Raw genomic sequence first — 288,358 nt, 5'->3', positions numbered from 1 at the left:
CCTCGGCTCTGCTACATCAGATTGCTACATCTGATGTAGCAGAGCCGAGTGTGCATCAGATGTGTAGTTGAGCAGAACTGGCTCAGCACTGCTAAGTCTCTGCATTCACATAGGAATGTATTGGCCAGCCTTCGGCCAATCAGCGCTGGCTCTGCCGGAGGAGGCGGAGTCTAAGGTCAGACCTGAATGGAGACTGGTGTGGAGCGATCTTAGACTCCGCCTCCTCCAGCAGAGCAGCGCTGATTGGTCGAATTCCATACTCTGTCCAATCAGCACTGGCCAATGCATTTCTATGGGGAAAAGTTAGCTTGCGAAAATCGCAAACTGACAGGGATTTTCATGAAATAAAGTGACTTTTATGCCCCCAGACATGCTTCCCCTGCTGTCCCAGTGTCATTCCAGAGGTGTTGGTATCATTTCCTGGGGTGTCATAGTGGACTTGGTGACCCTCCAGACACGGATTTGGGTTTCCCCCTTAACGAGTATATGTTCCCCATAGACTATAATGGGGTTCGAAACCCATTCGAACACTCGAACAGTGAGCGGCTGTTCAAATCGAATTTCGAACCTCGAACATTTTAGTGTTCGCTCATCTCTATATGGAACTAAGTATAGGTGCAGATTTAAAAAAAAAAAAAGATTGTGGGGAGGTCTGAAATTTACTATCAATGGGAAAACCTATTTATATCTCTCATTTAAAGAGACTCTGTCACCTTAACCTAATATATCAACCTAGCCCCACAATATTTTCCACTTGTGATTCCGTTCCTCCATGGCTAAGTAAGGGTGCATTCACACGGAGTAAAATGGAGTGTAATTTGGAGTGTAATTTTTACACGTGTAAAAAATTTACGCGCGTATTTTGGAGCTTTTTTTTACATGTGGCGTTTACGGAGCGTTTACGGAGCGTGTTTTTATACACGCGTAAACGCTCCAAAAAACGTTCTGTAAACGCCACATGTAAAAAAAAAAACGCTCCAAAATACACGTGTACATTTTTTACACGTGTAAAAATTACACTCCAAATTACACTCCATTTTACTCCGTGTGAATGCACCCTAAGGGTAAGTTCACACGGAGGAAAGTGGAGCGCAATCTGGCACGTATACACGTGCTGGCAGATGACGCGCTCAAAATGCTCCCATTCATTTCAATGGGAGTTAGGAGTGTATACGCTGCGTTATTTTGCGGCCGCAAAATCACGGCCGCAAAATAACGCATCATATACGATCCAGGCTCCCAATGAAATCAATGGGAGCTTTTACGGCGCGCAAAGTCACACACGCCGTATACGTGCCAGATCACGCGGCATGTTACTCCATGTGAATGGACCCTAAATGTTGCCTTGCTTCTGGTTTCACTGTCTACATTTTGAAAATAATCCAGAATTCCTTATTTAAATTAACACTTCCTGTTTTGTTGAAAGAACTTTTCAGTTTGTGCTGTATACAATTGGGGATGAGCAGGTCACTATCACATTATCAATGTATGTTGGTGTGAAATGTACCTCAAAGTCCACCTGTAATAATATGAGCTGCTCGCTTTTTGTTTCCGCTAGCTAGTAGCGGAAAAAAGAAGTGATATGACCTATCTTTCCGCGGATTCTGTGGCTGAGTCAGCCATGGTGTCCGCAGCCCATTCATTCGGGCCTAAACAGGAGCAGAATGCCGCAACGTGATACCAATGCTGCATCAGCAACCTGTCGCGGCTAGCTGCGTGTAAAGTTCACAAGGCGGAAAAGGTTTACGCCACCTTTTCCGTCATGCGAACATACCCTTACAATGTAAGACAGTACAGGATCTATTATATATAGTAGGTGATCAAAGCTACCCCTGCACAAGTCACTGAGCATGCCCACAACTCTCCCATATAAGTCAATACGTTGATTTTCTGACTTCCCATTAAAAAGAATACTTGCTTATTTATTTTTACTATCAATTTATTATTATTACGATTCAATAATATGTATGTATATCATAAACAATGTTTCCGAAAAATCTGCAAAAATATCATTTTATTCCCCCAAGCAGAGCCGAGGTTTCTGCTTTTATCTTTATTTTTTGCTCAGACCTAACATGTTAATGTAATTTTTTTCTAATTCAACGCACAGTCGCTGTAGCTAAGGTTTATACTATGCCGCTGTGTGTCATAGCTGGGTATCCTCTGATGCATTCGAATTGAGCAGCGCCGCAGAGACGTTCCATTAAATCATTATACATTTTAATAATATAGGCAATTCAATTACAGATTTGTGTTTGTTGTGGAACTAGAACGTATGTATTTCATACAAATGTATCTATGCGTTCAATGAGATAAAAACTGAACTGCAGAGGAAATCTCCTTGTAAGATATACAGCACTATATTTTATATACAGCAAGGAACCTCATTAGCTCAAAAGCAAAATGGGAAGATATATTGTACGTCTTGTTATCTACAGTGAAATAGACACCGGCTTGGAGATCTGCCCACTCTTGCTACATAAAGCAGTACCCGGCTCCTACTACAGTACATAATACATAATTTTACTAGCAAAGTCAATATTGTTTTGAAGCTAGAATTGCTATATTTAGAAGGGACGGCAAAAGCAGGCTTGTTCTCTGACGGCGCTTAATGTAGATAGGAATAGAGTAATGGGATTGATAGGGTTCTCTGCATTTCCTGACCATTTCTCAAAACCTCCGAAATATTTGACAGATATGGTAAAAAAAAAAAAAAAATTGCCAGTTACTGAAAAGGCTTGCCTCTTTGAAAGTGGCTTTCAGGAAGAAATGTAGCAGATTTGCCTAGACACATAAAATAGGAATAGAAGTGTTAAAGGGAACCTACAATGAAAGTGCAGCATCGTGTAATATGGTAGGAGGAGCTGAGAAAATAGATATATAGCATCATATAAAAAGGGTATGGTGTCATATTTATTATATATATTAAAATCTTCCTATTCTGGATTTAGGAGTCCAGTGGGTGGGAGTACTCTGTGATTGACTGATATCTCTGTAGGTCTCCTCCTATAGGGAAGAAAGTCATTCACTGAATAGTACTTCCTTCTGAACTCCTAAAAGTCAGAATTTTTATAGTTTCCCCTCTACATAGCGAGACAAATTGTAGTTCCTATTGAAAGGGGTTTTCTGTGCAAAAAAATATTTTTTTTTTAAAAAAAAGGTATGCACCCATATATCTTTAGCAGTGTTTTGAGGGATTTCTTGGTTTCTCTGGGAGCTCCTCGCATCTTCTGCATTTGTTTACAGGATATAGCTTCCTGCTGTCTTAGCTAGTGCAATGCAATATCGTACTTGTAGGCTCTCACACTATCTCCTTCACACTACTCCCTCACTTTCTAACACTCCCTCTCTGTCTCCCTAGCTATCCCGCTCACTACAAGCCCTTCCCAACTAACTCAGCCAACACCCTACCCCATTACACTTACCTGTCTTCTTCCTGTCCATACATCCTTCTTCTCTGATGCAGGTCACATGACCGCCACAGGGACATGAGTAACTATACAGTTTTGCTGAATTATGTAATTTAGTAAGTAGGCGGGCGGAGGACATTTGGATTAGTGTAGGAATTTCTATTTGTCCAGGACAATCCCTTTTATTTTCCATACAACGTTCCATGAAATAGAATAAGAATTAAATAGGGTGGAATTGGAAAAAAAACTTAGGTGCACCATATTCTTACTAGTTTTGTTTAACAGCATTAACTGTGTGATAGAAATAACAAGTCAGCGATACTAAATTGATATGTTTTTTAGGTTTAAATGCCTTTAAAAAAAAAAAAAATCTAAAAAAAATATACCATTATGGGGTACATATGACTTTAATCAGTTTTTATGTTAAAAAATTGTGGTTAAGTGTTATGGTTTTTCTATATTTTCTATATACTGCAGCTCTATTATACATCCTGCTTATGTAATAGAAGATCTGTAATAGGCTCCTAACTGACATGACAACCAATTGGTACCATCAGGGGACATCCAATATGAAGGTATCCATGCTACACACTGGCTTAGGTGCAATCGACTGTGTAATCTAAGTGATAAGAACCCCAATTAGTACTGGCACCACTTGTGGCTGTTACAGGTGGGTGTCTGATATATATATATATATATATATATATATATATATATATATATATCAGACACCCACCTGTAACAGCCACAAGTGGTGCCAGCCATATTTATGGCTTAGCTCATGAGCTTTCTCCTTATTCCCCAATCTAACATCATGACATACATGTATATGTCAGGATTGGATAAGGAAAATTGTATTTGGCAGTTGCTAGTTTAAGGGTAAGTTCAAACGGAAATTCTTGGTCCGGAACCTGAAGTGGAGGCTGTCTCAGGTTCCAGACCAAAAGCCGGGTAGCTGTGACTGAAAGTTGATGCACTGCACCGGTATCGAGCCTTGCGCTCTGCTCCAGATTAGGCCCAATGAATGGACCTAGTCTGGAGGAGGGAGTGTCTTCAGGCCAAATCATGAGGCAAAATGGCCTGAAGAATGAGTATCTCGCTTCTTTTTCCGGGAGCCGGAAGAAACGACTCCCGGAAGAAAGAACTGACCGGCTCGCATTGATTTCAATGGGAGCCATCTTTAAAAATTACGTCTGAACTGCGGTCACATATGCACGGCATTACTATCCATTTCCTTCCAGCATGGTGCACAAAAGCCATAGGGGAACTGATGCCAGATTGGATCCAATAGTTTTTTTATGAGATCAGTTCTGCCACAAGAAGAATCAGTTCTGGCGCCGGATCTGTAGCACAGTCAGATGGAAAAACTATATTTGCAATGTTTTTTCATCCTGCTCTCTTATTATTCCTTTAGCACCAGGTGCTGCCTGAAGATGGAAGACTGTCCCACTTGTCCGCTGTTACTGTTGTGTGTATACACAGTCCAGTGACATTAATGTGACCACCTGTCAAAATCCAGAATAACCACCTTTGGCAGAGCGGACCGCTGCGAGACGTGCAGGAAGAGAGGGATGTTGTGATGATGATCACTGGGATGTTGAGCCATGCTGACTCCAGTGCCGTGACCAGCTGCGCTAGGTTATGCGGTTGAGCATCCATGGCGCAAACAATCCGATCGAGGTGGTCTCACAGATTCTCGATTGGTTTCTAGTCCAGGGAATTTGCTGGCCAAAGGAGTACGGTAAACTCATCCTGGTGCTCCTCGTACCACGCACGTACACTGCGAGCTTTATGACACGTCGCATTGTCCTGCTGGTAGATGCCATCATCCTGAGGAAAAACAATTCGCATGTAGGGGTGAACATGGTCCGCAAGGATAGCTGCATACTTGTGTTGATCCAGCGTGCCTTCCACAATGATGAGTGCACCCAGATGGCTGATGACACGTGTCTTCTGCAATTGGTTATTTAACGTTGACGTCAAAAGTAGGCGGTGGTCACATTAATATGACTGGACTGTGTATGTAGGGACTCTAATAGAAAATTATACAGGGGGGAGGGACCTAGGAGGATACTGTGAGGAGGCACAATAATGGGGAATTATACTGTGTGTATAAAGTACCCCCCACAGTATAATACTCCTTAGTGCCTCCACTCTAGTATAATGCTACTTAGTGCTCCCACTCACTGTATAATGCTCCTATTTGCCCCACCCACAATATAATGCTTCTTACTGCCCTCTCCCTCTGTATAATGATCCTTACTACCACCACCCTCCTTAGTGCCCCCACCCACAGTATAATGCTCCTTAGTGCCCCCACCCACAGTATCATACCACATTAGTGCCCCCTGGACATAGTGTAATGCTATGTTAGAAAACATTTTTTCCTAATTTTTCTTGTCTTTTATATTCATACGCATCTTTTTGTCAAACATATACCATAAATACTGGATGTGTTCAGCCCAAACTCTATCAACGGACCTTTACTAAAAGTAAATGATGTGACTGTGTGGCAAAGTGGCAGTCTATGTATTGGGCTTACTGGCCAAAGTGAAATTTACAGGATTTAGTATTATTCTACACTCTAGATAGTGACATGGACGATTCTTCAAAACATTATCAAAAAGTCTTATAAATGATGTTTAACATGAAAACTTGGTTTCATATATTAGATCCTTTTCTGGTGACACATTCCCTTTCAGTGGCTTATGATAATATATATGGCGGCAGAGGCATCATGTTCTGTGTAGTGTTCTGTTGTATTTCTCAATTCACTGAGACAGGTTGTTTACAAGTCGATACGATAGTAAAGTATGGTATCATTTAGCTATAGTATGTAAAAGTCAAGGACTGATAGCATTTAATGCGCGGCTGTAAAATTCCCAGACAGTAGATGTAAAGTTCTAGGATACGGGATTATTGAGCTGATTTTTTTTTCTAAGCTCTAACTGGACTTGGCAGCACAATTTGCTCTTCTTCCTGGTCATAGGGCAAATAGGTTTTCACCTCGGGTTAGAGATCCAACAAATATACTATTTTTTATTGAATTTAATGTCCACCATAATTTCATACTAATGTATATCTTTATAGGGGTCAGAGCTGCTTTTACTCACCCAGTCATATAGTTTAAATGCTAAAAGTCTGGCATAGATTTCTGCAGTAACTCATGACTTGTAACATTTGTAAGTTTTCATGCCTTGGACATCAGAAAACTGGCATGAGTTATGCTAAATCGGCGCCATTGTTTGTCGAAATCTTGGCATATTGTAGAAAACTAAGCCTACAAGTAGGTGGTATAAACACCGACTACGCAGCCTAAACATACACCATCCAGTATAAGCCACTGCGATAAATTTGGTTCATCAGTCTGTCTTTCTTGGAATGTAGCAGGCACTCCATGCAAACACGAGGGAGAACACAAAAAAGCCTTACAGATGTTGCCATAGGCAGGTTTTGAACCCAAGACTCCAGCACTGTAAGGTTGCATTGCTAACCACTGAACCACTGGGCTGCCTGGAGGGGGATGTTGCACTGGCTATCCCTGGTTTGGATGAGTGCTGTTCACTGAAGAACACATGGAATCAGCCTAAATACACAGGACAATGTAAAGTAAATAGGGGATTAACACAATTATTCCTTCCCATTTGGCAATATCTCTATTTGTTATCCTGCATAAAGGATCCAAAAAGCCAACCAATGTACGGTTGCTTCGTCTACTGAATGGCAGTTCAGCAACCCATTGGAGTGATCCAAAGGATAGGATTAGTAGTTGATGTCAGCAGTGTCCACTAGACTCAACCTACTCCTCTGAGTTGGTGCAGAGCTATAGTATCCTGCAGGATACCTATGATAGGAGTCATTATCCCCTAGGTGGTCTTAAGCTCTCTGAGCCCAGAGGGCCCTTGTTAGTGGATGTAGGATTGTGACTTTGAGACTCTGGTTGCGGGTGAAAACAGTTTGCTATATATTGTAGTTAATAATAACCTACACACAACTTCCAATAGCGTTCCTGACCAGCTTGTCTGCTTGATGAAGACCATCAGTCTCCTAGAGTTACCCAGCCAAACATAGGTTTGGTTGCACAATGGCTCAGGTAAGATTGCTCACTAGAGATGAGCGAACACTAAAATGTTCGAGGTTCGAAATCCGATTCGAACAGCCGCACCCCATTATAGTCTATGGGGGGAAATGCTCGTTTCAGGGGTAGGCAATATTCAATCAAATTCTATTTACCAAGTCCATGAGTGAGGGTTGAGCTGGATTCTTCTCCCTGCGCAGCGTCCCCGCATATTTTTCTGGACTTAAATTCACTCTGCTAGGCATCTGGCCTAGGCAGAGCCGACTGCGCATGCGCGGGCATGCGCAGTCGGCTCTGCCCAGGCCCGATGCCTAGGCAGAGTGAATGCAGAGCCGGAAGAGGACACAGGGACGCTGCACAGGGAGAAGACTTCTAAATGTAAGAGAAGAACCAGCGTTGATTGGCAATGTATAGCATTCTGCCAATCAATGCTGGTTCTGCATCAAATCCTAACTTCGAACAGCTAGTAGTGTTCGATCAAGTACGAGTATTTCGAATACCGTAGTATTCGATCGAACACCTACTCGATCATCTCTATTGCTCACCCTTGGTGGAACAGCCCAATAAAAAGAAGTTGCATAATAACAGCATGAACTATGTAGATGTGGTACTTACACCTTAATACAGGTAATGGAATGCAATATGTGTTCAAACAGTGAGCCAGTAGAGCCACATTTATTCCATTTATAGCCTCCTTGTGAATGAAGTGTCAATGTGTTTGCACATAGCCAGGACTACATTTTATTATGTGACTGCTGGATCACTGTGAATTGGGCTAACTGATAGACAAGAGTTAGCTTTGGGATAACAATTAAGCTGGGTTCACACGGGGTTTTGGTCCAGATTTTGACGCCGGATCTGCTGTGTGAACCTAGCTTTAGCCAAGAGTAGTATATCCACCATACAATATCAGTTTCGCTCAGAGAGTTCCTTTAAATATATACCTTATGAACTGGTGCATCAACTCCAACCAATCTGGTTCATTGCAAATTTGGCCAATCCATTCTAACATCCATTAGCCATCGGGTCAACACAAATGAAACATAAAAGTAACATTTCCAACAGTAACAACAAAAATCCCAAATTCAATGAAGTTGAACAGTGTGAGGTGTGAAGAAGTCAAGGAGCAGGGGTAGGAAGATCCGGCTAGCTGTCTCATCTCCATATTCTCGCTTACGTGTTTCCGTCTTTTGGGGAGACAGTTATTGAGCCTGTGTTGTCAGTTCTGCTGAGTGCATTAATGGCTAAGAATAGAAGGGAATGATTTTCTTATGGATATTGCTTTGTACTATAAGAACTATTACTGGCACTGTGTGCACTAAATTAATTAGAGGTATATAAATAGTTTGCACCATGCGTCTAACATGAGACCCAATGCCATTATGTTAACCGAGCTATCGGAATATCTGCTAAAAGCTGTTGTCTGACAAACAAGATTATTAGTTCTCCGAATATCAAAGGCTATATTAAGAACACTGATGTCGCGCTGTTTACGGCTGAACGCCATTTTCGTAATTAGATCAAAAGACTATTTTGTTTAACCTGCAACACAAAAAAAAAGCACAAAAACATCAATTAGCAAAAATAATGGCTCGGCCGCGCAAGTCTCAATTATATGCCCCACCGGGCATGGGCTGGGGGAATTTTTAACAGTGTGTATCTTTTGTTGGCTGTCTGTTTCATGATAAGACCCTGTCAATCACCGGATGTATTCTTAGGAAAGCCATTATACAAAAACACAGGAAAAAGTCAGATCTTAAGTACTCGGAAAAGGCCAACCAAACTTGAATGCTGTCAGACGTAGGACAGTCATGCTTTATTCAATCGCGGCAGCGGCTATAAAATGTCACTCATTCACAATCGCAGCTTCCTTAGAACATAACACGCTTCATCAATTTTTGATAATCTGAGTTATTAAAGTATGTTTACTGAGTGAGAGAAAAGCGCCATGGCTTGTGAAAATAATAACCGAGGACAGATAATATAGAGCGGGGAACTTTTTTTTTTTTTTTAGATATATTTATGCATATGTATGTGACAGATGAAAGTATTTCCAGCTCCAGAGACTCGGAATCTTAAGAAACATTCACAATATTGAAGATTGGAGGGAGCACAAACATACTATAAATGTTGTATGCTGTTATGTATCTCATACATTCAAACATGATTCTGTCAGAACAAGCCGGAATTGACCATGAAATAATCAGGTTTCTACTTATTTGTGTCTATTATGGTGAATGTTCTTCTCACTGTAGTTGCAATTACGGGAAGAAATTCTTACCTCTGTAGATGTGCCGTGATGCCGCTTATAGGATTACCGCTTCCATTCATTTTTAATTATGTTTAATAAAAATTCATGGTGTTTTGCTATACTCACAGGAAGAATTTTACAAGTACTGGTTCAGAAGCTCAAGTCATGGAACTGGGTGGGGAAGTAGTGACCTTTTATGTTTCCGTTGCATTAAATATATAAAATATCTATTATAAAAGGACATTTCTACCTTACACTCCACCGAAATGAGCAACCATGTACATAGTTGGAACCATTGAACAATCAGAATGGGCCTTTCATGATATTCGCTCATACTATTAGACACCAAAATCCAGTGGCGTAATTAGGAATGGTGGGGCCCCATGGCGAACTTTGGACATGGAGCCCCCCGATCGACCGACATCCTTGCCCCCGCACTTACTATTATGCACCATAGTGGGCCCTGCACACAGTATTATGCCCCAAAGTGGCCGCTGCACACAGTATTATGCCCTATAATGGCCCCTGTACTCACAGTATTATACCCCATAGTGGCCCCTGTACTCACAGTATTATGCCCCATAGTGGCCCCTGCACACACAGTATTATGCCCTATAATGGCCCCTGTACTCACAGTATTATGCCCCATAGTGGCCCCTGCACACACAGTATTATGCCCTATAGTGGCCCCTGTACTCACAGTATTATTTCCCTTAGTTGCCCCTGCACACAGTATGATGTCCCATTGTGGACACCCATGAGCAATTATTATACTGTTTTCACACCCCAGAGTATATTAGTCGGAGACCCAAGGGGGGGATACAAACATTGTTACTACTTACCTCTCCCTGGCTCCGCTGCACTCCTCACTGATGTTGGCCATATTCAATGATGTACGGGAGGTCACATGACCCGAGCGTCGCAACTCAGAAAAAGGAACCCATTGAAGTCAATGGGAGGCTTTTTTTCCAAGTTGAGCACCATTTTCCTCCGTGTGGATGCACCCTTACATAGGTAAGAACTCATGTTAAATGAATGTTTATGATCCCTTAGGAGAACAGAGATAAGGGTTAGAGAACAAGCCATGCAGACAAATTCCGAATGGGACACAGCAGTCTGCACTATATGAGAAAAACTGCTAAAAATGTTAGATAACTATTGGGAAGAATCTATATGAAGAATGTTTTGACCATTTCAGACAACAAATATATTAAAAAAGGGGGGGGGAATTTATTAAGACTGGCGTTCTGTACACCAGTCTTAATGAAGTGCCCTACTGCTGCAAGAGATGCCAGTGCTAGTAAACGGCTCAGGCCTTTTAATAATTTGGGGATATTCCCATGTGCCATAGTTGAAATATACTCCAGTCTGGAACTAGCTTAGATTTCAAGGTATAACTCAAGCTAGCTTTATGTAAAGTTAGTAAATTCGGAAAGCTGATACATCTCCCCCCCCCCGACAGCCCTGATCTGCGCCCCACTCTGACCACTTTCCTAAAGTGGGGGATAAATATTGTGGATCATCCTTTGAGCAATAAAGGGCGATGGTCCCATGACCCACACCTACACCCATCTAGGTCAGAGTCTTAGTAAATTCCTCCATTGATTGGGCAAAATTGTCAACATTGCCAATTTTGGTAAATTTTCATCTCACGTGTATGAGCGGCTTCTGTCCAGCTTTGTTATCCTTTTCCCTTTATTGTCACCTGTGCCCGGTTTTCTAAAAACAGGCCTGGATGACAGTAGCGAGAAAACACCAGTACATCGTGTTAGTGACAACACAACACAAACATATCCGATTTTAATTACTATTGCCCTGTATTTAGCACTAATCAAATGTTAATTAGTGTATTTTTATTGCAGTGTACAGCTTGGCTTCTCCGGGTGGAGGGTAATACTCCAGCCATGGTGAGTTTAGACAGGTCAAAATGACTGTTTTCCTTGGGAAGCAAACAAAATTAGCAGTAAACAAAGCCATTTAACTTCCGCCTGCCCCGCGGGAACGTCAGTCATTAGCACATGGAAATATTAATGATTGTTCCTAGATGCATTCATATGTCAGACTCTTTTTGTCCTCTAGAATCTGTGAAGATTTTTTTGGTGTAAAGTGTATTTCTCGTAATTTCAATAAAAGCATTTTTTGTTCTGGCGACCAAACTCTAACAAGCGTCTCCCTGAGAGTTTTCGGCAAGGTGCTGATTAATTAACTGAAGTAGTGAAGCTGAATAGTACAACAGCTGGGTAGAGATTTGTCATTAACTCGGCTCCCTCTCTTGTCTATAAGGATTCTCGCAGTGACACAACCAAAATGCAAATTTTACAAGCTGTGAATCAAAGTGGGGATGGAAAATGATAAAAACAGCATATGTATTACTCAACAAATATATGGGATGTTTATGGTTCTCCATAAAATTTAACCTACTTTACCTTTTTTATGGAATATTTTTAGGATAATTGATGCTATCCAATTTTTTTTTTTTTTGTACAATGAAAAGGGAACCCCCCATAACTGGGAGAGAATTTAATGGGATGTCATATCTTTTCATTGTCAACCGTGGAGTTATGTGGAATGAAGTCAATATGGGAAGTGATAGGTTGTGCGATGTGTGAAACATTATTGTAATGTAATCATACTAGAACGCAATAATAAAATGGAATAGTAATTTAAGTATGATACAGATTAAAATTCTACAGCTGGATTTACATTGTGTCGGAGTCTACATTCAGAGATTCCATTGCACTTAGGATCATTGGACAAATTAGTCCACCATGTGTCCTAAGCGTTCAATTAAAAACAATGGACACCTGGCAGACCCCATTATTCTCAATGGGGTCCATTGGACACCATACAGTTAGGGCCAGAAATATTTGGACAGTGACACAATTTTCGCGAGTTGGGCTCTGCATGCCACCACATTGGTTTTGAAATGAAACCTCTACAACAGAATTCAAGTGCAGATTGTAACAGTGCAGATTGTTTAATTTGAAGGGTTGAACAAAAATATCTGATAGAAAATGTAGGAATTGTACACATTTCTTTACAAACACTCCACATTTCAGGAGCTCAAAAGTAATTGGACAAATAAACATAACCCAAACAAAATATTTTTTTTCTCAATATTTTGTTGCAAATCCTTTGGAGGCAATCACTGCCTTAAGTCTGGAACCCATGGACATCACCAAACACTGGGTTTCCTCATTCTTAATGCTTTGCCAGGCCTTTACAGCCGCAGCCTTCAGGTCTTGCTTGTTTGTGGGTGTTTCCACCTTAAGTTTGGATTTGAGCAAGTGAAATGCATGCTCAATTGGGTTAAGATCTGGTGATTGACTTGGCCATTGCAGAATGTTCCACTTTTTTGCACTCATGAACTCCTGGGTAGCTTTGGCTGTATGCTTGGGGTCATTGTCCATCTGTACTATGAAGCGCCGTCCGATCAACTTGGCAGCATTTGGCTGAATCTGGGCTGAAAGTATATCCCGGTACACTTCAGAATTCATCCGGCTACTCTTGTCTGCTGTTATGTCATCAATAAACACAAGTGACCCAGTGCCATTAAAAGCCATGCATGCCCATGCCATCACGTTGCCTCCACCATGTTTTACAGAGGATGTGGTGTGCCTTGGATCATGTGCCGTTCCCTTTCTTCTCCAAACTTTTTTCTTCCCATCATTCTGGTACAGGTTGATCTTTGTCTCATCTGTCCATAGAATACTTTTCCAGAACTGAGCTGGCTTCTTGAGGTGTTTTTCAGCAAATTTAACTCTGGCCTGTCTATTTTTGGAATTGATGAATGGTTTGCATCTAGATGTGAACCCTTTGTATTTACTTTCATGGAGTCTTCTCTTTACTGTTGACTTAGAGACAGATACACCTACTTCACTGAGAGTGTTCTGGACTTCAGTTGATGTTGTGAACGGGTTCTTCTTGACCAAAGAAAGTATGCGGCGATCATCCACCACTGTTGTCATCCGTGGACGCCCAGGCCTTTTTGAGTTTCCAAGCTCACCAGTCAATTCCTTTTTTCTTAGAATGTACCCGTCTGTTGATTTTGCTACTCCAAGCATGTCTGCTATCTCTCTGATGGATTTTTTCTTTTTTTTAGCCTCAGGATGTTCTGCTTCACCTCAATTGAGAGTTCCTTTGACCGCATGTTGTCTGGTCACAGCAACAGCTTCCAAATGCAAAACCACACACCTGGATTCAACCCCAGACCTTTTAACTACTTCATTGATTACAGGTTTATGAGGGAGACGCCTTCAGAGTTAATTGCAGCCCTTAGAGTCCATTGTCCAATTACTTTTGGTCCCTTGAAAAAGAGGAGGCTATGCATTACAGAGCTATGATTCCTAAACCCTTTCTCCGATTTGGATATGGAAACTCTCATATTGCAGCTGGGAGTGTGCACTTTCAGCCCATATTATATATATATATATATATATATATATATATATATATATATATATATGTACAGTCCTATGAAAAAGTTTGGGCACCCCTATTAATCTTAATCATTTTTAGTTCTAAATATTTTGGTGTTTGCAACAGCCATTTCAGTTTGATATATCTAATAACTGATGGACACAGTAATATTTCAGGATTGAAATGAGGTTTATTGTACTAACAGAAAATGCGCAATATGCATTAAACCAAAATTTGACCGGTGCAAAAGTATGGGCACCCTTATCATTTTATTGATTTGAATACTCCTAACTACTTTTTACTGACTTACTGAAGCACAAAATTGGTTTTGTAACCTCAGTGAGCTTTGAACTTCATAGCCAGGTGTATCCAATCATGAGAAAAGGTATTTAAGGTGGCCAATTGCAAGTTGTTCTAGTATTTGAATCTCCTCTGAAGAGTGGCATCATGGGCTACTCAAAACAACTCTCAAATGATCTGAAAACAAAGATTGTTCAACATAGTTGTTCAGCGGAAGGATACAAAAAGCTGTCTCAGAGATTTAACCTGTCAGTTTCCACTGTGAGGAACATAGTAAGGAAATGGAAGACCACAGGGACAGTTCTTGTTAAGCCCAGAAGTGGCAGGCCAAGAAAAATATCAGAAAGGCAGAGAAGAAGAATGGTGAGAACAGTCAAGGACAATCCACAGACCACCTCCAAAGAGCTGCAGCATCATCTTGCTGCAGATGGTGTCACTGTGCATCGGTCAACTATACAGCGCACTTTGCACAAATAGAAGCTGTATGGGAGAGTGATGAGAAAGAAGCCGTTTCTGCACGTACGCCACAAATAGAGTTGCCTGAGGTATGAAAAAGCACATTTGGACAAGGCAGCTTCATTTTGGAAACAAAAATTGAGTTGTTTGGTTATAAAAAAAGGCGTTATGCATGGCGTCCAAAAAGAAACAGCATTCCAAGAAAAACACATGCTACCCACTGTAAAATTTGGTGGAGGTTCCATCATGCTTTGGGGCTGTGTGGCCAATGCCGGCATCGGGAATCTTGTTAAAGTTGAGGGTCGCATGGATTCCACTCAGTATCAGCAGATTCTTGAGAATAATGTTCAAGAATCAGTGACGAAGTTGAAGTTACGCCGGGGATGGATATTTCAGCAAGACAATGATCCAAAACACCGCTCCAAATCCTCAGGCATTCATGCAGAGGAACAATTACAATGTTCTGGAATGGCCATCCCAGTCCCCAGACCTGAATATTATTGAACATCTGTGGGATGATTTGAAGTGGGCTGTCCATGCTCGGCGACCATCTAACTTAACTGAACTTGAATTGTTTGTCCAAAATACCTTTATCCAGGATCCAGGAACTGATTAAAAGCTACAGGAAGCGACTAGAGGCTGTTATCTTTGCAAAAGGAGGATATACTAAATATTAATGTCACTTTTCTGTTGAGGTGCTGATACTTTTGCACCGGTCAAATTTTGGTTTAATGCATATTGCGCATTTTCTGTTAGTACAATAAACCTCATTTCAATCCTGAAATATTACTGTGTCCATCAGTTATTAGATATATCAAACTGAAATGGCTGTTGCAAATACCAAAATATTTAGAACTAAAAATGATTAAGATTAATAGGGGTGCCCAAACTTTTTCATAGGACTGTATTTCTGAACATGTTTTAGTAAACAGCTAAAATAACAAAACTTGTGTCACTGTCCAAATATTTCTGGCCCTAACTGGACACCATATGTGTCACTATTTTAGGAACTATAAAATCACTAATAAACTAAGAAATTCTACCAAAATGTTGTCTTACATTGGTGGCCATTTATTGTATTGCCATAGGTGGCATCCCCCATGATAACCCTTGATTGGCCAGGCATCTTCCATTTAAAACAAGGTATTCTACCTTGTTTTAAATGGAAGATGCCTGGCCAATCAAGGGTTATCATGGGGGATGCCACCTATGGCAATACAATAAATGGCCACCAATGTAATGCAGGAATGGGCTAGGCCTGCCAATTCATAGAGGAACCCAATATAAAACCCCGAAAGCACTAATAAGGAATATGGAAAGGGGTTGTCATTGTGTGGTAATCCCTTTATTATTGGGTTACTTACAGATTATAGGGTTAAATTATGGGGTTACATAACTTACCTGAAAGGTATAAATTAAGGCCCTTGCTCAACCAATTTTGAGTGATACAAAAGCATAATATGGCCATCATGTTAAATCATGCAGGTTCCTGTTTTCCTGTGCATCAACGTATAATTGTATGGAACTCAATGTAAAGTGCTACAGAAAAAAAAAGATACATTTTTTCCACAATGGTTTTTAGCTACTATTCACTCCATGAGGCCTTAGCCTTACAGAGGTTTCTTACCATGTCTTTTATGTAAAATACATCAGAATAGTGTATACAAATACAAAAAACATACCAGACAGTTTCCCAACTACACCAGTCCAGGACGAGGAAATGGCATGGACCCCCACTTTTCTGCACAACCTGCTGCAGAAGTGAAATGCAACCTAAGGGGTTTGTCTCCTCTGCCACGCACCTCTGGATAACCGTGGTCGACAGCTCTATTCATTTACATATAGATCCTGTGTCATTTCTGTGAAAGGACATCTGAGGTCTGTGATTGACTACAATGGTCCCTTCGTATAAAGGGCCACAGGACCGGTATACAAATGAACAGAGCCAGGAGCGCACCTATAATGAGGTGAAGTGAGGCAGACACCACAGGCAGCATTGTCTGTGACAACATGGGGAAGGGGGGAATTTTGATAATTTATTTAAACTAAACCAGCCCAAGATAGGTGGCTTTAAAAATCTTACTGAGAGGGACTTGTCCTAGGCTATCTTAGAAGGCAGGGCAAGGGAGTGGAAAATTTGGCCAGAAGGGAGCTCAGAGCTGCCATATCAGGAAGGTGTCCATACTCACCTGTCCACAGTCCTGTCCAGGCCACCCTCTGCTGCCACTGCTATACTTACATCATGACACTGAAGAAAGCCGGGCACAACATACAGCATTGTTGTACAGTATTGTAACTTAAGTGTAGCAATGGCAGCATGGAGGGCGACCAGGACAGGAGTGTGGACAGGTGAGTAAATATTATCGGCCCCTATGGGGATGGGTCACATAATTTGTTTGTGGGCTATACAAAGGGGTCAGATATTGTGTGGAGGAAAAAAAATGGCTCATATGTTGTGGGGGGGCCATAATAAAAGGGGTCATATATTGTGGGGGCTGAAAAAGGGGGTCATATTACATGTGGGGGACTAAAAAAAAAGGATCATATACAGTGTGAAGGACCAGTAAAAAGGGGTCATATACCATTTTGGGGGTTAGAAAAAGGGAGTCATATACCATGTGGAGGGCCAAAAAACGGGGGTCAAACACTTTGTGGGGGGCCAAAAAAGGGGGTCCTGTATTGTGTGGTGGGCCAAAAAAGGGGATATAATATTTTTACTACGGAGGACTGATTCACAAGGGGCACAATACTGCATTCAGGTAACCCTAACCAATTTATCTGTGTGGCTCTGTTGATATGTTGGGTTTGGATGACAGACTCCATAGAGTGCCAGGTTAATATTTGCTACATCTTTACAGTCTCTCATACATGTTTGAATAGTGACAATGGATGTATGCTCAAAATATACACAACTGTAAATGTCTACCATTGAAAAATGTATAATGTAGTGAGGCTGGGTAATACAAAATTCCAGCTGCATAAATACATACATATAAAATTTCAAGTTCTGCTATGTCCTACATTTGTGTCTGTACAGTATGTAAAATATATACACTGAACGATACCGAGTCTGAATGCAAACCAAGTCATCCGGCCACCCGCCAGGCATAGACGTAAGTGAATGAAGCAGGTAAATTATATTATATAAGTAAAGGAATTCAGAAATGCTCAGGATGGATGCAGACAGAACATCTGCCTTGTGATAAAATTAAGTCTTGTGGCAGATACAAATCACTGGAGCCATTATCCAATAGGGGATTTTTTCCCTTGTGGCACCTGACATGACTTACTGGATTGCCTGTTGCCAGACAGTTTAGCAATCCCATTATAATAACACATTGATTCAAATTGTATCCATGATATTCATTCTATACAACGTCCAACTTCACGAGTGTCTCCGTTAAATTGGGAATCTCCATTTTGGAAGCGGCGATACCGTGTTACAGCATCAGATCATCAAACAATGCCAACAGCCAGCTGTGGATAAATAGATTTTGGATGGGGATGAATACAAACCTCGCTTATCTCTTTTTATCTTCCCAGAACATTCCATATTTATCTACGCTTCCGTTCTATTTTTGGCTTCAAAAAACCGTTCCTAGACGATTATTATTATTTCGCATTCTCTTTGTTAATGAATACAGTTCAGTGTGGGATTTTCTGTATTAGAATTTACCTTAAAAAATTTAATTCTTTCTACGCTGACATGAAAAAAGGGAGGAAAAGAAAAGAAAACATATTAAACGCGGGAACTTCTGGATGGACTTGATAAAGAAAGCATAATAAATGTGATTTTCAAATTGTAATGGCTTTCAATTGTTAGAACTATGCTGCTTGAAAAATAGATTCATCCATCCAAGGTACACCAGAAATCTTGGATTCGACTGTAGTTATCAACAATAAACAGCCATTATTCCAAAAGTGCAGAAAATGACGGCATTACATGGGAAAGTTATAGAGAGAAAGAAATCGAATGATGCATTATATTTCGCTAGTAATTTTTCAAGTTGGAGCATGGTATTTGCAGATATACAGGGAGCCAATCCATTGTACAAAATATAGTAGCAATCTGTATCCTGGCCATCCAGCAGTGCTACATAGCAAAGTAGTTTTATACACCGTACTTGAGTGCTGAATAGATCAAGATTTTATTTTTCTATTGGGTGTATGTTTGAGATTGCATAAAGGGTTTAATGAGTTTTACCTATTTATATGCATTAATACACTTGTGAATTAGGAAATGGACATTTGGGTTTATATTATACAATATTTCTATCTCTTTTCTGAGAAGGTAAGAGAGGACACACACATTGAAAGTGATTTAAGTTTACTGATAGATTATGGAAAAAAATGTCAATTTGCTGCTGTGAAAGCCAATATAATATTATCGTGCTGTAAAATACAAGTAGTACAGTAGTCGTGGATTATGAGTTGGACATTTGGGTTTATAATATGCAATATATCACTTCTCTGAGAATGTAACAGAGGACACACACAGAAAATTATGTAAGTTTCTAATAGACTATGAGAAAAATGTCAATTTGCTGCTGCAAAAGCCAATATAATATTATCATGTTGCAAAATACAAATAGTACAGTAGTCGTGGATTATGAGTTGGACATTTGGGTTTATGCTATACAATATATCACTTCTCTGAGAATATAAGAGAGGACACACACATTGAAAATTATGTAAGTTTACTGATAGACTATGAGAAAAATGTCAATTTGCTGCTGCAAAAGCAAATATAATTAGAAATGAGCGAATAGTTAAATACTCGATATTCGATAGTCGTTTTGAGTAGCCCCTCAATATTCGACTACTCGAATCGAATATCGAACCCTATTATACTCTATGGGGGAAAAATGCTCGTTTCAGGGGTAGGCAACATTCGATCAAATTGAACTTACCAAGTCCACGAGTGAGGGTCGGGCTGGATTCTTACAGTCAAAGCGGCCATTTTCTTGTAGCGCGGGCATGCGCAGTCGGCTCTGCACAGGCCCGATGCCTGGCAGAGTGAATTCAGAGCCGGAAGACGCCGCGGGGAAGCTGCACGGAGAAGACTTCTAAAGGTAGGAGAAGAACCAGCATTGATTGGCCGACTGTATAGCATTTGGCCAATCAACGCTGGTTCTGCATCGAATTTTTCCATTCGAATAGCGAGTGGTACTCGATCGAGTACGAGTATTTCGAATACCGTAGTATTCAATCGAATACCTAATTGATCGAATACTACTCGCTCATCTCTAGTTGTGGATTATGAATTGCACATTTTGGTTTATATTGTATATAGATATTATTTCTATATCTCTTCTTAAACTTTCAGAAAGGACATACACTTAAAATTATTTAAAGGGATTAAATCATTAAAATGGAATTTTTCTCTCCCTAACACGTAGAAGTAGCCTTAAGAAAGGCTAATCTTCTCCTACCTTCTCCTACCGCACCACCACTCCGTAGATATCTCGGTGTTCTTCAGTATGCTAATGAGTTTTAATGATTGAATCCCTTTAAGTTTACTGATAGATCCTGAGTTAGAAAAATGTCAAGCAGCTGCTGCTAAAGCAAATACAATAGTTTTGTGCCGTAAAAGACACAGAAATATACACTATCACTAGTTGAGCTTATGAAATATATTAGTATTCTAAATGGCAAAGGGTAAGCCATTAGAGATTTTGTATTGGGGTTCTGGAGGTTGAAGTTACACTTCTGCATACACATAAGTCAAAAGTTATCTAAATCTACTATTTTCAGAAAGACTGGCCCTATGGTCCCCTAACTATTATGTCAGAGGGATCAACCATTAGACATTTTAAAATTCAACATGCCTGTCCTTTTGTTTTTATATTAGACTAGCAGGAGGATAATCCTCTGATGTGTGATTTTTTTTGTTCTGAGTTGTGTATCTAATACTCCAATGTGTGATGGTGTGTGCTGAGCTGTGTATCTGATCCTCTATGTGTAATACTGAGTGCAGAGTTGTGTATCTAATCCTCTGATGTGTGATACAGTGTGCTGAGCTGTGTACCTAATCCTCTGATACGTGATCATGTGTGCTGAGCTGTGTATGTAATTCCCTGATGTGTGTTGGTATTGTTATGTCAGTCCAGGTAGCTGCAACGGGGCTAAGGACCAGCAGAAGGGAATCTCGCCCTGCACTACTCCCTCTAGCTATCCCGGTCCCTGCCTCACGGGTGTAGGTCGGCTGTTCTCAGGCTAAGCCTGACCCCGACGGCTCCTCTCTCACTGATACCGTAGGCCTAGAGGGAAGTGGGAGAAGGAATGCCCTATAAGATCTCTAGGGACTGGAGACTAAAGGGGGTCACCCCTAACGAACAAGTGAAGCTGCTACTGACAGGAACTGACAAGGGTGTGCGCAGACTCACAACACAAGCAGCACACAGGAAACATGTAGGAAAGGATTCCCCCAAACCAATATGGGAAGGTACCTTACACTAGGAAACAAACACAGGGAAACTGAGTAGAAATCAAAGGATAAGGCAATTCACTCACACAGTCAATTACACACAGAGGTAGGATTGGTGAACACAGAAGGGAAAACTCACACACCAACTAGTTCACCCAAACCTCCCAAAAACCAACCACGGAACTTCCTCTATCCCAGATAACCACCTACTCCTCCTGCTAAGGCCTAGCACTGTAAAAGAGACACTCAGCACAGAACCATGGGAGGCATGGGTTTAAATACAGAGTAGAGACCACTCCTCCCAGGTGCAAATGGGAGGACAGACTAATCAACCAGGAAATAAAGCTGCCTACCAGCAGTGCGCGCGTGCAAGTCAGAAGGTGTGCACCAATACCCACAACAGGACAACCCCGCAGCGCCAGGATGCCACCCCAGACACCGCACAGCCAAAAACTCCCCAGGTAAGAAAAATAGAAAGCAATGAACCTAAATACTCCTAACAGGTATATGCTGAGCTGTGTATCTAATCCTCTGATGTGTGATGGTGTGTGCTGAGCTGTGTATCTAATCCTCTGATTTTGATAGCTATAGAGGGTGTAACGCTGACAGTCGCTACTGGGCCCTGGATCATGAGGGAGTGCTAAAGGTCCCTCTGCCACATAAAATATACCACTATCTAAATGGCACAAAATGCCCCATTACAAATTTTGCTTTGGGTCCAGAAGCTTCAAATTCTGACAAACATATGTAGTATCCTTATCCATAAGTGCACATCCTCCATTGTTCCTTATTCTAGTTTCTTGTGGCAAACAATAAAACTATTAAAACAATCAATGTGTGTGAAAAGAAGGCAGGCTTCCGCTCAGTTTAGCCAAATGCTCATTTTCCTTTTTGGAACAGTAAACTCTCAATTTATCCCTAAAATGTATAAATTCTTCACAAGTCTGTTTTCCAAAATCGAGTGGTTAAAAAGAGCAAAATCCAGAGCAAAGGCCAATTGCTCAAGTCATCACGGCCATACCCTTTAATAAAGGCATTACATCCTGATATAGGTCAGTGACATCAAGATGGTGCACCATAAATCTGCTCCCTTAATAAGATAAGATGCCATCAAGATACTAGTAGTCCACTTCAAAGGAATTAAGATTGCAATCACAGAGACAAGCTAGTATTATTTCCTATCAACCAGAAAAAGGGTCAGAGCACACTGTTATCACGCTTCACATCACACTGTTTACTTTGCATTTTATTGCACACAAATTGGCTAAGATAACCAAGGTAGCTGACAATCTGATTAAGTGTAGTTGAATGTAGTTTCATGTAATACAGTACAATGAGATTTTCTGTCTTACCCATGAGATCCATTTAATCTTCCAGCGAGTATCTGCCTACACTATATAAATTGTGTCACTTTTGGATACTGAGCAATACTAGGGATACGGTAGATGTAATATAGCCAAGTTATAGGATTTTCATAACAGTTGCAGCCCAAAAAATAAAAAGAGGATTTCTAACGATAGAATCCTGAAAATTTTTATCATTACTTTTTTTTAAATTAGACTCCATAAAGATGTCCTAGCAGCAAGAAAAGCCCAATGACATGCCCCATCTAATGCACATTAGGCTAGGTTCACAGGTAGATTCCGCTGTACATATTTGGCTGCAGTGCACGGCTGCTCCGGATTAGGCCCAAATTAATCCTAGTCTGGAGGGAGGTTTCGCGAGGTGGACGCTGCGGAAGAATCAACCGCGGAATCTGCCTGGAGAAAGGGCATGTCGCTCACAGAAAAAAAAAGGCTAGTGGTCTACATAGACCTCCATTGTGAGGGGGCGGATTATGACATGGATTCAGCGCCATAATCCGCCCCCTCTTGTCCCATGTGAACAAGCCCTTAGGGCAGTGATGGCGAATAGAGATGAGCGAACAGTACAATATTCGATATTCGTTTTGAATAGATGCTCAATATTCGACTATTCGAATGAATATCGAACCCCATTATAGTCTATGGGAAAAATGCTTCGTTTCAGGGGATTCCACCGTTCGACTCAGGACAGTCACCAAGTCCACTATGACACCGCAGGAAATGAAACACCCTGAAATTTGGCCATAATACTCTGTATTACATTCGGCCAATCAACGCTTCTCAATGCATTCCTATGCTGCGATGTAGCAGAGCTGGTTGTGCGCTCAGCTCGGATACTCCGAAGATGCAGTCGAGCTCAGCACACGGCCAGCACTGCTACATCGGAGATGATGCAGAGCTGGCCATGTGCTGAGCTTGGCTACTCTGGAGATGCAGCCGAGCTGAGTGCACGGCCAGCACTGCTACATCAGCGATGCAGCAGAGCTGAGTGTGCAGCGGGGTTCAACGCACACTCAGCACTGCTACATCTCAGATGCAGCAGAGCTGAGTGTGCGTTGAACCCTGTTGCAGATAGCTACGTGGGACCTTAGCCTTAAAGATGAAATTGTTTATCCTAAGAAAAGGAAAATTTCCTTTTGCCTCATGGACATTTTTGTATCTTTTTCAGCCTTACAAACGCTGTACGCAATACTATATGTTTAGGATCTTGCCTGTTCAGTCCACATTTGCGTAGATTCCCCCTGGCACTTCTTTACAATCTGAACACTCCAAACATACAATACATTCCCATTAAAGGGATAATATCATTAAAACTCAAATTTTTCTGCCTACCACATAGAAATAGCCTTAAGAAAGGCTATTCTTCTCCTACCTTTAGATGTCTTCTGTGCGCCGCCGTTCGGTATATAATCTGGTTTTCATCGGTATGCAAATGAGTTTGCTCGCAGCACTGGGGGCGGGCCCCAGCACTCAAACAGCACTGGGGGCATCCCCATGCTGCGAGAGAAATCTCCAGCGCTGCCTCCATCTTCTTCAGGAACGAGTCTTCTTCACGTCTTCTTCCGGTGGTGGCTTCAAACTTCTAGGCCTCGGGCAGCCGACTGCTCATGTCTGCCGGCCACAAGAAAATGGCTGCTTACAATACTGTGTAAGCCATTTAATTGTGGCCGGTGGACAAGCGCAGTCAGCTTTGCCCTAAGCCCAAGAACTAGGGCACCGAAGGAAGAAGCCCTGGAAGAAGGCCGGCGGACATGCACAGTCGGCTTTGCCCTAGGCCCGAGGCCTAGGGCACCGATGGAAGAAGACGTGAAGAAGATCCGCTCCTGAAGAAGATGGAGGCTGCGCTGGAGAGTTCTCTCACAGCATTGGGGATGCCCCCAGTGCTGTTTGAGTGCTGGGGCCCGCCCCCAGTGCTGCAAGAGAACTCATTTGCACACCGCCGAAAACCGGATTATATACCGAACGGTGGCGCAGAGAAGACATCTAAAGGTAGGAGAAGAATAGCCTTTCTTAAGGCTATTCCTACATGGTAGGCAGAAAAAATTGAGTTTTAATGTTAGGATCCCTTTAAACTTGTCTGAGATTTGGGGCAACATATTTCCTATTTGGGACAAGAATTGACGTACAATATGTGTGTTGGTAAGTCTATAGTGCTGTGGAATACATAAGCATTACGGGAAATGGAGTTTTACAAATTAGAAAAAATTGTACAAATTAATTGAAAAAATACATATGATATTAGTGAATATGGTAGAATTCAAATCTTTTGTCCCATTAAAAAAGGAAAAAAGTAAAGCAAGAATCGCAGTAATACGTTAAGGTATATATTTCCTCTGGATGTTAATGTCATAAAGCGTTCTCCACAAGTGAGCGAGTGCATGAATATTACATGTGCTGTAAGGTGCCTCATCCTTAAACAAATCATATATTTATAAATTCACCGTCTTATTGCTAACCGCACACAAACTGTGATTTCTCTTATTGCTTTGAAGTCAATGACTAAAGCAGTCTTTCATTTCAGGCCATGTTATGGCATGGCTTATTTCCCTGCTGACTTAGTCCAGGTTGTGCTTTCTACATAGACCGGTGATTATCTTCACATCTTTCCTCTTTTATTCTCTCGCAGCTCTTGAATTGCTCTTCTTATTCTGAGGATTGTAAATTGTAATGAAAATGACAGGAGCTTAAAGAAGTCGCTTAGTATCCTGTGAAACAGGCGGAGATCTTTCCTCTACATTATTAATGCCACTTTATTGACATATTGAGAGTCATGATAGCAAACATATCATTTTATCTCTTTAGTAGACATCAATTTTTAATATGAGTGAGGTGTGAGCTATATATCCCTGTGATGGATGGTCGCTTCATCTCATAAGCGGCTGTGTTTTGTCTTATGTTACAAAGGACACATTCAGATGACCATAATATGTCCATATTGTACAGTATTTATTGTGGTCGCAAATACTGTCCCGACCACAGGTCCCATGACCCAAACAAACAGCATCATGGGGATCTAGGGTCTAGAGACTTAGGTGTATGACTTTGGGTCATAACACAGACTGTATATTATGCATTTATTACACCTGGGTGATTGGAGTCTAAGGCCAGGTTCACATCTGTGTTGGAGTCTTTGCAGACTCCATCTCAAATTAGTGGAGAGAAAAGTCCTGCACGGAGGACTTTTCTCTCCCCCAATCGGAGGAAACCCATTGGAAGCCCTGCAAACCCCATTAGAGTTTATGGGGTCTGCAGATGTCACAGGCAACCACTTTATTAGCGGACAGGCTGTAACATCTCTGCCTGTTCAGGTCACTGCGCCACCCTCTGCTCGCATGCGGCAGTGCAGGAGGTGTGTACAGTTTAATTCCTTGCTTAGAGTTCTTGGTTGCACTGTGTGAACACGGCTCTAGTTCTTTAATTGAATTTGCACCACACTCGTCTTCTGCCCTTCTCTGCCTCTGTCCATGAAGTAGTTAAATTTGGTCTTGCCCTGTGATTGACAGCCTGTCTTCCTGTCAGGTCCAGGGTGGGTTCATCCTCCCCTATTTAGTCTTGGCTCACATTCACACTGGTGCCTATTATTGCCTCGTGCTTGCTGGCTTCCTCTTGCTTTTATTTTACTTGTATTCTTAATCCTGACCATGGCTTTTCCTATTCACTATTCTTTTGGACTTTGATTTGGCACTGCATTGCTCGACTGTTATCGAACCCTGACTAGCTGACCTCCCTTTATTGTTGTTTGTCTTTTCAGCGTTTTGTGTGTCACATATATAGGAAGGGATCGTCTCCTAGTTGCCGCCTATTACATAGGATACGGTCTGGCAAGAGGAAGGGACAGTGGGGGGCTTCAGCTTAGGGCTGACTGTCTCTTGTGCCCCTTCCTCCAGGGTTCTCCAGCAGCTACTGGGGAATTGTCATCTAAGCAATTCCCTAACACAGGCTCTCCATCTTTGGGGTCCCCATGTGGACCCCAGCAACGGAAATCCAAATGCTAGTGCGAACCTAACATAAGAGAGGTAAAAATTGTAGGAATAATCTGATCAGGACCATAACCAAAAATTATCTTGCCTGTGGTGAGGTCAAACCAAACACCATATCAATGTGTTGGAAAAAGTGATTAGGGCTTCAGAGTCACAACAAGCATGAACCAGTTATAGACATTTTTTTTTCCATTCTGATGTTTTTTGCATGTTTGCCAACTTTTCAAAGTTAACGCCCAGGAGACCAGGGGCCATGCTCCTTTTTAGTGACGTAGACAGGAAATGTGATTTTTAAAAAATATCAATACATTATAACTGATGCAATATGATAGGCCAAAAATGAAAAAAAAAAATTCCCTGGCCCTTAAGGCCAAAAATGGTCCTGTCCTTAAGAGGTAAAAAAGCCAGGTAAATAACATATTGTGTTTCATCCATGTTAGTAATATTGTAGCTGTTTCCTTTCCCTCTCCCACATAATCTTCGCAGATCCATCTCAAGATGAAGACAAGATTACACGGAATTAGCATCAAAGTTGGAGCTTTTCTTTTGATTTCCAGATCATGTGACGGGGACGATATTATTGCTACTATTCTCTGTAATCTTTTATTTATAGCACTCCAGTGTATGGAGCCATAGAAACAATAACAAGGCCGTAATACACCATTGTATCCTATAGTTCTAGACAACATGTTTTTCCCCACAGAGCTCACAATCAAAGTGCTAATAGTTCTGTCTGGCCATTTCTTCATACCCTTTATTTTATGGTAGATGGAAAATAATTAATGCTGTTGGGGGCCATTGCCTTTAATGCCGAGTATAAATGCATGCTATGCATCTTTTAACAGTATACAGGTTTTATTGCTGAATACTGAAAATAAGCTGAGAGAATAGCTGCTCCTGTGCTACCCTGGCAAAAAACATACAGACCGAAATATACTTACAAATTCCTTCGGAAATGATTTCAGCTCCTTAAAGTGAACACACAGGTAGGGACATACACTCACCGGCCACTTTATTAGGTACACCTGTCCAACTGCTCGTTAACACTTAATTTCTAATCAGCCAATCACATGGCGGCAACTCAGTGCATTTAGGCATGTAGACATGATCAAGACAATCTCCTGCAGTTCAAACCGAGCATCAGTATGGGGAAGAAAGGTGATTTGAGTGCCTTTGAACGTGGCATGGTTGTTGGTGCCAGAAGGGCTGGTCTGAGTATTTCAGAAACTGCTGATCTACTGGGATTTTCACGCACAACCATCTCTAGGCTTTACAGAGAATGGTCCGAAAAAGAAAAAACATCCAGTGAGCGGCAGTTCTGTGGGCGGAAATGCGTTGTTGATGCCAGAGGTCAGAGGAGAATGGCCAGACTGGTTCGAGCTGATAGAAAGGCAACAGTGACTCAAATAGCCACCCGTTACAACCAAGGTAGCCAGAAGAGCATCTCTGAACGTACAGTACGTCAAACTTTGAGGCAGATGGGCTACAGCAGCAGAAGACCACACCGGGTGCCACTCCTTTCAGCTAAGAACAGGAAACTGAGGCTACAATTTGCACAAGCTCATCGAAATTGGACAATTGAAGATTGGAAAAACGTTGCCTGGTCTGATGAGTCTCGATTTCTGCTGCGACATTCGGATGGTAGGGTCAGAATTTGGCGTCAACAACATGAAAGCATGGATCCATCCTGCCTTGTATCAACGGTTCAGGCTGGTGGTGGTGGTGTCATGGTGTGGGGAATATTTTCTTGGCACTCTTTGGGCCCCTTGGTACCAATTGAGCATCGTTGCAACGCCAAAGCCTACCTGAGTATTGTTGCTGACCATGTCCATCCCTTTATGACCACAATGTACCCAACATCTGATGGCTACTTTCAGCAGGATAATGCAATGCCATGTCATAAAGCTGGAATCATCTCAGATATGTTTCTTGAACATGACAATGAGTTCACTGTACTCCAATGGCCTCCACAGTCACCAGATCTCAATCCAATAGAGCATCCTTGGGATGTGGTGGAACGGGAGATTCGCATCATGGATGTGCAGCCGACAAATCTGCAGCAACTGTGTGATGCCATCATGTCAATATGGACCAAAATCTCTGAGGAATGCTTCCAGCACCTTGTTGAATCTATGCCACGAAGAATTGAGGCAGTTCTGAAGGCAAAAGGAGGTCCAACCCGTTACTAGCATGGTGTACCTAATAAAGTGGCCGGTGAGTGTATTTTAGCAAATTCATGGCCGCTTTGCATGCCCAGTGCTATCTCAGTTTATTTACATCCTCAGTACTTCACCACCCATAAACCAAATGGTAGATCATGGAATGAGTATAATTTTTTTTTTTTTTTTTTTAATTTATCACATTTAGTTTATGAGCGAACACTGTTCGGATCAGCCGATCCGAACAGCACGCTTCCATAGAGATGAATGGAAGCACCTGTGACGCTGACTTTGCCGGCGGCCGGCTGGCGTCACAGGTGCTTCCATTCATTTCTATTGGAGCGTGCTGTTCGGATCGGCTGATCCGAACAGTGTTCGCTCATCTCTATTTATAATACATTTTGATGCATTATGTCCAATTAAAGGTAATTGAGTCCTAACAAGCAGTATGAGGGGAAAATATTTTTTTGGGGAGAATCTGGTAATTTGTTGTATATTTATTTATATTTTTGTGTATATTTTTTGGTCCATTTTTCTAACTGTATCTGGTTCTTTACAGCCCAAGTTAAAGGGAAATCTGGCCCGTTGCCCTGACCATGGTCACGGTTAGCACTGTGCTTATTGAGCCATGTGTACTGTATATAAGAACAAAGAAGGCAGAAGGGGTAAAAATGGCTTCCATCTTCTCCCTGGGGTCGCCAACAGTCTTTGACAATGGGGGACCTGATATTTGAGTGCCAGATTGCTTAGGCTGCAACTAAACTTGTGCTCACTGTAAATATACAATATATAAGGATTGTGTAGGTTTAGAAATCATGGCTGATGACATGGCTATGGTGGAGTTCAGTATCATTCATTGTAATGGGCCTGAGCTGTAGCACTGCCATGTGACTAATGGGCATAAAGTCACTTCCTGAAATGAAGGTAGCAGCTATGTTTTCTAGTCTTGCACAACCAGTTAATATGAAATATGGAACATAGGACAGGAAACACTTGCAGCAGGTTTGCCAATTAAATATCACTGATTTTCATTCATAGTGTGGTGCTATTGCTTTAAGATGATGGAATATATTTGAGGTTAGTTTGATGAACTGAGATAAAACATTCCAGAAAACAGATGCAGCTCAGGAGAAATTTAAGAGATTAGAGTAGAAGTTTTTACTAGAGGAAGACAACAGTAGACCATGAACAGAAAGAAAGGTGCTGATGGGTAGCCAGGCAAAGACGAGTGAACATGTAAAAAAAAAAAGAAAAAAAGAAACAACTGGTTACAGTTTTCTTATTGTGAGGTTCTGGTTAGACCTCACCATGCTCAAATAATGGTTACATGTTGATATCTAAAAATACTTGGAAGTTGAGGTTAGGTAGCATTCAATGGTAAATTTTGATAGTTAACATATGATGTATATCCTGAACAGATGCTTAATAATCTAGCGGTTTGCATTATACCATATTATATTATATTACAATGTACTATAAGTTAACTTAAATGGGTTGTCTGGGATTGTGATATTAACCCCCACTTCCTCTTCTCAGATTAGTGATATCACAACCATTGGTCACATGGCCAAGCTGCAACTCAATCCCATTCAAACAAATAAGGCTGAGCTACAAGATCAAGTACAGCCATTATGAAATGTATGGCTCTGTGGTTGGTAAGAGTAGACTCACGCTACCGTTAACGTCTGTTGCTGTCATTCGTCACAGGATGACAGCAATGGATGTTAAATGGCAGATGCATTTACCCCAATGCAGAACTCTTTCTTTTGTTACAAAAGTAAACAAACCTAATAGAAGAAAGTGTCTGTTGTGTTTCTTGCATTATTATGGGAATAGACACAGACGAAGGTGACTCAATGTTTGTCCTTTACTCTGCTATAGTTAAAGTCTGTTGCTGTTATCCTATGACGCGTGACAGTAACAGACATTACCATTGGTAGCGTGAACCCACCTACAGCAGAGAAAAAAAGCAAAGCAATGAATATAATAGTCCCAGACAACCCCTGTAATGAGATAACTATGGTTCACAATACAAATGTAACTATAAATGCATCGTTCACGTAAATGGTATCCTTCTTTTTAATATATGTGGCATGGTTCCTTTAAATCCCACTTTTTTGTGTAATGGTCGCTTACTTGCCTGACTACTCTGTCTGCGGCACTACCCTCTGCTCTGGGCTGGTCCAATCGAGGGCCGAGGGCATTGTCTTAGACTATCAAAGCATAGTGGGGATGGACAAATCACATGCAGGGGGAAGTATCTCAAAATATCAAAGCCCAGTGAGAATAGTCTGAAAAAACTGGTGGTAATTGTATAAAGAGAAGGGGATTAGGATTTGGAGAACATCTTGTTCCCACCTACTTATTTTCGGTGATTGGTCATGTACCACCTCCTGAAACAGCCCATTCATTGTCACTTATTGCCTTCTGTAGCGAGAACATAAACCAAAAAAATAGAAATTCCAAAGTTGTGGTTAGACCTCACCATGCTCAAATAACGGTTACATGTTAATATCTAAAAATACTTGGAAGTTGAGGTTAGGTAGCATTCAATGGTAAATTTTGATAGTTAACATAATATATTACATAATATATACACTTATTGACTTTATTTACTGCTTAATCCATAGTATACAATGGATTGGGCATTAGGGACCCTCCATGCGTATGCCTATGAGAATGTAAAAATAATGATTCTTCTATTCACAGACTTCTTCAAAAGCTGAAGTTAAAAAAATGTAGACGGGATATTGATCCTGAGAGAAACCATTCATTAGACACAATTTTTATCCACCATCCAGGTCACGCCCTTCATTGATAGTTTCCCTACATTATAACGCCGCGTCTAGTTTCCCATCATACATATTATTTCCCTAAATCAATAGATATTCAAGTTTAGACTTAGGCAAAACCCGAAGGACTTCCTTCTTTAAAAATTTACTATAATACAGAGACTTTGAGTTTGTGGAGGCCTCGAATAAGCACTTAGATGGAGACGTGAACCGGTGAAGTCAATACTACAATTAGAGTACTGTACCTTCTACAACTAAAGCAGAGAGGAATGTGGGTTGAATAACTTCCTTAAAAGTTAAACAATCACCATCCTGAGTTGTCTTAAAAATTCTGGTGCTATAGTGATGGGAGAACTTTACGATATCCTTTTTGCGAATATTCTCAAGGTTGGCCACAAATTTACTTTCGGTCTAAACAAGAAGTCCTATTCTGATATTCTTGGGTCTCTTCAAAACCCAGAGTATAATAATTGGGGGCTTGGGGAAGGTGCATAAAACAAACACTTATACCTTTCTTAGGCTCAACTGTTGTGTCTAGTCTTTTTTCCCAGACATCTCTGGCATCTTCTGGCCTTCTGACATCAGCAACCCTGACTAACCACTGTGATTAGGCCTCAGCAGCCAAGGTCATGGCACTCCCCCCGGGTCTCTGATTATTATACTCCTGAGTTCAAAGAGACAGGTGGGAAGCAAACCCCCACATTTTTTGCTTTGGCCAATACAACATTTTTGGAAAATTTTAAACAACCCAGTAGTCATCTGTAGTCAACTATTGTCTGTCTTACTTGGATTTGTTTCTAGAAATGTTTAATGGCAGCTGATCCTATTACAACTCCCCAAGAAGTTGTCATATAACTTTTCAGATTTATAAACTGATAATTTTCCAAGAATTGTAGTACGAGACAACAGGATGTTTCGCTAATTTATTGGAAAAGGTAAGGGTGTATGGTAAATTAATGGGAACCATATGGGCCACACGGTGGCTAAGTGGTTAGCACTGCAGCCTTGCAGTGCTGGAGTCCTGGGTTTGAATCCCACCAAGAACAACATCTGCAAGGAGTTTGTATGTTATCCCCTTGTTTGTGTGGATTTCCTCCCATTCTACAAAGACATACTGATAGGAAAAAAAATATACATTGTGATCCCTATGTGGGGCTCACAATCTACATGTAAAAAACAAAAGTATATTAATGGGAACCTGTCAGTAGGATTGTCCACCATAATCCAGCCCTATCATTTGCAGAATGAAGTAATTTCCCTTCCATTGGTTCCACTCTGTAATCTTTATGTTTTAGGTAAGTGAAGTTATAAACTTCACATAAAAAGTCCTATGTAAATAACCTAAGTAGTCACGTTGGGTGGGGAGCATCTTCAGCTTAGTCATGATGTCCGCTTGCTAATCAAGTCTCCTGGATATGATTGACATCTCCCTTGTGACATCAGGGGGCTGTAAGGGAGATGTCAATCAAACCCAGGAGGACAGATTAGCAAGGGAATAATACTGGTGTCAAGGTACTTATGGTGGCCAGATTTATCTCAATCAGACCTGCCACACTCCTTAAGGCTATGCAATGAGGAGGGACCTCCAGTGCTGATGATGTGTGATATCTTGAGGCTGATGGTGGTTTGAGTGTCCTTATTGCTGTAGTGTAGGAATGATTAGGCCGGAACTTCCACCAAACGTTACTGTTCTTTTCTGAAACAGTACGGTGCAAAAGTCTTCAACAAACAAAGGGCTCCAGCTGGGGATAAAAGGAATTTTAATTTCAATAAATGATATGAAATCCAGATAAGACGTGACAAAAGTAGTCTTCAACACGTTGCAAAACATTTAAGAGGAGGTACATTTTCTTTAGGCTATCTGTTCTGGAGTCAGAAACGTTCCTCTTCAGTATCAGAAAGACATGTACCTTGTTCTATTAGTTTATTTTTCTGTTCCACAAAGTGTGCTTTCTCTTCATCCAACCAATATTGCCCATGGGTATTTCCATCCGAACTAGAATCACAGAGGCCTAGTCAAAGACCACGGGATCCTATGATAATTTTACTCACAATCTAAACTTGCACACACAAACTGCTGATATAGACTGTGTACCAATAAGCATTTGGACACCCAGTAAAGTTCTGCGGAGGTGGAGTTATGGTCTGCAGGTGTTTCTCCTGGTATGGACTTGGACCCTTGGTCCCAGTGCATGGTAAACTCAACGCCGACGCCTATTGCACTATTTTAGATAACAGTCTGCTTCCTACATTATGGCGGTTCTATGGGTCGGACCAATGTTACTTCCAGGATGACAACGCCAGCTGTCATGTAGTGAGGTCTACCATGGCTTGGTACAGTGACAGTCAGGATAACCGACTGGACTGGCCTTCCCTGAGCCCAGACTTGTACCCTATCGAGCACCTCTACGATGAGTTGGATCGCCGAACTAAGGGGTGCAGCAGCCGACCAAAATCGGTAAAAGAACTTACCTGTCCTGTCTAAGCCAATTGGAATAAAATACCACTAGCCGTCATACAAGGACTTGTGGAAAGCATGCCCCCGGAGGGTGGAAGCTGCAATTGCCGTTCGGACCACAGGCGTCCAAATACTCATTGGTAGACAGTGTATATAGACTACTTTTCATTCTGCTAGAAATTTTTTGCATACCAAGGTCATATACATGGATAAATTGTGAAAAATCCAATATAATAGGCACTTACCCTCAGATATATCTTTTTTAATGTACATTTCGAGACCCATATAGGGTTTACAATGTACATTTTTCCCTATCAGTATGTCTTTGGAGTATGGGAGGAAATCCATGGATACACGGGGAGAACATACAAACTCCTTGCAGATGTTGTCTTTGGCAGGATTTTAACCCCGGATTCCAGTGCTGTAGTGCTAACCACTGAGCCACCGTGTTGCCTCGATTACTCTCAGATATATCTGATACATGTGAATAGGGTTTCTAAAATCCACTCCACATGTTTTGCAATACATTTGTAATGAGCACCATATCGCTTCTATGACCATGACCATTTGGTTTAGGAGCGGAGGAGAACGTGGTCGCTTGTAAATGATTATTGGATGCATCGACATTATAACAGAATACGAGGGATTTAGGAGCTACAGTATCAATGATCGTTGATGAAAAATATGTGTCCTAAAAATATATATAAAACCACATTCTACATCTTCATGAATAAACCAAAAAGAGACATAACAAGTGACAGGTGCGCTTTATATAGCATTTTACCTAAGAAGGTAGAATCATCTATAATGATCCCTTCCTAATTTCTGCTTGTTTGTCAAGTGGAGTAAAATCTATTCAGTTTTCTAATGTTATACTTGTCAATTACATTGGTAACAGATTTTTATGAGTGAGAACCAGTTATTAAAGTGTCCGGTATAACTTGCCATGTCCGTAGGTGTTTCACTTATATCACACCTCTAGAGAGCGCCATTGGAATTCTTGAATTGTTTTACCTTCTCAAAGCAGGCACTACCTCTAGGTATTAGGAAGTTACATTGCATATACTTATCGCATGGAGTTACTCAGCAAGATCACATTACAACACTGAGTTATCCTCAAGGAGCCTTAAAGGGTTTTTTTTCACTATTGACATTTAGCCTGGTCCAAAGGATAAGAGAAAATTGTCTGGTCTCTGGGGGTCCAAGCACTGGGACCTGTAACCATCACTAGAATGGGTGCCCCATGTGAATGTAGTAGTGATGTTGGGTCATGCTAAAAGCAGTGTCCACAGAAGTGTATGGAAAGGTGGTGACGCATGTACCCCTAATGCATTGACATGGGGCGCTCAGGGATCCCACTTCTTGTGATTAGATACAGAGGCTTATCCTGAAGCTCCTCGGCCTTAAGGCAAAATCTGTAATGGTGCCCTTACCTCCCTTGTGTCATAGAATATTGGTATATTTTATGCTGTAGAGGGACCTTGGGGGCCTCCTCTGTGTCTAGGTCCAGGCCTAAACACAAATACTTATCCCCTAATTTATGTACATAGGGGATACGTAGATTACTGCAACACCCTTCTCCATGGACTCCCAGCTAACACCCTTGCCCCCCACCAGTCCACCTTAAATTGCTCTGCTCGCTTAATTCACTAAACCCACTGAGATGTTAGCTAGAGATGTTAGCTAGTCTTCCATTAGAATGAATGGACGCAACCGACGCGCAGGGGGTTAAGCGGCTGGACGCCGGCACAGGATGTGTGCCGGCTGCATCCAGTCATTCCTATAGGACCTAGGTAACACATTAGCTTTTTCCACAATGCTTGGCCAGTAGCAAAGCATTGTGGGAAATAACCTCTGACCTCGATCCCGCCTAAAAAGATCTGGATTGGAATTCCGCTCGTGATCGTGAAATTTGCTTGATCGCCGATCGGAATCCGATCTTTCCGATCCCGATCGCTCAACCCTACACTCAAATGTAAAGCACCAGGGAATTAATGGGGCTATATAAATAAACAACAATAATAATAATAATAATAATAATAATAATAATAATAATAATAAGTAGAGAGGAGGAATCTCTCAAAAGAATTTGTGTCACCAGAAGATCTTTTATGTTAATCATTTATTTTAAGGATTTATTAAGATTTTTTTCGCTTTTCAATATTCTATGAGGCTACCTATACTTTAAAAATATACTGTGTCCTCCAATTTTCACTCTGGCTGGTAATAGACTGACACTTGCCAATTCTGTAAGGGTTTACTTTGCCGTAGTCACATCATTTACACCGCAGACAGGATTACAATAGAAGATAACACCTCTATAGATAACACCCCGCTCCATCATTGCACCCACTACTGACAATAGATGACGTCACAGCTTATCCACTCCCCCTTCCTGCACAGAACTTGCCCAGACTCTCCCACTGGACTATTGCTACCTAGGGCCATGACTAAGCTGTAAATATCACTAAATGCTGTTAACAGGGCAGAGGAGAAGCTCAGACAAGATAGAAAATAATAATAATAATAATCATATATAGAAAATAGAATAAAAAGATTGCAATAAAAATTTTTCATATTTTTCACATGAGGAGAGGTGTTTTTGGCACCCCAGTGGTCATTTCTGCAGAAAAATTAACCGTCGCACAATTCCCACAGACATCAGTGAACTGTATGTGTAAGAGTAGCATATTGGCAGAAGATTTCTGTGACTATCCTATTCACCTGAGTAGGGCTGGCAGAAATTCATGTGCTTGCTGACTAAACAGCCCCATTCAGATAAACAAAATTTATATTCAGCTGCAGATTTTTTTCTTTTGCAACATATTGGCTATGTGTGAATTCAACCAGGAGTGACATTCTTTGAGACATCTCTTTGCTCTGCTTGCCCTTAGTGGCCAAGGTGCTCTCATAGAGCAGAAGAGTCTAATGTTATCTGATTTCCCATCATATGCATAGTAAAATAGATCTCATATTCCATGGATAATTTGTAAGTCTTTGTCTAATTGTAGATATATCTGTAGTACAGTAACAAATCCTCGTTGGCCAAATCATTAGCACATCAGAACTAATATATACTGTATGTGTGACATGAAAAATTAAATTGCGAGCCCTATTAAGAGACTTTTTATATATTATATATTCTCCCGGTAATCATTTGGGTTTTCTTCTAATCTCAAAAATGACTCTGAAAGATTACAGTAATATTAATTTCTGCGAAAATAAAGTATCTAGAAATATTCAGTTTTTTCACACTGGCCACTAGAGAGCTCACAAAAGGCTGATATGTAATGTTTTGTGTAATACATGTTTCAGCTTTGGTGTGTAGACTGAAGCAGAACCTGCAGAGTCATCTCATTGTCATTTATAGGTGTGTTAATGACATACTTGCCACTGAGATAAGGCTGGATAGCAGCATACACACAAATAAGACTCTATAGGCAACTCCACTGGCCACTAGAGTTCACAAAGGGCTGATATGTAATTTTTGTGTAATGCATGTTTTAGCTTTGGTGTACAGACTGAAGCAGTACCTGCAGAGTCATCTCATTGTCATTAAAGTCTGTGTTAATGACATTCTTGCCACTGAGATAAAGCAGGATAGCAGCACATAAACAGATAAAGCTTTATATGCATCTCCATTGCCTTCCCCTCATCCCTTAAGGGTAGGAGACAATACTATCACTGTTTTTGTAGAATCCCACACCCAACTGTTACTGTCTAAACTGACAATACCAAAATGAAGACTATATCTCCAATACATAAGATTATTTCCCTTTTACAAATTTACATATAACTAATTCCGTTTAAACAAATTGGAAGCCTCGTTGTCGTGACGTGACTGTTTTTTGTCAATATGCAAATAAATTCTTTAGGCAATAAGGGTGTTGCAATATATATGTTATTCTAAATGAGGCCTAGGAAGCAGGGACCTTTTATGGTTTGGCACTTGTCAGAGACACAGCCATGATTTCTTTATTGTGGACAGGTTATCAGGAAGCGACATTATATATATGAGAAGATAATCCGGACACAAGAAGGAGATCATGGCTGAGTTTCTGACAAGTCCCAGACCATAGAACGTTCCTGCTTTTTATTGACAACTGATCAAGACAATATACTGTCACCACTACAGAAAATGTTTTTTTAAAAAAATTTACATTTATATTTGCAAAAATGTTACATTTTTATTGTCTGAAATTGAAATATGGTTATGATCATAGGAAACCCTTTTAATACAATAAATGGATAATTTTCTGTGGTTGTCCTCACTATCTTATACTAGTTAGTACATAGGTGACATAATCCATATGAGCCCTTGTTTACCGTTTACTCGTCATGTTTAGCGGCTTTTTCAAAGAGTGGGATTCTTAGACTCCTAGACCTATAGATAGATTTTATGGCATGTTGTAATAAATCATGTGACATGTTGCTATCGGCTAGTCTAGACCCTGGCCATAAATACATGCATGGACATGTGTTTAATCACATGAGACACCTGCAGAGGCGTAACCTTCTGGGCCCCAACTCAAAATTCGTAAATGGAACTCCATCTACCATATGGCATTTCTAATACTGGTGTCATCTTATGTTGTAGAGAGGCCTTAAGTTTCAGGATCTGGTATCGATGGCTACCTCTGCACCAGGGGTGTGACTTGAGGGGGTGCAGAGGGTGCATCGGGGCCCAGGAGCCTTAGGGGGCTCATATCATAAGCACTGGTATCAGTATTGAGATTGCAGCTTTCATCTCGCCCATAAACCAAGGAGAACCACAGATTACCCGAACCACACTAAAGTGGATTAAACTCCTTAGCTCCTGTAGCCATCACTATCAAGAATTCTCTGTAGAGATGAGGTAGGGGGCCCAGGACAAAAGATTGCACCGGGGCCTACAATACTTTAGTTACGCCACTGCTCAGTACCCCTGGCCTCCTGTTCATTCGATAAGAACCCTTTGCCCCATGTAACACTACATAGAGGTTCAATCATAAACCATCCTGAACATATTCCATAGCACCTGCTACATAGATGTTCTCACTGCCCTGCATATCTGCCCCGTGTTTTTCATCTTGTAATTATGTATTCTATTATTACATCTTCTATTACTTTCCTATTTCCTTAGTTCTTGGCGCAATTCAAAAGAAATCATCTAGGGGCTTCTTAATCAGAGCAGAAGTAAAGTCTGTAACTAATATAAGAAGCAATAAATAACTGATCATTTATATCTGAGAATTCCCCGGCTTCTTTTTACTTAATTGGACATTCTAACAAATTTATAATGAAAGCCGGGGCTACCGCTGTGCGTTTCGTAATATCTGTTCCCGTGCAATTAAGTATTAGTCTAGACATATATTTGAAAAGTTATTAACGCCACCTAAATACATAAATAATAAAAATGCAATTAATAAGGTTAGCGGAGATGTCGGAGGGAGTCTTAAACTTATTAGAAATGGATAGTTGCTCTTCTTGATTTAACTGTATGGAGGATTCTTGAGTTGTCATAAGTCTCAAGTTCTTGAGTTGTCATCTTGTAGGGTGGTGGCAGCAACTCCATCCCAGAATAGTGGACTTAAAAATGTATTGCCGTGTCTTTATTTATTAAAACCATTTATTCCATTTCTTACACATGATTATGGGGGGCTGCCATCTTGTCTGAGCTTTTCCACTGCTCTGTTAAAAGCATTTCGTGATATTTTTTACAGCTTAGTCATGGTCATAGACAGCGATTGTCCAGAGCTGACTCATTAAGGTATATAGATGACAAGCTTTAAAAATACAGTAGATAAGCTGTGACATCACCTGTTATCAGTAGTCCATGCAATGAAGGATTGGTGGTGTTTAGAGATGAGCGAACACTAAAATGTTCGAGGTTCGAAATTCGATTCGAACAGCCGCTCACTGTTCGAGTGTTCGAATGGGTTTCGAACCCCATTATAGTCTATGGGGAACATAAACTCGTTAAGGGGGAAACCCAAATCCGTGTCTGGAGGGTCACCAAGTCCACTATGACACCCCAGGAAATGATACCAACACCCTGGAATGACACTGGGACAGCAGGGGAAGCATGTCTGGGGGCATAAAAGTCACTTTATTTCATGGAAATCCCTGTCAGTTTGCGATTTTCACAAGCTAACTTTTCCCCATAGAAATGCATTGGCCAGTGCTGATTGGCCAGAGTACGGAACTCGACCAATCAGCGCTGGCTCTGCTGGAGGAGGCGGAGTCTAAGATAGCTCCACACCAGTCTCCATTCAGGTCCGACCTTAGACTCCGCCTCCTCCGGCAGAGCCAGCGCTGATTGGCCGAAGGCTGGCCAACGCATTCCTATGCGAATGCAGAGACTTAGCAGTGCTGAGTCAGTTTTGCTCAACTACACATCTGATGCACACTCGGCACTGCTACATCAGATGTAGCAATCTGATGTAGCAGAGCCGAGGGTGCACTAGAACCCCTGTGCAAACTCAGTTCACGCTAATAGAATGCATTGGCCAGCGCTGATTGGCCAATGCATTCTATTAGCCCGATGAAGTAGAGCTGAATGTGTGTGCTAAGCACACACATTCAGCACTTCTTCATCACGCCAATACAATGCATTAGCCAGTGCTGATTGGCCAGAGTACGGAATTCGGCCAATCAGCGCTGGCCAATGCATTCTATTAGCCCGATGAAGTAGAGCTGAATGTGTGTGCTAAGCACACACATTCAGCACTGCTTCATCACGCCAATACAATGCATTAGCCAGTGCTGATTGGCCAGAGTACGGAATTCGGCCAATCAGCGCTGGCTCTGCTGGAGGAGGCGGAGTCTAAGGTCGGACCTGAATGGAGACTGGTGTGGAGCGATCTTAGACTCCGCCTCCTCCAGCAGAGCCAGCGCTGATTGGCCGAATTCCGTACTCTGGCCAATCAGCACTGGCTAATGCATTGTATTGGCGTGATGAAGCAGTGCTGAATGTGTGTGCTTAGCACACACATTCAGCTCTACTTCATCGGGCTAATAGAATGCATTGGCCAGCGCTGATTGGCCAAATTCCGTACTCTGGCCAATCAGTGCTGGCCAATGCATTCTATTAGCTTGATGAAGCAGAGTGTGCACAAGGGTTCAAGCGCACCCTCGGCTCTGATGTAGCAGAGCTGAGGCTGCACAAGGGTTCAAGCGCACCCTCGGCTCTGATGTAGGAGAGCCGAGGGTGCACTTGAACCCTTGTGCACCCTCAGCTCTGCTACATCAGAGCCGAGGGTGCGCTTGAACCCTTGTGCACACTCTGCTTCATCAAGCTAATAGAATACATTGGCAAGCGCTGATTGGCCAATGTATTCTATTAGCCTGATGAAGTAGAGCTGAATGTGTGTGCTAAGCACACACATTCAGCTCTACTTCATCAGGCTAATAGAATGCATTGGCCAGCGCTGATTGGCCAGAGTACGGAACTCGACCAATCAGCGCTGGCTCTGCTGGAGGAGGCGGAGTCTAAGATCGCTCCACACCAGTCTCCATTCAGGTCCGACCTTAGACTCCGCCTCCTCCAGCAGAGCCAGCGCTGATTGGCCGAATTCCGTACTCTGGCCAATCAGCACTGGCTAATGCATTGTATTGGCGTGATGAAGCAGTGCTGAATGTGTGTGCTTAGCACACACATTCAGCTCTACTTCATCGGGCTAATAGAATGCATTGGCCAATCAGCGCTGGCCAATGCATTCTATTAGCGTGAACTGAGTTTGCACAGGGGTTCTAGTGCACCCTCGGCTCTGCTACATCAGATTGCTACATCTGATGTAGCAGTGCCGAGTGTGCATCAGATGTGTAGTTGAGCAAAACTGACTCAGCACTGCTAAGTCTCTGCATTCGCATAGGAATGCATTGGCCAGCCTTCGGCCAATCAGCGCTGGCTCTGCCGGAGGAGGCGGAGTCTAAGGTCGGACCTGAATGGAGACTGGTGTGGAGCGATCTTAGACTCCGCCTCCTCCAGCAGAGCCAGCGCTGATTGGTCGAGTTCCGTACTCTGGCCAATCAGCGCTGGCCAATGCATTCTATTAGCCCGATGAAGTAGAGCTGAATGTGTGTGCTTAGCACACACATTCAGCTCTACTTCATCAGGCTAATAGAATACATTGGCCAATCAGCGCTGGCCAATGCATTCTATTAGCTTGATGAAGCAGAGTGTGCACAAGGGTTCAAGCGCACCCTCGGCTCTGATGTAGCAGAGCTGAGGGTGCACAAGGGTTCAAGTGCACCCTCGGCTCTCCTACATCAGAGCCGAGGGTGCACTTGAACCCTTGTGCAGCCTCGGCTCTGCTACATCAGAGCCGAGGGTGCGCTTGAACCCTTGTGCACACTCTGCTTCATCAAGCTAATAGAATGCATTGGCCAGCACTGATTGGCCAGAGTACGGAATTCGGCCAATCAGCGCTGGCCAATGCATCCCTATGGGAAAAAGTTTATCTCACAAAAATCACAATTACACACCCGATAGAGCCCCAAAAAGTTATTTTTAATAACATTCCCCCCTAAATAAAGGTTATCCCTAGCTATCCCTGCCTGTACAGCTATCCCTGTCTCATAGTCACAAAGTTCACATTCTCATATGACCCGGATTTGAAATCCACTATTCGTCTAAAATGGAGGTCACCTGATTTCGGCAGCCAATGACTTTTTCCAATTTTTTTCAATGCCCCCGGTGTCGTAGTTCCTGTCCCACCTCCCCTGCGCTGTTATTGGTGCAAAAAAGGCGCCAGGGAAGGTGGGAGGGGAATCGAATTTTGGCGCACTTTACCACGTGGTGTTCGATTCGATTCGAACATGGCGAACACCCTGATATCCGATCGAACATGTGTTCGATAGAACACTGTTCGCTCATCTCTAGTGGTGTTATCTATAGAGGTGTTATCTTCTATTGTAATCCTGTCTATGATGTAAATAAAGTTACTACTTCAAAGTAAATCCCTATAAAATTGGCAAGTGTCAGTCTATTATTAGGCTTAGTGACAAGAGTGAAAATTGGAAGATATAGTACTTTTTCAAAATATACAGTAGGTAGCAACATGGTTCGAAATCCGATTCGAACAGCCACACACTGTTCGACTGTTCGAACGGATTTCGAACCCCATTATAGTCTATGGGGGGAAATGCTCGTTTCAGGGGTACGGAAAATTTGATAAAATCATAGTTACCAAGTCCACGAGTGACGGTCGGGCTGGAGTCTGCTTGAAGTCTTCTCCCGGCGCAGGGTCCCTGCGTCTTCTTCCGGCTGGAATTCACTCTGCCTAGGCATCCGGCCTAGGCAGAGCCGACTGCGCATGCGCGGGCATGCACACGCATACACGCGCATACGCAGTCGGCTCTGCCCAGGCCGGATGCCTAGGCAGAGTGAATTCCACCTGGAAGAAGACGCGGGGACGCAGCGCGGAGAAGACTTCGGAAGGGTCAGAGAAGAACCAGCGTTGATTGGCAATGTATAGCATTCTGCCAATCAATGCTGGTTCTGCATCGAACCTTAAACTTCGAACAGCTAGTAGTGTTCGATCGAGTACAAGTATTTCGAACACTGTAGTATTCGATCGAACACCTACTCGATCGAACACTACTCGCTCATCTCTTCTTATCATCTATTGTAATACTGTCTGTGTTGTAAATGAGGTGATTACTGCCAAGTAAACCCTACAGAATTGTCAAGTATCAGTCTATTATTAGGTTTAGTGGCCAAAGTAAAAACTGGAGGATGTAGTTCATATTTTTTTTATAAATAAATAGATAGATAGATAGATAGATAGATAGATAGATAGATAGATTGATTTTTTTAAAAAAAGTAAAACATAGGCAGCACTCCCTAGATAATTGTGAAAATTGTGGGTTTATTGTCCATGCAAAAATTTTTGCATGGGGCAATAAACCAAGAATTTTCACAATTGAGTTGTTACTCATCACTGTGGATTGACCATTGTGTAATCTGTACATTTCACGAAAAGTCAACAGAACGAGCAACAACATAGCCTGGAGTATCATGGTCTATGTGAGCTGAACACATCCCCTCTACATACATGAATGCTGCTGTACTTCTGCAGGTCTATGACTCCAATTCTCTCTGAAAAGGTCTGCCGTCTGTAAAACTGCTACCGAGCTGCTGTGTAACCTCTCTAACACAGTTGTGACATCCTTGCGTTACTACTTCAAGTAAAGTGAATTCATGATCTGCGAGTCCTTTGTATACTCTCAAAGAAGTTATTATGGTTTGTGCCAAACGACAAACTCAGCTCTGCTACAAAGTATTTCTTTACAATGAACCTTTAAGAGATGTTTACAATGAAGAAACTTCAGATTCAAGACAAAAAGAGCACCGAGTTTACAGTCAGCACCATTTATTAAAGAAGTTATCCGATTTCTGAGATTTGTGGATTATTGAGCTGCAATATCATGCCCAGCCACTATACAATGTATGGCGCGGTGCTTGGTGAGCAGTGAAAAAGCTGCAGCAATCAATATCATATTCCCAAAAAATCCTTTAGGCCAGGGCCCCATGTTGCAAAAACACAGTATTTTACCGTACCTGCAGAGTGGAAGGTATTCTATCTAATCCCATCTACAGATTGCAGAAAAAAATCTGCAGTGGGAAAGCTGCATTTAAAAAAAAAAAAAAAAAATGCTTTTATGAATGCTTTTAAAAACATGTTTATGAAAATCACCACCTGTCCGTATAATAGGGGCAGAACGTCTGCAGAAGAAAACTGTGCAGACTTTTTGTGAATAAGGAAGCCTTCACACGGAGTAACGTGCCACGTGATCTGGGACGTATACGGCGTGCAAGAGTTTGCACGCCGTAAACGCTCCCATTGATTTCAATGGGAGTTAGGATCGTATACGCCGCGTTATATTGCGGCCATGATTTTGTATACGATCCTAACTCCCATTAAAATCAATGGGAGCGTTTACGGCGCGCAAACTCTCACACGCCGTGTACGTGACAGATCACGCGGCATGTTACTCCGTGTGAAGGCTCCCTAACACTGCGGAAAAAACTACAATGCGTTTCCACCACAGTCCTTTACGTAGCATGTTTTTTGCAGTGATTTGCTACGTGGGGGTTAACCTTAGTGACACTAATAAGGGGGTTAAAGTTAAAGGGGTTATATGTAGAGATGAGCAAACACTATTTGAAACAGCCGTTTCGAATAGCATGCTCCCATAGAAATGAATGGAAGCAGCCGACTCACTGACTTTGCCGGTGGCCGGCCGCTTAACCCCCCACGTGCCGGCTACGTCCATTCATTTGCATTGGAGCGTGCTATTTGGAATGGCTGTTTCGAATAGTGTTCGCTCATTCTAGTTATATGGTCTATCTATCCAATATTAGATCTAATTTGGGGTCTGACATCGGGACCCTTGCAGATCACTGGCACCAACGCAACATGGTAGATCACTCACCGTACACACTATAGTGGCGAGTCTAGGTATTGCAATGTTGCCCCAAAGATTTCAATGCACTGCCTTGGTCCCTGATATACTGAGAATTGACCAATGTTAGAAACCATATAACCCCTTTAAGCGTATGTTCACACAAAGTTTTTTGTAGGCCTCAAAATCCGCCTGCAAAAACATCTCCCATTCATTTCGATGGGAGTCCATCACTTTTTTCCTGCAAGCAATTTTTTTCAGCTAGCGGGAAAAAGAAGTGACATGCCTAATCTTCTTGCAGAGTCAGCCATTGTGTCTGCAGCTCGAGATACCCTCCTTCTTAGACCCATTCATTCGGGCCTAATCAGGAGCGGGATGCACTGCACCGGCATCCCGTTGCGGCTAGTCGCACTGAAAAGTCACACGACGAAAAAGGTTTCGGCCTTGTGAACATACCCTTACGCTGCTCTGTCTCCTGTACGGCGGTCTTCTTCTTCCGTTACCAGCATGTTTCTTCCATAGGGTTCGCTACTCACCTTCAGATGAAGTTATTTTTAAGGCTAGCCTATGAATAGCTTTTTGAACTTCAGTTCTGTAGCTTGTTTAAAATAGAACTAAGGGGAACGTAACCTTCTTTATCCTGTAATACAGAAATACTGTGCAGATGAAGAAAACAGATGAGTCCATAAAGCATCCACTTCGTGTGCATTTTCACTGGAGAAAATAATTCAGCCGACTTGTCATTGTGTTGTTTTGTAATGTGCCGCTCGTAAAATAAACTTCCATCTCGAGCCCTTAATTTCACTACCTCCAGCCAGGCTTATGACGTTACCCCAGTCAAGACTGGTCGGAAGCGACTCTAAAGAGGCATTTAAGCCTTTAATGAGCCATTTACAGTATACCTTTTTATAAAGAGGCGCGCAGGATATCCAGCCCTTCAGTACAAAGCGAACACTGCTGTGTGAACTGGCCTGGACGGGGCAATCAAATTGCAGTGATACTTGGTTTTATCGCTTTCCATAAGTAGAAGATATAGAAATAACAAGACTGGTCTATTACTATAATTTTCTGTGTGATTTATGGGGCGCGCTAGTAATCTAGTTCCTTATTATTTTTTTAGCATTTCTTTTATACGTTGTCTTAACCACTTCATGGCTGGGCCTTTTTCGCTGGTTCGTGACTAGACACATATTTTTTTCATTATTCAAAAATATTTAAATGCTGCATAGGGTTTTATTTTTACATTATTGTTATTTACTTATTTATTTTTTTTTTTTTAATATTCAGATAAAAGAAAAAAAAGGGGAGGAAAATGTACCCATTTATATAAAAAAAATAACCCAAAAAGCTAAAATTCTGAAAAAATAGTTTCCCTGTGATGCGGGCATTTTACTGAGCGGATTGAGCTATAGCCAATGGTAGCATCTGGTTTCTGGGCAGCAAGAAGCTTACTCCTCTGCTGCTCCTGTGATGTGCCTTGCTGGTCTGTCTGCATGGTAGCCCTAAGGGCCAAGGTGGCAACTGGTGGTATTTATTTGAGAGACTGCCATGGATTCTTCACCTACTTCCTTGAGCTACTGATCCCCTATAGTACAGTGCATGCGCCACTATCTCCATGACCGGTTCATGCGCAGTAATGTATTGGGAATGACACAACCATAGAGCACTTCACCATACACAAAATTTTATTGAGGGAGTTGAGATACAGGGTTGCCATCAGGAATTTTGCGGACCCCTTCCTCTTTGGTGTATTTTACAGTTTCCTCTCCTATGGACCTCACACATTATATATAATGTTTCCCTGTACGCCCCACAGTATAATGCTCAGTGGCCCCATATGGTATAAAATGCTCCTCAGAGCCTCCACACAGTATAATGCTCCACAGTGGCTACACACAGTACGATGCTCCACAGTGGCCACATATAGTATAATATGCTCCCCAGTGTCCCAGTGTCTAATGCTGTACAATGGCCCTACACAGCTTCGGTCCACTTCAGACAAACCCCACGAAATTTGTTTTGAAGAATTTTTATGAAATTTGACTCTCTAGCTTGTTTCAGTGCTATTATTGTACTCTGGGGTCTCCTCAGACCCCAAATTATAATGAGTGAAGACCTACTGTAGGTTAGGGAAAAATAAATGCTTGTACTCACCATACCTCACCTCTCCTGGGCATCCTTGCAGCTTCTCCAGTGTCCTCTTCAGGTCTCTGGTTGACATCACATGCTTCAGGGTCACTGTTGAGGTCTGCAATTGGTTCCCAGTGGTCACATGGAGCACGCTGATGTGTCTGACACTGGCCATGTTTCTGGACATCAGTAACTCACCAACCCTTGTCAAGATATTGAGTGGGAGATTAACATGTGAATGCTACACAACCTTCCTTTTTGCAACATGGCCAGGCAATGAGCATGTCATTCCTCTTCATTGTGGCCTGCCCATGTCACATATGAAATCATACAGAACCTGGCAGTTTCAGGAGATGTGCTAGCTTTTCTGGGACTCTGGGAGGTCAACCCTTTTTTCAGTAGCTTCTTGGAAGTTCTGGAGCTATTGGCAAGTATATTTATACTTCTTATTGTCCTGCTGGCTTTGACCCTAACTCCAGTATTGCCCTCTTGCTTGTTAAATCTTGACCACTTAACTGAAAATGACCCTTTGCCCCATTTCTTACCATGTCATTGCAGCTGGTAGAGTTCTACAGTCTCCAAAATGGTGACCATTCTAGGGACTGGGACCTTAGACTATGGCTGGGACATCAAGCAGGGTTTAAAGGTGAAGATTAGGGAGATTTGTAGGGTTGAGCCGATCTTGACTTTTCAGGATCGATTTTAAAATCCGATTTCCGATCATTTTTCATTCGAACCCGATCTCGATCCCAATTTCCGATCTCAATGCAAGTCAATGGGATTTTTTTATTAATTGGAGATCGGATTTTAAAAGCAATCCTATTCACTATACAGCATGGAATCTAACAATTGTTAGAATCCACGCTGTGTAGTGAATCACTAAAGTAGCCAGAGGATTTTTTTTTTAATCCTCTGGCTACTTTGTCCCCCCTGGTGTCCACTTACCTCCAGAGATGGTTGCTCCGGTGCCCGGTGCCTTCCTTCTTCTTTGCCTCGCTGTCACTCCACGCTGCAGTCTTCTCCCTTCGCTGCCCCCTCCCTGCCAGGTTAGGAGAGTGTGGGTGGGTTAGGAGAGTGTGGGCGGGTACTGGGAGGGGAGACGTCACGTCTCCCCGCCCTGTACCCGCCCACACTCTCCTAAGCCACAAGCCCCGCCTACCTAGCGCTTTAAACACTAACCTGGGAGGCGGGGCAGCGAGGCAAGAAGACTGCAGCATGGAGTGGCAGCGAGGACAAGAAGGAGGGCACCAGAGCAGCCATCTCTAGAGGTAAGTAACTGCTAAAGATGTTTAGTTTAGCCTCCCATTCGAATGAATGGAGGCAGCCAGCGCGCAGGGGGTTAAGGCTGTGTGCCGGCTGCTTCCATTCATTCCTATGGAACTGCAGTGGAGCCTTCACACTGAGTATACAGTGTATACTCAGTGTGAAGGCTAAGCAAAGCATTTTGGGAAAAGATCACCGATCTCGATCCCACATAAAAAGATCGTGTTTGGAATTCCTTTCGCGATCGTGAAATTTTCTCGATCACCGATCGGAATCCGATCTTTTCCGAACACGATCGCTCAACCCTAGAGATTTGCTTTACTCTTTACATCATGTTTGCCGGCTTAGAATTTGTATCTCTGGGAAGGAATATTACATGACCATTGAAGAAGTGATGCCAAACTCTTTATAGAGTGGAATACATGTGGAATATATCAGTATCTAGTGCAAAGTAGGTAATATAGCAGATCTGAGAATTTTTCAATAAAAGAGGTTTGTCCAATTGTGGGTAAAAAAAAAAAATACTTTTGTTGAACAATAAAAGAACTGTTAATTTTGGGAAGTCTTTAAATATACATTTCAGGTCAGGATAATGGAGCAGATATCGCATGGGAGATATCAAGATATTTACAGTTCTAATAGAAGATACATGAAGTCTGTGTCAAGCAAAGGTTGCCTTATGATAAGTCCTAGCCTAAATTTTTATTTCTAAAAATAAAAATATAATGAGCTAAGTAAATTATCCATTGTATCTAACTACTTAACGTCTCAGATGGTCCTCGAAATTATAAAATAGGAACAGATGGCTTGGCAAATGTGCATTCAGGCCTTAAGCAAATACTGTGAATGATTAGTTGAAAACATATCCCAGATGATTAGTTGAAAGCAGATTTTATTATTTGATCCTGTAATTTAGATTTCCTTTTCATATATATCTAGACGACTGGACATTACTGTCCTTAACAATATTCTACATTTCTTAAGTCACTATTTCCTATGATCAGATTATATAAATTTGACATATTTACAAAAATCCAAATAGCTTCATAACTCTAAATTCACAGTCCAATAATTTTTTATCTGTCTAGATCTTACCTGAATAAAAGCCATATAACTGGCCAAAATTTAGAATCATTTTTTGAAATTTGGCCAAATATGATGCATATTATTGATACTACCGCCTAAGGCTAAAGAAACCAAATATGCATAAAACTGTTTCTATATATGAAATTATTCACATAAAATATCATTTACGTTTTATAGGAAAAATGAGAAACTATTTTTACTCACAAGGTCTGAGGTTTTTTAGTACAATTTTAACAGTTATTTTACTAAATCTTTCAATCAAATACTCATTTAAATACATAAGATATATTAAATGGATATTATATTGGGAGAATTATTATTATTATCATTAATATTATGGGATATTATTATATATGATTATTTAGAGTATTATACTGATAGTGTACAGTGATGGCATAAAGGATTATTTTAATAATTTGTATACATAATATATAATAGTATCCGCATTATATACCGTATTTTTCGGACTATAAGACGCACCTAGGTTTTAGAGTAGGAAAATAGGGAAAAAAAATTTTGAAGCAAAAACTGGTAAAATATTTAATATATGGGAGTTGTAGTTTTGCAACAGCTGCAAGGCCACATTGACAGGTGACCCTGCAGCTGTACGGGGATGCATAGAGCGTTTTTTTTGCGGGGCCAGCTGTACTTTTTAGTTATACCATTTTGGGGGATATCTATTGCTTAGATCACCTTGTATTGAAAAAAAAAGAGGAGGTGATTTAGAACTTTTATTTATTTCATATTTTTAAAGTTTTTTTTTTTTTTACTATTTTATTCCCCCCCGGGGGCTTGAACCTGCGGTCACTTGATCGCAAGTCCCATAGACGGCAATACAACAGGAGCCCCTGCCGCTGCTGGCTTCATGCGGGGCAGAGGAGCGCAGCGATGTCGCAGGCCCCGGCACCTGTAATGGCGTCTATCACTTACCGGCTTCCGCCTCTCTATTACAGTGGATGCCAGGTGCCACCTTCAGACTATAAGACGCACCCTTCTTTTCCCCAAAAATTTTGGGGAAAAAAAGTGCGTCTTATAGTCCGAAAAATACGGTATGTAATAAGTGACAACTTTATTGCTACATGTTTTTAATTCAAGTTTTTCTCCTGAAAACTTACTTTAAGTGACTGCAAATTAAAGCTTTTTACTATAGATCTAATACGCTTGGCATTAGGCACTATTCACACTGGAATCATGGCTTCCGCTTATAATAGAAACCATTTACAGATCTTTTGTACCGAATGATGAATTCAAAGGTATCCAAAAAACCCATTTGACGTATAATGACCTTCCATCTATAGTTCTGCAAGTACCTCCTCCATGTCCATCTCAGCACCTCCAACATGGCATGCCGGGCAAAGCTAGGCAGGCTACCCTTAGGACTCAAGATGCAGAAGAGGGCACTATCATTATGGACACACATACAAGGCAGCAGCCCGGGCTCTTACCACCACCAAGCCTGGCTAAGCCACAGAGCCCAGAGAAAACCTGATGCCCCCCAACCAAGCATCAGCTGCCTGCCAAGCCAAAACCCTCAACATGCCCTGAACAAGGCTCAAATAAAAGGGCCATTGAAAGTGACAAAGAGTGGTACATTAAGGAATGGAGAGGCGCAATAAATAACTCCAAGAAACTCACCGTGTACCAATCACTGCAAAGGGTCTACACCATGGCCACCTACCTGGAGAAAATACACCACCCCAAACACAGACAGACCCTGAGCCTGTACAGACTGAGAGCCCGCATCCTGGAGATGGAGACGGGGCGACACAGGCAGATGTACAAGCCACAGGAGCACAGACTATGCCAGCACTGTGACCAGGGGGCCCTAGAAGACGAGGCCCATTTCCTGCTACACTGCACCAAATACTCTGCTGTGAGGGCTGTCTACTTTCAAAGACTCTCTGTCCACATCCCAGACTTCATATCTGCAGATGAGAAGAGGAAACTCTACATCCTACTGGAAGAAGAGGAGTCCTCTGTGGAGATCACCACCTAATACATGCCCACCTGCCACCAACTGAGGGGAAGATGAAACCCCATGGACTGTTATAGCCCATTACTGCCCCCTCTAATCACTCATCCACCCCATGCATCCCAACCCCTCTCCTAATCACCCATCCACCCCCGTGCACTCCAACCCAACCTCCTCCATAACAACCACTCTCTTTGCTTTGGCAATGCCAAATGTACATTCGGACTTGCCAACAAAGCTTTTTTGATTTGATTTAATGGGTTCTATTTGGGGTTCCTTAAGAAAGTTATTCTTGCAGCCATAATTGTTGAAACCTTGACATAGTCTCCAAGTTCCGAAGGTACAACTTAAAACTGGGTTCACACTCAGTAAGTTTGAGGCTCAGAATTGTCTTTTGACTTTTAAGGGACTCTTTATGGATCTGTTAAAATTTGTCATGGTCTTTTTTAGGGGATCCCTAGGGAACAGGTGGTATCCATTGTCAATGGATTCAGTTATGGAAGATTATAAAACTTAATCTACATGACAAGTGTGAACAGAGCCTTATAATTGGTCCATTAGATATCCATTCTTTTTCTAGAAGGGTATATAGAGAAGGATTACTTTGATATGTTAAAGGGGTTTTCTGGACTATCCAAGTGATCTGTGGGGTCCGACACCCTGACACCCCACAGATCACCTATACTGGCAGCCTCCAGATGCAGTAGACATGGAGTACGCGCTGGATTCTTCTATTCTGGTGATAGAAGTGGATCTGCACTTCCCTGAAGCCACATTATACAGTCCACTGTAGCAGATTCCAGCTGATCTATGTGGAGTCCGGATATCAGACCCCCACTGATCAGAAACTGGTCGGGATCTGATGATAAATCCATCCAGAAAACTCTTTTAATATGACAAACTCAGCACTGCTACATCTTTGTCTATGCATTAATATATGAGAAGACTGGAAAAGTACACAATGAACTTCTCCACATCTCTTACTTCCTGAAATTCTGACCTGCAAATATAAATTATGGTCACATTAAATATTTATTCTACCTCTTATGTTGTCATTGTTTTGTCTGGAACGATTTGGCATTTGCTTCACTCGTGCTTCGTGAGTCTACATACTGTAGTGTTACGTACAATCCAATCTTGTATCAGAAATACATGGAAAGGACAATACATCACATTGTTAACCAAAGTTTCGTAAGGGGGGGCATTTTAACAATGGACAGTATGTGTGAAGTCATTTTACACGAGTCTTATGAAATATTTGCATCCCAATTAGTTGGACACTTTATAGGTTTGTTATTCCTCTTTCCTGACATCTCTTACACTGTAGTTTTCCACTGTATAATTACAGATAGAGATCGCCCAAGCAAGTTCTACACAGAATTTGAGGACTGCTGGAAATACTGAGGCTAGATTTCCAGATTCAGTGCTGAACTGTAATCCAGGTTGTTACTTGAGATCAGTGGCGTAACTAGGAATGTCGGGGCCCCGTGGTGAGCTTTTGACATAAGCCCCCAACCAACCGACACCAAATACCCTGATCAACTGACCCCCCCCATATTCCTACATGCACTGTTATGCCCCATAGTGGCCCCTTTACACACTATGACGCCCCATACTGACCCATGCACACACTATGATGCCCCATACTGGCCCCTACACACATTATGATGCCCCATAGTGGCCCCTGTACACAGTATTATGTCCTATTGTGGACACCCTTGAACAATTATTATACTCTGGGGTCTTTTCAGACCCAGAGTATAATAATCAGAGACCCGAGGGGGATACAAACGTAAAATAAACTGTTACTTACCTCTCCCTGGGCTCCAACGCACTCCCCAGTGATGACGGCCATATTCAATGACATACTGGACTTTACGTGTCGCAACACATAAGGACACAGGCTCCAGTCATGAGACATCAGGGACGTCACACAAGTAGGCCCAAAGCCTGGAGAGCTAAGTAAATAGGGCTTGTTACCGGCTGGAGTCACTCTAGCCGGTAACGGCCTATGAAAAAAAATGCAGCGGGTCCTGTGGCCCAGGCCCTGTGGCAGCCGCTACTGCTGCTACCCCGGTAGTTACGTTGATGATTGAGATGAATATAAGATAGGTAGAACTGTATTTACAAAGTTATTTAAAGGGGTTATGGCGCGAAAATTATTTATAAATCGTTCGCTGATGGGGTTTCAACTACTGAGAACTCACTGAACCCAAAAAGATAAGTGTTCTACTCAGTGGTGTAACTAAATTTTTGTGGGTCCGGTACAATCTTTTGTCCGGGCCTCCTATCTCATCCCTACAGCGAATTCTTGACAGCAGTGGTTACGGGTGCTAAGGAGTTATATCCACCTTAGTGTGGTTCGGGTAATCTGTGGGTCTCCTTGGTTTATGGGCTAGATGGAAGCTGCAATCTCATTACTGATGCCAATGCTTATGGGACCCCTAAGGCTCCTGGGCCCCAGTGCGACTGCATTTCTGATAATTAGTGCAAGTAGTTTCATGACCCAATATACTATCTAGCCTCCCTACTGACATGGATGGCCACCCTACTGAGTCTGTTATTATTCTTGCCTGATATCTCCTACAGTGTAGTTTTCCACTGTACAAATACAGTCATAGATCGCCCAAGTTTTGTTCTTCACTGTACTTGAAGACTACTGGAAAATTTTAGCTCTAAGGGTAAATTTCCAGATGCCATTGTGATCTATAATCCAAGTTGTTACTTGAGATAAATAAAAGATGTGTCAGACTGTTGGCAAAGTTATTTAAAGGGATTATGTAAATTGCTGATGGATGGTGGTCCAACTCCTGAGACCCCACTGATCCCAAAAACCGGAGGGTTTTGCTCCCTTTGAAAATGTAGTGGGGAACACAGACACGCTAGCTCCATTCATTTCAATGGGAGAGCTTGAAAAAGCCAAATACTATACTTCAGCTATTTCCGATGCACCTGTTAAAATGAATGGAGTTGGGGTACGTTTGCATCTCCTGTTTTCAATGGGCATAAAACACCCATCTTCATAAGATCTGTGGGGTTTTATCGGTTGGACCCACAAACCTTAGCAGTGACCCCAATCGCATAACAGCAGAGAAGCGTGTCAGATGCCACAAGGAGGAAGAGGCCCAGAAGAGGTAATGGAAGGTGAGCATAAATTTCTTTTTGATTTTTTTACACCTCCCCTAGACGTCAAGCTATTATATTCTGCGGTCTGAATATTTTGCTTCATTAAAACACAGGACAAAACCAATCTTCTGGAATTTGACCATATTTAAGCTCCAAGTTTCTGCATCCTTCAATGGATGTCCCCCACTCTCTATGACAAAGTTAGAATCTTTTTCCTCTAGCTCCAACTGTAACCGAGCAATCACCCAATAGACTAACTAGCCTCTCAACTTTCAGGTCGGCGGTGCTTGGCTGAAGGAGACAGACATAGACTTCCACCCTATTGAAAATAATGGCTGATTGCCCAGGAATGGGAGGTACTAGAGAAAAAGTTCCAATGGCTCTAGAATCAGTGGTTCACCCACTGAAATATTTAAAGAGTTGAAGTTGGTTGAAGTGGTGAAAGGTTGCTTCATTAGAACACAGAACTAAACCAATCTTCAATTTGACCATCCAGCCGCTATGCAAAGAATTGCAATCCTGCCTCATTGTAGTACAAATGGTAATACGATGGCTCAGTGATTAGTACTCAGGTCCTCAGCTTGAATCTGACCATGCATGACGATATAAGTTCTTGCCATGTTTTCATTAGTGTCCTCCCATACTCGAAAATATGCTGATACAGTTCAGTTGAGCATGCATGTATTTTCAATAGGGAGAGGGGAAATAAGTTGGTACCGGGCACATACGGCAGTAGTAGCTAACCTCTTCTGAGAACAAAGATCAGGTGGGTAGACGTTGAACATACATAACCTTCTCCCGGCATCTGCCAATTGGAGAAACATTGGCAACCCCCCATTCATATGCTATGAGATTCATGAGCATAAGTGGCCCTCTTTAGGCTATCTATATCACAGTGAAAAGTGGAAAGAAGTGAGAGTGAAATGGCTTGTGGGTCATGTTGTACCCCTCCACTAAAATCTATGAGCAGCTCCAAAACTTCCTGTCTTGGGTTAGTGAAGTGTGATGGCAGGAACCAACTATAGTAATTGTTCATTTGATTTTACCTATTGGGTCTATCTACTAAATAAACACTGCAATTTGGTTGTCTTGTTCAGACAATTTATTTCCCATTGTATTAGGGTAAAGACACAGGCTGCGGCACTGGCCCGCTGCAGAAGGGTTGGGTCACCGATGTTTTCAACTAACATAGTAAAAGATTTATTGCTGACTACTACTTGTTACCAGAATAGCAGGAACCTGCAGAGCCATGCTGGTGGTGACAAGTCACAGTCAGTAATCAATAATAATATGTTAACTGAAAACGCGTGGCCTAGCCTGGGGTGTAGCCAACATAACTTTTCAGTTCTGAGATAATAAAGGAGTATCTCTTAGTGGGAACTCTGATCTATTAGCCATAGCAGAAAGTGGTAGCATAGAGGATCTCTCTCCATGGAAGATTTAGCACATCCATACATCATTTGGAGAGCCCATTAATTTTAATCCTTCTATGCAATACTTAATTTCCCCTGTGGAGGTGCTGCAGATAAATTGAACACTTGCCACCAAGTTTCTTTATGGTTCCAATAGCAGAATACCAGTTTAGGATTAGCTTATTTTTGGGTGAACCTTTAAACAAAAGCAAAGTTACACTGAATATGTCAAAGTCCAATCTCGTAAAGTTGAGATATTGTACGATATAATAAGTGCTGTTGCAGATACTTTATTATCAGCGAAGTTATCTACTGTTTCTCAATTTGTTTTCAGACAAATAGAAAGTGCGTGTACCATCCTTTACATTTCACTTCATTCACAGGCGGCTCGCCCTGTAGGTGTCTGTTTACACTGTCAGTTGAATAACAAACACGGTGAAAGACCAGAAAGGGCCTGCGTTTCACATGTTATGTTTTGGTTGCACTCAGCTGAACTTTGTTGTCTAGTAAGCCGCTATCCGTAGATAAAAAATCTTGATAACGCATGTCTAATAATAGCATCCGGAGAGGCTCAGGAACCACTCCACTACCTAGGGAGATGCAATGTTTTTTCAGATATCCAGTGGGAAAAAGAGAGTCAGTTAAGTGGCACCAAGCAGTTATTGATGCTGTCAGCGATTCATGAGCAGCTCAGCTGCCGCTCACATACTAAGTAAAGCAGAGCCATGAATTTGTTATAAAGGAAGGAGACACTTCTATAGCAGGGGATAGGGGAGAGGGATTCGTAAAAATCACAGAAACTTTCTGACATTGTCAAGTAAAATAGAAAAGATAAAAATAATAATAAGTATATAAAGTAAGTTATTTTAGATGTGATACATTCTGGTTTCCAAGGAAAGTTTTACACCAATATTGTATTAGTATTATATATGATGAGGGCCCTATATAAAATATAAAGAATAAGTGAAAGTTCTAATAATAATAATAATAATAATAATAATCAGCATTATATTCTTCCAAATACTGTCTGTTTTAGGCTAAAGCTCCACATATCGGACCGCAGCAAAAAAAAAAAAAAAAAGCGGGAAAAACAGCGGTGAAAACGCATCACGGTTTCTCCCACTGCGGTTTACACAGAGAGTCTGCAAAGGTTTCCTCTGAAAACAGTGAGAGGCAGATTTGGGGTGGAATCTGCTACAGAATCAGAAACTGTTCCCAAATCTGTGGCAGATTCCTCTGGGTGAATGCACCCTTAAAGAGGACTTTTCATGTCCTTATGCACATGCGGTTTTTTGTGATGTGCCCCAGAGCTGAAAATATCAGTGCCATTAACGATCTCTGCCCACTGTCAGAAGGGCATCCTGACAGTTTTTGCCTTTACAGTAAGGGGGCGTTCACACTACCGTCAGTGTCCGACAGGTAGTGTCCGCTGCTAGTGTCCATTCAAAATCTGGCACGGACATTAGGAGCGAACACTAGCTGTGTCCGTGACACTTGTCATTCCTTTAAATGGCGATCGGGTATGTTCTTTTGCACTCCATGCCTGTCCTTCACTGTCTGCTTGTAAAGATGTCCGACTTTTCAAGCGGACAGAAAAACCCGACATGTAGGTTTTTTCTGTCCGCTTGAAAAGTCGGACATCTTTACATGCAGACAGTGAAGGAAGGGCATGGAGTGCAAAAGAACGCACCTGATGCCCATTTAAATGAATGACAGGTGTCACGGACACAGCTAGTGTCCGCTCCTAATGTCCGTGCCAGATTTTGAACGGACACTAGGAGCAGACACTACTTGTCGGACACTGACGGTAGTGTGAACGCCCCCTTAGTTATAATGGTTGTGTTATATAATAATAATAATAATAATAATAATAATAATAATAATAATAATAATAAATAATCACAAATTAACCAGACTTGTGCCTGTGGTGGTCAGAGCACTCGGCACCATTAAAAAAGTTTTTTTAAAAAAATTAATCTAGCACTTCTAGGCCATCCAAAATGCCTCAGGGGTGCAGAAAATCTCACTTCTGGACAATGCACATGTCCTTAGAAATGACCTGCCCACAATTGCCGGGTGATTGAGCCTCATGATCGAGTCTCATTTCCAATCATTGCCCTATGTATTCTTCAAAGACAAAATAGAGAAAAGTTGGGGTGGGCACTCACCAATCCAAAGTCGGTAGATGACACTTCTCTTTGGTAAAAAACAAAGTCCTTTATTAAGTGCAGATAATGGCATTTTTTGCCAATAATGTTTTTCTCCCTCCCTGTATAATTATTTTTATCTGCACTTAATAAAGGACTTTGTTTTTTACCAAAGAGAAGTGTCATCTACCGACTTTGGATTGGTGAGTGCCCACCCCAACTTTTCTCTATTTTGTCTTTGAAGAATCGTATGCTTGATAATAGGGGTTGTAGAGCACCACTTCTAGCGGCATGCAACTGGCAGACTTTACCAGTGAAGGGGAATAACGGAGGGAAAGAGGAATGACCCGAATTATAAGGACGATATACTTTATATAGCTGTGCCGTCCAAATTCTTTTCTCTGCAAAAAATTTATTGCCCTATGTATACATGGCAGCAGTTAGCCAGGACACAAGCAAGCACTTATTTAACTGCTGATCGTTTCTTTTGTGGGAACCAAAAAATATTGTTGTTGGCCGCAGATATCTTGTGCTGCTAACAATATGTGATCATATTAAAGTAACCCTTCACCCTCATTACCTATGTGAAATATGGCCACTGGCATCTTCAATTTGTAAGTCACAAACATGAAGGATGGGGCAAAAGAATAAGGGAATTTTGAAATCCAATCTGCCATTAGGGGAAAGTCAAGAGGCACCCGTACACATTAGTTGGCACCGCTAAAATTGGCAAATTTGACCAACCTGCATTATATAGCACGTTAGCCATGTGATGGGCATCAAATGACTGCATTACAGGGATTGCCCAGTTTCAGACCAATATTGAAAGACAATCAGTGGGGCAGGGACATAACTTAAGGGGGTGCAGAAGCTGCAGGAGCTTTAGGGGCCCATAAGCACTGGCATCAGTATTGAGATTGCAGCTTCCATCTGGCCCATAAGCCAAGGAGACCCACAAATTACCCTAACCACAGGTGGATTAAACTCCTTAGCACCCGTAACTGTCACTATCATCAATTTGTTGTAGGGATAAGGTAGGGGGCCCCCAACAAAAATCTGCACTGGGGCCCGCATGACTTTAGTTATGTCAATGCAGTTGGGTTCCAACTGACGAAAGCACAGAGCTTGATATCTCTTGAAGTGAATGGAGTGGAGCTATGTATTCTGTGTCCACTGCTATATTCACAATCAAAGTAAAACCCCTCTGTATCGGTGGAAGGCTCAGCATTCAGACCCCCATTGATCAGAAATGTAACCCCTATCCTATGGACAGGGGATCAATAGTTTTTGTGCTACAAACCCTTTAAATAGGTTAGAAATTCAATGCAATTTTATAGCTTTAATGTGTTGCCCACCTGACGAGGTTATTGGTTCTTTAATATAGATGCCCAATGCTTATGATGGTGGTTTCAGGATCACTGCCGAACAACTGTAAGCATGGAGTATGTTGCAGGTCTACCACGGTATCTCCATCAGTGTGTACCCCACAAAGCTCTGTATGTTTTTTCAGTAGTGGCTGTGCCTAGTACTAAGCAGAGTCTCTTTCACCTGAATAGGAGAAAACTGTACTAGACTATAATACAAGGCACCGATACTACAAAAAGTACAGAGATATGCTGACAAAGTAATGGGCCCCACAAAAGTTGTGGGGTGCAAAGAGTCTCAGGTCTAAGGACTAGTCATCACATTTATAGAATTGCATGTCCCCCTAGTGGTGGGCTCAAGCAGCCATCATATGATTTTTCTTGACCCTACGCAGGGGAATCGGAGTTCTGTATCTAAAAACAAGGTTTCAACTCTCTGTAACCTAAAAACAACATAGAGATATAAAACAAAGGTTCACTTAAGGCTGACATAGGCATCAGATAGCAGTTGTTTAGTATCAGTACAGCCAGACACCACTTATCTCCATATCAAAGGATATAAAAGGAAAAATCCAACTTTTCACTTACAATTTACCCCCAATAAACATACGGAGAGGACTCTCCAGGCCCTATAGAAGCTAGATCAGGATAACCGGCTGTATACAGAACGACAGCTCCTATCTAATATCTATGCATGGCTTTAGAACCGCAGGCGGACAGCCTTTCATATATTATATGTTCTCCATACAAAGTGTACAATTTGTACCATCAGCAAGTGATAAAGAAAACCAAAACATTCACTTACTATAACAAATGACCCTGGGCAAACATCAACACAAATCCTCTGCGCAATATTTACTGACAACAGCATTGACTTTAAAGGGTTCATCTTTATTCTGCAAACTAGTAGGAAAACACCCACCTGATCCCAGATGAACCCGCAGCAGCAGGAAGATAACAGAGGCTTATTTGTGTGCGGAGAGCTGCCTACAATAAGCTCAGTGATTCCGGCACCTACTGTATGTTTGTTGTGTGTAATAGGAGAACCGCCCGCTCTCGACTCACAATTACACCCTAGTGATATCAGTATATTGTGGAGTACTCACTTATTAATGGTAAGATGAAGGGTAACTCTAATAATAAATATGGGGACACGATTTCTCATCCGCGATAGGGAGTCACCAGTTTGAGGATTTTATGTCTTAAATATTGTACGAAGAGGTGGATACTATTTGGAGGTATTCTGTAATAAATATATTAATAGTATGTGCTCTTGGTCTGTTGTACAGTATTTTTGGATTTATGATAGATAACTTCTAATATTCTTGAGGACCTGGACAATTAATAGGAAAATGAAAAGGTGGCAAAAATGAAGGTCTCGACTGAATGCTCTTTTGGCCAACAAGTATTCCTCCACGGACATGCATGCTGTGCTCAGCTGTACTTGTTCTGAGATGGGAGAAAGTCTTTGGCAGACACATCTGGTGCTTACTAATCTTCCAAAGGATTGAGCTCTAGAATACTGTACTTTCCTTCTATATCTACCAGAGGATAGTCAAGAGCCCTCTGTCCCCTAACTGTAACATATAAACAAGGCCACTGCATATTCCACCTAAAATCAATGGAGAGAAAAGTCTTGCAAGTATAAAACTGATGGAAACCAGATGGCAATATGGTGGACTCCATCATAGCCTATTGGACCTGAACGACAGAGACCGGAATGTACTGTGAACCTAGTGTAATATGTATGGCCGACTTAAAGAAGCACTCCTATAAATATTTTTATCCTCTGGCTTTTAAGAATGATACATGATGTATATTGTAGTGAGCTATCCAATCCCTACTGGTCCTCATCTGTGTCACATGACCAGTAATCAGACTCTCAGACTGATACAGCTGCTTATGTCAGGACAGTCAATTAGTTTCTGTATTCATTCTTATAAGGCCTGGTTCATATCTGCGTTCAGTAATCCATTCGGGGAGTCTGCATGAAGACTCCCCCAAATGGAATACCGAACACATTGGCAAGCGGGGAGCTTATGAAAGCACACGGACTCCATAGACTATAATGGGGTCTGTGCTTTCCGCGCGGTCTCCGTATGAAACATGTGGACAGAAAAGTACTTCATGATCTACTGTCCTGTCCGCATGACTCATGCAGAGCCCGCTCGGAAAGCACACGGACCCCATTATAGTCTATGGGGTCCGTGTGCTTTCACTGCTCACCGCTTGTCAATGCCTTCGGTAGTCTGTTCGTGGGGTCCTCATGCGGACTCCCCAAACGGATTACCGAATGCAAATGTGAACCAGGCCTAAGACTCACATTGAGGCGCTGATAGGAATAAACAAACTTATGTCCACACATACGATGTGGGGTTAGTTGGAAAGTAAGAATGTCAGTCACATGGTATAGCCAAAGACCAGAAGGGAGTGGAAAACTGCCTCTTTATAGTGCAGTTATCTCTCAGCTTTGAGGCACTCTGCCCTTCCATAGACATCTATTGTACACATTTGATCAGTGGTAGAGAAGGCAATAAATTAAGAATCAGGCATGTTTCTTTAATAACCTATATTACAAAGTTTGTTCCCTTCCCTTGTACTATGGATTTATGAAAACATAAATGAAAATTCACCAACACTTTAAGATTTCAACAGAAGACGTTCATCAAATATTAGTAAGAAAATGGTTATCTGGAAGACATTCAGGCTATGTGCAGGAAGACACCTTCATGAGTTTAGTCACAGGAGAAAGATTTGTAGTAATGTCATACCTTCATATCTCCTTCATGGCTCCATCGGCTGACCATTGCATGTGCTACGTTATTAGATAGGGACTAATACTTCCCGCATGTTCTGTTCCTCACAGCCTATTAGTAAAGTGCTTTAGTCAATAGGACACTGTTATAATCTCTTCAGGCTTAAAGCGGTGAAAGAGGCCATGTCTTGGTCATACTCCTTCTTCTATGAGTCAGCCGTTCTTCTCCGTCTGCGCCTGATTCACTTATGGGAATATAAACTCATTTCTGTTCTTGATACAAACCTGGAGATTAAAATGACTGATTTCTATAAAACATTGTCTGTGACTTTGTAGCGTGTCACATGAATAATCGGTAAGGTCACTTTTTCTATATCAAATATCATAGATTGGGACAAATAAAAATCCTAAATGTATTAACGAAAAGAATAAATTCACTATAATGAAAAATAATTTTTTATGAGTCATCGGCTAGAGTCTGCCAGAGTACCTCAAAGAGGGGGAATGCATCTTTATGACATCCCTATGTCCCTAATAGGAACCAAGGACAGTGGTTGGCTTTGTGAGACAAGTCCTTCAAGAGGTTGAATACAGTCATCAGTGTCCCCAATTTGCTGTAGACAAATTTACTCATAGCAGCCAAACCAGAGACATATCGAGCCATGTAGTATCTCTACTTTGTCCTGAAGAAGGCCAAAAACCCAAAATCATACTTGCACATGTACTTATTCCCAAGGAACATTGCCTAAAAAATAAGCACCCTGGCCCTCATTTTGGTGGACCACTCTTGTCCTAGGCCGTTCCTTGTCCAGATATGCCTGATGAAGGTGTAACAGCCAAAACGTTGCCTATAATAATTTGAAGTAGCAAACACTTATCAGTCTTTCTCTTGAATGTATACTATTAAATATGTCCACTGGAATAAAAATAACGAGTGACACGATCATGGAGTGCTGTACCATTCTTCTGCTTACTGGCATTTCAATGGAGTGTGGTTAGTTCCTCCAGCAACATGCACCCATTACAAGTGGGTTCTTGAGTGCGTTACCTGATACCCATCCTATATGCCTAAAAAAGTCTCTACACTCTGTTGTGCACCTTCAATGGGAAACAGCCCCCCTCCAGCCATGTCCACTCTGTTGCAATGACAGACCAAATTTCAGGCAGAGCTATAGTGTCAGACCTTTATAACTTAGCTTGTGGGGACTGCCTGCTTGGAAAGTACAGAAGTATGGGAAGAAAGAAGTATGGTAGTTTTTACTATGGATAAAAGTGGCCTGGTAGGCAGAATTGCTATTGCAACACATAATTCCTGACCTCCTAAACTATTAGACTTACAATACTCTTTATACAGTAGTCTCTCAATGATATGGAAATTTATCATGTAATACCAATTAATATTGTATACAATAATTCCCTTTATAGAAATATGCATGGTTATGATCACATTTTCTCTTAACAGTTCCTGCTAGGTATTAATAGTAGCATGTACGTCCCTGACATATAGTTGGTGGAGGAATATGGGCAGGCATTGCGTTCGTATGCAACAGCTGCTACATTTTAACAGTGAGATGACCTTGTCAATACATGTCTGTCCACACAATTTCACTTACATTATGCCATCAATGCCAATCTCATGTATACATCCCGGGATAGTGCTGACAGCAGGTCGCAGCTACTCTGAGACTTCCAGCAGGTTTAGGGCAATGCAAACGGCTCTGGACCTGAACATGTGTAGCATTTCTTTACATATGCGCTGAAAGACTGTTGAAATGTATGTTCATTATTAGTAGTGTCTCTCTTTGAAGTACTTGGGCACAATGTAAAAAGAGATGTCCGCCATCTGAAAGTGACAAGTGCTAAGAAACAAACAATACAAGTAATGTGACTCCATCCCTCCGAAACCCACTTTACTTATTTTATTATTTATGCTAAAAGCTTTTATTAAAACCCTGAATAGCGATATATATATATATATATATATATATATATATATATATATATACTTTTTTTTTTTTTTTTTAAATTTAATGTACATGGGTACATGGGTACAAGCTCCCTGTAGGCTGTGAATTGTAAAAAGCTCCAATAACAGTGTATGGGCCAATAGTGATTGATATAGCGTATGATGCAGTGCGCCATATACAGAGGCACAATAGGGTGGTGTGATTTGGGTCTATGTTCCTATACTCGATAGGTCACCAGAATATCCAATACAAATTTCATACATTATAACTAGATCCCATAGTCGTGATGAATTTACCTACATGTCAGAATGGCTATATACCGTATATACTCGAGTATAAGCCGACCCGAATATAAGCCGACCCCCCTAATTTTACCACAAAAAACTGGGAAAACTTATTGACTTGAGTATAAGCCTAGGGGGGAAATGCAGCAGCTGCTGGAAAATTTAAAAAATTAAAATGGCCGAGTTCTTGGGTGCAGTAGATACTGGGGAAGGGGAGGGGGTGTTTTGGTTGTCTGTCTGCCCCTTCCCTGAGCTTGAGGACTGGGTTTTTTTACCCCCAGTTGGAATTCAGCCTGGCTGAATATAGGGGATCTGCAGTGCTCCTATTAACCCCTTCCTGATGGATGAGGAGCACTGCAGATCCCCTATATTCAGTAGACCGGGCACTGTCAGACACAGGGATACCTAATGTGTATGTGTGTCACAGTCATTTTCTACTTTGAGGGCAGGTTCACACTAGCGCCCAATCTCCGTTATGCATAACGGTTTCGCCATGGGCAGCAGAAGACACTCACCAACAGACACTGAATGTCGGTTTCTGTCCTCTCCCGACAGAAAACGGAAACCTGCATAACTGAGATCAGGTGCTGGTGTGAACCCGCCTTTATATGAATTATAGGGAAAGGAGTGATTTAGAACTTTTATTTATTTAATTTTTTATTATATATATTTTTTTAAAACTTTTTTTTTTTTTACAATTTTTTTAGCCCCCCCTGGGGGATTTGAACCTGCAGTCATTTGATTGCAAGTCCCATAGACGGCAATACAAGTGTAATAGTAATATAGCGATGACAGGCCTGGGAGCCTTCATTAGACTCCCAGCTGTCATCGGAACAGGACGGCTACTGCGAGCTCGCTGCGCAGGAGCCGGCCTGCATCTTTAAAGGTATGGGGCAGGCCTAAGGGGGGAGGACATCTCCAGAGGGGGGAGGACATCTCGGAGGGCACCTCCGCTGTAACGCTTACAATCGCAGGCATAAGCTTCAGCATCTCTGTTGTAAGCATTACAGCGGAGGTGCCGGTTTCTATGGCGACCGCTCTGCAGAGCGGCGCCATTACACTTACATACCCGGCATCCGGACCCGGCATCCAGACGGGGCGGGTGCTGGGGCCCAAAGCATCGCCGCGCTCCTGCTAGGAGCGCGGCGATGCTGTACATTAAGAGCTGCAGAAGTACTTACGGTACTTCTGCTAGCAGGCCAGGAAGCAGCCACACGCCGGGTGCGGGCCTGAGCTTACGTGGCCACGTCACCCGGCGTGTGATGGAGTGGTGGTGGTGGTGGGGGGTCTGCTATCCTGGCCTGCTAGCAGAAAATTACCGTAATGACCCGAATATAAGCCAAGGAGCACTTTTTCAGCACAAAAACTGTGCTGAAAAACTCGGCTTATACTCGAGTATATACGGTAATCCTTTTCAAAATATTTTTTGTCTGATATTGAAAGGAATATATCGGCAATTTAAAAAAAATATTATTATTATTATTATAGTTATTATTACTATTATTATTATTTTATGTATTTATTTAAATCAGATACATGGGAAGAATATGCAAATCTGACTTCCATGATGTAATTAGGAAGTCAGTGCCTCAGGCATGCACACCAATAGAGGGCGCTCACTGAGAATGTGCAAGTCTATCTTCCATGATGTAATTAGGAAGACAGAGTCTCAGTCAAGCAAACCAATAGAGGGCGCTCCCTTTAACATCATGCTGACCTTCTCAGAGGCCTTTGTTTGCAATGATGTTGGGATTTTACCAGGTAGTCTCTCAGCCAAAGACAGCTGTTTCGATGTTATTGCATCTTGTCAGCTTGGCGCAGAGAGGACTGATCTGACAGAGGATAGTGATATATATCACTTTTCTTTAAGCTCTTTTTATTTTCTGGTTGTAAATTATTTATTTTTTTAAATTATTTTTTATACACAAGAGAATAGGAGCCGCCATCTTGCCTGAGCTTCTCCTCTGCTCGGTTAACAACATTTAGTGGTATGCTTAACAGCCTAGTCATGGCCATAGGCAGCAATAGCCTGTGGATCATTCATTTAGGTCTATGAGAGAGTTTTCTGTACATTCTTTGTGCAGGGAGACGAGGGTAGATAAGCTGTGACATCATCTATTGTTAGTAGTGGACGCAATGATGGGTCAGCAGTGTTATCTATAAAGGTATTATCTTCTAGAGTAGTTATGTCTATGTTGTTAATTAGACTTCTGTGAAGCAAGCCCCTACACAATCAGTGTCAATCTAATGTTAGATTAAGTCGTCACAATGAGAATTGCAGAAAATGAAGACAGTGACATGGAAAATTTAACAAACAAAGGAAAAATTTCTTTAAAAAATATTTTTAACACAAAAAGAAAAACGGATTAAGAAATAGGTTATTCTCATGGCAATTTCCCTTTAAAAAGAAAATTGGATAACTCCAACTCTCTCCTTTTGTAGCTGGACTCATCAAATGTTTCAGTTAATATTAGGGAAGGGACTTTCAAAATGGATTATACATCTATCCTGCCATGGATTGTCAAAGTAAGTACATGGGCCTCATCAGATCTAAGAGATCTATTTAATAATGTATACAGATAAATCTGGAGACAGGTGCCCTGTAAAAGTGTTGGCCACAGGTAGAAGAACTAGTTGTATTCTGATAAGATATTAGAAGATATCTCGCAGCAGAAGATTAACCAATTAAAGATGTTCAGGTTAACTCTGCTACATCTGTAGATGACTGAAATGAGAATGACAATTACATATATTAAGCACACATCATACTGTATTATTTTTAAAGGTTACTTATGTGTTATTGTGTCATGGGTAGGGTTGAGCCGATTTTGACTTTTCAGGATCGATTTTAAAATCCGATTTCCGATCATTTTTCATTCGAACCCGATCTCAATCCCAATTCCGATCCCAATGCAAGTCAATGGGATTTTTTAATTAATCGGAGATCGGATTTTAAAAGCAATCCTATTCACTATACAGCATGGAATCTAACAATTGTTAGAATCCACGCTGTGTAGTGAATCACTAAAGTAGCCAGAGGATTTTTTTTTTAATCCTCTGGCTACTTAGCACCCCCTGGTGTCCACTTACCTCCAGAGATGGCTGGTCCGGTGCCTTCCTTCTTCTTTGCTTCGCTGCCGCTCCATGCTGCTCTCTGCCCCCTCCCTGCCAGGTTAGAAGAGTGTGGGCGGGTTAGGAGAGTGTGGGCGGGTACTGGGAGGGGAGACGTCACGTCTCCCTGCCCTGTACCTGCCCACACTCTCCTAAGCCACAAACCCTGCCTACCTAGCGCTTTAAACACTAACCTGGGAGGCGGGGCAGCGAGGCAAGAAGAAGGAGGGCACCGGACCAGCCATCTCTAGAGGTAAGTAGCTTCTAGAGATGTTTAGTTTAGCCTCCCATTCCAATGAATGGAGGCAGCCGGCGCGCAGGGGGTTAAGGCTGTGTGCCGGCTGCTTCCATTCATTCCTATGGAACTGCAGCGGAGCCTTCACACTGAGTATACAGCGTATACTCAGTGTGAAGGCTAAGCAATGCATTGTGGGAAAAGAGCACCAATCTCGATTCCACATAAAAAGATTGTGTTCGGAATTCCGATGGCGATCATGAAATTTTCTCGATTGCCGATCGAAATCCAATCTTTTCCAAGCACGATCACTGAACTCTAGTCATGGGCTAGCAAATAACAAAAGTGATAACCTTGTAAAATGCTAATATGGGAAGCCATGTTGTAAATAGGTTTCCATGTGGAGAAGCTGCATATGGACACCAGCGGTTTGCTTTAAAAACCCATTCAAATCAATGGGTTTTAAAACTGACCACTGGGAAGCCGTCCCCTGTCCAATTTCCCCGGGAAATAGGACAGAGACCCAGCAGACATGGGCGCAAACGTGAACACCTCTCAGTAGAGGTTGTGTCTGGTACTTTATCTTGGCCCTTTTCCAGAGAATGGAGCTGAGCTGCAATACCAGGTAAAGCTCATGGACAACCATAATACTGTTTAGGGGAATATTACACCTTTTTCTAATGATTTACAACCTTTGAAAAAAGTTATAAATTGTTAATAAATAAGAGTCCCCCCATGTGGTCGCCAGAGGGATTTGTACCTTAATTCCATAATAGCAAAACCCTGTTCAGGATTTCATGGATCTCTGAGCATCTTAAGTGTTCTTGCGTTAGAACTGGGCTATAAAATGGAGAACATGCAATGCTTAATCCTCAGGATTGTAAGGAAGTATATAGAAGCAGAACAATAAAATTACAATTCTAGCGTAATTGCTATAGTCTTGGTTGCTGTAAACTTGGAGAGGTAATGTGCTATTTACAAGCTTAGAAACTGCAGGAGATCCCAGAACTGCAAGATTTGAAAATTCGACAATTTGGGAATATTTTTTGTTAGTAAATGTTGGCAGTAAAGTTTGTTTTTCTTTAATTACTCTTCTAATGATATCTGGAGTTTACCACTTCTTCATTTCAGAACTTCGACAAAATTGTTTCGCCAGTACAGGCTACTTGTTACTACAGGAATCTTCTGCTATTACAATTTTTGGATATCACTGCTGAAGGACGAATCTTATAGACATCAGCTGCTGCTCTTCTGGTACATGCAAATACAAATCTGATAGAAGAAGTGAAACCCACAGAACTAAAGCTGGCCATGAACTTTAGACAGCTGTTGGCCAAATGCCTATTGAGTATTCTTCTGATCCCCCTCCATACTAGGAGCATCACTAAAGACTCACAGGCCCTGTCGGGAAATTCAGCATAGTCCTCCCTTCTCCTCACAGCCATCAGCCACATCCCATCAAGGGGCATAACTTCCGGGGGTGTATGGGTGCAATCTCAACCCGGGTCCAGGAGCCTTAGGGGGCCCATTAATGTGAAGTTTAAAGTTTAAAGCTGAATGCTAGATATAGTTGTTTATGCTTGAAACTGGTATAATGTTTTATGATAAGATGGCGCCTGTATCCAAGATGGGTACAAGAAAAACAAATGTTTGGCTTGCTGCCACAAGACATCTCCCCAAGGTTACCACGCAGGACCAGGAGCAGCTGGCTATATATGGCACTGCTTAAACTTTTTCTGTTTGATTGAGATGTACTACACCAATCAGGAATGAATATGAAAACTTACATTGTGGTTGTATCACTTCCTTTCTCTGATACTATTTAACCCCGTGGTCTCAATAATTGGATGAGAAAAGAACGAATACCAATACAAAGTGGTGTAACTTCTTTATCGCCTGGCACTCAGTCTAATTAATTAGGACGACGACAGTTACCCGAGAATTTTGGTCAATTAGTTATAAACGTGACTATGACCTTATCATAAACACTAGCATAATCTAAAGGGTTAGCAGTGTTCTCGCCTGCAACTGAGTCCATATGCCAGTGGGTCTATAGATCACCCTCACCACACAAAGGCTGATTTAGGCCGAGGCCCCACGTTGCAGAAACACAGCTTCTTTTGTTGCAGATTTTGCTGCGGTTTTTTGAGCCAAAACCAAGAATGATTACAAAAGGACTGAGGGATATATAGGAAGCTTCTTATACGTCTACCTTTTGCTCAATCCACTCCTGGCTTTGGCTCCAAAAAACGCAGCAAAATCTGCAACAAAAAAAGCTGTGTTTCTGCAACGTGGGACCTTAGCCTTAACATATTTGTTCACCTTTCTAAATCACATTGATGAATGGCTCTTTGTGCATTGTAAATTTATTACACCTGCCCTCTGGTCAAATGAAGTGAGAAGATTGACAACAGTTAGCCTTAGGAAAAAATTAACTTTTTCATGCCAAAAGGAGTAACTGATTAGAATATAGTCAAGGATGGATTACATGGGAGAGTTTATAGCACAAAAGGGGAGAAAATTGCTGTGAGGGGGCCCAAGCTGAACTTTTGCACCAGGGCCCTTAATTATATGGTGCTGACCATATGATATTTTACCTTGAAAGGTAATCTTCTTTCTGGCAGTGACCGCCTGAGTATCATAAATCTTTTCACTCCAGCTCACCAGATGGCAGGGGCAGCACATTTATGATGCACAGACTGCCAGAGCTCTAAAGAAATCAGAAAGGAGATCATAGGAGTTTATCCAGTCCTATTCTGTTAAGGGTTACCTAAGGGTCCCCTTGGCTTCTTAGATTGGATGAGATGCATATGTTTTCAATGAAAGGGAAATATTCACTGCCCTACATCTCTGGCAGCAGCTTATCTGTTGTGAAAACTAAAGGATCAGATATGTTGGAAACCAACAGTCTGGTCTTTTTTAAAACATAGTGTAGAACACTGTCAGGGCTCCTAGGAACCTATCTATAAAACATAGTGTAGAACACTGTCAGGGCTCCTAGGAACCTATCTATAAATCATAATGTAGAACACTGTCAGGGCTCCTAGGATCCTATCTATAAAACATAGTGTAGAACACTGTCAGGACTCCTAGGAACCTATCTATAAAACATAGTGTAGAACACTGTCAGGGCTCCTAGGAACCTATCTATAAAACATAGTGTAGAACACTGTCAGGGCTCCTAGGAACCTATCTATAAATCATAGTGTAGAACACTCTTGGGGCTCCTAGGAACCTATCAATAAAACATAGTGTAGAACACTGCCAGGGTTCTCAGGAACCCCTATCTATAAAATTTCTAGCTCTATGTGGCAAACACAGCCAAAATGAAAAGTGGAATTATTATAGTTTGGGGCCTCTTCAGTCCTCAGATTATAATAGGTGGAGGACCAGGGAAGGAGTAAAATATAAAAATAAAATCATAGTCCCCTTCTAAATCAGAAGGGGAATAGATTAAGAGTGGCATAGGCAGCTCCAGTATAAATAAAATTCCCCTACTATCCTTGTAGGATGTGTCCCTTTTAAAAATGTCACCTATGATACACATGTGGATCTGAACTGTCTGTTCTCCATCTACATGACAGAAGTCTAACCGTGCTACCTCTGAGAAGCAATGCGCAGCATAAATGCTTTCTAATGTAGGTTAAATTCCATCCCATGTAGCTCTTATATAAAACATTATGTGCATTTTCCACTTTTTATTATATTCCATGCTCATGAAATCCGCACAACTGCTCGACATTAAAAAAAAACAAATGAACAATGTTCTGAGCCGCATCAACCTGACACATCTAATGATGAATGACTTCCTCGAAAATTTTCTCCCATATGAAATCAAAGTGTATTGATATGTGGAATATTGCTACCCAGGAAACACGGAGGCTGAGGCTCAGAAATCTTCATGAATGCAGTTCTTTTATCGAGAAAATATTGTACTGATTCTGTTAGCGTTTTGTTAGGTTTGTAAATGATAGCAATGAATATAAACAAGTCCTTGTCATCCGGTGTTCTGGACACATGGTTACAAGTCTTCATGACAAGCAGAATGGTAATACATAAAATAGCTTTCAATAAATGGGAGAATTTTTTTTCTTTTTGTGCGTAGCATAGGTTCATCTTCATACACAAATATATATTCAGGAGCCGCTGATTTTGAATACTGGTATTAAGGAAGACATTTAAGAATAAGAATTCATGGCATATTACAGATCTATATACTGTATACTTGTAATGCAATGTCCATAATGTACTGGAGACCCATGTGGCACCCCTGTGTCCCTTTAATTTCAGGGAAGGGGGTCCTAAAATGTAAAAATATTATCACACACAGTCAATCACTGGCCACAAACGTGACCTTCTTGAGGTTGTGATGGCTGAGTGGACATGGCCAAATACTTCCTGTCCATATCAAGGAAATAAAGGCCAGAGGGCAGAAACAGACCAGAGTGGGCAAGGGTGAGTATCATGTTATTATCCATTTTATTATCATTAAAAATCCCATTCTCAGCCCCGTTCAATTTATTTTCCCTTAAATAGAAAACCCAGTACGGCAAGGTTCACATCTACATCGGGTTCTCCATTGTTAAGGTTCACCAAGAAACCTGAATGATTGAGAGCCTGACAACTAAAACAGTGGTTACTAGAGATGAGCAAGTACTATTTGAAACGGCCGTTTCGAATAGCACTCACCCATAGGAATGAATGGAAGCGGCCGGCACACAGACTGCGTCCATTCATTCCTATGGGTGCGTGCTATTCGAAACGGGAGTTTCAAATAGTACTCGCTCATCTCTAGTGGTTACCCATTGACTATAATGCAGGACTTTTCTCTCTGCCAAATTCTGGTGGTTTCTGTGGCGGAGTCTCCAACAGATGCAAATTTAGCCGTAATTCGAGGGAAGAATATGATATCTCATCAAAGCACAGCATGGTAGCCTGTGCTTATGGATTCATACTGCAGATCAGTTCATACCCCACGTATATGGCATGAACACATAGCTTTTTGGATCTTTGGCCAAGTAGTTTTAAAAAAAAATGCACTGGTTCAGTGGCGTAACTAGGAATGGCGGGGCCCCGTGGCGAACTTTTGACATGGGGCAGCCCCACCGACCGACGCCGAAGACCTCGACCGACCCCCTCTTACGCATTCCTGTGCGCTATATTATGCACCATAGTGGCCCCTGCACACAGTATTATACCCCATAGTGGCCCCTGCACACAGTATTATGTCCCTTAGTGTCCCCTGCATACACTATTATGCCCCTCAGTGGCCCCTCCAAATAGTATTATCCCCCGTAGTGGCCCCTGCACACAGTATTATACCCCATAGTGGCCCCTGCACACAGTATTATGTCCCTTAGTGTCCCCTGCACACAGTATTATGCCCCATAGTGGCCCCTGTACACAGTATTATACCCCATAGTGGCCCCTGCACACAGTATTATGTCCCTTAGTGTCCCCTGCATACACTATTATGCCCCTCAGTGGCCCCTCCAAATAGTATTATCCCCCGTAGTGGCCCCTCCACACAGTATTATCCCCCATAGTGGCCCCTGCACACAGTATTATCCCCCATAGTGGCCCCTCCACACGGTATTATCCCCCATAGTGGCCCCTCCACACAGTATTATCCCCCATAGTGGCCCCTGCACACAGTATTGTACCCCATAGTGGCCCCTGCACACAGTATTATGTCCCATAGTTGCCCCTCCACACAGTATTATCCCCTATAGTGGCCCCTGCACACACTATTATGTCCCACTGTGGACACCCATAAATAATTAATCGACCCCAGAGTATAAAAATCTGAGACCCAGGGGGAGAAAAACATAAAAAAAACCTCTGTCACTCACCTATCTCCCGGCTGCTACGCTGTCGGCCTCCAAAGTGGTCCATCTTCAATTACGTCAGACGTCACATGACCCGGGACGCAGGCCGGGGTCATGAGACGTCAGACGACTAGGCCGAAGCCTGCCCGGATCGTGGAGAGGTAAGTAACAGTGTTTTTTGTATTTCTTACCTCTCCCGGGCCGCCGATCATTATACTCGGGGGTCCAAAAAAAACCCCGAGTATAATGATAGCAGCGGTAGCGGCTGTCACCGGGCCCCTAATGTCCCGGGCCCTATGGCAGCTGCCTCTGCTGCTATGGCGGTAGTTACGCCACTGTACTGGTTACTAGTGGTGTGTACTAGCCTTACTAGCCTAAATAACACTAGTGTAGATGAGACAAAAATGTCTTATCTTCCAGTTATGATATTTTTCTTGGTATGTTCTGATCCCAAAATTTCACATATTTATTGCTCTTGCACTCAACTCTTGTTCCTTCTTAGGACTTGACCACTAAACAGTTTGGAATTCCAACTGGTAAGGGTCTGACATTTGGGATATAGTAAGTGTAGGCTTGTGTTAAAGTGTCATAACTTTGGAGTGTCCCATGTGCAGGAAGAGAGGGGATGTTGTGATGATGTTCACTGGGATGTTGAGCCATGACGACTCCATTGCCATGGCCAGCTACGCTAGGTTACGCAGTTGAGCATCCATGGCGTGAACAACCAGATCGAGGTGGTCCCACAGATTCTGAATTGGGTTCAAATCCAGGGAATTTGCTGGCCAAGGGAGTACCGTAAACTCATCCCGGTGCTCCTCGAACCACGCACATACACTGCGAGCTTTATGACACGTCGCATTATCCTGCTGGTAGATGCCATCATCCTGAGGAAAAACAATTCGCATCTAGGGGTGAACATGGTCCGCAAGGATAGATGCATACTTGTGTTGATCCATCATGCCTTCCACAATGATGAGTGCACCCAGATGGCTGATGACACGTGCCTTCTGCGATTGGTTATTTAACGTTGACTTCAAAAGTAGGCGGTGGTCACATTAATATGAGCGGAGTGTATATTATAACAGCAGCATAGTAATGGTCTAAATCACTCAATTGCCCTGTTTGTAACCAGATTTACTACTATATACTATATAAAATATCCAAATAACCTGCCAGTCTCACAAACAATAGACATTTAACAAAAGCTGCTTCTTCAGTGTGCAGTACTATGAACTAAAAAGGTGAAAGTGTGTATTGTGTCCCAGCTGCAGATTGTTTTCTTTAAGATTTGCGGTAGTGTTATTGTAATGTCATTAGATAAAGTCACTAATGCCACTTCCTTCCTTGGCATATCCAATATTCAGTAAAGTGGGGCAACCTACAATTGGGCCATTCACAGAGGTGACAAAAACAATAGGCTACTATTCAAAAACAATCCCTGGGAATTTATACCGAGCAGGAAGCTACTGTAGCAAACATTGCTCCGTGAGACGGTATTATGGGACATTACAGTATATTTATTTGTTTGGAGGAGCAGTGTTACAATACAGCAATACAATTAAAGGGGGCTAAAATATTGATAAACCAATCTAAGTATAAGTTATCAATATCACATTGTATGACACCCGATACTCGCATTGATCAGATAATATAGAGAGAATGGAGCAGAAGGCAGACAGCTCCGTTCTCTGCATAGTGGCCAAACTAGGTACTGCAAATAAGCTTCTATTGATTTGAATGTTACCTATGCTGCAGTGACACAGTTCCGTCACTAGAGAACAGAGCTGTCTGCTTCCTGCTCTATTCTTTGTCAGAATCAGCTTCTGAAAATAGCTAATCGATGTCAGGTTTCAGACTCTGAAAGATCTAATATTAGTGACCTATCCCTGGGAGAGGACATCAATAATTCAGCCTGGAAAATTCCTTTAAGGCTAAGGCTCCACACAGCGAAAACGCTTCCGAAAAGATTGCCTTGTTTTTTTCCACAGTGTTTTGCATACAAAATCCACAGAGTTTTCCTCTGCAGATTTTCTGCTTCTATTTATACAGGAATTGCAAGTGTTTCTGTAGATATCATTGGCGTGCTGCAATTTACAAAAACCCAAGCATTTTTATAATCACAGCATTCCCACTGTGGATTTTGTTCTGCAATGTGGGGATGGGATGAGCCAGAGTCCCATCCACTTTGCAGGTACTGTAAAATGTGGAGTTTATTGCCTCAGTGTTTCCATCGCAGTGAAAATGCCGCGTTTTTGCAACGTGGAGCCCTGGCCTAAAGGGGTTTTCAGGTTATAGAACAACACTAATTAGGGTGGATTTAAAGGAATAAAAAAGGCATTTTCCCCTGTCCCCTTTTTACCACATGCCTGCACTCGCAGCACTGTAAGATGTGAGGCTTTCCTGGTCCTAACCCAACATGGTAAAACTCAACCTTTGCTGGCCCTCATATAGTATAATGCCGCATTTACCTACATTATAATTTCCCATAGTGGCTCCATCACACAGTATAATGTTCCATAGTGACCCCTCCTCACAGTATAATGTCCCAAAGTGGCCCCTCCACACAGTATAATGTCCCATAGTGGCCCCTCCACACAGTATAATGTCACATAGTGACCCCTCACACAGTATAATGTCCCATAGTGGCCCCTCCACACAGTATAATGTTCCATGGCGGCCTCTCCACACAATATAATGTTCCATAGTGACCCCTCCATGCAGTATAATGTCCCAAAGTGGCCCCTCCACACAGTATAATGTCCCATAGTGGCCCCTCCACACAGTATAATGTCACATAGTGACCCCTCACACAGTATAATGTCCCATAGTGGCCTCCATACAGTATAATGTTCCATGGCGGCCTCTCCACACAATATAATGTTTCATAGTGACCCCTCTATGCAGTATAATGTTCCATAGTGGCCCCTTCACACAGTATAATGTCCCATAATGACCTCTGTACACAATATAATGTCCCATAGAAGCAGCCACTGTCTGGTGGTATAGGTTAGTAAAAGGGGATAACGGCAGTGTCACTAGTGGTCTTGGGCAGTCAATGACTTCATATCAGCATTCCTGGTAATATTCAATACTTCAGTATTTATACCTAGTGTGATATGCTTTACACATCTTCCAAGTGTTGTCCCTTCACAATAAGCAGAACAAGTTTATGGAAGATATCTGTATTTGTTATTAGGAGGGGCCATAGCCTAAGACCCCCACCAACTATTGTCTTTGATCTTGCATATCCATTTTTAAAACCTAGTGACTATTGCATGTAAAGAAAGCAGCACAGAACAGGTTAATATATCACAATCTACTCTTAGATATAAGAGAACAGCGTGTCATGTGTAGGGTGAAACTGGTGATGAGTCAAAGTCGAATTCTAAGGAGTCCTATATTTAATCCTCTGCTCTGGGGACATATAGTCAAAAACTGACTCATCACAATTATTTGCCTGTCCTTATGGCATCCCATATATTATACCATATTACATACACCTTTGTCATTTAGAAGACAATATCAGGGTCAAATTTAGTTGAGGCTAAAGTTTTTCTAAACTTCTTAAGACTGAGACCTCATGTAGAAAACACAGTGTAATGTAAATACTTCAGAAAAAACGCAGAAATGCTGGATTTTTCTCTGCACTTTTCCTTTTCCTATTAAATCTATAGGGAAACACTTGCAATTTCACTGCTAAAATTAACACTGCTAAAATTAACATGACGCGTTACAACATCTTTATGTAAGCTATGACATCATCTATTGATGCTTTAAGGGTTGAGTGGTATTATCCATAGAGGTGTTATCCCTTATAGTCCTGTCTGTTTTGTTTGCGACGTAAATGAGGCTATTGCTTCAAAGAAAACACCTACGGAATAGTCAAATGTCAATCTATTTTTAGGTCTACTGGCAAGAGTGAAAATTGCAGGGTATAATTCCTTTTTTAAAATACAGATAGCAATATAGAAAATGTAAAAAGTAAAGTATATTTGATACAAAACTTTGCTTAAAAAATAGGTCATTTTCTGGTGAGATATTCCATTTAAGCATTATTTACAATACATAAAACTGGAAAAACTTGTTACCTCTGTGTGCAGAGAATTTGGAGCTCTACATCACAAATTACCTTCCAGCTCCTATAAAGACATATTAAAAAAAATTGTCACAAAATGGTGTCCTTAAATTACTTTTAAGGGTGGATATTATTTCAATGACGTCCCCAGCCTTAATAATTGAGCCACGTATCCCATCAGCCAGTACACCATGACATTCTTTGCATTTGCCCTTTAAATCCACAACAAAGTACACTTATACTTAGTTTTTGTGCTGAAAAAGACCCCATCCGCTTATACTCAAGTCAGCAAAGAAAAAAAAATATTTTTTTTTTTCCGGGGGGCGGGGGGGTGTTTGTTCTATGACCAGCCACAATATCAATGTATAGAATCTCCCATAAAATAGTGTGTGGGGGGGGGGAGGAGCTTTAAAAAAAATTATAAAAAAATAAAAGTTCTCCTTTCCCTAGAATACATACAAAAGTAGAAAATGACTGTCCCTGTGTCTGAAAGTGCCCGGTCTACTGAATATAGGGTATCTGCAAAGCTCCTGTTCCATCGGGAAGGGGTTAATAGGAGCACTGCAGATACCCTATATACAGCCAGGCTGAATTCCACGTGGGGGGAAAACCCCAGTCCTCAAGCTCAGGGAAGGGGCAGACAGACAACCAAAACGCCCCCTCCCCTTCCCCATCACCCAGCAACTACTGCACTCAAAAACTCCGACTATTTTAATTTTTGAAATTTTCCAGGAGCTGCTGCATTTCCCTCCCCTCGGCTTATACTCGAGTCAATAAGTTTTCCCAGTTTTTTGTGGTAAAATTAGGGGCCTCGGCTTATATTCGGGTCGGCTTATACTCGAGTATATACGGTACCTAAAACCTTAGCTAAAAGCAAAGAGGAGCAACAGGAAGTTCAAGTGCAACCATACCCACATGCCAGCCAAACAATCGTATTGAAGAAAAAATCCCAGCAGTGCAAAGCCAGGACTAGAAGAATGCTGGTTGTTACACATGAGTGATAGAACATTACAAAATATTACATCTCATCGTCAGAATCTACATTCTCTAGAAACTGTTATGTCTATTTGTATCCTGGTTACTGTCACACTTTAAGGGGAATATGTCATCAGAAAATGAATTATTATATTATAGGTATTGTTTAAACATGCTTAAAAATGTCACTACCTATAGTTAAAAAAAAAAAATCTAAAAATCTTGCAGTTTCCACTCTGGTCAATGCATCCTGTTCTGTAGAGATCACTGCCAAGCAGTCATCTCATTATCAGCACAGACAGAATTATGATGACAGGTAACACCTATGTATAGATAACATAGGATCCACCATTCACAATAGACAGTGGTTCTAGTTCACCTCCTCCTTTCTGCACCATGACCTCTGTACTGGCCATGAATCATGCCAATAATAGAGTCCCATACAGTGGTGGCCCAAAAAACCTGCACCATTTCACAAAATGGAATGATTGTAGGGAAAATGATTTCTTGTCTTTTTCCATTTCTACCCTCCCCTCCGCTGGATGACAAGCATTTGGCAATTTTGTACATATCACGTCACATTTTTCAGTCGATTTCGTAGTAGGAGGTATAAGTATCATCTGCAGGGACTCAATTTATACGTATCACATACATTTGAAAAAATCCACTGGTGGTGCATTTTTTTTGTCCGCCATTGTAGAAATCAATGAAGTCCAGGTTCCTCTAAAATAGTGTTTGGGGGAGATTTGTCTCCTGAAAATGTGCAAGGTTCGCCCAGCAGTTTCATCTTGGAATGATTTTGCTTCAGTTCAAACCAGACCTGCTATTATTATACCCTGATGGAGCCTTGTTTGATCTGCCTCCAGCAAGGAAAAGAAATTGGTAAACTTCAATCTCCTCTGAAGGAATCAAATCTGGAGACCTGGAGTCAACCACCGTTGTTGCACTTGAAAAAGGGCATAAGCCCGAAACGGGTTGTGCTCCATGTTTTTGAATTAAAGCATTGTCCAAACAATTGGTCGAGCACGGTGATTCTTATTTGAACTTCGGTCCTTATCTAATTATTATACCCTGGGGTCTCTTCAGACCCCCACAGTATAATAAGTAAAGGCCCAGGGAAGGAGCATAAACATAACAGTCTTACTCACCTCTCCTGGGCTCCATCAAGGTGTCTAGTGCTGATTCTCATCCTCTTAAGTCTGTTAGGGCCTCCTGGATTATGTTAGTGACCCTGGGGGACCAGTTTTGGTCTGTAATTGGGCCTCACTAGTCACACTAGTTGTGCTGACATCATTAAGCTTTCATCTAAGAGTCATGACATCGATGGAACCAAAGACAGGTGAGTAACACAAATGTTAACACACATCTCCTGGGCCTTTGCTTTTCATACGCTAAGGTCTGAAGACACCCAAAAATAGTGTGGGGGGTGAACAAAAATATTTGTGGGGGGTGAACTGAAAAAATTTCAGGTTCAGCAAACCTAAAATTTTCGGAGAATCCATAACGAACCCAACCAAAACCAAACCAAAATGTATAAATGCTGTTAACAGCAGCTCAGACAAGATGGCTGCCACCCAGTGGCATAACTACCACGGAGGCAGCTGCCACAGGGCCCGGGCCATTAGGGGGCCGCTACCACTGTGGTTTTTTTTTTAATAGGCCGTTACAGGCCCTATTTACTTGCTGATCCTGACTGGGCCGGGATCGGTAAGTGACACCACGGACCCCGAAAATACTATCATTATACTCGGGGGTCTTTGCAGACCCTGAGAATAATGATCGGCGGACCGGGAGAGGTAAGGGAACATAAAAAACTGTGTTACTTACCTCTCCACGATCCTGCCAGGCCTCCTTCCTGATGTCCTTTCTGACGTCTCTGAAGTCACATGAACCCGGCCTGCTTCCCGGGTCATGTGACGTCCGACGTCATAGAAGAAGGACGGCAGCGGAGAAGACAGTGTAGGAGCCGGGGGACAGGTAAGAAACAGTAAATTTTTATGTTTTTATTCCCCCAGGTCTCCGATTATTATACTCTGGGGTCTGAAAAGACCCCAGAGTATAATCATTGTTTATGGGTGTCCACAGTGGGACATAATACTGGGTGCAGGGGCCACTATGGGGGATAATACTGTGTGCAGGGGCCACTATGGGGCATAATACTGTGTGCAGGGGCCACTATGGGGCATAATACTGTGTGCAGGGGCCACTATGGAGGATAATACTGTGTGCAGGGGCCACTATGGGGCATAATACTGTGTGCAGGGGCCACTATGGAGGATAATACTGTGTGCAGGGGCCACTATGGGGGATAATACTGTGTGCAGGGGCCACTATGGGGGATAATACTGAGTGCAGGGGCCACTATGGGGAATAATACTGTGTGCAGGGGCCACTATGGGACATAATACTGTGTGCAGGGGACACTATGGGAGATAATACTGTACATAGGGGACACTATGGGGTATAATGCTGTGTGCAGGGGCCACTATGGGGTATAATGCTGTGTGCAGGGACCACTATGGGGTATAATGCTGTGTGCAGGGGCCACTATGAGGGATAATACTGTGTGCAGGGGCCACTATGGGGTATAATGCTGTGTGCAGGGGCCACTAAGGGACATAATACTGTGTGCAGGGGCCACTAAGGGACATAATACAGTGTGCAGGGGCCACTATGCGGGATAATACTGTGTTCAGGGCTTACTAAGGGACATAATAGAGTGCAGAGGAGGGGGTCGGTCGAGGTCTTCGGCGTCGGTGTCGGTTGGGGGGGGGCCATATCTAAAGTTCGCCACGGGGCCCCGCCATTCCTAGTTACACCACTGCTGTCACCATAGTCACAGAATACATAAAATAGAATAAAAATAATCTATCTATAGTATCTGGCTTTCTTAACCTAAGTCTAGCTGATCCATTCTCCTTAAGTATCTCAGCAATTCTAATGACAGAGTTGTGACAATCTTTCACTTTTTTTCTGATAATAAACAGAAGGGTTGTCACCGAGAAAACTTTATGTCATAATATTCTCGTTCTGTAAGAATGTCGCTTCGCAGGTCGTAAGAATAACACAAGTGGAGTCTTACCCAACGTGGCTATAGCTGATATCTATCTACTCAGAGGACAATGATATATTTCAGATGGCGTAACCTTGAAAAATTCCTCAAATTTGTGTTTGTACAGCATCAAGACTAAGATGGCTATCCTTAAACTTTGCAGTTAACATCTGTTATTTTTCTTTCTATGTGATATTTCAGGCTATTAAATGCCCTTAAAATGCAGTATTGCGCTTTCTCCGCGCACATATTGGCATTAAAGGCCACTGTTTGTTTTGCAGTCTGGACCTGCTCAAATGGTCACAAAAATCCAATCGAAGAGCTCTTTCTGCATACTCAGTTAAGTTTACAGCTGACAAAAATGTGCCTGGAGGGGACTGACAAATGTCCCTTTAGTATAAGAGTTAGCAAAGTAAAGTAAGTTTGACCTTATTTTTCAGATTATCATTAACCCAAGGTTGTTGGAGAGAATGTGCCTCCGCATAGATTGGCAGGTCGATTTATTTTTTTTTATTTTTGCGAGCTAAACAATGGCTCAAATATCAAGCAGTAACAATAGGCGACTATTTTCCTGTTACCTCGGTCCGACAAATAAAATGCCTGATTTTTTTTCCTTATGTGTATGTGCAGATCAGGCTGCTCACTAAATACAACTTCTTATCTCAGGCAATATATTGAAATGCAAAATAAGGGAAATATTTTCAGGTATATTTAATAAAAACATTGCCCCAGGGTTCCATGGTCACAAAAACAGAGGGTTGGGATGCTCTGTGAGTCCGGCTGAGCTATAGCTCTAGGCATAGCTATATATATAGATGTGCTGTCTGGTTACAGAAGGAAGTGGGTGGAGGTGTTTACCAAATCTACTCAACAATGGGGACTTGGGAGTTGGATAGCCACTGATAATGCATTGATAGCCTAGACTAGAGTTTCTCAAGATTTTCAAGTGAACTATCTCTAGCAAGAAAATTACCCCTAAAGTAGCAATCAGTTATGTAATGGGCCCACGTGTAATATAATGAGCATTTAGTAACTCCATGTGTAACATTATGTCCCCCACAGTACCCCCTCATTAAAATAATTAGCCCACAGTACCCCTACGTGTAACATTATGTCCCCCACAGTACCCCTATCTTAATCTAATTAGAACACAGCACCCCACATGTAACATAATGAACCCAAATTACCCCCACGTGTAATATTATGTCCCTCACAGTACCCCCACATGTTATATAATGAACCCAAAGTACCCACACGTGTAACATTAAGTACCCCATGTTTAATATAATGAGCCTGCCATACCCCCATGTGTAATATATTGAGCCTGCTATACGCCTACGTGTAACATTATGTCCCCCACAGTACCCCTACGTGTAATATAATGAGGCCACTGTATCCCCACATGTAATATTATATCCCCCACAGTACAACCACATACAATAGAATGAGCCCACAATACCCCCACATGTAACATTACCCCACAGTACCCCCATGTGTGATATATCAAGCCCACGGTACCCCAACATGTAACATCATGTCCCATACAGAGTCCCCATGTTAGACATAATGGCTCCAACAGTGCCCCCACACCTAGTGCCATCTATATTACATGCTACACTGCCCCCTGCCTAGGACAGACCCCTGTGTATTGCAGCGTAAGAGGGCAAATATTGTTTAAATGACGAATCTAAAATCTATTCTCGGATACAAGACAGAAATATGTGAAAAACACAATTTACATTTCACGTCACTAATGTAAATATTGTCCAGGTACAGGAAATACTAGAGGCACAATTCTTCTTTTTAGCATATTTGCTCCAGAATTGTATATGTTTGTGTAGAAATACTTGTGTGACAATATCATTGTATACAAAATAGCACGTCAGAATAATATTTACATTACAAGTTGCTGTTTTTGAAGAAAGTGTCTCCATCCTAAATATATTTTATATATATTGCCTTATAATAACACAGTAGGATTTCCAGACAGCACGTCCGAGGCTCAGCTGTATAGCGGCTTATATTTAGTGTATCTGTAATTTTATTATTAGTCTAATGGCTGTCCTATGGTTGTTCCATCCAGAAGGAACACTGCGTTTCGGGAACAATACATTCTTTTCCGTGCGAATGTATATTTGTATAAATAAGATTGTGTAATGAATAACTTTGTGTCCACGGCCACCAGTTTTTACAGGACAGAAAGATCTTTGGTATTTTCATTCCCCCTATTAATCCTTGTATGGACCTCAATTACTAGAGACTCTGGTATTACAGAATGTAAAAGTATTAGACAGGAGTGGAAAACATTAAGATGTCGAATGTAAGATAGGATATCAATATCGGATTGGCAGGGATCTGGCATCTACAGATCTCTGCTGCTTCTACTTCAAAGGCCATATGTCGCCTTGTTCATCGGTTACAAGACCTTCTTGTAGCTCTATCCCATTCAATAATAAGGGGCTGAGCTCAATTCCAAACACATCATCTATACAATGGATGGTACTGTGCTTGGTAAGTCATGATGAGGCCACTAGGCTGATTGATGGGAACATGTTGGACCCCACCAATTTGATACTGATGACCTATCTAACGAACTAAACCTACCTAATAGAGATGAGCGAGTAGTATTCGATCGAATACTACGGTATTCGAAATACTCGTAGTTAATCGAGTACCACTCGCTATTCGAATGGAAAAATTCAATGCAGTACCAGCATTGATTGGCCGAATGCTATACAGTCGGCCAATCAACGCTGGTTCTTCTACTACCTTGAGAAGTCTTCTCCGCGCAGCGTCCCCGCGGCGTCTTCCGGCTTTGAATTCACTCTGCCAGGCATCGGGCCTGGGCAGAGCCGACTGCGCATGCCCGCGCTACAAGAAAATGGCCACTTTGACTGTAAGCTGCCATTTTCTTGTAGTGCGGGCATGCGCAGTCGGCTCTGCCCAGGCCCGATGCCTGGCAGAGTGAATGAAGAGCTGGAAGCTGTCGCGGGGACGCTGCACGGAGAAGACTTCTCAGAAAATCCAGCCCGACCCTCACTCGTGGACTTGGTAAGTTCAATTTGATCGAATGTTGCCTACCTCTGAAATGAGCATTTTTCCCCCTTAGAGTATAATAGGATTCGATATTCGATTCAAGTAGTCAAATATTGCGGGGCTACTCGAAACGAATATCGAATATTTCACTGTTCGCTCATCTCTACTACCTAACTAAAATGGTCGCCGTGACATACATTGAGCAGTGAAAATATAGAAGACACGTGTCTGTGAGTCACTGTCACTTTCTGGCATCACCTGACATCACCCTAAAGCCTCTCAGCCAATAGTTAATGGTAGATGGACATTTAGTGCTGATGTCATTTACAGTATAGAAGGTACTGGGGGATGGAACATGAGACAAATCAGTGATGGTGGAAGTAGGGAATGGTTCTGCTGTTCATCATTGCATGATCATAAGCAATTACTCCAATTTCTTCAGCAATACACAGCACTTAGTGCAGCAAAGCTTGCAATACAGAAAGAGAACCTTAGGAGTAGCAGAGTTAGAACAAAGTTTAGTCAGATTTAATCAACTACAGGCAGATAAGTGTTAAAAGTGAGGGAGAATATCTGTGGTGTGTGACCCAGACTGCCAACAATCAGCCAGACATGTCCTACGGCCTGGCTCCATCACATTATTCCATGCCATACTGACTGTCATGTTGCCACAGCTACCACCAATGCTACGGCTCAATCAGCCAAACATGTCCTGAGGCCTGGGCCATCACATTATTCAATGCCGTACCTCCAGTCATGTTGCCACAGCTACCACCAAAAGTCCTGAGGCCTGGTCCATCATATTATGTCCTGTATCAATGCCACACACATTGCCACAGCTACCACCACTGCCACCACTCAACCAGACATGTCTTGCGCCCTTTTTTTTTGAGAAGCCAATTCTTTATCACTAGGCTCATGGTCACAAAGCCAAATACAAGCCATGAAAATGGGCTATTTTTCTACAAAACCAGTGCAGTATTTTTGCCAAAAAAATGTTCTACACTATGTTTTAAGCCAATTTAAGCTGTGGTTTATTCCAAACTTGCTTGACCCAAAACAAATCCTGGACCTGAACCACCCGAAAGGAAACAAATCTTGAGAAATTTTCCCATCTCTGAGTGTGATACTCTACTGAAATTGTATCTGTTAACTACAGATCGGTTAAGTGAGGATACCTATGTAGTACTCAAAGTTGCCTAGTTGCCATCATAAGCCTATAGGCCAATAATGAGCCCGAAGTACCCCCATGTGTAACATTATGTCCCCCACAGTATTCCCACGTGTAATACAGTGAATTTGAAGTACCCGCATGTGTAACATTATGTGTAATATGTGTAATATAATGTTCAAAAATATTGGTGTGGAACCTAAGAAAGCATAATGGGAACCAATGGTCCTGAGTGATTTTATCCATTGAAAAAATTTCTACGCTGATGGTGTTTAGAACATAGTTACAGTTTTTGTCCAAAATGTCTCAGCTTTTGGAACTCTTCACTATCAGCTTTATCCATAACTCCTCTAGTCACACAGGGGGGGCGGATTTTGGCACCGAGAGTGATGCAGGCTCAAATGAATGGGCCGACTCCGGAGGTTGCTGCTGCCAGGCGGACACAGCAGCTCAACGAGCAGCGGAATCTGCCTGAAGAAAGGGCAGTTCGCTTCTTTTTCCTGCTATCGGCATGTTGGCACTAGCGGAAAAAAGAACGCTAGCGGTCTCCATAAACCACCATTGTGAGGGGGCGGATTATGACGTGGATTATGCTCCATAATCCGCTCCCTCTGTGCCTGTGTGAATGGGCCCTTAGACTTAAATACAGAGGGTCACACTATTTTACGGCCCCCTTTCTTTTCATTGTGAAGACATTTTACCCACATATAATATTTATCGACAAACATAGATTTTTGCCCCTACCCACTATATCAGATATTTAGGGCATTTCCTCTAGATGTCCCAGTTTTATAGTGAGTTAATGCAGACCAATCTGTAATATTCTGTTATAAAGCATACAGATAGTTCCCAGCTATGTTTTATTTGTTGGTTTTTCATTTTTAGTACGCCGTAATCACTTGTTTTCTTATCTAAAGTAAGAAAATTTACAACACAGCTGTTTCTAAACTCTTTTCTGAACACCATCGTAGTTTATCCCCTTGCACGGAGGTTATTCCAAAATTAAAACAATAGGCGGTCATCGGGAGAGTCAGGCAAGGCATTGAAAGCATGTCTAAGAAAGCCAAGAAGAGCCATGGGATCTGTGGTCTACTTATTACACAGTGACAAAACATTTATTCTTCTTTGTCTTATACAAACCTGGCCTAACCCAAGGGACGGGACTAATTTTGCGAGCAGAAACACTTGTGATGACTCATAATTTACTGTACTTTGAAAAGAATTCCTAAGGACAGCACTTTACATTGTCATTGGAGTATTATGCAAAAAATTTCTCCAATTTGTACCTCATTAAAAGAAAATGTTGCCGCTTTATTACATTTCTTTTACAGAGGTGAACAGAGCCTTAATTCTATTATTTCATGTTTGGTATAATCTTCATTTTTGGCCCCATTAAATGGCATGTCAAGTATACAGAAGTACATTTTGTCCAAAAAGACATATTAGCTTTGTAAGAAATTTTGTAGGCCAATGTTCCAAAAGGTCATTTCACCATTGGCCCACACAACTCAGGAATATTAAGCGTTCGTTCTTATTGTAGTTGGAGCCATGAGACTATCAAAAAACATTTTTACGTTAATTTAAACATGGATCTAAAAAGTTGTCAAATGTTCTGAATTTGCAGCCGTCCAACAATTCTGCCCCAATATATGTAGACAGTTGGTTAGACAAATACACCTTAGATGGTCGGTTTGTCCTGCCAAAATAGTTGGATTCAGTCAACTTTAGTCCATGAGCGGCTTCCTTAAAGAGTGTTTCCAACTCAGTATTTATGACTACATCCTTAGGATATTCCATAAATACATGATACCTACTTCCAATGAAATAGAAAGTGAATGAGGAGACACCAATAAACGCAAGCCTTCAAAGGCACTTTTGAAAACAGATGGGGCAACTTTCTAGAGCAGGGGTCCGCGGACCAGTACCGGGCCACGGGGCATGTTGCACCGGTCCGCGTACCAGCGGCAAGGAGTCAGCAGCTGACGCTTGGTTGTTGCTCATCGGGATAAGGTGAGCAAAGTGCGGGGTTGAGTCGGGACCCGCTGTATGTCCGGGATTCTAGTACTATGCAGAACATGCTGTGGGTCTTGGCTTCACCCCGCACTCGCCTACCAAACATTGGGCAACTACATTGCATGTCACTTGTCCCTGTGACGTGTAATGTAGCTGTAGTGAGGCTGCAGTGAAGTTAATAGCAGCATTAGGAGTGATATCCGTCATCAGTAGCCATTTTTATAACAGTGTCTGTCATCAGTAGCCATCTTCATAACCTGCAGTGTCCGTCATCAGTAATCTACACCCCCATGCTTAATCCCGCCCCCATCCACACCCCTTCCCACCCCCATCCACACCCCTTCCTGCCCCCACCGGGCCATAGAAAAATTGTCTTGCTGAAACTGCTCCCTGATGGAAAAAAGGTTGGGGACCACACCTTTAGAGCTAGATTTGGGTCCTGCATCTATCAGGTATTTATGGCATACTCTATGGATATAGCCATACATGCTGAGATGGAAATACAATTTTAACTCTCTTGTGCAGGGCTGTTCTATTCCTTTGGACATCAGTTCAGGGCATGTGATCTGTTAAGAATGATTTTCATTTTTGCTGAACAACTTTTTGCACTAATTTCTCAATTAGTTTCATTCATATCTTTCTCACTTCTCAGCGTTGGGCAAAATCTATTACAGTCAGGATTTTAAGCAACTCTATGGCAACTCAAATTATAGAAGTAAAGGATCGTAACAGTTAGTGATGAGTAAATTGGTTCATAGGATATAAGTACACACATAGGGTATAAGCACACATGTAGGATATAAGCACACACATAGGCTATAAGCACACACGTAGGCTTTAAACACACATGTAGAATATAAGCACACACATAGGATTTAAGCAACAATTTCATAGAACCTGCTCATTATTTTCCCATTTCATATACAAACAGTAGTGCAGCCCTATGTATAGTGCACCGGAGAGAGATTAGAGACAATTCCACCAATTTTGAGAGACAGAATTTCCTCTTTCTTACATACAGAGGAGCTTTTTAGCAAAATAATACCAGGCAACATGCTGTCCCACTCATCTCAGTTATTACTGTACATACATTAGCTAAACTAGATGAAAGTAAGAGATGTCCTTTCCCTGTTAACTAGTGGTCAAAAATAAATGCAATGTAAGATACTGGAAGTCCTTTTAATCTAATAGTCTGGCAATAGTAATGGTCCCATTGGGGACTATTAGGAAATCTTTCAGTCCTTCCATACTACAGTATAAGTGAGTTGATATTTTAGGCTAAACAAATACATCAAGGATGAACAGGAGGAAAAGATAATAGTAATCTATAGGAAAACAAGCATGAATACAAGATAAAGGCGGTCATATACTTTAGAGGAATGTCAGCCAGAACACTCTACTTCACATGACAATGCGACATAATGTGTAGGAACGTAACATGAAAGGGTGAGGAGGGTGCAGTCACATCCATGCCTGGGAGCCTTTAGTGTCTCTTCCCAGTAAGAGGAGGCCAGTACTAGAGATGAGCGAACACTAAAATGTTCGAGGTTCGAAATTCGATTCGAACAGCCGCTCACTGTTCGAGTGTTCGAATGGGTTTCGAACCCCATTATAGTCTATGGGGAACATAAACTCGTTAAGGGGGAAACCCAAATTCGTGTCTGTAGGGTCACCAAGTCCACTATGACACCCCAGGAAATGATACCAACACCCTGGAATGACACTGGGACAGCAGGGGAAGCATGTCTGGGGGCATAAAAGTCACTTTATTTCATGGAAATCCCTGTCAGTTTGCGATTTTCGCAAGCTAACTTTTCCCCATAGAAATGCATTGGCCAGTGCTGATTGGCCAGAGTACGGAACTCGACCAATCAGCGCTGGCTCTGCTGGAGGAGGCGGAGTCTAAGATCGCTCCACACCAGTCTCCATTCAGGTCCGACCTTAGACTCCGCCTCCTCCGGCAGAGCCAGCGCTGATTGGCCAAAGGCTGGCCAATGCATTCCTATGCGAATGCAGAGACTTAGCAGTGCTGAGTCAGTTTTGCTCAACTACACATCTGATGCACACTCGGCACTGCTACATCAGATGTAGCAATCTGATGTAGCAGAGCCGAGGGTGCACTAGAACCCCTGTGCAAACTCAGTTCACGCTAATAGAATGCATTGGCCAGCGCTGATTGGCCAATGCATTCTATTAGCCCGATGAAGTAGAGCTGAATGTGTGTGCTAAGCACACACATTCAGCACTGCTTCATCACGCCAATACAATGCATTAGCCAGTGCTGATTGGCCAGAGTACGGAATTCGGCCAATCAGCGCTAGCTCTGCTGGAGGAGGCGGAGTCTAAGGTCGGACCTGAATGGAGACTGGTGTGGAGCGATCTTAGACTCCGCCTCCTCCAGCAGAGCCAGCGCTGATTGGCCGAATTCCGTACTCTGGCCAATCAGCGCTGGCCAATGCATTCTATTAGCCCGATGAAGTAGAGCTGAATGTGTGTGCTTAGCACACACATTCAGCTCTACTTCATCGGGCTAATAGAATGCATTGGCCAATCAGCGCTGGCCAATGCATTCTATTAGCTTGATGAAGCAGAGGGTGCACAAGGGTTCAAGTGCACCCTCGGCTCTCCTACATCAGAGCCGAGGGTGCGCTTGAACCCTTGTGGAGCCTCGGCTCTGCTACATCAGAGCCGAGGGTGCGCTTGAACCCTTGTGCACACTCTGCTTCATCAAGCTAATAGAATGCATTGGCCAGCACTGATTGGCCAGAGTACGGAATTCGGCCAATCAGCGCTGGCCAATGCATCCCTATGGGAAAAAGTTTATCTCACAAAAATCACAATTACACACCCGATAGAGCCCCAAAAAGTTATTTTTAATAACATTCCCCCCTAAATAAAGGTTATCCCTAGCTATCCCTGCCTGTACAGCTATCCCTGTCTCATAGTCACAAAGTTCACATTCTCATATGACCCGGATTTGAAATCCACTATTCGTCTAAAATGGAGGTCACCTGATTTCGGCAGCCAATGACTTTTTCCAATTTTTTTCAATGCCCCCGGTGTCGTAGTTCCTGTCCCACCTCCCCTGCGCTGTTATTGGTGCAAAAAAGGCGCCAGGGAAGGTGGGAGGGGAATTGAATTTTGGCGCACTTTACCACGTGGTGTTCGATTCGATTCGAACATGGCGAACACCCTGATATCCGATCGAACATGTGTTCGATAGAACACTGTTCGCTCATCTCTAGCCAGTACTAGAAACAATATTTAGAGGACCTAGTACAGAATAGGGGCACAGGGGCTTTAAATCAATCCCGTAGCCTCTAGACTGCCCTCCGATGGCAGACGTTGGGAGAAAAAAGATTAGTTATATGAAGTGACCAGTTGTGTAGACATAATGGAGGGGACATAGCAAAAATAAAAAATGAATCCCCTGTAATGTTGCTGGTTTTGCCACCTAATTATCCCCCTTTAGCCCCCATTCTTTGTGCCTTTGAGGGTCTTCTAAAGATAAAAATCGTTCACAGGTTCTTAGTAAGCAGGGTTATGATCCCTCCCATCAAGATGATCTGCTGCTATGGTATATATGGAATTAACTCTCATGATACACAGTACTGTGCAGAAGGCAGGTGTGGGAGAAAATTCTGTAAAGTGTTCTTTAAAAATAAAAGTTTTCATAGTTATTTTCAAATTTAAAGTTCCTAAATTCCATTCATATTTGCCGTGACCTTCCATCAATTCTTTTGATACACTTGCAAACAATTTTTGAAGGAACTCGGCAGGGATGTTGTTCCCACCCTCTTGGAGGACTAAGTCCAGATCTTCTGTAGATGTAGGCTTGCCCCAAACCGTCTGTCTCTTCATGTATTCCCAGACAGACTGGATGATGTTGAGATCAGGGCTCTGTGGGGGCCGTATCATCACTTCCAGGACTCCTCTTCTGAATATTGATGGGATTTAGATTTCTCTTATGTTCATTCAGTTCATTTTCATCAAGAAAAATGAGTTAACACTTACATTGCTGAAAGCTTCTTATAGTGCTGTACGTTGTACTTTATGTAAGAAATAAATTATGTAACACTTTCAGGCATTTAATGTAACAATTAATAGTGGATAAATAAGCAGCATAAATAGCCGAATATTATTGTAACTCGAGGGGCTGTCAGGAAATTGATATTCCGCCTGTCTATGTACTTGCAGTTTTGGGCTGACTACACTTTATGGCACATGTATATCTTTGACTTGGATGCAGAAAATGTTTGAACTTGAAATATATCATACAGTAAATGTCAGATCTATCGCTCATTTTATCAAATACACACAGTTTGTATTCTGTGGCTTTTGTTGATGTTAAAGGGTTAGCAACCCAGATGAAACCAAAGCTCTTTGTAAAGGATTTTTATATTCCAGTGCATCTCTGATCTCTAGTCAAAGTAGAGCCTTTTCGCAGAAGACCTGTAAAGATCAACTCCTATGGGAAATGATCTGTTGCCTTGGTACCGGCATGGCACTTGGACTTTAAAGCCATTGGGTTATCAGTTGTTGTTGCCATCGAATTAGAATGTAAACTGAGTATGACTGATGTAGTCGGCTATTTTATAGTCTGTGTGTTTAAATGCTCTTTTAGCCATGAGAAATTTATGGCTGTTTTATGGAGCCACCTCCACCAACTCCAACTCTTTGCATTCTCTAATAGGCGCTATTCTACTACTTCCAATGTAGTTGGATTTTTTTTTCTCTAGCCCTCGCCATTCCTGCGCAATCAATGCTGTTAGTTTCTGCATCCAATATGCTATCATTAAAGGATGCCAAGAGTTGGAGTTTGTAGAGGTGGTGAAAGGTTCCCTTTAAAGCCATGTTATCAATAGCCAGTGTGACATATGCCTGTCCTCCAAATTTGTCTCCAATTCTGGTGATCTAGATTCCAGCATTTTCCCTTCCTTAAAAGAAAAGACTTGGTCCTCCCAATATATATTTATTTATTATTTGTATATTTATAACCAAAAGATCCCATCTTTATCATCTCTATCTTGCTCATGCTGTCCAGTTAGGAGTTGTTCTAGTCCTTCAGGTTCTTGATGAATCTACATGGCTTTGGTAGACAATGACCATTACTTTAAACCAATTTTTTTTTTAAGTTAAAACTAATTTTAAGAATTTTTCATATTTTTTATTTACGTTCTCAATTTCACAATATATATATATATATATATATATATATATATATATATATATATATATAAACCAAACAATATCCTGCAATTTTTACTCTGGCTACTAAGCCTAACGACAGACAATCATTTGTCAATTTACTGAGTCAGCTTTAATCAGCTGTAGTCTATGGGTTTGACCGTGCTGTAAAACATGTCAATAAATGCTGTTAATAGAGCAGAGAAGAATCTTGTACACGATAGAAGATTCCTTAATTGGGTACAGAAAATAGAATTAAAAAGATGTACACTCAGAAAATAAATACAGATTAGAAAACAGTCCTATATCTGGTTAGAATAAATCAATCAATCAATAAAACAATTGACAATACATGACCACTGGAACAGAACTCATCTGCTGCTCCATTCATAATAGGGATACAGGACTCATCATACTATGGACAGTTGGTGGGGGTTCCAGCAGTCTGAACTCCACCAGTCAGACTAAATTTAAGCCAACCTCTTTCATTCGCCTGAACTTGGCTGCAATGAGGACCCAGCAGCTCCATGTATAGACTTCCCATTGACTTCAATGAGAACGCTGCAGGAGCACAGAGGACTTGTTGCTGCTTATTTCAAGGGAACCTTTTTCCGTCCGGTGCTGAGACCTGCAGGTGATTTATGAGAAGGCCGACACCTTTTCATAAATCACTTGTTACTGCCAGAGGGGGCCTTTATTAAGACCGGTGTACAATACTCCAGTCTTAATAAATCTGCCTCACTACTTATATTGACTACAGAGAAGGAAAGCTACTCTTGCCTTTATGAAAAACTAATATCTCAGAACCACTGAAATAACACATTTCTGTTTCCTATACTATAAGTCTGTTTAGTATTTGTCATAAAGCGTCAGTAAAATATGGAGCCTTACGTAAGCAAATTGCTCAGGCATTAGAAAAAAAGAATGAAAATAGTTGGCTGGTTTTCAAGTTAACATTCGGGTGAAATATTCCGGGATGTATATCAGGGACAATAATATGCATATGAAATCTTCAGCTGGTTATTGAAATGAAGTGATGTGAATTATTTACAGGCTGATGTATTTATGGCCTACAGTTTTATACAGCTCTATGGATCTATTTCAGCAGCAGGGGACTAAGTGATGCTCTCTGTGTAGCCTTCAGTAGTGCTATAAAATTATTCGGTAGTCTGCTTTCCTCTATAATAGCAGGGCACACTATATGATAATAACTCTAGGTGATTTAAGCATAATGCACAAGCTGAGCAGTATATCACTTTCTGCGTGAGTGTATTCTCTCCCAGTGTATTTTCTGTGCTTCAAAGACTCAATTTTAGCATGTAGTTTACATCGGCTTCGGGTGCCAACGTCACATTACTGTTAGTTCTAAGGGCAGCCATACCCGTGTAGATGTTTTGTCAAGGATGGAAGTTGCTAAAACATTTGCCTACACGTGTTTGTGTGGATAGATAATGGGTATAGGGTAGGGTTGAGCCGATCTTGAGATTTCAGGATTGTTTTTAAAATCCAATTTTCAATCATTTTCCAGCCGATCCCAATCGTGCAATTTGCTCAATCGCCGATCGAGATCTGATCTTTTCCGATCTCGAAAGCTCAACCCTAGTTACTTTATGTTTATGGAGTAGGGTTGAGCCGATCTTGAAATTTCAGGATCATTTTTAAAATCTGATTTTCAATAATTTTCCAGCCGATCCCGATCGTGAAATTTGCTCGATTGTCAATCAGGATCTGATCTTTCTCCATCCCGATGGCTCAACCCCAATGGAGGGCCTAGTAGCATACTATGATCAGGAAGTTCTCTTCTTTACACTTAAAGGGGCTCTATCACTGGGAAAAGTCATTTTTATCTAATCACATGCTTGCATAGGCTTTAGAAAGTCTATTCCACACTTACCTTATGTATGTAGATTGCTTCAGTGGTGTCTGAATAAGTCCGTTTTTATTCATATGCTAATGACGGCTCGTTCACATCTGCATTGTGAACTCCGTACTTGAGGTTTCCGTTTCCTGCCTAAAACACAGGCAGGATACGGAAACCTGCAGGAGTCTCTCTCACCCATTCATTTGAATGGGTGAGAGAGATGTCCGGCCGTGAGCGGCGGTGAGCGTTTTAGGCTCTCCGCCGCGAAACCGGGTTTTATAATCCGGACACAGAGTCGGACATGCAGTACTCTGTGTCCGGATAAAAAAATCCGGTTTCACGGCGGAGAGCATAAAACGCTCACCGCCGCTCACGGCCGGACCCGGTCTGTGCTTTGCGTCTTCTGGCATGCAGAAGACGGAAACCACAGAACGGACAGGAGAACGCTAGTGTGAACCTAGCATAAGCCTCCAGCCAGCTCAGGAAGTTCCCAGCAGCCTCCTCTCTGCTATTATCTTCTATGTGTGTGAAGCAAACAGGAAGCGAGTCATCAGCAGCAGCAACAGTAGCCTCCCATAGAAAACAGCAGAGAGAGGTGTGCACCATCTATCGTGCACTAGTCTAATTAGCATATGAGTATAAACGGACTTATTCAGAAACCACTGAGGCAATCTACATACAAAAGGTAGGTGTGAAATAGACTTTCTAAAGGCTATGCAAAGGTGTGATTAGTTAAAAATGACTTTTCCTAGTGATAGAGCCCCTTTAAGGTTACACATTGACTTTGGCTGTGATCCTTATCGTGTGGTCAAAGATCGCTGTATCAATATGCAACTCCATCACTCATGTTAGTTAGTTGGGTTGCATTGACTCAGACGGTTCAACTTTTTTGCAATGGTTGCAATACGACTCCATTTACTAACTTATGTGAAGGAGCCATAAGGTGACATGGTCCAAAAGAAGTACTAAGCCTCATTAGGGAGAGGTGGTACAGGATTGGATTTATTACATATATCTGGGTAAGGAATGTGCAAATAAGACCTTGGTGGAATAGAGGAATTTGGACCTTTTGGACGATAGCTCCATAGAGGATAATGCATGGTTTTAAAAAAAAACTTAATAGCACAATCAGTGAATAATGGCCATGTTAGAAAGCATCTCTCCCTACCTTGGTCTGCACTGATAAGAGGCAATAATCTCAAAAAAGCAGATGAGGTCATCTTCCTTTTGGAGAAGTTATTCTGGCTTGGCTATTATTTCTAGATTATGATATATATATATATATATATATATATATATATATATATATATATATACATATTAACCATGCATTAATTTATAGGGAGCTACCTTCCAATAGGTGGTGCTAGAGCAAAATAAAAAGATTATTTATTTTCAATTCTATTATATTCTTGATTCATATTCTATAATAAATTAAACAAATAACTTGTTACATATTTATTTCATAGGAATTAGTTCATTTGTGAACTAAAGGAGCTTTATTCCTGTCTGACCATGGGTGAGTTGGAGTCAGTGGTTTTCTCTACTGACTTCCCTGCCCTATCTGCCTTGTAAATGAAACATCGGACATGCTGAGATTTGGAGATGGAAGCCACAAATAGTCTCTGTACTTTATCGGTGCTATATAAATGTCTTCTGTTTCTACTTCGGTTTTTGTTCATTGCAACGTTGACTGTATAAAAATCTGCCCTCCTTGGTTTTAATTTCGGAGCTCTATTCTGTGTATTTAATGCAGATTTGTGGTTTCTGTTGTATGTACTTAGTCCAGCATAACACGGAATACTTATTACTCACAGTTAATTTGTAAACCTAGAGCCTCTTATGACTAGTGCGTGTTAAGTTCAAGCAGCGAAATGTACAATTCATTTATGGCAACGGTCCATAAGTCGTAACACAATCCTACCTCAAAGGAGTCAAAGTGTTTCTCTGCCTTGATGGCTCAAAATAGTGGATGACTACCATCTAAGCAAATGAACCTAGCTAAGGCAGATATTGTCTTACATATATCATGAAAACTACAAGTCCTTACCTTTAGTGCTGTTATATGCAACTTTGTAACCAGAAATAGTAAACTAGGACCACATAGAAAGATAATATCTCAAGATAAAATCAGTGAGTGATTGTAACTATGTATGCCATAACTCCCTTGGGTCTGAATTTTTAACATAGCCTTGCAGTGGTTTCTGTAGGTAGAATGCTTACTTCTGTCTGTGCATGGATTCTTATACAAAGGACATCACAGTTGTACCAGAATTTGGTTCTTCACTGGTGAAATTTGCAAAAGATCTGCCCTCTCCCCAGTCATTGTCATCTGCAAGAATTAGAGCTCACTGACCACAGCCACGGTCATCTGCATGGTTCACTTCTACTTATTTAGTATTATGCTTACTTGTACAGCACCATCAAATGCCGCAGCTCTTTACAGACATTGACAGTCACTGTCCCATACAGGGCTCATAATCTACATCCCCATCAGTATGTCTTCGGAGTGTGGGAGGAACCCAGAGTACCTGGAAGAAACCCACGCAAGCACAGGAAGAACATGCAAGCCCTTGCAGATGTTGTCCTTGGCAGAATTTGAACCCAGGACTCCAGCGCTACAAGGCTAACCACTGAGTCACCATGCTGCTGTTAACTTTGTCATTCTCTATGCCTTCTGGAGCCATGGATCCTTATAGAAAGGGGATCACAGTTCAAGTTTTACCAAAACTTGGTTGCTTATCAAGAAACCTGCAGAAGCCCCATCCTCTCCATCATTGCTCTAAAAGTGAAAAGTGAAATCTGGTTCACTTTGTTCTTTAGTAAAGATGAGCGAGTAGTATTCGATCGAGTAGGTATTCGATCGAATACTACGGTATTCAAAATACTCATACTCAATCGAATACTACTCGCTATTCGAATGGAAAAATTTGATGCAGAACCAGCGTTGATTGGCTGAATGCTATACAGTCGGCCAATCAACACTGGTTCTTCTCCTACCTTTAGAAGTCTTCTACTTGCTGCGTCCCTGCGGCATCTTCCGGCTCTGAATTCACTCTGCTAGGCATTGGGTATGGGCAGAGCCGACTGCGCATGCCCGCGCTACAAGAAAATGGCCGCTTTGACTGTAAGTGGCATTTTCTTGTAGTGCCAGCATGCGCAGTCAGCTCTGCCCAGGCCCGATGCCTGGCAGAGTGAATTCATTGCCGGATGACGACGCGGGGAAGCTGCATGGAGAAGACTTCTCGGAGAATCCAGCCCGACCCTCACTCGTGGACTTGGTAAGTTCAGTTTAATCGAATGTTACCTACCCCTGAAACAAGCATTTTTCCCCCATAGAGTATAATAGCATTTGATATAGCGAGTATTTAACTACTCGCTCATCTCTATTCTTTAGGCTTTCCAGTATCAAAATGCTTATTTGTGTGTTTGCATAAAGTTTTATGGAAAGGGGGTCACAGTTCAAGTTGTACTAAAGTTTGGTTCCTCGGAAACCAAAAGAGCCATCCTCTCTACAGTCACTGTAAAAGGGAGAGGAGGTCTGGTTTACTTCTTCCGTCTCATGTTCATGCAAACCTCTAAATCAGTTTCGACCAAAATGCTTATTTCTGTCGATGCATCGATCTTATGGAGGGGGGGGGGGCATGGTTTAAATTATACCAAGACTTCGTTCCTTAAAGGAGGAACCTGTAGAATACCTACCCTCTCTATAGACACTTTAGAGACGAGAAGAGGAATCTCTGTCTGTGTATGGTTCTGTGCCTCAAAGGGGGCCACAGTTCGAGTTGTATCAAGACTTGATTCTTTAGTGGTAGAGTCTGCAGTAGAGCGACCCTCTCTATAGCTAAATCAAAGGCTTATATAACATAATGTCTCCTACATCTACCCACTTCGCATTGTACCTGCAGTTCCCAGAGTAGAGACAGAATGAATGGTGAAGCAGTGAGCGGACAGCTCCCTGCTTCACCATTGTCTTCAACTCATGAACTATGACGCAAATGCAGGACTATCCTGCTGTCCCAAGGGAGCCCCCGCTACCATAGGACCCAGTGAAAGTGCATAGTTGGCCCTATGGTTAAAGCAACCCTGTATGGGATAGGAATAACCTCTAGGCATCCTAGTATCAAAATGACCAAAAGGGGTCTCTTTTTTAATTTTTCCCTGGAATCCCTCTTGTCATATGTAGCTTTAGGTATATTCATATAGGTACCTAACACAATTCAGTTTAATCAACATAATAAAATAGCAAAGTTATAATAAAATAGCAGTTATAAATATGGGAACCTTAGCTTGAAAAAAATATGGGGGACATTTATGAAGCCGTATAAAAAAGTGACCTTGTTCCAATCACAACTCAGCTTTTATTTTTCAGGAAATGAAATGTGTTTTGTTATTGGCTGATATGGGAAGTTAGACCATTACTCCATGTTCCCCTATATGTTCTGTTAAAGAGATTTTCACTTGTAGACACTTACCTCCTACTCGCATGACAAGTGGATTACTAGGACCTCAGGGATCAGGGGTCCCACTGAATGTCCCACTGTGTGTGAATAAAGTAGTAACGTGCTTTCATAGCCAGTTGGCCACCACTCTATTCACTTCTATCTGGCTACCACGTATTGCCGTCCTGGCAGTCCCACACAAGTGAATGGCTACGCATGCGCAGTACAGCTCCCTTTGCATGGAGCCCACGGGGAACTTCTAAGCCATTTGCTGAGGTTCCGAATGGTTGAACCCCTAACAATCAGATATTTATCCTATATTCTATGGAAAGGGGATAAATGTTGTTAATTATAAAACCTTTTAACTTACAGGGTATTAATTATATAATTATAAATTGTATATTAAAAGTTTACTTTTTTGTGTGTTTTTTTTCTCTTGCAGAAAATGACTTTTGGGTCATAATTTTGAGCAAATGTATTCACGTCTAGTGCAATTAATCCGTTTTCATAAATATTAAGATGTCTGCATGACATCTTGGGATATTTGCTTTCCATAACAGGTAGTGTCTTCCTTAGCATCTGTCTACTATATCCGTAGTCTAATTAGTATTTCAGAAAGGGGATATGTGAGATACAATCATAGAGCCTCTCACTTGCCTTTCCAGTAACCGTGGGGTTAATGTTTCACCCTGCGCGGCATTCGGCAGCATTGCCTGCACAAATGTTTATTAAGTGAGTTATTTCAAGTGCCTGTGACACACAGTAGCTCCTTCAACCTACACCACAAATCCACGAGAGATATCCTAGAATGAATCATGTTACAGCAACTTAGTCTAATGCCCTCATTAAATGTAGAGATGACGCTCCCGTAGTACATATATAGAGAGAAGTCCAATACTCCACTGAAAAAAATGTTAAATTTAGGTCTGAGTATGTCAGCGTAGGAATTTATTTAGCTTCTACTTAAAGATACATCAGTGGTTTCTAATGAAGGGGCTGTCAATGTGCTGTTAGAGCTTCTGGCTGATGCGGCAGACAGAAGTTTACCAGATGCATTGTCTTTAGAGCCACTGTGAAGACTATACAGTATGAGAATAATGCTTATTGAGCAATTACTTATAGAATGCTATCATGGAAATATGTTATTATGTCTTTAACTAGTAGTCAGTCAATGAGCCTACAGCAAACGTCCATGTCTTAGGCTGACATCACATGGACTCATATGGATCAGATGTCAACTGTATTTCCCAGACCAATCCCTGAACCAGGACCCGGACTCCCAGCTTTATAGTCATCTATGATGCTAGGAATTCGCGGTGACCCTACTGTCCCATACTGGAATCATGTCAAATGCAAGTAGGTACTTCTAGCATGATAGATTACATGATGCTGAAAGCTTGAGTCCCAGCTTTGAGTTTAGTCCAGGAAATATGTCCGTATCTCACAGACCAAATCCATCTATGTGAAGCCAGCTTAACATCTGGACTATTTTGGGGGGCTTTAGCCTATTTTGTTGCAATTATGATTGATTTGCTTCTTTTCTCATTGATTTGTACTTTGCTAGACTACTTATTTTTATCTAATTTAGAGGACAAGAGCAAGAAGTTTAGGCCAATTTTATCAATTTTTAAATTTTCAAAAACTTACTTATTTGTTACTGGACAGTCCAGAGGTGGTGTATATGATCAAAGTTCAGCCTGAACCTCACCCACTTTCCATCCATAGCTGCAATTTTAACACAACAATATGTTGCTGCCAAGTCATGGTTCATGAATAAAGTCCTCTAATATTGCTTTAGGCTCCATGCATCTGGACCTGAAAATCTGGATCATACATTGGCCAGATTGTCCACCCCAGATCCAGTCAGGAAACCAGGACTCCTTGCATCATAGTGATCTATGATGCTATAAGCCCCTGCTACCTAATGATGCCACTGTCCATATTATATACACAATGGGACAGTGAAGCTGCGCGCATGTGGAGGAAAGGAGTGATCAAAGAGGGATTTACTCCACATTATAAACCAAAATGGAAATGATTTAAAAAAATCAACAAAGAAATAAAAAACACAGACATGACGAATATAGTCCGGTAAGTAACTTTGTGCTCCCCGGAGAGACTCTGGTTGGAGACCATTGGTCTATAGCGTGAGCGCAACTAGGAATTCTTCACATCCCTGCAGGTTATTCATGGAACACTAAAGGGAACTACACTGATAATAGAATTATAATAGGGAACACTGCAGTCTGGGCTTGTGAAGATTCATGGTCACAATTATATCCTAGTAAGGTGGCAAAGAACTGAAATAATCATGTCCCAAAAATAATGACCACAATTCCTCATTTTCCAGTATAAATAAACATTTATTTGGCAGTTGTCCAATACTTTTGTATTCAAGGTGCCCATATAAGTGAATGTAGAACACCTCTCCATTTGTATCTGTGGAATACTAATCCAGACAGGCAGTCGGTCTGTAGATAGGTGTAGAGTTTAAAAAAAAACAAAAAACTACCATGCCATACCAGCAGTTATATGTGCAATAGACCTGTTCATTGATTCCAGGCTATTTCTCATTATTGAATGTGAAATTTTGATTTTAAAGGAGCTGTCTGGCCCCAACTCGATAGGTCAACAGTTAGGGTTGAGGGATCGGAAAAGATCGGATCCCGATTGGCGATCAATCAAATTTCACAATCGGGATCGGCTGGAAAATGATTGAAAATCGGATTTTAAAAACGATCCTGAAATCTCAAGATCGGCTCAACCCTAGTCAACAGCCAGATCCCGCACAGATCTTCTAGCAGCCTCTGGGTTCAGGACTGCTATTAGTTGTACATGCTGCCCATCCACTAGCAGCTTCTAGCACCTAGATACTGCTGGAATAGCTGATTTGTGCAGGGTCCGCGTTTCAGACCATGACAGATCACATACCGATAACATAACTTGGGGGTAGGTCATCAGTATGAAAAATTGATGTGGAGCCAGACAACCCCTTTAATGAGGTGAATAATGAGAAATAGCCTGGAATTCATCAGTGTGTCCTTTAGTTATAAGGGAAAGTACCGGTGGCCCCAGAAATGATATTAATTGTTGTGTCACATAGACAGAGTAGATAGCTTTGTCGGCCAGGAGGCTGGATGTAGCTATAGCCTCATGCAGATACACTGTGTGTCACCACTCATAGAGGGAACAATAGCCAGAATTGGGACCTACAGTGCCGCACCTCCCATGAGGCGACCTGAAGCGACCGCTTCAGGTGGCGCTATGCAAGGGCCACGGGGAGGGTGGCATTTTTGCTGACCTAAGCCAGTTCAGGACAAGCTGTCCTGGACTGGCTTAGGGTCACCATCACTGAGCGGTGGATTGGGGAGGTCGCTGGAACAGCGCTGCTCCAGCGGCCGCCCCTCACGCTCAGGCAGAGAGCAGGTCCACTCCCTGCCTGCTCTCTGCCTGCTAAAGACGATCGCTCTGCTCGGCCCCGCCCTTCCGCTCGGCCCTGCCCCCTATGCTCGGCTTCAGGCGGCAGAAAGCCATGGTTCACCCCTGCCTGTATAAATCACATACAAAAAAGGTTTAAGATGAGACTTAGTTGTATAACTGGCTGCAGCCAACAAGAAATCGTCACGTATCAGTTGCCACTAAACTCACAAAAAAATACAAAATTACTTTTTGCTGTGAAGAATTAATGGCAAAATGCCTGTGAGGAACCATAAAGAGGTCCCCAGGAAGAAAGGGGAAGTAATGTGGAGATTGAGATGGAGATGTTAGCATAGTTTGGAACAAGGGGTAATACTTTGGATGGAAGGTAGGTGTATATTGTACGGCGGGACAGCAATATATCACACACATGAAAGCGGTATGTATGGGCCACATTGAGATAACCATAAGTCTTACGGCAGGGTGCCTTATGTAAGGAGGGACACAACGACCGGCCCCTGGTTCAGATGGGCTTGTTCAACCACGAAGGTTAATGAGGGTGGCCAGCAGTTGATCAGGGCGAGCTACTGGAGGTGTGCCTGTGGCCCAGTCTGTGAGAGAGCTGTAGGAAGGTGTACCTTGCCCTTTTAAGTGAGATTGAGTCAGGTTAACCAAACTGTACTGTATGGCATTGTTAAGAAGGTGGCGAACATCACAAAAAAATTAGCCATATGAAAGAGGGGTTAAAATTCTCTTTATAAACTCTACAATACCATAACATTAGAGAATAAAATGGAATAAAACTGATTTTTTTCCCATTTATGTCCATTTCCTTATAGAAAGTCAATAACCCCAAAAGATAATGGTTCCATATTGATGCTCCAAGAAATTCCAATATGTCCTGTAAAAAAAGGAGAAATAATATTAATAAAAAATATCCTGAAAAAGATATCCCACTATAGAACGCACCTGAAAGGGTCAATGAATAGCGTCACAAATACTTCTGGGCACTTACTAAGGCTATAATAATTTAGGGACTTTTGGGTAATTATATTTCATCCCTCTCTACACTATTTGGGTACCGCATGGCATTATGTAGGCACTTTATTATGATATTATGTGACCATATGAATGATAATACTTTTTTGCCACTGTATATTGGTTTATTATGCAGCTTTATGGTTATATAGTTTTCCACTTCCCTCGGTAATATGTAAGAGTGGTGATTCCATGTGAAAAACAATTCTAAGTACTCCAATATGAGAGAATGGAATACAGTCATATCTCTTTTAGAACCTACACAATTACCTATATGAGCTCTTTACAAAAAACGCCATTTCTGTTTAGCATTTTGCAGACTTTTACCAATGTTTCCTTCGAGGAGAAGTATGAAATGGACATGCTTAAATTCACTAAGCCTCCTCTGGCTCGGAGGGAAGAATGGCGATATCGATAGCGGCCATAAGAGCTGTGTAAACACGTATCTGGCAGCTGATAAGGCTTCACAAGTTCCATTAGAGTGAGCTAGATAGATATCACAGGCTATGACTGTTGGGTGGAATATCGGCATCTTTTATGTGGTTCTGTATGTATTGCTAAAAAACCTGGATCACTAGCGTGTACTTACAGGATGGGAGAATGGACGCCTCTTATTAACCCAATGAATAGAAGGATTCGTAACTGCTATACCTTTGCATATAGTTTAGGGAATTGCAGCAGATCCCTAATGTATACCTATTAGCCAACACTTCTGTCTGTACTTCAGGAGTAATTTAGCTAATAGGGATGCATGGATGGGAAATCCAGTATCACGTGGCTTCTCCTTCCCCCACCATGAATAGGAGGCACAGGGCTTATGATTACTACGGTCCCTGAATGTCAATGCTCATTCACTAATACATAAGAACTGACATGCCAAGGCTCGGCCATTGTTTTAAAAGAGTTATGCCCTTATAGAGGATCCACCAGATTGGGGATAAATGTCACATCTCTAATTAATGTTGTAACTAAAGTCTTGTGGACCCGGTGCAATCTTTTGTCCGGGGCCCCCTACCTCATCCCTACAGAGAATTCTTGATAGTGATGGTTACGGATGCAAAGGAGTTTAATCCACCTTAGTGTGGTTAGGGTAATCTGTGGGTCTCCTTGGTTTATGGGCCAGATGGAAGCTGCAATCTCATTACTGATGCCAGTGCTTATGGGCCCCCTAAGCCTCTTGGGCCCTAGTCCGACTGCACCCTCTGCACCCGTTCAACTTACGCTCCTGTCTCTAAGGGTCCAACCACTGGGTCCCCCTGCCGTCAGGATATTGTGGGCAGAAACCCACCTGCAGTCTCAATGGGAATGAAGTTCCAGACACTTCATTTACCTCTATGCACTGCACAAATTGGCCCACAATATTTATTGGCCCCACATTTATTGGCCCCACAAAGTTTATTTCCCTCTTTATCAGTCTCCACACAGTACAACGCCTCCTTGACTAGCCCCTACACATAACACCCTCTTTATTGACCCCCCACACTGTATATTGTTCCCTTTACTAGCCCCCGCACAGTATAACACCCCCGTTACTGACCACCACACAGTGTACACCTCCATTATTAGCCTCCTCACAATATATTGACTGCTTTATTGGCTCCCATACATTATATGACCCCTTTTTTGGCCCCTTCAATCTATATGATCCTCTTTTTCTGGCCCCCACAATCGCTGCATTTTAGGTATATTTAGTTCAATAGAATACAACAGACAATTTTCTTCGGTAGCACCATGAACTATTCCATGGCCTGCTTAGTAAATGTGATTACTTACCAGCCAATGATTCATTGTGCACATACATGAAGGGCGATGTATGGTACCATCAAGTATATGAGAGCAATCCATACCCTGCAATAAATTTTAATATACAGCTCTAAGTGATTTATTCTCATGATTAGTTTTTCTCATACATAGTAATGACTGCTTCATAAAGAAAAGAATACATCCCTTCACAAAAAATTGGGTGCTACTGGGAATTGTGACACGAGCCCCTCTGGTCTACTAAATGGCTATAAGCTCTAATACTGCAATGAATTTATTTATTTTATTTTTTTTAAAGCCTTTGCACTTTTTGCAGCATTTCTGCTTTTTTTTCAATGTTTCTTTTCATGTTGTAAACGACTTGTGTTGTTATCTGAAAGTCACTAGGTAAATACACTGTAAGGCCGGGCCCCATGTAGAGTTAATGCCACGGTTTGCCCTTGGTAGAAACACCGATGCAGTTTTGGAAATCGCGGTAAGTCAATTATACCTACGGAAACATCAGCGGTTTTCCTGTAGGTATAATTGAAGCAGAATGTCCGCAGAGGAAACCTCTATGCAGTGGTGTAACAAGTAGAGATGAGCGAACACCATTCAATCGAATAGATATTCGATCGAATATCAGGCCGTTCAAGGTATTCAATTGCATCTCTGCCTCTGAGAACTTTCTGATTACAATCGAATACCACGAGGAAAACGCAGTAAAAATTCGTATCCCCTCCCACCTTCCCTGGTGCGTTCTTTGCACCAATAACTACACAGGGGAGGTGGGACAGGAATTACGACAACGGAGGCATCGAAAAAAAATTGGAAAAAGGAATTGGCTGGCTAAATCAGGTGACCTCCAATTTATACGAATGGTGGATTTAACATTCGATTAATTTGAGACTGTGAACTATGTGACTGTGAGACAGGGATAGATGTACAGGCAGGGTTAGCTAAGGATTATCTTTATTATTTTATTTTATTATATTATTTATTTAGGGGGGAATGTCACTCACCTAGCTCTTTGGGGCTCTATCTTGTCGGGATCCCTGTCAGCTTGCCATATTCACGAGCTGACTTTTTCCCATAGGAATGCATTGACCAGCATTGATTGGCCAGTGTACAGCATTCAGCCAATCAATGCTGGTTATTCCGAAGGAGGCGGAGTCTAAGATCCATCCACAGCAGTTTCCATTGTGGTCCGATCTCAGATGTAACAGTGCTGACACAGCTCTGCTACACGGAGAAGCAGCAGAGCTGAGTGTGCAGCATGGTTCAACGCACACTCAGCACTGCGGAGATGTAGTAGTGCTGGCCGTGTGCTCAGCTCGTCTGCATCTTTGGAGTAGGCGAGCTGAGCGCGCGGCCAGCACTGCTTCATCTCTGATGTAGCATCTTCAGAGTAGTCGAGCTGAGCGCGCGGCCAGCTCTGCTACATCTCGGCATAGGAATGCATTGACCAGCGTTGATTGGCCAGTGTACAGCATTCGGCCAATCAACGCTGGTTCTGCCGGAGGAGACGGCGTCTAAGATCTGTCCACAGCAGTTTCCATTTGTGGTCTGATCTCAGATGTAGCAGTGCTGACACAGCACTGCTACACGGAGAAGAGGCAGAGCTCAGCACACACAGAGATGCAGCAGAGCTGAGTGTGCAGCATGGTTCAACGCACACACTGCTCTGCTGATCTACCGCAGCTACCCCAATAGTTACATCTCTGCCTCTGAGAACTTTCTGAAGCAGTGCTTTTTTGCTGCATTACACTACATGGGACCTTAGCCTAAACGTAGCATTTTTTTTAAAAAAAAAATGTTGGTACCTTTTGTGTCCATGCATTTTATTCTAAAAATATTTTCTAGGAAGAGCATTTTTTTTTGACATTTCACTGTAGGCTTTTCTATAGCACTTGAAAAAATGCCTAAAAATTTGTTAAAAATTGTCCTGGGGCCACACGGTGGCTCAGTGGTTAGCACTGCAGCCTTGCAGCGCTGGAGTCCTGGTGCTCAAATCCCACCAAGGGCAGAAAACCATCTGCAAGGAGTTTGTATGTTCTCCCTGTGTTTGCATGGATTTCCATCCCATATTCCAAAGACATACTGATAGGGAAAAAATGTACATTGTGATCTCTATGTGGGGCTCACAATCTACATTTAAAGAAAAAAAAAAAAATTGTCCAAATAAGAAAAAACACTGAAAAAGGCTTGAAATTTTTTACAAGCCAAAAAAGGCCACATAAAGCGAGAAGAATAGTGGAGAGCAGAAGATGGAACACAAAAACACTTTCCAGGCACAGAGTAGGTCATTTAGTAAAACAATTTGTGCCCAATTTGTAGAGATTTCCTAATATTTAGTCTTCCGTCTCATTGCATAACACTGTGACATTGTTTTCACCTGCCAATATCTTTTTCTATGTAGGCTGCAAAAAACCTGATATTTAATCTGTTGATCCTAAGTAAGAAAAAAAACAGCAGTTTGTAAAAGTTGCCGGAAGACATAAATAATGTCAATAATCAAAGTCCTAAGAAGACACGATGACCCTGAGTATGTTTCCTCAAGCATACAGAGAAAGTTTTGCTTTCTTACATGAGTAGTCTGTGACATATAGTGTCTCACTGGATGCCAAGGGTCTAGCCATAAAATTCATTCTGGGGACCTATTGTACAGCTGCCTGCAAATAATTCCTTGCCCAGGTCACAAATTTCTAAAACTGTGCAAACACACGTTGTTTTCAGTAGTAGCTTGCGGTCAGTGGCGTAGCTAGGAATGGCTGGGCCCCGAGGCGAACATTTGACATGACCCCCTGCACAAGCCGCATTCCTGAACACACTACTATGTCCCATAGTGGCCCCTGCACACATTAGTATGCCCCATAGTGGCCCCTATACATAGTATTATACCCCATAGTGGCCCCTATACATAGTATTATGCCCCATAGTGGCCCCTGCACACATTATTATGCCCCATAGTGGCCCCTGCACTCAGTATTATGTCCCATAGTGGCCCCTGCACACATTAGTATGCCCCATAGTGGCCCCTATACATAGTATTATTCCCCATAGTGGCCCCTGCACACAGTATTATACCCCATAGTGGCCCCTATACATAGTATTATGCCCCATAGTGGCCCCTGCACACAGTATTATGTCCCATAGTGGCCCCTATACATAGTATTATGCCCCATAGTGGCTCCTGCACACAGTATTATGCCCCATAGTGGCCCCTGTACACAGTATTATGCCCCATAGTGGCCCTGCACACATTACTATGCCTCATAGTGGCCCCTGTACACAGTATCATGCCCCATAGTGGCCCTGCACACATTACTATGCCTCATAGTGGCCCCTGTACACAGTATCATGCCCCATAGTGGCCCCTGCACACAGTATTATGCCCCATAGTGGCTCCTGCACACAGTTTTATGCCCCATAGTGGCCCCTGCACACATTATTATGCCCCATAGTGGCCCCTGCACTCAGTATTATGCCCCATAGTGGCCCCTGCACACAGTATTATGCCCCATAGTGGCTCCTGCACACAGTATTATGCCCCATAGTGGCCCCTGCACACATTATTATGCCCCATAGTGGCCCCTGCACTCAGTATTATACCCCATAGTGGCCCCTGAACACAGTATTATGCCCCATAGTGTCCCCTGTACACAGTATTATGCTCCATAGTGGCTCCTGCACATAGTATTATGCCCCATAGTGGCTAATGCACACAGTATTATGCCCCATAGTGGCCCCTGCACACATTATTATGCCCCATAGTGGCCCCTGCACTCAGTATTATGCCCCATAGTGGCCCCTGCACACAGTATTATGCCCCATAGTGGCTCCTGCACACAGTATTATGCCCCATAGTGGCCCCTGTACACAGTATTATGCCCCATAGTGGCCCTGCACACATTACTATGCCTCATAGTGGCCCCTGTACACAGTATCATGCCCCATAGTGGCCCCTGCACACAGTATTATGCCCCATAGTGGCTCCTGCACACAGTTTTATGCCCCATAGTGGCCCCTGCACACATTATTATGCCCCATAGTGGCCCCTGCACTCAGTATTATGCCCCATAGTGGCCCCTGCACACAGTATTATGCCCCATAGTGGCTCCTGCACACAGTATTATGCCCCATAGTGGCCCCTGCACACATTATTATGCCCCATAGTGGCCCCTGCACTCAGTATTATACCCCATAGTGGCCCCTGAACACAGTATTATGCCCCATAGTGTCCCCTGTACACAGTATTATGCTCCATAGTGGCTCCTGCACATAGTATTATGCCCCATAGTGGCTAATGCACACAGTATTATGCCCCATAGTGGCCCCTGCACACATTATTATGCCCCATAGTGGCCCCTGCACTCAGTATTATGCCCCATAGTGGCCCCTGCACACAGTATTATGCCCCATAGTGGCTCCTGCACACAGTATTATGCCCCATAGTGGCCCCTGCACACAGTATTATGCCCCATAGTGGCTCCTGCACACAGTATTATGCCCCATAGTGGCCCCTGCACACATTATTATGCCCCATAGTGGCCCCTGCACTCAGTATTATCCCCCATAGTGGCCCCTGCACACAGTATTATACCCCATAGTGGCCCCTGAACACAGTATTATGCCCCATAGTGTCCCCTGTACACAGTATTATGCTCCATAGTGGCTCCTGCACACAGTATTATGCCCCATAGTGGCCCCTGCACACAGTATTATGCCCCATAGTGGCTCCTGCACACAGTATTATGCCCCATAGTGGCCCCTGCACACATTATTATGCCCCATAGTGGCCCCTGCACTCAGTATTATCCCCCATAGTGGCCCCTGCACACAGTATTATACCCCATAGTGGCCCCTGAACACAGTATTATGCCCCATAGTGTCCCCTGTACACAGTATTATGCTCCATAGTGGCTCCTGCACACAGTATTATGCCCCATAGTGGCCCCTGCACACAGTATTATGCCCCATAGTGGCCCCTGCACACACTATTATGCCCTATAATGGCCCCTTCACATAGTATTATGCCCCATTGTGGACCACCTGTGAACAATTATTATACGCTGGAGCCTTTTCAGACCCAAGTATATCCTCCTACCAAGGGGAGGATACAAACATAAAAAAACACTGTTACTTACCTCTCACTGGCTCCGATGCACTGCTACTTTTGGCCTGCTTCAATGTTGGACCAGACATCACGTGAGCCAGGCACGCACTGCGACGCATAATGACGTCAGACTGGCCCACGGTGACGTCTGGGATGTCACCAACGAGGCCTAAAGCCTGCTGAAGCATAGGAGAGATAAGTAGCAGTTTTTTTTATGTTCCTTTACCCCTACTAGCACTCCGATCATTATACTCTGGGGTCTGAAAAGGGCCTGTTACCTGCTGGAGTTACACCAGCAGTTAATGGCCTATTAAAAAAAAACAAAAAAAAACCCATCAGGGGCCCACTAGACTCCCTAATGTCCAGGGCTCTGTGGCAGTCGTTCCCACTGCAATCCTGGTATTTACGCCACTGCTTGCGGCCAAGCCCTTGCCTTGGGCTGTTTCAATCTTGGCAGCACAGTCTAACAGTCTATTGCCTTGAACTATAGCCCTCTAAGCTTAAAGGGCCCTTGGCATCTTGATGTCATCTCAACCACCCTAAAAACAAAGTTTATGACATAGTCATAGCTAGCTGTATGTAATATAGAGAGTGTATCGTCCCATATAACCCTTGTGTTCCTCAGTGGGCCAGTCCAAACCTGCTGACACCTTTGCTACATCTGTATTGCAGCCATGTCCAGGAGACAGCACATGAAACTTTCTTTCCATGTTATTTATGCACAATGGTAACGCGGCACCACTGAGAAAATGTTTCATTAATGATTCTTCTCTCTTTCTCTTTGTCACTGGATATTGTGTTACCCCAGTCGAAATTGGGCTTGTCTGAAAAGCAAACGTATGTTTATGTGTAAATTAAAAATGAGCAGGGGACAGTTGTCTTTGTAGAGTGGATTTACAGACAGCACACTGTCTTCTATATGGAGAAAGTTTACACATTTGTAATGCACCATTGTAGCAATGGCATGCTGTGAATGCACTCATCAGAAACGGCAAAACTAACTTAGGCAACACCACAAGATGTTTGACATGGATGGGAAGAATTTTTTTAAGCTCGATAAAAAAAAAAAAAAATATATATATATATATATATATATATATATATATATATACAGTATATACAGTATATATATGAGAGAGCTATACCTGTACATAACTGATAATTATTATATTTCTGAAATTTAAGTCAATCTGTTTCGGACTCCCCCAGTGAACAGTGGTAATCTGTAGGGAAATCTTTAACCCTTTAAGGATGCAAGGTATTTTGTACGTTAATGCTCGGCAACTTTTTTCATATTTTCCCTCCCCGTCTTCCAAAATTCCAAATTTTTTTATTTTTCCATTGACAAACCTATGTGAGGGCTTATTCTTTCACATTAAAAATGACATGGCAGACATTTTTTTTTTTTTTGGGGGGGGGCTCACCGTATTCCGACCCCTATAACTTTTTTACTGTTTTTTACTGTATTGTTGACAGAGATGTGTCAGAGCTCTTTATTTGTGAGGCAAGTTGTACTTTTTATCGGTACCAGTGTTTGGTATTATGACTTTTTGATCACTTTATATTGTTATTTTTTGGGGAAAGAAAATGTGTAAATTTGCACAGTGTGTTACATGTGGGGTTTTTTACGGCGTTCACCATATGGGATAAAAAAAACATTATTTTTGGATAATAGGGACTTATACAGACGTGGGGATACCCAAAATTCCTGTTTATTTTTGTTCATATTATATATTTTTTAAATATAAAGGTTTTTGTTTAGCTTTTTATTATTTATTTATATTTGTGCTTTTCCTATGTGTGTGTTTTTTTTTGGCTCCGTTCCCATGGAGTAACGCACTGCGCATTCAGACACGTATACACTCAAAACAGATCCCATTGACTTCAATGTGTGCCGGCTCACGCGCACTACACATTAAAATCAATGGGTTAAAAAGCCTCCCATTGACTTCAATGTGTAGCGCCCATAAGCCGGCACACATTGAAGTCAATGGGATCTGTTTTGAGCGCTCACACTCTGACACGTGTATACGTGTCTGAATGCGCAGCACATTACTTCGTGGGAACGGAGCCTTACTTTTTACATTTCCCACAAGGGCACCTGAAGCTGTGATCTCAGATTCCCAGTGTAGCAATGTGAGTTCTCAGGTGGAATGCACCTAAAGGACAAGGTGGGGGGCTTATTTTTTCAAAAAATAATTGAGCTAGCAGAAAAAATCAGCTGCCCCCTGTCACTGAAATGAATGGAGGTAAATTTTTAAACTGGATCTTGAACACAAATTTTGAGTTGGATTCTGTCTGAAATTCACCACCAAATTCCTATGTGTGAACACCCCTAAGGGCCCCTTCACACGGAGTTTACGCTCCGTGTATTCTGTACATTTTACACGTGTAAAAATACACATGTGAAATGTAGTTAGCCATTGAGTTCAATGGCTTTTTCGTATAACGCGCGTCTTTTTGTGCGCCCATCTGGCGCATTATACGAACATGGATCGTAACGGTACCAACTTTATATACATTTTTTATTGTTTAGAGGAAAAAATGTGTTCATTGCCATATCTCTTACACCTGTAACGTTTTATATTTAGGTGTCCTGAGTAGTGTAAGATAGGCAGGATAGGCTAACTATCCTATTTGTACGGAGTGTACGTACAATTTTACCACGGATTGGTTGCTGTCCGTCTGGAATCCTTATTTTTCATACGGAGGCAAAGTCCTGCAAATTCTACTTTTCTCTCCGCACAAAAAAAGTGGAAACCAGATATTGGGAATTCACAATAAAGAGTAGCCTGCTACTCTCATCCATTATTACTACTACTGGTTCCTTTACATGTCATTCTTTTTTGCGTCGTTGTAAAATTGCAAACTAATAGCTAAGAAAAGCCGAAGTGACCATAAGAGGAAGGGACACTGGACTCCAAATCCAGGTTATGATGCAGCTATAAAGATTCCAGACAAAGAAAAGGAGAAATCTGTGAACAATAATGAAACTCTGTGACTGACATCCCATCAGCAGTAACACAGGCAGCTAGTCAGAAGTAGATAGACTCTCATTACAATCACTCTGAGCTGGCTGTGAGAAGCTGCTGACTCCTCTCTGAGCTGTGTACAGGTTAGGAAAAGCTGTGTTGAAATCTGCAGAGGCTGGGAACAGAGTCCTAACTCTCCACTCCCCTTGTTCCATCTTGAGCCTTTTGGTTCTTAAAGACAGACTTGCCATATTAACACCTTGTCATAGGAACTATGGGAAGGTTTTCAGGCTCAAAGCAGTATAATTTCTAAATAAATTGTATTACACTTTGGTCCCGAATCACATGCTGTATTAAATGAGACTAAGACCAGGGCTCAGGTGTGACTGTTACCTCTGCACCTTCTATGATTACTATCCTAATAGTAAAACACTCTATTTTTATTGGAGCCTATATCTGTAGCCATTATTCTGATAAAACCAGAAGCGCCTCCATTCATTACAACATTTTAATGGATTACTGTTTATGCTTATTGTATTGCTACATAAGAGATACTCTATAAGGGAAACAAGGCAATTTCACGAAAATGAAATGTTTGATGGACTGTACATTTCTTCCTTTTCAGATGACTGCCTTGACAGGGGCCACTTTGAAGTGTATTGTATAACCCCCTATGTGTAGTGTACGGTTCATTTGTTCGATGTTACTTCGAAAATGGCATTTCAGTACGTTGCGCTGGTTAAAGTACGACCTAGTGTATTGCAGCGCACATTGTAAGAAAATTCCTCCTAAGAATAATTTCTCATCTTGTATGACAAGCCCTCGCTTCTTACCAGTTTTGGTTGGTTCCAGGGACGACATTCCATTCCAGAATTTGTATGCTGGGTAAGGGTATGGCGGCCTGTGAGAAAACTAGACACTTTTTAACTAGATCGAAGAAGATAAAATAACGCATTGTTTTGGTATTAAATCAGTAACCTTTCTACAGATATTCAATTTACCTATAATAACCCATAAAATGCGTTCTACGAAGGTCAGAGTACATTTCACCAATCTTCATGCTGGGTACACTATTATTTCGCAAGTTTGAAAAACCAGAAGAGTCACATATTTAATATGGTTTATTGACAACCTGACAACACAGTTCTGACAAATCTTTCCTTTTAACGTTGTATTGTACCGTTCCTCTGTTAGTCTTCCTAGAAAAGTAGGAATAAATTGACAGCTGAGTATTACCATTTGGGGGGTGTCACAACACATTCAGTGCTGCTGCTATCCCTGTGTGTAAGGACACACCCCTTTGACAAGGAAAATAGTCACCCCCCTGTTACACTTAACACATTGATCTGAAAATTTCAAAGAGCAATAATAGACGAATAGCAGAATGTACAGTTATAAGAAAAGGTCCCCCGATATGGTTATTTTATGGGAATACCAGTATGTACTATAACAGTATATCCGATATTGTGGCCCCCTTTAGTTATTTATCTCTCTTTATATTGTATGTGATCATAAGTGACAATACACCAACTTTCCAATGGGTTGTCCATGATGTTTCTTTTCTTTTTTTTAATTTGTGACCTCTCTTTAAGATAGGTCATAAATATCTGATCGGTGGGGGCCAACAGCTGGGCACCACACAGATCGGAAGTGAATCTGATACAATGCAGGTAACCGATGGAAATTGGCTCCATGCCCAATATAGTATTGAAATTAATGGGAGGTGAACTGCAGTTCCAGAGCCCAGCCGCTATACAGGACAGAGTGGACCCCATAGTATACACAAGCCGGACGCACATCCAAAAAACAGCACCATGTGGGGTCTGGATGTCAGCCTCCTTGACTAGATATGTATGGCCTATTCCAGTCTTATATTTTTAGGGGGCACCCCCACTAAATAGGATAAAACGTAACCTTTATTTATAATATTTTTTTATATAGGGGCCGAATACTGTGTTGGGGTATTTTAATTTAAAAAAAATATATATTATAAATAAAGGTTACGTTTTATCCTATTTAGTGGGGGTGCCCCCTTTTTGGAATTATTGTAAAATTGGCAACCCTTGATCCAGTGTGTTCTTATATTTTTAGTCCTAAAACTATTTTAAAATTGACATTAGATGTTGATGAATATCTTTGAATATACTTTATGCTACTTTCCTTCACTGTTTTTCTAAACTATTTGATCCGTTTTGCTCCATTCAGACTAAATGCGAACATTTAGGTAGGAGCATCCAGGAGAATGGTGTTTTTGGCCCACTTTCAAAATTTTCAAGTGAGGCCATCCCAAGCCCCCTTTCTCGTGACATGGTGACGTGGTGTCATAATGTGCTACCCACATTTCTTTTTCGGATGTGACCACCACATAAAGTGCACAAGTCACATAAAAAATGGTTAGTAACCAGGTGATATGGGCCTGGGGGGTATTCCTACTCTTCTGGTAGTCTAGGAGGTCATGCTTTCCTTCTTTAGTCTCCAGTACAAGAGGAGGCAAGCATGAGCTAAATTCATCATTCTGCAGTCTTCCTGCTACTATTGAGCATTGCACTGTGGTAATTCAGATGACAATTAAACAGTTTAATGGAGTCTGTCACCAGCTTTTACCCCCAACACTGCTGATAGTACTAGGTGAAGTATACAGCCAGGGTTGGACGGAGGTTCCATGGGCTCACCAGATAGTTCTGTTGGCGCATAGAGCTTCAGATGATCCTGGGGGGTCTATGTTCCAAGAAACCCTAGGAATTAACCCATAGCACCCTTCAAATTTGAGTGCCTTTTGCTGGACCATTATTGTGTTACAGCATGGGCAAACTGGGGATCATCTGGTATTTTTAGGACTTGTCCGACACTGTATACCAGGGGTCAGCAACCTTCGGCTCTCCAGCTGCTGTGAAACTACAACTCCCAACATGCTCCATTTAGTTCCTTTGGGAGTTCCAAGAACAGCAGAGCAATAATGCATGCTGGGAGTTGTAGTTTTGCAACAGCTGGAGTGTCTACCCCGTCTGTATACAATGGTTAACAAATACTCAAGGGAACGGAGTTTAATACTAGCTCCACAGCACTATGCTATAACAGTGGTAATGCTGAGTACTGCAGCTTTGTCCCATTTGCAATGCTATATTACCAAGCACAGCAACCATGAAAAGAGTGCTATACGGGCAAATAAAAAACAATGACGAAACGTGAACATGCAGTCCTTAGTAGGAAGACCCAGACCTCCAGCAATCTAATATTGTTGGTCCATCCAAAGGAAAGGCCATTTGTATTTCCAAACCTGGATACACCCTTTAGGTTGCTACAAATATTTAGCTCATGTCATTCCTGTACTATCTGTTCTGTACTTATTGTATCTTTAGCTTAAGCAAATAATCCAAAACATAACAAAGGTCAATGCTATGTTTAGTCAGAGCTTGTAAAACTTTACTATATAGATGTTGGAGAACATACATTGTGTTTCATGTGCGGGTAGCGGATGACATAACGGTATTTAAAACCCATTGTAAACTCATCATAGCTCCTGGAAGAGATAGCCCTGTCAGTCATGGCTTTGATTTTGGTTGGTGTCTATGTTGTTTGACACACTCGGGAGCAGAAGACATTCACAAGGAGGATCCTTGGACTATGCCTGTCCTTTGATCTGCACAGAAATAGTATTGGTAGAGTAGTTGTTGTGTTTTACAGCTTCTGCATGTCTAAGTGACAAGCTGACTTACCATAACAAATCAGCTGCTGAACGCATACAGTGACAGTGACATGAGGAGACAACACTTCAAGCGCTAAATCACAATGCCGCAGTGTCAGTGACAGACACCCAGATATAAGCAGAAAAAAAACTTTTTGACCTAAAGCATAATATATGATTTATCGCTGCTTGAGCGGCTGTCTATCTGCAGTTAGTGTTTTATCACTGAAGGCAAAAAGGTTTTCAAGGTAAACGCGTTTCGCTGCTTCTCAGCTGTGGAGGAAAGTTGGCGTCTGTACAGCAAGTAACAGTACAAGTGGGCCAGATCTCATCAGCTGAGCAGCCAGTCTACTCGTATGGCATCAGGATGAATGTGAAATATAGATATAGCAGTCCGGCGGGGATTATACGTGACTGTTTTCATTATATCATCTGATCCATCATATCCGATCATTATCTGTTAATAATGCTTCAGATACAGTCACTGCTATTGATATAAACCAAGGCTAGGAATACTCTTAACTGAATGCCAACTTCCAGTTGACTATATAGATCCTGGGGGACGGCTATTAACTCTGCAAGGACATACCTGTACATCCTGCAGAGTTACGCTAGGTTTACACTAGCATCACAGCTTCCGCAGTGGACCTGAACAACAAAGAGGCAGGCCACTAAAACAGCGGGAACAAATGGAGCCTGATGAACCCAATTGGCACCCATTGGGTGTCCGTCAATTTTAAACTGAAACCAGAAGGGGAAAAAAGTTTTCCATGCAGGACTTTTTCCTCTGCCAATTTTCACTGGACACTGCGTCAGAGTTTCCAGTACAGCTGTGAACCATTGCCTTCTCAATCACTGTATACCCAGAAATCCATGAGTCCTGTGTAAACAGCAACTGGTATACACATGATGCAGCCCTTTCCCGGCTTGGTAGTCATGTGATACATCGTGTACCAGGAACCGTAAGAATGGTTGAGTTCTAGACAGTGGCAGAGTTGGCATTTCTGGGTCCTCAAGAAATTTTATGTTAAGAATTCCATAATACTGCACCCTTAGTCTCCTCACACACAATATACTGCCCCTTTAGTGTCCTCACACACAATATATACTGCCCCCTTTGTGTCCTCACACACAATATACTGCCCCCTTTGTGTCCTCACACACAATATACTGCTCTCACACACAATATACTGCCCTTTTAGTATACTTACACACAATATACTGCACCCTTAGTGTCCTCACACACAATATACTGCCCCCTTAGTGTTCTCACACACAATATACTGCCCCATTAGTGTCCTCACACACAATATACTGCTCCATTAGTGTCCTCACCCACAATATACTGCCCCCTTTGTGTCCTCACACAGTATACTGCCCTCACACACAATATACTGCCCCTTTAGTATCCTTACACACAATATACTGCTCCCTTAGTGTCCTCACAAACAATGTACTGCCCCTTAATGTCTTCACACACAATATACCGCCTCCTTAGTGTCCTCAAACACAATATACTACACCCTTAGTGTCCTCACACACAATATACTGCCCCCTTAGTGTCCTCACACACAATATACTGCCCCCTTAGTGTCCTCACACACAATATACTGTCCAATTAGTGGAGAGGTAAAAATTAATAGTCACTTCCTATAAAAAAGCAAACAACTGCCAGTTGGTCAGCAGGGGCCCAATTGATACCTAGGGCCCCATACAATTGCTTGGGTTTCATATTGGGTAACACCACCTCTGGTTCAAGAGACCCAGGTCAGCTCTGCAGTTAAGGTGAGGACTCTATGTTCCTCCTGAATCTTGGGCTAAGCCACAAGGAAAATCAGCACCTAAAATTTCTAATGTTGAAAGGTCCCTACAAGGTGTTTTATGATCTTATTGAGGGCAAAATGTATGTAAAAAAAAATAAGACACAAAAAAATAAAATTAAAATAAAAAAAAATATGTTACTATCACATCCACATCAAACACTGCAGATATCAAAGCAAAAACACAATAAAAAATATAAGCATTTGGTGTGATTGTGTTGCGTGCTTTCACACTACATTTCCATAGAGTTTTCCTGCAGCATTTTAGTCCTGTGTGTCCTTGCCCTTAGGGTATATTCAGGAGCCCAGAATTTTGCTGCAAATTGCGCATCTGAACCTTTGCATCACACTTGTTGTACAATTCCACTGCAGATCTGCCATTCAATAGGCTCGCTGTGCACATGTATTGTACTGCACATTGTGTATAAACTATCTTGTGCTGTCAATATGGAGTGTGGGAATGTATCGGCCATCTATTGGGAATGCATGTTTGCTGATGGGTTAAGAACTCGTCTCTTGGGGAGGATGATTTATGTTGAATAGATCTTGGAAGAGTGAAACTCTCGAGCATGTGTCACCCTCCTAGGATCTCCTCCTAAGTATGTTGTCTTGAACATAAGAACAGATGAACTTACATGTAATATTTCCAGAGGGGCTCGGTGCAGTGAAGACTTCGCCCGGAGAAATCTGTGGGCTTGCTCTTTGAAGATATCTTTTATGTAGTTGTCATCCAAGATAAATATTTGTTTAGTTGTAGACTAATGGACGTCCAAGAATAGGATTGATTCTTGAAGACCCTTCATGGACAAGTTATTGTGACGCTTCTGTTATCTAGATCCTATGACCAGTCTATTATGTTCTGTAGTAGGAATTTTCTTTGTGGTTTTCACTCTCAAAATCCAAACCAAATTTGCCAAGCCTAAGAATATCCTTAGAAAGTCATAATATTATACAAAACTTATGGCAAATAAAAAATGCTACACTCCAATTTTCCTAACAAGTCTGTTCAGTTTGTAAAAAAATTTGCTTTTGCATGTGTTGGGCATCTATGTCACAGGCCTCAGTTGTGAACTGAGGACACTGATGGACAGAATAGAACAAAAAGATAATAGGCACTCCTGGGAATGAAGACAAGATGCCTCGGCTAAGCCATGGGAAGTGAGAAAAGGAGTTGATTCTAATTTTGCCGCCCCTCCTCTGGACCTCTGCTTAGACCCCTTGATGTAATAGCTAGAGATGAGCGAGTAGTGAAATATTCGAGATTCGATATTCGTTTTGAGTAGAGCCTCAATATTCGACTACTTGATCGAATATCGAATCCCATTATAGTCTATCGGAAAAAATGCTCATTTCAGGGGAAACCACTATTTGACTAAAGGAGAGTCACCAAGTCCACGAGTAGCAGGAGGAGAGTGTTTAGGAGGAGCGCTGTGCAATTAAACCGCACGGACTCCATAGACAATAACGGGTCTGTTCGCTTTAACTGCACAGCACTTGCAGTTGCGCTGATACTCTGTTTGGGGGGGGGGGTCCTCCTGCGGACTCCTTCCGGACAGGAGGCAAGCACTAATGTGAACCGGCCCTTACTCGTCCTGCAGAACCAGCATTGATTGGCCGAATGCTATACACTGTATAGCAAATATACACTGTATAGCATTCGGTAAATCAACGCTGGTTCTGCAGCAGGCTCGTCCTTGCTAGTCGAGAGAGCTGGCAGTTTGTGTTTATGCGGAAGCTGACTTTTTCTCATAGGAATGCATTCACCAGCATTGACTGGCCAGTGTACAGCATTCGGCCAATCAACGCTGGTTCTGCTGGAGGCTCGTCTGTGAGAAGGCGGAGTCTAAGATCGGACCACAACAGTCTCCATTGTGGTACGATCTTAGACTCCACCTCCTCACAGACGAGCCTACGGAAGAACCAGCGTTGATTGTCCAAATACTGTACACTGGCCGATCAATGCTGGTCAATGCATTCCTATGAGAAAAAGTCAGCTCCCTCGTAACAGCAAGCTGTCAGCTATCCCGACTAGCAAGGACGAGCCTGCTGCAGAACCAGCGTTGATTTGCTGAATGCTATACAATGTATAGCATTTGGCAAATCAACGCTGGTTCTAAATCGAATCTTTACTTCGAATAGCAATAATATTCGCACGAGTATGAGTATTTTGAATACTGTACTATTCGTTCGAATACCTACTCGATCGAATACTACTCGCTCATCTCTAATAATAACCATTCATGGGCGGTAAATCCCCAAATTTTCAGGTTTGGCCAAACCTGAAATATTTAAAAAATTTATAACAAATTCAATTTGCTACAAACTAGTTTGCTCATCCCTAATAGTTATAGGAAGACTTCTTTTCAGTAAGACAAGATATTGTGGACCAGCCTCCTCAAAGGAATAGACAAAATATCAGCGCTCACCGGAGAATATTCGGAACACCTTTATTTGCACAATGCGTTTCAGACCATGGATAGCCCTTTCTCAAGTGCAAATTCTTCTTCCACTGTGGAAACGTGTAGTGCTAACAAAGGTGTTCCAAATATTCCCGGGAGAGCGCTGATTTCTTGCCTATTCCTTTGATGATGCTGGTCCACAATATCTCGTTGCCCTGACGTCCCTGTGGCGTATCCCATCAGCTGCCCAATACTCTCACCTGTCCAGTGAGCATTATAGGCCAAAAGGGTTGTTGTGACACTCTCACAACCCTGCCAGGTGAGGAGCTATTTGTCTTACATTCTTCTGCCTAACAAGTGGTAATACACGAGGATCCGCTCGGTGCTGTTCTTTTTTTTTATTTACTTTTTTTTTTCAGTAGGGGTTTTTTGAAGGCGGATTTTGACGCGGAATCCGCCTTAAAATCCACCTGCAGAAATGGCTCCCATTGACTTCAATGGGAGCCGCTCGCTTTTTTTTCCCACTAGCTAGTAGCGGAAAAAAAGAAGCGAGATGACCTATCTCTGAGGCAGCCGCAGCGTCCACAGCTCGAAACACGCTCCTCTTTAGGCCCATTCATTCGGGCCTAACCAGGAGCGGTATGCCGCAACGGAATACCGATGCTGCATCGGTATCCCGTCATAGCTAGCTGCGTAGAATGTTTTTCCTCCATGTGACCATACCCTTAGAGCAGTGAGACTATAGAACTCATTGCCATGGGATGTAGTGATGGCTGATAATTTATACAAGTTGAAAAGGAGTCTGGATGACTTTCTTGAAAGTAAAAATATCACAGGTCATGGGGGCCTGTTGACGAAAAACATGTCGGGATGGAGTGTAGGCCAGGTGAGGTATACTGTGATATTTGTCATTCTATGTATATGTTAATAATAATAATAATAATAATAAATTTTATTTATATAGCGCCAACATATTCCGCAGTGCTGTACAATTTGTAGGGTTTAAATCCAGACAGAAAGATACATTACAAAGAAAGTCATTTCACACAATGGGACTGAGGGCCCTGCTCGCAAGAGCTTACAATCTATAAGGTAGAGGGGGTGACACAAGAGGTAGCAGGGGCGGCATTGCTTATGCAGAGGTCAGACACTTTTGTAATAGAGGTGACTGTCATTGCATAAACATAAGACTTTATGAGCAGTCGACAGTCGTGTCCTGTAACATGTGGATGGAGCTTGGACAGATAAAGTTATCCTTAGATGACATCATATCATGTTTTAAGCTTATGGGATCTGAGTTACATCACCGTTACCATATACAGTCCTATGAAAAAGTTTGGGCACCCCTATTAATCTTAATCATTTTTAGTTCTAAAAATTTTGGTGTTTGCAACAGCCATTTCAGTTTGATATATCTAATAACTGATGGACACAGTAATATTTCAGGATTGAAATGAGGTTTATTGTACTAACAGAAAATGTGCAATATGCATTAAACCAAAATTTGACTAGTGCAAAAGTATGGGCACCCTTATCATTTTATTGATTTGAATACTCCTAACTACTTTTTACTGACTTACTGAAGCACAAAATTGGTTTTGTAACCTCACTGAGCTTTGAACTTCATAACCAGGTGTATCCAATCATGAGAAAAGATATTTAAGGTGGCCAATTGAAAGTTGTTCTCCTATTTGAATCTCATCTGAAGAGCGGCATCATGGGCTACTCAAAACAACTCTCAAATGATCTGAAAACAAAGATTGTTCAACATAGTTATTCAGGGGAAGGATACAAAAAGTTGTCTCAGAGATTTAACCTGTCAGTTTCCACTGTGAGGAACATAGTAAGGAAATGGAAGACCACAGGGACAGTTCTTGTTAAGCCCAGAAGTGGCAGGCCAAGAAAAATATCAGAAAGGCAGAGAAGAAGAATGGTGAGAACAGTCAAGGACAATCCACAGACCACCTCCAAAGAGCTGCAGCATCATCTTGCTGCAGATGGTGTCACTGTGCATCAGTCAACAATAGAGCGCACTTTGCACAATCAGAAGCTGTATTAGAGAGTGATGAGAAAGAAGCTGTTTCTGCAAACACGCCACAAACAGAGTCACCTGAGGTATGCAAATGCACATTTGGACAAGCCAGCTTCATTTTGGAAGAAGGTCCTGTGGACTGATGAAACAAAGATTGAGTTGTTTGGTCATACAAAAAGGCATTATGCATGGCATCCAAAAAAAAACAGCATTACACGAAAAACACTTGCTACCCACTGTAAAATTTGGTGGAGGTTCCATCATGCTTTGGGGCTGTGTGGCCAATGCCGGCACCAGGAATCTTGTTAAAGTTGAGGGTCGCATGGAGTCCACTCAGTATCTGCAGATTCTTGAGAATAATGTTCAAGAATCAGTGACGAAGTTGAAGTTACGCCGGGGATGGATATTTCAGCAAGACAATGATCCGAAACACCGCTCCAAATCCTCAGGCATTCATGCAGAGGAACAATTACAATGTTCTGGAATGGCCATCCGAGTCCCCAGACCTGAATATCATTGAACATCTGTGGGATGATTTGAAGCGGGCTGTCCATGCTCGGCCACCATCAAACTGAACGGAACTTGAATTGTTTTGTAAAGAGGAATGGTCCAAAATACCTTCATCCAGGATCCAGGAACTGATTAAGAGCTACAGGAAGCGACTAGAGGCTGTTATCTTTGCAAAAGGAGGATCTACTAAATATTAATGTCACTTTTCTGTTGAGGTGCCCATACTTTTGCACCGGTCAAATTTTGGTTTAATGCATATTGCACATTTTCTGTTAGTACAATAAACCTCATTTCAATCCTGAAATATTACTGTGTCCATCAGTTATTAGATATATCAAACTGAAATGGCTGTTGCAAACACCAAAAGATTTAGAACTAAAAATGATTAAGATTAATAGGGGTGCCCAAACTTTTTCATAGGACTGTATATTCCTGTGTATTTGGGGCCTTTGTTTTCCCAAAGATGTACTAGATAGACTATGATTTCTAATGTTTAAGTGGTTCTCACAGACCCGCCTCCAATTTTGTCCTATATTTATACACCCCTGTATTTCTCATTTGGCCGTCATCATGTGGTATCTCCATTTTTCACATCCCCTTTTCTTTATTTGTGTCGTTTCATGTAATTGTTTTATTACTGTACATCTCTGCATGGTGAAGCGTCATCCATTGCCAGTGAGTGCCACTGCCTATAGTAATGTCATAATGGTCAATATATCACTAGAGTAAAGGGATGCTGAAAGAATCTCATACAGAAAGTGAGTGGGGGATGGTTCTACTGAACAATACAAAGTATTATTTTAACATTTTGGCCAGAGTGGATTTTTTTTACCCCACTGACCCTCACTGAAAAATTGAGATTACTTTCTAGAAACCCTACTAGATAAATCCCAAACACTTGGTATCATCAGGAAACAGAAAAAGTATCATGCAAGTCATGTTTCGAGATGTTGCAATGTATCTTGCTCGATTCCATTTCACATAACATAGAAATAGATCCATAGAAATGCACCTGGTATAAAAGCGATAGGAATCCTAAGATCTGACAGCTCGGGTGACTGGCACACTCAGGGTCTGACGTTTGTGAAACAGGATCCACTGGTGGTTTTCAGGTAGACCATGCAGGGTTGACAACCTGCCAGTACTTAAGCCTGACAACTCTGACATTTGCCAGAATGGCTTCTTGGGAGTGTTAATGGGTTGGCTTGGGCTCCTGAGTTATTTTCAGAATGAACTGACTAACCTGAGTCAGCCTACACCACAGTCTTATAATAGTCACAGTCACTGGGTGAGCAGGCACTTGGCTCTCCAATAGTCCCAGGTGGCAATCTTGGATGAACACCAACATGGTGCACTGTGCTTGTCCTTCCATATCTGACAATTGTGGATGACCATGCTGAATCACCAACAGACCCTATTTTAAGTCAATACTGTATATTGAGTGCTGTTATCAGTCCTATGACAGATCCAGTGAATGTAAAGAATGACACAAATATGAACAGCGCCCAAGGAATTGTGTAGCAATGCCAGTCATGTTACCCCCCTGATGAAGGAGAATTTGACCTAGTTATTAGTTAATAACACCAGCTGAAGTCACCATTCAAGTGGATAGCTGACCACGTGTTGTAAGGATAGGGTTAATGAGACATAGATAAGGGTTCTGAGTTGATAACACCCAGAGACCCATATCTCCTGCAATTTCCTAAAGATTTTCATTGTGTTTCCACTGCATAGTATGACTCGTATGGACACTGCGCAGAAGACAAACGCACCCCATTTGGGCTCATTCACAGGGGGCAAGAGGGGGCGGATTTTGCCACCGAATCCATCTCAAAATCTGCCCCCTCACAATAGAGGTCTATGTAGACTGCTACCGTCCTTTTTTCCATGAGCAGTTTGTTCCCGCTCACGGAAAACAGAAGCGAGCTGCCCTTTCTTCAGGTGGATTCCACGTCTGATTCAGCCGCGGCATCCACCTTGCGACAGCACCCTCTGGATTAGGCCCATTCATTTGGGCCTACTCCGGAGTGGGAAGTTGCGACTGTTGGAAGCCGCGACAGTAGCGGCAGGTGCATTTTGATCCTATTCTGACGCGGCTTCCTGCGTCAAAATCAGGTCCAACATACACCATCACCAACACTGTGTGAATTATAGTCTTTGAGGTCCATGTGCTTTCATTCCTCACCGCTTTTTAATGCATTGGGTATTCCGTTTGAAGGGTCCGCAAGTGAACTCCCCGAGTGGAATACCGAATACAGATGTGAACCAGGCCTTAGGTGTGTATTATGATGTTCTGCAGCATCTGAGATGTGTATTATATATGATCAGACTATTATGAAGTTCTGCAGCATCTGAGGAGTGAATAAATAAATAATTCTGCATAATCTGAATTATAGGTTACTTTGTCTTTAGCATCAAAGACATAGAACTTGACATACTGCTGCTGCTGAAGAACCTCTTTTTACTGAGAGAATCAACACTGTATCTTAACTAACCATAATATCTCCAAGACCAAGGATGGCACAATAACCAAGTAACAGAAATGGAAAAAAATATATAGATAAGTCAATCTCGTCTCACACTCCGACACACGTTTCCTTAGGGAGTGACCAATGTAAATGGATCAGCGGGAGATACAGATGACGAAACTCCCCATAAAAGAGATCTGTGACAGATCAGGAAGAGATGATCAGAGTCTATGTGGCGCCACTTATCTCTGGCTAAGCATGGGGTTCTAACATCAAAATGAGACATTTATGCAAATATCTCCCAGACATAGAAGTCTCTATTAACTTGTGTTACATTGAAGTAAACTCCAGCAGGGTTCTACCCTATATACCGTCTATTATGTATCCGCAGCAGCTTCCATTCGGGGAATGTATCTATATTTTTCCTGCTCATTTTCATTTTTCATGTTTTCTCTGTAGCATTAGGGAGCTCTTTGGTTCGCCGTGTCATATAACTTATTACAAATGTGTCCCATGATAAAAAGAAGTCATTAAAGTCAAATCACACTTTATTTTCTAGTTGCTCATTAATGCTGGCGCTCGGCGTTCTCTGCTAGGTGTTCTCTACCAATGGCCATTTATCCAGTCAAAAAAACACATGGGCTAGAGGGTCACGGGCACAGAAGCTTCATATCGTCATTGAATAGTAACTTATTCAGGATTCATTCATTTATTACACCCTGGGGCTAGCGGCTAACTGAGTCTGCTCTATTTATTGGGTGGACATATATACACAGGGCTGAACCAGCAAGGAACCTGAGGATTTGGTGGTTCCATTTCACCCAATGAATAATATTAACCATGATGATGATGATGATGTGGACTCAATGTACAGACGTAAAAAAGTTTAATGATGATATCACGTTGCAGCAGTGTCAAGTTAAACTTTGCTGCTTTCTGCACATTCCCACATTTCCATTATCCATTGGGTAAGATTTCAGACTTGAATAAAACCATAGCCAGAGATTTCATTAACCCTTTCATGACTTGAGCATGTATTTCGGGCCTGGCAGTGGCGTAACTACCGTGGTAGCAGCAGTAGCAGCTGCCACAGGGCCCGGGACATTAGGGGCCCGGTGGCAGCCGCTACCGCTGCATTTTTTTTTTTTTTTAATAGGCCGTTACCGGCTGGAGTTACTCCAGCCGCTAACGGGCCCTATATACTTACCGATCCTGGCAGGGGCCGGGATCGGTAAGTGACACTGCGGGCCCCACAAGCACTATTATACTCGGGGGTCTTTTCGGACCCCCGAGTATAATGATCGGAAGTGCAGGAGAGGTAACTGAACATAAAAAACTGTGTTACTTACCTCTCCAGGCTCCGCGCAGGCTTCGGCCTACTTGTGTGACGTCTCAGACGTCACATGATCGGGGCCTGCGTCCTTATGCGTCGCGACGCAGGCTCCCGGTCACATGACGTCCCTGACGTCATTGAAGATGGCCGCCAGCGGGGACTCGGGAGACAGGTAAGTTACAGTGTTTTTGATTTTTTTATGTTGTTGTTCCCCCGGGTCTCCGATTATTATACTCTGGGGTCTGAAAAGACCCCAGAGTATAATAATTGTTAATGGGTGTCCACAACGGGGCATAATAGTGGGTGAAGGGGCCACAATGGGGCATAATACTGTGTGTAGGGGCCACAATGGGGCATAATACTGTGTGCAGGGCCACTATGGGGGATAATACTGTGTGCAGGGGCCACTATGGTGCATAATAGTGTGTGCAGGGGCCACTATGGTGCATAATAGTGTGTGCAGGGGTCACTATGGGGTATAATACTGTGTGCAGGGGCCACTATGGGGTATAATAATGTGTGCAGGGGCCACTATGGGGCACAATACTGTGTGCAGGGGCCACTATGGGGGATAATAATGTGTGCAGGGGCCACTATTGGGGATAATACTGTGTGCAGGGGCCACTATGGGGGATAATACTGTGTGTAGGGGCCACAATGGGGCATAATACTGTGTGCAGGGCCACTATGGGGGATAATACTGTGTGCAGGGGCCACTATGGTGCATAATAGTGTGTGCAGGGGCCACTATGGTGCATAATAGTGTGTGCAGGGGTCACTATGGGGTATAATACTGTGTGCAGGGGCCACTATGGGGTATAATAATGTGTGCAGGGGCCACTATGGGGTATAATAATGTGTGCAGGGGCCACTATGGGATATAATAATGTGTGCAGGGGCCACTATTGGGTATAATAATGTGTGTAGGGGCCACTATGGGGTATAATAATGTGTGCAGGGGCCACTATGGGGTATAATAATGTGTGTAGGGGCCACTATGGGGTATAATAATGTGTGCAGGGGCCACTATGGGGTATAATACTGTGTGCAGGGGCCACTATGGGGTATAATACTGTGTGCAGGGGCCACTATGGGGTATAATAATGTGTGCAGGGGCCACTATGGGGTATAATAATGTGTGCAGGGGCCACTATGGGGTATAATAATGTGTTCAGGGGCCACTATGGGGTATAATACTGTATGCAGGGGCCACTATGGGGTATAATAATGTGTGCAGGGGCCACTATGGGGTATAATAATGTGTGCAGGGGCCACTATGGAGCGTAATAGTGTGCGTAGGAATGCGGGGGGTGGGGTCGTGCGGGGTTTTCGGCATTGGTCGGGGTTTTCGATGTCAGCCGGGGGGGGGGGGGCATGTCAAAGGTTTGCCACGGGGCCCCGCCATTCCTAGTTACGCCACTGGCCCGGCCAGTACATGGGTGGCACAAGGTGACATCCACAGGTCCCCCGTGCACTGTCCGTGCCTTTAATTCATGGCTGGCTGTTCTGCTGCAACCGGCCTGAGAGTCTCTCCTAGAATGTTGCAACTGCAAGTGATTTATTTTTTTTAATTATTTTTTTAGTCTACGTAAATATATAATTTTTTTTCTAAAACACATTGAATATCATTACTGATCCAAATTTGAGATTAACATTTAATTGGTAAATCTAATATTGTGAAAAATGGGCAGAATTTTTTTTTTCATTTTCTTGTAAGATCTTTGCTTTAATAAATAATATTTAGCTCCAATCCTCTAATTCTTCAGGCATACCAATACCAAATGTGTGCACGTTCTAACGTATGACGCATTTTTTATGTCTTTTGATTCTCTCAGTCTTAACTAGTGCAGAATGTATTGCTCTGGTTTTCTGTGATGGAAGTAGAAAAGACAAACTATGGTAATTTTTGATTCCAGGTAAATATTTATGCACAGTTAGGGCCCGTGCACACGGAGTTAACGCGAGTGCATTTTAGCATAATGTATAGAATACACGTGTAAAAATAACACTCCCATTGACTTCAATGAAATTTTTTACACGTGTAAAAAAACGCATCAAAATACGCGTCGCATTTTTCGGCGTGTATTTTGTCACATTTTTTCACATGTAAAAAATTTCATTGAAGTCAATGGGAGTGTTATTTTTACACGTGTATTCTATACACGTGTATTATGCTAAAATGCACTCGCGTTAACTCCATGTGCACGGGCCCTTAGGCTGAGAAGTTGCAGGAAAGTTGTTTCATTTGTTGTCAATTTTTCTGCGTTTTATGAGCCAAAGCCAAGGTTGACTTCAAGAGGAATGTGAAATATATAGGAAGTTCTTATACTTCTATCTTCTGCTAAATCCACTCCTGGCTTCAGCCCCCCAAAAAACACAGCAAAATCTGCAACAATCTGGTCACTGAGAATCAACCGCTTTAGGACTGTTGCGCACAACGGTGTGCCATGATTGAATGGCATGGATGGCAAATGGGCAGCTCATGGATATCATCTGTGTGCCACCCATGTCACAGCCATTCTTCCGTGGCCCCATTCATGAGATGAACAGGAGCCATGGAAGCATGGCCGCAAAATTGGACAGGAATAGGACCTGTCCTGAGTTTTGCAGCCTGGACTGCAATTCACAGCCATGTGCATGGGCCAACTAACATTAATGGGTCAGTATGCTATCACACTGAATCAAGCCACAGTCATCTGCAAGGGACCTTAACCTCAGGATCCCTGTTTTAGTAAACAAGCAGTGATCAGACATGTATGACCTACTGTATTTTGTGGATAAGTGATAAAAGTCTTTACGTTGTCTTTTTGATGGGAAAATCACTATTATTGAACACAAATCCTTTATACCCAACTTGTAATGATGAATTGGGGTGCTATCAGTGGGGCTTCAGTGTTCAGATATTTAACACCTATCCACAACAAAGGTGATTAATGACAATTGTGGGAAAACCTCTTTAAGCTAAGGTTCCCCCCACCAATCCCCCCTCCCCCGCTACAGAAAGGTATCATCATCGTCAGATCCCAGAGTATAATAGGTGGAGGCCCAGGGAAGGTGTGAAAACATAGCAAAGGGTTATACTCTCCTTTATTCGCCTCTTCTGGGCCTCTTAGCAGAATCCAGCACTCTCTCTGGATCCTCTTCTGGTCTCTTCCAGCATCCTGAGTGATGTCATGAACCCTAGAGCGATGATGTCATACAGTGATCCCAGGGCGCATTACATCCAGCATGGTGGCTGGAAGAAGCAAGAAGAGGACCCAGAAAGAGTGTTGGATGCTCCAAGGAGGCCCAGAAGAGGTAAAGGAAGTTTTTGTGGTATTCTGTACTATACTAGAAATCCAAATCATTCACAATGCAGGTGAATAAGGATTAATCTTATATTTAAGCTTACTTTTATTGAGAAAGTAAATTTTTGTCACTTACAGATAATGTGTTCTCATTTTTCTAGAGTGATTGTTATTAGACTGGCAGTCATAATCGACTCATTCCTTCTATAACACAGTTCACATTGATGAAGATCCGAGGCATTGTCCTCTTGTCATTAATTTGCTGATATTCGCTTGTTTCTAGACTTTCACAATTAGTAGCGTTAACATAACCTCCAGGCATGGAGAGGCGACAATGACATTGTAATGCAAACAATAGCATGTACATTGTATGGCAGCAAATGTTCACCTATCAAGTCTTTGTTAATGCATACATTGCGGCAGATTACAATCTATCATTGGGAGACTTTAAAGGGCACATGTGGGATCTCATCTTTCTCCATAGGTCGAGCATTGTTTCACATATTGTACAATGTATAGAATTTATTAATGGAAAGGGAAGGGGCTACCTGATAGACAATGTCTTAGTGGTGCCCTCTGATCAAAAGACCTTTTTTTACAAGAAATGTATAAATGTGTAAAGATTGCTTCTTAGATACCTCCATGTTTATATAAAGAAGTGATGGTGTGTGTAGATCTATTAGGTTGAGTTCAGTATCGCAACAAATCTGGGATATCAACCAGCTTGCTACAGTGGTAACCATTAGACAGCGTGCAAGTCCTGACAGCAGAGGAGGTCTTCATATCAGTATGGGCCTCTAACTAAGGCCTGGTTCACATCTGCGTTCAGTATTCCATTTGGGGAGTCTTGCTACATTATTCGTGCGGACACCGAGCGGAAAACACATGGACCCCTTTATAGTCTATGGGTCCATGTAGTTTCTCTGCTAACTGTTTTTTTATGCGTTCGGTATTCTGTTCAAGGGGCCCAAACTGGACTCCCCGAACAGAATACTGAACACAGATGTGAACCAGGCCTCAACTAATGGCCTAGGGTCCATCTACACATTCCAATGCTTGAGTGGGATGAGCAGCAGTTGATGATATAACACCTCAGTAGGTACGTTTTTGCTCCATCTAGCATAAATTATTACTCTAACTGGGCCCTAAGGTAGTGAGGGCCTCCTCATCCAATGTAAAGCTAGTTGGACAATCTAGGTATAGTATCGCTGTTCTGGCTGCCATGTAGTGATTATCACTCTATCTGCAAACGCGATTGTTGAAAACAATGGTGGAGCACGAAGTTATCAACTCTATGCCCCAACGTTCAGGCTTTGGGCTCATGATATCTGGGGCAGGGAGTCGAGGCAAGTGCTGTGTTGACGATATCACTACAGTCGCAGCTTGCAGGCGACAAAGTGGGAACAGGGTTAGGTAAGTATAACTTTTTTTTTTGCATGTAATATTTTAATCAAATGGTCACTGAAGAAGCAGGGGGCATTATATGGGGTTACTTGAGTGGACACTGTATTGTGCCGGCCAGTTAAGGGGACAATACATTATGTAAGGGGGGCACCTATGAAACCTTGAAATGGTAACCACTAAAGTGCTGAAGCAGCCCTGGACAAATGGAATAGATTTATAATAAGTACAGTAGAATAATGGATAGATAGATAGATAGATAGATAGATAGATAGATAGATAGATAGATAGATAGATAGAATGATAGATAGATAGATAGATAGATAGATAGATAGATAGATAGATAGATAGATAGAATAATTCAATGCTAATATGTAGGACAACTTTATCTTGTGTTATGCAGCAGTATGAATCCAGCAGTTGCCTGCGGAGAGATATATTCCAGGGCCGTATTCTGCAGCTGTTCGGGATCCTGTCCAGATATTCTCCTATAGGCAGTGCTACATGTTGCCATCTTGCTCTGTAGAGCTCCTTTCCCAGATCTATAGATCACACATATATGACTGAGCTCAGGAATACCTGGATTGTGTTCATCAGCTGGGAACTACACTACAGTACAAATGTGATCTATTTGCAGTGTCAATGTTGGAGGTATAATATAACCAGACACGGAGGCTTCTTTTTCGGAAAGTTGCTATTTTTACCAGGCATTTTATTTGTCTCCCTCGCTCTCTTTCTGTCTGCTTATCATTCTGCAGATCAAGCTGCACTTAAGCCATTTAGTCTGCAGTCAGTCTGACTGATACCTTTGTGGGCTGGGGGCAGTGACCATGTTGATGCCAGTCACTGACCAAGCATATCTCTCATTTTCTACCCGTCAGATCCATTTTCTTTGGCTGATTTAGAATAAAGGTGAAAGACCTTGTTTAGTACACAACCTAGCTTTCAGGCAAATGGTCATGGATTATAAAGAATAAAGTCTCTGTAGTAAAGACTGTGTAAATGAACACCAACAATCGGTGTGGATGTATTACAGAACTTCCATCTTCTTCATCTCCTTACAGGTTAAGCCTAAGTACATTGTCCATGGATGTTCATGGTTTCTATTTAAAGGGACACTAAACCTAAATATATCACTATTCCCCATAGACAGAAGCTCTACTGTATATATAGAAGCAAAGTAAAGATTTTCTAACATATACATCTCTATTATCTTACTGTTGTCTCAAACATCTCCAGTTCCTGTATTCTCTTTTATCAACATGACTATTAACAAATTCAGCTCCATATCTGGAGTACTAACTAAAAGTCTCATGTCCCTTGGTACCGTCTCATAATCTCATGAAGCCAGGCTATATTTTCGACATTTTACGAATTTATCTGATTTGCATTGCTCAAACACAATATCATTGTTTTTGTGATCGACTCTGTTTCCGTATAAAAATAGAATTAGACCATTACTAATACTACTACCGAACCTTGCCTTATACATCAGATTGAAGTCAATCAAACTTGCCGATCTTGGAGGAATCAGTTTACAATATAGTTGTTGGGGAAGAGAAGTATCAGGTTCTTGCATATCAATGTGTCTTATCCTTTTGTTTTCAGTAAAATAAGCCAACACCACCAGGGGCATAATTTGATGGGGTACAGAGGACACAGTCCCATCAGGGTCTGGAGCATTAGGATTAGAGATCGGCGAACCTCTCAAGATTAGTCATTCAGGTCAAAAAAGTTTAGCACTAACAACAGCTTAGATTGTTTCAAAGCAAATTGTGTGATTCTGTCCTAGGTCCTATCTATAAAACATAGTGTAGAATATTCTTAGGGTTCCTAGGAACCTATCTATGAAACAGAATGTAGAACAATGTGAGGGCTCCTAGGAACCTATCTATAAAACATAGTGTAGAACACTGTCAGGGCTCCTAGGAACCTATCTATAAAACATAGTGTAGAACACTGTCAGGACTCCTAGGAACCTATCTATAAAACATAGTGTATAATACTGTCAGGACTCCTAGGAACCTAACTGTAAAACATAGTGTAAAACACTGTCAGGGCTCCTAGGAACCTATCTATAAAGCATAGTGTATAACACTGTCAGGGCCCCTAGGAACCTATCTATAAAACATAGTGTATAACACTGTCAGGGCCCCTAGGAACCTATCTATAAAACATAGTGTAGAAGACTGTCAGGGCTCCTAGGAACCTATCTATAAAACATAGCGTAGAACACTGTCAGGACTCCTAGGAACCTATCTATAAAACATAGTGTAGAACACTGTCAGGGCTCCTAGGAACCTATCTATAAAATATAGTGTATAACACTGTCAGGACTCCTAGGAACCTATCTATGAAACAGAATGTAGAACAATGTGAGGTCTCCTAGGAACCTATCTATAAAACATAGTGTAGAACACTGTCAGGGCTCCTAGGAACCTATCTATAAAACATGCTGTAGAACACTGTCAGGGCTCCTAGTGGACCCAAAGAACGAAAACCTAAGCTCTGTGTGAACTATGCTATGAATTGCAAGATATATATGCGTGCATTTATTTTCATGTCACCTACCAATGGGTGGTTTAGTAGGGTAAAATCTTCTGACCAAATCAATGGCATGGTTTCGGAAATACCCACCCAGCATAAATACAGATGCGATGTTTTGATTTCCAAATAACTTTGGCCATTTGGTGAATCTATGTAAATTTTTAGGGTGGTTTTAAGACCTGGAGATGTGCGATTGTCTCAGGGGAAGCAATTGTTACAGGGGGTTTGTGTAAATGCTCCTTTAATTCTTGCATCAACAAGCGGTTGGCGGTAGAATCTAGCTTTAATTAAAGTAATTGGCCCAAGTATTGTGCTGACAACCAATATCCTGCTCCTTATCTCCATTTCACCAGAAAAATAAACAAAACATTTTAGTCATTTTGCCTTGTCAGCTAATTCACATTGAGGATGTCATTCTTCTTAAGTGGTTTGAACTTTAGGAATTCAGAGCTGCTCATGGCATGGCACTGACTACAGCATGTCCAGAATGTAAAACAATCCATTTTCATTGTGAAAAGGCAAAACTATAAAAGAGGATAAACCTTTTGTACACATTTTATACTTTGACTATTTAACAGGTTAACAGCTTTTTACAACACAATCTTATCAGTTTATCTATGCCAGTAAAAGCACAATTCATCTCCGAGTCCAAAATAATAAGCCTATCATCTAGGCAAATTTACTATAAAACACAAGTATGATGAATACATGTCATGGTGATTAAATTCCCTAAAACTGCAATTTAGGAAAACGGGATATCATGACGTGGATTCTCTAATCTGCCATCCGGCTCTGGCTAGATTGAGGTACAAAGTTTACTGCAGGCCATATCCATGAGATAGATGGCGGTCAATGCTTGTTCAATCCATCTCACCCGACTTCTCTATACATATGCACCCGCCACTTGGTTGTGCAATAAGAGAGGCTCCCCATGGTTGGGCACTAAGGTAATGAGTAAGGAGGACAATTGCCAAGATGTGGCTCCTCTGGGTTGGCGGCCATAGCAGATGTAGCAGTAGTATGGTCACAAACAGAGTGGAGTGCCTTCACTCCGAGATGAATCAGAATGTGAGAGGCCAGATGATAAGCCAGGAATATAGTTAACAGAAATCCAGAAGTCATGAACAGGAGTCAGGAAGATAAGCTGGAACCGGAGGTGTCTGGCAGCAATTTATATCCCAGTGTTCATGCATATGGGGGGTCTTTTTTCCCATTTTTTTCTAAATCCCTCATACAGACATCAATCAGCTAGAGAGAGCAGGGAACATTACAGAGAAAGTTATATGTGTTATATGGAGAGTCCATTGACTCCAATGGGCACCAAGTAATGCTTATTTGGCCCTGTGGTGACACCGCAGGAGAACTGAGTAGTTCAACTGTAAAAAATATCATTACACCCCATGTAAAAACTTATCTCATTTTACTCTTGTAAATCCAGAACAAGACAAAATTTTTCATAGACTTGAGCTGTCATCGTAGAAAAATATATTTCTTATGGTGTAAATGGTGTCATAAATAACAATTATACCAAATCGTATCCAGACTACAGCTTGGCAGGAATGACAAGCTCATTACATAAAGGCACATTAAAACCGCTTTCAGCTTGTCCAGCCTTACATTATAGTATTTATCTGATAAAGAAAATGGTGGTTTGGTGTAGATAGAAAGTCCATCACAAGCGCAAGGAGGTCAAGGTTGAAAGTTATGGAGTTTATTGATCAGTATAAACCGAAACTTAGAAATGAACAGATTATACAGTCATGGACAAAAGTTTTGAGAATGATACAAATATTAATTTTTACAAAGTCTATTGCTTCAGTTTCTCTAATGGCAATTTGCATATACTCCAGAATGTTATAAAGAGTGATCAGCTTAACAGCAATTACTTGCAAAGTCAATATTTGCCTAGAAAACAAACTTTATCCCCCAAAACATATTTCAACATCATTGCAGCCCTGCCTTAAAAGGACCAGCTAGCATCGTTTCAGTGATTGCTCCATTAACACAGGTGTGGGTGTTGATGAGGACAGGGCTGGAGATCAATCTGTCATGATTAAGTAAGAATGACACCACTGGACACTTTAAAAGGAGGCTGGTGCTTGGCATCATTCTTTCTCTTCTGTTAACCATGGTTATCTCTAAATAAACACGTGCAGTCATCATTGCACTGCACAAAAAATGGCCTAACACGGAAGAGTATCGCAGCTAGAAAGATTGCCCCTCAGTCAACAATCTATCGCATCATCAAGAACTTCAAGGAGAGAGTTTCCATTGTTGGCAAAAAGGCTCCAGGGTGCCCAAGAAAGACCAGAAAGTGCCAGGACCGTCTCTGAAAAGTGTTTCAGCTGCGGGATCGGGCTACCAGCAGTGCAGAGCTTGTTGAGGAATGGCAGCAGGCACGTGTGAGGGCATCTGCACGCACTGTGAGGCGGAGACTCTTGGAGCAAGGCCTGGTCTCAAGGAGGGCAGCAAAGAAGCCACTTCTCTCCAGAAAAAACCATCAGGGACAGACTGATATTCTGCAACATGTACAGGGAGTGGACTGCTGAGGACTGGGGTAAAGTCATTTTCTCTGATGAATCCCCTTTTCGATTGTTTGGGACATCTGGAAAACAGCTTATTCGGAGAAGACGAGGTGAGTGCTACCACCAGTCTTGTCTCATGCCAACTGTAAAGCATCCTGAAACCATTCATGTGTGGGGTTGCTTCTCAGCCAAGGGAATCGGCTCTCTCACAGTCTTGCCTAAAAACACAGCCATGAATAAAGAATGGTACCAGAATGTCCTCCAAGATCAACTTCTCCCAACCGTCCAAGAGCAGTTTGGCGATCAACAATGCCTTTTCCAGCATGATGGAGCACCTTGCCATAAAGCAAAGGTGATAACTAAATGGCTCAGGGAACAAAACATAGAGATTTTGGGTCCATGGCCTGGAAACTCCCCAGATCTTAATCCCATTGAGAACTTGTGGTCAATCATCAAGAGACGGATGGACAAACAAAAACCTACTAATTCTGACAAAATGCAAGCATTGATTGTGCAAGAACGGACAACTATCAGTCAGGATTTGATCCAGAAGTTGATTGAGAGCATGCCAGGGAGAATTGCAGATGTCCTGAAGAAGAAGGGTCAACACTGCAAATATTGACTTGCTGCATTAACTCATTCTAACTGTCAATATAAGCTTTTGTTACTCATAATATGATTGCAATTATATTTCTGTATGTGATAAAAACATCTGACAAACACACATAAAAACCAGAGGGCAGCAGATCATGTGAAAATAGAAGATTTGTGTCATTCTCAAAACTTTTGGCCATGACTGTACTATAGAAGATTATATAAATATTACATTAAACTGTGGGATTTTTGATCAGTTTTATAGGGTGCTCCTCCAAACTACTAGAATTTCCTGTTTTTTTGAAGGGGAAGTGAGATTTTTTTGAACCACTTCTGACCATTCTGGTCATTTAAAAAGTTGCAATTGTTTACCATGGTCTATGGTAGATGACTGTCAGCGATATATGTATATGTTCTCAGTCAGGACAGAGGAGCAAGCCTCTGCCACCTCTGTTCTCTCCACTTCTGGTTGAAACTTCCCTAGGCACAATAGGAATGGGCTTGTTGAAATCCAGCAGCCTAAGGTTGAGTTCACAATTGCGCCACAGTCTCCATTGGAGGACTTTTCTCTCTGCCGCTTTCAGTTTGAAGACAGCGGACACCGGCGTCCATGTGTGTATCTGCTTTTTTAGCAGTCCTGCTCTCCATCGTTCGGATCCCCAAGTGGATGTCCGCAAGGTGACTGAAGGTTGGACAAAAGCCAGAAATATCCAGCATAATGTTTATGGCCAGCTTTAGCCCTCTTTCTCCTGACAACTGTCATTGAGGGAGAGTGGGGACACCCATATACGTTAAGTAGTTGGCTGGATCTCCTGATTTTGGAGGCTTTGGCCAACATTACTTTTACATGTCTGACCTTTAGTTGCTGGGCCCCATAACAGCTATGATGTCAGTAACACTGATGACACGACCATATATCTTGACAAATAGTACTATAAAACATACAGGAAGTGGTTGGACTGAAAACACTAACCAAACACTTAGAAAAACTCACCAAATGGAAATTATGAGGATAACGTCCATCCTTAGGGAGAGACTACTTTTTCAGGTGTGTGGAGACTTATACAGCCATAGTTGCTCCACTGCAAGGGAACATGGGAAGAATATGCAAATCTGTCTCCCAATATGTAAACAGGGAGACAGTGCCTCTGTTATGCCGCCCTCTATGGGAAGCACCCTGAACATCATGCCCGACTTTCCCAGAAGTCTTTACTGCATAATGCGGAGTTATAAACCAGATTATGGGGATAACGTCCATCAACCCCGCATTATGCAGTTCCGACTTCTGGGAAAGTCGGGCATGATGTTCAGGGTGCTTCCCATAGAGGGCGGCATAACAGAGGCACTGTCTCCCTGTTTTCATCTTGGGAGACAGATTTGCATATTCTTCCCAAATGGAAATTGTCAATTGCAGAAAGACAAACTCTCCCCAGTCTATTAAATACAACCTTCCTAAATAAATAATTTCCAGCCTATCTATAAGCGGTATTGAGCCTGGAGTGATCCCTCTTTATGCACAACCCAGTCATAGGGGAATGAAGTCACTATACTGATGAATATGGCAGTTGTGAGACAGTAAACAATACTGGAGATGTAGCCTGCCTCATGGATTGGTGATGCTGCTGTTTATGCAGCACCCTATGCCCACGCTGCATGAATATGACAACTTCACTAGCATCTCAGGATCTCAGCCTACCCATTGCCAAGGAAAGTTTTCCTGCAGGGCACAATCGCCTAAGGCTTCGGAACAAGCCAGGAGACAAGATGAGCAGCTCATTTGGAAGTTAAACTGAACAATTTTATCATGCACTTTAAGAAGCGAAATGTTGCTCCTCAGCACAAAATGAGCATCTGAAGGACTGCACATCGCTGTTTAATTACCTTCACGGTGACCTCATCAGTAATTAATCGCTTCACTGTATACGCTACTGACAATCCTAAACTTCAACAAGAAGTGATTACGAAAGACTGGAAGTTTTTTTTTTTTTTTGCGACTCCAACTTCTTTCGACCAGTTTCCCAATGGGGCCAATTTGCTAATATTAAGCATTTTTGAGCTAAATGGAATTCGATGAAGACTGAGAAGTGCAGCTTAAAAAGTTTAGAAGTGAATTTGAAATTAGTGGAGGTAGCAGGAGAGTCCCCAAACAGAGAGAATTTGTCCTAAAGAGCTAATTAATTGGGAATTATTACTGGAGAAAATGCTTCTATTATCTTTTGCAAAGGAAGAGAACAATATTTGGTATTACGGATCTCAGAAGAATTCCACATAACTTTTGCAGTGTTTGTCTTGATGCTGCTGTACTAACAGTTTAGTAATTGAATTTTATGTCTGTGTCGGCTCAGGATCAGACGCTTATTATTTGTATTGTATTTTAGGAACAAACTTTGCTTCTGTAAATGTATGATATTGTATTAAAGGGATTGTCCATGACCCAGCAAAGCTGGATACTGATGACCTGTCTACAGAAAACCCAAAACCCATGTTAATTAGAGATGAGCAAACACTAAAGTGTCCGAGGTTCGAAATCCGATTCGAACAGCCGGACACTGTTCGACTGTTCGAACGGATTTCGAACCCCATTATAGTCTATGGGGGAAATGCTCGTTTCAGGGGTAGGCAACATTCGATAAAATCATACTTACCAAGTCCACGAGTGACGGTCGGGCTGGATTCTGCTTGAAGTCTTCTCCCGGCGCAGGGTCCCCGCGTCCTCTTCCGGGTGGAATTCACTCTGCCTAGGCATCCGGCCTAGGCAGAGCTGACTGCGCATGCCGGATGCCTAGGCAGAGTGAATTCCACCTGGAAGAAGACGCGGGGACCCAGCGTGGAGAAGACTTTGGAAAGGTAAGAGAAGAAAGAACCAGCGTTGATTGGCAGAATGTATATCATTCTGCCAATCAACGCTGGTTCTGCTTCAAACATTAAACTTCGAACAGCTAGTAGTGTTCGATCGAGTACGAGTATTTCGAATACCGTAGTATTCGATCGAACACCTACTCGATCGAACACTACTCGCTCATCTCTAATGTTAATAATTAGAGATGAGCGAGTAGTATTCGATCGAATACTACGGTATTCGAAATACTCATACTCGATCGAGTACCACTCGCTATTCGAATGTAAAAGTTCGATGCAGAACCAGCATTGATTGGCCGAATGCTATACAGTCGGCCAATCAACGCTGGTTGTTCTCCTACCTTTAGAAGTCTTCTCCGTGCAGCTTCCCCGCGGCGTCTTCCGGCTCTGAATTCACTCTGCCAGCCATCGGGCCTGGGCAGAGCCGACTGCGCAAGTCCGCTTGTAGTGCGGGCATACACAGTCGGCTCTTCCCAGGCCCGATGCCTGGCAGAGTGAATTCAGAACCGGAAGATGCCACGGGGACGCTGCACGGAGAAGACTTCTTGGAGGATCCAGCCCGACCCTCACTCGTGGACTTGGTAAGTATAATTTGATCGAATGTTGCCTACCCCTGAAACGAGCATTTTCCCCCTATAGACTATAATACGGTTCGATATTCGATTTGAGTAGTCGAACATTGAGGGGCTACTCGAAACGAATATCGAACCTTGAACATTTTACTGTTCGCTCATCTCTATTAATAAGCTGTTTCAGCCACCAGAAGCCATATATGAAGTACTGGCCTCTGCCCACGACTTTGTCTGCGTGTTGGCATCGATGATCCGCCTATATTCAGAAAATTGTTGCCCTCAATGGTTCCCCTGCTCCAGCGTTTCGGAAACTCTCAAGCTTCCCTGCTGCTGAACTCGTTCCTTGTGCCGTGCCCGTGATTGTTCCGGCATCTCAGCAGCTGGCTGGGACGCCATATAATGAGTGTGTTGTTGGTGTTGATGATCCGCCTACTCTGGCATTTCCGCAGCTCTAAAGCTGGCCTGCCGCTGAACATGTTCCTTGTGCCGTGTCCGTGATTGTTCCAGCATCTCAGCAGCTGGCTGGGACGCCATATAATGAGTGTGTTGTTGGTGTCGATGATCCGCCTGCTCTGGCCTTTCCGCAGCTCTCAAGCTGGCCTGCCGCTGAACTTGTTCCTTGCACCGTGCCTGTGATTATTCCAGCATATCAGCAGCTCGCTGGGACGCCATATAATGAATGTGCTGTTGGTGTCGATGATCCCCCTGAGCTCCGCTTGAGGAGAAGTCTGTGACTTCTGGCTACATTCATAGCTCTCATTGTTTTAGACTTTTGCAACAAATTAGATTTTCTTTTTCCTGGCATGTTTAAAATTGGCAAACTGCCAATTTGAATTAAAGGGGCTTAATGGAGCAGATCAGATAATATGCATATGCTTGTACACAATGGACTCAATGTTATCTGTGTGTTTACATAGATTCTAGGTCGGCATACACTCATCAGTCTCATTAGCCTAAAACAGGGATAGCCTTCTGTCTACTGCTTGAGTGTAGTATGGGCTGTCTGGGTGGTCTCCAGACCAGTAAGGGAATGTATCCCAGTCTCACTGCCTTCTGCACTTAATCACTGCTCCAAGGAGTAACAATAATACATTTTATTTATTTAGTTCCAACATATTCTGCAGCGCTGTACAATTTGTAGGGTTCAAGTACAGACAAAAAGATAAATTACAGAGAAATAGTCAATTCACACAATGGGACTGAGGGCCCTGGTCACAAGAGCTTACAATTTATGAGGTAGAGGGGGTGACACAAGAGGTAGCAGGGGCAGCGTCAGAAGTAGCATTGCTATACAGTGCTCAAGACATTTTTATGATAGAGGTTACTGTCATTACACATAAATAAAGCTGTATGAGCCATCACCAGTCATCTTCTTTAATGTGCTGATGATGCCTGGACTTATAAAGTTACAGCCCGATACGGCATCATATCCTGTTCATTAAAGTGGGAGTGTGAACAGAGGAGGGTTACTTTAGGCATTCTAACTGTGTACGGGTATACATTAGGAATTGTGATAGGCCTGCCTGAAAAAATGTGTCTTTAGTTTGCAATTGAAGTTGTAGAATTTGAGAGTTAATCTGATTGTCCGGGGTAGAGCATTCCAGAGAAGTGGTGCAACTTTGGAGAAGTCTTGTATACGAGCGTGAAAGGTTCTGATAATAGAGGATGTAAGTCTTAGGTCATTGAGTGAACGGAGAACACGGGTTAGGCAATAGACAGAAATGAGGGAGAAAATTGTAGGGAGGTGCAGCATTATGGAGAGTCTTGTGGATGAGAGTGATAACTTTATATTTTATTCTATAATGAATAGGCAGCCAGTGTAGTGACTGGCACAAACCGGAGGCATCGATGTAGCGTCTAGACTGATAGATGAGCCTGGCCGCTGCATTCAGAATAGATTGTAGAGGGGAGAGTTTAGTGAGGGGAAATAATCTAGGACTAGGGGAAACTCCTAGTCTGCTCCATTCTGGAATTTACAGCTTGAATCGTACCAAATCTCTGCTCCTGGCTCACAGTAGAACAGCCTTTTTAAGGTGAAAACTACACTCTATATACAACACACTATGCACAAGTTAGAACACAAACAAATTATACATCATAATAATGTGACATAACAATACTCACCTATCCCCGGAAATCTGTTGTATAGTCCAATTTACTTTTCTCTTCTAAAGCAGGACGTGCCAGACCAGAGGCTCATATGACCACTGAGACCAAACACTGGCCTCAGAGGGACTGGTGACATCACTCACATAGATCACTAGTCACCAGCAACCACTGAGACCACTTTCTGATTTTGGTGGTCATGTGAGACTGTTCGCTTCTGGCCCAGTAAGTTTTAGGTCAAAAACGAAAGGGGACAGAGATTGCACAATGTAGCGCCCAATATAGGTGAGTATGACTTTTTGTTTTACTTTCACCCCTGACCTCCCCTGAGTTTCCATTAATTTCTGGACAATTCCTTTAAGTTTAAAGTTACAACTTTAGGAGGAAGAACTTGGTTTAAATCACCAATAAAGCAGAAGAGCTGGGTCAACGTAAACTGAGACCCTCCCTCATATTGAGCTCTGTAGTGCTGGAAATGATTACCTACATGCCATGTATTCTATGTATATAGTTGCTACAACAAAGAGTAAATATACAAGTGTTTAGCGCGGCATTGTGTCAGTGACAGGTATTATTTGATGGCTCATCATTGGCCAGTGTAATGTTATTTTGCTAATGTATAAAATGTCACAACCTACCTGCTACTATGTCTACAACACTTTAAGTCTAAAACTGGGTTCACATCACTATTCTAAGACTCTGTTGCAGTGTCCGCTGAAAATCTTGCAAGTCGGACTTTTTTGGTCTGTTGGTTTCAGTTAAATAGAGAGGACACCTGATGGACCCTATTATAGTCAATGGAGTGCATTGGTCTCCATTCTTGTTGCTTTCACTAGTCACCTCCGATGGACCAGAACAAAGGAAACCCTGAACTTCACATAAGTTAGAACACAAAGTAAAACATAAAACAAATAATAATTTACGGAAACATATTAAACAAATAAAAACGATTTCCAATGCAAAATAAACCTGTCAGTAAGCCGCCAGGGGCTCCGTGTGCTGGTGACAGGCTGGCTCAGAGACAGATGCAGAGACGTCCTCTCGCCGTGTATCCGTCCGCACTGTAATGAACTCAGTATTTACAAGGGATTTTCATGCACTTCTTGGAATTGCGATGATTCTCTCTTAGATTATTAGAAATGGATGGCATGGTAGACAAATAGCTCTATGCACAGATGTGGGTTTAAGGTAAAACTGGAGAAGATTTGCATATTTAGTTCTGCCTTGCAGCCTTCATTTAGAAGTGGAATTAATGATCTGGTAAATTATTGCTGTTGCGAGTCTTCGGCACCGAAGTATACAGTATTTGCACTCTGCTCTTAAAATCTAAGCCAAAGTTCACATGAAGGTCATAGTATAACTAACTGCAGAAAGTCATGTGCCTCTCCACTTGGTTGGTAGTATGTCACTTTGAACAGCCCTTATCTGATACTATTATGACCTACCCAGTGCTGACAGCACAGAACAGGCTACTAAAGCCATGTGATGATTATTTAAGGCATCGCTGAGTACAACATGCAGCTGATATTAATCCAGTCTTTCAGGAATATCAGCCATTCTATCAAAGTTTAACAGTCAAAGGGGAGGGCTCGGGGAGGGGAGCACGAGATGCTTGACATTTAAAGGCCAAATTGCATTTTGTTTTCCACTCAAACACTTTCAGATTAAACTTATTAAAGTTGGGCATAGGACTGAGAACACATTGTACAAGGTGATCTATGAGACCTGACGAGTTGTAAGCTCCACACCACCCGTAGAAAGTCACACGTTCAGCAGATTATTCTACTATTTTGACTCAAATGGCATGAACCTATGTGACTACTTTAGCATGGAGGCGTGCAAACTGAAGGCCCTTTCACACACGCGGAAAATGGTCCGTGTGCGGACAACACTTGGCTAAGTGCATAAAACTCACAGCATTATAGACAGTTATGAGGCAATGATCTCCAAAATGACCCAATGACTACAGTAATGAACTGTAATAGTGTCGGGTAGAGATGAGCGAACACTATTCAATCGTATACATATTCGATCGAATATCAGGCCAATCGGGGTATTCGATTGAAATCGAATAAAACTCACAGCATTGAAATCGAATACCACGAGGCAAACGCAGTAAAAATTCGTATCCCCTCCCACCTGGGACAGGAATTACGACAACGGAGGCATCGAAAAAAATAGGAAAAAGTGATTGGCTGGCTAAATCAGGTGACCTCCAATTTATACGAATAGTGGATTTAATATCCGGTTCATATGAGACTGTGAACTATGTGACTGTGAGACAGGGATAGATGTACAGGCAGGGTTAGCTAGGGATTACCTTTATTTAGGTGGGAGTGTCACTCATGCAGCTCTTTGGGGCTCTATCTGGTCGGGATCCCTGTCAGCTTGCAATATGCGCAAGCTGACGTTTTCCCATAGAAATGCATTGACCAGCGTTGATTGGCCGAATGCCATATAGAGTACAGCATTCGGCCAATCAACGCTGGTTCTACCGGAAGAGGCAGAGTCTAAGATTGGTCCACAGCAATTTCCATTGTGGTCCGATCTCAGATGTAGCAGTGCTGACACAGCTCTGCTACATGGAGAAGCAGCAGCACACTCAGCTCTGCTGCATCTCAGATGTATCAATGCTGAGTGTGCGTTGAACCCTGCTGCACACTCAGCTCTGCTGCATCTCGGGTGTAGCAGAGCTGAGCATACACTCAGCCCTGCTACATCTCCGGTGTAGCAGAGCTGAGCGCATGGCCAGCTCTGCTTCATCTTCGAAGTAGCAGTGCTGGCCATGCGCTGAGCTCGACTGCATCTTTGGAGTAACCAAGCTGAGCACACGGCCATCTCTGCTACATCTCGGCATAGGAATACATTGACCAGCATTGATTGGCCGAATGCCATACAAGAGTATAGCATTCGGCCAATCAACGCTGGTTCTGCCGGTGAAGGCGGAATCTAAGATAGGTCCATAGCAGTCTCCATTCTGGTCCGATCTTAGACTCCGCCTCCTCACAGACGAGCCTCCAGCAGAACCAGCGTTGATTGGCCGAATGCTGTACTCTGTGTGGCATTCGGCCAATCAACACTGGTCGATGCATTGCCTATGGGAAAAAGTCAGCTCCCACATATCGCAAGCTGACAGGGATCCCGACATAATACGGTGACTTGGGCATGTTAGATGCCCGTAGACATGCTTCCCCTGCTGTCCCAGTTGCATTCCAGGGTGTTGGCATCATTTCCTGGGGTGTGATAATGGACTTGGTGACTCTCCTGAGTCGAATGTTGGGATCCACTGAAACTAAGCATTTTTCCCCATAGACTATAATGGGGTTTGATATTCGTTCGAATAGTCGAATATTGAGCGGCTATTCGAAACGAATATCGAATATTGAATATTTTACTGTTCGCTCATTCCTATTGGGCTATTCGGGAACTCACTGCATCATATCCGACTATGATACAGTGATTCCTATGCATTCGGCCCAGTTCAGTCCTATGGCCCACACATAGACTGTTTTTGATGGACAGGACTCGGAGCTCATAAATTGGCCATAAACATTCAATTCAGCTGATGATCGACTATGAAAATACAGCCACTGTTCATTCATGACAGTCAACAACAGACCTTAGTTTGCCAAAATTTGGTCACCCATGCTGGATACTTTTGGCTGAAAATATCAGTATTTGGCATGATCAGCCAATCTTCAACTTACTAGAGAGAATTCATAAGCCCTGGAGTATTGTACACTAGTCTACATTTCACCCTACTTGGATGCAAAATTCATCTAATTTATGATAAGTCATGTCCATCGTCATGACTCAGATGTATTCTGCAGCAAAGCCTTGCATCTAAGAAGTAGGAAACCATCACAGATTCTACCAAAAAATTGGCCACGAGCTCATAGACACAGGCTCATGGGCGCTTCCGCTTCCTTTTCTGCCCTCCAGGGGACCTGGTGCATCCCAGCGATGTGATATGGGAAACCGAAAGGGAAGCGGAAGTGGCTGTGAGCAAGAACGGGGATTGGTAAGTGTACAGGGCCCATTACCTGCTAGAATTTTTCCAGCAGGTATTGGCCCATTTAAAAAAAAAAAAAAAAAAAAGCAGCATGGGCACACCATGCCCCCTAATGTTACGGACCCAGTAGCAGCCATAGCAGTACTTACGACACTGGTTACGGTGGCAAAAACCACCAAGAATTGGATGGTTTTAGCTACAACTCAATTTTTTTCCAACAGGTTTTTTAAGTGGACTGAGTTGCAATTCCAGGCACTACTACTATGCAGTATACAGCTATGTACCTGGTATACATAGCATAGCATGGAGGCTAGCATCACTTACCCATGTGTCATGGCTTCTGCACTCAGCTGATCGGACGGATGCCAAGACTCCCTGATGTTCCCTGTGAATCCTAAGGAAAGATCATAAATTGTAAATTCCTGTAATACTCTTTCAGGAAATATAAGAAAATGAGATGTTCTCATCTGTCAAGTTTTTAACATTTTCAGCTGTTTCTGCTATATCTACTTCTCATAATCCATCTTGGCAATGAACATAATAATTTAAACTTTTACATGAATTGCTGCAAAACTTTCCCAGCACCCTGTCCTTCACTGTGTGGTGATGCAATGTCCCGGTGGGTCTACCAGCATGGAGTTCTGTGAAGACTATTGGGACATTTTATCAATGCAAGAACCCAGTAGAAAAATATTCCTTCAGCACAAGAGGTCTATAGTAAAACTTGACTTTTATTGGAAAAATATAAAAAATAGGTACCAGACATAGGAAAAAAAGATGTAGAAAAACTTACATGGTCAATTCCAAGTATGCATGTATGGTTGAAGACAGACAAGCCTACGCGTTTCGGGACATCCGTCCCTTACTCATGGCAATACTGTATTGCCACACAATTTTTGATTTTCGTTTTTCATTTTTGACTCCCCTCCTTCTAAACCCCATAACTTTTTTATTTCTCCGCTCCCAGAGCCATATGAGGTCTTAATTTTTGCGGGACAAATTTTTCTTCATGATGCTACCATTAATTATTCTATATAATGTACTGGGAAGCAGGAAAAAAATTCAGAATGGGGTGGATTTGAAGAAAAAATGCATTTCTGCGACTTTCTTACGGGCTTTGGTTTTACGGCGTTCACTGTGCAGCCAAAATGACATATCCCCTATATTCTGTGTTTCGGTACGGTTCCAGGGATACCAAATTTATATGGTTTTATTTACATTTTGACCCCTAAAAAAAATTCCAAAACTGTGTTAAAAAAATTTTTTTCTAAAAGTCGCCATATTCCGACGGCCGTAACTTTTTTATACGTAAGTGTACGGGGATGCATAGGGCGGCTTTTTTTGCGGGGCCGGGTGTACTTTTTAGTTCTACCATTTTCGGGAAATGTTATTGCTTTGATCACTTTTTATAAAAATTTTTATCAGAATCAAATCAGTGAAAAAACGGCGGTTTGGCACTTTCGACTATTTTTCCCGCTACGGCGTTTACCGAACAGGAAAAATATTTTTATAGATTTGTAGAGCGGGCGATTTCGGACGCGGGGATACCTAACATGTATATGTTTCACAGTTTTTAACTACTTTTATATGTGTTCTAGGGAAAGGGGGGTGATTTGAACTTTTAATTCTTTTTATATTTTTTTATATTTTTTTTTACTTTTTTTTTTTTTTTTTTTTTTTTGTGCATTTATTAGACCCCCTAGGGGTGTTGAACCCCAGGGGGTCTGATCACTAATGCAATGCATTACAATGCTAATGCATTGCAAAAAAGCATCCTTTCTTTTGCAGGCTGCATAGACCAGCCTGCAAAAGAGAGGCTTTGCAGACAAGCCTGGGAGCCTGTACAAGGCTCCTGGCTGTCATGGCAACGGGACGTCAGCCCTGGAGCATGCTCCAGGAGCCAGCGATCCCGGCCAAAATGGCGGCGCCCATGCGCCGCCGAGAAAATGGCACCTCCGGCGCCTTTGACCGCGGCGCCGGAGGGGTTAATGCCTCCGATCGGTCCGGGGACCGATCGGAGGCATTAGAGCCGGTTGTCTACTGCTTACAGCAGTAGACACCCCGCGGCTATGACAGCTGCCCGGCTCCCGGGCGGTCGCCATAGTTACAGACCCGACATGCGCCATACTATTACGGCGCATGTCGGGAAGGGGTTAAATAACAACACGGGTCTGATTTGTTTAAACAATGCTGGATGCAACTGCCCAATAGTCTATGCTTTTTTCCCTAATCACTTTAAGGGCTACCAGGGGGGTCTAATATGGCAACTGGTTGTTCCCTGTCCTCTTACAGGCTCCAAGGTAATGACAGAGTAGCAACTAAGTAAGCACAAAAGTGGTTGATGGTGGGAACTTTTTTGCGTGTGCACTCCCTATAAAGGATCTCCTGGCTGTTAGCGTTTCAGATGCCCGATGATGGGTGCGAATGAGACACAGGACAGGAGAGGCTCATGGCACAGTTTACTAGTCACAATTAATATGGAGGTACAATTCTCTTTAACCAAGCAGTATCTGCATACGGGGGCACTCACCATACTCAGATGGAAATATTGCCTGCTCTTTACTCCTTCCTCTAGTCACCTTTATCACTATGGCAAACGTGGGTTGATCCCAAACCTAAAACCTCTGTTTCAGTTACTATTGGAGAATTGCAGGCCTTGTTTTGGCCATAGGATGGATCTCAGCGCCGCACCTCCCATGAGGCGACCTGAAGCGAGCGCTTCAGGCGGCGCTATGACAGGACCCCAGGGAGGGCGGCATTTTTTATTATCTAAGCCAGTCCAGGACAAGCTGTCCTGGACTGGCTTAGCACCGAGCGGTGGTTTGGGGAGGCCACTGGAGCAGCGCTGCTCCAGCAGGCTCCCCTCACACTCAGGCAGAGAGCAGGTCTTCTCCGTGCCTGCTCTCTGCCTGTGAATGGTGCTAAGCCCCGCCCCCTTCGCTCTGTCATGCCCCTTCGCTCCGCCCGCTCCGCCCCCTCCTCCCGGGGGGGGGGGGGCTTTCTGTCCCTGATGGACCTTGTTTATGAGGAGGCGCATAAATCTTCCTAAACTCCACCAGCCTACACTGAGGAGTCATCCGCCTTTTTGGGTTCCTAGTACCCTGGCCTAAAGGCAACATGTAAATATGGCTTTCATATTACAACATCAAAAAATGGGAGCTATAATTAGGTTGTCCATTTGGGGTGACACCAGACAGTCACAGATAGATGAGATAACTCCATCCCCCTTCTGAAAATTAGTAGACCCAGGAGTGGTAGGTCTGCATGGTGGTAGCATTGTTCCTTTGTAACACAAGATTCTTGGGGTTAAATCCATGTAAGGGCAGCATCTGCATTAAGTTTCTATGTTCTCCCCATGTTTGTGTGGATTTCATCCTAAAAAATATACCCATAAGTAAATTGACCCTTGATGGGAATGAGCATCTGCATGGCAACTCTCTTATCCCACAAAGCGCATTAGAAATGTTTGTCAATGTAGCTTCTGGGTTATGAGAACACTATCTACTTGCATGTTGTCTTGAGTCTCTAGGCCCCTCTTCTGTTTTGTTTACTACTATTTGGCCGTTGAGGTAAGTTGGTGATGGAGTGTTTCTCCTATGCCCCATAATACCTCAATAAAATAAGATGACAATGTTCACACTGGCACTAACATTCACTAAATTATTGTGATCTGTCAGGTTTTTATTTTGTTTGCTTTTTATGATTTATGTTATTTTCAGGATAAACATACATATTCATTTTTTTTTTTTTTTTGCATGCAGTTTTATTAGTCAGAACCAGGTGTGGATCATAATGGGAAAGAATGTTTAAAATGATAAGTGCAACTCGTCTTGGTTATTGCTTCAAAAACTGCATGCAAAAACCTGGACATGTAAATGTACCTTAAATGGTCACTAGACTTAATCTTACTGAAAATGTTGCTGGCATGATTACGGATGGGATATTATTAGAGATGAGCGAACACTATTCGAATCATCCATTTTGAATAGCACGCTCCCATAGAAATGAATGGATGTAGCCGGCACGAGAGGGGTTAAGCTGCCGGCAAAGTCTAAAGTCTGCGTGCCGGCCGCTTCCATTCATTTCTATGAGAGTGTGCTATTCGAAACGACTGTTTCGAATAGTGTTCGCTCATCTCTAGATATTATTTACAGACAGCAAGCACCTTTCTTGACTGTGCTCACAAATACTCTTTTCTTGTACCATACCTGCATGTATTAGCAGATCAGTGTTCCTGGATCTCCTATATTATGGTCACTTGGACTTTTCTCAGCTATTTGTTTGCTATTTTACAGTTACTCCTGGCAGTATTCCAGAATAGTATAATAAAAAAACAAAAAACCTTGATAATCTTCAGCAGTTGATACCTTTTTAATGGCTAACTAATAATGATGACAGATTACAACGTTTTGGAACTCTAGGCTCCTTTCTCAAGTAAATTTAAAACCATTTCTGAAGGATGCGTATTTATGTACAAAAGGTGAAAAGGTGCAAAACCTGCCCTCACATACTGACCACTGACAGGATAGAGATACCAAACTCTAACAGGGAATATAAAATCCCAGGTACGTTCACCTGTAACACACCTAATGTAGTGTATTTGATAATGTGCACCAAATGTCCCACTGAAAATCTGTATGTTGGAGAGACCGGACAGCAAATTAGAATGTGTATGAATTCACATCGCCATAAAATTAGAGAACGAAGAATGGACCTTCCCGTATCAAAACATTTCTGCAATAAGGATTTCAACTTTTCCACTTTAAGTGGAAAAAAAACAGCAGTAAGCTATACTATTCTGCTTGCTAGGAAGTAATGGAAATCTAATGGATAGAAAGAAACATGTTGAGAAACACCAGTGTAAACAGAGCACAAGTTAAAAGGAAAAACAACTCAGCTGCTTTACCTTTATGGGTTTTAACCTACCATGTCTGCCATTGCTCTTCTCTAAATAAATCCCTGGATAGGTTCCTTGCTGCTAGATAGGAGGGGGCAGAGTCAAAGATGGGGCCATGCAGGGATGCAATAATGGACTCTGCTCAAAGTTTTTATATGTGGACACCCTGCATAATTTAATGTCCCCACATATTGCCCCTTGTACCCTTCATGATTATCAAAGAAAATATTATTTAAAAAAAGATAGCCTTACCTAACTCCACTCCCAGAGTTGCCTGCAGGCTCCGACTGTAGTGATGTCTCTGGCTCGGTGCTCATCACGCCTCCTTTCCAGACATCATCTGTTGAAACCGGAATGGTGGAGCAGGAAGCTGATAGCTCTCTGCTCCACCATTATACTCAACTTTATCTGAATCTTAAGAAGTTGAAATCTCTACATAGAAATGAGTACAGCCAGTCATTTTTTTTATCACAATCATATCCCTAGAGAATGAACAAAGAAACAATTGCATGTGTTTCCTTCTCTTAACGGTATATTCAATTCATACGTTTACAGTTTTGCAGAAATTTCAGTGACTAAAAATTCACCCCAAATATTTCAGTTGTCCTCCTGCAAACATCATACAAAAGACACTACGCACCAAATCTGCCACATATCAATATAGCCTAAAAATATATACACCATATATGTACTTTTCTATGACTGATATTCCAGATTGGCTGACAATTCAGCAACTATTCCATCCCCTTGATGCTAAAATTATTATAAGGAATTTGACCTGTTAATCCAGACGAACGGATCTGCCATCCTAAACGCCGTCCTAGATTATTTTTCCCATTTTTCCTCTGTGGTAATTGCAGTAGATTTAGGTAAGAAGAAACTAGCAAAGTGTACAAGTTCTTGTTAAGAGATGTGATGACAGAGCAACGTGATCTGTCTTATAAAGTGATAGCCCTGTCCTGTATATAGAAAACAAAGAGGAGGGGGAAGTATGACAATTATTCTGTGCATGGGTGCCAAGATAAGCAACAGCACTTCTCTGTTTGGAAGACATTAACATAATATATATATATATATATATATATATATATATATATATATATATATATATTGGAATATATCCAATATATATATATATATATATATATATATATATATATATATATATATATACAGTCCTATGAAAAAGTTTGGGCACCCCTATTAATCTTAATCATTTTTAGTTCTAAATATTTTGGTGTTTGCAACAGCCATTTCAGTTTGATATATCTAATAACTGATGGACACAGTAATATTTCAGGATTGAAATGAGGTTTATTGTACTAACAGAAAATGCGCAATATGCATTAAACCAAAATTTGACCGGTGCAAAAATATGGGCACCTCAACAGAAAAGTGACATTAATATTTAGTACATCCTCCTTTTGCAAAGATAACAGCCTCTAGTCGCTTCCTGTAGCTTTTAATCAGTTCCTGGATCCTGGATGAAGGTATTTTGGACCATTTCTTTCTACAAAACAATTCAAGTTCAGTTAAGTTTGATGGTGGCCGAACATGGACAGCCCGCTCTCAAATGATCTGAAAACAAAGATTGTTCAACATAGTTGTTCAGGGGAAGGATACAAAACGTTGTCTCAGAGATTTAACCTGTCAGTTTCCACTGTGAGGAACATAGTAAGGAAATGGAAGACCACAGGGACAGTTCTTGTTAAGCCCAGAAATGGCAGGCCAAGAAAAATATCAGAAAGGCAGAGAAGAAGAATGGTGAGAACAGTCAAGGACAATCCACAGACCACCTCCAAAGAGCTGCAGCATCATCTTGCTGCAGATGGTGTCACTGTGCATCGGTCAACTATACAGCGCACTTTGCACAAATAGAAGCTGTATGGGAGAGCCGTTTCTGCACGTACGCCACAAATAGAGTTGCCTGAGGTATGAAAAAGCACATTTGGACAAGGCAGCTTCATTTTGGAAACAAAAATTGAGTTGTTTGGTTATAAAAAAAGGCGTTATGCATGGCGTCCAAAAGGAAACAGCATTCCAAGAAAAACACATGCTACCCACTGTAAAATTTGGTGGAGGTTCCATCATGCTTTGGGGCTGTGTGGCCAATGCCGGCACTGGGAATCTTGTTAAAGTTGAGAGTCGCATGGATTCCACTCAGTATCAGCAGATTCTTGAGAATAATGTTCAAGAATCAGTGACGAAGTTGAAGTTACGCCGGGGATGGATATTTCAGCAAGACAATGATCCAAAACACCGCTCCAAATCCTCAGGCATTCATGCAGAGGAACAATTACAATGTTCTGGAATGGCCATCCCAGTCCCCAGACCTGAATATCATTGAACATCTGTGGGATGATTTGAAGCGGGCTGTCCATGCTCGGCGACCATCTAACTTAACTGAACTTGAATTGTTTGTCCAAAATACCTTTATCCAGGATCCAGGAACTGATTAAAAGCTGCAGGAAGCGGCTAGAGGCTGTTATCTTTGCAAAAGGAGGATCTACTAAATATTAATGTCACTTTTCTGTTGAGGTGCCCATACTTTTGCACCGGTCAAATTTTGGTTTAATGCATATTGCGCATTTTCTGTTAGTACAATAAACCTCATTTCAATCCTGAAATATTACTGTGTCCATCAGTTATTAGATATATCAAACTGAAATGGCTGCTGCAAACACCAAAATATTTAGAACTAAAAATGATTAAGATTAATAGGGGTGCCCAAACTTTTTCATAGGACTGTATATATATATATATATATATATATATATATATATATTGGAAAACCACTATAGTGTAGACTCTTCTATGCACAAAAAAGGAGCCTGTAGTAATGCTGTGATCTATCACATGGAACATCTCAAGAAAGAGAAGAAAGAGTAAGAGAAGTAAGGAAAGAAGCAGAGCTTAAAGCTTCAGCCAAAAACTGAAAACAGGGGGGTCAGGTTAACTACGAAAACAATTTAAGGGGGGTACTAGAAAATGATGTAATTACTAAGTGTCACAATCAATGTAGGGAACCCAGAAAACACCATCAATCTGGATACTTGGATGGTACTACTGTAGTAATGGGGGCACCCTAATGGGACTGTTCAAAGAGCACTTTAATGCTAATGGGGGTATTGTGATGGCATAATGAATTTAGGAAACTCAAAAAATTGCAGTGATGGGAATTCTCTGATTCGAAAATAAAAATAAATGCCTATGACTTTTGCCAAATTGGCACCTAGTGTTTGAATGAAAAAGATCTGCAAACTCTATTGTTACATAGTTCCAAAGTTGATTGAAGAAAGAGGCAAATGCACTAAGTTTATGCTGCATATAATCCTATAGTGTTGATCCAGAAGAAGGCAAAAAACTCCAATGATGTAGATGCCAACTGCCCCACATTGGGGGAAAGATTACATCTGAAAATAAGAACTCATCCCTGGATCTACATTCAGTCACTTGGATGATTCTGTATTTAATAAGTCAATGATAAGGATAATGACTTGTGGCTTCGCATACTTAAATAGATACTGTCGACTCAGCAAACGTTGCATAAATAAATTGTACAGGCAATTATAAGAAACTTTGTAATATATCTTGTTAGAGAGAAATGTCTCTTTCCTCTCTTAACAGGTTGTTCCCCTTCCCTCTGCTAAAATGACTTTCACTCTGAAAATCCCAGCTCTATCTGTCTTGTACCAGACTGCAGGTCACAAGACTCATAACTGTAAAAGTTGGGAGAGGGGAGTGGAGGAAATGTGCACGAGGAAGGCAGGCTAGGACTGATGCTGGAGCTTAATATGAAGCTTTCTATCACAACCAAAGCTCTTTCCTCATATCATTAAAAGGCAGTACTTTATACATGTCCTACATTGTCTTATGGCTGCTTCTGAGTCAAAGAGATGGTTATAGAGCAGATGCCTTAGTCTCCACTCCACTCCAATTCCTATTTGCAAGCTACATCAGATGTAGCATGCAAACAGGAAAATTGCTCAAAACTGCAGAATATATTTATTTATATATTTTTATGTCTTTATTTCATTTTTCTTACTCGTATAGTGCAAACCTATTCTACAGCACTCGACATATAGGTCATATAATGAGTATAAATAATCTTATTCATCATGTGCTCACACATAACATCCTTATCCTGAAAGGTCAAATGAAACAACAGATACACTTTAACGTTTCCGTATGCATTAAAACAGAGTTGACTAAACCGACTGATTTGTTATATATAGTATATGGGGGTTTGTCAATTCTTCCCTGACATCAGATGTTGATGTTATATTTTAGTATACCCAATCCTTTGTTCTCACAGACCAGGGGCAGCTTATTCTCTCTTTCCTCATGGAGAATGGACTGTATACACCACAGGCTGCAATGGGCATATATGTCTATGGGGGACTTGGTAGAAATTGGCCAGATAAGTGTTCAGCCAACAACTATTGAAGGTGTAAGATACTTATCATTCAACTAGGTCATATACAGTATTTTCAATGGAGAGAGGAGAGTAGACTACTGTAGGGTTAAGCGATCGTGTTCGGAAAAAATTGGATTCTGATCGGCGATTGAGAAAAATTCACGATCGCGATCGGAATCCCGAACACAATCTTTTTAGGTGGGATCGAGATCGGTACTATTTCCAACAATGCTTTGCTTAGCCTTCACACTGAGTATATAGTGTATATTCAGTGTGAAGGCTCCGCTGCGGATCCATAGGAATGAATGGAAGCAGCCGACACACAGCCTTAACCCTCTGCACGCCGGCTGCCTCCATTCATTCTAATGGGAGACTAAACTAACATCTCTAGTAGCTACTTACCTCCAGAGATGGCTGCTCCGGTGTTCTTCGCCTTGCTGGCCCTCCATGCTGCTCTTTTCGCCTCGCTGCCCCGCCTCCCAGGTTAGTGTTTAAAGAGCTAGGAAAGCGGGGCTTGTGGTTTAGGAGAGTGTGGGCAGGTACAGGGTGGGGAGACGTGACCTTTCCCCTCCCAGTACCTGCCCACACTCTCCTAACCCGCCCACACTCTCCTAACCTGGGAGGCAGGGTGCAGTGAGGCTAGAAGAGCAGTGTGGAGCGGCAGCGAGGCGAAGAAGAACACCGGAGCAGCCATCTCTGGAGGTAAGTGGACACCAGGGGGGACTAAGTAGCCAGAGGATTTAAAAAAAATCCTCTGGCTACTTAGAGATTCACTACACAGCGTGGATTCTAACAATTAAAGCATTCAATTGTTAGATTCCATGCTGTATAGTGAATAGGATTGCTTTTAAAATCCAATCTCCGATTAGTAAAAAAATCCCATTGACTTGCATTGGGATCGGAATTGGGATCGAGATCGGGTTCGAATGAAAAATGAACGGAAATCGGATTTTAAAATCGATCCTGAAAAGTCAAGATCGGCTCAACCCTAGACCACTGCCATACACAGGAGCAACTTGTCTCTCATAAGGAATGAAATTCAACCTGCTCAATCCTTCTTTCGCTTGACATTGTTGAGAAAGAGTCAGAAGTCTCCCATAAAAACTGGTTTCTCCCAAAATAGGTGGATTCGACCTTATGTGTATGGGCATCTTTCCATGGATGTATGCTAAAAGGTTCCATTACTTCTCTTCTTTGCTAGACCAACTTTTACCATATGTCATGCTACCGCTCTCAACTTCACACTTTCTTGAACTTCAAGAAAAATTCCATCCAAGGTGTAATGCAACATCTGTCATCTGGCCCTTCTCGTGACTTTGACACATTCTTATTAATATCCAGGGGACAGTTCATCTAATAACCCTTTGTTTATTTTCCCTCCTTGTCTCCGGATCCTTCATGCATGCCATTCTGTGTTCGAGACAGACAGTTGCAGAAGACATATATGAATTGAGTCAGCTTCTGTCAGCAAGTAAGACAATCTAACATTCATGCATTTGAAGGCTCCAGAGAACAGCAGGAACTATGGATGGATTTCATACCAGCGAGTCATGAAATGCCATCTAATGCCTCTGGGAATGCTATTATTGATCGGCAAGAAGACTCCTCACCCAAGAGCCTCGTCTTAACCAGCCCTTTCAAGGCATGTGCTTTGTACAAATGTGAGCTGTACAGTACATGTCTGTACCATAAATAATACTACGACTAAAAGGTTACAATTACACAAAGCCACTCATTATAGGCCTGCCAATGCTTTCTTCTGCAGTTTTGGATTACTCAATCTTAGTTTACTAATATATTTTGGTGTTTCATCAGTTCACCTATAAATACTTAGATTCTATGTATAAATATATATTATATGCAAGGAACACCCAAGCCCTAAGAGTTCTAATTAAACATTTATATGTCAATATTGAAGTAGAAATGTATAAAATTTTGATAATATGATATATACAGTTTTTAGCGTTACACCATCTGATGGTCTTGTGAAGAAAAGCCATGTCCATATTCGCTATTAGATAATAAGCACATCATGGAGGGGAGTTCCCATTTGGAGAGCTACTCGATACTAGTGGATTCCATTTTGGCAGACTTTAGCCACCATTGTATTACAATGATGGTTTTTCATATGAATGGCCGCCATGCAATACCACATTTCACCTATAGTGGCCACTACAGAGGAAAAGCCTGCCTACTTGCAGCTTCTGTTGGCTAGGGATTCTGCGAATGGGTTCCAGTGAGTTTAGCTGATCTCCATAGAATTTATATTTTCGAAACATGCGCTAGTGAGAGAAACCCCTTAGATTAGGTTCACAATTGCCAATTTTGAGACCGAGAAGGAAATATTTTCCACAATATAAAGGCAATTTGGGTTCCAGTAAGTTTAGCTGATCACCATAGAATTTGTATTTTGGAGGCATGGGACTACTGTGACAACCCCCTTAGGCTAGGTTCACAATGGCCAATTTCGAGACCAGGTTGGAAATATTTTCCACATTTATGGATTATGTGTGGTATTGGGACTCATCCCAGGAGCTGAGCTTAATATCAGAAACAGTCCACCGATATTTGTGGTGCTGTCTCTGGAAGACCGTAGCCTTCTTTACTGTAGTAAAGTCAGAAGTACTGACTTGTAAAATGAGAACAAAATGGCCGCTTCCACAGAGATACAGAGTATGAGCAGATCACTGAGCTACATAATTTTGCTCATGTGACTTTATATAATTTGAACCAACTTGTACCAACCCGGATTTGACTCGAATATTCCAAATTGTTTGATTTTATTTGAAATCCGAACAAATGGAAATTCATCTTGGTCAACTAAAATAACTACCGCATTATACTCTAGGGTCTCTTCAGACCACAGAGTATAATAGGTGAAGGATTGGTATAAAAAGGGAGGTAAGGGAAGTGAAAAAAATTAAAAAACATTAAACACCTTCCCTTAATACTACTGTTCCTCCTCAGCGTGTCTGGTGCTCTCCTGCCTGGGGTCACTGATTAGGCCTGTGATTGGGCCATCAGTAGTCACATGGGGACGCTTGCCATGCCTGTATGACCACTGAGACCCAATCATAGAACCTCACCTTCCCTGGGCTTCTACTTATTATACTCTGTGGTTTGAAATGACCCCCAAGTATATTAATGTCACTATAATTTTAACATAACTTTGTCTGTGTTTGCCTTAGAGAGCTATAAATTAGATAGCTAGGTTCCTAGTAGACCTGCCATTGTCTAGTAGCCCTGCCATTGTATACTCTATGTTTTAAGCCAATTTAAGATGTGGTTCATTTCCAAACTTGCTTGACCCCAAACTAATTTTGGACCCGAGACCCAAAATGAAGAGTTAGAGGTTCACCCATCTCTAATTATAATGATAGGCATGCTGTAAGTACCTTAGACTACCTTAGATGTTACTGCTATGAGGACCTTGAAAAATGGGGTCTGAGACTTCATTGTTCCATTTCCATTGTTACTGGAGAATTAGACCACAAGTCATAGTAAGTGAAGGCCGGAGAAAACAAGAACCAGGCTCTTGTGTCTTGGGGAACAAACCAGACACCATAATGAGGGACCCATTATAACATGTCTCTGGTATTCTGTTTATACTGCTAATAAAAACAAATGCAAAAAATATTGAGCACAAAATAATTTTATAATAATAATATTCTACTGCACGGTAGGATAACTCTATGTATTGTATTGTAGATCTTTCTATCACAGTAATTCTACTGCATAGGAACTTCAACTTGACCATGAATTACCCCAGTGCAGATACAATGTCGAATTCTTAGGGCCAACAGCATTTTACAACAATCCTAATATTTCACGACGTTAATGATTTTACTAATTATTGCTCATCTCCCACGGGATACAGAACACCTTTACATCAGAGGTCAATATGGCACTTTTGGAAGAAATCATATAGACATGTTCGTTCCTGTTCTATAGAAGGTACATGAAAGACAAAGTATATTATCAGAGTTCAGGTTTAGAGAAATTCAATGCTTTGTTAAACTTCACTACCAAGACAAGTTCTCTACATGTCGTAGATAATAGAAATCAAGGGCAAAATAAGAGTGGTGCAGGGGCCAGACAGTAACTATCACTGGCCCCTTACCAACCACCATAAGTATAAAACAATGAGTTGAGTTAAAACAATGGGGCTGATTTACTACTGCTGTGATATATCTGGCACATTTTCAGACTGCCTTTCATGAGATGGAGGCCTCCTTAAAACAGAGCTTAAGGTACAAGTAGTATAGGAATGGCTACAAAGTGGAAGGCCAGTGAAAACTTTGATGCATATTTCTTTTACAAGAAACAAGAACAGAAAAAAAAGAAAAGACATATAAAGAAGTGTTTCAAAATGCTGTGTGATATGGGAAATAATATTTCATACGTGTTCTGAATAGGTGAGAAAGAAAGAAGAAGTGATACTCATCTCACTGACCCTGTGGCTGCCTTTCTGATGCTCACAGGGTCCCTGCTGGTCTCTATTTCCTGGTCCCATCCCATCACAAATGCATCAAGTTTATGAGGTCCGATATTTACAGTGTTGACCCTTATTTCTCAAGACTTTTGCAATTCATCCAGATATTCTGGATATAAGCTTCTGGACCAAAGCCTAACCAATGACAACCCATTCTAGTCTAACCAGTGCTTGGAGTTTATCATAATTTTTGTCATTTTGTTTGTCCGCCTGCTTTGAGGATTGACCACAAGTTCTTGATGGGATTGAGATCAGGGGAGTTTTGTGACCATGTACCCAAAATATCAATGTTTTGTTGCCCACAGAGGATATTTACATGTCATTCTTTATTCATGGCATTGTTCTTAGGCAAAATTGTGAGTGAGCCCACTCCCATGCATGAAATGTAACCCTACTCATGAATGGTCTTAGGATAATTTACCATTGGTTTGACACAGGAGTCATGGGAGTGCACACCATTTCTTCTCCGGACAATCCTTCTTCCAGAAGCCACCACTTCGAGAAAAACATCAACTGACTGCCATTCTAAAGGAATTGCAGAGATTGGACTGCACAGGACTGGGGCAAATTTATTTTCTCTTATAAAGCCCCCATCAGACTATTTGGGACATCTGTAAGATTGATTGTCTGGAGAAGAAAAGTTGAGCGTTTTATGAACGTTTGACAAAATCAAAATTTGCATCCACTTCCAAACTCTCAGCCACAGGAGAGAAATAGGGAAAAAAAAATTTCAGGCAAAAAATGGTAAAATATTTAATGTATGGGAGTTGTAGTTTTGGAACAGCTGCAAGGCCACATGGAGAGATGACCCTGCAGCTGTATGGGGATGTATAGGGCGTTTTTTTTGTGGGGCCAGGTGTACTTTTTAGTTATACCATTTTGGGAAATGTTTATTGCTTAGATCACCTTTTATTTAAATCAGAGGCAAAACGGTGAGAAAAACCCGGCGGTTTAGCACTTTTGATTTTGACGTTCACTGTACATAAAAATATTAGTAGACCGGGCATTTTCAGACACAGGGATACCTAATGTGTATGTTTCACAGTAATGTTATACTTTTATATGTATTCTAGGGAAAGGAGGTGAACTTTTATTTATTTTATTTTTTATTATATTTAAGTGTTTGTTTTTTTTTTTTACTATTTTATTATCCCCCGCCTAGTGGGCTTGAACCTGCAATCATTTGATTGCAAGTCCCATAGATGGCAATACAAGTGTATTGCCATCTATGGGAGATTCTATACATTTCTATCGCGGAGTGTCATAGACCAGCCGCGATAGTAATACATATCTATGACAGGCCTGGGAGCCTTCATTAGGCTCCCGGCTGTCATCGGAACAGGTCGGCTCCTGCGGCCTCGCCGTGCAGGAGCCGGCCTGCATCACTAAAGGTGCTGGGACCTGCGGAGGAGGAGCGGAATTGCAGCATGGCCGCGCTACTGCCACCGCTGGTTTTCTTCAGCGGCAGGAGCGTGGCAATACTGCAGGCCCCGGCAGCTAAGACAGTCCCTGGCATCTGCTGTAATAGACCGGCGGATGCCGGGGAGTGTTTTAGCTGCCTGCAGTATTGTCACGCTACTGCCGCTGCAGAAAACCAGCGGTGGCAGTAGCGCGGCCATGCTGCAAATCCGCTCCTCCCACCACATTTGGACTATAAGACGCACACTCATTTTCCTCCGAAATTTTTTGGGAAAAAATAGTCTTATAGTCCGAATACGGTATATAACTTCAATGTTTTGAAAACAAGCCAGAACAATAATGGCTTAGGTCTGGTTCACTTCTGCGTTCGGTGTTCCGTTTGGGGAGTCCGCTTGGGGAGCGCCCAAATGGAATACCAAGCGGTGAACTTATGAAAGCACACAGACCCCGTAGACTATAATGGAGTCTGTGTGTTTGCAGCACGGTGTCCACATGGAATATGTGGAGAGAAAAGCACTCCCTGAACTACTTTCCAGTTGGATCTATAACAATTGCTTGCTGGTTGACAGTAGAAGTTGTCCATTGAGGAAAAAGAACTCAAAAGTCTCCATGGACATTGGATAGCAACTACCCAGGGTTGTATTGGGTGACAACAGCGGATATCCATCAACCTAGGTGTTAGAGTGATGGCACTAATTCAGTCTTACGTACAGTCTCTGCTGCATGCAGCTGTGGACAAACTGTTGCGTCTTTATGGTTATTCACTATATAACTGGAGCAGAAACCTGGGGCAAGAGTGACATGTAAAAATAGAGGAGTTTTCATTTTTGCTTTGCCAGTAATAAATGTATTCAGATGGTTAGGAAGTTATAGTGTTCTTTCCACCAATGCAGTCAGTTTTTACACCATTGATCCCTTTTTTTAATGTGAAGACTCCCCTAGCTGCAGCTTTAAAGATTGTATTAATGGATGTGTGATGATGCAATGTTATTGTTGGACTTGCTTCCCTGGTAAGCAGGAGGGCTCCAATAATAACCCTGTACATAGCACATCATAGTACAGTGACAGACCCTGTGAGCAGATCCATGGCAGAACACAGGCTGCTCTGAAAATCTGAAATTCCCAGCTGTTCTATGAGGTGTTTCACAATGCCAACTTAAAAGAGGGAGTTCTAGAGCAGGTAGCACCCTGCATTTATAGAGGTTACCTCTCTGCAAATAGTACTGGTCATAGACTAGTAAATCATGTTGTCAGGACAAAATCACAAACCAAGTCTCAGCATGGCCATGGGACTCGACCATTGCAAGAAGCACTATCAGAATCTATGCATGCTTAGACACATGTTTATGGCCTTGTGAGTGGATCTGTGGGCAACAAAGGGGTAGATTTTGGTTAGATTTTGCTCATAGTAAGCACTCAACGCAGATCCTTGCAGTAGCTACCTCTTAGGACTCCGGAGTCAAGGAACAATCAATAAGACATTCCACTAATTGTCTCAATGCACGACAGTAGCGTAACTCCAGCTGTTTAGCAAATGGAACTTTTTACAGACTTCATTGTGGCTCAACTTTAACTGAATGCATGAATTGCAGGACCAATACTTGGTCAGGTATTGAAGACCTATCTGATAGACTGGAGACCTAGAAACTAGAGACCTATTTATGTATATCTTCATGTATGTCCTTAGTATCAGCATCATTCACAAGGAGAAGTTCTAATGCAGATCATGCCTGTATGGTAGGTGCCCCTTGGACATTCCTTAATATTAAAGTGTTCTTAGTTTTCTATAGTAAGCCTTCAACAAATCCTCCCTTCTACTACGAGTGACAGCTGTAATGGACTCCTGGATGGACTCTAGAGCCATCATTCAAGAGCACAGGCGAATGGTTGTGTAGATCTTTTGCAGAGAGTCAAGATCAATTCTGAGTTAGGGAATGCCCAAAGGACACTTGCTATAGTGGGGTCTTCTGAATTAAAACTTTTCTTTCTCAGTGATGTTGATGCTAATACCCTACACAAAAATATACACTGTCTACCAAAAGGTATTTGCACACCCATGCAAATGAAGATACAGTATCTGCGTTTGTGATGTACGTGATGCCTTCCACCGTTAAATAGGAAACAGCATTGGCATTAGTGCATTAGTTGCATGCTAGATGCCAATAAGTGCAGAGTTGTCCGATTTCGAGATTTTAAGGGGTAATTGTGGGGTACCACAGAAATGGTCGATCCTTAAGGGACATAGCAAGCGAACTGAATTACCCAAGATCGACAGTGGCCTATGTGATTACAAAGTGGAAGGTGAACGGTGATTGTCGAAATGCGCCCCGAGTTGGCAGACCCCCGAAACTGGGAGATAGAGACCGACAGGTGCTGGCCAGAGAAATTCAGAAGAACCACACCCAACCAATGGCTCATGTACACCAGGAGTTTCAGCAGGTATCCGGGAGTATTGTGTCGCTCGTAAGGAAGCATCTGCTGGTTCTACCAACTATTGGATATGAATAAATGTTGTTTTTCTATTCTACCACAGGTGTCCAAATACTTATTGGTAGACAGTGTATATAAACAGGACTCATATCTAGCACTTCCAACATTTTACAGAGTCAAAATTGCGATAACTGCACTCTATAAATATGGTGCCACCATTTCTGTTGAATTGATATCGTCTTCCCATGTTTGCTTGTATGGTGCTTCTAAAGTAAACTGGTAGTGTAGATCAAAGTGTTTCCTATGATGTTGGCTGTAGCATGTCTACTGTATGTAGAAGCCATAGCGATATGTTATTAGACTGTATTGTTAAATATATTTTTGCATACAGGCGTAGAGCTATATACGTAACTGATGACCAGTAAGGTGGCGGAATAATATTCCATCACATCAATTCTATTCCTGATGGAACAACAGTATTCAGTCCGAGAATTATGTCTAATGTTTTGCACGTTATATACTTCATGGGGTTTCCATCCCCATATTCTATTTTTTTTATTGTTTTATGGCATGTAAAATCTACCATAGACAAACAAACAAAGTCTTCTAAAGTCTTGCATTCTAGAGACAAAAACATCTCCCCTCAATAAATATAGCAAAATAACAGAAAATAAAATGTTCCACAAATTCTATCACGGGATTCGATTGGATCCACAACCATTCTCCATAGATTACTTTGACAGGAAGGCTAAATGCGGTGTCAGAATTAAAGATCGACTTCTAGTTTTGCATAAAAAGTGCTAAAATATTATTGACTATACTAAAAAAAGAAGCATAACGTACACATCTCTGGAGGCGTTTTCTGGTGGGAGCTGTCAAATAAATTTTTTTCCAGCAGTTGTATAAGTCGAGGTAAATACCTTTGTGTGCATTCTCAGCCCCAATTACGAGGCGCGTAGACTTGTAAACTCTGCAACTTAAATAACAGAACAATATATAGTAGCGGCATAAAGGCGTTTACGGCCTCGTTACATCTATGATTTGATAGGGAATATGGGACCCAAGTGATAAAACAGGGCTGGGGTATATTTTAACAGTGTGAATACTAGGCTTCCTTATTTATTAAGTTATTCATGAAGCAGATGAATCTTTTACTGGATAACATATTGTTACTTTAAGAGCCTTTTATTCCGTTGAATATGTGAATATGACGGAAAACAAGTAGAAGCTCGGAAAAATCTAATCATTTTCCCACATGGGGATAAACACAGTTTGCTTCTGCTTAAGGCGGTATATCCATCAGATAACATTAAGACTAGGATATGCTATAATATGATGATTGTGAGAGATTTGAGCTCGGGGACCTCTATTGGTCCTGAGAACGAAGGAGCTGTAGGTCCTTAGACAATTTGTCTGGACAACAGGATGAGGATTATAGATGGCCCTTGCAATTGGATACTCATAATAAACAAGTGATGGCCTATCCTCATAGTATAGCACTATTCACTTGAATCGACTGAGACACACAAGGAACACATTACATCAGTCACTAAGAGACCATAGTGCTCACCAATCATCTAATAATTGAGAGACATTTTAAGGGGTATTTGGGGATTTTTGTATTGATGACCTATCATTGGCATAACTATAGTGGTCGCAGCTGCAACCAGGCATAGAAGTCAGGGGTCCACAGGTCACGCTCAGTACACTAAGGCTGATTAAACATCTTTGATCTTCTTTCCAATTTCCATTGATGGCTGTCTGTGTATAGTAAATGTATCACCCCTGCCCTCTGATGTGCTGGAGGGAGAACATTTCTGATACACAGCCCTCCACTGTCAGAAAGGAGAAAATTATCCCCTTAATGGCAAAAAAAGCAATTGGTCAGCCACATATAATGAAGGAGACATTCTATGGTGGAGGCCACGGGATGAGAGGTGACACAATTACTATGGGGGGGGGGGGCATTGAAAGGGGATGTCAATGGTGGTAAGTCTGTGTGCACAGACATATTGTGAACAAGTGTACAGGAGCCCTGGGCACCGATGGAGAAACAAAGGAAAGTGGAAATGCTGCTAAAATCCATGGATGGAACATGGCTGATAGTTTTGAGAAACAGTTGCGTACAAAGTCTGAGATGAGCTTTAGCACCATGGCCCTTAGGCCCTTAGTTCACACAGGGAGCGGAAGGGCGGATTTTGGCACTGAGAGTGATGCGGAGAGCCGTGTCACTCTTGGGCCAAAATACACCTGCCATGACTGTCGCTTCCCCCTCCGGATTAGGATGAAATGAATGGGCCAACTCCGGAGGTTGCTGCCGTGAGGCAGATGAAGCGGCTCGTAGAGCCGCGGAATCCGCCTTAAAAAAAAGGTAGCTCGCTTCTTTTTTTTGCATGTTGCCGCTAGCAGAAAAAAGAACGCTAGCGGTCTCCAAAGCTCACCATTATGTGGGGGCGTATTATGATGTGGATTCCGTGCCATAATCCGCCCCCCTCTGTGCCCGTGTGAACTAGCCCTAAGTCTCGCCCCTGTGGCCTATTCTTCAGATAGCTCATCAACACACAGCACCCCAACTGAATAGGTGATTGAGGTGACTGCGGTCCTTAGACAAGTGCTGTGACCTTTTAATTGTATATTGGGAACAAGGCCAAACATAATGTATCGGCTGTGCCTGGTAAAGTAGCTCAGTCCCATTAACTTGAATTGACTAAGACATACTAGGAAGACATGACTGATGGATGTGGCATCGGCCACTTAGAGTCCGCAGCGTTTACCAAAGTGCACCGACCCTTCAGTCAGCTGATTCATGTGATGCTGGGTGCTTGACTCTCAAAAAATCCTCTCCATAAAAAAAGAGTCCATACAACAATCTGATATGTTCAACAAACCCAATACCAGCTTGACATGTTTGTAGGGATTGGACTTCTTGTAGAGCACGCAGCTAAATCAGAACAGTGACCCCCAATGATATTGACGACCTGTCAATACAAAATTCTGGGAGTCCCTATAAGGTTGAATTCACAAAATTGAACATAAGTATTCTGCCATGTTGTGTCATATTGCATATGAAGAATTGTTTATGACGTCTACACTGCTCTATTCTGTTATATTACATGGTGAATTAGCTTGAGTTTCAACATGTAATTTTCTGCAAATTAGGTGTGATAAAATAATGTATATTGTGTTGTGTTAATGTATAATATCATGGCTGCATAATATTATATGTGATTTAAACATAGTATCCCTATAGGGGATAAATCCATTAGCGAGAATTGAAAAATTATATTACATTTTTTTATGATCACAATATTGTGCATGATTGCCAATAGTCCTAAATAAGATGATATGGTCCTTATTTTTTTTGTAGGAGTCGGGGCAAATTTGGTCTGTCTTGACCCAAAATATGGCAGTTTGCGCCCATCCCAAATGAACGTTCCTGGGTAGGTTGCGAGTGCCTCCTGGGTAAAGCGTTAATGGTCCAAATATGATAGTCACATGTATATTAAGTATTACATTAGCTGTACGGTCCTGGGATATCATACTGCCATCTAAAGCAAACTTATCAGGAGAAAAATGTATCTGTTTTTACCATAAAACTTTCATCTTAAGAACATTGCATGATGTCATGATGTCCACCTTGTAGTCACATCAGAGCAAAGTCAACTAAACTTGCCGATTTTGGTGGAACCGGCGGTGCTTTGTGTATGGGATCCTCCCAAATAATAATGTTCCTCTCTCCCCATTCATAACAAATGTGCAAGGCTTCTTAAGTTTGACCCATAGGACAAATTTCATAATAAAACATTGATAAGCCTGCCATCAGTCTTGTCCGAAGGCAAGAAATAAATTGGGGCAATGCTGAAGACTCATCCTAAGGATACCCCATAGATATTAAAATCTTAGAAAAACCCTTTTGTGTTGCTACAAAAAATAAAAAATATTATAGAAAGTGAAAATTTTTTAGTTTGAGGTAACCTTTAACTCAGACTAAAGTGCGGATAAGAAACGTTATAGACACCGCCAGGTCAATTGTCCCTTTGTTTTCTGAGAAGCATCAGCAAAGAAACAATATAAAGAAGCATTATTTCCCAGGCAGCACTAGAAATCCTGTACGTTTTTGGCAGACCTCCTTCATGAATTGTTATTCTGGATCCATAAGAACACAAAGGTCTTAAGTGTGAAGGTTGGCACAATCGTGTCATGGGTATGGAGCCAGAAATGGTGACGTGGTAAGGAGTCACATCACAGATCTTTACAGCTGGGTTTTCACATTATTGTTTTCTGAAATTCAGCAAATTAAAGGGGTTAATGCCTTAGGCCTCCTGCACACGACCGTGGTAGATTTACTGTCCACAAATAATGATCCGCAATCTGTAAAAAAGTTGTGGTCGTGTGTCTTTACTCATGGACCGTAATAGAGCATGTGAAATTCAGCAGATTGATATATAACTTTGTGAGGTATAACTAACTAGTCATTTATTGATCTAACACTGGGTTCACACCAGCACTTGTAGTACGTTTGGGGATGCCAAATCCGAATGCAGGTGTGAATCTATCCTAAGCCATTGCTCATTTTTGACTTAGGAATCCAATGGGAAGTTCTACTCAGTGATGGACTACATTCCCTGTATGAGCATGAAAACAGAGATAGCTGTCTTAAATAGCTGATTAGGACCGCCCACTGGACTCCTAAGCCAAAAATGGGAAATTACATCCTAAGCAGAATCTTTTCCCATGAAGCTATATATCAATCTGCTTACATATTATGATGCTCTATAATATACTGCATGCAGATCTATCTCCATTTTTAACGTGACAAATTCCCTTTAAGGCTTTTGCACATGATTGTAATGTGGCCCCTACAACCTCCAAGCTGTCCATACTGTGCCATCAAAGAGGTGTATGGGACCCTTGTCTATCAGGTCTATAAAAAGCCCTTCTAGTGGTGGATGACAAGTGGCTGTGCATATGAAGCAGCCTGTCAAAAATCACCAAAAGGGACAGGAAAGGGATGACATAAGCATAAATATACCAGACCATCCTACACTATGAGGGAAATTTATTAAGACTGGAATATAAGTCTTAAGAAAGGTTCCCAATGATGCAGGAACCGAGAGACTGCTTCTTCTTCATAAATCAGTTGTAGATCCCTATGCCAGTTAGGAACTAGCATAGATTTCCATCATAACTCTCCCAGAAGACTTGGCTGATCCCGATTCCTGCCCCACTCCACCGACCATCACACAATGTGGGTGAAGGAGGCGCCACTCGGGGCATGTACGGCACAAGAAAAGGCTTTGCCCCAAATGTACACCACAATATCATTCCTCTATGCTAAAAAACTGGCTTGTAGGGATTGAAAAAAATCCATAGAACTCCCCATTTATCCCAATGGAGGCAAGAGAAGGGTCGTCACATGGAGAGCTCTCCTCTCGCCACATGGGATAGCTCAGTAGGCTGCGTTATTCCATGCTAAATATAAAAATTTAGTAAAATATATAATAATTTTATCATTAATAATAATAATAATAATAATAATAAAAATATACAAAATACAGTCTATTTTTTATTAAACATGGGCACCTCTGGGGGATGGTTATCCCTCAACGGCATCAATTTTTTTTCAATCAATTAAACACATCCATCGGAAACTTTTGCGGTGCATACATTAAACTGAAGGGGAAAAAAAGCATGGTGTGAAAGTTGCCTTAGGTAAGAAGTACTTATATTGCTATTTTGATTTGAAGTATTGTAGTGTCATGATGAAAATGAAGACAATAAATGAATATACCGATAAAATAATAAAATATGGAAAAAAAATAACTCATTTCTTGTTAGGTTGAAAAATATTTCTATAGAAAATTTGCTAATTCCCTATATGCCCTATTAGAATAACCTCTTTTAAGTGATACTCGTGTGTCCTAGCTGCTTAAGACTCATTTCTATGCTTCCCTCTGATACATTTTAGTTTATTTCAGCCCAATCAGCATTAGTCGTTGAATTAAGCACAGATGTTTGATCAAGAAATGCGAGCACCAAACCTACAACCCCCTTACATCAAAGTGACATTCTGAAGGTTGTATGGCTTGTGTAATGAACTGTTAGATTATAAGTGCTTATGTTTAAACAGTGGATGAGAAAGATAAATGAATGACGCTACATTACCGGCAAGGTGAAGTTGTTAAGATTTACTTTGCCTAAATACAGTGGTTCGGATTTTGCATGAGTTCTCTTCTGAGTCGCTAGGACTGTAAGTTTCAGATCTGTACATTATATATCCTAGGAAGTCTTAATTCTGTACTTGTGCCCTTGAGTCGTCTCTTGCAGTTGGTGCTTGTTTTACTTATACTTGTTTCTGGGGATGTTGGGTGATAACTGACTTACTTAGGGGGCATTCACAATTGCACCCCTGTCCGCCTCTGTGTTTTTGTCCTAATCCCCGGAGAAACTGGATAGGGGAAACTGTTTTTTGTTTTTTTTTTTGCAAGGATACAAAGTCAGACATGCAAATCCTACCCTTCTTTCTTTGAACACCTGCCATTGAATTAGGGATGTAGGGATGGGATCAGACACCCCAAAATAGACACAGGTCTATTACTACATTTACAAAAGAGCCCCCTATTGTTTATTAGATCACACAGAACTAAAATTTTCCTTTTATGTCTCATCATTAATGTAGATTTTGCACAGGGACATTTCCATGCGGACAGAAAAGGTGCAAAACCTGCCCTCACATACTGACCACTGATAGGATAGAGATACCAAACTCTAACAGGGGATATAAAATCCAAGGTGTGTTCACCTGTAACACATCTAATGTAGTGTATTTAATAATGTGCACCAAATGTTCCACTGAAAATCTGTATGTTGGAGAGACCGGTCAGAAGCTCAGAATGAGAATGAACGCACATTGCCATACAATTAGAGAACAGAGAATGGACCTTCCCATGCCAAAACATTTCTGCAACGAAGATCATAATATCACCAATGACATGAAATTTTTGATTTTAAGAGGGAATTTTAAATCAAGGAAACAGCAACTAATTCATGAATACAAGAGCATGACCCTATTTAACACTCTGGAGAATGGAATGAATGTCTCTCATGGGTTCATGTCATGCTATAGAAATCACTGAACTAAGACAGCCATAAAGATAAGAACCTGGGACCTGTGAATTGTTTACATGTATATACTAATAAGCCTCTTCTCCTCATCCCCCTCCATCCTGAAATCCTATCCCTATGTGTCCTGTTGTACATAAATATGCAGCCTTCAGAAATTGTTCTTAGTTATATCTGAAGAAGAAGCCAAAGAGCTTTGAAACGTTATATTCTGTCATCATTATGAGTTAGCCATTAAAAAAGGTATCACCTACTGAAGACTCTCAAGTTTTTAGTTTTTTTATATTTCATTACTGTAGAGAAAAAGAGCTGTATGACATATACTGAGGCCGAACGGCTTGCACAATACTGCACAGGGTACATGCGCACAGTTCTGCTATGTACATGAGGCTTAAAGGGGTTGTGAAAGACTTTGAAAACATGGCTGCTTTCCTCTACTCAGGAAGTGACCTCACGTCTGTTGGTCATGCCATACAATATTGTACATATTATAAGATAAGATAAGATAATCCTTTAATAGTCCCACAGTGGAGAAATTTCAGCATGTTACAGCAGCATAGTAATACAGGTACAGGATAATACACAGTAATATATTACAGAAGTAGACACAGCTGAGAAGAGAAGATATACTAGGAGTCCATAGCAGCTAAGGAAGAGAAGAAAGAAAGAAGGAAGACTTCATAGTCATAATCATAATGCTGTTTCTTTACATTTTTATTGTATATGCTATGTTTATACAGCATATTATACTGTACACTGGTGAGCATGTAGGTTGCCTTATCCAAATGTAGCGCCATACAGTGAAGTAAGATCATGAAAGGGACCACATAGAGTGCTAGAGAGTATATTGGGCACAGTGTCAGAAAATATCCAGAGTTAGTAAACCACAAGAAGGATCTGATGTTGAAGATGGGCTTGCAAAAGGGCAATAATGAGGCTAAGATCCAATGAGGTGGTTTTTGGACTGCTGCCTATTCTATGGATCTGCTTTGGACTGCTCCACTGTATCCTAGTAAGTAGAAATAACTATGGGTATTAGTGCCATCCAAAGGTGTAACTTGAAGTTCACGGGCCATAATGCAAAATCTGTAATGGATCCCCCATTTATCATATGCTATCTATAACACTGGTGTCTTCTTAAGTTTTAGAGAGTGCTTTGTGCTCCCTCAGGCACCCCCTATAGTAATGCCCCTGATTCCAGTCAACAGACTAGATAGGTATAAGACACCCTAGATTAATTGAGCAGATTCCACCTTAAAATAATCTCCAAATTTCCCCTGAAATCTGCTTCCTATTCCTTTCAATAGGAGGCCTGGGCAATTCTCGCTCCTTCAAGAATGTATTCCTGGAACTCTCCTTAAAATGAAGGCGATGCAGATTTTGATGCTTTTTTTTTAATTTGGATTTGGAGCTGATTTTCAGAATTTTCAAAATTTCTTTCAAGTTTTTTTCTGCCTGACACAGTTGCTGCCTCATATTGAGTTATGTTCAATTTGGTACTGAACTTGTCTAGATGAAAATAATTGCTTCAGGAATTTGAAGCAGATTTTTTCTGCTTGTCAAAAACTGATGAGGATTTCAACGCTGAATATGAATCAGAAAAAAATCTACTACCTCTCATTGAAATAATTCTGCCTCAAATTCCTATGTGTGAACACCCACTAAACTTCTTTGTGTTAAAGTTGTAGAGTTGAGGTCAGTCGCTGTGCCTCCTTGTAAGGGGTACCATCTTTGGGGCTATAGGCTACGCAGAAATCTGATCCTCTTAAACTTTTCCAAATTCCTGAATGCCAACTATATTACAATAATGCATCCCTTCTTCTCAAAGTTAAGGCTAAGTAACACAATATGGAAGCCGAGAGCCAGCATGGTGACCCAACTATTCAAAATACATCTGCAATTGTACATATAAAACTAAAAAATAATGAAATTTATTCAGAATAAAACCAGTTTCTGTGATTTTATCAAGCATATTATAAAGTGTATCTGCATCACACCAAGTGTGAACACTTCAATGGCTATTTAAGAAGAGTTTGTAGTGGTCAGATATCATATTCACTTCATCAGACAGACAAGCCTACATCCTCTGATCTAACTCCACTTCATCTCATTATCACCTATTGCAATATTACTTTTCAGCCACATGGATCTAAGCAGTGAATCGTTGCCTTTCTCACTATTGCTTTTCTGCACAGATGTCTATCGGTGTCAGGCTGGAGCGGATTCTAACATTAGGCCTTTACATGTGAAGTCGAATTTATTTTTATGAGCCTACATAGGGTATAGGATGCTTGCCAACTGGTCCGGAGTGTTGTCCCACATAAGAAAGTACATATCGTTCTAAGGGTGAGGGATTAACACTTGCTAAATCAAATCTTGTCTGAATGTAATTTATAGTGAGAGGCTAAACCAGAGTCTTGTGCTAGTAACCGTCTCAAACCTACAGCACTTTTTCCATATTGAATAAATCACGTTTCTAAATTTACACCCCTCTTCTGTGCTCTGCTCCAATGCTAAATCTATAATTATCGATAGGCTGTGGCTGCTGATCTAACTTGATACGGAGATTCAGATGATCTCCAAGAACTCAGGGCTACTGGCCCAAATAGGTCAAATGTTAGATGGACACTTGCATCTGAGAAAGGGTAACATACAACATGTGCTTGTTTTTATAGACTGGACCTCAGACCTGTAAATACGGTAAAATGGATGTGTTTACACTGATTTTTTTTATTTCTTTATAAATCTGCATAAGATAATATAATCCTTTAATAGTCCCACCATGAGGAAATTCAGTGTGCTACCACAGCATGGATAATACAGTAATATATTACAAGAAAGAACACATACAAGCTCATAGCAGATAGAAAAGATACTAGGAGCCATAGCAACGAAAAGAAAAAGAAAGACTCCAGGATTATTTAGTTCTCTGTGTGGAGTGATCTTCACTTAGCCGGTTGTTGATTATACAGCCGGCCCGCGGTTGGTAGGAAGGATCTTCGATAGCGCTCCTTCTCACACTTTGGGGTGAAGCATTATCACTATTTTAGAAAGCAAAAAAGTAACCAAGGGTTACAACAGTTTCAGGGATGATGAAAGAGCAAATTCGATAAATTTTGGAGGTGGCAGGAAGTGTTGAGTAGTTTATAGTAATGGCACTCACCCTTTGGTATGGGTACCTTAGGAAGTACGTGGCACAATTTCGGGGGGCACAAGCCATGCCTGAGAATCCCCGTTATGGAAGTGGCAGATAAAGTGAGCTCTCAGGTCTGGGCTCCTGGAGGCTAGTGCTACCTAACATACCCACCATCATCATATACTGAGGTGCAAAGGCAGGCATCAGTTGACATTATGTCAGGGTTGAGGGGGCAGGTGGTTTCCTTTACAACAATGGGTATTGAATAGGTATACAGCTTATTATCTATAATCTGATGAATGAAAAGCTGGTCAGAAGTTAAAGGAGCCTGCAAACTTTTAGTGTGTGCCTGCCACAAGCTAAACACTTTCTTACCCACTTGATATTGAGAATAGGATCTGTCACATGATGGACACCACAATGTCTATTAAGGGTTCTAGGTTGGAACTTCTTTATGATGGTGTACTTGGCTTGAAAAGGTTGCAAGACACTGGTTTAAAGGTTAGGGCAGAAACAAAGGTTACTCCAAGGCAGTGGGCTTATAGGACTGGGGTAAGTATAATAGATCAGGTGTAGGGGGTGAATGAGGTAGGGAAAATATTTAGGAAACTATGATTCCTTACCCCCAGGTAAAATGGCAGGGTCTGGTGGTATTGTCACCTACCAATCATTAGCAACAAAGAAGCTGGTCCAGAATACTAATATAGGGCAGCAATGGGGCACACCAGACAGGGTAACAATAAACGTAAAGAGGAATATAAACAATGGCCCCCTTACAAATCCCTAATATATGTTGTACTACATGCATATTTTAGAAATTTGCCTCAGACTGTGGTGTCAGAGATTGCAACTGCAGGAAGGAGTGGAGATGGAATCTTTAATGGACACAATTATTCTAAAGAAGTTCTAGCAGAAAACATTTATTTGTTAACTAAAATACTTCTTTATTTATGAGAAGCTATGTGACCTCAAAAGGGTTATATGACAGTAGAAAAACAGAGAATAACTCTTGTTCGTGGCTACATCTGCATCTGGCACCGCCTATAGTTATGCATTCATGTGCTCAACTAAGTGCAGCATAAGAGAGCATAAGGTGTGGAGTTAGCATAGCGGAGGAGGCCCAAGACCACAACTATTTACTCCTTCACTAGACATGGTCCCAAAACCTCCTGCAGGCCCTTGGGCAGCACAGTTATGAGGAGAAGGCACCAGTGGGATTGATAGTAGACATTTCCCTCATGGCACACATAGTATGGGGTCTCTTGGTTGTTGGTGTTTTGGGGAGCCCTTGATGTCAGGTGTAATTAGGTTACAGGACACACAGTTGTTGAACAGACGACACTCACAACTCTTTACTTGCCCAAATCTTCCAGTGACAAGTAACATGGAGACACAGCTTCTTAGTTAGGCAGTATCCATTTACAGGACTTTCTACATAGACTATACGGATGAATATGCCACCTGTTTTTCACTTTCTCCTCTAGTCCATTCTACCGTTTCTCAGGGCACTAAGTTAGCCCTTCTTTTCATTAATTATTTGTGAAATTCAGGGCTCCTAACAGCCATGGATATCAGATTTTCTTACTGAAAGTTGGTTGGAGATCTTCTGTATCATTTCTTTCTGTAAGCTCCTGGGGCCTAATATTGAGGGGCAGCCTGTCTCAGTCCTATCTGCCACTAACTAAGGAGCAGAGCTGCCCTCAACACTTTTGTGCTCTTCTGTAACAAGCCTAAACTTGGAGGAGACCCCAAAGGTCCCTCTGCTACATAATATATACTACCATTCTAAGACCCGGATCACATCTGCATTTGGTATTCCATTCAGTGAGTCCGCTTGGGGACCCCCTGAACGGAATACCAGACACATTGACAAGCGGCGAGCAATGAAAGCAGATGAACCCCATAAACTATAATGGGGTCCGTGTGTTTTCCGCATGGTGTCCGCACATGTCATGCGGAGAGGAACGTAGTTCATGAAGTACTTTTATGTTCGCATGTTCCTTATGGACACTGGACGGAAAACACACAGACCCCATTACAGTCTATTGGGTCCGTGTGCTTTCATTGCTCACCGCTTGTCAATGTGTTCGGTATCCCGTTCACAGGGTCTCCAAGTGGACTTTCCAAACGGAATACCAAATGCACATGTGAACCAGGCCTAAATGGAACAAGGTAGGTAGGAGCCCCATTAGATATTTCGCATTAGAGCCCAAGAGCTTCAAGTACGACTCTGGGGGTGGGAGATCAACCTCAATCCAAGTGTATATGTCTAGATATAACTATTATATTATTTTTTAAAAGATGATATCTCTTCCACATTATGGTGCCAGACTTCATAGAGTATTTGTTGGCTGCCAGTGAAAGGGCACCATTGCGGTGTATGAGACTTGCAGTCATAGAAGTTGGCAGCAGAATGGAATAAATCATTTAGTTTTAAAGACTTTTGCTTTGTTGCTGCCACTTGTCACAGCAAAAGAGAGCAAAGCATCACAGCCACAAACTCTTGACGTATTCGTGGCAGGTGCTGTTTTTAGCCCTTCAGAACAGAGCCAGCAGGACTAATCCTTCTCCTGGAAGCCAGGCTGTGAATTGTTTGCTGAGGAAGTGTGACTCATTTTATGACAGCCATTAGCTGCATTTCTCTTAGTAAACCAGTCAAAATAAATTGTTCTTTTAGTGGTTATAGATCCTAATTGGAATGTTTAAGCCAGTCGTACACATTAACATCCCACTCCCACATACACATGCATGCTCAGCTGTCGGTGCCCATGTACCAACCTGGAACAGGCTCTTCAGGCAGCAGCTTATCTCTCTGAGAACTAAAAGAATGGGCAACCGAAATCCAATATGTCCGACTATGCCATCAGGACAGAAGCGGGAGAACTCCATATGGACTAGATGGTCATCCAGTCCCATAGAAATTGGTAGGTTCATCTAATATACAGTGGTTAGCACTAGAGATGAGCGAACAGTGTTCTATCGAACACATGTTCGATCGGATATCAGGGTGTTCGCCATGTTCGAATCGAATCGAACACCGCGTGGTAAAGTGCGCCAAAATTCGATTCCCCTCCCACCTTCCCTGGCGCCTTTTTTGCACCAATAACAGCGCAGGGGAGGTGGGACAGGAACTACGACACCGGGGGCATTGAAAAAAATTGGAAAAAGTCATTGGCTGCCAAAATCAGGTGACCTCCATTTTAGACGAATAGTGGATTTCAAATCCGGGTCATATGAGAATGTGAACTTTGTGACTATGAGACAGGGATAGCTGTACAGGCAGGGATAGCTAGGGATAACCTTTATTTAGGGGGGAATGTTATTAAAAATAACTTTTTGGGGCTCTATCGGGTGTGTAATTGTGATTTTTGTGAGATAAACTTTTTCCCATAGGGATGCATTGGCCAGCACTGATTGGCCGAATTCCGTACTCTGGCCAATCAGTGCTGGCCAATGCATTCTATTAGCTTGATGAAGCAGAGTGTGCACAAGGGTTCAAGCGCACCCTCGGCTCTGCTACATCAGAGCCGAGGGTGCGCTTGAACCCTCGTGCACACTCTGCTTCATCAAGCTAATAGAATGCATTGGCCAGCGCTGATTGCCCAATGCATTCTATTAGCCCGATGAAGTAGAGCTGAATGTGTGTGCTAAGCACACACATTCAGCACTGCTTCATCACGCCAATACAATGCATTAGCCAGTGCTGATTGGCCAGAGTACGGAATTCGGCCAATCAGCGCTGGCTCTGCTGGAGGAGGCGGAGTCTAAGATCGCTCCACACCAGTCTCCATTCAGGTCCGACCTTAGACTCCGCCTCCTCCGGCAGAGCCAGCGCTGATTGGCCGAATTCCGTACTCTGGCCAATCAGCACTGGCTAATGCATTGTATTGGCGTGATGAAGCAGTGCTGAATGTGTGTGCTTAGCACACACATTCAGCTCTACTTCATCGGGCTAATAGAATGCATTGGCCAATCAGCGCTGGCCAATGCATTCTATTAGCGTGAACTGAGTTTGCACAGGGGTTCTAGTGCACCCTCGGCTCTGCTACATCAGATTGCTACATCTGATGTAGCAGTGCCGAGTGTGCATCAGATGTGTAGTTGAGCAGAAATGGCTCAGCACTGCTAAGTCTCTGCATTCGTATAGGAATGCATTGGCCAGCCTTCGGCCAATCAGCGCTGGCTCTGCCGGAGGAGGCGGAGTCTAAGGTCGGACCTGAATGGAGACTGGTGTGGAGCGATCTTAGACTCCGCCTCCTCCAGCAGAGCCAGCGCTGATTGGTCGAGTTCCGTACTCTGGCCAATCAGCACTGGCCAATGCATTTCTATGGGGAAAAGTTAGCTTGCGAAAATCGCAAACTGACAGGGATTTCCATTAAATAAAGTGACTTTTATGCCCCCAGACATGCTTCCCCTGCTGTCCCAGTGTCATTTCAGGGTGTTGGTATCATTTCCTGGGGTGTCATAGTGGACTTGGTGACCTTCCAGACACGAATTTGGGTTTCCCCCTTAACGAGTTTATGTTCCCCATAGACTATAATGGGGTTCGAAACCCATTCGAACACACGAACAGTGAGCGGCTGTTCGAATCGAATTTCGAACCTCGAACATTTTAGTGTTCGCTCATCTCTAGTTAGCACTCTAACCTTCAAGGGTCACATCTGAACAAGGGCAACTTCTGCAAGGAGCTTGTATGTTTTTCCCGTGTTTGTGTGGGTTTCTTCAGGGTACTCCAGTTTCCTCCCACACTCCAAAGATATACTGATAGGGAATGTAAATTGTGAGCCCTATATGAGACAGTGGCCAACAATGTCTGTAAAGCGCTGCGGAATATGTTGGTGTTATAAAAGTAAGCTACATAAATAAATCATACACATCTAATGTGTATGCCCAGCTTACATTATCATGCGAGGTTCACCAGTAAATTGCACTGATCCTACAATAAATAAACTATTGAAAAATATGACTACTGTCATGGCCCTGCTGTATGCCCTATAGCAACACCCCTGGTTGCAAAGGTAAAGGTCACACATACGCTCTAGTACCTGAGCCCTATGACCTCTTTCCAAGATAAGAAAGCAACACTATCTTGTGGCGGTATACTGAGTATTATCTAGGGAATAAAGCATGTCATCTACTACCACATGACCAACAAGCCCTCTCCCCTGTTCTCAATCTGCACCGCTGCTCCCCAGAACTACCAATGCTACACTAGAGGAGGAAAGTGACGCAAGATTGCTCAGCAGCGGCGGTGGGGAATATAAGTGTAACAATGCTGCTGACCTCCTGATGACGATGATGGACCGGCTAGGGGGTCAGCAAGGGGCAGCTTTAACTATGAAACCACCACTTTGGGCTATGGTGTAACTTGAAGCTCCTAGGCCTCAATGCAAAATTTGTTATGTGCTATTTAGAATAGTGGTATATTTTATGAGGCAGAGCGGTCCCTTCAGTATCCAGGGCTCAGTAGCGACTGCTGCCATTGCATCCCCCATAGCTACAACCCTGCCTTTGTATATGGTGGGGGCTCACTACAGTTTTTACATGACAGCCCTGGGGTTTCCTTCCTTGTAGAGAATTGCTATCTTGACATCTTTCTTTGTTAACTCTACAACAGTCTTCAGTAAACCCTCTGTATACAAAGCAGATTTTCTTGTAACCGCTTCTGACTCCATTCACTGACCTTTAATCTTTTGCTATCAAATACCCCAACAGCATGACACCTTGTGAGAACGCAACTCCATTCCTGAGTCAACCAGTTCTCGGGCTAGATTTTGCATATTTAGTTAACTTTAATCTACTTTCTGCTAATCCTTATTTTGAAACCATATTTGTCCGCTTTGTGCTGGGAAAGCCGAGGCTGTCATGGCAATGCTTTGGTAACCTCATTTACATGTACTAGGATCAATGGCTGACCTGCTTTGTTGAAACAAGCTTATTGAATTAGACAAGTACAATTAACTGTGTAATAGTTACTCCGCTTTTAAGTGTTTTTGCTTTTTTTTTTTTTTTTTTTGCTTTTCCCTCCCAGCTTCTCCTCCTTCCCCCTGTCCCTGCACAGAATACACATCCTAGAAATCTCATCCGAAATTCGCTGCCAAGAGAGGAGGATAAGAACAACAGATTGGACTAATTTGGCAGTCTGGAAAAAAATATATATTTTATTTCCTTGAATGAAATGTTCTGTAACTAATACGCATAAAATACATGTTTACATTTTACCATTCGCTTTACGTGAGGCTTTGAAATACGTGGATGGAAGAGGCTTGGGAAGATTCTTAGGGAAACGTTATCTTTATTGGGATGGTTTAACCCCTTCTACAGCTTCCAGCATGGAAGGAGTTAAGCACCAGACATTGTGAGTAAACTAGGATCACCACCAGATGATCTGGCTGAGACTTTGCTTCTTACTAATCATCGGTTATGTAACCAAGAAGTTAATCTTAGCAACACGGCGGCTATGTTATTAATAAATGGAGGTTTATAATACTACAGTGTATTTAGCAAGTGGCTGTCCGGTTGCTTGCATGTGAAATACCTAGAAGAAGTCGATGTGTAAGGGCTGGTGCAGATCCGCACTCGGCTCCCAGTCATCCCATTGAAAAAGTTAATTTCTCTTTTTAAAAATACCTCCAGGAACGTTGTAATTAAAAGTCTTCAGCTTGTACTTAACGTTGCAGTCATCTAGTACTTAGCGCTCGCACCGAGCGTTTTGTCTTAAAAATTGCCTGTGTAAGCTGGAAAGACGGCGAGAAACTATTTTTTCCTTCCTGGGATGTATAATTAGAATATGGTAATAAACTAAGATAACGGACAAAAGAGATAAACCATAAACACCTGCGGCGCGGTTCTGATAGGAATGTTTTATGGCTCTTTGTCGAAAGTGGAGAAATATGATTTTGTGAGTTACTTATATATGTATGAGATGTTTCGCTTCAGACGTCAGCTGACCACTTCTACACCTGTTTGAGGAAGTTGCTTGCCAAGTTAAAAAAATTCAAGGATTTTTATAAACTGTCACATAAAATGGCGCTTTCTGGATTATAGTCAGGGCTGAGGCCCCACATAGAGAAATTCACCTAATGCTGAGACCCCACATACTGAAATGCATCTAAGGCTGAGGCCCTACATAGCGAAATGCACCTAAGGCCCCACATAGAGAAATTCACCTAATGCTGAGACCCCCACATACTGAAATGCATCTAAGGCTGAGGACCTACATAGCGAAATGCACCTAAGGCCCCAATAGAGAAATTCACCTAATGCTGAGACTCCACATAGCAAAATGCATCTAAGGCTTAGGCCCTACATAGAGAAATGTACCTTATGCTGAGGCCCCACATATCAAAATGCACCTAAGGCCCCACATAACGAAATGCACCTAAGGCCCCGCATACAGAAATGCACCTAAGGGTGCCTTCACACGATGTAACGTGATCTGGCACGTATATGGCGTGCGAGAGTTTGCGCGCCGTAAAAGCTCCCATTGATTTCAATGGGAGTTAGGATCATATGGGCCGCGTTATTTTGCGCCCCCGAGATTTCACCGCCGCAAAATAATGCGGCGTATACGATCGTAACTCCCATTGAAATCAATGGGAGCTTTTACGGCGTGCAAACTCTCACACTCCGTATACGTGCCAGATCATGCGGCACGTTACATCGTGTGAAGGCACCCTTAGGGGGCATTCACACTAAGTATACGCTGAGCTGATTCTGAACGTAAAACAGGTTCAGAATCATTGTGTACAAAGCAGATCCCATTCATTTCAATGGGAGCCGGCATACGAGCACTCCCCATTGAAATGAATGGGCTGCTTTTTTCCCTATTGGTTTCAATGTTATACGCGCATATCACATTGAAACCAATAGGGAAAAAAGCAGCCCATTCATTTCAATGGGGAGCGCTCATATGCCAGCTCCCATTGAAATGAAGGAGATCTGCTTTGTACACAATGATTCTGAACGTGTTTTACATTCAGAATCAGCTCAGCGTATACTTAGTGTGAATGCACCCTAAGCCTGAGGCCCCACATACAGAAATGCACCTAAGGCTCCACATAGCGAAATGCATATAAGGCCCCACATAGAGAAATGTATCTAAGGCTAAGGCCCCACATAACAAAATGCATACTTTCCTGTCCACATGACTCATGCTGAGATAGTCTATGAGGTCCATGTGCTTTCACTGCACACCGCTTGCCAATGCGTTCGGTAGTCCATTTGGGGGGTTTCCATGCGGACTCCACCGAATGGATTACCGATGCAGATGTGAACCAGGCCTCAGGCTGCAGCTCACATAGCAAAATGCATCTAAGGCTGAGGCCCCATGTGGAGGAAAATGCTGCATTTTTGTTGTAGAATTTCCTGCGGTTTCTTGAGCCATAACCAAACAAAACAAAAGGAATGTAGTCCAATGAAGTCAAGAACAGACTTTCTCAAGGAGAATGTAAAGTCAGCTGGACCCACACATCATTTGTTATTTATCAATTGGAGTGTTACCTGTTTTTTATATACGTATAAAAGGATTGGGGTATACAAAGGGAACATTTAGCATTTTTTTCTGCAGTGTTTTTCATTGAGTTTTTGCTGCTTTTTTTCTCTGCATTCCTCCCCTTCCCCCCTCTTTCCCTATTAAAAGGCTCACAAGTCCAAAGGTAAATTACATTTTTCAGAGAGGACTATGATGATCTGAGATTAGGCCCCTGGACAGTGTTGGGAACTCTAGACGACATATTTACTGAATATGACCATATGAAACTGACCTAAGGTTAAGGCCCCACATTGCGTACTAGCAGCGAGTTAGCCACTGAAAAATCACCTCTGGCTAATCTGCTGCGAAGTACAGTAGCAGTGTAGTAGATAGAATTTTAAGAAATCCCATATACATACTGCAGAAATAAACCTGCAGTGCAAAGTGTTTTGTGCTGTGAGTTTACTACACACTGCTGTGGAATCGTGGCAATGTTTGATAGCTGGAGTGAAAAAGCAATTTTTTTGCCATAGCAGATCCACTGCAGTATGTCTGTATCCGAAAACAACGACACATACGTCCTTACCTTAGTTGTGTTTTCCTGTGCTAGAGCACCCCTTACATGGTGGGGGTTTGACTTCTAGGACACTACCAATACTCAGATTTAAGCTCTGCAGTGATTAACTAGCATCAGCATAGATTCTCCCAGTTCAGATTTATTTCAGTTCCTCATGGGTGGGTACAATAGAAGAGACTGTGTTTCATATTTTGGAATAAGCAGGGGAGGTACTATCATCAGCATTAGTATAGCCATTCTATGAAGGAAATACCTTTTTAAAGCTTATATGTTGATCATATTTCACAAGAACAGGAATTATTTGGGTTATACTTACTAGGAGTGTGCAAAAAGAGGAAATAAGGGGGCACTCACCAGGATCTGCAAAGGAGACCACTTTATTCCAAGCAGTGCATAAAACAGCAAGAATAAGGAGAGAGGCATTGAGTCCATTCACATGACTAGAAAAAGCGCTTAGTGCGCAAAATACGTCTCCTGACGCTATTTACATGCCTCTCTCCCTTTGCTCGCTGTTTTAGGCATTGTTTGGATTAAAGTGGACTCTTTTACCGATCCTGGTGAGTTCCCCTTTCTTTCCTCTTTTCACACTGTTGTATGGATCTGTCTTAAAGGGGTAGGCACCACCTATTGGGAACCATTGGGATCTTTTCAACACTGGAATTTTGTTGTTACTGAATAACTGAAGGATGAGTTAAGGGAGTACTGCTCCTGCTTCTTATTTGGATTCTTGGGGTAAGTTCACACAGAGTTTTTTGGTCAGGATTTTGAGGCCGTATCTACCTCAAAATCCTGACCAAAAAGACGGCTCCCTTTGAAATCAATGGGAGCCGCTCAGGTCTTTTTTCCGGGAGCCATTTCTTCCGGCTCCCGGAAAACAGAAGCGAGATGCTCATTCTTCAGGCCTTTTCGCCTCGCGATTCGGCCTGAAGACACTCCCTCCTCCCAACTAGGCCCATTCATTGGACCTAATTCAGAGCGGAGTGTGTGACTGGATGCCGTTGCATTGCTACCCAGCTTTTGGTCCGGAACCTGAGGCGGCCTTCACCTCAGGTTCCGGACCAAAAATCTTTGTATGAACTTACACTTTCTAGGAATGTCCTCAAGGTAAACCATACCCAACATGGCTGAATCTTATTGTACTTGTCCAATCAAATGTTTTTTTTGCACACAGTATTCATAAAATTTAAGTAAATCATGATTTCTACTATAATATTGAACTAAGATAGGGAACAGCTAATGGAATCCAAAATGCTGGAAAATGTCACATTTGTTATTTTTGTGACAAAATGAAAGGTGATCATTATAGATTCATGGATTCATTATAGATCCATGTTAGTGACAAACTGATTGATTTGCCACATGCTATGTATCTCTGTTTTCATTAGAGAGACAAGTCTGTTACTGCGGTGCGGGCGGTGCATGTTCTGTTCTGGCAGAGAATACATATAACATGCAATAAGGTGACATGAAAGTGTTTATTTATAGTGTATAGTAGGTTGATTCTTCCTGTAGATAATGTTCTTTAGAGGAGATTATACTTAGAGGAGTTACATAGTAGATCCATTATATTGTCTTAGCTTTATGTGTTTTGGAAACGTTAGGTAGTGTCATGCATGACAGTCTATGGCGGCACAAGTATAGGAGGACCTCAATAACTGTGCGCCATGGGATGTCATACGTATACAAAGTTAATCCTATCTAGAAGCAATGCTTACAGGGTCGGAAAGTTTTTTACATTAAACATTCAAAGGAGCAGGGTTCAATTTTTCTGTCTGTTGGATTCATACCGAATCTACCCAAAAAACACCAAGAAAACCTGCATAGACCTCTGTATGAATTATGAGTCAGGCATGATACGAGTGATTTTTAAGCCTGTCTTTCAGATACATGACTTGGATCACATGAACATAATATGGGTCTATAAAAAAAGGAACAGATGACGCAGCGCTCAATGAGTGCTGTGTATACTACTATGGAAGACGCCATGCAGCCAATTCATGGTCACGTGATATCCGATTCTTGGGGAACGGCCGGAGTTGCTCGGTGTCAGAGGACCATTGCCAGGTCTGCAACATTATAACAGAAGTCAGTATTCCTCCTGTAACTGGTGTTAATCAGTTATATAAAATCAGCCTCAGCTATAGGGAAAATCAGCAAAACAAAGCAAAAAAAAAAAAAAAATGCAATGTTGAAATCCCCCCCGCCCCTCTATTCACCTGATACTAACTATGTCCATTTCCAAGATGCCATAAAAAACATGCCATTCAAAAAACAGCTATGTGAATCTGCACATTGAATTCAGTATATTGTCAAAACGGCCATCTGATGGCCATTTTTTTTGCCATCACAGTTATTTGTACAGTTCTACTCAGTAACAGCTATTTATGTATATGTACTCATATAGAGAAAGCTGACAGCTACCCGATAGGAATGACCTCTTGACTACTAAACTCAGAACTTGGATTTGACCAGACGAGAGCTTAGATAAGTATTCAGAATAAGAAGGGCTGGAGAACCAAGCCACCATTGAGCCAGTCTGACAGATTTCCCACTGAGCAGCCTGCAATGTATGAGAACGCATGCCAACTGCAGAAGCCAAACAGAATAAACATGTAAATATGCAAAACAGCAAATATCACCCAACACTTTTTTCTTTCTCACCTCATTAGTTTCCTAGAATATCTTCAGTAAGTTTAAAGAAAGCTGATGTAAAGTTTTTCAGACTGAATATATCAAAGGGAATGATATGGGAATTTTACAGCTTGCGTCTCACAATTCAAAGAGAACAGCCTGAATTGGACGATGTGTACCTCTAGAAAACAGCCATTAGAACACACTGTACACCATCAAGTCAAGTAACAAACATGAAGTGTGTCATAAAATAGAAAAATAACTTGATTTAGATGCAAAATGGTTAATGTATCTATGCAAGGAATTCACATAACATTTATTCTGCACTAAACACTGGAAGAGCTGTATACAGGCCGAGCACCGTGGACCATAGAATCCTACGATATGATGGGGTGAGCTGATTTATTTCCTTCACCCCCCCATACTGAATACAATAATAAACAGTCCTTAGTAAATAGGCCATATAAATCATTGTGCTAAGAACTCCCAGTGCCGGGGAGTAGAAATGTCTGTGTAAAACAATTCGGAAAAAAACGGTAGAAAAGTGATATATCGACACTGCGGCATGGCCAAAATGTCTCATTCATACATGGGTGTGTTTCTTAATCCAAAAATGATCAGACCGCACCAATGTGATCTTCTGTCATGTTAGAAGTCAAGTAAAATCTCTTTCACATAACCTTTCACTTTTTAGACCAAACAATTCCAGTTCCTATACAAGAATAGCGGCACACATTGTGTTGGTGGTAGTATCAGGGGTACAACTAGGAAAGACTCAGCCCCATAGCAAGCTTTGACTGGGCTTCCCCCTGGGCAATGACACCAAATGGCTCACCACTACTTGCCTAACCCTCAGGAATTCAAAAGTTGTAGATATGGGACTTTACTGACTCCCTCACAATACAATATAATGCCCCCTTTACTGGCTCCCAAACAGTATACTGCTCCTTCACTAGACACCACTTGTTATGAAGGCCCCTTTTCTGGCTCTCTTATAATATACTACCCTCTTTATTGGCCTTCACACAGTCTATTGACCCCTTTACTGGCCTCCCACACAGGCTAAAATCCCTTTATTGACCCCCACAAAGTATAATGCACCTTTTGTTGACCCCTACACATTATAATGCCCCCTTTACTGACTTCCACACAGTATGATGCCCCTTTTCTTGACTCCCACGCATTATAATGTCCCCTCTACTGTTCCCCAAACAGTATAATGCCACCTTTACTGGCCTCCACAGATTATATTGCCCCCTTTACTAGCCCCCACAAGGTATACTTCCACCTTTACTGGCCCTCACACAGTCAAACACCCCCTTTACTGACCAGCACACATTGTAAAGGACTTTACTGGTCTCAACATGGTATTCAGTCCCCTTTACTGGCCCCCACACAGTCTAATGTCCCCTTTACTGGCCCACACATATTATTCTGACCCTCTACTAGCCACCATAAAGTATAATCCACCTTTACTTACTCTCACACAATTCAATCTCGACTTTATTGGCCACAACACACTATATTGTTCCCTTAACTAGCCTTCACATGGTATACCACTTCTCTTACTGGCCCCCAAACAGTATAACATCCATGGAGACCAAACTGGAGATGGCTGTGGACAGAAGCTGGGATGGCCTTTAAAAAAAAAAAAGTCTATGAAAAAAAGCACAAAATGGGTCGAGAACCCAAATGTCAAAGGCCTCACAGGAACCACTACGGCCAGTACTGTCCATTTTCCTAGTGGTGGCATGAACATCACAGAAGGTATTGCCGCCTGACAGAGCTGGTCTGTCGTTAACAGAATAACCACAATGCCGTGTTTCCCCAGCAGTAACACCTATTTGCAAGGGACTGTTGGAGAAGGACCTGGAGTGATCATCTGACCAGTCTCCAATGAGACCGCACAGTGTAACAGTTTATCACAGACCCATTATAGCCAGCATTGGATTATTCAGTACAGATAATAATAATCGTGACTATTAGATGTGTGATCTGTTCTATCCCAGTATTTCCAGTAATTTATAGCACTGGTTTGTGGATTTAGCTCCAGGTCGCAGTAATAATTCCTTCACGGTTGCAGATGTATCACCTCTTTCACTAGGACTATATTCATTTCTTCCACTTCTCATGGTGCCGTACCTTTTGCAAATGTAATTAAGATTTCTTTTGTGGCAGACTCGAGCAATCATGGCTGTATTGATTTGTTATGTTTGGTAGTCACATTAAAGATATTATTATGATGAAGAATGTGACACATAGCCTATAATTTCGACTCATTGCTAAGTCCAATGTTGTGTCTACTGAAATAGCACTCAACCCGACTGTGATCTCTATACTTACACAGGCTTGTGTATTGGAAAAGGTAGTAGAGGTTGCCATAGAGGTTGTCATTCAATGTGTGGTTTTACATAGGACTGCCAGTAAACCTTCTGTCCAACCTAGTGACATATCACTATGTATATACAATGCTATCTAATAACTGCTCTGCTTTATATACTACATAAGTCATTAGGCCTTATTTACACATTGCAGATGAGGTCAGTATTTTGCATCAGTATGTTGAAGACAAGACTGGATTGTAAACACTGGGAAATAAAATGGAATAATAGACACTTTTTCTCTCTTTTGTACTCACTCCCAAATTTAAGGTCAAAATAATGGAACAAAATAGTGCCAAAATCTACAGTGTATGAATAAGGCCTTACAGGGGTTGTTTATGGGCAGGAAACTTTATAAAACATTGAAATAACTTATATTCATGTTTTAAAGGGGTTCCAGACTCACTCTGGGATACACCGGCTGAGGGAGGTCCCTGAATTGCTCTACCTCCTCGCTACTCTCCTGTGTTCATGGGTATTTCTATGATAAACTAACTAACTACTTACTAACCAACTACTAAGTAAACTAACTACCTGTGAATACAGGATAGAAGAGAGGAGACAGAGCAACTAGGGGGCCAGGTTCAGAGTCCAATTCAGGGTCAGAACCAGCCCAAATCCCTAGGCACAGAGAAAATCCCCAGAGGAAGTAAGTGTAATAGCATTCCCTGGATGACCACTTTAAATATCCCACCGCTCCAGGTATACCACGTGATTTCTGGTCTCTGCCATCTATAAGTGATGAGGTCCTTTTTGTCCTCAGGCAACCACTGCAACCGTCAATTGACATCTATGCAGATGGGACATCTGAGGTCATGTGAGACCACCAGAACTTTAACACTTCTGTAGGTTGGGAACTGTAGTGTTGTTCTGGAACAGCACCCTGAGGCTTTACAACAACACCTTGGTATCACTAGTATTGAGCTACAGTCCAAATGAATGTAATGCTGTGTTCAGCAGTACTTAGTGTCGCAGTTTGGCCCGATCTGAATATTATTATAGACTATTTTACTGTTTTATAGCGTTTGCTGCTTATAGATTTATATATTGAACAACGCCTTTAGTTGGGGCTATAAATCTCATCAATCTTTTAGAAGCTACTTTTGGGTAGTGTAGGTCATGGTGATAGATCACTAACTGCTAGACATGTCTCTTCTAAATTTCAATGGGGAGCCATTATGACCTACCTAGAGGTGTTGGGAACAATGGTTACATCAGGGTGAGCTAAATACAGACAGCCCATACAGACCACCACTAGAGAAGATTCAGTGATAGTCTCCCAATGTCTCCTTGTCAACAAGTATATATCAATCTGCTCAGCTCCTACTGCTCGATAATATGCTGTCTGCAGATCCTACAACATATTCGATGTGATAGTCCTCTTTAAGGTAATGCAGTCCTACATAAAATAGCAGGTAATTAGAGATGAGCGAGTAGTATTCGATTGAGTAGGTATTCGATCGAATACTACGGTATTCAAAATGCTAGTACTCGATCGAGTACCACTCGCTATTTGAATGGAAAAGTTTGATGCAGAACCAGCATTGATTGGCCGAATGCTATACAGTCGGCCAATCAACGCTAGTTCTTCTCCTACCTTTAGAAGTCTTCTCCGTGCAGCTTCCCCGCGGCGTCTTCCGGCTCTGAATTCACTCTGCCAGGCATCGGGCCTGGTCAGAGCCGACTGCGCATGTCCGCTTGTAGTGCAGGCATGCGCAGTCGGCTCTGCCCAGGCCCGATGCCTGGCAGAGTGAATTCAGAGCCGGAAGACGCTGCGGGGACGCTGCACGGAGAAGACTGCTCGGAGGATCCAGCCCGACCCTCACTCGTGGACTTGGTAAGTATAATTTGCCTACCCCTGAAACGAGCATTTTCCCCCCATAGACTATAATAGGGTTCGATATTCGATTTGAGTAGTCGAATATTGAGGGGCTACTCGAAACGAATATCGTACCTCGAACATTTTACTGTTCGTCAGGTAATATCACATTGTTATATCCTGAGGAGTATTTGAAAGACCTGACTGCGCTACTTCTGCTTTGTCTATAACCACTTGGTCGATAACAATGATAATAATAATATAAAGCTACAAACATGAAGCCGATAATTAACCATTCTATCAAACAAACAAAAGATTTCTCTAAAATGTGATACCTTAAAAGGGATTTCTGATCATGATGGTCTAGAGTTCTGTGTGGTCTCTGGGAGTCTCAGTCCACTGTGTGTGTCAGGGCCAAATATCTATCAGAATACTGCAGCACAGACGCTCGGGAGGTCTTAAAAGTGATTAATAGAAGAATAACGGAGGCTTTTAAGTGAATATCGTCGTCTTATTTCTGTTACATTGTGTCATAATTAGGATTCCTTCCCTGTTCACAATCTCATCATAAATGCGCTGTAGAAAACACACTATTGAAACCGAAATTCTAGCAATGCAATTTACATGATCTATAATGATCTCGCCATAGACCAGATCCAAGTGTTTCTTAAAGCTGATACTTATAGCCGTTTAACTCTTCGTTTCTACCGCATCATGTGTTGCTTCATTTTTACTCCCGTTTTTTAAGGCGACTGCCATTGCCGTTTTTTTTATTTTTTTATTTGTAAATATAAAAATTCCTTTCAGATCCAAAAAATGGATGGTTAATGCACTTTGGATAATAAGGCTTTGTGAACAACAATAAGAAATAGCTTTCTATAGAATATACTCAGTATTCCGTGTACAGTATTTATGGCATATACTTATGTACTACGCTTCAGTGCTCAGAGCTGCTAAAGCTGATGTCACTAAGCCAACAGCTAACAATAAAAATTCCCTACTGTGAAAAAAGTGTATAATAAAACAGAGCAGAAGCTTCATATTGTATTTAATTTTCATTGATCAATAACTAAAGGGTTTATGCAGGAAGCTCCGAGAAAACTGTCACATGGAGGATTTTGTAATGTGATGGTCCTTCATGCTTGCAGATCTATGACATAGGCATACTACTATATATGCACATATATATGTAATCATTTTCTCAAAGTAATATGTGTGACTGGTTAAAAAGAGAAGATAATGGGGAAGAAAATAGGCACTTGGATCAAAAACTAGGTATATGCCATGGTACACTGGGTTCAGAAGCTTATGGTGATCTGGGTAAAACTGTTCTACACTTAGAGATGTACCTTCCGTACCTTTCTTCTTGGCTCAACATATCCCAAGATATGCAGCAAGTCATAAACAGCATTTTACAAAAAATATGATTTTGTGATACTGTGTCATGAGATGTCTATCCTATACACTGTCTACCAATAAGTATTTGGACACCTGTGGTCCCAGCGGCACGAGCGGCAATTACAGCCTCAACCCTCCGGGGCTTTCCACAAGTCCTTGTATGATGGCTAGTGGTATTTTATTCCATTCGGCTTGGAGAAGACAGGTAAGTTCTTTCACCAATTTTGGTCCGCTGCTGCACCCCTTAGTTTGGCGATCCAACTCGTCCCAGAGGTGCTCGATAGGGTCCAAGTCTGGGCTCTGGGCAGGCCAGTCCAGTTGGTAACCTGATTGTCATTATACCAATCCATGGTAGACCTCGCTACATGACAGCTGGCATTGTCATCCTGGAAGTAACATTGGTCCGACCCATAGAAACGCCATAATGTAAGAAGCACACTATTATCTAAAATAGTGCAATAGGCGTCGGCGTTGAGTTTACCATGCACTAGGACCAAGGGTTGCAGTCCGTACCAGGAGAAACACCCGCAGACCATAACTCCACCTCCACCGAACGTTACCAGGTGTCCAAATACTTATTGGTAGACAGTGTATGTGTCTATGTGAATTGAGAGCGCTCAAGGATTTTGCTAGTACAGTCCTGCAGAAAACTTTTAGGCAAGATTGGAAAAAATGCTTTAAAAATAAAAGTGTTAACAGTTAGAGATGAGTGAGTAATATTCGATCGAGTAGGTATTCGATCAAATACTACGGTATTCGAAATACTCGTACTCGATCGAATACTACTCGCTATTCGAATGGTAAAGTTTGATGCAGAACCAGCATTGATTGGCTGAATGCTATACAGTCGGCCAATCAACGCTGGTTCTTCTCCTACCTTTAGAAGTCTTCTCTGTGCAGCTTCCCAGCGGCGTTTTCCAGCTTTGAATTCACTCTGTCAGGCATCGGGCCTGGGCAGAGCCGACTGCGCATGCCCGCTTGTAGTGCAGGCATGCGCAGTCGGCTCTGCCCAGGCCCGATGCCTGGCAGAGTGAATTCAGAGCCGGAAGACGCTGCGGGGACGCTGCACAGAGAAGACTTCTCGGAGGATCCACTCAATATTCAACTTCTCGATCGAATATCGAATCCCATTATAGTCTATGGGAAAAAATGCTCGTTTCAGGGGGAAACCGCTATTCAACTAAAGGAGAGTCACCAAGTCCTCAAGTAGCAGGAAGAGAGTGGTTAGGAGGAGCGCAGTGCAGTTAAAGCGCACAGACCCCATTATAGTCTATGAGGTCCGTGTGCTTTAACTGCACAGCGCTTGCAGTTGCGCTGATAAAAAGTAAGCTCCCTCGTAACCGCAAGCTGCCAGCTCTCCTGACTAGCAAAGACGAGCCTGCAGCAAATCAATGTTGGTTCTGCAGCAGACTCATCCTTGCTAGTTGGGAGAGTTGGCAGCTTGCTGTTACAAGGGAGCAGACTTTTTTGTCATAGGAATGCATTGACCAGCGTTGATTAGCCAGTGTACAGCATTCGGCCAATCAACGCTGGTTCTGAATCGAATATTTACTGTGAATAATTAGTAGTATTCGATCGAGTACGAATATTTTGAATACCTACTCTATCGAATACTACTCGCTCATCTCTATTAAGCACATCTTGGCTAAGCATGCATTTATTTCAGTGAGGAGAAGGGAATAAGTCGCTGCTTGACACCTCTTATCTCCCGCAGAAACAAAAAGTTGGTCATGTTGAAATCCAATATGTCTGATTCTGCAGGACCCCTGAGATTGTCAGTTAATCTGGTTAATATAGGAAAGATCTAATGATATTTCTCTTGTGTTTATGGCCCCCTATTGTGATGCCCAGGGGCTGCATATAAGAACTACAATCAGTCCTGCCAACAAAGAGAGAAATCAGAAAGTTTAAGGTTGTAAAGTTAAACACAGTTCATCTGATCCTCCTTGGGTTGAACGAACTTTAATCCCAACTTGCAATCTGTATTATGTTGGTTGTCAAATAGTGAAAAAGCGTAGCTATAGGGGGTGCAGAGACTAAGGGGGCCCCAAAGGCCTCTTTACAACATAATAAAACCCCATATAAATAGCCCCATTACAGATTTTGCATTTGGGCCCTAGAGCTTCAAGTTACGTTTTTGATATAGAGTACTATTGTGGTACTTACATTTTAAGGAAAAGTATCATTTTTTAAAGATTTTTAGACATTATTATATTACATACTTAAATGCCAGGCTAGAGAAAGATCCACCCAAAAAAATAATCTATTTACTAGGAAATTCCGGCAAAACCAACTATTTACTTGACCCGTGGCGATCACTTGATCGTCGCTTTCAAATCAATTCATCATAGTCATATTAGGATTGTACATGGTACCAGTGTCTATATATCAAGCATAGTATTGAACTATAATTTATATATTAATACAAGTAATGGTTAGATAAACCTTTTAGAATAGTGCTAAAATAGAGCAGGTGAGAGAGTTTTCTGCAGGTCTGACCACCATGTCTGGTTATGTTTGTGGTCATCACTTCCTCATCAGCAACCACAGAGGGAAATATAGCATTCTAGGTCATAGAAGGGAGTTCCACTAGGGTCTCATTTATGATATCAATATGATCTAGTTGAGACAACAACTTTACGAAAAGAGAAGCCATTAAGATCCAAAATTATCTTCCATAATTGGTTTCCATTATATAACAGTTTTTTTTTTTCCAGACATCCTATGTCAATAAAATGTCACTAAATTCTCCACCTCTGTGTGACATAAAGTAATAAGAAGATAATCACATTGACATTTTAAGCAGTTTATGGTCTTCTGGTCAATAAAAAGATAACTGATACACAATAGATAATTGTTGACTGAATCAGCCAGATCTGATTGGACAAGACAACCATGTAATGTGTATGCCTCACAGTAAATGCTATGGGAACAAAGGGTCAAGCATATCAATTTCACTATGGCTAATCATTTGTTCTTAGGCCTGGTTCATGTCTGCGTTCAGGCTTCTGTTCTAGGGGACCCCCCTGAATGGAAACCTAACCGGCATAAAAAAGCAGTTACCTTAGCAAACCCACGGACCCCATAGACTATAATGGGGTCCATGTGGTTTCTGCATGAAAAATATGGAAAAGGGAGCGGAATCCCCGAACTCAGATGTGAATCGGGCCTTAGGCCACCAGAAGAGATGTCTGACAATGGTTTATTTCCTTTTGAAAACACATGCACATTCAGCCAGGTTGACAATGTATGTGTATAAGGGAGTTGGAAGGAATAGCTGTCGACCAATAGCATCTTATTTTTATATCAGACCTTAGTATTATTACTCATATTCAAGATGCATATCACACAAATCCAGAATATAGAGCTAAAGCATTTCAATAGGGTAATACAGTCCTATGAAAAAGTTTGGGCACCCCTATTAATCTTAATCATTTTTAGTTCTAAATATTTTGGTGTTTGAAGCAGCCATTTCAGTTTGATATATCTAATAACTGATGGACACAGTAATATTTCAGGATTGAAATGAGGTTTATTGTACTAACAGAAAATGTGCAATATGCATTAAACCAAAATGTGACCGGTGCAAAAATATGGGCACCTCAACAGAAAAGTGACATTAATATTTAGTACATCCTCCTTTTGCAAAGATAACAGCCTCTAGTCGCTTCCTGTAGCTTTTAATCAGTTCCTGGATCCTGGATGAAGGTATTTTGGACCATTTCTTTCTACAAAACAATTCAAGTTCAGTTAAGTTTGATGGTCGCCGACCATGGACAGCCCGCTCTCAAATGATCTGAAAACAAAGATTGTTCAACATAGTTGTTCAGGGGAAGGATACAAAACGTTGTCTCAGAGATTTAACCTGTCAGTTTCCACTGTGAGGAACATAGTAAGGAAATGGAAGAGCACAGGGACAGTTCTTGTTAAGCCCAGAAGTGGCAGGCCAAGAAAAATATCAGAAAGGCAGAGAAGAAGAATGGTGAGAACAGTCAAGGACAATCCACAGACCACCTCCAAAGAGCTGCAGCATCATCTTGCTGCAGATGGTGTCACTGTGCATCGGTCAACTATACAGCGCACTTTGCACAAATAGAAGCTGTATGGGAGAGTGATGAGAAAGAAGCTGTTTCTGCACGTACGCCACAAATAGAGTTGCCTGAGGTATGAAAAAGCACATTTGGACAAGGCAGCTTCATTTTGGAAACAAAAATTGAGTTGTTTGGTTATAAAAAAAGGCGTTATGCATGGCGTCCAAAAAGAAACAGCATTCCAAGAAAAACACATGCTACCCACTGTAAAATTTGGTGGAGGTTCCATCATGCTTTGGGGCTGTGTGGCCAATGCCGGCATCGGGAATCTTGTTAAAGTTGAGAGTCGCATGGATTCCACTCAGTATCAGCAGATTCTTGAGAATAATGTTCAAGAATCAGTGACGAAGTTGAAGTTACGCCGGGGATGGATATTTCAGCAAGACAATGATCCAAAACACCGCTCCAAATCCTCAGGCATTCATGCAGAGGAACAATTCCAATGTTCTGGAATGGCCATCCCAGTCCCCAGACCTGAATATCATTGAACATCAAGGGATGATTTGAAGCGGGCTGTCCATGCTCGGCGACCATCTAACTTAACTGAACTTGAATTGTTTGTCCAAAATACCTTTATCCAGGATCCAGGAACTGATTAAAAGCTACAGGAAGCGACTAGAGGCTGTTATCTTTGCAAAAGGAGGATCTACTAAATATTAATGTCACTTTTCTGTTGAGGTGCCCATACTTTTGCACCAGTCAAATTTTGGTTTAATGCATATTGCACATTTTCTGTTAGTACAATAAACCTCATTTCAATCCTGAAATATTACTGTGTCCATCAGTTATTAGATATATCAAACTGAAATGGCTGTTGCAAATACCAAAATATTTAGAACTAAAAATGATTAAGATTAATAGGGGTGCCCAAACTTTTTCATAGGACTGTATAAGCAGTATAAGACAGTTTCAATACAATATTTTAGACCATATTCTCCTCCAAAGACTCTATTTTCATTGCTTCTGGCAAGGTGTAAAGTATAGTCTGAGATACAACCCCCAATATAGAATAGTTTTAGTAGAGCGCACAATTTGGTGCCATAAGGCATACAGCAGCCAAAGACTTGAATGTGCATGGTCACGAACACGAGGCTTGGGAGATTTTATTATCATTTCCTAATGCAGATAAATATAATTTATGGGGTTACATTCTCAGAAGTCCATCACGAGTCATGCTCAACTCTTCCAAAGGAATTCAAAAGTTGGCCTACAGCTTCCCATCCCTAGTCCAATGCTTATTATAGCTGTAGTAAATAGACATTATAAGCTCGTGTCACCCGTAATTCTATACTTGACTGACTAGAGATATACACCTTGTATGTAGTCCTGGACCTTGAGATTTCTAAGAACTTACAACACTTTGGTCACTGCCATTTTTGCCGTGCCACGGAACATAGATCATAACCTGATAGGGTCTCGAATAGTTAAAGAGACACAGCTCTTGCTCGTATCTCTCTGAAGATTGCAGTAAGGATCTAATTTTAGGCGATATACGGGACAATAAAGGTTCTCCATGGTTTAAGTAACAAATATTATTATATAAAATGTGTACAGAGATGTCCATAGAAAATATAAGCCTTCTCAATATAAAGGTATAAAAGTAAATTAGAATGGTAGAATTATTCATTCCAACACAATGGTAAGATACATTCTTTTTAGTAGAAAGCTACTGTCAGCAGTAACCTGCCTGTTAGCAGAATATAGAGCAAGGCTACTGTCTGAAGGAAGGCAAATGGGGCTATGCCACATACGGTATTTATCCTCTATTCATAGGATAGAGACTAGATCGCTGATTGGTGGAAGTCTGACTACTGATACCCCAATCTGGGAATGGGTTTTTATTACCCCCGGTGTGAGTTTAGTTATGTTAAACATGTTCATACCCCTTGATGTGAATGGAGCAGGGGTGCACTGTGCTCTTTGCTGCAATCACAATGGGGTTGAATCACCCCTGTTCTCAGGATCAGTGGAAGAGTGCAGGGGTGTATCAGTTTGCACCAGGGGGTTTAGTCAGTTTTCCCACTGCCGGGGTAACTCACCTCCCGTTCTCAGCGGTCAGACCCCCCACCAATCAGCAATTTATCCTCTACCCATAGGATAGGTTTCATGGAATAAACCCTTTAAGAAGACTCTTGGATGTGAAATGGTTATACTATGTATGCCATTCACCAGAACCAGTACTAACAGTACAGTGAATAGATAAAGTTACGTCATTGAAGAAGTTAGGAACATTGCTGTAATAAGAGATGTATAAACTGTACTCTCAACGAAATGATTCCGCACATGTCAGCAGAACAGCTAGGAATAGACAGGAAGATGACATGAGGGTGATACACATTCCTGGTTACAGTGTAGCCACAAACAAAACCATTAGCACAAAGATGAGGTACTTTACTCTCTGCAGAATAGACAGACACACTATTATCTGTAGGGAAGTTAGATACTTTAACGCCAAAAGAATAGGTAACAGTACTTTTACCTATGTGACTGTAAGATAGGTCGTGCTCCAGTAAACAGAATGGATGTGAACATCTGTAATCCATTGTCAGATAAAAGTAATCTTTTATCATAAAATAAGACAAAAAGTTTTTGGTGTTTTTTCAGGATTTTTACTTGATGGCTCATCCTTAGGAGAGTCAACGCATTAATAGGGTCCCCATTTCTGTAAGCCCTTCTAATCATTAATATGAAGAGGCTTTGGCACTTGGTATAGTAGAGTGGTCTCTTCTTTGTTTATTCAGCTGTACCAGCACATAAAATGGTGGCTATTACTGGTATTACAGCTCGGCCCACTTTGATTGCCTGATTGCTGGGGATCCCAGTGGTATAACCCTCACCACTCATAGCACCTTCAATCAGTTGATTTCTGGGGATTCCAAAGATCAAATTCCCATTGATCATACACACATGAATAGATATGAGTAAATCAGTTCAGAACAAAGCAGATTTGTCTGGAATTTTCCAAAAGTTTTTGGTTCACCCCGAACTCAAAACCTTTGGTTTTTACCTCCTTAGAATTAGAGAACAATAGGCAGAGTCCCAGGGGAGGTGAGGAAACACTTATACTCAACTCACCTTCCTTCACCTTTCCGGAGCTCCCTTGTGGCATCCAGCACTTCCTTGGGTTCCTCTTCGGTTGTCTCCCGGCTTTTTCCGGTCTTCTGAGTGATATCACGGGCCCGAATTATCAACATACCTCACATGACTGTCTCAGTGACTCTGGTGGGTCTGTGACATCATGAAGGAGGCCATAAGAGGCCTAAAGGCAACCAATGAGGACCCAGAGGGAGTGACAAACATCGCAAAGGAGCCTAGATGTAGTGAAGGAAATTGACTATAAGTGTTTAATTTTTTTTGCACCTCCTTTGGGCCTCCAATAAATTATTTAGAGTATAACACTAGCCCTCCTATTTCAGGCAGAAACAATACAGGCACGAAAACAAACCACCCAAATATTCCAGAAACAAATCTCACCAGGTTTACTCTTAACTTATCCTAACAAAAAGTAGTTCTTAAAATCTTTTTTAATCACTGTAAATTTGGGGTATTTGGATTCAATGTAATTCTGTACAATGAGATCAATTTCAATCCCCAAAATTTAAAATTGATAATTATTATCTGTGCCTATTAAGGGACAAGAACGCTCATTGACTCCTGCTGGCCACTTGTAGTTTAGTTGCAGCAATAGCGTAAAGAGTGTCCTGCATCGGGTTTATTGAGTGGCGAATTTACTATAGTGATAGAATACTTAACTCAATGGCTAGTTGCTTTTCTCGCTGGTGCTATAGATTTAACCTCTTTCTTTGAATTATAAGTCTGTTAATCTTGGTTTTAAGTTTCTTTAATCAATGCGGTAACATATGTAAAGTAGAACGCAGTAAATCTTTCTTCCCACTGTTCAATGGAGACTATCAAGCTTTGAATGGAAAGCCACATTTCAAAGCTTCTGTTCGGAAACTGAGCGGCACCATACTGGCCTTAAATCAGGACGTTCCTAATCTGATTTACTGCCCTCATATAATACTGTAAGACACCTTGATGCAGTCTTGTTAGTTTGCAAGGTGAAACTACCTAATTTTCTCTTTATCTCAATTTCTTACTGCAATATAGTGCTAAATATTCACTTAAAGAGACATTAAGTGGAAACAAAGAAGTGATAAATTCCATGGGGTTACAGGTGCCAATACAAAACATTATTAACCCCTGCGCCAATCCTTTATGAATTGTGCCCATATGATCATCAGGGATGTCAACTGCATATTGCTGCATTGGAAAGGAATGGAGTTAGCTCTTATCCTGCCTATCTCACCCTCCAGATGCTTCAGTCGATGGGTTTCAGCCCCCAAAATTGTGTTGTTAAGATGTCGATGACTTTCTGTAGCAGATAGGAGCTTATTGAAGACCCCAGGTCTGCATTCTTTTTAATCCTATTAAGCCCCGCCAGAAACAGAGCCCTACATTAATTTTTCATACTAATGGATAAGTCATAATTTTGTGATATTTAGGTGTTCAACACCAACACAGACCAGCTGCTAGTGGATGGGGAGCATGTGCAGCGCCACTACTATTCAAGTAACAGGAGCAGCCTTGCAATTGAATAGGAAGAAGTGTTTCATGGGCTGACTTGTCCACTAGCTGAAGACTGTATACCGATGACCTATTCTACCTATTGATAGGATCCCCACAGATTAACAGAATTGAGTCCACTAATGCTATTTTTCAAGTCAAAAGATACTAGAATGGAGAGACTGACCTCACTGGTGCTCCACTGAGATTCTAATACAGGCCAAGTGTGCACTCTGAGGCTCTTCTGATGCCCTGTTCTCTTCTGATACTTCATAGGACCTGTTGTATAAAGGAGTGGAACACAAGTCATAAGAGCCTCTGGCTACACACTCGGTCATGTACTGTACACGAGACCTAAGAAACTTAGCACCTCCATATATTTTGATGGGAGGGGTAAAGCATACTTGACTTCTACTCCATTTAAATTCTTCCAAACCTTGGAATGGTGGCTGGGGAGAATAAAGGACCAGGTAATTCATTCTGACAATGGGGATCCTAGTGGTTGGACTGCCCACTATTTGTAATCACCTGACTATAATACGACTGTACCTTGGTAGTGATTGATGTCTTGTACTCAGTACTTGACATAACTAGCAATCATTGAGGTGGTTCTGTACTGTCCATAGCTTTATCATCAAATGGATCATTTCTCAAAAATCAACTGGATCTGTCCATGGGCCCAGTTTTATAAGACAAGCTAGCAGCCTCCTACTGTTAAGGTGAACTAGAATTTAACATTTTGCATACTTAGTGTAAGGGAATTGCTAGTTGGGTAATTCCCTAGTGCTGCTGCTGGAACAATGTAATAAGGGAAAGACAGAGACAATGAAGTCTAAACTCGACCCATCCTCTGTCCCTACCTGCTTGCCACACTTTCTAGTGACAGGAGCAACTTGATGATGCTCCCTTCTCTGAAATACACGTACACAGAATAAGACAAGACAAATAACACAGGAGAGGAGTCAGCAAGCCAAGGGTCAAAGCCAGAGAGACAAAGCAATACAAAATCATAAACCAAAAGAGTAGTCACAAGGGAAGCCAAAGGTCAGGGCTCAGTAATACAATAGTAGCAGAAAGAGGAGCTTAGCAGGGACAAAATCTAAGGTCAGAGTCACAATAGCCAGCAAGCCTGTGTGGGCTGATGACCTGTATATAGGTAGTCCAGGACCTGCCCCAGACCTTATTGGTAGACAGGCTGTCAATCACAAAGACAAGACTAAGATTAATTATTAGATGAACAGAGGGAAACAAGATGCAGGAGATGGGTGTGGTGGAAATTCAATTACAGAGGAGAGGTAATAGAGCAGTATTCATTAAGAGCAACAAAAAACTCTAAGCAAGGAATCAAACTGAACACGTCTCCTGCACCGCAGCGTGCAAGCGGAGAATGGTGAAGAGACCTGAACAGGTGGAGATGTTACACTTAGTCATGTGTCCAACCAGTGATTGCTTATCTCCATCTACCAAGGACTATACATAGCTACCAGATTTCATGTTGATACTGGTATAGCCGGATGGGGAAGTAGAGCTGCTGACAAAGAATTTTTAATCCTAAAGATACTTCCTATGTACATAAAAGCAAAGTTGCCTATCTACTATCTTACATGTAACATGGTGTGCCAACTATCCCCAGCAATGTTAGGAAAAGAAGGGCTAGACATGGCCAATTTCACCATGCCCAATTCTTTATCCTCAAGGTAGATGATGCAGGACATATTTGGTAGGGCTGATTTCCCTTATCCCAACTGAGAACACATGCACACTCGGCATGTATTGGGGAGTCATGAGTAATATCTGTTGCCCAAGAGCTATTATTTAGTAACATTTAGCATTAGTAACAGAGAGATCTTCACTTCTGCTAAATTTTACATTTGTAAATTGTTGAAAACACACTAGAAATTCTCAGACTCTCAGTTAACCCCACAAGTGTTTTAAGACTATGTGCGTTTGCCCATATTTGCCCACCCTATAATCCAGGTCGGCATTATTTGCTTCCTGTCATTTGCTCCACCTTTGTGTCAGTCTTCACTGTATCTCTGGCATTTATTAACTAGGAGGCTCAAGATGAACTATGTTATAGGTCCCCTACAGAATGTAAGATTACTATGTATTGTGCTATGAATGTGTTTGATATATGTGTGCACACACACTATCCTGAAAAGGGAATTTGACACTTATTCCTGCAAAATCTACTTAACTTTTTATAGAAGGTGTCAGTAACTGCCTGGTCCTATCGCACGCCATGTAAATCCATGTTAAAATCCGATCGGCGTCCAGTAGGTAATTGGAATCTATATCTGTTTTTGAGAGTCTTATTTTACCTTGTACAGTCTCCGGGGCATCATTTACACCACAGCCACTGGCTAGACCTCAATAAAATGGATGTTGTTAGTCACTTAAAAATACACTCGCTGGATATACGTCAGGTTTGTTGGCAATTGGAGTTGGCATTCTGTGCTATAAAAATCTATAGACTGTGATGCCATCTGTTTAACCAAGTGAATATTGACCAATGTACTATCAAGCATGCTGATAAAATGGACAGTGTCTAGCTTCGGAATATGTTTTATTCAATATGAGTCACTAGAGATGCATTATTGAAAAACGTGTGCAGACATCAAGCAGAATAAAGCTGGGGAGGTTTCAGCCTTCGCAATAGAGAGCTCCATTTTCCAGGAGACACATCTTATAAATGAGAGCCATTCCCAGCATCCTTATAATTCTTTAGTATTTATGATCGCGGCAGAAGCGGCTCCATATCTCCGGACATTATACGTTTATACCACCTAGTAGCTGATATTTCCTGGAAAGAACTGATAGGATGGAGATAGGCTGGGTACCTCTAGTTAGCTAGTATCACTTTATTGATCGCATAGGGAAGATAGCAGGTTAGCAAGCAGTTTCATCTGATATAAGGAGATACTAAAGAATATAGAAGGGGCTATATTTCTTTACGGCCTCTTCCTCAAACAAGGCAATGGATCTATCAATCATTTTCAGTACATAGGTCTTCCAGCTTTTACAAGCTCTTGTCCTTCATGTTCTCATCCACATTCTTGTGCACAGGCGGTGGGATTAGAGCATTTAGTGTTGCGATGCCTACATCAGAGCAGCGGAGGCTCAACCCGATAATTTCGGACTGTCTTAAAGTGTATCTCCAATTATAAAACCTCTTTTCATAAATGAATCGTACATGTCAATATAAGGAACTTTGTAATATATTTTATTAAGGAAATTTGTTTCCTTCTCCACTTATTAACCTGCTTTTATCTTTTATCCTCTTTATCTTCACTCAGATGATTTATTTACATAGAGTCTGTATCCCTATCCAGCTTACACACAGAACTGTAGCATGCATGTGTATGAGTGTCAGGAGGAATACAATATCTGTTAGCCAGGTGGCCATACACTGCACACGCTAACGTTTTTGTCATCTGAGTTCCTTATGTTTTTAGGCACCATATTCAGATTAGAATCAAAAGTTTCCAAAGGGCTCGTGTACACAACAGTTTATTTAATGGATCAGTGGATCAGATTTAGAGCCCATCCAATGCAGAACCATTCTCATGGACCCGAGCGGCCCATTGAAGTCTATTGTTCACTGTTAAAAGGGACTGATAAAAGCGAACCATCCATTTTTTACGGATCTATTATCAATTACAGATATGAAAAAGCAGAAAAGATGGAAACAGATACTAAGGCCTAGTTCACATCAGATTTGTGAGCAATCAAAGCACAGAGACCCCATAGACTATAATGGGGGTCTGAGTTTTTTCTACACGGTGTCCGCACGAATGAAGCGGAGACAAAAGTGCTGCTTAAAGTACTTTTCTCTCCACATGATTCATGCAGACACTGCACAGAAAACACACGGACCCCATTATAGTCTATGGGGTCTGTGTGCTTTCCTTGCTCACCGCTTTTTAATGCGTTCGGTATTCCATTTAGGGAGTCCCCAAAGGGACTCCTCGAATGGAAACTCGAATGCAGATCGGGCCTCAAATTGGAACCAAAACTGAAACGGTTGCATACATTAGCCCTAAGAAGGAGTTCAGCTGACTCTTGAAATTGTATGAGCTCACCCACTAATATGATTGTGGGGGTCCATCCTAAAACATTTCCTAGAAAAAAGACCATAGAAATCTTCAAATGTGGGTGTATTCTGCTGGGCTACCAGAGGGACCTCTGATACCCTGGTGGGTCACTCTTACACTGGTCTAGGCTCTTCTTTGATGACGATGATGATGATATTAGTATATGTTTTGGCTGATGCATTTGGTAGGCAGACTAGTTGATGCACTTGCGGCAGGCAAGTTAACGTCAGTTTCTGAGCAGCTACTTTTCATGGACCTGAGCTGCCCATTTTCACCCGAGTGCCATAGGTTTTTCTCTGACCTATTGTGAATTATAAATTAAAAAAATGCAAAAGAAAAAAAAAAACAATAAAATGTCACATGGAGTAGGTAACATGGGAAGAGGTTGCAGGACCACGCTTTGTCTGGGACATACTTGTAGTTGTACAAAATTTTCACATCAGAATGAAATTTATTCATGGCATTTACACATAAATAGTGAAAATTACATTAGAATTCATAAAACTGCCCCAAGAGTAAGAAAAGGGGAGAGAGCAAAAAATAAGATCTGCAGCTGCACCTCCCTCCTACCCTCTCTTCCTATCCCTTTCTCTATTGTATTACTGCCAATGGACCATTTGGAGACTGAATTAACCACTTTATCCATAAAAAATGTTACAAAATTTCAGATACTCCCAAATATTACTGATTTCTGCAAAACAGGTAAGTAGGTGGTTTAATATCTATTAAATAAAATAAATTTGGATTTTCTTTTTTGCTCCGATGAGGGTTTGTCATTAATCATTTATTATGTCCTATTATAAAGTTTCGCCCGGATATGCATTTTTATGGCTTGTTTGTTAGAGAGGTGACTTTTCATTTGATTTTCTTTCTGATGCAATGACAATATAGATACATAATGCATCGTAACGGTTCATTATTTTCTCTGATTACTTTAGTGAATAGGGTTTTTTTTCTGTAACATTCTTTTTAATTGTCACTGTTTGTTCCATCTCATCCTTCTGACTTGGACTGACATGGTACATGTTCTTGAGACATAATATTTTTTTACAATAGGCACATTGAAGATAATCTCATTTACATATAAAATCTTCAGTACCAAGGAAATTAGAAAACACATCTGAAGTGACATTCTTTTTGTATTTTTTGTATGTGTATTAGCTATTTATAGATTACTAAAAATACACAGATGCATAATACATGATGAGCGCGGCTTTGTGCGGAGATAGTGTTAATTCCCATGATACTTAAGAGTGTATTCTCCAAAGTCTACCCAGCAGTGATATTTGATCTTCCAGATGTCACATCATCTTTTAGGAGCCTGCATATTATTCATTCTCTTATGTTTCTTTTGTTGGATTCTTTGACTTTCTGAAGTATTAAAATATACATAAACAGAACTGGAAGGTGAAAATTGCCATCACCATGAGAATGCCTTGAAAGTTACAAATACCACCACTGAATATTTTATAACTGTCTCATCCTGAAGCTTAGGGCTTATTCGGACAGTCACAATATGGACATATTATATGCGCCATAATATGGACACATAACTCAAAATAGCAGCAGCATAGATCCCTTTGAAGTAACTAGTTGAGGCTATGAGATCTGTGGGATTGGATTTAAAGCCTTAATATGGTTGATATATTATATATAAACTACTATTATTAATAGTATTTAGTAATTCATATTATTAGTATTATTATGATAATAAACACAGTGATGTCACAGTACAGAGATAATGCACAAAGTAATGTCATAGTACCAAGATAATATATACAATGATCTTACAGAACAGGTATAATGTATATAGTCATAGCACAGTACAGGGATACTGTACATTGTAATATTTTCAGTACAGGGAAAATGCAAATAATGATACTCACAGTACAGGGATAATGCACACAGTGATGTCACAGTACAGGGATAATACACACAGTGATGTCACAGTACAGGAATAAAACACAGTGATGTCACAGTACAGAGATATTACACACAGTGATGGCATAGTACAGAGATAATACACACAGTGATGTCACAGTACAGAGATAATACACACAGTGATGTCACAGTACAGGGATAATACACAGTGATGTCACATTACAAGATAATACACACAGTGATGTCACAGTACAGGGATAATACACAGTGATGTCACAGTACAGGAATAAAACACAGTGATGTCACAGTACAGAGATAATACACACAGTGATGTCACAGTACAGAGATAATACACACAGTGATGTCACAGTACAGGGATAATACACACAGTGATGTCACATTACAAGATAATACACACAGTGATGTCACAGTACAGGGATAATACACAGTGATGTCACAGTACAGGGATAATACACACAGTGATGTCACAATACAGAAATAATACACACAGTGATGTCACAGTACAGTATAATGTGCACAGTAATGTAAATGTACCAGGAAAATGCACACAGGGATATCACAGTACAAGAATATTGCACACTGAGAAGTCACAATACTGCGATAACTCATGTATGTCATGGTAAAAGGATAATGTAGACAATGACATGATAGCAGAAGTTTACTGTGCACATTGACAATGATATCTCAGTAAAGTAATGGAGATACATTCAGTTTTCCATCATCTAGAGTTACCACAATTTTCCGCCTAGGTCTCAGTGGAGACGTGCTACCTTAGTAGCTGGACCCCATCGCAGCTGCTTTGTCCATTACCCTGGTAGTAGTTATCCCATATCTGAGATGGGAAATTGAATTGAAAGTCCCATTTGGAACAGCAGAAGATGCCAATCTCTGCTCAGTATGTGAATGCTATATAACTAACAGGAAATTAATAACAATATACTTGTGAAATGGACCTTGTTTCATTCACTTTTTTGGTTTTGTAAGAGCTACATGTATCAGTTGATGTTCTAAGATTTTTTGAGGGTTTATAGAATAGGAACAGTCTAGTAGCATGTGACCTAGACAGAGAACATATTGTTTCACAGGTCCAATGTCTTGGCCCAAATTTTGGTAGAAGTGCCAAGAAATTTATACAGTAGTACAAGACTATGAGTCATGTAGGCAGCTGATCCAAGGACTGGGGCTGTCTGTCCATTTTGAAAAACAAGCAAAGGTCAAGGCAGGTGAATTAGGATCATAAATAGAAAACCAAAGGGCAGAAGAAGACATGTCAGTCAGTACCATGTCAAGGTGTCAGGGTCAGAAACCGTACAAAGGAACATGAAGCATATGTCAGCAGTGGTTATTCTTGTGTAGGGACTGACTTCTACTTGTAATGAAAGTTCAAGTTCATCAGGAGGGGTTTCTGTTGTCCGACATGCCCATGGATAGCCTTGACATTCTCTGACATTGCTCATAAATAAATATACAGTTGTCCAGGAATTTTTGTGTTGTGGTCCATCCTTTGGGTTAGGTCATAAATATCTAAACAGTGGAGAAAGAACGACCCCTGCATTGACCAGCCATTCGGGAATATGTCCGTTCTCCATGCTGTACACCGCACGGAGCCACAAGCAGATAACTCTGCCATTATTACAACCCTACTCTCATTGAAGTCAATGGGATTTGGTGCAGTACGAGCACCCGGCCACCATACAGGGCACAGGGCTGAGCAGTTATTGAAGGTGTGAACTTCTACAGTACAATCCTCTTGAGGAGGTCTAGAATGGCTGTACAACCTATATTAATGGCAATAATATACTTTCCCCAATTTTAATTCTTACATACATTCAGCAACCTATTTGTCTTGTCGGTATTTTTAGCTCATGATTTTGTCAAGGTAAAACACAACAGAAACATTCACCATATGAGTTATCTTTATTGTACTTCTCATGACAGATGTTCTTATGGCAGAAGGTAGTTAGAGATATGTTCTTCTAAGACTTTACATAATCCTGCCTCACTACTTGAACATGGTCTCTACTAGAGATGAGCGAGTAGTGTTCGATCGAATACTACGGTATTCGAAATACTCGTACTCGATCGAACACTACTAGCTGTTCGAAGTTTAAGGTTCGATGCAGAACCAGCGTTGATTGGCAGAATGCTATACATTCTGCCAATCAACGCTGGTTCTTCTCTTACCTTTCCGAAGTTTTCTCCGCGCTGCGTCCCCGCGTCTTCTTCCGGGAGGAATTCACTCTGCCTAGGCATCCGGCCTAGGCAGAGCCGACTGCGCATGCACGGGCATGCACGCGCATACACGCGCATGCGCAGTCGGCTCTGCTCAGGTGTTGGGCCTGGGCAGAGCTGCATGCGCATGCGCAGTCGGCTCTGCCTAGGCCAGATGCCTAGGCAGAGTGAATTCCACCCAGAAGAAGACGCGGGGACACTGCGCCGGGAGAAGACTTCAAGCAGAAGCCAGCCCGACCCTCACTCGTGGACTTGGTAAGTATGATTTTATCGAATGTTGCCTACCCCTGAAACGAGCATTTCCCCCCATAGACTATAATGGGGTTCGAAATCCGTTCGAACAGTCAAACAGTGTGCGGCTGTTCGAATCGGATTTTGAACCTCGGACACTTTAGTGTTCGCTCATCTCTAGTCTCTACCATCCACCGACCTCATGATTGAAAGGCCATATTTAGGTTACACTTTGATGTACTTCTATATATGGCTGGAGTCAGTGCACAGACAGATCCACTATATAGGAATCCTCTATTACTCCCTAAACATACCCTCTGCTTATTAATATTTATGTTAGTCCATCAGACATGGCCAATTCCATGGCTCAACCAGACAACTATTTATAGGGTCCTGCTAATGAACAAGTTAGAATTTTTGTGTAACAAGTCAAAGAAAAAGTTCACCGTGTTCAATTGTTTTATGTTCCTTGGAAGGATGGGATCCGCATTACAAATCCATTTGGGCCTATTAGTCTCTGAGTCTTCTCCTTATGATGAATGAAGTGAAGTTTTTTTTCTTATAATGGAAATGGCTTAAAAGATGGAGATTATAAATTACAATTTAGTGCTAGAGGAGTGCAGCATTCGTAGTTGACCACAGCTATAATTATTCAATAGAACATCATTGCTAGCTGAATATTCTTTTCAACATCATCTGAATCCCTCTGTGCTGCTGTAAAAATGCAATTGTCTTATGGGCTAAGTCATAAAAAAGCATCTTTCACCACTTCCACCAAATTTATCTTTTTGTAATAGGTGCCACTCCACTAATTCTAGCACAGTTGGAATCTTTTTGGAGCCCCACCATTCCTGAGTAATCATTCCAAATAGTTTTGGTTCCTGATTAATCTATTTATTATCAGGTGGGTGGTGTCAGGCAGGAGCTGACGTGATAGTCAGAGCTCCAATCAGAAATGGACAGTGTCAGAGCGCTCTGAATTATGCCCCTGCCTTGTCCTGCCTGACACAACTCACTTGACAGTACAGAATCTAAGTAATATACTGTATTAGACACCAAAACTAACTGCACTGATTGCTCAGGAATGGTGGGAGCTAGAAATTTTTTTAGCTCTTCTAGTGTTAGTGGAGGCAAAGAACTGGACTTGGTGAAGGTGGTGAAAGGTCTTCTTTAACTGAACCAATGTTATAGTTGTTATTTATTCTATGCTATAAACCTTAAAATTTAGATTCCAGAATTGATGTTTTCTGATCATCTGTCAAAAAAAATAAATACAAGGTCTCACAAAGGTACATTGAAATAAAATATAAAAAGTAATGAACACAGGAGTAAAGAGAGGGCTAAAATGTTACTGGTTTAAGGCCAAAATGTGATAGATCACTAAAGGGTTAAAATGTTAAATAAAGACACAGAATGACATAAATTCTAAAAAAAAAATAAAATAAAATATTTTCGGAAAGGTTTGTGCAATTTTAATGCAACTGCTAGGGGTTAAACTATTAAAGTTCTTAAAGAGGTTTTCCAACAAAGGCAACTTATTCAGAATAGAGAATGAGTGCCTGGTTAGGTCCAGCCATTGAGATCCCCAACCTTTATGTGGATGGGAGTTCCTTGTACTTGTATGAATGAAGGGTTAAAGGACCCCCCGACGTGGCATCCCGCAGCAAAAAAGTGCTGTGGGAAAAACCAACGCATCGCAGTTTTTTACGCATTGTTTTTCACAGAACGTTCATAGAGGTTTCCTCTGCAGAATTTCTGCTTCAATTATACCTATAGGGAGAATGCCAGCGTTTCCGTAGGTATAATTGACATGCTGTGATTTCCAGAACCTGCAATATTTTTGGAAATCGCAGCATGTCCCTTTATATATCTTTTAAAGGGGAGGGGGGTCCATAATCTTTTTTTTATATAGAGACTCCCCGCTGGATCCCCAGCTGAACAGACAGTTGAGTATATAATGTTTGATATATTAGTACACCCATTTAATATACAACTTTTTCTAAGGTCTTGTGAAGGCTCCAGTTACCATAATGGGTTAGAAGGAATGTACATGACACAGGATATAATATCAGGGTACAGTAGATAAAACTTCCTTTGACCAGTGGTCATTGTCCACCTACAAAGTGAAGGTTTTTGAGACATTTGTATATAGTTCAGTGGAATTAGCCAGATTATGTTCCTTGGCATGAGTAGTCTATATCAAGCAGTACATTATATACTACTACTGGTCTACAGTTAGCGCGGTGATAGATGCTAATAAAATGAATGCACATGAGCTGGATCTACAGCAATAATATGTGTCCTTGTAAGAACATTGATGTAAATGACTGTATCTAGGCTATAAAACTATTCATTACTCTTCAAGTAAAGTTAACACCAGCCAAGTGCCAGCAAGTTCAAATTTACACACAAACACTATGCCAGCCCCTCCTTGTCTACAACTAGGAACATGCCCAGCGCCTGCACAGTCACATCTCTCCTATTAATATAGAAGGCAGAACATTGACTTTTAGCATTAATTACCCTTACGATTTTGCCAGTTGTCTATGCAGCACAATAACCAGTCTAAAAAATGGGAAAACCAATATATTACCTTGTATTATGTTATTATATTTGATTTCTAGGGCTGCTTAGTTGTTACCCCAATGACAGTTCAGAGAGAATATATGCAGCTTTGTACCTGCTTGTAAGCAAGGATGTACATATTATAGAGGCAGCCCTCTGCTATGGGGGCCTTGGAGAGAGTCATAAGGGTTTTCTTAAGGTAGCAAGTTATTAGACAACTCATGGAAACTCATGGTTTTCAATACCATTGCTATGCCGACGACACCCAAATATATATCTTTGGACCAGACATTACCTCCCTGCTGGCCAGAGTTCCAGATTGTCTAGCGGCCGTAGCCTCCTTCCTCTCCTCCCGCTTTCTCAAACTCAACATGGATAAAACAGAGTTTATCATCTTCAGCCCATCCTGTATGGCCCCTCCACCCGACCCATCTATCAAAGTTAATGGAACCCCACTTACCCCTGTCCCACAGGCCCGATGCCTTGGGGTAACCCTGGACTCCGACTTATCCTTCAAACCACATATTCAAACCCTCAACACCTCTTGTCGCCTCCAGCTCAAGAACATCCACCGAATCCGCTCCTTCCTCATCCAGGAAACTACCAAGATACTCGTCCAGGCCCTCATAATCTCCCGCTTAGACTACTGCAACACCCTTCTGCATGGACTCCCAGCTAACACCCTCGCCCCCCTCCAGTCCACCCTAAACTGCGCTGCTCGCTTAATCCACCTCACCCCCGATCCTCATCGGCTGCTCCCCTCTGCCAGTCCCTCCACTGGTTACCCATAGCCCAGCGAATCGAGTTCAAGCTACTAACGCTAACATACAAAGCCATCCACAACCTGGCCCCTCCATATATCTCTGACCTCATCTCCCGCTACCTGCCCACACGTAACCTCAGATCCTCCAACGACCTCCTACTCCGCTCTGCCCTCATCCGCTCCTCACACAACCGTCTCCAAGACTTCTCCCGTGCATCCCCCATACTCTGGAACTCCTTACCACGACACATAAGACTGACCCCCACAATCACAGGATTCAAAAAGGCGCTGAAGACTCATCTATTCAGGAAGGCCTACAACCTCCAATAACACTATCACCGCACTGCCATCTGTACAGTCTCCCTCTCTCCTTCTGTCTCTACCCCCCTCCCCTCATAGATTGTAAGCCCTCGCGGGCAGGGCCCTCTACCCCACTGTGCCAGTCGGTCATTGTTAGTATTATATCTACCTGTATATTTTGTGAATTGTATGTAACCCCCAAATGTAAAGCACAATGGAATTAATGGTGCTACATAAATAAACAATAATAATTATTGATCCAAAGAATAGCATCACATGTCCTCCGATATAATGGAGCAGCAGTGGTGCTCTCAGCTATCTTTGGCAGTGCCATAAACTTTAAAGGGGTTTTTTTGGTTTACGATATTGGTTGGGCATCAATATCAGATGGTGGGGTCTGACACCTGGGACTCCCGCCAATCAGCTATTTGACGAGACTGCAGCGTTAACACATCGTGAGCACTTTGGCTTCTTCATTGAATATTATACACTGCATCATAGTGTGCATAGGAGCTATACTTTTTATTGCAGCTCGGCCCCATTTACTTGAAGAGGCAATTTGGCAAACATGACCATGAAGCAGAAGCAGTGGTCATCCAAGCATGAATGTTGCTTCAACCAGCCAATGTATGACATTCCTGGGTATAGGACCCCCACCGTTCAGATATTGATAACCTATTGGAAAGTCCCATTAAATAGAATAGCAATACACATCATTGACCACCACTTAACCCAAACAGGGAAACAGGACCCTGATGATCGGTGAAGATGTCAGTGGTTGAAATCCATTGATCAGTCTCTTATCTATCCTGTGGATAGATGATAAGTTGCTATTTTGGGAAACCCCCTTTAACCCAATATTATTTGGTCCTTGCAGGAGTCCAGTCCACAGAGGAGTATTATTCCATTGGCTAACAAGGGTAGGGGAATTGGCCTAAGGATAATAGAAAGGGTTAGAAAGGAGAACAGGCCTTCTATCTTTGGAGACAAAAGTTAGAACCATAAAAGAAGGCTCAATGACCATGAGATCCACTCTTTGCAATGTACATCACCAGAGTAAGTTATAATCTCAAAACCATGACCCCTTTCAGCTTAACGTTTCTAAATGGCAGAGGGATAGGGTTGTATATATGAATATAAACACTGTGCGGTCTCATATAAAATAGTAATAATGAATAGACAAAAAATGTAATTTCTATGTTGCACTTGTCTTTGTCATTCTACAGTCTTCAGGCCTATACCCTCTTCCTCCTCAGCCAGGTGCCTGTTATTTGGTTGTATTTAGTGAGTCTTCCATATCCTGATTATTTGTGCTAGACTGCTCTATAGACTTAAACTTGTTACTGGAAATCTGTATGTCTCCTGATTCTGGCTCTGAAGTCGCCTCACGGACTAATTTTTGGCTTGGACAGAGTCACTGTCCTGATTTATCCTCCTGGATTTTCCTGCCTTGTGACTTTATTGTGGTTCCTGGTTTGACTTCAGATTGTGGAACGTTTATTTCTTATACCAGTTTCTGTGGTGATAACTTGGGCCCGCACTTCAGCACAAGTCCACCTGGCTTCTCATCTGGCACTGGTGAAGGTAGTTGGGTTGGAGAGTCACCTCGAAAGATTTGCACCATGAAATTATATTGCTTAGATGTTGTCCAGTCCGATACAATTACAGATTGGTGAAGCATATATGTATATTATATTAGGGACAAGAGAAAGCTCACAGCTAGTGTTTAATTCTTATATATTCATTTATTTATTTTGCTTACTTATATAGCGCCATCATATTCCACAGCGCTTTACAGGGATATTGTCCCATATAGGGTTCACAATCTACTGTACATTCCCTATCAGTATATCTTTGGAGTGTGGTTGGAAACCAGAGAACCTGGACGAAACCCACAGAAACACAGAGAGAACATACAAACTCCTTGCAGTTGTCTTTGGATGGTTTTGAACTCCAGCACTGCAAGCCATGGGTGCTAACCACTGAGACCAAAGCATAGGGGTAGGAGTCTGTTACCAGGTTATGAAACCAATGAAATATAAAGCCTACTGCAGTAGACCTATGTAGTGACAGGTCCATTTTATGATGGATACATAGGACAAAATTAAAGTTGTTGTCCCACAATCACAACTTATAACCTGTCCACAGGATGGACAAGTGTCTGAACATTGGGAGTCATCGGTCAAGTGAACATCTTCCATTGAAAAGGACTGACAGTGTACATATGAACGGAGATACGTGGCTAAATCCATTAGTGCCATAGAGTAGCTGTGACCACTCAAGGAAATTGTGGTGTTGACCTGTTGATCAAGTGATAAGTTGCCATTGTGGGAGAGACCCTTTAAGTGATACATTGTAGCCGAAGCCTGAGCATGTCCTTACTTACTAATATCCTTCTTATTAAAAACATTTTCAGTCTGATTGAGTTAAGGTGCGGCATTATTCGGAGAGGAGCCGTAACCTTCTGAGAGCTACATGGAGCGGTGGACTTAATCAATTAATTAGGTATATAAAGTCAGCCCGGGATATTAATGCAGTCACCTGCCTTGTGAAATGCCATTTGCAATTTTATTATTCATGGCTTCTCCTAAACTAGTTTAGTATTATAAATAATTGAATTCTTCTTCACGACGATATTGCTTGTTGGGAGAAGCGAATCAGAGGTGCTGGTGCCAGTCCATCATTACAAGGCATTTAGATCATAATCTGTTGTCCTTACCACATTGATCATGTAGGTGAAACAAAATCCCCAGATTTTCTAGAATATAAAATATGGGCTTCAGTAATATGATGAACACATTTTCACTTGTAATGAAGATTACTAGAGTATTATTATTATAATTCCGAAGAGCAACCTAGCCTTAGCAACCCAGAGAAGGTACCTTGTATATTAAAGGAGAAGTCTACAGAAAATATCACAAATACAGCTCAGCAGGCAAATAAGAAAGAAGTCCCTTACCCTTCGGGTTCTGATGCTTCCGAATTCCCCTTTGGTCTTTCCTTCCTGCCTCTTCTCACTACAGACATGTGACTGCTGCAGCCCGTTGTTGGAAACAGCGGGTCACTTCTGGGGCCAGTAATCGGCTGTATCATGACGCAATGTATAATCGACTGTACCCGGACGCAATCGCTAGAAATGTAAGTGGAGATTGGCAGGGGACCCAGGAAGTGTCAACATTTTTTTCAAAAACTTGAAAGTTTTAAAAAATGACTTTACTTTTTAAAAAAATATATTTTGGCGCGTATTTGAGATTCTGACACCTGGGACCTCCGCTGATCAGCTGCTGGAAGAGGCGACTCTGTTTCCTAAGTGCTGTTTCTTCCAACACAAAAATCAATCAAAAAAGCTTGGTTAACTCCTTAAGGCCAAGGCCCCACAGGCCGGATACACCGCGGGAAAAATCGCAGCGTTATACAGTAACAGCAAAGTGGATGGGATTCATGCGAATCCCATACCCACTTTGTGTTAAAATCCACATTGCGGACACGCTGAGATTTCCAAAACTGGCGCAATTTTGTAAATCGCAGCATGTTAATTATATCTACGGAAACACGGACGGCTTTCCCATAGATATAAGGGTAACAGAAAGTCTGCGGAGGAAGTTCTCCGTGAACTTTCTGTTCAAAGCGCTGTGGGAAGAACCGCAATGCGTTCCCGCAGCGGTTGTTCCTGCTACGCTTTAGTGCGGCATTTCCGGCCCATGGGGCCTTAGCCTTAAATGCTTGGGGTTTTTTTTTACAAAGGACCCCTGTGACATAATACAGTTAACATGAGTGTGTCACCAGAACCATCACAATAAAACTAATAGCACAGTTAGGCTGAGGCCTCACTTTTCGGAAGTGCAACCTTTTTTGTTGCAGATTTTGCTGCAGTTTTTGAGTGAAAGCCAAGAATGTCTACAAAAGGAATGGGAAATCTCTAGGAAACGCTTATACATTTCCCATTTGCTCAATCCACTCCTGGCTTTGGCTTAAAATCATGGCAAAATCTGCAACAACAACAAAAAACCTTTTCCATAGCGTGTAACCTTAGCTCAGTTTCACCTGAATTTAGTGTACTTTTCCCCTTCCAAATTGGTACCTCCATTCTTGAGATAGCAGTGTTTTTCCAAATACACAAACTTTTGGATCAATGAGGGCATCATTGTTTTTCTTGTTGCACCAAAAACTCTCTCACAACCTATCAATCATAGCAAGGGGGTGAGCAAGGGGTGAACTGGGCAGCGGAAGGTGTAGTTCTATAGTTTGTCAAGGTCAATGGTGACGTTTTCATTGTTCCAAAGAGCTTATTTGCGTATTTAGGAAAATGCTAATAATTTGGAATGGGGCACCCAAGACTGCAGGCCTCAGGTGAGATATCTACCTATACTTCCTAGCTCTAGTGGCAGACTCCGTTTAAAGAGGACCTGCCAGTCTGACATGTCTATTTTAGTAAAAAATTTACCCCCCATGAGATAACAATTCTGGATTATATTCTAGATTATTATTTTGTAGTGATAATTCTCTGTTATTCTTCCAAGAACCGTATGAATACATCAGCTGTTACCATTTCGCTGATATTCTTAGCGCTGACTGGACACTCTCAGTTTGTGTACAGACACCCGATTATCAATTTATTCATAAATTTCTAGAAGGAACAGAACAACGCCGAGTTCTAAGAAAGGATGATCTAGAATTGTTCTTTTGTGAATTTACTAAACAGACATGTCGGGAATGGTACAGATCCTTATAATGTGAATAAACTCTGGACACATTGTTGGTCATAGACACTGTATTAATACAAAACTAAAATGTTGGGCAAACAAGATTGCAGGCACTTCACTCAACGTGACATGTCTAGTTTTACCACCCACATACATAATAACATCACAATGCGCATTCAGTCCAATCTGGAAGCAGAACCGCCTACTGGACGTTGTGTGTCGGGAGTGGAGTTGTCTGCTCCTCTTTGTGTTCTGTTACGTCTCGAGATAGCATCTGCTAACCGATCTTTGGAATGCAAGTCTGGCAAGTCAAGATCAGATACTTGTGTAAGGACGAACATTAAATTGGATTTTATTATGGTGACTTAATACTGCAATATTGTACACTGAGAACCTCTATCCTTGTTTATTAACCTTGTAGTGAAATTCCCTTAAAGGAGTGTCTGGTTTAGAAAACACATTTCGGGAAACCCTTTAATGGAGGAGCAACAATGAACATTTTTTGCACTGGAGGACCTGACACATGCATGCGTTACATGGATACTGCACTTCATTGACTGCAATGGAAACTTTATAATGCTTCATTCAGTTTAACACTTGCTGGCAGGTTCCCCAGTAGATTATCCTATGAACCACATGAACCCTTCTAACAAAGAGATTGTCAAAAGAAAATACATATTTAATCTTACATTTAATATGTATTTGCCTTACTCTGTTATAGCTTACTAAATAGGAAGCAAGGATGGATGGTGGCATGGATGGGTTGTCGACTACTTACATTCTTCTCTTTATACCACGCTGTATAAAAACAAATTTAAAAAGCTATATATGACTTTATTGTATGAGTGGGTTTTTTTTATATGTAGTTACTATATGGCCATATATCACTCAAATATTCTGTCATTATGGGGGCACTATTATATGTGGTGCCATAGAAAAGTATAAGGATAGCGCTGTGTTTTAGTGTTTTTGGAACTTTTTATCGTTTTACATAAGTTTTGCATTTCCTGTAATTTTTCTGCTGTTTTGCAGCACTATATAGTATGTTACAATATAGTGGAATTATTTCTGCAATGTGTTGAAGTATTATGTGAGCACTATATGGTAGTTTTATTACATAGCTGTGAGACTTTGATATGGGTGACCCTCCTGAATATTTGCAAGGTTTGTCCACCTGTTTTGTTTCGCTTTATAGCAAGTGTAATGATGTTGGCATACCCTACGTTATGGCCCATGATGCCCCTAAGGGCACATGACATAGCTAGGAAGCACCAGAAACCTTGAGGGAGCCCATGAAAGGTGAGGCGAGTGTTTACTATATTGCCGCACCTCCTCTGGGGCTCCAATTATTATAATAAGGGGTCTGAAGAGCCCCAAAGTATAATAGTATGTGGTAAACTCTAAAACTTTCAAGTCAATGCTGAAACTTTTGTAAAATGTGGCATGGCTCTTGTTTATTCTGAACCGGATTGCCAAAACTCTAGTAAGGCTGCACAAAGACATAGATACATCAAGTCAATCCTATAATGCTATAGTGTTGATCCAGAGGAAGACAAAAACACATATTCAGGACAAATATACAGGTTTTGTTGATGTAATTTTTTTAAGCTAAAAACATTCTCATTGTGTATCATCCAAATCTGGTTTGGGCTTCCAAAACCTCTCCATACAAACTGAACATAGGTCCTTTCTAGAGATGAGCTATCCTCTTAGGATTCATTTTGTTTCTGGTTCAGGTGGCTCAGGTCCAAAATTCATTTTGGGTCTAACAAGTTCCGTGTAAACTACACCTTAAAACGACTTAAAACATAGTGTAGAACACTGCTAGGGCTCCTAGAAACTTATCTATAAAACATAGTGTAGAACACTGTCAGGGCTCCTAGGAACATATCTATAAAACATAGTGTATAACACTGTCAGGGCTCCCAGGAACCTATCTATAAAACATAGTGTAGAACACTATCAGGGCTCTTAGGAACCTATCTATAAAATATAGTGTATAACACTGTCAGGGCTCCCAGGAACCTATCTATAAAACATAGTGTAGAACACTATCAGGGCTCTTAGGAACCTATCTATAAAACATAGTATATAACACTGTCAGGGCTCCCAGGAACCTATCTATAAAATATAGTGTAGAATACTGTCAGGGCTCCCAGGAACCTATCTATAAAACATAGTGTAAAACACTATCAGGGCTCTTAGGAACCTATCTATAAAACATAGTATATAACACTGTCAGGGCTCCCAGGAACCTATCTATAAAACATAGTGTAGAACACTGGCAGGGCTCCTAGGAACCTATCTATAAAACATAGTGTAGAACACTGTCAGGGCTCCTAGGATCTCATCTATAAAATATAGTGTAGAATACTGTCAGGGCTCCCAGGAACCTTTCTATAAAACATAGTGTAGAACACTGTTAGGGCTCCTAGGAACCTATCTATAAAACAGTGTAGAACAGTGACAGGACTCCCAGGAACCTATCTATAAAACATAGTGTAGAACACTGTCAGGGCTCCTAGGAACCTATCTATAAAACATAGTGTAGAACACTGTCAGGGCTCCCAGGAACCTTTCTATAAAACATAGTGTAGAATACTGTCAGGGCTCCTAGGAACCTATCTATAAAACAGTGTAGAACAGTGTCAGGACTCCCAGGAACCTATCTATAAAACATAGTGTAGAACACTGTCAGGGCTCCTAAGAACCTATCTATAAAACATAGTGTATAACACTGTCAGGGCTCCTAGGAGACCAATCTATTCAATTTCTAGGGAAGGCAAACATGGCTGAAATTATGTCATAATAAAAGGAAAATGATTATACTCTTCAGATTCCAGAGTATAAAATGTGGTGGCCCAGGGGAGATGTAAAAAATTCAAAAACATTCATACTCACCTTCTATTACCTCTTTTGGGTCTTTTAGCATCGTCCGGCACTCCGTCTCCGCTTCCTTAGTGATATCTAGCTCTTTCTTGTAACGTCATGTGCACGAGGTCACCGCTGAGGCCTGTGATTGGGCCTCAGAGGTGACATGGGCACACCAAGCATCATGACAACATAATGAACAATTAGAATATTTGGGAAGGACCTGGCTCGGTATGAGTCTGCTCACCCATCTCGAGTCCTTACCCATACAGAGCCATTTTGCACATATTATTATTAAATAAAATGAATTCCAAACTTCAGACAAAAATTGGTAAATAATAATATTTGAATAAAAATTGACATTTTTTAGTAATAGGGTTATCATACTGTACAGTACTTGTAGGCTTGTCCCCGTTAGACCCATGGCTATGTCTAATCCCCTGTTATCTCTCAGCATGTAATATAATAATTCACCGGTCATAATAAGTATGATTTACCTTTGTATCACTTATCTGTTATTGCCCTTCTATTTGTAGTATTTCTTGCCAAACAATTAACCTCTAGATAGGAATAAATTATTACAATACAGATAATAAATTCCAACCTCTCCTGTTACTATAAGGTTGTGCTCACTTGTACTTTGTGTACCGACGTAATACAAGTTCAGTCAGGTTAGAGAAGCAAGGGCCACAGAATACAGACTGCCTTTCACTTTCACTCCTCCTTGCCAGATGCTAATTTAGTGTGAAGAGAAATCGAAGCCTCCGTGTAGGACGTGTCTGTGACAATGTGGAGCAGCGAGAAGAATTCTGGAATGTGTCCAGAAACGAAACATGGCGCAGGTCCCCAGGGTATAACGTATGCTATCTCCAGAAACTTTTCTAAACTTGGCACTGTCATGATTGACAGTAGGCACCAAAATGTTCATTATCCAGCAGCTAAAGACATGTACGTTTGAGTACCTTTGATTGTGCCAGTACATGTCTGGATTATGTCATCCGACTCAGATTCGCTTTAACCCTTTGAATAGAACTTTAGGAACGGCAAGAGTGGACTCGAAATCTCTACATTTAACTACTATTATACAGAACAGGAACTTTTACCTTCCCATTGAGCAGGAATAGAAATGATAGAAGAACAATACTTTTCTCCAAATAACCTAGTGGTGATTAATTGTAATAATAATTGACATAGTTACATAGTTATAGATCACCGTCACCTGCTATAGCAGTCGCATTGCCATCTATTCTCCAATAAAGATATAATATGACAATAAAATCTCAATCAATTTTATATATAGTATTTAATAATTGCTCTCACCCCCCACCATCACCCTACCTAGCAATGACCAACCAGATTATTACCAGTCCTTGTAATACAGATCACATGTTGCATTCAAAAAGAGGTTTCTTTGGGCGCAGAATTGCACTGTGCTTCCTGGCACTGCCATCATTGCCATCATTTACAAACCATGTAATGTTCTAAATTTTATTCATTCATTTATTTACTTATTTCCTTTTGCTGATATAGCGCTGACAAATTTTACAGCGCCGTACAAAGATTGTGATCACTCACAACAGTTCCTGTTCTTAAAACGATTCTATCATTAGAATCCCTTTTTGAGGTAATACCATGTCGGAATAGCCTTAAGAAAGGCTATTCGTCCCCTACTATTATAATTCTGTTCTGCACTGCCGTTCCATTGATATTCCCTTTTTTCCCGGTATGCAAATGAGTATCCAGACAGCACAGGGGGTGCTCCCTTCCCTTCTTCTTCTTCTTCGACACTTCAGTCTTCTTCAACCCCACCTCTCCGCCATGTCCTCCGTGTCATCATCACTGGGCCGAGCCTGCGTTTGGGATGGAAATCCCATGCATGCTCAGTCAGCTCTGCCATCGGACTTTGGGCAGAGCTGACTGCGTATGTCTGTTCGCCCATTTTACTGTGGCCGCTTACAGGAACAGTATGCAGTTTGGGCTTCAGTGAGCACTGCAGATGACATGCCCCTAAAGCCAACTAGAAGAAGAAGGACAACCCTCTGTCCCTGGTTTGGTTTTCTCAAAATCTTTGGCAAGTGCACATGCCTGATAATGTCAGAGTGTACGCACTGACGTCATTGGGTATGTGCAGTATTGTGTATTGCACTTGCTGATCTTCTGAAAGCACTTCTGTGCATACCTGATGATGTCACTGTGCACCGAAAAGCGGCCAGCTTGTGTACTGCACTTGACAAAGATTTTGCAAAAGCATGAAAAACACAGATTTTAGTTACCTTTCCTACACTAGAGACATAAATTGATCAAAAGCTTGTATGTATAAAATGGAACCAATAAAAACTGTAGCTCACCCTGCAAGCAAACAACCCTCACATGGCTCCATCCATCATTTTTTTAAAAAAAAAAATTATGGGTCTCAAAATATGGTGCACCCCAAGATTTATTTTTTTAAAATAAAATGGGAAGTCTATGCAGTGATGACATCACAATGACCCACTGAAAAAGTTACAATCCTACTATGTGAAAGTCTGTGGGTTTGTGGTTTTTTACTTTTTGATGCAAAAATGGCTGAATCGATTTTGATGAAATTTGGCACATAGGCTACTTTTTATCCCGGTAAATGACATGGCTTCACGACTGTTATGAATTTATGTTCATATACTAGATTAAACTGCTCTTTCCAGCAGTAGTGTCTCAGCTAATTGGAGATTGCTGATAAAGCAAAGTTTGTTATCTCTCTATGTAAACGCACAGATAACACTGAGTCCATTGTATACAAGCATTCGCATATTATCTGATCTGCTCTGGGCAGTGCTCACACACTGGATGGGAAAACCCCTTTAATCCAAATTGGCAGTTTGCCAATTTTAAACATGCTCGGAAAAAGAAAATCTAATTTGTCGCAAAATTCTAAAACCACAAGAACTATGAAGATAGCCAGAAGTCACAGACTTCTCCTCAAACAGAGCTCAGAAGGATTAAGCAAGTGAGGCATCAAGCGGCTCTTAGAGCAGCCGAAACCGCGGAGCAGGCAGATCATCGACACCAACAACAAACTCATTATATGGTGTCACAGCAAGCTGCTGAGATGTCAGAACAATCACAGGCACAGTGCAAGGAACAAATTCAGTGGCAGGCCAGCTTGAAAGCTGCCAAAACACTGGAGTAGGCGGATCATCGACAACAACAACACCCTGAAAATGGTGCAAACCAAAAATCTGAATACAAAAAACAAACCCTCATATGGCTTTGTCAAAGTAAAAATACAGAAGTTATGACTAGTGAAATAGAAGAAAAGAAAAAAAAGTTGCCATAGCCTTTAAGGTCCAAACTAGGTTGTGTTCATAAGGAATTACGGTGTCCCTTATATTGGAGGAAAGCAAAAGAAAATACAAAAGTTTTCAGAACTGGGCAAATTATGGGGATCTATAAGGATCTGAAAAATATGAACACAAATGAGCGCATATCGATCATTGTTACCTAATAGACCTCTGTGACCCTGGAGTATTTATGTGATTCACTGAAATTATTTGCATGTCTTCTTCTTAATATTAAAATTATTAGGACATTTGGCAATATATAATTATACACACACCCAAAACAGAGCGGCAAGGATGAGCTGAGAATCCCACGAAATGGTACAAAGACTTGTTATCGAGTTTTTGCCGAGCCAAGTATTGCAAAGCATTTATTAGATTTGTTAATGTTTCAGATGCTTTTTATTCTTGCCAAAACCATGTCACTTATAACGTAGACCAATGTATGACAAATATACATCGGACAGAAATGATGATTTATTTCATAATTAATATAATTATAGCTTTTTTCACCTAATCCTTCATTTTAGGCCAGGGATACATTGCAACTTTTTGTAGCACTAATGTTAAATCTTGTGCATTACAACTGTTACTGAATAGTGAATATCAATCTGCAACGCTACACAAAGTAACACGGGACCCCGGCCTAATGATGGTAGCAAAACATTGGCGCGTTAAAGGCTGTCTCCCACCATAGTTATTGCCTCATCACTTACTGAGTCTAGTGTTCTGTGCATGGGGGCTTCCGATACTCCATTCGGTTCTAATAATTATAGAGCAGGTCCTATCATGGAATGGATCAGAACGCTTCATTGAAGTCAATGGGGTACGGAAGTCAAGTCCAAGTGTCACCCAAGTATATTATGCTAAAACTCCAGGTCCAATCACTCCCACCTATCACTCTTATAGTACTACTAAAGTACATGAGTATATGTGCTTTTATATTTGGTTGTGCATCACTTGAGTTGGATAAGACTCATCAGACTCGTCTCTATGTTAGCGTAGAAGTTGGTCTTTCAAATAAGGATACAGACAGCATTAACATAGGGCTATTCGGGATAGTAAACCACCGATTTATCTGACCTGCAGGTGCCCCAAAAATCCTTGACTGCTGCCTTCCAGAAGGTTCTTCGACAACTACTGACGCTGGGTTCACACCAGCGTCTGGACTCCGTTATCAGGTTTCCGTCTTCTGCATGCAGAAGACGGAAACCTGTCATGCCGAGTCTGGTCGTGAGCGCTGGTGAGCGTTTTATGGTCTCCGCAGCGAAACCGTTTTTTTAAAACTGGACACAGAGTACTGCATGTCCGACTCTGTGTTCGGTTTAAAAAACCCGGCTTTGTCACGGAGAGCATAAAACGCTCACCAGTGCTCACGGCTGGACACTTTTCAAACCCATTCATTTGAAGAAGATGCCGGCAGGTTTCCGTCTCCTGCCCTGTTTTGTGCAGGAAACGGAAACCTGCAGAACAGAGTCCCGGGCGCAGATGTGAACGAGCCCTGATATTCAAATAGCTATCCAAATTTGTATTGCAGAAGAGAACCACCATTGACACCATTGTAATCAGATGTAGTAAGCTTTACTAAAGTGCACCAATGCAGTTAATTTGCAAGCATCAGTCTGACCAATGGTGTCAACGTTCGTGTATGCACCATTTGTGAGAGATGGCCAAATCTTGGGATATCCATCTGCGTCTTTCATTTTGGACCACACTTGTTTGGTCTGAACTGCAACAAACAGAGGCCCTAAGGAGATATGTAAATCTAATAAAGACTGATAATCACCATCCACCACCTCTCCTGTGCTCCCTCACAATGTCTGCCACTCCATCACAATCTTCTTCTGGTCTCCTGGGTGATGTCACAAGTCCAGGGGAACTGCTGAGACCTGTGTTTGGGTTTAGGCAGTCATGTTGGGCGCATCATCATCATGACACTTTGATGCAAGAGTTTCCTTGGGTCTGTGACATCACACATAAGTCGTTTGGAAGACCACGAGGGAGCCCAGGAGAGGTGAGGTGAGGTAGGTGGTAGGTAGGTAGGCTTCTACTTATTTTACTCTGGGTTTGAAGAGCATCATAGTGATTCATTGGCAGCAAACCCAAACATTTTTGGAAATTTTTGGAAAATTCTTAATACACCACTCTGAACTTAGCTTATTTATAATTGTGATGAATTTGATGCATTTGGCACATTACTTATTTAGGCAGGCTTATCACATGACCTGATCACATTGTTCTACACCTCTGCACACTAAGCTAACATTTCTTATCCTAAGCTATCCTTGATACTCTAGTCTTGAGTACCTGTCTCCCTGTACCTGTATAAGTTACCCTGCACTCCATACACTTAGTATCGGTATATTCACAGATATCGGCTCATACAGCTTCAGTTATATGACCTTATTTCTTAATAGATGGCTGGACCATTGTACCAAACAGGCCTTCTGACCTCTTGTGTCCCCATAGATAGTCATACTTCCCCATAGATTGTAAACAAGCAGGGCATTCCTATTAGAGATGAGTGAACACTAAAATGTTCGAGGTTCGAAATCCAATTCGAACAGCCGCTCACTGTTCTGCTGTTCGAACGGGTTTCGAACCCCATTATAGTCTATGGGGGGAAATGCTCGTTTCAGGGGTAGGCAACATTCAATCAAATTCTACTTACCAAGTCCATGAGTGAGGGTCGGGCTGGATTCTTCTCCCTGCGCAGCGTCCCCGCGTCCTCTTCCGGCCTTGAATTCACTCTGCCAGGCATCGGGCCTAGGCAGAGCCGACTGCGCATGCGCGGGCATGCGCAGTCGGCTCTGCCCAGGCCTGATGCCTAAGCAGAGTGAATTCAGAGCCAGAAGAGGACGCGGGAACACTGCGCAGGGAGAAGACTTCTAAAGGTAAGAGAAGAACCAGCGTTGATTGACAATGTATAGCATTCTGCCAATCAACGCTGGTTCTGCATCGAATCCGAACTTCAAACTGCTAGTAGTGTTCGATTGAGTACGAGTATCTCGAATACCGTAGTATTCGATCGAATACCTACTCGATCGAATACTACTCGCTGATCTCTAATTCCTATTGTTTGATGCTTAAATTCTTTGTTATATTGTAATGTCAAATATTGTCTGTATAATAATAATTTTTATATTTATTTTTAATATTATTATATATAATAATTTATAATAATACTCTATACTTAAAACAATAATAATAATAATAATAATAATAATAATAATAATAATAATAATAATAATAATAATAATAATATAAGCAAGGCTGGTATATCTTCCCCTGTAATTTTTGATACAAAGCAAAGTTTTGTCCTAGATGTGGCAGAGATGACTTTGACATATGTGATATTCATACATATATATATGAGACTGCAGATAAACTTACTGCGGTACCTTAGGTAAAAGAATGATCACAATTCCTAGTGAATTCTTGAGACGACAAGATCAGCTCTGCTACATGGGTGCAGTACACCTGATTGATGGCGTGTGTATGTTGACTTTATCTTTATGTTGTCACATATGTATATTTGAGCGTTTCTCTTCTTGCCTCGCAGACTGTTAAATTACAGGAAGGATTCCATTATTGTGAAGCCATTGTCTGCCCTGGTTGCACTACAATGAGACTATCAGATAACACAACACAAGTTTAGTGAGCAGCGCATGAGCTTTCAGAAGAATAAAGGGATATGAGGACAAGAAGAATGCCGCAGAATATGGTCATAATTACTGGAACAATGGCTCCCGAAGCCGAATAAGAGTGAAAAGTGTGTCTGAGAAGTGGTGACCTCGTTTCTTGCCACTTACTGTGAATTTAAGCTGTGAGTGAGAACTAGTCTGGGCATGTGGTATAGCACTTACTGCAAGCGCTGCCAAGGAACGAGATTTGTGTTTCTAAGGAGATTCAACAAAAGGAAGCTGTCAGCGAGCAGAAGTGTTCATGTTTGGGAGCTAGACGTAGAAGAATGGAGGCAGATATGTTTAGTAGTATTATACCTTGGTTACAATGCCGCTGCCATTCACTGCATTTAAAGTAAACATAGCAAACAAACATGGGTCACTTTCTTAACCTCCATATTCTCTGCAGGGAGTCTCAGAAGTCCGCCCGGCTTCTTGTAAGCTGTGTTCTGCTCAGAGCAGGTGACTTCAGATTGGTGCTAATAATTTGTGACATTTCTTAGGCAGTAGGGGGCCTAAAAAGAGGAACTTTCACCATCCAACTCTTTGCGTCCCTCAATAGGCGCTTCTGCACTGATTCCGGACCATTTGGAATTTTTTCTTTTCTTAAGAGTTTCCGAGTAGTTGATGTTGTTAGTTTCACCACCCAATATGACAATTAGACTCTTTACTGTTCCATGGGCAGTCCTCGGCTGGACTAGATAGTCTGGGACCACCTATCTGACAGTAGAGAATCTAATTAGCATTTTAGGTGCTGAAACTAACTGCATTGATTGCTCAGGAATGGTAGGAGCTAGAGAAAAAATTCCAACTGTGCTGGAATCAGTGGAGCAGCAGCCATTGAAGAATGCAAAACACAGAAAGTGGTGAAATGTCCTCTTTAAGGGAAGTATAAAAATAGGATACAAAACTTGATAAGGAGAGAGACCAATAGGGATCCTATTACATTCAATCAGCAAAGGTACTTGATACCAGGGTCGGGCTGGGATGTGTAGGGCCCACCAATGGAATTGTTTCTAGGGGCCCACCGTTGCAATGACATAATGTGCAGCATACGGTGGGGTCCCTGGTCAGGAGCGGGGAGAGGTAAGTGAATAGGGGCTATTACCACACCTCCACTGCCTATTAAAAAACAGTGGGGATCTGGTAAGACCCTCTAAAGGCACAGGACCACTGGTGGTCCAGTCCGACCCTGTTTGATACCATCATAATACTAATTGCCTGTGAGAGGAGGTTGTGATACCCCTGACCCATTAAAACAGAAAAGAGACCAACTCGGATTGGGCTGTCCTTCTCTAGGGCTTTATAGCAACCAAATAAATTAGACTGCCCTAATGGAGGGTGGAAGTTCCTGTATATATATATATATATATATATAGTTAAAGGGGCTGTCCATTCAGGAGCCCAAAAATATTATGCAAGTCAGTACCTACAGGGGATGATTACCTTCTATTTGTTTCTCTCATATATTGCTGTTTTAAGTTTAGTTCCACTGGATCTGTGACTACAGTTTAGAAACATTGCTTACAGACAAACTGAGGTAGTCTGAAACACACCCCCTGCCTCATCATTGGCTCAGGCTGCTGCCCCCTCGCTCCTCCTGCATCTGATTGGCTGGTGTGTATAAACACTAGCCTCACCTAGATGTCATGATCTGGAGAGCTCATTTATAGTACATACAGGACATAATACTTCTAAAGTACAGATTACTATATCACCAGTGAGAAAAAGGAGATTAGGAGGGAATTTCTGCTCTTATACAAAGGTAAATTCACTTTAGAAAGGGGAAAGCTGGAGTATCACTTTAACAAAATAAAAAATTATTAAAATTGTAATGACTATTAAGGGAGTAAATAAGTAAGGCTCTATAAATGATACCAATTATGTTATGGGGAGGAGTCTCGCTTAGTTGTTGTGTTCAGATTTTTAGCCAATCGCTGAGTAGATTCAATAATCTGATAAAGAATTTTGTTGCGGCTTTGTGCCGCTAATCTGTTTTACTCCTGAAGCTATGCTTTTAATTTTTATTAAGTAAAGGAGGAAGTGGAAGCTGCAATAACTTGTTACAGTTAAGATCAAAAACAAATCGAAACATTCTAATATATAAATACAGTCCTATGAAAAAGTTTGGGCACCCCTATTAATCTTAATCATTTTTAGTTCTAAATATTTTGGTATTTGCAACAGCCATTTCAGTTTGATATATCTAATAACTGATGGACACAGTAATATTTCAGGATTGAAATGAGGTTTATTGTACTAACAGAAAATGTGCAATATGCATTAAACCAAAATTTGACCGGTGCAAAAGTATGGGCACCTCAACAGAAAAGTGACATTAATATTTAGTACATCCTCCTTTTGCAAAGATAACAGCCTCTAGTCGCTTCCTGTAGCTTTTAATCAGTTTCTGGATCCTGGATAAAGGTATTTTGGACAAACAATTCAAGTTCAGTTAAGTTAGATGGTCGCCGAGCATGGACAGCCCGCTTCAAATCATCCCACAGATGTTCAATGATATTCAGGTCTGGGGACTGGGATGGCCATTCCAGAACATTGTAATTGTTCCTCTGCATGAATGCCTGAGGATTTGGAGCGGTGTTTTGGATCATTGTCTTGCTGAAATATCCATCCCCGGCGTAACTTCAACTTCGTCACTGATTCTTGAACATTATTCTCAAGAATCTGCTGATACTGAGTGGAATCCATGCGACCCTCAACTTTAACAAGATTCCCAATGCCGGCATTGGCCACACAGCCCCAAAGCATGATGGAACCTCCACCAAATTTTACAGTGGGTAGCATGTGTTTTTCTTGGAATGCTGTTTCTTTTTGGACGCCATGCATAACGCCTTTTTTTATAACCAAACAACTCAATTTTTGTTTCCAAAATGAAGCTGCCTTGTCCAAATGTGCTTTTTCATACCTCAGGCAACTCTATTTGTGGCGTACGTGCAGAAACGGCTTCTTTCTCATCACTCTCCCATACAGCTTCTATTTGTGCAAAGTGCGCTGTATAGTTGACCGATGCACAGTGACACCATCTGCAGCAAGATGATGCTGCAGCTCTTTGGAGGTGGTCTGTGGATTGTCCTTGACTGTTCTCACCATTCTTCTTCTCTGCCTTTCTGATATTTTTCTTGGCCTGCCACTTCTGGGCTTAACAAGAACTGTCCCTGTGGTCTTCCATTTCCTTACTATGTTCCTCACAGTGGAAACTGACAGGTTAAATCTCTGAGACAGCTTTTTGTATCCTTCCGCTGAACAACTATGTTGAACAATCTTTGTTTTCAGATCATTTGAGAGTTGTTTTGAGTAGCCCATGATGCCACTCTTCAGAGGAGATTCAAATAGTAGAACAACTTGCAATTGGCCACCTTAAATACCTTTTCTCATGATTGGATACACCTGGCTGTGAAGTTCAAAGCTCACTGAGGTTACAAAACCAATTTTGTGCTTCAGTAAGTCAGTAAAAAGTAGTTAGGAGTATTCAAATCAATAAAATGATAAGGGTGCCCATACTTTTGCACCGGTCAAATTTTGGTTTAATGCATATTGCGCATTTTCTGTTAGTACAATAAACCTCATTTCAATCCTGAAATATTACTGTGTCCATCAGTTATTAGATATATCAAACTGAAATGGCTGTTGCAAACACCAAAATATTTAGAACTAAAAATGATTAAGATTAATAGGGGTGCCCAAACTTTTTCATAGGACTGTATATAATATACGCTCCTCAACATTGAAATTGAAACTCCGAGAAGGAAATGCCTTGGAATTATGGAAGTCTCAGGATGGACAGACGTGTTAATGATATGCAAATGATAAAAAATATGGAAACGAAACATTCAAAACATCATGATTTATACAGTATGTATTATGGGCGCCATGTGCAGAAATACACACACTTACACGCCTTGGCATGCTATCGATGAGGTTATTAATGGTTGTCTGTATGCCACACGGAATGCACTTGGGCACACAAATCAGCAAAATTAGCTTCTGGCAGCTCTCTTTACAATTGGCGACCAATGATGTCCCAGATGTGCTCAATGGGAGACAAGTCCGGAGATGCTGAAGACAATGATAGCATGTTTAAACCAACAATGCTGATCACAATAGCATGGGCAACATATGGCCCTGGTCCTGGGACATTTTGGAAAGATGACCATAGCAGTGGTCCCATGACTAAATCAATATAATATTGATCTGTTAGTGTATCTAAAATGAAGACTGCAGTTGTCTGTATACTGTACATCAGGGGTCCCTAACCACCAGTCCGCAGATCAGGACTGGGCCGGTAGGGATTTTTTTGCCATTCCGCAGGGGGTCGGGCTGGCCTCAGTCTTAACTTGATAGTTTGCCCTAGGCCACGTCCTATGGTAGCATGAAGCTATCAGGCTTCCTGTAGCAGCAACGTGGCCTAGTGCAAAGTATCCAGCTAAGACTGAGGCCAGCCTACTGCCCCGATACAGTGTGGCTGCTGCCCAATAGTTGACATAATACCATAGCAACGTGGCCTAGCGTGAAGTATCCAGCCTCAGTGTGTAGCAATTTGCCATGTCCGCTCAGGTGCTCGTGTCACTACCGCCTGCCCCACAGAGCATCCCCGCAGATAGCCTTCCCGTCCATGCAGTGGAGCCCACCTATAACCCCAATAAGCCCTGTCGGGTCATGGAAAAATGGTCTTGCTTAAGCCAGTCCCTAGTGCAAAAAAGGTTGGGGACCACTGCTGTACATTATGCCTCCCCAAATAATAATCCTGGGCATAGGACAAGTGTCACCTACTCTTACGAAGGCATCTCATCATGGTGTTGCTCACATGACCTCCAGGTCAATCTGCAACATCACTGCATCCAAGTCAAAAAAGGGGCTCATCATATTACCGTCCTGCTATACACCATGATAGCCTTTGGGAGCAGTGACTTACTACAATGTCACACCTGTAGCTGGACATTGGGCTCATAGCCTAATGTCATGCAAAAGCCTTCTGATGGTTTGTGTAAGCCAATGCTATTTGTCAGCTAGGCTTGGGATGTGATATCCAATTTTTATACACTATTCTTCCAATCAGATAATCTCTTTACGTAGGTTTAGCTCTGCGCACCTCTTTCTGTCATTCCAGTCTGTCATTCCCAAAATTACCGGGATACACAATGATGAACAGAGCCAACATCTCAGCCTAGACACATAGTGGTCTTCCAGAGTGATAAACCAAGGTCTTTCAGTTCAAGGATTCTGTTGTGGATCTGTCAGAAATCATTAGACAAAAAAGTGTTGCAAGCCCAACTTTTTCATCTGGCGAATTCACTTTAAAAAACGGACCCCTGACAATCACCCAACAGACCTTATTATAGTCAATGTGGTCCCTCAAAGCTCCATTCACATCTGCTGTTTTTGCGGTCCATTATTGTCCACTTTCAATACTTCTGGTCCTCCAATGGACCAAAATGGAGTTCCTGGCACAGATGTAAATGTAGAATAAGAACATTTATCCAGTGAAGGTTATTTTTCATTGCATAACCCCATTACTGTGATGGGCCACCTTTAGAAATATAAGAACTTCTTATATATTTCCCATTCCTTTTGTGGTCATTTTTGGCTTCGGCTCCAAAAAACCGTAGCAAAATCTGCAACAAAAAAAGCAGCTTCCAATTCCTCTTCCATTTCTGCTGTGTGAACATAAAGTAAGTTATATTATATTGTACTATGGAACAAAAAATGTCTAATTTGTTTCCCTATAAGTATTTGACTATATGAAAAGTTTTTGTTTTTACGAGTGCCATATTGAACATAGTCAAAACTTGGTACAAGGGGTAGGCTAGGTAGGTATCTGCAGCATGCCTTTATATTAGACCTAGCGTGCCACTTTCCCCAGGGTCACATGTGACACATGCCTTCTAGCAGGTACAATGTATTCCATCTGATTTAGATAATCCAGGCTTTTTAATGATTTAGAACTGAATGCTTAGATTTCGGAACAATAGCAAAGAAGAAATGTCTGCAACAGAATCAAAACCCTCTAACACTGAATTTCTCAGTATTTCTCCCAGCAACATCCCTTCCATCTTTTGCTTTGTGATGAATGAAGTACGTCAGATTTTATACATTCATGTTATGCCGCTTTGGCTAAATGAGCAGAGACAGTGATCTAATATACCAACAATATGAGCCATCATGGAATTGGTACAAGCGGGCCTGATATATACCATGCAAGGTCAGTTTTTCAAAAGCAATATAAGGTTACAGCCTTCACATTAGTGGGTGAATGAGATCCTGGGTTACCTAAAGACTAATGCTTGAGATACACTCACAAATTCATTTATTAATATTGTTCTTATCCCAGATGAGCCCCCAAAAACAAGGTATAATACAATTTGGATGTTTGCTGTATCACAATGTTTCCTATTTAGATGAGCACTTATATCTTCTACAAGAAGCACATCATCATTTCCATTGCTGCCTACTAAACTTATTGCAAAACGCAACAGGCGGCCGGGTGTCGGGAGAGACGTAATATAATATGACACAGTAAGATATACCTAGTATTATACTGCTCGTGTTTATTACTCTACCTATCACCATCTTGCTGTGTTATGCCAGATTGTAGGATCATATTTTAGGTTTCATCTTTCTCACAGTTTAGTGAGTAGTGGGCTTTAAGTGTGAATAAGACCTAAGAGTGGTCTCATCTACGGCTTTCTCTTTTTTTTTTAGAGGAGCTGCATTTTGTGTGGACGTTTTTGATACAGTTTCTGTTTAACCAATGTCAGGAATTGATGTAACAGGAATGAGAAACATAAAGCTTATACTCCCTACTAGGTTTTGCTTTGGTTGGAATTACATTAAAAGGGTATTCCCATGACGCTTGTTCACTAACCTGCAGGCTGGTGTGCTCTCTTCACTTCGTGCTTCTCTCGGCACATAGGTGGGCGGGGTTTCACTTGCACGGGATTGTATATGAATTACCACAGTGTGAAGCTGATGTAGCAGAGCTGGATTTGAGTCAGTTTGCATTACATACAGCGGTAATGGACTCCCTATCTCAGCCCTTATCAGCCAAATTCAATTAAACCGACTGATAAGAGCTCAGAAATCCCAGAGCTCTCACCTCCCCTATCTGAGAAGCTCCGCTACTTATCAGACACAAACAGCTCAGAGCTGCTCCCAGCCCCTCCCCCCCTGAGAGTAGCCAGCTACATCACTTGACAAATGAGCAGATAATCCCAAGGGCCATAGAAACGGAGTGTAAACAATGAAGTGAATAAATTAAGATAGCGGCCAAACAAAGCAGTTTTGATAAAGTAATGCATTTAGGAAAAGTCTTAAATCCACATAAACTAGCAGTATAGATAGGATCCTTGTGATGGGACAACCCCTTTAAGGTTAAAGGGATTGTACCATTAAAATCAATTTTTTTTTTCTCGTTGACACGTAGGAATAGCCTTAAGAAAAGCTATTCTTCTCCTACCTTTAGATGTCTTCTCCGTGGCACCGTTGTGTATAAATCCTGTTTTTTGTCGGAATGCAAATGAGTTCTCTCGCAGCACTGGGGAGCAGGCCCCAGCGCTCAAACAGCACTGGGGGCGTCCCCAATGCTGCGAGAGAACTCTCCAGCGACGCCTCCATCTTCTTCAGGAACGGCCTCTTCACGCGTCTTCTTCTGGTGGTCAAATTTGTAGGTCTCGGACAGAGCCGACTGCGCATGCCCACAGGCCACAAGAAAATAGCCACTTACTGTGTAAGCGGCCATTTTTCTTGTGGCCATGCCCATTAAAATCCCTTTAAGGGTATAATCCCTTTAAGGCCCCACATAATGGAAACACAATGTTTTTTGTTGTTGCAGATTTTGCTGCCTTTTTTTGAGCCAAAGTCGGGAGTGGATTGAGGGGTCAGAAGGAATAGATGTAACTAAATGGTCAGCTATATCTAAGACCAATTTACAGAAAGACATATAACCTAAAGTAGTTGCCTAAGGGTGAATTCACACTGAGTAAACGCTAGCTTATTCTGAACGTAAAACACGTTCAGAATAAGCGGCGTCTAAAGCAGCTCCATTCATTTCTATGGGAGCGGGGATACGAGCGCTCCCCATAGAAATGAATGGGCTGCTTCTTTCACTCCGAGCAGTCCCATTGAAGTGAATGGGGAGTGCCGGCGTATACGGCAAGCTCTGCTCATGCCGGAGCGTACACGCCGGCACTCCCCATTCACTTCAATGGGACTGCACGGAGTGAAAGAAGCAGCCCATTCATTTCTATGGGGAGCGCTCGTATCCCCGCTCCCATAGAAATGAATGGAGCTGCTTTAGACGCCGCTTATTCTGAACGTGTTTTACGTTCAGAATAAGCTAGCGTTTACTCAGTGTGAATTCACCCTAAGATTGGAAAAGAAAAGTCAGTTGTTTTCCCACAACAGCACCACCTTTGCCTGTCGGCTGTGTTTGGTATTGCAGCTCAGCACCAAAACACAAATCATGTGAACTTTATTCAAGTATCGCATATTGATCTTGTAGAAGACAAGGAGTGAATACTGGTAAAAAAAAAAAAAAAACCTGGTTATGGTGGAAAAATTAAACCCATAGCCCAGTGCAATCGGTCAATCAGTGTCGGTCAATCTATACAGAACCAGTACCAAAACTCATTGGCATATAGTTAGTCACAACCAATCCTGGTGACCATGGATTTTAACAGTGTATCCTGTTTGTAACCTAAACATAACTCTTTGGTTACAGTTTCCCATTATAACTTTGATAAGTTCCTTCAGATCTTGGTTGAAGAAGTCAGGGTTGGCTCCAATATCATGGTGTACAGCCAAGCTTGAGCACACAGAAGACTCTGTACCAGCTATCAAAACTGTTTTCTTTGATATCAATATCTGTTCCACTTGACCTGGAGTCCTTTTATACAAAATACACAAATAATGACCTCACCCTACCGTAGACACTCTGCGCTACTCTCACAATGAATGAGAAGCCTGTCTTCTCACAAGAACTTCACTGAACATTGCATGAAAATTGTATCTCATATTCCTAAATAACAGGACGGCTTTTGTAGATTTGGTTCAACAATTCATTCCAAACTTGGTCCTTTGACAGCCGAACTAAGCAATGGACTTTGTAGTCAACAAGTCAAAACACCAAGCACAATGTCAAGCACATGTTGGTACTGTACACTGTATAGGGGACAGTTGAGGCCAAATTCTAGAATATATGTGATAAAAAAAATATATTGACTATCAGTTAAATGAATTAGTAAATGTATATAGAGGCCAATAGGTTTCTCAGAAAGTCAGGGGCTATAAATATGACCCTGCAGAGCATATACACTTTATTAGAAAACATATGGTAACTTAAAGGGATGTGTCAGTTCTTTCTTTTAACCCATAGTTTGGCTTAAATGAATAAAAACTATACACCCATCTGTTCATTCAACCAGGGATCCAGTAAAGAGTTTCCATTTGGGATCCCGATCTTGCTGACCTTTGGCCAACAGCTATTGTAATTGCCTCCTTCATACACATACATGCTTGGTTCTGCCAAGTGTGCATGTGCTCTTATTGGGGATTCATTTTCTCTGTGCTGAATACCTGAATTGTATTTTTTTAGAATGGGGATGGTTCACTTAATGCTTTCATTGGGAATCTGCAGGAAAGCTGATATCAATTCTTGATTTAGTTTCCACACATAAACCTAAACAGGCACCAGTGGTATGTATTCAAGGTTCACTTCACATTACGTGTTAGGATCCCTGGCAATAAGCTGATCACTAGATTTCTCATAAGATTTTTTGCGGAATATTCATACCCACTGCCATAAATCTGTTCAACATCACCTCCAGCAGGGGAAACAGGAAGGTGGCACCAATGATGGGCCCTGCATCAAGGAGGGGAGAAACTGGAACTACTGATTTTACCCTTTAACAGTACACCCTGCACTTATACCTCCTTTCCCCAACACTATATTGTCTTGTATATTTTTTTGGTCTCTGTAAGGTATTTTAATGAGTGACCAATAAGGCAAACCAATTTTCCCTTCAGGATTAATAAAGTTCTATTGTATTCTATCCTGTTCCATTCTATTCCATGCTATGCTATGCCATGCCATTCCATTACAGTAAATTATTTTCCATCCCATTCTATTCTAGTCAATTCTATTCTTTCCATCCAATTCCATCCCATCCCATTCCATTCCATTTCATCCCATTCTATTCTATTCTATTCCATCCCATTCCATTCCATCCCATTTAATTCCACCCCATTCCATTCCATCCCATTCCATTCTATTCCATCCCATTCTATTCCATTCCACCCCATCCCATTCTATTCCATCCCATCCTATTCCACTCCATCCCATTCCATCCTATCCCATTCCATCCCATCCCATTCTACTCTATTCCATTACATTCTATTCCATCCCATTCTATTCCATTCTATCCCATCCCATTCTATTCCACCCCATCCCATCCCATTCCGTCCCATTCTATTCCATTCCACCCCATTCCATTCTATTCCATCCCATCCCATTCTATTCCACTCCATCCCATTCCATCCCATTCTATTCTATTCTACTGCATTACATTCTATTCCATCCCATTCTATTCCATTCCACCCCATCCTATTCCATTCTATTCCATCCCATCCCATTCTATTCCACCTCATTCCATTCCATTCCTTTCTATTCCATCCCATCCCATTCTATTCCACTCCGTCCCATTCCATCCTATCCCATTCCATCCCATCCCATTCTATTCTACTCCATTACATTCTATTCCATTCTTGTTCTCATTCTTCTGGTCCATCATAGAAACAAGAAACCCAAAGAGCAATAAAAATTAATCCGTTTAATGAAGGTCAGCAATGTTTCCCAAGAGACCCCATTGACTATAGTAAAGGTTATCCGGTATCCATTATCATGTCCATCATATTGCCAGGTGAAAACGTACTTCAGGCAGAATTTTCTTAATTCTTCATTTTAGTTGAGTCCGTGTGAACATAGCCTTATGTATCTGGCCACCGTAACCTAAGCTGTATGATCATTATAGTAGGCTCTGAAGGGAAGGTTTATCTTTCTGTATTTGAAAGTCAAGTCTTGTAGGTCACAGAAACCCAAGGACCATCAGCGAAGTAATTCTCCTCTAGCCATTTTCCATATTATCATTTCCTCCTCATCAGTCTCATCATTTTCTGTTTTCATGAACGTGGGACATTTTTAGAGACTTATTTACAATATTGCAAATGAATAATCACTGGAAAACAAATTGCATTAACTGAGCCGCTAGTTTTTATTTTGATCAGTCTGTTGTGATAGAAATCACATTTACCCGAGGACGCTGATTACTTTTTCAGATTAAAAGGTCTAATTCGGCTTCCTGCGAGAGGAGAAATTCCCAGAAAAAGATTCCCTCCCATTTGCATATTGGCAGCTAATTGAGCAATGCAGTGTTTTTCTCGCAACATAACAATTTCTAGGAGCTGCAAATGATTTTTTTTTTTTGCTTTTTTCTTATTTTTTTTCTTCTTCTCATTCCTATTGAATAGGTCAAATCTCAAACGTACAGGAAAGGCTGCAACATACGGTTTTTGTGTTCTTAGTAGGAAATGTATATATGAAATGACCTAATCCTTGCAGTTTGTCAAGTGGGAATTGCTTATTGAATATGGCAAGATGCATAGTAATGCAGAAAAGACAGATTTCCTGAAGAACAGCATTTACCATAGATTACTGAGTATCTTTCCCTTAGGCCACAAGTATGCAAGAGGAACTGGTGTATAAAATGTCATCACAAAGCACTGATGTAGCTGAGGCTGGATAATATGCTGGCATCTACAAATAGACTGAAAGTGGCATCAAAATAAAATAACAGCCATGACCAGCTGACCCTGGACTTCTGGTGCTGTAGTAGAAATGCTTTAATATTGTGGGCCCATTGCCCACCTGCAGGGTGCAGGGAAAATTGCCGTAAAAAAGACAATTTTGCAATTTTCTTAAAATTTGCTTTTGTCAAGAACTATGTATGAAAGCGATGATGATTGGTTAATATGTACCTGGGGCTCCGCATTGTTCTTATGTCCCAGTGAAGTGCTTGGTAATAGAATTGTCAAGGTAAGACATGGGAAGATAAAATAATAGAAGAAAGATCATATTCAGTGAGCGGCTTCACATCAGTCTTTGTTAGGAATAAAGCAAAGATATTAGTGGAATAGGTTTAGAATATGCAAAGGAAGAAGCTCTGGAGCCTGAGGAGCCCAAAGAGCTCTCCATGACATAAGAAGATACCATAATATACATGGTAAGCGGGATCCTCATTATAAATTATGCATTGGGGGCCAAGAGCTGCAGGTTACGTCTCTGACATGCATGAGTATGGGAAAGGGGTCAAGAGAAGTTCCTTTTGACTCCCTTCCCATACTCATGCATGCTCGAATTAACCATTATTCTTACAACACTGAGGTTGTAAGGGGCTATAATTAGAGATGAGCGAGTAGTATTCGATCGAATAGGTATTCGATCGAATACTACGGTATTCGAAATACTCATACTCAATCGAGTACCACTCGCTGTTCGAATGTAAAAGTTCAATGCAGAACCAGCATTGATTGGCCGAATGCTATACAGTCGGCCAATCAATGCTGGTTCTTCTCCTACCTTTAGAAGTCTTCTCCGTGCAGCTTCCCCGCGGCGTCTTCCGGCTGATTACTCACTCTGCCAGCCATCAGGCCTGGGCAGAGCCGACTGCGCATGTCCGCTTGTAGTGCGGGCATGCGCAGTCGGCTCTGCCCAGGCCCGATGCCTGGCAGAGTGAATGAAAAGCCGGAAGACGCCGCGGGAGAAGACTGCACGGAGAAGACTGCACGGAGGATCCAGCCCGACCCTCACTTGTGGACTTGTTAAGTATAATTTGTTCGAACGTTGCCTACCCCTGAAACAAGCATTTCCCCCCATAGACTATAATGGGGTTCGAAACCCATTTGAACAGTCGAACAGTGTGCGGCTGTTCGAATCGGATTTCGAACCCCGAACATTTTAGTGCTCTAGCTATAATACAATGAAGTGTATGCTCCATTTAAGAGTGCTTACTCTTTAATACTTAGGGATATTTACAACTAGCTCTCACTGGGGAGGGGGGGGGAATGTAACAGGACAGTAAAATACATTCCCTAAATTAATAATATTTCTATCTATCTACTATCATCATTTAATCTATAGTTCTATTAATGAGCACTTCTCACCATCTCCACCAACTCCAATTCTTTGCATCCTTCAATACTCACCGCTCCACTTGGAATTTTTCCTCTAGCCCTCGCCATTCCAGCAATCAGAGTACTTAGTTTTAGTGCCTAAGTAGGCTTTCTACTGTCGGTGGGTGGTCATAGGCTGGAGCAGATAGTCTGGGACAGCCCATCTAATTAGTATATTGGGTGCTTAAATTAACAGAAATGATCACTTGGGAAAGCTGCTAAAAAAAATCCAACTATATTGGAATCAGCACCTAGTGACGGATGTGAAGACTTGGAGTTGGTGTCGAAACATTCTCTTGGATGGGAAATATATTCAATGGCAGAAATTTACTCTTGCCTCCTTCTCCATACCTGTTGAGACTGATGTACAGTATATTGTTCTTTTTTTTAATTTTATTTTGCTTTCTCTAGTCTTTATTCCAAGTTACAGATAGCAAAAAATAGCAAACATCATTGACCCACCCTGACTCAGGAGCTGGGGCAAGAAGAAAGGAGGAAAAACTATATAGCGAGGACTAAGAGTCTAATGGTCTAAGCAGTCCAGTAAACTTCACCTCATCCCCACAGACCAATGCATGACTAGTCAATGGCGATTATAAACCAAACTGAACTGGTCAACCTCCAGACTTTAATCATTACAGGGTTAGGTTGAATATCAGGGGTGTACTTATCATGGAGGTAGCTTACAGATTGGTCTTGTTGGGATTTTAATGGGTGGTGATCTCTACAGATGCATGTTAACAAAAAAGTGAAACATTTAAGGGTTGTGAAAATAGTTATGGAGTACCGGGATCTCCCGGTAGTTAGAAGTGCGGTGGTACCAACTGAACCTGAAAAGGGCTTACTTTTCATCTTTCTTTTTGTGCCCAAAAAATATTAGCCTCAGGTATGGTCTGGCCTAATAGAGTACCAGGGTATCCTCATAAGGGCTGAGGTTCTGACACAATATCAGGCCCCAAAGGAGACGGTACTATTTGGAGCTGACTTCAGAGTCAGTAATTTGACACTTTGCCGGGAGGTCGGGAGATATAGCCAAATATGTGGCCAACCTAAAAATGGAGAGAGGTCCTTAGATATATTTTCTCTGGGAGTCCAATATGTTACAAAAACTAGTCTAGGGGATATTGTTCTTATTTTGGAGATGGCCAAGTTGGGGTCTTATAGGCCAGTCAATGTGCCTTAGTAAAATGGTTATGCAACTTTCATCCAAAAAAGATAAACAATGGCTCTTTGTACTAGGCACTGGATAGTTACCCTATACAATGTCCGAACCTTTACATGACAATGAACCAAAACAGAGTCTCATCCTTAGGGAAAGACAACACCTGTTTTAGGGTTCTTGCACCTCGTCAGTGTAGGTTACTTATTGACTAAGAGACCAGTGACAGGTCTAGGGGTCACTAAAAAAAGCAAATATTTTAATTATATTTCTTAGAATAAATCTGAGTTCTAGAACTGTAGATACAAAAATCCTGGCTTTGTGACTATGACAAGGGTAAAGCTTTCTCGGTGGCTCTTCTGCATTCCAGCTTATGTACTATTTATGGTGTGTTTATTTATTCCCTTATCACATTAGCAAACCAGTGAAGGTATCAATTGTAATTAGTCACACTAATAGTTCCGTGAGACGCAGCAATGTAAGCACTCAAAATACCATGTCTTCAGCCAACTATCTGATGTTTAATAGTCAAGAAAAAAATCACAGAGTACACGAAAGTGATGATTTGATGTAAAATGAATTTAAAGGACATACAGACTTTTCCTCCGAGCCAGAAGGGAACATCTGTGGGTATTTGGGCCGGATATAGATGATTTTGGTGATCTCACAAAATATAGTGCCTCTCTTTTCGATTCTGTTTAGCATATGCATTAGGAGTTTTATATCATATGTCATGAAGAAGTCAGGATGAGGTGCTTAAGGTGCAATAAACTCAGCCAGGTGTAATAAATAAAGGATCGTTAATACATCTATTATTCTGATCCCTGCGGTAATGAAAATTGAGGGAGATGAAAAGGTGTTGCAGCCGAAATGATAGGTGGGTTGTCAGGTAGGTATAAAAAGACCAGAATATTTTCTCATGTTTTATTTTAGGACAAAGGAAGGTTAAGACTTAATGCGATGAGATTATTTTCTTAAAGGAACACTCCAGGAAAAATAATATTGTGTGTTATGCCTAGTGCAGGGTTTGATAGGGTGGAGCATAACACAGAGATTCAAAATACATCTTACAGTCTTCCTTTAGGTATTTTGGCTTGAACCTCTTTATACTTAAAGGGGTTTTATAGCCATAAATGCAATTTTCATACTCACAACCCATTTACAGGTCACCCCTGTGGGGGAGTCCTCATGGTACCCCCCCGAAAGGACTACCAAACACATTGGCAAGCACTATGCAGACTATAATGAGGTCCATGTGCTTTCCACACAGTCTCCGCACGGAACATGTGGACAGGAAAGTAGTTCACTATCTACTTTCCTGTCCGCATGGCTTGTGCGGAGACTTGCCGAAAGCACACGGACCCCATTATAGTCTATGTGGTCCGTGTGCTTTCCCTGCACACCGCTTGCCAATGCGTTTGGTAGTCCATTCGGGGGATCCCCATGCGGAATCCCCCGAACAGATTACTGACGCCGATGTGAAATAGGCCTTACTCAGGGTGCTGATTGGCCTTGGCGGTCACGAGACTGCTGAAGTCAATCAGCAGCTTCATCAAAACACCGGAAGTGACCCATGAAAACAGAAGAACCAAGAGGCGCAGGACAACACTGGAGCAGTGGAGATGGGTGAGTATGCATTTTTTTAAAAATTTTCACTGCCCTCAGCAGATTTAAACTTTAAAAGGGTTGTCCATTTTTGTCTAGACAACTCTTTTAAATACTCCTCTGCGGATATTCTGAGGTTACTCTTCTACAGGATAGTCCACTTGTTATAAATCAGTTATTATTATTATTATTATTATTATTATTATTATTATTATTATTATTATTATTATTATTATTATTATTCCTATTACGTTACTTTTTTCTTTTACTTAAAGTAATTCAATTACAAAAATGTATCACTTAAAACCATAACTGGAAATCTATTTTTATAGTTACTGTAGACCATGCTTTCTTGCACAGATGGTCCACTAGAAGATGACAGTGCTTGTTTGTTGGGCATGGTATGATCTGGCAACGTACAAAAGACATGACTCTTTTGCTTGTTTTGTTTTTTTGTCTGACCAGATGCTCATTGAAAACATGGATCATGGTGTAGATTATATGATGAGTTTGTTGTGAATTTTGGAAATATTATAAAATGAATAAACTCTAGTTCATACAACTAGTTTTGAGGAATGAAGAAGACAATGGTACAAAATACCTTCACAATCATTAAATCTAGTGTCATATATTCTATAGTGGAGGTAAGTGCAGAGGCATAGCAAAGACTCATGGGTCCTGGTGCACCAGGTCAGCTTGGGCTTCCCTTCTCCTTATCATAGTGTTTCCTTAGGGAAAGGCCAAACATGAATGAGTGTGTGTTTCTAGATGCAGCTACAGGATGCTGCTAGAACTGCTTTAACATACAATGTGTGATGAGTGGAGGCCCCCCTGTGGGCCCCTCTGGTTTAGGGGCCTGGATGCAGCTGCAACCACTGCTACCTCTATAGCTACACCACTGATAAGAACATATGCAGTACAGCGACTCTGTTCTGTTTAGTACTGCAGATCTGTAAGTACCTAAGGAGGCCATAGTATGGTTCCTCTGTACACTACCAAATTCTCTTTTAGAGAATACCTTTGTAATACAGTGTACAATAAGTAGCAGTATGAAATTGGAAGCCAACAGAGGCACCAAAGGGGTCCATATTGAAGTTTTATAGAACATTACTTAATATTACAATTTGTATTTGAGTCCTTTAAAGGACTTTCCGGGACTTATTAATTCATGACCTATCCATAGGATTCCCAGGCCCCCGGCTGATCAGCTGTTTGAAAAGGCTACAACATTTGTTTGAGAGTTGCAGCCTCTTCAGTACCTAGTAAATAACGTACATTTGCACAGCGGTTGTGCTTGGCATTGCAGGTCAGCCCATTCACTTGATTGGAAGTGACTAACATTCATCAGTCACATGGCCTGTGAAGAAGAAACAGTGTTCAGTTAGTACCGCTGCGGTTCCAAGCACCTAATCCACAAGGATCCATAATGTCGGACCCCCATGGTCTTCAACTGAAGGATAGGTCATCAATTAAAAAGTCTTGGAAAACTCTTTTAAGTGTGTAAAGTATCATTATAAAGGTAGTAATCCAAGAGTATAGTGTTGATGTTCATGAGCCTATATTGGCAAGTATCATCGAGATAAATGACAACTGGCCAAGCTTCAAATAAGTAAGAAGAACTGCCAGAAACGGAGCGCTTTTATCTTTAAGCTGGCCATATACTTTGACACAGCTGTGTGAGAATGACCTTATGTGAATGACCTTTCAAGATGTCTTACTCACCAGAATTTGGCCGAATTACAGTCGATCATGTTAAATTTTTTTGCTGTTTGTCATTTGTGGTAGTGTGTGTATTGTGTCCTTGTACAATGGTGTGGCCAGGTGCTATCCATTGTCTAATCTTTCGGACAAGTTTTAGTTAACTGTTGAGAAAGCTTTAAGCATGGTGGGAATCTTTTGGAAGGGCTACAGTATTGCTATTCCTTCTGACCCCCCCCCCCCCCCCATACATATCCACACTCAAGTGCAAATTTGTTCTCGGAAAGGAGAGAGGTGACTAATAGAGATGAGCGAACACTAAAATGTTCGAGGTTCGAAATTCGATTCGAACAGCCGCTCACTGTTCGAGTGTTCGAATGGGTTTCGAACCCCATTATAGTCTATGGGGAACATAAACTCGTTAAGGGGGAAACCCAAATTCGTGTCTGGAGGGTCACCAAGTCCACTATGACACCCCAGGAAATGATACCAACACCCTGGAATGACACTGGGACAGCAGGGGAAGCATGTCTGGGGGCATAAAAGTCACTTTATTTCATGGAAATCCCTGTCAGTTTGCGATTTTCGCAAGCTAACTTTTCCCCATAGAAATGCATTGGCCAGTGCTGATTGGCCAGAGTACGGAACTCGACCAATCAGCGCTGGCTCTGCTGGAGGAGGCGGAGTCTAAGATCGCTCCACACCAGTCTCCATTCAGGTCCGACCTTAGACTCCGCCTCCTCCGGCAGAGCCAGCGCTGATTGGCCGAAGGCTGGCCAATGCATTCCTATGCGAATGCAGACTTAGCAGTGCTGAGTCAGTTTTGCTCAACTACACATCTGATGCACACTCGGCACTGCTACATCAGATGTAGCAATCTGATGTAGCAGAGCCAAGGGTGCACTAGAACCCCTGTGCAAACTCAGTTCACGCTAATAGAATGCATTGGCCAGCGCTGATTGGCCAATGCATTCTATTAGCCCGATGAAGTAGAGCTGAATGTGTGTGCTAAGCACACACATTCAGCACTGCTTCATCACGCCAATACAATGCATTAGCCAGTGCTGATTGGCCAGAGTACGGAATTCGGCCAATCAGCGCTGGCCAATGCATTCTATTAGCCCGATGAAGTAGAGCTGAATGTGTGTGCTAAGCACACACATTCAGCACTGCTTCATCAAGCCAATACAATGCATTAGCCAGTGCTGATTGGCCAGAGTACGGAATTCGGCCAATCAGCGCTGGCTCTGCTGGAGGAGGCGGAGTCTAAGATCGCTCCACACCAGTCTCCATTCAGGTCCGACCTTAGACTCCGCCTCCTCCGGCAGAGCCAGCGCTGATTGGCCGAAGGCTGGCCAATGCATTCCTATTCGAATGCAGACTTAGCAGTGCTGAGTCAGTTTTGCTCAACTACACATCTGATGTACACTCGGCACTGCTACATCAGATGTAGCAATCTGATGTAGCAGAGCCGAGGGTGCACTAGAACCCCTGTGCAAACTCAGTTCACGCTAATAGAATGCATTGGCCAGCGCTGATTGGCCAATGCATTCTATTAGCCCGATGAAGTAGAGCTGAATGTGTGTGCTAAGCACACACATTCAGCACTGCTTCATCAAGCCAATACAATGCATTAGCCAGTGCTGATTGGCCAGAGTACGGAATTCGGCCAATCAGCGCTGGCTCTGCTGGAGGAGGCGGAGTCTAAGGTCGGACCTGAATGGAGACTGGTGTGGAGCGATCTTAGACTCCGCCTCCTCCAGCAGAGCCAGCGCTGATTGGCCGAATTCCGTACTCTGGCCAATCAGCACTGGCTAATGCATTGTATTGGCGTGATGAAGCAGTGCTGAATGTGTGTGCTTAGCACACACATTCAGCTCTACTTCATCGGGCTAATAGAATGCATTGGCCAATCAGCGCTGGCCAATGCATTCTATTAGCTTGATGAAGCAGAGTGTGCACAAGGGTTCAAGCGCACCCTCGGCTCTGATGTAGCAGAGCCGAGGCTGCACAAGGGTTCAAGCGCACCCTCGGCTCTGATGTAGGAGAGCCGAGGGTGCACTTGAACCCTTGTGCACCCTCAGCTCTGCTACATCAGAGCCGAGGGTGCGCTTGAACCCTTGTGCACACTCTGCTTCATCAAGCTAATAGAATGCATTGGCCAGCGCTGATTGGCCAATGTATTCTATTAGCCTGATGAAGTAGAGCTGAATGTGTGTGCTAAGCACACACATTCAGCTCTACTTCATCGGGCTAATAGAATGCATTGGCCAGCGCTGATTGGCCAGAGTACGGAACTCGACCAATCAGCGCTGGCTCTGCTGGAGGAGGCGGAGTCTAAGATCGCTCCACACCAGTCTCCATTCAGGTCCGACCTTAGACTCCGCCTCCTCCAGCAGAGCCAGCGCTGATTGGCCGAATTCCGTACTCTGGCCAATCAGCACTGGCTAATGCATTGTATTGGCGTGATGAAGCAGTGCTGAATGTGTGTGCTTAGCACACACATTCAGCTCTACTTCATCGGGCTAATAGAATGCATTGGCCAATCAGCGCTGGCCAATGCATTCTATTAGCGTGAACTGAGTTTGCACAGGGGTTCTAGTGCACCCTCGGCTCTGCTACATCAGATTGCTACATCTGATGTAGCAGTGCCGAGTGTGCATCAGATGTGTAGTTGAGCAAAACTGACTCAGCACTGCTAAGTCTCTGCATTCGCATAGGAATGCATTGGCCAGCCTTCGGCCAATCAGCGCTGGCTCTGCCGGAGGAGGCGGAGTCTAAGGTCGGACCTGAATGGAGACTGGTGTGGAGCGATCTTAGACTCCGCCTCCTCCAGCAGAGCCAGCGCTGATTGGTCGAGTTCCGTACTCTGGCCAATCAGCGCTGGCCAATGCATTCTATTAGCCCGATGAAGTAGAGCTGAATGTGTGTGCTTAGCACACACATTCAGCTCTACTTCATCAGGCTAATAGAATACATTGGCCAATCAGCGCTGGCCAATGCATTCTATTAGCTTGATGAAGCAGAGTGTGCACAAGGGTTCAAGCGCACCCTCGGCTCTGATGTAGCAGAGCTGAGGGTGCACAAGGGTTCAAGTGCACCCTCGGCTCTCCTACATCAGAGCCGAGGGTGCGCTTGAACCCTTGTGCAGCCTCGGCTCTGCTACATCAGAGCCGAGGGTGCGCTTGAACCCTTGTGCACACTCTGCTTCATCAAGCTAATAGAATGCATTGGCCAGCACTGATTGGCCAGAGTACGGAATTCGGCCAATCAGCGCTGGCCAATGCATCCCTATGGGAAAAAGTTTATCTCACAAAAATCACAATTACACACCCGATAGAGCCCCAAAAAGTTATTTTTAATAACATTCCCCCCTAAATAAAGGTTATCCCTAGCTATCCCTGCCTGTACAGCTATCCCTGTCTCATAGTCACAAAGTTCACATTCTCATATGACCCGGATTTGAAATCCACTATTCGTCTAAAATGGAGGTCACCTGATTTCGGCAGCCAATGACTTTTTCCAATTTTTTTCAATGCCCCCAGTGTCGTAGTTCCTGTCCCACCTCCCCTGCGCTGTTATTGGTGCAAAAAAGGCGCCAGGGAAGGTGGGAGGGGAATCGAATTTTGGCGCACTTTACCACGTGGTGTTCGATTCGATTCGATAGAACACTGTTCGCTCATCTCTAGTGACTAAGCCAACACCAGACACTACTAGTGGTTTCAGGATCATGCTAAAATCTAACATGGTTGACACTTCCTTTCCCTATTGGGGACAGTCAGGACGTCACAATACCTACTAGATCAGCAATTCCCAACAGGGGTGCATTGGAAACTCATCAGGGAACCACAGCGATCTGGTTTGGAATATGACCACATGCCTCCATGTAACATTATCTGTGTCCTTAGGACATTTTTATTTTTGGGTCAAAATTTTATGGTAGGGTTGCCCAGGAGATTTTTTTGAAATGGTTGGCAAATACTGCACCAAAATTGGTAGGTTTTGCCAACATTAACCTAATATGCATGGCCATATACATTGTGTTGCATCCCATGATCAACATATCTGGTGGAGGCAGGCATGTAGACAACACCGTCTTCATCCGGTTTGGATTGAGTTTCTCTTTTTGGAAAATCCCATAAGAAAACATTAGCCGGAGAGATGTTTAGAAACAAATTCATATTTGGAAGAGGATTGTTTTTCATAGGCTGGACTAAAGATAATTATATGGCTAGAAATACATACAGTAACTCAGGCCGCAATGTTCCTTCTACAAGTCGGCACCGGAATCATATACCGAAATAATTCAACAGGTGAGCCTAGAGGACTAGTCATAAGAAATGTATCCATGCTGACTCTAAGTGGATTTAAAGCCCATTATTGTTACCTTAATGAACATACATAGCTAAATGTGACCACTGCAGTGAAGATTCGGAGAAAACCTACAATAGAAAGTATTAAATATTTTCTAGACATATTATACCATAATGTTTATAGCCCTTTCTCTAATATAAAGCACAGTTGGGCTTAATTAGAAAGTGATTGGACTATCTATCACAGACTTGCATTAGGCATCTGGATGCCATAAGCATTAAAGTGAATAGGTAGTTACAATTAAATCATTTTTTTTTATTGAATAGATTTTATTCTTCGAGCTTTCATAATCCAGATAAGATCTGATAGTCCATAACTTATATCTTTGGGATCGGATTTCTTTTATAGTATGGTACGCAGAAAGATATAATATATTGTAGACAATATAGTATCACAGTTATCATATCAATATTAAATTTGTCTAATAAAAAATATTCTTAAAGAGTAGCTGTCGTTTCAGGTGACTTTTTAGGATAAGATGGTAATAGCATTTCTGGTCATCATTTTACATATTTAGCATTTTTTAGCAGTTTCCCTCTTTGCAGGCCAGATTTGTAGTTTGCAGTTCTCTCTGAGCTGGTGGGTGGAGACAAGCTACTATACACTGTACCTAGTGAGTACAGGAGATTCTGCTGTACGACTGTCTCTGTCTTACTCAAAAACAACCCAAGGATCATGAAGGACATATATAAGATAAGATAAGATAAGATAAGATAAGATAAGATAAGATAAAATAGTCCTTTAATAGTCCCACATTGGGGAAATTTCAGCGTGTTACAGCAGCATAGTAATACAGATACAGGATAATACAGAGTAATATATTACAGACGTAGACACACATAAGCTGAGAAGAGAAGATATACTAGGAGGCCATAGCAGCTAAGGAAAAAAAAAAAACAGAAGAGAAAAGAAGACCTCATGGTCATTGTCATAATCATTAGTTCTCTGTGCGGAGTGATCTTCGTTTGGTCTGATGTAGATTATACAGCCTGGTCGCGGTAGGAAGGAAGGACCTGCGATAGCGCTCCTTCTCACACTTGGGGTGAAGCAGATGGTCACTTACAGTGCTGCCAAGTCCCATCAGGGTCCCATACATGGGGTGGGATTTGTTCTCCCGCATGGAGGTCACCACAGACAGTATCCTTCTGTCACCCATCACCTGTACTGGGTCCAAGGGGCTCCCCAGGACAGAGCTGGCCCTCCTGATCAGCCTGTCAAGTCTATTTCTGTCCCTGGTTGATATACTGCTTCCCCAGCAGGACACACCAAAAAAGATGGCTGAGGCAACCACAGAGTTGAAGAAGGCCCTAAGAAGTGTCCCCTGGACTCCGAAGGCCCTCAGCCTCCTGAGCAGGTAGAGTCTGCTGTGGCCCTTTCTGTGCAGCGCCTCCAGGTGATCAGCCCAGTCTAGTTTATTGTTGAGGATCACGCCCAGGTACTTATAGGTCCTGACTATCTCAATACATGTTCCTTGGATCTCCACCGGGATCGGAGCACTTCTCCGTTTACTAAAGTCCACCACCATCTCCTTGGTCTTCCCAGCATTAATCCTGAGCTGGTTCTGCTGGCACCATTCAACAAAATCCCGGTTTAAGTCTCTGTATTCCCTATCGTCACCATCAGTGATAAGGCCGACTATAGCAGAGTCATCGGAGTACTTCTGTAAGTAACAGCTGGATGAGTTGTGCCTAAAGTCAGCAGTGTACAGTGTGAAGAGGAATGGGGCAAGAACTGTACCTTGTGGTGCCCCCGTACTACAGATCACAGTGTCAGACACACAGTCCTGGGCTCTCACATACTGAGGGCGGTTTGTCAGGTAGTCTAGGATCCAGTTGGACAGGTGATGGTCCACACCAACAAGGTTCAGCTTCTCCCTCAGTAGCCCTGGCTGAATGGTGTTGAAAGCACTAGAGAAATCAAAGAACATTATTCTCACAGTGTTCCCGGGTTTCTCCAGGTGAGAGAGAGCTCTATGAAGAAGGTGGATGATGGCGTCATCTACCCCAATGCCCGGCCGATAGGCAAACTGGAGGGGGTCCAGAGCGGAGCTCACTAGGGGGTGTAGGTGTGTCAGGACCAGTCTCTCTAGGACCTTCATCAGGTGAGATGTCAGTGCTACAGGTCGGTAGTCATTGTAGCCCATCGGGTTGGGTTTCTTTGGGACTGGTACCACGCAAGATGTTTTCCACAGTTGAGGTACCACTCCGAGCTTTAGACTCATATTGTATATGTGCGTAATAATACCACACAGCTGGTCACTGCACATTTTAAGAACTCTTGCGCTTATACCATCAGGTCCCCCCGCTTTGTTTGCTCTAATCTTCTTCAATTCCTTACACACTAAAGACTCCTGCAGGATCAGATATTCAGATTGCAGTTGACCGCAGTTCGGTGGTTGGGTCTTGGTGTGTGAGGGGAGGGGGGTTGGCTGACATGCTGGTGGAGGGAGCATTGGCTTGGAGTCGAATCTATTGAAGAATAGATTAAGCTCGTTAAGCCACTTCCTGTCCCCTACTGTTTGATGCCCTGTTGTTTTTTTCTTGTGTCCTGAAATTGCCTTAAGGCTGTCCCACACCTCAGAGATTCTACCCTCCCCCATCTGTAGTTCCATCTTCCGCCTGTAGTTGGAGAAAAATGCCTTACTCCCTCCCTCTGCTAAATTGACTTTCACTGCAAAAATCGGTGTTTTATCTGTCGAGAGAGTGATGTCTATAGACGTCTATGGAGAGAAGATGGAAGGAGTGATCAGGAGGTGTAGGAGATAAAATAAGCTTGAATAGAAGCTTTCTAGGGAAGTACTGACCAGTACTGCTGTGAGCAAAGCACTTTGGCTGTGGTAGAAAGCTTCTATTCAAGCTTATTTTATCTCCTACACCTCCTGATCACTCCTTCCATCTTCTCTCCATAGACGTCTATAGACATCACTCTCTCGACAGATAAAACACCGATTTTTGCAGTGAAAGTCAATTTAGCAGAGGGAGGGAGTAAGGCATTTTTCTCTAATATATATTACATTTACAGAAAAAAAAAACTTGTTCTCTTCATTTATATAACATTTATTGAAATGACAGTGTCTACTGAAAGGTAGGGGAACACATAAAGGTCAAAACCAGGAGCAGAAAGAAAAAGAGAGGACACTATCATCGGTCCTCTATAGGATCTCAAACTTTAAGAATCACAGATGACTTTGAAAACTGCATCAGAATCTCCAACCATATGTCCTTACCCTAACTATTTTTTTCTAGTTTGATGATTAAAGATGATTAGATAAATTAAGATGAAGAAGCAGGTATAGAGGGTACAGAGGGAGCATTCACACCAGGGCTTTGGGGGCCCAAAGGATCCTCTACCACATAAATGGAATCAGTAATATGGATGATACATGGTTGGTGGGTGCCCTATCATGGATGTTGCACTGGGGCCCAGGAGTTTCAAGTTTTGCTTCCGTCATGAGTTTAGTTTTTCTAAGATAATAAATCCACAACTGGTAGAACATGAACATCATTGTCAAGAGTACCAATGGGAACACAGATCAACATATATTTTGCCAAGATAGAAGATGTCATCACAACTCTGATCTATGTGCCTTAATAGTACATATTTATGGCATTTAGGGATCATTCTTCTTGAGAACCTCCTTTATGAGCTAGAATTTAGACCTGCTCTTATACTGAACATGTATTATAAGGATGGCTGTTCAAATGAATATATATGGCCCCTACAGGGGAAAATTATAACCAGACTATAGCCATAGATAAAAAAGATAAGATAATCCTTATCTTATCTTAGATACATTTTGTTTATCACTGTAACGTGCTCTGTACCGTGGTGATGACACTTGAATATTCTTGGGGTAGGTGATAGATTCCATTTAGGCGATCACCAGGGCCAATATTATTCAACATTGTATTTCAAAAGCTGATTCATGAGTCAAATGAGGAGGAAGATGAATTGAATAAAGCAGAAGAAAATAAAGATAACAATGACAAATGATTATATACATGACCAGTCGTGATAGATGCTAACAGCTATTACTAAAGAAATCTCCACTGACAACAGAAGGGGTTAAATCTGAAACACTGGAGAAGGGGTTAAATCTATCACATGATTTTATGGCATCTTACAGAAATCACTGACCTGGACCCTGAGAACTGAGACCTGGAATTGTTTAAATTGTTTCTACCAATTACTAGAGATGAGCGAATAGTAAAATGTTCGAGGTTCGATATTTCGAGCAGCCCCTCAATATTCGACTACTCGAATCGAATATCGAACCCTATTATAGTCTATGGGGGGAAAATGCTTGTTTCAGGGGTAGGCAACGTTCGATCAAATTATACTTACCAAGTCCACGAGTGAGGGTCAGGCTGGATCCTCCAAGAAGACTTCTCCTTGCAGCGTCCCTGCGGCGTCTTCCGGCTCTGAATTCACACTGCCAGGCATCAGGCCTGGGCAGAGCCGACTGCGCATGCCCGCATTACAAGCAGACATGCGCAGTCGGCTCTGCCCAGGCCCGATGCCTGGCAGAGTGAATGAAGAGCCGGAAGACGCCGCGGGGAAGCTGCACGGAGAAGACTTCTAAAGGTAGGAGAAGAACCAGCGTTGATTGGCCAACTGTATAGCATTCTGCCAATCAATGCTGGTTCTGCATCGAACTTTTACATTCGAACAGCGAGTGGTACTCAATCGAGTATGAGTATTTTGAATACCGTAGTATTCGATCGAATACCTACTCGATTGAGTACTACTCGCTCATCTCTACCAATTACTAATAACCCTCTTCCCTCCCTTCCGCCTAGAATTCTATTCCTATGTGTCCTTTTGTACATAAATATGCATCCTTCAGAAATTTACTTGAGAAAGGAGCCTAGAGTTCCGAAACATTGTAATCTGTCATCATTATTAGTTAGCCATTAAAAAGGTATCAACTACTGAAGACTATCAAGTTTTTTGTTTTTTTAACAGAATCCTAGGCATATATGTGTTGTCAATGGGAAGAGGAGAGCAAGCAAACCAAATCTCTGGGGGCAGCTTTCCAATTCACATCATCTTTCAAGGAAGAGTCAAAACATAGCCATACCCATCAGATAGTGAGCTGGTCCCACCGGCAGAGTCAGAAGACTTTTATCTTACTGTACGTGTAACATTATATTCCTCTACATCACCCTATTCTCTGCCTGGTTACCATATTGGGAAGCCCAGCATGTATTACTAGCATAACTGGGAAATTGTATGCACCTGAGATATTGGCTACATATCAATGGGTTGCAATGAATAATACATTTATGTCCATTATTAGTATGTCAACACTAATAGGAGGCACATCTTCTATTTAAGATATTGTATTTGCTGCACAAATGATGATGAAATCAGAGATTTTCAAAGCTTCTGTTGACTTCTATGTGGCAAACACAACTTCATAATAGGAAATTTGATCACTAGTGAAAAACAGGGAAATGATCCACATAAAACACTGTGGAAAAGACTGTGGCAGGTTTCTTCTGCATTGTTTTTCCCAGCGTTTCTGCTTCTATTATACTTATGTGGAAAATGCCACTGTTTCCATGGGTATAATTGTCATGCTGCAAAATCGCAGCTTTTTCACTGTTGAATTTTTCTCCATTATGTGAATGGGATTAGCCAGAATCCCATCCACCTTTACAGGTAATATAAAGTGCTTCCCCGCCATAAGGTGACTGTTTTACAATATCACTTATACGTTATAGTTTATCTATCCAATGGCTATCCATTTGAGATGCCCTCCACCCCTTCTTCTCCCCATGTATGGTTGACTGAGTGTACATGTGTTCTCAATGAGGACAGAAGAGTAAGCCATTATCCACTTCCAGTTATCCATAGTGGTGACTTTTCCCAATATAAAGGATAAGACATACTGAAATCCAGCATGTCCAACCTCTTTTCCCCATGATGTTGCTGATGCAGGAAACACAGGACACCATGAGACAACACACATTAGCAGGTGAAATCAGTTCATGCCATGTTTATCTAATATGTATGGACCCCTTATGCCTGGTTCACATCTGCTTTCGGCCCATTCTCCCTATCTGCATGAAATATGTGATGAGAAAAGTCCTACAAGCAGCACTTTTCTCTCCACATTTTTCATGCGGAAACTACACGGACCCCATTATAGTCCATGGGGGCCGTGGGTTTCCTTAGGTAACCGCTTTTTTATTCAGATAGGTTTCTGTTTTGGGGGTCCCCAAGCAGACTCCCCGAATGGATACCCTAATGCAGATGTGAACCGGGCCTTAAAAGGATGGCCTTGTTAAGAAAACCTAACTACTAGTGAGTTAATAAAGGGAATCTTTAGTTTAAGATATTAATCAATTATTTGGCATCAAGATGGGATACAAAGCAGGACCTGTCATGTCCGTACAGTCTGTTCCGATGTTTGATGCCAGTGCTGCCACCTTTCAGTTTTTGGTCTAATCTGTTCACTCCATTTTGTCCCATTTGATTGAATGAGACAAAGCTGCACTAGCCAGTACAACTACTACTATATGTTTAATGCATACACCAGAGTGGGTTGCTGCACCCCACACTGTAATACTTCTTTTCCTCTATGGTGGCGCTGCAGGGAAAGTACTAAATACTTGCAGATGGGCCCTGGTGCAATCTTTTGTCCAGGACCCCCTACCTCATCCCTACAATGAATTCTTGATAGTGATGGTTAAGGGTGCTAAGGAGTTTAATCCACCTCAGTGTGGTTCGGGTAATCTGTGGGTCTCCTTGGTTTATGGGCCAGATGGAAGCTGCAATCTCAGTACTGATGCCAGTGCTTATGGGCCCACTAAGTCTGCTGGGCCCTGGTGTGACTGCACCCTCTGCACCCCATCAAGTTACACCCCTGGGTTTCCCTATAGATAGCATGGGGTGTCCCAGAAGTGTTACAATTTGTGATCTGCTTATAGTTAGGGGGACCCTTATAACACGAAAACATTTGTACACACCAGACCACCCCTTCAATAAAAAATAATAATAACTTGAAGGGAAACCTTCTAGTTAGGTTAAATGATATTCTAGCCCCGTCGCTGTCCATTTGCCTTGATATCATGAGATAATTGTATGTTATGATTTTCTCTGCATTTTTTTTGATATTCTCTCGTAGATCTAGGCAAACAGCGGATATTTTTAGTCTGTATATTTTGTGCTAGATCAGCTCAGCCTTCTTGCCCTTCATACTAGATTAGCCTGTATCAGTCTTGCAATCCACAGCACATCATAACTAAGACCATCTCTCAAGCAATTGTGCACAGTTGAGGTGAGGCTTTTGTAATAGAGGAGACATATAATCGCGGTATAGAAAATCCTCATCCCCGGCTCTGCGTAGTCAATGCCTTTACATACCGCAGTACAGACCTAGTTTATGATCGCTTCTTTCTCTAATTTAAAAGCCGTCTTATCACTGAGCCTCATCTAAATACAGACATTAAAAGATATCTCTGCCGTTCCTTTATCTCCAGATTTAAAAAGTAAAGTACAATAAGAAGTGTTTTTATGTCTTTTTCCAATTAAAAAGCATTGAGTTTTTTTTTCTTCCTCCCGCATTTAATCTTTAGGCGTTTTATTAAACAGATACCATCATACAGAACTATATGTTTAATTGTTTCTTAAAGAAAAAAAAAATGGAGAAAAAAAAGTGTTTTCATTTAAATAATGCAGTCGCTTCGCTCCCATCTGCTTCATTCTTCAGAGGAATAACCCAGATTACTGCAGGAAGGTTGCAAATGATCTATCGCATTTTACTAAACCAACGTGTAGATGGATATTAGTCTACTACCGAGATTAATATGTCATGATGGGTTGAAAAGTCACACATCGCTAATTCCGACCAAATTAAGTCTAAATGTAAATGTAATGCCAATTTCCTCGAAAGTACCCTATTATAAATCACATGTATTACCTCCCGCTTCTTCTCTGTCTTCTACGAGAAATCACGCCAAGGACTTTCTAGGAGGCTTCATGCTCTTGTATCCAGAAAACCTGTTTAATCCCATACAAATTTATCAGTAAAACAATGCTCAGAAGAGGTAGTTGTCTAAAATCCTTCATATACATTATGGCAAGGTTGATCTTTGATCATGATCTTTCCCCAATAGATAAAGTCAAGAAGAAGGATTGGCATGTTGAATTGCAATGCCCATTGGCTTTGTTCTACAAGGAGATAGATTTCCACCAGGACTGTCTGCCAGTATGTGATAAACAGCAGGTGGTGGACTCAACGTACCACCTAACCAAATGGGCTTTGGGACACTCTCAAGGGTGTTGTCTAACTAATACCCGGTTTTGGGTCTGGTTTTCATTGCAGGGTAACTACCTCTCAGTGTGGCCTTGAAGAAGGTGATGGCTGGTCAAAGGACCAAGGGGACACTGGTGTGGAGCACCAAAGATTCTGGTAATAGTGTAGTCAGGAACAGATCAAAGGTCAGGACTCAGGATAGGTAAAGTATAAGCAAAGTCAGAAACAAGTGGGTTGTCAGGGCAGGTGGCAAAAAAGTGGAGGCTAGAAACAAGTCAAGGTCAGAAACAGGTATCAGGCAGATAAGGCAGATTTCTCTCCCTATTGAGTATGGAGACTACAATCCTTGTGCCCTATGGTTATGCATGAGACCGTGATAGCACTGGGCAGTACTGCCCATGAACACCTACTGCACCCCAAGAGTAAGAAAGAGCGTTATAGGAGATCCTTCCTCCCAATCGGGGTCAGGCTGTATAATAAACATCAGGCCAAGCAAAGATCACTCTTCAAAGAGTACTAAATGATCCTGAAGTCTTTCTTTTCTTCTTAGTTGCTATGACTCCTAGTATCTTTTCTATCTGCTATGAGCTTGTATGTGTTCTTTTCTTGTAATATATTACTATATTTATCCATGCTGCTGTAATACACTGAATTTCCCCATGGTGGGACTATTAAAGGATTATCTTATCTAACTGCACTGTCTGTACAATAACCAATAGGCAGAGTATTTATATATAATGTAGCCACAAAATAACTAAAGCGATTCTGAATCTCCATAGAACAGGAAAGCGCTATGCATGCTCGACTACCACTCAGTTCAACTCGTGGACATGGGACCCTCAGTGGGAGTTCCAATGGTAGAACTTCCTACATGTCAATCTAGTCTTACATATATGCCTACACTTAGGCTGAGTTCACACAGTGTATTTTGGTCAGGATTTTGAGGCCGGATCCGCCTCAAAATCCTGACCAAAAACATGGCTCCCATTGAAAAGAAGCGATATGCTAATTCTTCAGGCAGAGTCGCCTCACGCTTCCACCTGAAGATAATCCCGACTATGCCCATTTATTTGGGTCTAATCCAGTTTGGAGTACCGCGACTACCAGTATTTTTGACCGGAAGCTGAAGCGGCCTCCGTGTCAAATTCCGGTCCAAAATACCCTGTGTGAACCCGGCCTCTGGTTCTCTTTAGTATACCAAACTTAATAAACATGGACGATCCCTTTACTGCAGTGCTTATCTTAATACCAGCCGTATCTATGATATTTTACCATAAACATAAATCAATTTACACACTAAAAAGAACTTCTAAAAATGTCCATTTATCTTGTAAATTCCTATCAATAATAAATAAAGGTGGAGTCGCTGTCATGTGGCTATACACAATTTACTTTCAGTCATAATCATGTGGAATCTGGATATACCCAGAATGTACCTGTATAAGATCAGTGTCTCGCTGACATTCCTGAAGGTGTCTCAGCTCACGAGTTTTGCACGAGTCTTATACAATTAAACGTCTCTATCACGCGCATTGATCGCTCAGCTCAAGGAGTAGGGGAAGTATCAATAGGAGAGAGGTCTTTCTATATCATTTTACGTTGCATATATAGAATATTTTCACTTAAAATGGAACAAAATCAAAATAATCTGTAACAAAGCCACCCATCTAACATGTATGTGCCATGTATAATAGTGATGACTCCTTATGTGGTAGAGCAAGACCAGGGTACATGTGCGACTGCAACCGCCACACCCCATATGGCTATTCTCTTCTTCTATAGTAAGATACAATTCAGAACTGTATTAGAGCATCTGCACCAGTCTGAATAGATCCCTACAACCTCTATGACCTGTTCTTTACTAGCACAGTTAGTAAAGATGATCTAGTTTGTAACATCCCCTTAATTTGCTATCTGTATAATGCAGCTCTATGTACGGTATATTCACATGGGGGGTAATGGTGCACCAATACTAACCTGCATCACGTCATGTGTAACTACGTGAGGGTTTTAATGTCATTTTATCACTCTGGGCTGCACAATTAGCTCTAAGTGTGAATGCAATCTTAATCTGGTTATAGATAAGATAGCTACTGGCTGAACACTTGTCTGGTAGACAGCTATGGCATCTTGCCCAACTCCCCAATATACTTGCATGCTCAACTGAGTATACATATGTTCTCAATGGGGAGAGCTGAGAAGGTGCTTGTTAGATTTCACTGGCGCCACTTATCTCACCAAGAACAAAAAAATGCACTAGGTTAAATCCACCATGGCTGCAGGCTAAAGCTTATGGGCGGTAACTGGGTGCTGGTTGCTGGTTGTCAGGTGGGAACCAATAAGCCAATTTTATGTTTTTAGATACACACTCTGCCTGGGCGAAGGAAAGCCTATCTACAGCTTTGCCTATTTATCCCAACATCTATCATCATGGGAGAGTTGGAAGACACTAATTGACATTAGAGACTCATCTGGTCCTACCAAAATCATCATGTTCAGCCGACATATTTTACATCTAATGCATATGGTGAGCTTTAACTCTTGATAGTATGCCAGATGACAGGTATTTAAATATATAATTTTATATAGCATTTATATAGAATTATATAGCAGAGACCCGGCACTAATGCCCGCAATCAGTGTCGGCACTGATCATGGGCATTAACTTCTAGAATGGCTTGGTCAAACCTGATTAGATCCAGGACTGGCAATCCATTGCATGGCAGCCTGGAGCATATTGAAGGCTCCCAGGCTTGTCTGGAATTCATTTGGTTTAGAGGTTGCTCTATGCTGTCATTTTGCAATGCATTATGGGGTCTAATAAATACAGTTTTAAAAAAAAAGGGTGAAAAAATATAAAGAAAATAAAAGAATAAAAAAATTAAAAATCCTAGAACACATATAAAAGTTAAACAAAAAATAGAAACATATACACACTAGGTATCCCTGTGTCTGCAATGCTTTATTCTACAAACTTTAAATGCTGTGACGGGTAAAAAAAACCCCCAAAAAACAAAAGAGCATTTTTTTGCAGTTTCGCCTTCCAGAATATGCCTAAAGATAGGTCAAGACATTTCTTATATCCTGTAGATGAAAAATCAGCCAAAGGAAAAAATCCGCTACTGACTCCTATTGAAATGAATAGAAGTTAGGAAGCATTTGCTTGAGTCAGAATTTGAGGCGGATTCCATTTCAAAATCCACCTGAAAAAAACTCTATATGAACATATCCTTAAAGTCACCTAAATTAAATGGTATTTTCCCTTGTGAATTGGTGCCACCATTGCCAATTTGTTACCAGTATTGATAATATGCAAATAAGGTCTTTGAAGCAATGGCTCTACATTTACCTCTCTGGCATTGCCCTTGACAAAAAGGTGATGTCTCTGGCAGCATGGTGACTCAGTGGTTAGCGCTGGAGTCCTGGGTTCAAATCCTGCCGAGGACAACATCTGCAAGGAATTTGTATGTTCTCCCTGTGTTTGCGTAAGTTTCCTCCCACACTCCAAGACATACTGGGGAGGGAAGGTGATATCTTGCTCGCAAACCCACCAATTCACAGGAAGAAAACACCATTTAATTCAGGTGACCCTAACCTATCTATCTACAGGGCTGGATTCTGGTGAAAGACTCCATTTAAACTATTGCCAGCACCCTTCTAATATCTTAAAGTTCAGTTTTGGACTATCTAGTGATGTCATAATTCGGGACAATAACCTCCTGACACCAGAGCATGATACCGTAGTATACAAAGCTACGAAATGCTGACATCTTCTTAACCCACTCAGAAATGATAAAATGAAGTAAGATTTGCTGGTAAATGTGTCGGGATTTAAAGTTTTATTGCGGTCAACAGTTTCAAGTTTATTTTATTACAAGTGACTGAGCATCCAGTCCGCCACTAGCAGGGGTCAGGCTACTTTATTGACATCGCTGCTAGCGGCTTAATAGCAAATGCTGGCTCAAATGTACAATATTTCGGTATGAAATGATGATTCTCTCAATATATTTCAGAAATACTAAAACCAATTACATTTTTATTTTAGAAATGCAATAATGTGATCATTTAGAATCGGTAAAAAGAACAGCTCCTCAACATAATGTTCACTTCTGCATTTACTGAATTGTATTGAAACACAGCCAATCAGAGGAGAGGGGAGGGAAATAACAGCAGCCTGAACCAATGATGACAAAGGGGGTGTGTCTCAGACTACCTTAGGCTTCCTGCAGGAACTGTAGCTAAGCTGTAGTCATAGCTGTAGTCATCCTGCCCTGCAGGAGCTGACCTGAATAGCAGGACCAAGGAATGAAGAAAAATAAAAGGTCATCATTAGGGTTGAGCGATCATGTTCGGAAAAGATCGGATTCCGATTGGCGATCGAGAAAATTTCACGATCGCCATCGGAATTCCGAACACGATCTTTTTATATGGGGTCGAGATCGGTGATTTTTCCCACAATGCATTGCTTAGCCTTCACACTGAGTATACGATGTATGCTCCGCTGCAGTTCCATAGGAATGAATGGAAGCAGCCGACACAGCCTTAACCCCCTGCGCGCCGGCTGCCTTCATTCATTCGAATGGGAGGCTAAACTAAACATCTCTAGCAGCTACTTACCTCTAGAGATGGCTGCTCCAGTGCCCTCCTTCTTCTTGCCTCGCTGCCCCGCCTCCCAGGTTAGTGTTTAAAGCGCTAGGTAGGCGGGGCTTGTGGCTTAGTGTGGGCGGGTACAGGGCGGGGAGACATGACGTCTCCCCTCCTAGTACCCACCCACACTCTCCTAACCCGCCCACACTCTCCTAACCTGGCAGGGAGGGGGCAGCGAAGGAAGAAAAGCAGCGTGGAGCAGCTGTGAGGCGAAGAATGAAGGCACGGGGCACAGGACCAGCCATCTCTGGAGGTAAGTGGACACCAGGGGGTAGGATTGCTTTTAAAATCCGATCTCCGATTAAAAAAAATAAACATTGACTTGCATTGGGATCGGAATTGGGATCAAGATTGGGTTTGAATGAAAAATGAGCGGAAATCGGATTTTAAAATCGATCCTGAAAAGTCAAGATCGGCTCAACCCTAGTCATCATCCCTTAAAAGTAATAATGGTTTACATATGATTTAGAGGGTTACTCTATCTGTCGTGCTCCCATGTCATGTTTAACATGACTAGGGTACATATTCAGCCTCTGGATACACATAAGAATGTTTCAATGCAGTGATAATGGATAGAAATCTTAAAAATGCAAAGTAATTGAACAAAAAAAAATGTTTTTGAAAGTTATAAAAATTCATTCAGCTTGAATAACCTCCCAGACAAGGGAATAGCTGACTATATACTACATGGGTCAGGTTAGGTTGCTGTACTGTGAACAAGTTAGTAAGAGATGAGCTAGTTCACAATCAGTTGGGTTTGTTATGAATTTGACAAAAATCTCTGGATCAGATCACTATGAGGCTCAGGGGTCTCTTTAGACTCCAGAGTATAAAAAGTGGAGGTCCAGGGGAGGTGCAGTAAAATAATATGAAACATTACATCACCTCTCCTGGGATCCTTTGCACATTTCCTGGCATCTTCAGATCTCCTCTGGCCTTTAATGTAATGTCACAGACCCTGAAGACCACCAAGGCCTGTGATTTGGCCTCATTCATATACGTCAAAAAGTCAGGACATCCAGCGTGACCCTTGAATCCCAATTACAGACCTCAGTGGTCCTCCTGGACTCATGATGTCACAGAAGAGCCAAAAGAGGAACCAAGATGTCGAAGAAATGCTACAAAGGAACCCAGGAATGGTGAGGGAAGGTGAGTATTAGTGTTTTTTTTTATTTTACCAATGGACCTCCGCTTATCATACTTTTAGGTATGAAGAGATCCCTAGAATATAATCAAAGTACTTTTGGTTTAGACCAAAAAAGTTTGGTCCAAAACTAAGCTTGTGGACAAGCCTTGCAAATATTTTTGCAAAAAGAAACTCATGACACTGGCCCATCTCTAGTCACATGCACAGTGTTCAGTAAAAGGGTCTGGCTCCATATGTAGTTAGTCTGCCTCTCCCTGAGTGGCGCCACACCGCCTCTAGCTACGGGCTTTCACCTCTGACTAGCATGGTGGTGCAATGCGTCAGTGTTACCATGTACTGAGGATGTGTTTGTATGTGACCATTGAGTAGTGTCACGTTACAAGTCAGAAGTCACAGTCTGATGGAGTAAAGGTCTTCAACCCTGTAGAGTAGTATTGTGAGATTCCTGTAATTCCTGTACAGATAAACTGCAGAGTCAAGTGCAGGTCTATAGGTTCACATATCCAAGCTGCTTTTTATCACTTGTCATATATGGTGAATGTTCCTTTGAGCGAGTCGATAGGTTTCATGCCGAAATAATCAATAATTCTCTGTTTTATCTCTTGAAGTTATAAATTCCTCTTTTTGCAATATAACAATTAAAGAGAATTGCAAGTTATCTCGGATTTACTGATAAATTGCACAAATATTATTTTGCCACCCACAGGCACTTGCTGCTCTTTGTGGGTAATTGAAATGAATATGACTTAGTATATATGCCCACATCCATGGGAACTAAAGAAAAGTGGATGACTTTGGAAAAATACAAGAAAAAAGTGCTAAACAGCTAAAGCTCTGTTCACATATTGGGTTTAATGTATAACTAAAGCCACAAAGTGATGTTAGATCCATAGAGCTTTGGTCAAACAGATTCTTTGGTCAAAAAATTTGGCAGAAGTTTGGCATCAGCAACATAACCTAGACAGAAATCTCCCTGGTGCCATATGTGGTGCCATCAAAAGTAGGTAGGGCATTCAGACCTTGCACACAGAGGAGCACAATTGGTATCCCATCCCTAAATTTCATGGGCAGTACAGGGTTAGGCAGGGAGGTATATGTGATTTGAAATAACAGTTACACACTCATTTTTCAACGAAACTCAAATTTTATTTTTTTCAATGAGCATTTTTGTAATGTTGCCATTACAAAAATCAAAGAAAAACTGACAAATGAAAGTGAGCTTCATCACTCATAATCAAAACAATATCGTCAGTCATGTTTTCCAACATTGTTTCTGCAAATCTGAATCATCTTCCATAGTCACTTTGCTGCAACTGTTGGAGAACTATCAGCTTATAGGGATGAAAATGCAGGTCCAGGTGTAAAATCCGGTGAACTGATCGGTCCGACATGCGAAGAGCACGAGCATGCCGTATGGCCGAATGTCCAGGGCTGGCTCCAACTGCTTCAACTTTCAATGTTTTCCGAGGTCCGTACTGTTCGGTCACCTCCTTGTGCAATTCCGGGTCTCAAAGAACCTGATTGTGAAGAGATGGTCTGCAACACTCCAGGGTCTTTTAAAACTTCAAACTTTTTATTCCATCGTAGTTAAAAAGATAGCGACAATACAAAAAACAACAGTGCCAGTAGGAAAAAACATATAGGTGCAATAAAAACACACAATAACGTGTCTCGGGGTAGAAGTCCCCCTTAATCATAGCGTGATAGAACCTGTTCATTGAAAGTTATTCACGCACTTCATTATCATATCAAACTTCGGAATACGACCATGACAACCAACATTGAAATGTTTCCAGAAACGTCTCTGTGTTTGAATGTCAGAACGGCCCGTTTCAATAAAGGCGTTGTACACAAACACATAATGCTTTATCGACCACGTCTCCATTGCTACTAAAATGGCGGCTCCTGACGAGCAAATACCCCCACTCTTTATCCACCAAGGTTATCCCCACCTTGTGTGGCGCCCCGTTCAAATCATCCATACATCCCTGCCTAACCCTGTATATGGATGGCCAAAATGGGGGATGTTCTTATTGCAGGGAATATAGAGAAGGGTTGTCCTTATATGACAACTCCTTTAAAGCCATTGTCCAATTTTATAACACCCATTTTCATATACTGTATACTATTTGTAAATTCTGAATCAATAGCGGGGAGTCCTCTGTCCAAAGGGAGGAGGTAACAAAGAGCTTTCTATTTATAAAGGACCTGTCCTGTCCAGCATCACACAGACAACCCACTAAATTGAATAGATTCTGTGTAATGCTTAATTTCCTCCATGGTGGCCCTAGAGGGAAAATACACACCTACTTTCACCTTACACACCACAGGCTACAAGAGATCGCTGGGGGTCCCATCAAGAGGGAGATCTTTGTGATCAGCTTACTATAAAAGAACCCATCTAACAATTAAGGATTGTCTAAAGGATGAAGTTTAAGAGGTTTTCTCGTGAACATAACCCATTTAAATTTGTAGACAATGAAAAGCTAAAAAAATTGCAAAATAAGCAATTAAAAATTTTGCATTTTTTTTTAAAGATTTTATCTAATCATCTTAGAGGTGACATTTTGTTGTCTTGATGGGCTCCCAATAGATATGACCATGAATGTAGGAACTTTCTAGAGTCTGGGACTTCTCAATAACCCATCCATGATGTCCTTATAGTGGATAGGCTATCAGGCAGGGACACAACATGTATGAGAAGATAATCTGGTGACAATATGGACATCATGGCTGAGTTTTTGTCAGATCTTAGAAAGCTCCTACATACATTCATGGTCTCATGCATTGGACTATTACCACTAAAATGGGTAGAGAAAATCTATAAAAATCTGCAAAATGTAATTCTTTTTATATTTGGAAAAATATTTAATTTATAATTGTCTAAAAATAAAAAATATGGTTATGTTCAAGGCAAAACCCCCTTTAGGCTAAGGCCCCCCGTTGCGGAAACGCAGCTATTTTGTTGCAGTTTTTTGAGCCAAAGCCAGGACTAGATTGAGTAGAAGGGAGAAGTATAAGAGCTTCCTATATATTTCCCATTCCTTGTGTAGCCATTCTTGGCTTTGGCTAAAAAAAAACACAAGAAAATCTGCAACAAAAAAACGCTACGTTTCCGCAACGTGGGGCCTCAGCCTTAAGTGTTACACATTGTGACAGGTTCATTAAAAAGATCTAGAAGCAAAACTGTCCTAATTGCCCACAGCAGCCAATCACAGTACAGCTTTCATTTTGTGTTTTACTCCTGAAAAATGAGAGCTGTGCTGTGATTGGCTGCTGTGGGAAACTAGGACGCTTCTTCTTTCAGACAGCTTAATAAATTTGCCCCATTATGTCTATTACAGAGTTATTTGGCTTTAGTTGCCAATTTTACCCCTGGCATATTGGAAGCCCACAGAACAGGAAGGTGCGGTAGATAATAGCAGAAGCTCAGAACGATTCCTGGAGTAGTCGTAAAGCATGGCCATGACATTTTTATGACTCCTCTCTTCAGTGATTCTGTAGTACATTGCCACTGTGTTTCCATTGTGGTGTCATAAACATTATTCATCATTTTACGAGGCCTCTCACGTGGGGCCTTGTTTACATTTCAGTTTACTGAATATTAAATGAATTTTAACCATAAGTGCAATATAACGTTAAGCGTCCCTACAAATCACTGTATTGATGTATCTTTATTGAGGCCCATTAAACACGTCATGAGGGTGTCTATATGGACAGTCATGGATCATACACGGTACCGTTGTTAAGAGCAGAATATGTAAAGAGGCATAACTTGGGGGGCTGCAGAGGGTACGGAAGCACCACGGTCTAGGAGCCTTAGATGGACCATAAGATTTCTCTTCCAATATGAGGAGACCGGTACTATAAATGATACATTATATTTGAGGGGCCTGGTACTGATTTTGCTTTGGGTCTCATGGGCTTCAAGTTACACCTCTGATAAAAAAAATGAAAAGAACCCTTGAAGGGTCATCTTTTCTTGTACAGTATATATCACTTAAAGATATCATGGTCGGTTTCCATAAAGAAGTTTTGCCATTAAGAACTCTTATTCCCCACCATCCCGCTTAGCCCTGTATTCCAGCGTCAAGGATCAGGACTCATTGGAGTAGCTTTTGGCTCCCATACATGGCACCATGGACACATTTCTAGCTATTTGGACTGTTTGGAACAGTTACTGTTCCCCACACTGACTTTGCCATTTGCCTGCTCTATATAATGTAACAATAATGCTGTACTGTTAATGTTTTCTCACTGTCCTTGCCCTGTTATCCCCACTGCCCTTATTTTTCTCTTCCCCTTCCCCCATTTTCCATCCTCCATTTGTCCCACATTCCTCTTCTCTCCTTGTTTTTGTAAATTTCCTATATAAAACTAAATAAAGGTAAGTAAAAAAAAAAAAAAAAAGTGTCCAGGCAGTAAGAGTCTGATCAGGGAACTGAATGTGGTTGCGTGATTGGTGCGCCATTCACTGCTATGGCCAAATGAGATTGTAATCTCTGGCAGCACCATGGTGATGAACGGAGCACCGGTCACGCACTGGCACTGCAACTCCAGGAGAAGGGTTATATACTGTATATCCAACTAGAGACTAGAATTTTTTTAAATGATATATTTATTCATTAATTTATTTATTTAATATATTAATCCCTTATATAAATGAGATCTCTGGTGAGCTATGTGTGCTAATTTAGAATTAGATCCTATCCATACATAATATATAAATGAATATACATATATATATATATATATATATATATATATATATATATATATATATATATATAATTTGTTTGTGTTTTTTTAAAACAAGTTTAAATAGTTGGGACAAAATTTCCTAAAATGGTTAACTCATGTGACTCATGACATTTGCTATTTCAGTACTCATCCATCTCTATATATAACGATTAGAGATGAGCGAGTACTGTTCGGATCAGCCGATCCAAACAGCACGCTCGCATAGAAATGAATGGACGTAGCCGGCACGCGGGGGGTTAAGCGGCCGGCCGCCATCAAAACGGAAGTACTAGGTGCATCCATTCATTTCTATGGAGTGTGCTGTTTGGATCGGCTGATCCGAACAGTACTCGGTCATCTCGAATAACGATATAACTTGAATACATTAAACAAAAAAAGCCTGTTTCATAGTTTATTTTGAGAAACAAATTATGAAGAAATACTCTGCACTTCTTGTTGCTAGGTATATAGTTGGCCATAAACCAAGAGGCAAAAGGCAACAAAACTCACAATTTGGCAGTAGCAAAGGCTTAGCTCCTCGGAAGGTACTGTGGCAGATTGGTTAAGATTAGAGTTTCATCCTTTAGTCTTAATCCACACTTTGTTGATGTAAAATTACAAAGTGCCTCTTAAAGGTTTTGGTGCATGTTTGGTTGTCCATAGTCCAAAAATTTAAATTTATGACTGGTATGGTATTCGTGAAGTTGTGCTATAATTTGTGAGAATTTCTGATGATAAATATGTTGATACACTGGAGATCCATCCTGTTTTGTTAAACCCATCCAAAGTTCTCACCATTTTTGAATGTCTTGAGAGGTGTGAAAACTTACAAATGATAGTACAAATATGGCGTCTTCCACAACCTGCAACTTTTCTATGCCTATAGTTTTTCTAGCACAAAGAAAGACTAATATGGTAAAGCATGTGATGGAGTGTCACAATTTTCTCTTCTGAATTCTCATGAACAATAATAAAACACATTCATTATGTTGTCCTTGTGCGTGAATTGTTACACTAGGGGTGTGGTTAGAGAATCACAATAGTGACCTATATTGAACTATGGACTTTAGTCACGTGCATCATAAAAGCATGTACAGAAACCTGCTAAACCTTTAGAGCAGAGTCAGGCCACAATTTCAATGCAACCATTGCAAAAAAAAACAAACATGAAATTGTTGACAAACAGACATATACCATGATTCTCAGGAAACACGGTACTGACCCCTTGACTTATGTATTGGTACGCAACATGCAAAATATGGTGTCGATACCGCCATTGTATAAAATATGGTGCAGATACCTCCATTGTATAAAATGTGGTGCAGATACCTCCATTGTATAAAATGTGGTGCAGATACCTCCATTGTATAAAATATAGTGCAGATACCACCATTGTATATAACATGGTGCAGATATCTTGATTGTATATAATGTGGTGCAGATACCTCCATTTTATATAATATGGTGCAGATACCTCCATTGTATATAATGTGGTGCAGATACCTCCATTTCATATAATATGGTGCAGATACCGCCATTGTATATAATGTGGTGCAGATATCTCCATTGTATAAAATGTGGAGCAGATACCACCATTGTATAATTAATACATGTTCCCCAATAGCACTGGGTTGAAACAATGGACATTACTCCATAATAATAGAAAGTTTTGTAAAATAAGAGTGTAAAAACCATAAAATCTATATCATATCATCACTACTTACGCTTACATTCCGAATGTTATATATTCACATTCATTTGTTCTTGTGGGTTAAGAGTCCCAGGGAGCCAATACAGCAAAGCCTCTTTCTATAGTGGCCCATGAATATAATATACAATAGCTGTAAATGTATTTTTATTGTATCACTCTACACTTTATGTTAACCACTTCAATTTCACGTTGCCTGGAATTTACACGCTGCCTTACAGTTGTTTGACATTACCACAACCACGAGTCCATATTTTCTGCCTCAAGGTCACGTCGACCATACACACCCTATGGAGACACTTATTATTTTGTAATAGGAGAGAAGACAGGGAGTATAAGCATTCCTAACATGACAATCTCAAAGGGCGCTTACTTTTCCACCAACACCGAATGACCAAGGTTGCATGTTATGGGGGAACTATTTATAACCGAGAAGTTAGTAGGGCAACACTAAATATGGTCAGGAGGGATATTCAGAACTTCATTGGGGAAATATTTTGATATTTTTGGTCATTGCACATCTTGTAACCATATATATGATGTATATGTTTCATATATATATATATATATATATATATATATATATATATATATATATATATATATATATATAGCTAGACGTATAGTATTTTTAGGTCGACAAACTTAATCATCGCTGCTTTATAAATTGGAATGCAGCTGAGTTTTAAATCCATTTTCAAACAAAATGAAAAATGCTAACAAAGTGCTTTTGATTTTTTTTTTCTTTTTTTTTTCCGCTCCAGCACAAATCTTCAGAATTTCTTCATAAACAAAGATTCATGAGAAATAGAAACAGCTGGAGATATACCTCCATGTCTCCCTTGGGGCGGCTTTATAGTCATCTCTCTTGTATGCAGTTTTGGTTTAATAAATTGCAAAAAAATACAATGATGAAATACCATTTTTTAAAAACTACTTATAATATCTGCTGAAAATGTAACTTTGTCTCTGCTATATTAGCAGGCTGGAGCTAAACAGGGATATCCTGAAAAGTAATGAAAGACGGTATATCTGCATTTAATTATATGTTTTAGGCGACCGTATATGTTAGATAAATGGCGGCGGTACCCAGGGATTTTGGTGGGCCTGGTGGGGGTGTCTCAACTGTACCTAGCAGCAGATATCGAGAAGAGGTTGGGCATGGGATGGGATGGGAGGTTGGGATACCTCTCGGCATCCAGTGCTCTCCTGGTGACGTCATGCGCTGCTGAGGCCTGTGATTGAGCCATTGTGGTCACGTGACATCCTGACACTTGGCATGCCCAAGTGACTGCAGAGACCCTATCACAGGCTTTAGTGGAGACCCCAGGTGCATAACATGTCCTATCCTTTGTTCTTAAGGGAAATAGGGTGTCCGACATCAGCTCTCTTCTATTGAAAAAAGCGCGCTTGCGCAAGTGCGCATGTGCATAGGTTTCCAAAAAAACAGAGTAAGACCAACAGCTATCTAATGGTAGATGGAAACATATAATGTCCACATTGACTATCATTAACAAAAAAGTGTTATTTTTTTTATATGCTGAATATATTTTTGCCTTAACTTTATTAAAAAAAAAGTCTAAGCACAGGTATCAGAGTGAGCCTATTGCAAACGTATTCTATAGACATATAGTAGTGTACAAAACATCTGAGCATGTATTTGGCAAAAAAGTTCATGTGGTCTTGGCTAGAGATGGGTGAACCGATTCGTTCTTGACCAGATTATTTTATGAAACCGAACAATTGAGGATTCAACTTGGCTGAACTAAAATGACCACCATGATGTGTATTGTGTTAAATTATTATACTCTGCAAAAATATAAAAAAAATGTATACTCCCCTTTTATACTCACCTCTTTAGCGCTGCTGAAGCCCGTGATTGAGCCATTATGGTCACGTAACATCCTAACAGTTGACATGCCCATGTGACTGCTGAGACCCTATCACAGGCTTTAGTGGTGACCCCAGATGCATAATGTCACTGAGGAGGCCGAAAAAGAGTCCTGAGGACCAAAAAGAGGTGAGATAAGGGGAATATAACGGTTTATTATTTCTTTACAACTCCTTTAGACCTCCACTTATTATACTCTGGGGTCTGAAGAGACCTTAGAGTATCAAAATTTTATTTCCGGTTCTATCTGAACTTGTTCGACTCTAAACGAATGTGGGACTCCAGGTACCTCGGCCGAAAATGAAATGAATCTTGAGAGGTTCGACCAGCTCACTTGTCAAATGTAGTGCCATAATGTAATTAGAACCTAATTTTTAAAGGGGTATCCCCCACCTTCTATTGTTATAGAATTTGCTAGAATATACCATGAAAATTAAATTGGTGGTGGCCCAACCTCTAAAATCCCTACCAATCCAGAGAGTAAAGGGAATGATCTGCCTTCGGTTACTCTGCTGCTTTCAGTCACCAACTCTGCAAGGAATTGTAATCATGCTTCATTCTAGTAAATGTATATAATGAGCCATATTTATTATCTAGTTTACATCTTACTTTGGTGGACATTGCATGTGTTACACATTGTGCATGTAGAACTGAGCAAAAATTTACGTTATCTAAAAAAGGAAAAAGTCAGTGTTGTAAAGATGTCCTTTAAGATTAAAGGTTAAAAAAAAATACAAATTTATAGTTTTTCATAGCAGGTGTAAAAGAAATTCACAGACATTTCCAAAATCACAAAATGTATTAAAACATGTGCCCCTTTTTATGAATAAGGTGCAATTCTCAATTACTACATTCTACTATTTCATTGGTGCAGAATGTGCAATTCTAATTACAAGTTTCCCTATATATTTTATAGATAAATTTATAGATGATAGATAGATAGATAGATAGATAGATAGATAGATATTAGATAAATATTAGATAGATAGATAGATAGATAGATATTAGATAGATAGATAGATATTAGATAGATAGATAGATAGATAGATAGATAGATAGATAGATAGATAGATAGATAGATAGATAGATAGTAGAAAAAAATGCAGAAGCAGCACAGCATACAAACCGGGTGCAAAGCCAAACTGGAAGGTGGCTAATCTTCAACTTTATATAGAAAATGGAAAAAATGGCAGCACTCCAATATTTAGAAAAGGTGTGGATTTATTCCAAGCAGCAACGTTTCGGTTCTTATCTGAACCTTTCTCAAGCCTTGAGAAAGGTTCAGATAAGAACCGAAACGTTGCTGCTTGGAAAAAATCCACACCTTTTCTAAATATTGGAGTGCTGCCATTTTTTCCATTTTCTAGATAGATAGATAGATAGATAGATAGATAGATAGATAGATAGATAGATAGATAAATATTAGATAAATATTAGATAGATAGATAGATAGATAGATAGATAGATAGATAGATATTAGAGATGAGCGAACACTGTTCGGATCAGCCGATCCAAACAGCACGCTCCCATAGAAATGAATGGAAGCACCTGGCACGGCGACAGGCCGCCGGCAAAGTGTATGTGCCAGGTGCTTCCATTCATTTCATGGGAGCGTACTGTTCGGATCGGCTGATCCGAACAGTGTTCGCTCATCTCTAATAGATATTAGATAGATAGATAGATAGATAGATAGATAGATAGATAGATAGATATTAGATAGATAGATAGATAGATAGATAGATAGATAGATAGATAGACTTGATAGATAGATAGATAGATAGATAGATAGATAGATAGATAGATAGATAGATAGATAGATAGATAGATAGATAGATAGATATTAGATAGATGATAGATAGATAATAGATTTATAGATAGAAAGATAGATAGATAGATAGATAGATAGATAGATAGATAGATAGATAGATAGATTTTAGATAGATAGATAGATAGACAGACTGTATTTTTAGGTATGTATTAGTGCGGAGTGTAAATTAATCATGAGATCTTTCTATTATAAACTAGAGATGCAGGAAATAAATGTCTGCCATTAATGATCCTATGTTAAGCATAATGTAGTGTGAAAATGAAACATTTCAGAATAATTCTATTTGTCGTCATTTGTAATTTCCTGGATTGGCGTCTAGTCGCTAATAGTATAGTGGTATTCTCCCCCTCCCCACTGTGAGATATGTGTAAGCACATGTTCTCTCTGCACCAGGAGATATTTTTGTCACCGGTTAACAAACAGCCCTTATGTTTAGCCTCATATTGTTTGGCTGAGAGAGGTCTGAAAAAGGTGAGATAAGTAAAAATTCACACATGGGAAATTAGGCTGGCCTAATCTCATTATAGATTGGTCCCCAGGCAACTCATTAACCCCTTTAATGAAGAGGTGTGGTCTTATCATAGCTCATCTAGAACAAAGCTTTTAATAAACAGCCTAGATCTGTATACATCTGTATTGTACGCTTCACTTCACTTTTGCATTTTTTTCCTGGTATTTATTTTGCTCTACAACTGATGTAATGGGATAGATAAACTGGAGACAAATTGGTATAGCATGCTTTAGGCCACGTAATAGAGCACATACATTCATAGTATGGATGTGGAGGCGCTCTGTATGCCGTCCTATAGCGGTACATTAAACAGGTATCCTCACATAAAACCTACAGTTTCAATGGACCCTACAGAAAACACCTGTGTATATCCCCATATGAAACCAGAGGTATACAGAGGTGCGGTTACGTCCCATAGACTTCTGTGGGTGCAGAATTATAACTTGTAGCTTGCACAGACATAAAGCAGTTATGTGCATTAAGGCTTATTTCTCTGCATTTTTTTTTTACATCTCTTTGGGTAACAGTGTCTACAAACTATAGTTTTTGAGGTAGGGGTACATGTGGAATACTTACAGCACGTTGCTTGCATTGGAGACTAATCCAGTATAATATCCGTATTAACATGGTTAGTTTGATTGACCCTTTTATAGGCACCAATGGTCGGCATATCGTCAGTCATTGTCATGTGTATACATGTCCCCGATCATTTGACTAACCAACAAATGTTGTACCATATATTTTATATAGGTATATAAATTCTCATTTGTCGACAGCCTTCACCTTGTGTATGATGTCAACAACCGCAAACTATATGGCGATAAATGATCGTATAAACCATTGTTGGTCCCCATGCTAACATTGCTTGCCTCAAATAAATCAATATTCTATATTGTCACTTAGTACACAATGGACAGAGAATCTTCCCCATGGTGCCTGCGCCCTTGGGGTGAGATGGTCTGCCGTCTAGTTGTATGGTATATTTATAGGTGTAGTGTTCCCTTAAAGAGGACCTTTCACCATATCTGGGCACAGGCAGTGTTATATACTGCCAGAAAGCTGACAGTGCGCTGAATTCAGCGCACTGTCGGCTTTCCCGATCCGTGCCCGGTGTAAAGCGCTATCGGTCCTGGTACCGTAGCGCTTTACAGTCAGAAGGGCGTTTCTGACCATTAGCCAGAGACGTCCTTCTGCCTCGCGGCGCCAATCGCGCTGTGCTGTGGAGCTGGGAGCGTTCCTCCCCGCTCCACAGCACAGCGCGATTGGCGCCGCGAGGCAGAAGGACGTTCCTGGCTAATGGTCAGAAACGCCCTTCTGACCATAGAAGAGCTACGGTACCGGGCCGTAAGCTCTTCACACCGGGCACAGATCGGGAAAGCCGACAGTGCGCTGAATTCAGCGCACTGTCAGCTTTCTGGCAGTATATAACACTGCCTGTGCCCAAAAGTGGTGAAAGGTCCTCTTTAACTCATGGAATAAAAACAGCACAACACGAGCTCTCCTATGTAGTCACGATTTTCCATGTACACAGATATTGGATAAGCTCTGCTTGTACTTTATAAGAAATGTTTCTGAGGAAGAATGTCCACCTAGCTAAGACATGGCAGAAGCAAGAACCATTGGACCCGACTAATTTTCTCATCATAGTTAACATAAGGGAAATTATTGCTGATATGATACAGAGAGCATCGTTGTGTCCTAGGCCTCATGTACTCATTATTTTAACTAAAGGAACTTGTTGATGGGTTTATATAAAGTACCACACCATCTTGTAATGTCTACTTTTAGGGAATTAACATGGAGTACTCCTTAAAGTAATACTAAACCAGGCAGTAAATGCTAAAAATAATCAGGAGATCACCATGTCCATAGAGAGTAAGTAGGATTTTCTGCAGCCCCAGAAACTAATGGCAGAATTTTCTTCTGAACTCTAATGCAAATCGCTTTTGTTCTCATAGAACAAAAACTGTCATTGTAGCGCCAGTAACTATCCCGTAAGGTCCAACTCATTCAAGAGCCTTGAAAACATGGCAAGAGACACCAGCCAAACCAGAGACATCCATCTGTAGACGGTAGCTTTATCAGCAAAGAGTAGGGTACTAGTTGGCTGGGTGAGATGCCTTTGACACACTTCTAGTGTGTACAATTTCTCCCAATGGACATCCAGCTTTTGTAGTGGGTGCAGGCAACACTCCCTAGAAAAAAATATGTCTACAGATTAAAGAAAACTGTATTGTGAAAAGGTGACAGGCAAAGTGCTGGAGTTGATATATTATCCCCAGGTTTCTGATATATGTGTGATCCATGGTGGATCTGGAATAGGCCTCAGCCCCAGGTGTGGGTCATAGGATCATTACTGGACCATAAAAGGCTGAAGAGCCTGCACTTCAGGGTAGATCCAGGGAGATCAAAGAAGTGTCTGGGTCTGTCCTGTTACCCTTAGTCTGATGAGACTGTATAGTGCTTATTGGTTTGTTCGTGTGGCGGTTAGTAAGCCACGCATATAGTTAGTTTATTATTACTGTTTAGTTAATTGCTCAGACGAGCAGGATTTTGTTTCTTATTGTTTTGCCTGAAGTTAAAAGGGGCTCTATCACTGGGAAAAGTCATTTTTAACTAATCACATGCTTGCATAAGCTTTAGAAATGCTATTTTACACCTACCTTTAGTATGTAAATTGCCTCAGTGGTTTCTGAATAAGTCCGTTTTTATTCATATGCTAATGAGCTTCCAGCCAGCACAGTAAGTTGCCAGCAGCCTCCTCTCTCCTATTATATCCTATGTGTGTGAGGCAAACAGGAAGCTGAGTCATCAGCAGCAGCAGCAGCCTCAGATAGGAAACAACAGGAGAGGAGTACACAATGTATCGTGCACCAGTCTAATTAGCATATGAATAAAAATTGACTTATTCAGAAACCACTGAGGCAATCTATATACTAAAGGTAGGTGTGAAATAGACTTTCTAAAGCCTATGCAAAGGTGTGATTAGTTAAAAATGACTTTTCCTAGTGATAGAGCCCCTTTAACACTGTATTTTATGTAGTGTGTTTTGTGCCTGAAGTGAAGGTTTATTTATTTTCCTGTTTTTTTTCTAAATAAACCTGTTTCCTGCATATTTTGTGTCCCTGTCTCTGACTGGTTGGGTCCACACCAATGCTGCTACCGAGCTATCTCCCCCGCAGTATCTATAATCACCTAACCTCGAAACTTTACAAGTGAGTCTCTAGTTTGGCTGAAGATCATAGACATGCATCTAGCTCTTTATTGGGTTGAACATTAACTTACCTATAGGTAGCACTTCCTCCTAATTATCCAAAATTAGCTGGATCTACATAATGAGGAGGACTAGTACCCACCTTCCTTCCATGGCCAGGACTTGTGATCTCCACCACTTTTGGTTGGCAGATGGTTTACCCATGGGTAGGGCTTAATATTCTTTGTCTCCTAAAGCAGGCAGAGCAGAGGGAGGATCCTTCTGCAGTGAAAAGATATTTTAAGACTATTACTAGTGTGTGTGTGTGTGTGTGTGTGTGTGTGTGTGTGTGTGTGTGTGTGTGTGTGTTATCTAGGTTTAGTCTTGCTTTAATAAATTAGCATACGAGCTCTATACCCAAGGATGAGCTCAGATCCTGTGAGGCTCCCATTAGGGTATTCTAAGTGAGAACATTTAATGGTCTCAGGAAAATGAGAAACAAAGGGAAAAGAAATTAATTTTAGCACATGGCAGACATCTAGGAGGGGCTATTCATTCTCAGGCCATAAACATGACAATAAATACACAATTGTTTACTAATTAATTATGGAAATTGAATCAATAAATCAATGTAACACTTACTATAGGTTAACTCCTTGAGAAAAAAAAACTGAAAAATGAAATGCTACTTATAACCTAGTGTGCAAAATTATTGCTAAATGTTCAGATAAATTGCACATCCCTCCTTGCTGTCCATTAATACTTCATCTCAATGCCGCTACAGTACGTCAAGAGTTTGCTGTCAGTGACAAGTGCAGATGGCCTGAAGAAGAGCCGTCACACATATGCTCTTTTCATTGTTGGTCATTTCCAGCTGGGCCTCCTGCTGGGCCAGGAATACAGTTCACAAACATTTGTTCATTTGCTAATAGCTTTAGGTTTATTCTTTCAATCCCTTCTTCTTACTTCAAGTGTTCACCACAGATATGGAGAACATAGATCACTGGCCTGATGTGTAATAATATGGAGGTAAGACACAGCCTGCAGAGAATGTGATCATTGACATCAGTCCCTGCTCGCTGAAGCTTACAATCTAATTTCCTACAGAAAAGAAGAGAGGCGTCTCAGAGCCAAACCACAGGAAGCTATTTCCAGTGAAGGTGGAGCTGGCCATACTTATTAGCAGAGCTGTGGAGTCCGTAGGCCAAACCACCGACTCAGACTCCTATTTTACCACAGGCCGACTCATCATATATGGCTCGAACTTAGCAGTAAAGGTCTAATTCATGCAAAAAGCCAAGGATTGCAATCCTATAAAAGCATATAAGTATGGAATGCATCTTTTTAATTATATATCAATAATTTTATGATATATAATCATTTTATTTTGAAGCCGGAGTCAGAGTCTGTAACTTTTTTCCAAATGATGTCCCAATTCTGCAAGTCCACCACTGACTCCATAGCTATGCACATTACATGTACCCTGTTCTACCTCAATAAACAGTATGAGATACCTTGTTCTACAAAAATTGTTTTCCCGTGTTTGCTCCTGCATGACAACCATGGGCACTCCAACTACCAACAGTCTTAGGGAATCCTACAACCATTAGGATGTGTCTCAGAGTAAAACACCATTAACATCATCAGAAACCCTGTAGGCTCCCTCAGCACTGCACCAACCAAGAGTTTAAGATAAGATAAGATAATCCTTTAATAGTCCCACCATGGGGATATTCAGTGTGTTACAGTAGCATGGATAATACAATAATAATAAAAAATACAAAATATGAGGACAAAAAGCTCCCCGGTAGAGGCATTACAGTGACAGTAGGTACAGATAAAAAGATAAAGGTAAAGAATCTAATAGGAAGGATATCACAACCTCTGGTTCTTTAAGTTCTCTGTATGGAATGACGTCGCTTAGCTCAGTGTTGGTTGTACAGCCCTAACCGCAGTGAGTGAGGAGGAAAGACTTCCGATAACGCTCCTTCTCACATTTGGGGGGAAGCAGTCGGTCACTGACAGTACTGCCCAGTGCTGTCACAGGCTCATACATAGGATGGGAGTTATTCTCCAACATGGAGCTCACCATGGACAGTATCCTTCTGTCACCCACCACCTGTACTGGGTCCAGGAGGCTGCCCAGGACAGAGCTGGCCCTTCTAATCCAGTCTTGAGCTGGCTTTCTAGCCTGTCCCCATAGAGAACACATGCACACTCAGCTGAGCCAGGAGGGTCAGGGGGTCAGGAGAAATAGCCATACAAATCCCTTTAGTATATGTATATGGTCAGCTTCACCACATATGCCTCAAAATTACAAAAATATATGTGAAGCATTGCAAAAGCACCTTTGAAGGAACACTGATACAAACCTTAAAAAAAAATTATGTGTCAATTTTTTGGAGTGCACTTTGTTACTGTACTCAAATTAGAAAACGTACTTTAGTAGCTCAGCCAGGGGCGTAGCTGTAGGGGGTGTAGAGGTAGCAGTCTCTACCGGGCCCCAAACCCTGAGATCCTACTGCCATATAAAATATTGCACTATTTTAAGTACCACAAGGTAGGTAGGGGCCATTACAGGTTTTGCATTGTAGCCAAAGAACTTCAACTCCCATCTCAGTTCAGCTATGCCATTTCCCATCTTCCCCTGCACTATATATCATGTTTTGACAAGTAGATGGCCTCTTTAAGTATAATAAAGTAATACAGAGCAGGTACTTGAGAAGAAGTTTGCAGAGCATTTGCTACACTGTACACACTGTCAGTCCATTTGTTTTTATAGCACCTGATGGCCATTTAATGAAGCCTTGTAGCTCTCTCCACCAGTGGCTCCACTATCATTGTTTACATAGCCTTGGGAAAGGAAGATCATAAAAGTTTATTACTCTTTTTAATTCACATTCATCCAGAATCTCAGCAAATAATTATTATTTGTGGCTTTAAAGACAGAATCATATAGAGTTGTGTTAAGTGATGTGTGACAAATGATACACTACAGTACTGTAGGAAATGACATCCCATAGATACCCGGCTTTTAAGGTAATTATTATTCTGGATTATATTCCAATATAATCTCACTGGTTGAATTCATATGTAGCAAGCAAGTCTTCTCCATATGGTAGATATTGAACATAAACATTTAATAGGCTACAAATACGTATGAGACTTTTTAAGAAGATGGGAACCTTTTACCCAAAAGTTCAAAATAGGTTTCAAAAATATAGCATTATTGGAGACAAGATTTAGTTATCAGGATACCTATGGTTGGAGTACAAGTATATGTTTTCTATACTAGAGAAACAATTTGTTTTGAGTGGTATAGGTGTCTGTCGGATATCTGATATTGACAACCTCACCTATGGATAGGCCATCAGTAATGTGACTTGGAAAACCCATTTAGTCTACATGCACATGAACTGTATATTGCCCGCATTTCCCAGACTGAATTTCGAGTCATTGTACCATATTGATCTATGATACTAGAAGTTTCTGCCCCCATACTATATACAGCGCAGGGCAGTAGAGGAGGAGGCAGGGACTCCTAGCATCATTGATCACTATTATGTAACAAATCCCATCCCCAGACCATTCCAGGAAAAGCAAAAAAACACGTGGTCCGGGGTTTCCAGATCATATTTGCTCATATGCTTGGGATCTTATAGGGGTTGTCGAAGATATATATATATATATATATATATATATATATATATATATATATATATATATATATATATATATATATATATATATATATATTCAGCTGCAGAAGGTGGGGAAAAAAAAAAAAAAGAAAAACCCATACCCCCCATTTCCATGTCCGCCATGTTCTGATGCATTCCAGCATGGTCTGGTCCTGCTATTACAGTGTTCTTCTGGCAGAACTCTGCGCTATATGTTACCGCTGAGACCAATCAGCAGCCTCAGCAAAGGACATAGGAGGTCACTACCTGTGATAGCCCATATCCTTCCCTTAGGCTGCTGAGAGTGCTGACTGGCCTAAGGAAAGGGACATGGGACGTCACAGTGCAAAGGGCACTTCCGACAAAATATGACTGCGGAGCAGGAGCGGACTGCCCTGGAAAACACCAGAGTAGTAGTGAGTATGTTTTTTTAAAAAAATATTTCATTTTTCCCAGTCTAATATATAAAAAAAATATCCTGGGCAACCTCTTTTGTCTCAGCACCTCTACAGGAGACAAATTGCATTACACAGGCCTATTAAAATCATTGGATTGTCCATGTGATTCGCGTATGTGTGGGCCCTCCCAATGAAGGGATGGTCTTTGTAGGCACTTGTGGCTCTAGCAGATATATACTGTTTTGAATAGGAGCATTAGCTAAAAAATCCTCAGTAGGATACTTAAAGGGGTTTTCCTGTCAAAGAAAGTTATCCCTTATCCATAAAATGGTGATAACCTGCAGATTGGTGAGGGTCCGACCACTCAGACCCTCATTGATCAGGAGAATGGGCAGCTTTTGTCCCTGTTCTGATGAGCTGTGGTCGGCAGTGCTTGCACCACTCCACTCGTTTCAATAGGAGCACCAGAGATAGACAGACACTGTACACTATGGATAGAGGATAACTTGCTTTGATGGGAAAACCCCTTTAACCCCTTTAATCAACAAGAAGAAATTAGGTTGGAATTAATATAAAAATTTGGTTTCAGTTGGCGAGAGAAATTCTCACGACGTGTCCTTGGTAGATTAACCATAAATGCGGCGATCATAATGTTAGCACATACATAGCAAATGGGAATTACTTTTGAATAGGTCTGATGCATTTTTGGACTGATGGAACCAATTTTATGGATTGAAAACAATCAGATCATAACCATAAATGGCAAGGTTTGAGCTCAGAATGTGGTCACGAGAGTGAAATTCTCTCCGGCTCTATGAGCACATTTAGTTGATCTAGCTACAGACAATTATATAAATCCAGCTGGTAAACAGAACATTGAAATACCATGGGAGGGTATTATACTTATGTTAATGCAATGAGACCTAGCAAAGAAATTGGTTATGAATGAGTATTCCCATTGTATAATGTCTCATACATAACTAGGATATGTCATAATAATATGATCTTGGGGGTCTAAGGGGTTAGGACCCCTGCTGAACCTGTAGGACTGTGCTGTAGGCCCCAGTGCAGCATGTAGTTGCAGCTATATAACTGTAGGATATTGCAGTCATTATTGGGCCCTATAGGTGGAGGGGCCCCAGAGCGCCCATATTAGGAGACCAGTACTATCAAATATGCAGCATGGTATTTGGGAGTCCTGTTACATATTTTTCATTGAGGACTAGGAGATTCAAGGTATGCCTCAAGGAGGCCATGAATGATACAGTACTTTTCAAGGAATATCTGGAAAGAAATCAATTCTCCTTAATGCTGAGGATCAGTATGGGTCACAGCAGTGGGTATCCACTCAAGAAGATTTAGCATAGACTGTTCGTATCCCATAATTTAGGAAAAATATTTAAGTTGGACCTTAAAAAACATGGCCGCTTTCTTCTGGAAATAGCACCACCCTTACCTATAGGTTGTGTCTGGTATTGCAGCTCTTCTCTGTTGAAGTAAATAGGGCTGAACTGCAATACCAGGCACAACCTGTAGACAGGCGTGGTGCCAATTTTAAAAGATTATTGAATGAATAAATGTAAGCACTCTAAGCCACATATTTTATTTATTTAAATAAACTTAACTCATCAATTTCATCAGGACCATCTGACCATGCATTGTGTACAGTATGGGGTGTCCTGACATCCCCCAACAGCAGACATCCCGGTAAATAAGGATTAGGCTGTTAAAGTTCAACATATGGTTCAATATTTGTTCTCAGAGGAGAAAACACTCCCCATGTAGAACCTATAGTCACTTACCCAAGCAGAGTGTGCATGTGTATGGTGGTACCAGGAGGAATAGCTGTTGGTTGATTGTATGTAGCAACCCTAAGGTTGGACAGTTGTTCAATCCAATTCTAAGGCTCGGTTTATGGCTGCACTTGCCTGCATGTGAATATATATATATATTGTACCTATAGAGATCTGATCCTATTACAAGGTAACGGGTGGATGGTGTCAGCAGTCGTGTAACACATTGAGATGATGAGCACCTTGAGATTTATACATTGCACCAACATAGCAAAATTCAATTTCCTGCATCATATATGACTGCAAACATCTCATCTGCCGAGCTTCACACTGTGTCCCATTTTCCCAAAGTTTTGCTGACTGCTCTTTTTTAGTGTTCTGTTTTACAAAGTTTACCTTCTGTGAGCAGTGTAATGATGGAGAGCGCCGCCTGCTCACAGCGCCTCAACCTGCTCGTACCTGTGGCCTCTCAGGTAGCCACCACTTCTGACTGACTACTGAATTATATGTTAGACTTCTTGAAACATTTCCCTTTTTTTAACCCCTTGTAGTATTGCATTCTTTTAGTAACATAATAATATGGAAATTCTATAGTAATCTAGCAGGGAATGCGATAGCATAGCTCTAGTATTGTACAATATTATTATGTAATATTCCTCTAATCATCCTGGTTATTGTGTTTTATGGATCTTCTATAATCTTCCTATTTTTCTTCTTTAGAATCTGTATTGGAATAAATAATACAACCAGAGAAGAGTGAACCGGGTTCGGAACAAACCAGATTAGTCCCAAATTTTCCAAAAGTTTTGTGTTCATCTGAACACTAAAAGTTTGAGGTTTGTCATCCTCGAACCAGAAATGAAATTATTAGACTTTGCGGTCTTTGTATCATGACGCACCTCTTGTGATTTGGCCTTAATGGTGACTCTAGATGCTTTATGTCATCCAGAAAGCCAAGAGAACGCCGGACGCTGCGAGGAGTCCCAGAAATAGTGAGGGAAAGTGATGCAGCAAACATATCACAATTTTTCCTGCAGCGCTTTTCACGGAAAGTCTGCAGTCCATTGTACCTATAGGGAAACCATCAGCATTTCCATAGTAATAATTGACATGCTGAGATATCCAAAAACGCAACAGTTTGGAAACTACAGCTTTTGCACTATGCATATTTTTCTGCAATGTGTGGATGGGATTCGCCACTTTGCAGGGACTGTAAAACGCCGCGGGGACCCCAGAATATAATAATTTCACTTTCAGTTCGATCTGAACAAGTTCAGACGGAAACGAACCAGACTGGAAAGAAAGAAGCTCAGGTGACTGATTCAGCCTGGTTTCACCGGATATCGGTTACATATTAGCAGTGTATGGTGGTGTACTTTGGAAATTAGTTTGCAGTATAACATGAGAACAATATGGCAGTATGTGAGTTCTTTAACAGTATTATTTTGATACTGTATAGTACTATGTAAATCACTGACGGGCAATTTACTCTCTATATTTGCTCATATCACCAAAAGAGTATTACTCTTTCAGTGATATGTACAGTACTATGTGGTCACTGTGTGAGAGATTTATTTAGGCCTTGCATGGAAGTATGATTAGGTCACTGTATAGGAGTATTAATTATGCATTGTAGGGCAGTATTACTTGCACACTGTATTATGAAGGCATGGTGTGGAAGTATTATTTGGTCACTGTATATGAGTATTAGTTAGGCATTGCATGGTAGTATTAAGATAAGATAAGATAATCCTTTAATAGTCCCACAGTGGGGAAATTTCAGTATGTTACAGAAGTAATACAGATGCAGGATAATATACAGTAATATATTACAGAAGTAAGGTTTAAAAAGATCCCACTGATGTTTGGATGCAATCAAAATTTATTTGAGACAATTGTAGAATTCACAACAGATGGTGTACATGTGAACGTTTTCGGCTCGGTAAGGAGCCTTCCTCAGACTCAAAATGAAGATCTATATGCCAGGAAAGTGATACTGAAAACAATATTCACAATTAGGGCGGGCGCCCCCAGTCTTCTAGTCTTGATAGGCAGATTAAAACTGAGCTGGGGCCAAAGTCTAATGGAGTCCCTCGACTGCCTCTGTTAGGTGGATATAGCGTATAACGTTGGTAGCGTGTACTGTAGTGGATAGCGTGTGCTATCAAGGTCTCATACATGGGGTGGCATTTGTAGGCATGGAATTGAAGTATTATTTGGTCACTATATATGAGTAGTATTTAGCCACTAACTGGCAGTATTAATTGGAGTGTTTCACAGCTGCTGTGAAACTACAACTCCCAATATGCTCCATTCACTTCTATGGGAGATCCAAGAACAGAAGAGCTAGTTTGCAGGCTGGGAATTGTAGCTGCTGAAGGTTACTTACCCGTGATCTAGGCATTGTATGGTGATATCAGTTAAACACTGTCAGTGTCGTAACTAGGAATGGAGCGGCCCCATGGTGAACTTTTGACATGCCCCCCCCCCTCCTGACCGACACCGAAGATCTTGACCGACCGACCCCCCCACCGCATTCCTGTGCGCTCTATTATGCCCCATAGTGGCCCCAGTACACAGTATTATGCCCATAGTGGCCCCAGTACACAGTATTATGCCCATAGTGGCCCCTGCACACAGTATTATGCTCCATAGTGGCCCCTGCACATGGTATTATGCCCCATAGTGGCCCCTGCACACAGTATTATGCCCCATAGTGGCCCCTACACATACTATTATTGCTCCATAATGGCCCCTTCATACGATATTATGCCCCATAATGAACACCCATGAACAATTATTATACTCTGGGGTCTTTTCAGACCCCAGAATATAGTAATTGGAGATCCGGGAGATACAAACATGTACAAAAAAACACTGTTACTTACCTATCTCTGGCTCTGTTGCAGTCTTCGGTAGTGTTGGCCATCTTTAATGACATACGGACGTCACATGACCCAGGACGCAGGCCCCGGTCAAGTGACGTCAGGGACATTAGACAACTAGGCCCGAGGCCTGTATAGACCGTGGAGAGGTAAGTAACATTGTTATGTTCTCTTACCTCTCCCGGGCCTCCGATTATTATACTCGGGTGTCTGAAAAGACCCCCGAGTATAATAATTGTGTTTGTGGGACCCGTGGCATCACTTACCGATCCCGGCCCCTGCCAGGACCGGTAAGTAAAAAGGCCCATGAAATGAATGAAAGTATTATGTGGGCACTATTTTCTATCATTATTTGGATACTGTATTAAGGTATTATTTAAGCACTGTATATTGCACTTATATTTATATCTGCTTCTAAAGTTATGAAACATTGTCTAAAATTTGACTAGAAAAAAAATTATAATAAAGGCTGCACCTAGATGCCTAGTGTGGCTGTCCCTGACTTCTTTACAAAGCCCAGGACTCTGCATGAGCCTGCCTCCTACTTGTGTCCTGCTAGATCCAGTAGTAATAGTAATTCTGCCCGATATAAAACCAGTAGCTTGCATCAGGATGCAGAATGTGGTGTGAAGCTAGCGTTTGCCATTTTATTACTATTATTAGAGATAGAAGTTGAGCTCAA

This window comes from Leptodactylus fuscus, chromosome 1, assembly GCF_031893055.1.
Source record: "Leptodactylus fuscus isolate aLepFus1 chromosome 1, aLepFus1.hap2, whole genome shotgun sequence".
Lineage (NCBI taxonomy): Eukaryota > Metazoa > Chordata > Amphibia > Anura > Leptodactylidae > Leptodactylus > Leptodactylus fuscus.
This window is presented reverse-complemented; position numbering follows the sequence as displayed.